General features: G+C 47.1%; 1 protein-coding gene and 1 non-coding gene across 2 annotated transcripts; one reads left to right on the top strand and one right to left on the bottom strand.

Annotated features, from left to right (window-relative positions):
- Positions 1–46,133: 46,133 nt before the first annotated feature.
- ZFHX3 (zinc finger homeobox 3) lies at positions 46,134–229,876 on the bottom strand. Its single transcript, XM_036273950.1, has 10 exons — positions 229,702–229,876; positions 200,563–203,321; positions 195,249–195,745; positions 142,770–143,001; positions 87,765–87,872; positions 70,395–70,528; positions 70,049–70,249; positions 59,803–59,905; positions 53,165–58,615; positions 46,134–47,924 (listed from the first exon to the last, which is right to left on the bottom strand). Exons 2-10 carry the CDS (start codon positions 203,273–203,275, stop codon positions 46,297–46,299), a joined length of 11,067 nt encoding a protein of 3,688 aa, XP_036129843.1. The 5' UTR covers positions 203,276–203,321; positions 229,702–229,876; the 3' UTR covers positions 46,134–46,296.
- On the top strand, positions 81,247–81,352 carry LOC118639654. The gene has a single exon (XR_004961230.1). It is a non-coding gene; the product is annotated as a U6 spliceosomal RNA (small nuclear RNA).
- Positions 229,877–288,358: the final 58,482 nt, after the last annotated feature.

Below are 288,358 nucleotides of genomic sequence, written 5' to 3' on the forward strand. Positions count from 1 at the left end.
AAAGAAGGATTATATCTCAACATAATAAAGGCCATATATGACAAGCCTACAGCCAACATCATACTCAATGGGCAAAAACTAAAAGCATTTCCCTTAGGAACAGGAACAAGACAGGGATATCTGCTTTTGCGACTCTTATTCAACATAGTACTGGAAGTCTTAGCACAGCAATCAGACAAGAAGAAAAAAATAAAAGGCATCCAAATTTGAAAGGAGAAAGTGAAACTGTCATTATTCGCAGATCACATGATATTATACGTGGAAACCCCTAAAGACTCCACCTAAAAACTACTAGATTTAATAAATGAATTTCGCAAAGTAGCAGGATAGAAAATTAACATCCAGAAATCAATGGCATATTTATATGCCAATAATGAGTGCTCAGAAAGAGAAACTAAAAAAATAAAAATAAAAAATAATCACATTTACCACTTCAACAAAAAAATTAGGATACCTTGGAATAAACTTAATCAAGGAGGTAAAAGACCTGTTCTCAGAAGATGAATCATTTTAAAGAACAGAATTATCTCAACTGTTTTTACTATTTCCCTCTAGAGTCCTAAGAAATCTTTACCTTTGAATATTATGTCTCCATTCCTCCTGTTTGACTATTCAGAAACATCCTTTCCAATGATTATTTCCTTTTTTTTATCCTCACCTGAGGACACTTTTCCACTTTTTGTTCAGATAGAGTAGGAGGGACAAAGAGGAAGGGAGAGAGAGAGAGAAACACCGATGTAAAAGGGAAACATCAAGTGGCTGCCACCCACACAACCCAACCAGGGCCAGGGACAAACTGCAACCATGGTACATGCCCTTAGCAGGAACCGAACTCGGGTCTCTCTGGACCACAGGCTGATGCTTTATCTGCTGAGCCAAATCGGCCAGGGCTGATTATTTCCTTTTTGACAAAATTCCAAAGGAAACAGCTTATTTCTTTTATGCTTTTTCATCATAACCTTATCAAAAGAAATGAAAATGAGGAAAATGCTGAAGAAATGTACATTACAGTAATTATGCCTTTTGAAGCAAATTCTGCCTTTGTTATAATAGATTCCAGTTATTGTGTTCCATCAGGTCCATACCACTTACTGTGGCTTTGGGCAAGTTACTTAACCTTTCTTGAACCTCTCAGTTTCCTCATCTGTAATTTGTGGAGGTGACTACTTCACAGGGTTATGAGGATTACATGAGATCATGTACATGAAGTGTTTAACATAGTGCTTGGCACATAGTCAGAATAGATAATATTTAAGGTGTATTTACTGTTATGAAAATCTTTATTCCTTCCAAGCATCTCCCAGTAAACCTTTCCTGCAGACTTTTTTGAGTATCCACAATAACTTTTATGTGGCTTTTCCTTCAGCTTATGCCACTGATCAAATATCTTTTTCTCTAGTGTCCAACTGAAAACAAATCCTGTATATTTAGAGACTATCCTCTGGTAAAAAAAAAAAAAAAAAAAAAAAAAAGCCAAGAATCAGTGGTATATTAAAAACCCAGTATTAATTCAGGCTCCTGTCAAGCTTCTGACAAAGCCTATATGTACTGTGCAGCTATAGTAAGAACTCCAGAGCATAGGTGAAAACCTGTGAGTATAGAGCCCTTGATCTCCTGAGCTGCATTTGGCAAGTCTCCAGTCATTCATTTCTATCTAATTAATGACATTCCTGGCATATGGGGATCATGTAACACAGAACGTGTTCATACTCTGCCTGAAAAAACCCACTTTGTTCTCCACCTGCAAAAAAAAAAAAGGCAACCTCTGTTTCTCATTTCTTTATTGTGTCATTTTGAATGCAATTGTTCTCCCTTCCTCTCTCTTCCTTCCCTCCCAATCTTTCTCTCCCCCTCTCCCTCTTTTTTCTCTCCCTCCTTCATTCTCTCCCCCCCCCCATTTTTTCCCCACTCCCTCTTCCCCTTCCCTTCTCTCTCCCTAACTCCTTCCTTGCTTCTTTTTCCTCCCCTCCCTCCCGTTTATCCTTTTGTTTCTAGTGAAGGGAGGAAGGAAACACCTTGGGAAAGGGGCAGGTATAATAGTAGGAAACTAACATTATCACCTGAACTGATTGATTCTAGAAGTTTTCTTGAAATTCAAGATTGGTTTGCTTCAGTAATGTTAACATAAGCATGGTCTTCTTAGAAGACCATGACCATTCCCATGGCCACATTTTAGCGTCTGCTATTTTTCTCACCCCAAATACTTTTTCTTCTCTTCTATCCTTCAAGACCAATTTTAAATCTCACCTCTTCCAGTAAATCTTACTAACTCTGGACTTAATTTATCTTCCCCTGACACATACTATGCTATTGTATGATTTTTGCTATTTAATTCATATTAGTGAGCCTTGTACATAACGTTTAAAGGTTTGTTTTCCCAACTAGATTTTAAGTTTTTTCAGAGCAGTGATCATGTCATATACATTTTTAGTTGCTCACTGTTTCCATCTCTCCCTACCCCAACCATGATCATGCTTTTAAACACCTGACCATTCCTCCTTCTTTGGGGAAAAAGGAATGTTAGCAAAGTTCTAGAACTTTTGACCTGAGTTAGAGACAACTGTATATTTTATAATATTATGGACACTATACAGGGAAGACTTAACTGTTATTTTAAGAAGCCTATCTACAATTATAGAGCCAAGCCAGTTTGGATGTCTCAGGACATACCTTCATACCGTTTCACTCCAAATTTCCCAGTGAGTTTAGAACATCTGAGTCTGAGCATCTAAGTTAAATCTGGGCTATATCAATCCCAAGTAAGATAAAAATCTTTGAAAAAATTAACTCTTTTTATTATATCCCTTTGATTTATATAGCTTCTCATTTATATCACCACCAGAAGAAAAAGAATGAATGAATGCCAGTCATTCAAGTTTAAAATTTTTGTTGTTGATAGCTTTAGCAATGTGGTTAGAGATGTTAGGGAAAAGTCTAGACTAAGGGAGAATTTAGAAACTATGATTTTCATTTATCCACTCTATTTTGTTAGTTAATGACAACCCATGAAAACTGATTAACGCATAAAGGAAAGTATATCCTCAGAAGAAAATAATACTTGTTGAAGTTAAAAATATATGAGAGATAATAAAGAGGAAGGTAGCTAGTTTATGATATTCTTAAAAAAAAACAACAACAACAAAGAAAATCATAGAAATCCTGAATAAACAGGCCATCTAACAGGAAGATATCTATACTCTGTAACTGCATCCTCCTGTGCAAGTTTAAAAAGGAAAAAGGGAGGACAGTGCTGAGTGAGGAACCATGTATACCTGGATGTGCTCTATTAAAAGAGGCTCTTGCCCTGGCCAGTTTGGCTCAGCGGTTAGAGCGTCGGCCTGCGGTCCGGAGAGACCCGGGTTCAGTTCCCGCTAAGGGCACGTACCTCGGTTGCAGTTTGTCCCCGGCCCTGGTCGGTTGTGTGGGTGGCAGCCACTCGATGTGTCCCTTCACGTCGATGTTTCTCTTTCTCTCTCTGTTTCTCTCTCTCCCTCCCACTCTACCTGAACAAAAAATGGAAAAATGTCCTCGGGTGAGGAAAAAAAAAAAAAAAATAAAAAAATAAAAGAGGCTCTTGATTGCTCAGTAATTGCAGTGCCAGGCTCTTGGGGAGGCCTTTGTCATCCCTTGTTGGCTGACACCAGACGATAGTGTGGCTCTGTGATAAAAAACAGAGGATCAGTGTCTCCATGGTAACTAACTGAGCTCTATATATTACACCTCATTACAAATAAGGATAGATAGTAAAAAATTAATAATGATATATTAACAGTGAGGTATATATATGTGAGTGTATATATGTATCTTGTCTCCTATCTAGAAAGTAAATAAAATGAAATAAAAATGAGATTGCATTGAAAGGACAAGTTTGATAGGCCTTTTTCCCCTATTGGTACAGGTAAATATTTCATTTTTCAGGTCCTCTGATGGTTTTGTTCTGAACCCACCCAGCTGTAGCTTGAAAGATTAATGATGGGCAGCAAAAGAACTTGAGAAGAGGCAGTGAATGAATAGAAACCAGCACCAAAAAAGAAAGAGTACTGCCTGGCCTTTGGGACAAATAAATAAGGATTTACTAAAGTCTGCTAGTTTCATCCCCATTGTGGGAAAACCTGGAATCTATTAGAATGGAAACCTGGAGACTTTTATAATGTAATGATTCCTGGAGTTCCAAACTTACACAGACTAATGACAGGAAAAAAGAAAAGGAAGAGGGAAGGAAAGTCAGCAGTTTCTTTTCTAATTTTCTCTTCTGTAGATATTGATTTTACATTAACACAACTAACTTTACTGTGTCTCTCCTCACATAAGACCACTACACCTATGTATAGATCTTTATAAGGTTAAACATATTTCCTGAAAACTTAGCCTGCCTGTGTCATATAGTTTAAAGAAAAAGACAAAATTTAAGAAGTCATCAGTGAGTAAACCATAAACACTAGAAGTTAAAAGTTTTGATTCAAGACACAGAATTTAAATATTTGGCCACATAATAGAGACCCAGTAGCTTTTTGCAGCTGTTATATTAGCTTTGATGTATTAGTCCATCTGCTTTTAGATGACTAAACTCTTTTTTTTTTTTTTTATCCTCACCCGAGGACATTTTTCCATTTTTTGTACAGATAGAGTGGGAGGGAGAGAGAGGAAGAGACAGAGAGAGAGAAACATTGATGTGAAAGGGACACATCGAGTGGCTGCCACCGCACGACCAACCAGGGCCGGGGACAAACTGCAACTGAAGCACGCGCCCTTAGCGGGAACCGAACCCGGGTCTCTCCGGACCGCAGGCCGATGCTCTAACCGCTGAGCCAAACCGGCCAGGGCTAGATGACTAAATTCTTAAAGAAGGACCCTTGGTAGCCCAGGAGGGATTTTTGCTGACCCTTATGGTTGGTTTCTTCCCTACCTGTATCTCTTTTGCAGCCACTCTAAATTTCGAAGTATTTGGGTCATTGCAAGAAAAGGCATAAATGTATTTTAAAAACAAAATAGCTGTTTCACCTAATCTAAATAACCTAATTTCCTGACTTTAAATTCTTCTCACGCATTTCTTTCCTTCCCACAAAATTTGTGAAAACTCTTTGTTAGAGTCTTCCAAGGTAGGGGTGAAAAAAAGTGGGGTAGCATAGGTATATACCCAAGAGGAATGAAAGCATACGTCCATACAAAAACTTGTACACAGATGTTTATAACAGCATTGTTTATAATAGCTAAAAACAATGGAAACAACCAAATATCCATCAGTTGATGAAAGGATAAATATAATGTGGTATATCCATGCAATGGAATATTATTTGGCAATAAGAAGGAGTGAATTACTGATACATGCAACAACACGGATAAACCTTGAAAACAGTATGCTAAATTAAAGAAGTGAGTCATTAAAGACCACATATTGTATGATATCAGTAGGCATATCTACAGAGACAGTTAATAGATGAGTGGTTGCTTAGGACTTGGGAAGGGGCATGGAGAAATGAAGTGACTGCTAAAGGATACAGGATTTCTTTGGGAGATGATGAAAATGTTCTAAAATTGGTTGTGGTGATGGTGGCAAAACCTTTTGAATATACTAAAAAACTTTGAATTGAACATTTTAAATGTGTAAACTGCATGGTATCTGAATTATATTTCAATAAAACTGTTACAAAAATAAATAATGGACTTAGGTGGAGATGAAGATGATAACATATAACTAGGATGACCATATATCCTGATTTGCCCAGAATTGCCCGTTATTGCTATTTAGGCCAATACATTATTTTTATTTATTTATTTTAGAGAGGAAGAGAGAGATAGAAACATTGATGAATGAGAACATTGATGCAGGCCACCTCCTGCATGCCCCCCACTGGGGATTTGGCCCATAACCTGGGCATATACCCTGACCGGGAATCAAACCAGCAACTTCTTGGTGCATGGGTCAACACTCAACCACTGAGCCATACCAGCCAAGCCCAATGCATTATTAATAGTCCTTTTACTTTCAAAACTGTCGAGAGCAGAAAGACAGCTTGGGGGTGGAGGAATTGAGCAAGAAATAAAAGAGCGAGAACTCATGGACACAGACAACAGTGTGATGATTGTGGGAGTGGAGGGGGATGGGTGGAGGTGGAAGAGGGCATAGAGGGGATAAATGGTGGTAAAAAAAATAATATAATTGTTTTTAAAAAGTGCCCTTTTTGGATTATAAACTATATATAATCAGAAGTACAATGATTTTCTGCAGTGTATCCTAAAGTTACCTAATGAAAATATCACTTGGGGTTCTTATTAAAAGTAAAGATTTCCATGTCCCACCCATGGATTCTAATTCAGTAGGTTAGAGGTGGAAACTGGTATTTTGTACTTTTAATAGTTATCCTAGTGATTCGATTAAATATTTGGCATTCACTATAATACTTGTTTATAAAAAGAGGTGACCAAATTACCTTTTGGGGCATATAGAACTTCAGGAAGGCATGAGAAGGTTTGGCAGGAAATTTGTCAGTCATGGAAGGCTGGAAATGAATTCTGACTCTGATGAGGATCAAGAAAACAATGGAAATAAGATACAGCACAAGTGATGCTTCTAAGATACATCCTTTCCTTTTCCCTTCCCTTTATAGAATAAAATAGACCTAATGTCTATTATTTTGTAAGAATGAGTTAGGACAGAAACCAGCAATGGTCCAGCTGGAAGTTTCTTCTTCAAAGTGGCCAAAGGTAGAGAGGCAGCTGAGTTCTGGAATATCTCTGGCTACCACCATCCTACCTCAGAACCTGATATCTACTGCCCTCACTCAGACCTTTCTGGATGGTCCATCCTACAGTCCCTGATTCAGAATTTTTATATTGTTCAAAATTTTATTGTTGAGAGCCCTTTAACACCAAGGTTTGGAGACAGAAGTAGAACCCTCAGGTGAGACAGAGAAGTCTCAGAAACACAGGAAAATGCAAGAAACTTGAGCCTCAGGACAATTTTTTAAAAAACTGTCATAGACTCAAGATTTCTCCCCTCTCCTCCAAATTCATGTTGAAACCTAACCCCCATTGTGATAGTATCTGGAGGTGGGGCCTTTGGGAGGTGTTTAGGTCATGAGAGATCCCTTGCCACTCCTGCTATGTGAAGACACAGCCAAAAGATGTCCGTCTGTGAGTCAGGAAGCAGGATCTCACTGGACAGAAAACCCATTGGTGCCTTGTTCTTGGACTTGCCAGTCTCGAGAATTGTGAGAAGTAAATATCAGTTGTTTATAGGCCACCCGTGGTATTTTGTTATAGAAGCTTGAACAAACTAAGATAACTACAAAGAGGAACAAGGGAAATTGGGCCTTAGTTTTAAAAAATAAATATGAGCAGTAGGGCAGATAGCACAATATGAACCAAACTTTGATTAAAAGCAGTCTATCAGCACTGGCTAGTTTGCCTCAGTGGTTGAGCATCAACCTGTAGACCAGAAAGTCCTGGGTTCGGTTCCCGCTAGGGGCACATACCACAAAAAAAAAAAAAAGCAGTCTATCATAATATGCATGTGTGTGTGTGTGTGTGTGTGTGTGTGTTTGTGCGTGTGTATATATATATATATATACACACACACACATGCATATTACGAAATATTTAAAATAGTTTGTGACTTATTGAATACAACATTAACATGCATATATGAATATAAGTTCCTTGGTTTATCTCTTTAAAATGCTTAGTCTTCATTGTCTCTTCTTTATATAGAAGAACTCTTCACAGTTTCAAAGTCTGAAATGAAAATTGTGCTAAAGAAGCCTATACGTTCCCACATGTGCAGAATCGTGGTGAAATGTCTTAAGAAGAAAAAGTCATTAGGAACCTCTTCTCTCATTTGGTCAGATTGCTTTAATTCTTAACTTTTTTCTTCTTTAATCAATCAAGGAGAAGCTCTCCTGCAGATTCAGAGCTCAGAAGTACACTCCTCCTTGCTCCTGTCCATGTCCAGGCCTCTTGATCTCTGGGGAAAAGGTGACATCTGGGAGATTTTTTTTTGTTCCAGTGAACTGTTTGAAATCAGGCTTTTTACTGAAATTTGAGAGTCTTCTTTCTGTCTCAAGTACTGTCTAAAAATTTTCAGTGTTTTTAAAAAAGATTCCTAAAATGTTTTTTAAAAAGTTTCCTAATTAGTTGAGGAATCTCCAAGGTGAATATTACTATTATTAAATAACACAAATTACATTTCTATAGTTGTAATCTGCTATATTTCATGCATGCCTTTCAGGCTTCAATACAGTATTAGTTAAGACATGTTATCAGATCAAAGTAGCAATATTAATTATCATGAGAAGATTTAGATGTCCAGGTTTGGTGTTTCTGTATGACTGGATGGACACCCATAGACTGACAGTGAAAGTAGCAGTTTAGCATTGTCCAAAAGACATAGATTTTTAAAAAATTTATCTTTATTGTTGAATGTATTATAGATGTCGCTCTTTTTTTCCCCTACTGATCCCCTCCTCCCCACTTCTGTCCCCCTTCTGCTTCCTCACACTATTGTCTATGTCCATTGGTTATGCATATATGAATATAAGTTCTTTGGTTTATCTCTTCCCGCCCCCAACCCCCCTTTCCTGTGAGGTTCATCAGTCTAACAACCAATTTGTACTTCTCAATCCCTTTTTCACCCATCCACACCACCACCCCCATCTGGCAACCAACAAAAAGTTCTCTGTGTCTATGAGTCTGTTTCTGTTCTGCTTGTGCATTTTGTTTGTAGATTCAATTGTTGATATATATTTATTGCCATTTTAGTGTTCCCATTTTTTTTTTTATCTTCTTCTTCAAGAAGACCCATCAACATTTCATATAATACTGATTTGCTGGTGATGAACTCCTTTAGCCTTTTCTTGTCTAGGAAGATCTTTATATGTCCTTTGATTCTAAATGATAGCTTTGCAGGATAGAGTAATCTTGATTGTGGGTCCTTGCTTTTCATCACTTTGAATATTTCTTGCCACTCCCTTCTGGCCTGCAAAGTTTCTTTTGAGAAATCAGCTGACAATCTTATGGGAACTCCATTGTAGGTAACTAACTGCTTTTCTGGTGCTGCTTTAAAGATTCTTGGTGTGGGCCTCTTTGGGTTCATCTTGTTTGGGACTCTCTGTGCTTCCTGGACGTGTATGTCTGTTTTCTTCACCAAGTTAGGGAAGTTTTCTGTCATTATTTTTTCAAATAGTTTTTCAATTTCTTGCTCTCCTCCTGGCACCCCATCCACACTTGCATGATGTGAATGTTGTTACACCTGAAGTTGTCCCACAGACTCCTTACACTATCTTCATTTTTTTTATTCTTTTTTCTCTTTGCTGTTCTGATTGGGTGTTTTTTGCTTCCTTATATTCCAAATTGATTGTTTGCTTCTTGGCTTCACCTACTCTACCATTGATTCCCTGCAAATTATTCTTTATTTCAGTCCGTGTCCTTCATTTCTGACTGGTCCTTTTTTATGCTTTTAAGGTTCTCAGTAAGTTTTTAGAAGTTCTTACTAAGTTCCTTGAAATTCTACGTTCCTTCAGCATTCTTATACATAATGAGTGTTTTGAACTCTGCATCTATTAGATTGCTTATCTCCATTTTGTTTAGTTCTTTTCCTGAAGTATTGTTCTGTTCTTTCTTTTGGGACATATTTCTTTGTCTCCTCATTTTGGCTGCCTCCCTGTATTTGTTTCTATGTATTAGGTAGAGTTGCTATGTCTCTTAGGCTTCATAGGGTAGCCTATTGTAGTAGGTGTCCTATAGGGTCTAGTGGCACAGCCTCCCTGATCAACCCGGCTGGGCCGTTGAGGTGCACCCCTTGTGTGGACTGTACACCCTTCTGTTGTAACTGAGTGTTTGTTGTTGTTGCCATGTCAATGGGAGGGATTTACTCAGGCTGATCAGAACTGGCTGTGCCCACTGAACACTGGCCTCTGACTCTCTTGGAGGATCAGCTGTGCAGGGGCTCACCACGCAGAGTAAGACTTACTTCAGCAGGGCTCTGGTACTCACTGTGTCCACTCCTTGAGTGTGTTGCTTGTGGAGGTGGTTGGGTATTGGTGCTTTAACATGGTTTGAAGCTGTCCACTGGGTTTGCTGGCTCTGGGGCAAGTTCAGCCACTGCTTGTGTTCTACCTGGGACCACCAGGTATAAGCAACAATGCGATCTGCAGATGGCTGCTTCTTGTGATGGGCTTGGAGGTGCCCAGGCAAAGCCAAGTTGTAAACAAAGGCTGGCTGCTTCTAGTACCAGACCTGGGGCCACTTAATGAGAGGTATGGGGCTCACTGAGGCCAGATGCTGTTTGTTTGAGAGAATTTAAGAAAATGTGAAGCAGGAGCCAAGACAGCCCAATCCTATGGTAAAGCCACTGGAAACAGCTTGGGTGGGCCCAAAAGTTGGGTGGAGCAGGGCCAAAGGGAATCATCAGGGCAGGGTGAACAGTGTGAACCAGGTTGCTGGAGTCCCAGATGTGGTGCCCATCTGCCTGGCCTGTGGGGGAAGGGCTCACCAAAGGAACAATGGCCTCAGCCAGCACGTCTGTCTGGTAGAAAGCAGCCTCTCCAGCTCTCACTCTGATGCCAAACAGCTCAGTTCTTCCCCGTATGTTTCTGGTGCCTTTCAAGCTGCTTCCCCCAGCTTGAGCCTAGAGGGAGTGGGTCTGAGTAAATCTGTGCTCAGCCCTTTAAGAGGAGCTGCCTGGGGCTCCAGTAGCCTCAACCTCCCTCAGCCTCAATCCCCATTGGTTTTTACAGCCAGAAGGTATGGGGACTTTTCATCCTGGCACTGGAAGCATGAGCTGGGGGGCCTGGTGTGGGATGGAGACCCCTCACTCCTCAGGGAGGACCTTCACAGCCAAGGTATCCCTCCTGATTGATATCCGCCACGCATGGGTGTAGGATCAGCCCGTCTACACCTCTACCCCTCCTACCAGTCTTGATGTGACTTCTACATTAATTTCATAGTTGTAGGACTTCTATTAAGCTCTATTTAGGGTGGTTCTGAATGATGGTTGTTCTGAAGTTTAGTTGTAATTCTGATGTGGTTGTGGGAGGAGGCGAGTACCATGTTTACCTACGCTGCCATCTTGACTGGAAGTCCAAAAGACACAGAATAGGAAAAGCTTTCAAAAGTCTTGACTATATAGATTATAAATATTAGTCTGATGCAGGTTTACTCGATTCTGGTAATCAACAGGAACAAAAAGCATTTTCTAAAGGAAAAAGCCTGTGATAAATTTCAGGTAACTGATTTCGGATGAGATCCCTAGGTAATAAAATACCTGCAGGTTTAGTAGACTCATAAGATAACAGATGACATCAGAAATAAAGTAAATACTAGGCAAGACCATGGCCTTGAATTTTAATTATAGGCAAGAAAGTGAGGACTAAAGATTCTGAACACTGAGGATTACAGCCAAGAGAAACAATAGCTAGGTAAAGCAATTTAAAAAATAATTCTGATGTATATTAGGAGGGATTTTCTTAAACTTGAAATCAGAAAAATAATACTTTCTAAATATTTACTTTGTTGCTTCTCCTGATGCTGATTCAGTATTTCAGTTCTATACTTCTATTAATATGCTTAGTAAACCTTGACAATCAACCAAGGGCCAGGCTATGTTAAGGGTTTGCAATTTTTTCTTTTAATCGTCACCTGAGGATATTTTTCTATTTATTTTCAGATAGAGTGGGAGAGAGGGAGAGAGGGAGAAACATCAATGTGAGATAGGCACTTGCCCACCCTGTAGGTATTGCAAGTATCTTCCCCCACTTTGTGATTTGCCATTTCACTCTCTTAATTAGGTCTTTGATGAGCAAGAGTTAATTTTAATGTAGTCAAATATATTAATTTTTTTTCTTTAGCACTTTGTGGGTTCTGTTTAAGAAATCTTTGTCTACTTTAAGGTGTTTTCTAATGACTTAGTGGCTCCATTTTAAGGTTTAGATCTTTAATCCATCAAGAATTTATTTTAGTAAGAGATATGAAGCAGGGATCCAATTTTATTTTTTTCCAAATGCTCTTACAGTTGTCCAAAAAACATTTCTTAAGTAATTCCTATTTTAAATGCCACCTTTATGGGATTTCCAATCATAGCGACTCCATGAGTTTATGATATGAAACTCTCTAATACTTAGCAATGTCCCAAGGTATTAAAGCACAGGTAAACACAGAAAAATATCTCTGTGGCCCAAATATAGAACAGAAAAGCCAAACAATAAGTGGAATTGGTCAGTGGCCTTTTGTGTTGTGCGTTTGTCTTTTAATGGGGTGTGGGGGTCCAATGTTGCCAGGTCCATTGTGAGATAAGTAGTATTTAAAGTGTTCCATATGGCCCTGGCCAGTTTGGCTCAGTGGTTGGAGCATCAGCCCTTAGACCAGAGGGTCTTGGGTTTGATTCCCAGTCAAGGGCACATACCTGGGTTGCAGGTTTGATCCCAGGCCTGGTCAGGGTGCATGTGGAAGACACAACTGATGTGTCTCTCACATTGATGTTTCTCTCTCTCCCTCTCCCTCCGTTCCTCCCTCACTCCCTCCCACTTATCTAAAAAATCAATGGAAAAGTATTCTTGGGTGAGGATTAAATACATATATACATACATACACACACACACATGCACATACATACATACATACATAAAGTGGTTCATATGAGCAAGGTATGTGAATCCTGCTTACCACATGAATCCAGGGGTTGGAAGTAAGGGACCATCTTCTCATGAAAGAAGCTTGGGGTAGGAGAAGGGGGAGTTTTTAGTCACTACATTGGGCTGTGACTGTCAGAAAACTTCAGGATTCATTTGAAGGAAGATACATTCTCATAACCAGAATAGAACCAAACTGCTTGTGAGTTTTGTGACAGGATCAGGTATATCCCCAGTATCAGCTTGGGACAGGAATCCTACTATGCCATAATCAAACCTTATTCTGGATTGGGGGAATCAGGATTTGGCTGGAAGTACACATAAAACTACCTGACTAAGGATTGGGTTGAACACTGGAGGAAGAGGGAGGTGAAAAAAATAAGCCTCAAAATAGGTCAGAATTTCAGAATAGATAAACAAATTTATTCACCTAACAGAAGCCAATCGAATTAACTGTCAGAATATTAGTCCACTCCAGACAGAATTGATATGGAATTTTAAAGCAAATATATTTAGGCTGCTCAAAGAGATAAATAAAAAATAACTTCAATGAAAATACTCCTTTCCCAAAAGATGAAGAACGAATAAATCGCTTCTAGAATGAAGAACACAAGGTTTAAATGGAAGAATGCAGTGAAGTGATGGTGAAACAGCAGCAAGAAATAAAACAATGGCTATAATTATTCTGGGAAGAAAGCAGAAAAAGATAGATGAAGATAACATTGAACACAGAGTTAACATTCTTTTTTTTTCTTTTTTTTTTTTATTGATTAATTTTTGTTACAGATGATTCCCCCCTCCCCCCCTCCCTGCCCCTTCCCCAGATTGTTGTCCATGTCCACTGTTCATGCATACATGCGTATAAGTTCTGTGGTTCATCCCTCCCCCACCTCCCCACTCCTTAGGGGATTGTCAGTCTGTACCCCGCTTCCGCGTCTCTGGGACTACCCCATTCCTCAAACTGTTGTGTTCATTATATTCCACAAATAAGTGAGATCATATGAAATTTGTCTTTCTCTGTTTGGCTTGTTCCACTTAGGATGATACTTCCCAGGTCCCTCCATGTAGTCTCAAAGGATAAGAGATCTTTCTTTCTTACCGCTGCATAGTACTCCATTGTGTATATGTACCACAGCTTTTTGATCCATTCGTCTACTGATGGGCACTTGGGCTGTTTCCAGATCTTAGCGATTGTAAATAGTGCTGCTACAAAGATGGGGGTACATATATTCTTTCTTATTGGTGTTTTATGCTTCTTAGGGTATATTCCTAGAAGTGGGATCACTGGGTCAAATGGAAGATCAATTTTTAATTTTTTGAGGTGACACCATATTGTTTTCCATAGTGGCTGCACCAGTCTGCATTCCCACCAGCAGTGTACTAGAGTCCCCTTTTCTCCACACCCTCGCCAACACTTGTTGTTTGATGATTTGTTGATGGCGGCCATTCTGACAGGTGTGAGGTGATACCTCATTGTTGTTTTGATTCAGAGTTAACATTCTTAAAAGCAAATAGAGGATAAAAATGAGAAAGTTAAACAACATTAAATAGAAATGAAGTATTTAAAAGAGTTTGAAGGAGAAAAAGATTTATAAGACAAAGGAGATCTAACATATGCATAACTGCAGTCTCAGAAGAAGAGAGCAGTAACAACAATATTAAGAGATATAATTCAAGAATCATTCCCAAAATGAAAGTTATGAATCTATTACATATTGAAAGGGCTACACGCTGTGTGTATGTTGAACAAAATTGAGCTAAAATAATCAAAATGAAATTTATACTAGCAAAGTTACTAGATTCCAAAAAAAGAATCAATTCTTCAGGTAGTCAGGCAAAAGAGATGGTCACTAATAAGGAGAAAAAATATCAGGCTTATCTCAGGGTCATGGGTTGGGTTCTCTGGGAAGTAGTTGCTGAGATGGAGTTAGGAGTATGAGTAATACTTTTGAAAGGAAAAGAAAGAAGTCCCATTTGGCAGGGAAAGGGATTAGTCTACAATGCTGACCTTCCCCAATCTCTGTCAGCCCAGTGAGGAGCTCCAGAGCCAAGATTTCCTATTGGAGGAGTCCTGCATTTTTCTGGTATTAGGGGGGCCCTGGTACCATCACCTAGTTCAGTCATTGCTTGGGTCTGCCCTGAGAAGAACATGCCTTTAGCTACCACTGCTTTGTGTAGTCATTGCCCAGGTATTGCCCCCCCCCTCTTTTTTTTGCTGTGCACCATAAATTTAGTATATTTTGTTTGTGTTTACATTTATCTTTAAGTATTTTCTAATTTCCCTTGTAATTTCTTCTTTGGTCCATTGGTTAAGAGTATGTTGTTTAATTTTTACAAATTTGTGCATTTCCCAGTTTTCTTCCTTTAATTGATTTCTAACATCATCTTGTGCTTGGAGAAGATAAGTCTGCATGGTATCCATTTAAAAAAAACCTATTGATACATAATTTGTGGCCTAATATATCCTGAAGAATGTCCCATGTGCAGTTGAGAAGAATGTGTACTCTATTGTTGGGTCAAGTGTTCTGTGTATGTCAATTAGATGTAATTAATTTATTGTGTTATTCAAGTCCTCTATTTTCTTATCTTCTGTCTGGTTGTTTTATCTACTGTTGAGAATGGTGTAATAATTTCAGCTACTGTAGTATTGATTATTGCTCACTTCAGTTTTGCTTTAGGTATTTTGATGGTCTGTTATTTGCTGCATAAATACTTGTTATATTTTCTCACTCTATTGAACCTTTGTTAATATATAATGTCCTTCCTAAACATTTTTTATTTAAAATCTATTATATCTGATATTAGTATTGTTCCCTGATCTCTTTTGATTACTATTTTCATGAAATACATTTTTTCCATCCTTTCACTTTCAACATACTTATGTCTTTGGATCTAAAGTGAGTGTCTTTTAGACAGTATGTACTTGGATCTTTTCTTTTTTTTTACCCACTCTGCCAGTATCTGTACTTTGATTGGAATATTTCATCCTTTTCGGTAAAGTAATTACTGATATGGAGACACTTACTGCTGTCATTTTGTTGTTGTCAATATGTTTTAAAGCTATGTTGTCCCTTGTTTCCTCCATTACTATCTTCTTTTGTATTTGTTTTTGTAGTGAAATGTTTAAATTCACTTCTCATTTCTTTTTGTGTATATTCTGTAGCTGTTTTCTTTGTGGTTACCATGGAAATGACATTTAACTTACTAAAGTTGTAACACTCTAATTTGAATTTATACCAGCTTAACTTTAATGACATAAAAAATGGCTCGTACAGCTTTGTCCCCACCCATTTTTAGTTACTGGTGTGACAATATTATATCTTTATACAATCTGCTGGAAACATAGACTAATAATTGTTCTTTTTATGCATTAATTTATTAAGTCATGTAGTAAGCAAATAGTGGGATTGCAAACCGAAATTACAATGATACTAACTTTTTTTTTATCCTCACCTGAGGACATTTTTCCATTTTTTTTTTGTTCAGATAGAGTGAGAGGGAGAGAGAGGAAGCGAGAGAGAGAGAGAAACATCGATATGAAAGGGACATATCAAGTGGCTGCCACCTGCATGACCCTACCAGGGCCAGGGACCAAGGTACATGCCCTTAGGGGGGAACCGAACCTTGGTCTCTCGGGAACGCAGGCCGATGCTCTAATCGCTGAGCCAAACCAGCCAGGGCACAATGATACTTACTTGTAGATAATAACTCTATTAAAAACATGTTAATATCTTAAATTTAGTAGAAAACAAAAAGTGGAATTTCAAACCAAAGATAAAGTAATACTAGCTTTTATAATTGCCTGTGTATAGTGATCTTTACTTTTTCATACTGCTTGCTTCATATTTCTCACTAATGTCATTTCATTTCAACCTGAAAGACTTTCATTAGCATTTCTTAGAGGGCAGATTTTCTAATAATGATACCCTTTTGTTTATCTGATACTGTCCTAATTTCTCTCTCACTTTTGAAGGACAGTTTTACTGGAAATAGGATTCTTGAATTTACCTTTTTCAATGTTTATATTCATGTAATTCATCAAATTTGGGACATTTTCAACTCTAATTTCTTCAAATAATGTCTCTGTCATTTTCTCTGCCTTTTCTCCTTCTGGAACTTCCATGATGCATATGTTTGTCCTGTCTTCAAGTTTGCTGATTCTCTGTGCTGCCTGTTCAAATTTTTCAAATCTCTCTGCTGGATGTTTTCATTTCAGTTGTACTTTTCAGCCCAGAATTTCTTTTTTCAAAATGTTTTCTATTTATTTATATCCCATTTTGTTCATATATTGTGTTCTTGATGATTTTTCTCAACATCTTCCTGTAGATCTTTGAGCATCTTAAGACAATTGTTTTGAAATCTTTGTCTGGTTAGTATGCCATTTGATCTTTGTCAGAGATAGTTTCTATTGATTTAATGGCTAATTTATTAATTTAATTAAACAGATTTCCCCAGGATTTGAGCTCCCTTCCCCCTAGATATAGGCTGTTTCTGTGCCAGCAATTAGCCTACAGCATACACTTAACAACTTATAAAGTTTTTGCATAGCCTGCATCTTCCCCTGGGTAAGTGCAGTGATTTAATATTTAGCTCACACAAAGGGAAAAAATAAGAACAATAGGAGGAAAATTTACCTCCCCCCTTTAAATCTCCTAGAAGTCAGTTCAGCTAGAGGGGATGGGCTTGCAGCAAAGGCGGTGAGGTTTGCAACAATGGCTGCCCATCTTTGTGTCTATGCTTCTGAAATCAGAAGCAGCAATCAGTGATCTGAGCATAGATACCTGCTATTTGGAGGACAGGGTTCTTATTGCCTACCCTGGCTCTGCAAGCTGCATGCAAGGTGTTCCTGGAATGTACATGGCTTCCTGTCACTGGTCTGTGTGGTGGGCCATAGGTACTAAATTAAGAGCTGAAATTGACCTAAATTAATTTATAATCCATGTCTTCCCTTGAGAAGTTGCAAGCCTTTGAATAGACCACAGAATTCCAAAATAGTTGTATCAAACAGATTCTTTCGGGACAAATGTTGTCTAATTAGGGAGATGAATTCCTGGTGCTTACTACTCTGCCATCTTATCATAATTCTTCAGTTCTGATTCTTTTTTGTTCAACCATTTTCTTTCAGTTTAGTTCATCTCTCTCTCTCTCTCTCTCTCTCTCTCTCTCTCTCTCTCTCTCTCAACAGCAAGAACAAATTAAGCAGCAGCTTTAACAGTTTGGGAATCTTAACTAGGTCATCCATTTCATTTAACACATATCCTGCTTTCCATGTTACTAAAGGCAAGTGTTGCTAAGTTTTCTGCCACTATGTGACAAGAATCCCCCTTCCTGTACTTTTTAATAACATGTTCTTCACTTACTTTTTTAAAAAAAATTTTTATTCCTTACCTGAGAATATTTTTCTACTTATTATCAGATAGAGTGGGAGGGAGGGAAGGAGAGAGAGAGACAGAAACATCGATGTGATAGAGCCACATTGACTGGTTGCCTCCTGCATGACCCCACCAGGGCCAGGGACTAAACTGCAATCAAGGTACGTGCTCTTGACTGGAATTGAACCTGAGACTCATTGGTCTGCGGGCCAATGCTCTAACTGCTGAACCAAACCTCCCAGCACTCCTTTTGTGCTCTTAATGGCAGCATCTTCAAAGTCCATATTTCTACTAAAAGTCTGTTCAAAGCAATTTAAGCTTTTTCTCTACCATGCCACTCTAAATCCTTCCAGGTTCTGCCCACTGCCTGGTTCCAAAGCAGAGCAGCCCCCACCCCATTCCAGGCATCAAAATCTGTATTACTTTATCTATTATTGTGTAACAGATTGTCCCAAAGTTTAGTGGCTTCAAACAACAAACACTTATTATTTCACACTTTTTGTGGATCAGGAATCAGGTGTGGCTGAGATAGGTTTTCAGGCTCAGGGAACTTCATAAAGCTATAATATAATGTTGGCTGGATCTTAAGGCTCAACTGTGGGAGGATCCTGCTCCAAGCTCATTCACTTGCTGTTGGCAGGCCTGAGGTCTTTACTGCCTATTGGCCAGAAATGTCAGCTTCTTGCCACATGGGCCTCTCCAAAGAGCAGCTTGTAATGTGGTAGTTGGTGTCCCTCAGTGTGAGGAAGCTCATGAGAGACAGTGAACAAAATGGAAGCCAGAGCCCTTTTGTAACTCAATCTTGGAAATAATGTCTCATCACTTTTGTCATATTATTTGGTTATAAGAGAGTTACGAGATCTTTTCCACACTCAAGAAGAGAGGATTATACAAGAGCATCAATACCAGGATGTAGGGATTATTGGTAGTTATTTTAGATGATGTTTGTTACAGTGGGGTGTACATTATTGTTATTATTATTATTATTATTGAGTATTCCTTTTACTTTAGACTTATCCTTTCACCCTTAGTACCCTTTCTCACCATATTTCCCACGTAGTGTTTAACAAATTTTGGACATAATATGCCAAATTTTTATTTTAATTTTTGTAAAGAGAGGTTAAGAACATTTTCTATATTTGAAAGTCATTAGTAATTTATTTTTCCTGTGAAGGATCTGTTGTTCATTTCTTTCTTTTGGCTTATATTACTGGTCTTCAGATTTTTAAAAATATTATATGAGGAAATTAGTCCCCTTTCTGTCATATGTGTAGTTAATAGTTAATAATTTTCTGATTTTGTCATTCATGTTTTGATTTAATTCATAAAGTTTGGGCCAAGTAAATTAAAACATTTTATTTCATCTAGTTAAATTGATCAAATATCTTTTATAAAGGAATCACACTTTAAAAAATTATTCATGTTATTTCTTGCTAAATTATCTTTGGTATCTCACTATCATTTTTTTCACAAGATAAACTTAAATCTTCTTATCCTGACATATAAGGTTTTTTATTATCTCAATCCTACTTAGCTGTTTTCCTCTTACCTGCTGAGCAAACTCCTTATGAGAATTCCACTGAAGTCCATGCATATCATCACCATTGCTGTCTGATTCCTTCACATATTTATGGGAAGATGCATAAAGTCAGGACCTATGTTGAAGATGCTTCTGTAGGTCCAAAGCCTTCTATTGTACCTGGAATGCTTACTTTGTTGAATGAATAAAAGAGCAAGGTGATCAAAGAACAGTAGTTCAGAAAGAAACAAAACATGACCATCATGTTACTTGTACTTTTCTTTTAATTCTGTCTTTCCCAAGAAGACAGCATAACTGTGCTAGTTCAGTTTATAACTCACAATTTCACAGTGCCCATAGTTGTCAAAAACTAAATGCTAAGCAGGTTTCTGTGGCAAATAAGATCAGCAGTTAAAGACGTCATGCCCCAGTCTCCCTGGCAGCTCAGAGTGGAGAAGTGATTAGTTTCTGGACAATGGGATATGAAAAGTAATAAGTATAACTTGACACATTTAAAATGGAAGGAGCATGCCCTCCTCTCACTTTTCCTTTTCCTGCTGGCAGGAATGAAAATGTGGGGACAGGAGCTAAAGAAGCAATCCTAAACTATAGATGGAAACTGTGTGTTGAGAATAAGAAAGCAAACAGGATAGGAGGAGTCAGGGTACCTGAAACGATGGAGCCACCTTTTTGGCCCTACATGGCTCATGTTTGTTCTGTTACATGACACAAACATCAACTGCCGTCTTGTTTAAGGCATTATTATTTTGGCCCCTGCTATAGAAGTCAAATTTGTGTCCTAATACAGAGGACTTGGGTATCATATCCCATCCCTGGGATCATCCCTTTGTGACAAATCAGTATCAGGCAGTTAGGGAATTGCAAGGATAGATGGTTTGGATCAAGGAAATGATAATATCATAAAATAGAAGGAGGATGAGGAAGGGGGAGGGACAGAGAATGAATGAGAGATGAATGAATGTCAGCTGAGGCCATTATTCTTGTGATGAGCTAAGCCTGCTCTCTGTGACAATGATGTAGAGTCACTCAGGAACGCTTTCAGGACCAGACAGCGATACATGGCAAATGGACATCCCAGAAGAAAAAATGAAAGAATTGTATGAAATAACACAAGAAAACACACACTAAAAGAGCAGTCGGGGCTCCAGTCTGTGGTAGTAATTTAATGAGGTATAAGGACCATGATTGTTAAAATAAAACAGTCAAAAATACCAATGCAAGGTGGTGGTGGGGGTGGGGAATAGGCAAAAGATACAGTCCTGGCAAAATGGACCCTGGGCTCCTATTTCTGGCACCTGGTTCTGGTTAATCTCTCATCCCTATAGACTCTTACAGAGCCTCCTGCCTCTCCCTAACCTTGTCCTGAGCTGGTATGTAAATTAAACCAGTTTTAATCTTTATAACAGTACAGTAGAAGGAACGAAGATAGTAAAAGTTGAGGAGGGAGCCAGAGTCCATAGGATCCAAATATGTAGTAGCAGAATGTTCCAGATAGGAAATAGGGACAAGAGAAGAACTACCATAAAATCAGATTTTACCCCCTCTTTGAACCCCTATCTTCTCTTTAACCCTTTCCAAAATATGCATGCATAGGTCGCGTTAAGAAAACCCTTTGCAGTTGGCTTTCTTCCAAGACAAGGGTACAGCTGGGCCGAAGGGCCACATGTTGAAGTTATTAATATGCCTATGCCCTTCTCCCCCACTGAGTTCACTGATCAAAGGCCCTGCCAGAGCAGCAATGGATAGCCTCACATAATGGGAACTGAAATTCTACTTAAGAAACCAGCTTTGCCAAAACACACTACCTTTTTAAGTGAAACATTCCATGCACATATTAACCTGATTACAGAAAGGAAGGAGGATCTTTTTTCCTTCTGTACCCTGCTAATAATTTTCTGTCAAGTCTGATTTGGCTTTAGCTGCACTCCAAGTTCTTATGATGTGCCCCGCTCACCAGTAAACTAAAACCAGAAGGTGCTGCACAAACTATGAGATAGGATACTCTGTCCATGGATACAGATGCTGCAGAATTCAGTTCATTGCCAACAAGGAAAGCCAGTGAGTTTTCCAGTCTCGGACAACCAGCAGCCTGCCTCTGATTCACACAGTCAGTGAAGGAAACACATGGAGAAAATGGTAGAAATAATGAAAGGTTCTTAGAGTTAATAGAAGCATCGACTCATTACACAGGGCCCCTGCCTCAAAAGGGAGTAAACCATTGTGCTTATTAGAAAAAAGAACAAATGATAACAAAGCATTTAAAAGTCCCAATAGTTCCAACTTCAGGTTGAAGAACTGGATAGGTAAGAAAAATGGGAAACAAAACCAGATTTAAGGGAAAGAGTATCATTTTGCTCTGCCTAATAAACAGAAATATTTTATGGTTTATTTCACTGTATTCTTGGATAACCTGGTTTCTGCCCAGCTGACATTTTGTGCAGACAGGATATCAAAGATCTAGATATTACGCAGTTGTCTAAATAGAGGGCCAGTCCATGAAAGATTGAATATGATTGTCACCTTACTTTTAAAAAAATTAAATTTAATGAAATAACATTGCTTAACATTATATTAATTTCAGCTATACAACATTATAAATTGATACCTGTTTACTCAGTTGCATGCTCATGTGCTCACCACCCAAAGTCTAATTTCCTTTCATTACCACGTATTCGACCTCCTTTACTCAAATTGCCCTCTTCCCCTCTGGTAACCGCCATTCTGTTGTCTGTGTCTATGAGTTTGTTTTTGTTACTTTGTTAGTTCATTTGTTACTTTTTGTTTTATATTTCACATATGAGTGAAATCATATGGTTTTGTCCTTTGCCATCTGACTTATTTCACTTAGCATGATACTCTCATGATCCATTCATTTTGTCACAAATGGCAATATTTCATCTCTTTATTCCACATCTTTTTATCCAATTATTCACTGATGGACACTTAATTTCAATGTTGTGGCTACTGTAAATAATACTGCAATACATATATCTTTACAAATAAGTGTTCACATATTTTTTGGGTAAATACCCAGAAGAGGAATTGCTAGATCATATGGTAGTTCTGTTCTTTTTAAAAAATCCTCACCCAATGATATGTTTATTGATTTGAGAGAAAGAAAGAGAAGGAAACACTGATGTGAGAAACATCAATTTGTTGCCTCTGTCATACACCGTGACTGGGGATCAAACCTGCAACCTTTTAGTGTATGGGAAGATGCTCCAAGCAACTGAGCCACCTGGCCAGGGCTGGTAGTTCTATTCTTAATTTTTTTCAGGAACCCCATACTGTTTTCCATAGTAGCTGCACCAACAGTGTACAGGGGTTCCCTTTTCTCCGCATCCATTCCAACACTTGTTATTTCTTGTCTTACTGTTAATAGCCATTCTAATAAGTGTGAAGTGATAGCTCATTGTGGTTTTGATTTGCATGTCCCTAATAACTAGTGCTGTTGAACTTCTTTTTATATGTCTGTTAGCCATCTGTATGTCTTTCTTGGAGAAATGTTTATTCAGATCCTCTGCCCACTTTTAAATCTGGTTGTTTGTTGTTGAATCGTATGAGTTATTTATATATTTTGGATATTAACCCTATGTCCAAAGTACCATTTGCAAATATCTTCTTCTATTGGGTTGGTTGCCTTTTTATATTTTTTTCTTTTTTTTTTTAATGGTTTCTTTGCTTGCACAGAAGCTTTTTTTGTTTGATGTAGTCCCATTTGTTTATTTTTGCTTTTGTTTCCCTTTACTATGGAGATAAATTCACAAAAACAGCCCTAAAACCAATTTCCAAAAGCTTAGTGCCTATGTTTTCTTCAAATATTTTATTGTTTTAGGCCTTACATTCAAGTATTTAATGTATTTTGAGTTAATTATTGAGTATGGTATAAGATAATGGTCTAGTTTTATTCTTTTGCATATGGCTGTCCATTTTCCCATCACCAGGTATTGAAGAGGCTTTCCTTTTTCTGTTGTATATTCTTGGCTCCTTTGTCATAAATTAATTGCCCATATATATATGGGTATATTTCTAGGCTCTCAGTTCTGTTCCATTGGTCTGTGTCTTGTGTTTCTGACAATATCATACCATTTTGATTACTATAGCTTTGTAGTATAGTTTTGAAATCGGAGAGTGTGATACCTCTGGCTTAGTTCTTTTTTTTTCAAGATTGCTTTGGCAATTTGGAGTCTTTTGTGGTTCCATGCAACTTTGAGGATTTCCTTTGTTTTATTTTTCTGATAAATGCCATTGAGATTTTGATAGGAATTTATTTACATTGAATCATTTTCTCTTTATTTCTAGTGTGTCTATTATAGGTTGTTTGCTTGTAGCTACTATGAGATTCATATAAAACTATATATATATCGGTCTATTTTAAGTTGATGGTTGCTTAAGTTTAGATGCATTCTATGAACACTACATTTTTTTATTCACCTCTCCATATTTATGTTATTGACATCACATTTTACATCTTTTGTGTATGTGTATACATGTATGTGTGTATCCTTTAATTTACTATTGTAGTTACACACGATCTTGCTTTTGTCTTTTATTTAACCCACCCGAGGATATGTTTTTCATTAATTCTTGAGAAAGAGGAAAGGAGAGGGAGGTTGGGAGGGAGGGAGAGAGAGAGAGAGACAGAGAGAAACATCCTTGTGAGAGAAAAAGAGCAATTGGTTGCCTCACACCTGTATCACAACTAGGGATCAAACTCACAACCTGGGTATGTTTCTGGACCAGGAATTGAACACACAGCCCTTCAGTGCATGGGATGACACTTTAAGCACTGAACCACAGCAGTCAGGGCTACTTTGGTCTTTTAACCATCATATTAGCTTTATAATTGTTTGATCTAACTACTTTTACTACATATTTGTTTTATTAGTGTAATTTTTTCTTTACTATATTTTCTTATTTTTAGATTTTCTTTTCCACTATAGAAGTCTCTTTAACATTTCTTGTAGTGTAGGTTTAGTGGTGATGAGCTCCTTTTGCTTTGGTTTGTTTGGAAAACTTTATCTTTCCTTCAATTGTGAATGATAATCTTGCTGGGTAGAGTGTTCTTGGTTGTAGGTTTTCCTTTGATCACTTCGAATACATTGTGTCATTCCCTTCTGGCCTGCAAAGTTTCTGTAGAAAAATTACCTTATAATCTTATGGGGATTCCCTTTTTATATAACTAACTGCATTTCTCTTGCTGCTCTTAAGATTTTCTATTTGTTTTTAATTATTGGCATTTTAATATGATATGTCTTGGTGTGGGCCTCTTAGGGTTCATCTTGTTTGGTACTTACTGTGCTGCCTAGACTTGGATGTCTGTTTTCTTCACCAGGTTAGGGAAGTTTTCAGCCATTATTTCTTTAAATAAGTTTTCTTTCCCTTTCTCTCCCTCTTCTCCTTTTTGGACCCCTTGATTCTAATGTTGGTATACTTGCTGTTGTCCCTAAGATTCCTTAAATTATCTTTACTTTTCTTTGTTATTATTTTTTCTATTCCCATTGGGTGATTTCCACTACCTTGTCTTCCAGATCACTAATTCATTATTCTGTATCATCTGTTGTTGATACCCTCTTGTGTATTTTTTTTTCCCCATTTCCATTACTGTATTCTTTGGATCTGATTGGTTCTTTTCAATATTTTCTATCCTTTGTTGAAGTTCACACTGAAAATCTATTTTTCTCTTGAGTTTATAAAGACTCTTTATAATCATTGTTTTGAACTCTTTATCTTATAGATTGCTTGTCTCTTTTTCATTTAGTTATTTTTCTGTGATTTTGTTCTGCTTTTTTATTTGGAACATGAAAAACTCTGTCTCCTAATTTGGGGGGACTATCTGTATTTGTTTCTATTTATTAGGTAGATCTAACTTTCCTGGTCTTGAAAGAGTGACCTTATAAAGGTGTTGTGTGGGGCCCACTGCTTAATCCTCCTAGTCAGCAGAGTCAGGTACTCCAGAGATGTCTCCTATGTGGGTTGTGTGTGCCCTTCTGTTGCACTTGGGCTGCAGTTACTGTGGGTATGTTGGTGGGTGGGGTTGGCCCTCAGGATAACTGACTGTGAAAACCAGCCAAGACTGCCGTGGGAAATCTGGTGTGGTGGGCTGGCACCATAGAATGGGAGTTGCTTTGAATATGCTCTGCTGAAGGATCCCTATTGAATGGTCAGTTGTGGAACCAGTTGGGTGGGGCTCTGGTGGGAGCAGAAGCTAGCTAATGGATGTGTCAGATCTAGAGCCTCTTGGAAGGGGCTCTGGTGTGGAACAAGGCTGGCCACTACTTGTTCTGGGCTTGGGACTGCTTGGTAGAATCTATGATGCAAGCTTAGGCTAACTGTTGCATATGCCAGTCTTGGGGCTGTTTGGTAGGAGCTACAGTGTAAGCCAAGGCCAATGGCCATTTGCGTCAGGTTTTGGATCATTTTGTGGGAGCTGTGATGCAAGCTAATGCCAGCTGCTGCTGCTTCTGGACTTGGAGTCTTTTGGCAGTAGCTACATTGTGAGCAGCTGCTGCTTGTGCTGGCTTGAATGTTCTTGGGAAATAATGCGGTGGCAGGTGAGCCAGCTGCTGTATGTGCCAGCTTGAGCACAACAGTGGTGGGAGCCAAGGCTGGCCACTACTTGTGTGAAAAGGCTAGAGTATGATTGGCCAAGATTCTGGCTGGGGCTAGTGGGTTGAGTGGGGCTGGATCTCAGGGAAATGTAGGTGCAGGGTGAATTGTGTTAGGTAATGGACATTGACAGTTTGGTGCCCACCTGTGTCAGGGTAGCTCCATGGATAGAGCTCACAACAAAAGAAACAAAGGACAATGGCACCCACCAGCACTTGCATCCCAAGAGAAAATTCCCACCAATACCTGCTCCTCTGGCCCTTGCCCTAAAGTTAGTCAATTTAATTCTACGCTCTCTTACTCAGGTGCTTCTCAATTTGCTGCCTCTGTGCTGGAGCTTAGAGCTAGTGAGTTTGTGTGTGAGCCCTTTGAGAACAGCATCTTGTTCTCACACAGCCCTTCATCTCTCTTCGATGTGATCTCTGCTGGTTTTCAAAGACAGATATTATGGGGAATCCTCTTCCCAGCACAAGTTCTCCAGGCTGGGAACTTGTGGGGCTTGGACCCCTTGCTTTTCAGGGGCAATCTCTGCAGCTGTGATATTCCTCCCATTTATGAATCACCACATCATGGGTGTGGGACCTACCAATTTCCATCCCTCCTACATACTTTGACATGGCTTCTTTATATTCTTAGTTATAGAATTCTGTTCAGCTTATCTTCAGGTGTTTCTCAGTAGTGGTTGTTCTATTTTGATATGTTCATGGGAGGAGGTGAGTTTAGAATGTACTTTCTCTGCCATCTTGTCCTTGACTCTGTACGACATTGCTATATATATGTGTGTGTGTTTGTGTATTTATATATTTAACTGTTATTAACTGTTGTGAAATAGATGATTTACAAATATTTTCTCCCACTTGTAGGTTACCTTTTCGTTTTGTTGATGGTTTCGGAAGCTTTTTAGTTTGATGTAGTCCCACTTGTTTACTTTTTATTTTGTTGCCTTTGTTTGTAGTGTCAAATCCAAAATATCATTGCTAAGACTGATGTCAAACAGGGCTCTTATTTCTTTCTTTTTTTTTTTTTTTTGGTAGGAGTTTTCTGTGTTCATGTCTTACAGCCAAATATTTAACCCATTTTGATACTCTGGTTTCTCTTCAGATCACATAAATCTTTCTCCTTTTTCAACCCATTTTGAGTTGATTTTTTAGTATACTGTTTGCTAGTGGTCCAGTTTTATCCTTTTGTATGTGGCTGTTTAGTTTTCACAACACATTTTATTGAAGAGACTACCATTTCCCATTGGCTCCTTTGTTATATTAATTGATACACACACACACACACACACACACACACACACACACACACAGGTTTATTTTGGTTCCATTGTTTTGTCTGTTTTTATTCCAATATCATACTGTTTTTATTACTAAATCTTTGTAATATAGTTCAAAATTAGGAAGCATGTTGCCTCTAGCTTTGCTCTTTTTTTCTCAAGATTGCTTTGGCTATTTGTATTATGTGTATGTGTTTGTGTGGTCTTATACAAATTTTTGGATTTATTCTATTTCTGTGAAAAATGTCTTTGGAATTTGTATTGAATTGCATTGAATCTATAGTTTGCTTTGGGTAGTATTGACATTTTAATGGTATTAATTATTCCAAACCATGAGCATGGTATATCCTTCCATTTGTATTTTGTTCAGTTTCTTTCATCAATGTCTCATTGTTTTCAGTGTATAGGTATTTTACCTTTTGGGTTAAACTTTTCTTAGGTATTTTATTCTTTTTCATGTAATTATGAATGAGATTGTTTTCTATTTCTAAAGGTTTGTTATTTTTGAATGGAAACACAGCTGATTTACATATATTGATTTTGTAGCCTGCAACTTTACTGAAATCATTTATTGGTTCTAACAGTTTTTTGGTGGTCAGTATTCATTTAGGTTTATCTACATATAATTCAGTATTTTAAAAATATCCAAAGTTTATTTTTACATCAGATCTTCTCTCTTGAATCATTTTCTTATGACTGAAGTATATCCTTTTGTCAGTCTAAAGATGGCAAACTGTTGGTTTATTTGAAAATTTCTTTGACTTTTTTCTAAAATTACACTTTTCTGAGTATGGGGTTGTACATTAGCTTTTTAAAGTATTTTCCAGTTGACTGGAGATATCCTTCTGGCTTCCATTGCTGCTGCTACATAATCAGTTGCCTATCTAATGGGTATTCCTTTGAAAGTAACAAATCTGCTTTACATATCTACTTTGGCCTCAGTTTTCTGCACAATCACCATAATTGGACTAGGTATAGATTATTTCTTTTTCTTTTATTTTTATTTACTTTTTATTGTATTGAAAACCTCTGGATTAGTGTCTTTCATTATTTCTAGAAAATTCTCAGCCATCTTCAAATATTGCCTCTTCAACATTCTCTTTCCACTCTTCTTCTGGGACACTGACTGAATGTATGTCAGATATTCTTACTATATAATCTCTGATCTTTATTCTGTATTTAAACAATATTTTTGTCTCTCCATTCTGCATTTTTTATAATTCTTATGATTTGTTTCTAATTCATTATTCAACTATGTCCTATTTTTTTAATATTATTATTATTATTTTTTAAATCCTCACCCAAGGATATTTTTCCACTTATCTTCAGATAGAGTGGGACAGAGAAAGAGAGAGTCATCGATGTGAGAGAGACACATCAATTGGGTACCTTCTGCACAACCCTGACCAGGGCAGGGGATTGAACCTCAACTGAGGTATGTGCCCTTGACCAGAATCGAACCCGTGACTCTTTGGTCCTCAGGCCAATGCTCTAACCACTGAGCAAAATCAGCCAGGGCTGTCTTATGTACTTTAAGTTCATCAGTTGAGCCCTTAACTTCATTTATATCATTTTTTATATTACTTTCCTGTACAATAGAGATAACTTTAAGCTTTTGTTTCCAAATATAATCAACATAGTCATTTCATGATCTGCATTTGATAATTTCAATATCTAAGACTTTGAGACTCTATTTCTATTGTCTGCTATGTCTCACTCATGGAGTCTAATTTACTGTATCTTTGTGAGCAGGTTACCATATTTGAGAATTATATGTGTAATGGTGGGTGTAGGGAGGAGTTCTCTGTTGTGTATAGGTCCAGCCTCAGTTTAGTAAAGGGGCTTTCTTAGAATTCTTGCTCTTTGTCCCTTGGCAGCCAAACTCTACTGTATAGTTGGTCTTTTCTGCTTCTCTTTCCAGGGGAGCAGACATCTGCTTGGTATTCGTGTAGGAACTTGGGCCCAAGACCTTTTCCTGACGCTGACCCTGACCCAGGGAATTTTTCCCTTCTAATGCATCCACAAACCACAAAGTGTCTTTTGCCTGTGACCCAGGGCAACATGTTATCTCTCCCTTCCTTTTTTTTTTTTTTGCTTTTGCTTTGGAGGAGAGAAGGGTCTAGGAAGCAGGTTATGTTTATGCCTATTTGTGAGCAGCAGCTGGTTACCTCCCACAGACCTGTACCAGTCTTTTCAGAGCACCTAGTAGAGGCCTGTGGAAGAGTTGCAAGTGAATGCCCTTACTTGGCCATTAACTTTCTGTTGAATTTGTAGTTGATTTCTTTTTACAGTGGTTTTTTTTTTTTCTTTATGGATTTGAGAGAGAGAGAAGGGGAGAGGGAGAGAGAGAAACATTGATGAGAGAGAACATTGATTGGCCGCCTTCTGCATGCCCTCAATTGGGGATGTGACCCATAACCTGGGCATGTTCCCTGACCAAGAATCAAAACGGTGACCTCTTGGCACATGGGTTAATGCTCAACCACTGAGCCACACCAGCTCAGCTCTTTTAACAGGGTTTTAAAGTGGCCACCTCTTTCTCCCATGCTCTTCTAAAAGTGAGACAGTTGACTTCCGGTCAAGATGGAGGCATAGGTAAACGCGGTATCGAGTCCTCCCACAAACACATCAAAGTTACAATTAAACTACAGAACAACCATCATTCAAAACCACCTGAAATCAAGGTGAATGGAAGTCCTACAACTACGAAATTAAAGAAGCAGCCACATCGAAACTGGTAGGAGGGGCGGAGGTGGACAGGTTGGTCCCACACCCACGAGTGGTGGATAAAAATCAGGAGGACACCTCGGCTGGGAAGGTCCTCCCCGAGGACTGAGGGGTCCCCGTCCCACACCAGGTGCTCCACTCAGGGCTCCAGTGCCAGGAAGAGAAGTCCCCATAACTTCTGGCTGGAAAAACCAGCAGGAACTGAGGCTTATGGAAGCTGATGTGGATGGAGCCCCAGGCAGCTCCTTAAAGGGCCCATGCACAGACTTATCGGACTCTCTCCCTCTAAGATTGGAGGGGAGGCAGCTCGAGGGGCACCAGAGACATACAGGGAAGAACTGAGCTGTTTGGCACTGGAGCGAGGGCTGGAGTGGGGGGCTTCCTCTGGAAAAACGTGCTGTCGGAGGCCTTTGTTCTTTTGGTGAGCCCTGCCCTGGGGCGGCAGACAGTCGCCACATCTGGGACTCCAGCAACCTGGCTCACACTGGTAGCCCCACCCTGGTGATTCCCTGAGGCCCCGCCCCACCCAACTTTCATGTCCACCCAAGCTGTTGCCAGTTGCTTAACCATAGGATTGGCCTGTCTTGGATCCTGCTTCAGGTTTTCCTAAATTCTTTCAAACAAGCAGCATCTGGTCTCAGCTAGCCCCATACCTCTCGTTAAGTAATACATAGAAACAAACACAGGGAAGCAGCCAAAATGAGGAGACAAAGAAACAGGTCCCAAATGAAAGAACAGAACAAAACTCCAGGAAAAGAACTAAGCGAAATGGAGATAAACAACCTAACAGATGCTGAGTTCAAAATACTGCTTATAAGGATGCTCAATGAACTTAGTGAGAACCTCAGTGAACTTAGTGAGGGCCTCAAGAGCATAAAAAAGGACCAGTCAGAAATGAAGGAGGCACTAACTGAAATAAAGAATAATTTACACAGATTCAATAGTAGAGTAGGTAAAGCCAAGAAGCAAACTATCAATTTGGAATCTAAGGAAGCAAAAAACACCCAATCAGAACAGCAAAAGGAAAAAAGAATCCAAAAAAATGAGGATAGTGTAAGGAGCCTCTGGGACAACTTCAGGCAAGCCAAGATTCACATCTTGGGGGTGCCAGAAGGAGAGAACAAGAAATTGAAAACCTATTTGAAACAATAATGGCAGAAAACTTTCCTAACTTGGTGAAGGAAAGAGACATACAAGTCCAGGAAGCACAGAGAGTCCCAAACAAGATGAACCCCAAGAGGCCCACACCAAGATACATCATCATCAAAATGCAAAAGGTTCAAGACAAAAAGAGAATCTTAAAAGCAGCAAGAGAAAAGCAGTTAGTTACCTATGAGGGAGTTCCCATAAGGCTGTCAGCTAATTTCTCAAAAGAAACTTTGCAGGCCAGAAGAGAGTGGCAAGAAATATTCAGAGTGATGAAAAGCTAGAATCTACAACCAAGATTACTCTGTCCTACAAAGCTGTCATTTAGAATCGATGGCCATATAAAGAGTTTCCCAGACAAGAAAAAGTTAAAGGAGTTCATCACCACCAAACTGTTATTATATGAAATGATGAAGGGTCTTTTTGAAGAAAAAGATAAAATATATGAAGAAACAGCCCTGGCCGGTTTGGCTCAGCGGTTAGAGCATCGGCCTGCGGTCCTGAGGGACCCGGGTTTGGTTACCGCTAAGGGCGCGTACCTCGGTTGCAGTTTGTCCCCGGCCCTGGTCGGTTGTGCGGGTGGCGGCCACTTGATGTGTTCCTTTCGCATCGATGTTTCTCTCTCTCTCTCTGTTCCTCTCTCTCCCTCCCACTCTACCTGAACAACAACAACAACAACAAAATATATATATATATATATATATATATATATATGAAGAAACAAAATGGCAATGAATACATATCTATTGACAATGGAATCTACAAACAAAATGAACAGGCAGAACACAAACATTCTCATAGATACAGAGAACATTTTGTTGGTTGCCAGATGGGAGGGGGGTTTGGGGAAATGGGTGAAAAAGGTGAAGGGATTAAGAAGTACAAATTCGTTGCTAGACTGACAAACCTCAAAGGGAAAGGGGTTGGGGGTGGGAAGAAATAAACCAAAGAACTTATATGCATAACCAATGGACATAGACAATAGTGTGGGAAAAGGTGGGAGGGGGGCAGGAGTAAGGAGGAGGGGGTCAGTGGGGGGAAAATGAGGAGCATCTGTAATATATTCAACAATAAAGATTAAAAAAATAAATAAATAAAAAATAAAAGTGAGACAGTCATGAGCCTCCTCCCTCCTTGGAGAGGCCAGTTCTTTGGAATTTAGGATACGTTATTGTTATTTAAACTCAGCTTTCTAGTGGATTCAAGAAAAAATTATAATTTCATAGATTATCCATTTTTAAAATTTTTTGGGTGAGTCTTGATAGCTTTCTACATACTAGTTGAAGAAGAGAAACTTTTTTTTTAATCTTAAAATTTCTTCTTTTTCCATTTCCACTTTTCTTAAAGGATGTTTTGTTCTGTTTATTCAGCCTTCTATTCATTTCTAAAACAAGCTTTCATGTCAAATTTTGTTCTATCACCTCAAATTTCATTTTTAATTCTACTGTTGTTATTTTATATCTATCTTTCCAAAACTCTTCTTTTCTTTTGACTAATTTTGAAAAATTAGGCTATATAGTGTTTATCCAGCTTATAGACATGAGTTTTCTTTTGCTGTAGGAATGTTATTCTGCTCCTTATTATTTTTCTTATAACAACTTTCTATGGGATTCAACCAAAATCCTCTTCTGTTGATCATTTTAAGTGAAATTCACTTTTCTGAACTTTGGGAAGAATGGATGAATATCAATTACTTTTTTAGCTTCCTGGCTCTATTGATCCTTCTTATGATATTTTCATGAAGTCTTCAAAAATATGGTCTCATACTCTGAGATTCTTGATCTGTTCCCCTCCCTCACATTTAAATGGTGCCCTGGCTTGCTCTCATGTAGCTCTCTAGCATGTTTTCTCTCCCCATCCCTATTATGCCTATCTTATTCAATTTGAATTTTCTTGATTTCAGTTTCTTCTTCTTGTGTCTTTTGTCCTAAAAGGAAACTTTCATTCCAGCCCTTTCAGGTCTTACCTTGACTTGCTCCCCAGTTCCCTAACCCATAATTAGAGCATGAAAACCCTCTCCAAGTTTCAGCTGTTCTCATGAATACCTGTTGGTTATTTTAGGGTTCCGTTTTCAAGCTCACCTGACACCTCTGTTGATGCCATGCAGGGCATTTAGATTTGATGTTATGTCTCTTTCTGTTCATATTTTGAGATTTATGAAGATATCTATTCACCTAGTTCTTTTAAAATAGATCTTGTTTAGGGATTTTGAATGTGTTATTCTAGTCATTCTGTTTCCATGAGATGATTATGAGAGATTTTTTAAAAAGTGAGCTACTAATACAATTTTCTCAGAATTTCTTGATCTTAACTTTTGAATATAGTTTAGCTAGAGAAACACATATTAGTTTGTTTCTGTCAGTACCCTGTGGCTGTTATTCAATTGTCCCCTGTATCTGTTCTTGCTGATAAAAAAAAAAAAAAAAAAAAAAATCTGTTCAGTCTTAATTATTGTATCAAATATTAAATATAGAGAGAAAAATCCTAAAATCCACTGAGGAGAACAATAGCTTTATAGGTTACCTATAATTAATTTATTTCATTTGTACTTCTTGGCATGTCATGTGTACTTTCAATCTGAAAAGTTATTTTTTCATTCTGGAAAATGGCCATATCATTATCTCTCTGATTCTCACTTATTAATGAATTTAACTCAGTTACTATATTTTTCACATACAGAATTGTAAATGTATTTTCTTCAGTCATACCTGTCTGCTTTTATTTCATAATTAGTAGTTAGTAATGGATCCTAGGGCAATTGATTTTAAGTAAATCCATCTCTTGATCATTAAATTGTTGGTTATCTTGCTAACTTTTTTTCACATGATTTGGAATTTTAATTTGGGTGCTTACCTTAATGGAAAACTTCCCCCGCTCATATTTGTGTTTATATTCACCTGTCTCTGTAGTGCTTTTCAATTGCTTCAATACTGACATTTGGTCACATAAAGATTTGGTAAAAGTTACCCATGAAACATTCTGTCTCCCTACCTTTTTGGTGAAAAGGGGAAATGTTTACTTGCAAAGTTCTGTGATAGCAAAAAAAGTTTTAAAGTTAGAGAGGATGCCCTGTAGGGCAGACCAATTAAATGGAGCTCTAGAAGTTTGTATCTCTTTTTCTCTGTCTCAACTATTTTCTATTGCATTTATACAGGACAAGTGGAAATATTGTTATTGGTATAAGATTTTACAGAAAGAAAATCATAAAAATATTCCATGAATTTTTTTCTCATGAGCCAACTGAAGAAACTAGCTAATAAAAACTGAAGGCATATTTCAGACTTTGTATTTATCTAAATCTCTGTATTAGGATTATATTCTGATATTTTTTCTAGGTTTGGTGCGAGGCCTTACTTTCAGATATTCTATAGACATTTGCATTTTTTTTTTTTATCCTCACCCAAGGACATTTTTTCATTTTTTGTTCAGATAGAGCGGGAGGAAGAGAGGGAGAGAGAGAAACATCGCCGTGAAAGGGACACATCGAGTGGCTGCCACCCGCACAACCCAATCAGGGCCGGGGACAAACTGCAACTGAGGTACATGCCCTTAGCGGGAACCGAACCCAGGTCTCTCTGGACCGCAGGCCAACGCTCTAACTGCTGAGCCAAACCGGCCAGGGCAACATTTGCATTTTTATTAATAAAATATAACCATTTGGTTTCAAATAGTTAATATCCTCCTTCAATTTTGGGGACAGCTAGAAAGGGTTTTAATTGATATTTCCAAATTCCTAAACTGTTTACATTGCAATTATACTCTGTCTTAAAAAAGAAAACGTGTCAAGTATAGTTTTTATCCTTTCCAATTGAATTTTTTCAATGATATCTATTCGTGATTAGTATCTGCTGAAAGTGTTCCTCTCCTTTTACTTTAGAGAAGGTTTGGGGACTGAACTATTTTTAAAGTTTTGACCCTGGTTTTATATAACATTTGTACTCACCCATTTAAGATCTCTCCTCCCATAAAAAGCATAAAGGTGAGGGTGAATACCCTTTCCTAAATGTAAATGTTGTGTAGGAGGCTATCTAAGGGTAAGACACATGTATGGATCACTTCCAAACAAGGCATTCCATGGGCTGGTATAAGGGGTCAGAAATGGGGCTGGGCAGATCTTATATGTCATGGAGTAAATGACATTAGTTAAGCCTCTAAATATAGAAGGAACAGTATAAAATGTGTTTGGAAGGTAGACTAGTTTTAGTGCACCTAGGTTATCTGCAGATAAGTATAGAGGGAAAGTTATCTCAGAACAAATCTTGAGAGTTTGAAAGCAAGTAATGGTTAACACTTTAAGAATTTCACTTATCATAGATAGCATATGCCCAATTAAAGTAGGAAGAAATTTTTTGCCAAAATAACATACAAACTAAAACATGATTTAAGTTTAGCAAGAGTGACTAGTGTCTGTTGGGGACTGATTTTTATTATTTCTCTATTATTCAGTACAATGAATTCATCTCCGAGTAAGAACCACACTTTCAACTTAAAGGATTTCTTAATATTTAAAATATATATATTTTTATTGATTCCTTTTCAGAGAGAAAGGGAGAGACAGAAACATCAATGTGAGAGAGAAACATCAATCGGCTGCCTCCTGCACGCCCCCCACTGGGGATCTAGTGTGCAACCCAGGCATGTGCCCTGACAGAATGGAACTGGGACCTCTCAGTCCATGGGACGGCACTCAATCCTCAATCCACTGAGCCACACTGGCCGGGCTAATGGATTTATTTAAGCCACATTTAGTTAGCTTGAAAAATGATCTGTGTGAAGTGTGCGTGTGTGTTTTATAAAGACTTGAATAACAGGGAGGAGAGCTAAAATCGTGTTTTATTGTTAGTCCTACCACTTCTTCCATGGACTGACTTATAACTTCAAAACCTAAGCAATGGTTTTCCCCCTCTAGGTGGCATTATGGCAAGGCAAAAAGTGGCTAGAAGAATTTATGCATTTACCTCTCTTTTTTCCACCTCTGATCACTGTGATTAAGCAAATGGCTAAATTAGTTGCAACCCTTGATCCTAAGAGTGAATCAGCACCATATCATGTCCAGATAAATTAGTCCTGTGTTAATTCAAACCTTTTGGGAAATTTCATAACTGTAAGTAGAACTTTAGAAAGGTATGCAGGAGTCTTACCTCATACCCTTTCCAGCTGAAAAAATTAAAAATGCAAGACAAAATACATGAAAGAAAGAATGGTTCTCAAGACCCTGGATATCACACAATAAAGGACAGTGATCCCTGAGACATGACAAACAAAGGTAAGCCCTGTGACTATCTCATACTACTGCTGTGAGTTTCCAGGCAACGGCACAGGATGAGGAACCTAGGTGGAGCCCTGCAGACTACTTAAGTTAAGAAGATAAAGTTGAGTCTAGGGAGAGCAAGGCAGCTAGGGTTTGCAGGACAAAGTATCAGAAAAGAGAGGACCTCTGGAGGTCTTCACTGGGTCCTGTACAAGTTTTCAGAAAGGTGCTGACCAGTGCATGCATGTTGGGAAACTGTTTGAGGCTGGGAAAGAACCAGCCCAAAGGATATGTGGGAGCAGCAATTGATGCTCACTAATGGTAGGGAAGTTTGTGGGACATTTGAGTCGAGAGCTCAGATAGATCCTTTTTCAGTTGTGGGGGATAATTAGCCCTCAACTAAACTGTGTTCTGGTCCTGCCCAACAAAAGTTCAAAACAAGACCTGAAGAAATAAAACTGTTTTCAGTAACTTAAGTGCATCCCAGGACAAACTTGAAATTTATAGGAGTACAGAAATATACATCACCCAACAAAGTATAATTCACAATGACTGGTATCCAATAAAAGATTATCAGACATGCAAAGATGCAGGAAAACACAAATAGCAAGGAGAATAATCAATCAACTGAATCTAACTCAGAATTTACGTAGATGTTAACAGATGATGACAATAAAGCAGTCATTATAACTGTATTTTGTATGTTCAAAAGTTAGAGACATGGAAGGTATAAAAGAAAGACCCAAATCAAATTTCTGGAGATGTAAACTATAATGTCTGAGATGAAAAATACAATGGATGGGATTAACGGCAGATTAGAAGAAATGATTAGTGGATTTAAAGACACAGCATTTGAAACAAAACTGTAGTACACACAGAGTAAAATCCTGAGACACACACACACAGCATCAGTAAGATACAGGTTAACTTCAAATGGCCTAATGCGTATATAATTGGGGTCCCTGAGGCAGGAGGTTGGGGGGTTGGAGACAGACAAAATATATTTGAAGAAATAATGGCTGAAGAATTTCCAATTTTGATGGAAAGTAATACCCTATAAATCCCCACAAAAGCAGCTTAACAAACTCTAAGCACAAAAAACAAAACTACTACAAGGCACATCATAATCAAAATACAATGTGGTAAGACTAGTGATAAAACATGATCTCACTTATTTGTGGAATATAATGAATAAAACAAGTTGATGAACAAAATAGACCCAGAGACATAGAAGTATGGTACAGACTGACAAACCTCAGAAGAGAGGGATGGGGGTAGGGAGGGGGTGTGGGGGAGGGAGATAAACCACAGGACTTATATGCATGTATGTATAACCATGGACATAGATAACAATGCTGGGGTGGGGGACGGGATTGGGAGGAGGGTGTCAATGGGGGAAAAGGAGAAACATCTGTAATAAAAACAAAAATACAAAAAACCCCAAAGACAAAAGCAGCTTAAAATGTAAAAACCACAACAAAACAAATTGACAGCCCAGCTGGTGTGGCTCAGTGGCTGAAAACTGATTCGTGCACCAAGAGGACACGGGTTCAGTTCCTGGTCAGGGCACATGCTCAGGTTGTGGGCCAAATCCCCAGTGGGGGGCATGCAGGAGGCGGCCAATTGATGTTTCTCTCTCTCCCTCTCTAAAATCAAGAACAAAAACAAAACCAAAAAAAAAAAAACAACCCCAAACCAAATTGACATCTTTTAAAAAAATTTCTTTATTGTTGAAAGTATTACAGATGTTCCTCCTTTTTTATCCCCCATTCACCCTCCCCTCCACATCCCCCCCTGGAAAAAAAAAGACCAGTGATAAAGATCCTCTTCAGCAATCCTTGGTGTGTCTTTCTCTTCCATTTTTATTTCATGTACAATTCATTTACTCTGCAGTCTCAGTTTAGATGCTACAGCTCTTGACCTGAGTATCTGAACCACCTCAAAACAGGCGGTAGCAGTGGGCAAATTGTCATAACCTGTTCCGTTTGATCTGTCCTGTAACCTCAGACATTTAAGCTTCTCACCCATCAAAGCATGTGAAGCAGGAGTATGTCTAGTCTTGCAAACAAAAGCATACTATATGCCATCCTTTCCTCTGCCCAAATTAATAACTAGAAGTTGGGCAATGTATGACTGAAATGCAGATTCCTGACTGTACAACTCCTGAGCAGAAGCTCCCTGAAGGATCTCTGGGCCCTCTGAGAGATGTACAGACAGGGAAGCATCACGTATAAATGTATGGCAATGGCTTGATGGGACTGACTGACACAAGTGCAGTCCCCAAACCCTCTGTGAAGTAAAGCAAGAGTTAGAAAGCTGCAATGGCAGAGAACCTACAAGGAGAAGTGGAGAGTTAATACAATAATAATAGCAACAGGCATTTAGCACTCAGTAGGTACAATGGAAACATTTTGCATATAACTTATTTAATCTTCACAACAACCCTGTGACGCAGGTACCGATATCCTCATTTTACAGTGAGAAAAAGTTATGCAAAGTCGCAGTGGTGGAGGCCGAATTTGAAGCCCATGAGTCTAACTCCTGAGCCCACACTCTCAACCACTTTTCTTGAGTGTCTCTCAGGAAATAGTGTAGTGGGAAGAAGGAACACTGGACAAAGGTTAAACGCATAGTTAGTGCCTTTTCCCCTCACTCATTACCTCACTATCCTGAACACCTGGGATATATGTCATCCACTTTGCTTCTAGATCATTTTGAAAAAACAAGCAAGAATTTTACAAAATATTTTTCAAGTGTCAGGCAAATATAAGGCATAGAATGGAGTCTAAAAGACAGCAGCAATGAGTAAGGGGGCTTAGTTAGGGAAGATGAGTGTATTGAGAGTAGCAAGGCAAGGAATAATGAGTGTCCAAAAGCAGCTTTCGGTATTACAGAATATCTACTGATGCCTTTCTCTCTTTTGGTCTTAGTTGTTTCTTAGCACTCATTTCTCAAGCCAAGGGATCTTGGCCCAAGAGTGAAATCATCTGAAAAGTTTTCATTCACATATAAATAAGGGACCCATAAATTGGATTAAATAGTATCTTGTCCTGCATAGGATAAGAAATGAAGCAGTCATAAGGGATAAAGAATTTATTTTTGCACCTGTAATAATCAACAACAACAACAACAACAAAAAACTGGAGCCCTGGCTGGTTTGGCTCAGTGGTTAGAGTGTCGGCCTGCAGTCCAGAGACACCCGGGTTCAGTTCCCGCTAAGGGCTCGTACCTCGGTTGCGGTTTATCCCTGGCCCTGGTTGGGTTGTGCAGTAGGCAGCCAGCCACTCGAAGTGTCCCTTTCACGTTGATGTTTCTCTCTCTCTCCCTCTCTCTCTCCCCCTCCCATTCTATTTGAACAAAAAATGTCCTCGGGTGAGGATTAAAAAAAAAAAACCAAAAACCTGGAGAAGATAGAGGAATCACAACTATTTGGCTAAGTTGTTGTAAAAACATATAACTCTGGTTTAAAAAAGACTGAGGGAGAAAGAAAGGGAGGGAGGGAGGAAGGAAAGAAGGCAGAAGGGATGGAAGGGAAATACATACTCTTGCGGTGAAGTAAAAAGTAATGGAAAGCTGACTCTACTTTATGGCTCTGAGAGCACTAGTTTCTTTGCAAATTTTGCCATGGCCTTGGCTGGTCCACCTCCAGCAACAGTGTATAGAAACTGAGCATACACATCTGTCCTACTGTAATTAAGGCTGCAGAGCAGCAGGTGTAAACTTCTCATCCTTCAACTCAACTCTTAAACTTCTTGTGCTCTTGTAACTTAAAGTCTAAACTTGTTAAAAGTGAGATTTGGAAGGTCATTAGTCTATAACAGGAGCTAGGCTCTGCAGACATTTCTTTAAAGCAAAATTAGAAACAGTTACCTAACAACACATCAGCCATTTTAAGATGTTGCCGTTTCACATTTTCCAAGGGGGAAACACTATTAATTCCAGGGAGATTAATATCCACATGAGCATGATATTGAAGCCAGATTGGAAGACTTTTCCCTCAAGAAAAAAAGCTTTGCCAGTAACACAAAGCGTCCCTTACTCAACCTTCTCTCAACGTAATTTAGGTGCTTAGAGATTTTCTGATACAAAGGGTTCAACCACTACTAAGATTTTCTTATTTTCTTTTAAAAATGTATCTTTGGAAGAATATGAATTGTAGTCACCCTTCCTCCAAAGAGCTGAGGCGGCAAAACCTCTCTGCAAAATTAGTTCCGTTTAAAATGTTTCAGTGTGATTCTGCCAGATCCTAAAATAATTATAGCTTAGAAAGGCAGACGTGGCTTTGGGTCTGAACAATTTTTATCATACTGTACCTTTTTGTGGGGTCAGAAGAAAAATCAGTGCTGTAACTGCATGCCAAGAAAACATACTGAGATTGGAGCCATCTGCTTCTGCAGGAACACCCAAAAGAAAGGTGCAGTGCCTGGGGAAAGACCACGGTTTCATTAGGGACAGTGACACTACGTTTTTGGCATAGAAATTCAATCACTGGGCAAGGGAATCAACTATTTTGTTTTCGAGTACTTAGTAATGCTTGTGCCAATTGTAGAATTCTTTGAGGTTTTGAATTAATAGGGTCACTGCTTCTTCCTGAAAGCCTGCTGCAGGAACTAAGAAAAAGGTCTTGGTTGACAGTGGTTGTCTGAGCCAACAGAAGTGTTTCATAGCTCAACTTGGGTAGAGAAGAAGCTTGTTGGCTGAAGGCAGATGCTGCAGACCTTGCAAAGACAGCCTGCAATGCCATCCAAGCCCAGTTGCAAAAGTCTTGTAAATTATTTATCAGCTGTGGCTATAAATTAGAGATGAATGGAAGGCCTTTGGGCCTGATCTTGGATGTACTCCTTATTAATGATTTTCAGGCATAAGAGGACTGAGTATTCTCTTGTATGTAGGAATTACTAATGCTGCCACTATTTTGCAGACTGTTCTTATCTCAAATTCTGCTCTAACAGGGAGTTAGAAAAGTCCTTTGCCAAAAGGTAAATGTAGTCAATAATCCACTTAATTCAACTTACCTTTCATATCCTCCTGTCATAAACACTGGGTCCTATTACCATTTCAGAGAAGTAGAACTTACCTCTTCCCTGGCCATCAACAAAACTTTTGCTCATGGTTGTGTCAAATATCTAACATTCTTACATAAACATTTGAATTAAAATGTAAGTGCTATTAGGGTTCTCTGGGGCCCAATATTATCTAAGCTGTCATGCTTACTCTTCTCAATGAAATAAACTAGTCAGCATCATTGTTCAAACCTCTGGTACTTTAATGCGTGCCAGAGGATGGGAAATACAAGACCCCATTTCCCAAGAGCTCGTATACCTTGGAGTAAGTATCCCTGCACACCCAACTTCAAGCTACTGTTCTAATTTACACTTCATCAGTCATAAACCTTTTTTTTCTCACACATGCGCGCACACACAAAATCTGCTGACAGAGACAAGAACTTTTGCTCATATTTTTTTTAATGTATCACAATGAGCAGGAAACATACTTGATGAAATATTTTCAAAGGAGTATATTCAATTACCATCTACAATCAACTTAACTATGACAACAAAGTTTTTGTGACAAATTTTTTTTTTTTCAGTTTGAAAGTTCCATGTGGTTCTGTTTGTTAGTCTCCATGTATTTTGGTACAGTTCGAGATCAGCATTGTTACAGTAACAAAAAAAGCTAACAAGACTACATTATAGAAAAACACCAAGAACATTTTTGGTTTCACTTGCTCTATTTTTTTTTTTTTGTTTTGTTTTTTGTTTTTTTGTACATTGCAAAGGCTGTTCATATACCTCTTCACCTCAGGGTCACGTTCATTTATGCTTTCTTTCCTACCCAAACTTGCCCCCCTCCCCCCAGAGAAAGTAAACAAACAAACAAAAAACTAGTCAAAGCTTTGTTTCACAGTGGGCAGTATCTCAGCGCCAACAAACAACCAACTCAATTTATGCTTCTATTTAAAATGTTTTAATTTAATTTATTATTTAAAAAAAATATATGTCCATGAACATCAAGTGCACTGGCTTGGGTTACTGCCTCTCTCTCTCCTGCAACTTCCTGCCATGCCTGATAAACTCAGGGTTAAACACATGCCGTCTGTTTTACTTTGTTTTCAATCCTGTAAAACTTTGGCCACATTCATCTCTTTAAATAGCTTTTAATTAAAAAAACACTTTCTAGATTTATTAAACTTTTCATGTGTGTGTGTTTCCTTCTTAAGTTCCTTTTTGGAAGGATGGATGAAATAACTCCCATCCTGTGGGTCAGTGGTGCTATGAGACTTGAGTGATGTCTAGCACCAACCCACACTGTGGAGTATTTGGAAAAAAACAACAACCAACCAACCCAAACATGAAGTGTGAATGGACGTAAAGAATTAATTTAAGAAATGAGTAGAGATATCCTATTCAGCTACCTACTATGCAGCAGACAGGAGTAAATTCTCTGAGGGAGACCAACCTAAACAGTTGAGCATTGTAGTGAATTCGTGCTTTGTAAATGATGCCGGTCACAGCCAGATGTTAGCCCACAAACATCTTAAGTTCATGTTCAACCCCTAATTTTCACCATCATTGACTGCTTTGCTCCTTCTGGGTTAATGTTGAGAATTATTATTTTCTTTTTCGAATGAACGTATACGTGGGCAGTAGAGCTGTAGAGGAAAGCATTAAGTGTGCAACCCATTCCAGGTTGAAACAATCACATCACCCCTCTGAGGAGCACTGGTCAGTGGAAGCATGATTACTTAGGCAATCTACCCAACCAACCATCTTGCTGTTGCCAAATACACCCACAGGTCAAGGCATGGCATAACAAAACACTGAGAGACACTCTGCCTCACAGAGGGAGGATGGCATAGTAGCTGAGAGAGAGAGATGGAGGAAGAAGAGAGGAAAGAAAGAAGAATCATGGGGTGGGGGTGGTAAAATTATAAGGAAATGAACTTAAAGTTGAGAGGGGTGGGAAAGGGATAGAAATTGCACTATTACCAAGCAATATCATTTTTTAAAACAAAGTTTACAGAAAAGACCAAGCAGAATTTGACAGGTAAAGCTAGTGTTAAATTGTTAATTGGTATCACATAAGGAACCAAAAACAAACAATTTTTTTTCTATATGATACAGACACAGAGTAACATACAACAGTTAAATGGCAAAAAATATATATATATTTCATAGAGTTACAAACAAGATAAAAATAATGGAAAACAAAAAACTGTACAACTTTAAAATTTAAAAATGTTCATCTCAAACACAGGGAGAAATACAAGAATTCTTGTTAAAAGAAAATAGCTTGTTAAAACAGCAAATGTTTTGCGTACTTGTTTTTGACACCTTATGCTACAACTGGATACTGGTATGAATAGTTAGATGGTATTCTTTAGTATTTCTACTTAAAAAAATTAAAAAAGGAATTTGCACTGTGCATCAGCCTAGTTAGAAATATGTACAACAGTTCAGGATCTACTCTTTCATTAAACTGAAAACAAATTCATAAAAAATAAAATAGTCCCGGCTAAAAAAGAAGAGAAAAAAAGAAAAAATGAAATCCATTTTCAGATCTTGGAATGCTCCAGTCTTTTGCAAAGTTGATGAGTGGCTTCAGCACTGGGGAAAGAAGCCTGAAAGGTGACCAATGGAACCTGTATTCACAGTCTTCAAAGTTCCCTTTTGAAACATAAGGAAGATAATGAAGGGGAGAAGGATTTCACACTTTCGGGGCAAGGGGAGATTGTTTCTGTCGATGTTTGGCTATGAAAGTTAAACAGCAAAGCATCTATTTTGTCTCCAAAATCTACATTATAGCAGCACAAAGTTTTTCTTTCAAAGTTCAGACCATTTATTTTTTAGATGAGAAATGGTGTATGATGCATTGTGTTGTATGTTACAGGAATATGGATATTAACATAAAAACAAGTGCCTCATTCTTTTTGCTCTCAGTACATTGCTATCTGCTTCTTTGTTGGCTGTGCTCTGGATCACTCGCCGCTCAGACTGCCTAACACAAGGACAAAACTTTGAAGTAAAAAATGTGTCTTTTGGTTTATGGAATTGTCATTAACAGTTGCCTCTCTGCTTGCAGAAGAAGCACATAACAACCTGGGAATCTTTTGTTTTACTCTTTCTTTTATTAAAGTAAGTCTTGTTTGTTTAAATCAGAAACAAATTCTCAAGTAACAAGAACCCTTTCCCTTTTTTCTGCATCAGCAGTGAAAGGGTGTGTCTTTGGATTTTATTTAAAGCATGAAATTTCTTTTTCTGAGAGAGGAAAGAAAACAAAACCAAAACCCTAACCAAAAACTTTTTTAGAAAAGAAAAGCACACAATCCAATTACACAAATTGAAACAAATGCTTTAGCTTAGGAAGAGAATATTTGAAGCATCTACCAAACAAAGGGGAAAAAAATGGGGTGAAAAGAAAACCCAAAGGAAGGATAAATAAAAAAATAAATGCACAAAGCTAACAGACATAGGTAACTAGAATTATATGCCTTTAAAAAGTTTCAACTCCCCAACCAAAAATAATCTGTGAGGATCCTAATGACCCCTAGAACCCTTTGAAATTCTTTCTTTAGTTTTATAAAATAATTCTGCAGCTACCCTCGAAGAAATGAAGGCAGCTACTTTAAGTGGGAGATTATAGGATGGGAGGTAGGAGGAGGAAAGAGAAAGTGGAATTAAGGGACAAAGGGGAGAAAAGCTTAGGCGAATCAACGGATTGCAATCTATCTGCTAGGAATGAACAAGACAACATCAAATGAGGAGCTGTCAGCTGGACCATACAAAAAGCTAAATGTACACAAAAGGTTTTTCTTTTTTTTTTTTTTCCTTTTAAATCTACCATACTGCTTCAGTTCATTTCCAATGCAACAATCTACTCAACACCAAAAATGGTCATATCTATCATAAATACAGAAAGTCAGTTTTTAAAACTTATTATTTTAAGCTACGAGTCCTCAACACTCTTTGTGTGTGGGTTATTTTTTTCTTTTCTGAAAGTGGGAGTGCTTAATTTTTCACCTTGAAATTGGCTTCAGTAGAAAAACTATCCTTAAAATCCCCAGAAAGCTAAAGCAATTCACATTGTTTTTCTCGAATACTTTCTGCCCGTTTTTAAATTAAGAAACAAAGAATTTTTCTGGAACAAAAATGAAAAAAGAAAACCGAAAAAAATATATATATAAAACAATGATTCTGAAAACAGAACAAAGTGTGAGCGATTGACCTGAGAATAAAAAGACATTACATTTCTTTTTTTCTTTTAGCAAGCCATTGGTATCTGAATGCTAAGATAGCAAGAAATTTAAAACTGGAACAAGGTGGACTGCTTTCCCATACAGTGCATGCCGGGTTCCTCTGTGCTATCAACGTGGGGCATTTATTGAAAAGGGGCAAATATACAAGGGGTTTAAGCTCCAAAGACATCAGGGAGGCCCTGTGGACTTCTGTTTCCCAGATCAATAGTACCTTCAAAAGGACACAATGTAACAGGGTTAAGGGGTGTGTTATTTATATATATATATGTATATGAATATATATATATATATAAAGAAAAAAGAAAAGACAAGAATGTAAAATCACCGGCATAGATAGGTATATGGGAAAACAACCCACGCTTTTTCTTTTTTTTCTTTCTTTTTTTTTTTTTTTTTGGTTAGAAGCTTTGGAATTGCAGTTAGTCTATTTTTGAAATTGGTTTGTTATTAATTTTTTTATTTAAATTTATTTGTTTGTATGGTTCATCTTCAAAGCTTACAATCTGAAGGTGTCCGTTCCTACACTGGTCAGACCACTGTCCTTGGGGCAGCTGGGGTCTTTGGGACCCTCCACCGGGCTCGCCGGTCCGTCGGACTTTTGGCTGAGATCCGTGTCAGACTCCTCCGAATAGTCGTCTGTTGGCATCGAGGGCTGAACCCCTGAGGTGCTGCATGAACTTGAGGTAACCGTTGAAGATGAGGAGAGAGGAGGAAAAGAAGGGGGCTTCGGGGCCGAAGCCCGGGAGACCACTTGCGGCCAAGACTTCCTGGAGGCGTGGGGGGAAGCGGAGGACGAGGGGGCGGCCGACGGGGGAGGGGGGCTGTCGTTTGAGTGAGCGGCAGACTGCGAGGTAGATGCGGTGCTAGGATCGGGGAAGCAGGCAGAGTGAGGTAATAAACTAGGGTGCTCTTTGGCGTTTCTTGCTGCTCTCGTGATTGTTCTGTGTTTGTGCAAGGCCGACTCGAGATGTTGACTCAGAGCTTCCTCCCCACAGAGCGCGCTCTCGCACGCCAGGCAGTGGTACGAGCCGCCGCCGCCGCCGCCGCCGCCGCCGCCGCCGCCGCCCGTGGGGACGTGAAGCACCATCTCTTGCAGGTTCACCACAGACTGGCCGAAGAAGCAGAGGGACTTCAGGTGGCTCCTCGCCGCCTCCTCGTCACCGAAGCCCGCCTGGCACTTGCGGCAGACCAACTTGTACTGCACCTTTGGAACAATGAAGGGGTCGTAGAGGGAGTCCGCACTTTTGCTTTCTGCTTCTGGCTCTTCGGGGGGGTTCGGCAGGAGGGGGGACACCTCACGGGGTGCGTTTTTCTGCTCTTCTGGTTTGGGGGATTCTTTGGCAGGGTCTTTGTCTGGGGAAGCAGCCCCAGGGGGGACTGGGGTTTGGCTTGCTTTGGGCTGCTGCTGCACTTTTTGCTGCTGCATTTGCCGCTGCTGCTGCTGCTGAATCGCCTCCTGCAGACTCTGCTGGTATTGCTGGTACTGCTGCAGTAGGGAGCCCGGGGACAGCCCCATCAGGGCCTGAGACAGCGCAGGGCTGTAGGGGAACAGGCCTTCCATGCCATACATAGGCTGCAGGTACCCGCTCTGCAGGGTGCCAGGGATCTGGGGGGCATAATAAGGAGAGAAGCCTGGTACAAAGTAAGGAAGGAACTGGCTCGTGAGCAATGCTGTGGGGTCCGAAGTCAAGGCTGCCTGCAGGGCCTGCAGCTGTGCAGGGTCCACTGCATACTCCATGGTGGGCAGCGGGGCAGAGATTGTGGCTGTGGCTGCCGTGGTGGCTTCTCCTTTCTCCTTTTTGGGGACAGGCAGGGCTTCCCCTTTCCCTTTGTGTGCCTTTTCCTTCTCCTTTACCTTCTCACTGTCTTTGTCCTTGCGTTGCTGTTGCTGTTGCGGGAGCTGTGGCGCAGGTGGCGGTTGGACTGCTGGCGGTGGCTGAACCTGTGGCTGCTGCTGGAGTTGGGGGTGTTGCTGAGGAGCCATCGCCATGGTGGCTTGTGCTGGGGTTGGGGAGCTCAGCGATGCTGAGGATGGTTTATTTGGTAATCCAGATGTGGGGAGGCCAGGGGAAGGAACTGTTGTGCTGGGCAGACCCATCAAATTCGGTTTTGGAGATGTTAAAGCTAAAAAGAATGGAGACAGAGAAATCACATTTCAGCTGAAGCTCAAGATGTTTGACCTGTGTCATGGGCACAAAGTCTCAAGGTTTAAACTTGAAGGATCCTCTCAAAACCAACGTTTTCAACAGAGGTGTTGGCTAGGCTCAGGGTTGGAGAGGCTTTTTTCGAATCAAGACCAAGTCCTGGGTCAGCTCCCCACACAGCCAAACACCTTCCTGCCCAATGTGCCACACCTACCCCACTAGTTCATATTTTCTTTGCCAAGCTCCCACCTACTGTTCATTCCACCCAAGGCAGTTAGTCTGGAGGCCCACAAACTAGTTTCCAACTGGGACCAAAGGCCTTAATCAAAGCTTCACAGAAATACTACAGACAAGAGGTCTCATCACAAGTTGTCTAGAGGAGACAGGCAACAGGAGAAGAGAGCAAAGGAAAGTAAGAAACCTGGCCAAACCCCAAGACCATGTGAACAAACTATAGGCTATACACATGCACTTCTGTGCTGCAGCTGAATGGACATGTTAAGAAGAAGAATGGGAAGAAATAAAAACAATCCAGGGAAAAGTTGAGTCAGCTGATCTGCTTTAACAAATCTGTTGAGAAATGAAACCATCTAGGAATAGGATTCTGTAGTCCTCTAGAGAAATGAACATTTTCTACTCCTTCCCCTGTTTGAATGACATACAGTAGGGCTAGGGCTGTAGATGGTTGAAAAAATAGCCACAGGAAGAGGAAAAAACATGTCAGAAATGGGAACAGCCCAAAGTGCTGCCACCATCAATTCCTAAGAATGCAACCTACATCAGGCACCACTGCTTATGGGTGGCAGAGATCTCTGACCATGTCACTAGACCAACTTGGGGTACAGCCTTACTCAATCACATGAAGGCCTGATCTACTGTTTCCTGTAAAGCTTCCACTCAGCCCAAAGCCTAATAACCTCCCTAACCCATACCTATCTTCTGGTTTGAGTCTTTGTACCAGGGTTATGGAAATGATGCTGCTGGTACGGGTTATCCCCGCTTTTCAATAGTTTACTTTATGCCACTCTGCTTTTAGGAAAGACCTACATTAATATCTGTTTTCGCTAACTGAGAAAAATACAAAAATGACTTTTGCACTTCTACAAAAAAAGGCAAAAAATAAAAACAGTGTTCAGCATTTGCTCTGCAGTGAGTCGCTACAAAGGCAGTGTGCACCCTGAACAGCGAGTGACACTGCCACACTCCTTCCCTAGGAACTACGCTCAGCATCACGTGCCATAGCTTTAAACTGTTTCTATGAGCATCTGTGCTTTACCTTGATTTATTTTGTGCATTCATTAGCAAGATGTGTCCTAAGGTGACTGCTTCTTTGCTTTACACCATTTTGGCTTAAGAAAGGTTTCATAGGAACACTCTCCTTTCAGATAGTGAGGCAAACCTGTGTATCAAACTATAGGTTTGTAAAGACTATCAAGGTGGTGGAGAAGGCGGAGGAGATAGGATGTGCTGGGTGATGACATGCTGAGAAAAGACAAGAATTGAGAAGAGTTCATAGGCAGCAACCTTCAGATCATCTTTATAGTTGTCACACCCATTAAACCATACAGTGTATAGCCCCTTCACTCGAGAGAGCACCAAAATGTAAAATGAAAAAACGCTACGGCCCCTTACCACTTATATAAGGACCACCTTCTGCCAGAAAGCTGTGGTAGGGGGTTCCATAACCTGACACTGTCCTCATGAGGAAAAAAAAACACTCTGAGCCCAGACCTGGGTAAAGACCACGTTGCCTTCCAGCTACAGTGGTACAGTGTTTACTGGGCTATTACACTGCATTTGAAAATACTCAAATTTCAGATGAAGAGAAAGTTGTCTCAAGTTGCCAATCCCAGAAAATCACCTGTTAATGTTTGGGTAGCCAAGGAGGATGCTTCCCTTAGTATCACACAGGATCATTAATGTACTCTTCCAAAACAGCAGAAGGGGACCACTAAGATTAAGACAGCCAATTTCCTCAATGCACATAAGGGGCTGAAACCACAGAAAAGAAGTCTGACTCAGAAAAACTCAGTAAAGGCTCATTAGTTAAACTGGCACAAATGAGGCTGAAACAGAATGGGTTATGAATTCTAAACTTGGGACATGGCTCTTTCCCTCTAGACCAGTGGTTCTCAACCTTCCTGATGCCACGATCCTTTAATACAGTTCCTCATGTTGTGGTGGCCCCCAACCATTAAATTATTTTTGTTGCTACTTCATAACTGTAATTTTGCTACTGTTATGTCTTAGGCGACCCCTGTGAAAGGGTCATTCGACTCTCAAAGGAGTTGCGACCCACAGGTTGAGAACCACTGCTCTAGGCAAAAGGCCTGATCCAAGATTTAGGTCAGAACCAGAGACAAACGGAAGGGTAAGAAAGGAACGCCTAGATCAGAGGTGGGAAACCGTTTTTCTGTCAAAGACCATTTGGATATTTATAACATCATTCACAGGCCATACAAAATTACCAACGTATGCGCTGGCCAAGTTGGCTCAGCAGCTGGAGCGCTGGTCCATGGACCAGAGAGTCCTGGGTTTGGTTCCTGCTAAGGGCACGTACCTCAGTTGCAGTTTGTCCCTGGTTGGGGTTGTGTGGGTGGCAACCACTCAGTGTGTCTCTCTCAAATTGATGTTTCTCTCTTTCTCCCCCTCCCACTCTATCTGAAGATAAATGCAAAAATGTCCTTGGTTGAGGATAAAACAAAATTATCAATGTAAAAATGAGCCTGCTTGCCTTGGCTGGTTTGATTCAGCGGTTGGAGCATCGGCCCATGGTTCCGATGCTGATCAAGGGCATGTACCTGGGTTGCAGGTTTGATCACCAGCCCTGGTTGGGGTTATACAGGAGGCAACCAATCAATGGGTCGTTCTCATGTTGATATTTCTCTTTCTCTCTCCTCCTCACCTTCCCTCTCTTCCATTCTCTAGAAATCAATGAAAAAATATCCTTGCGTGAGGATTAACAACAACAAAAAATTAGCCTGCTATATTTGGTCAGGCTAATTTGGTGAGGTGTATGATGTTAGCTGGTATTGATTTTGCATGGCCCATGGGCCAGATGTTCCCCACCCCTGGTCTAGATACTTCCCCATCTCTATAACATCAGGTTTTCAGAAGAAAGATCCAGGTCAGAAGGCTTTAAACTGACTTTCTGTATCTTGAACTGACAGTCTACATAAGAGATTCAGAATTTTAAGAAATGGTTATTGAACCCATGCTATTTACAATTTATGCACCAGCCACAGTCAATACAGAATATATACTCAGTATATTCTCATAATTCTGTGGCCTTGGTTTTCTCATCTGTAAGATAAGAACCCAACAAGGCACTTCATCCCCTGAGACCTAGGCATGCACCTCTGGAATCAGACTGATACAATACGGGTTATGACTGACACACATCTGCCATGTGATCTTGGGCCCATTTGCTGACTGCTTGGGATGTCAGCTTTCCACAGTAAACAGCTGTAGGAATTTATATGAAAGATCACTTAGAAAGAGCTTACTTTTGGCCCTGACATATTAAACAGAGATTTCTTCCCTCCCATTCCAGATCCAGTGCTCCTCTGAGCTTTGGTACAGTGAGGAGGTGGTTACTGGGGCATACCTGGCTGCCTTGAATAATTACGAGCTTATCTTTTTATCTGGACTCCACTCTAAGTGGTCAGAACCTGAGTAGCACTAAACATATACCTGTTGACTGACTGGCTCATATTGGGTGTTGTGGAAGGAGCACATAGCACTGGGAGCCCGGAGGCCTGGGTGGGAGCTCTGGCTCCTACCCTAGCTTGCTGAATGGTCTTGACCTCTCTGGGCCTCAGTTTTCTCATCTGTAAAACAAGGGGAATAGATCAGACATTCTGATTCTAATTTTTTCACATTATGAATGTTGGGCCTTCCCAAGCCCCTCTGCCAAGGTCCTGGGCTGCAAGGGTAATTCAGTGTCTGGCCACTTTCATAGTTTGTTTCCTGGCTTATGTCTAGCTGGTTGAACATCATTCTGTGACATAAACTTGCCAACACATATAAGCAATGACTTCTATATCTTAATGCTTCTTTTTTATTCTTCTCTTTGGGCAAGAAACTGGGACCAGGAATGAGGTAGTCTCATGTTCTATAAAACACTGCCAAAACTGTAAAACTTGGGTTTAATTTAACCAGGACTGCTCTGTGAAGTAGCAGAACAGCTTCAACCCCTGGTAGCGGACATGTTTTGAAGGCAAGGAGGCACTTGGAGGGTCTACTCTGGTGAGTGTACACTAGTCAATGCAGGCCATGGGGGGACTAGCTGACTTGTACCTAAGTCTCACAGGATCATGAAGGTGAAGGTCCAATTTAGGAAAGACAAGAGAAGATGGGTAAAGGCAGAGAAACAAGAGAGGTACACAGGAAGAACTGTGAGACTCCCCATTAAGTGGAAAAATAAGAGTACCAAGTATATGACTCTGAATAGGGGGGAGGCAAGAAGGGAAAATGGGCAAAAGAAAATGCTGCAGTGATTGAATACCTCCAAAAAAATGACCATTAACAGTTTTTGTCTGTCTGGAGTACTAACACATCAAAATTCAAAAACACACTGCCCAATACAAGATTCCTGGTCAGTGCATTCAAGTACAAAGATAGTCTCATTGGAAACTAATATAGTCACTGTTGTTCTGGCTAGAAGAAGACACCTGATAACAGCTCTGCCAGAGTAGCTCTCTAAAAAGCAGGGCAGGGACCACAGGAAAGAGCAAAGAGTTGGTTTAAATTTTCTTGAACAAGTTTTCACAGGGCATAATCCAGAACCAGCTGGATATTCAAATGTCTTATATTTTCAACAAATATCCAGAAGGGATCAGGATTTCCACAAACACTGAATGGAAGAGTCTACGATAGAAGCTTCTTCCTTAGAAATACCCCAGGATCTAATATGCCAAGACTCCCAAAAGTTCTTCCCTATAGCACACACCCTGGTTATGCTGTTGAACACAGGGTACAAGAATGGTTTCAGAGGAGACCAATCCAACCAGCAGATACCATCCCTGCACTGAGAAGCCAAAGAGAACTATGTACACCACGGGGCCAGCTCTAGGGATACTCAGTGGAAGGCACCTGAAATTTTATTAAAACTTCCTATCTGCCCAATACTCAGAGGATATGGGTGGTAGCCACAGAATAAAGTGCTCAACGGGCAGCTCTCTCTTTAACACGGATAGAATCACCTAGGGCACAACCCACCTGTGTTGGATGGAGTAAAGCCCGGCAAGGAGGGGCTGTTGAGGCCAGGGAGCAACACAGGAGGAATGCCCTGGAGTGCCGGATATGCTGTAGGAAGGTTAAGAGCCTGAAGAGGGGCGCTGTCAAACATCCCCTGCTGCTGAGCTGCCAGTCCAAGGACCTCATTGGCTTTTTTAATCCGGTCCAACTCTTGTTGAGCCATCAACTGACGTACAGTGGCTGGGTCAAAGTATTCTTTCTCTTTGTCCAACTGGCTTCCAATGGTGTCTTTAACTTTGGAGATATGCTGTTGGGAAAATATATGGTCACGTACAGACAGCCGAGCGCTGTACTTGATGCCACACAAAGTGCACTCTGTTTTGGGTCCCTCGTAACTTGTTTGGTTTATACCAAAATGCTTGGCCATGCTTAACTTAGACTTCTTTTCTTTTGCCCGGGCATTCTGGAACCAGACCTGAACAACTCTCTTTGGCAGTCCAATGTCATTGCCTAGGACCTCACACTCTAGCATGGTGGGTGTCCTGTAGTCATTAAAGCATGACTTGAGGACCTTCAGTTGCAGATTGGTCATTTGAGTGCGAAAACGTTTCTGCCCGGGCCGATCCCCACTGTCTCCCGATTTGCCTGCTGACCCACTTGCACCAGGACTTGGGGAGCAGGGGTCTGCAAGGCTTGAGGTTTCACTGTAGTCCACTGTACCTTCATTGTCATATTCCTTGCTGTAAAAGCTTGGGGCTGGGCTGACTAGACCTGATGACAACCGATCTTCATACTCGGACATTGCCATCATGGCTGCTTTGGTCAACCCGTCATTGGGCGCAGAAGAGGATTTGGTTTCAGTTGCTATTCCCGTGGCACTGTCATTATCTGCGTTGCCCTCGTCTCCAGTAGTGGTATCTGTGATTGCCGTGTTGACAGAGGAACAGTCATCGTTGTCCAGCTTGGTCTGGTCAAAGTTTAGATTAACTGCAGACATGGAGGGGCTTTCAAAATCTTCAATTCCTTCCACCTTGATGGAAGAAGGGCTAAGAAGAGTTCTGGGAGACAACTCCATGGTTTTACTCACAGGTGAGAGGGGAACACCTTGGCCATCATTACTGCTTGGGGGTAGGTGGGAAAAGCTAGTTCCATCAAAAATATCTCCTTTCATCTGGAGTCCTCCATCGCAGTCTAAGAGCATTGCAGACAGAGTTAGGTTGTAGCCAGCTCTCTTGGCTTCATGCCAATGACGGGACCGGATATGAGCTTCGAGGGCAGTCTTGGCTTTGAAGAGGGCTCTACAAAAAGGGCACCTCCTATGGGCCTGGGCTGGACCAACAGCCCGGAATTGTCCTTTCCTTTCCCGGGCGCGTGTGTTCTGAAACCAGACTTGTACCACACGTTTCTTCAAGCCTACCTCATGCGCAATGTGATCCAACATCTTTCGAGTTGGATTGGAGTCCAACAGATACTTTTGGTAGAGAATTTCTAGCTGTTCTGGTGTAATAGTTGTCCTCAAGCGCTTGTCCCTCTGAGGTTCTTCTCCTCCTGTCCCGCTGTCGTTTTCGCCAGGGCTTGCACTAGCCTTTTCCTCCAGCTTCCTCTTTAGAGTGTTCATTGTGGAGGTTGGGGTTGAAGGAGAAGTGGCTGAGCTTGCTGGAATCTGAGGTATGGCCCCAGAGAGCAGCTGGCTCGCCAGGAGAGGGTTGCTCGGGTCAAATAGCATGAAAGGCATATCCAGTGACCTGTCTAAAAACTGAGGGTGGATGAACTGGTTCTGTGCACTCAGGAAGTGAAGCTGCTGATGCTCTTGCCAGTGCTCAAACGATGGAAATGCCAACTTACACTGGTCACACTGGTAGGGAATTAGCTGAGGAGGTAGGTTTGCCAACTGTTGAGGAGTTGATGTGTGGAGGGGCTTGAGAGGCAGGTGTGACAGCTGAGAAGGACTGGGGCTCGACTGGGGTAAGGGGCACTGTGGGGGTGGCGCTTGTGGAGGAGGCTGTGGTAATGAAGGGGGAGAACTCAGCTGTGGGAGCTTTTGCTGGGCTGCACTGGTCTTTTGCTCGGGCTGATCTTGCTGCTGTAGTTCTGCCTTTGGTTGTCCTTGCTTTTCTTGGGTTTGGTTTGGCTGTGCACTGGGAGGTTCAGCCTGCTTTGGTTTCTCATCACTCGCCTCTGTTTTTGAACTGAAGGTGGCCAATTCATCAGCCTCTGCTGTAAGTTGCAAGAAAGCGGAGGAAGCTGTATTGGCTGATGGTGCTGGGGTGCTATAAGCCTGTGAGGGCATCGGGGTGCTGCAGGAGGAGCTGGTGGGAGTCAGGATTTCCATGGCATCCATGGAATCCTCATTTTGGCTGTCATCCTGCCCTTCCTCATCCTCATCTTTGTAACACAGCTTCTTCTGGTGCTTGATGAGATCAAAGATACGCTGAAACACCAGGCTACATTTTTTGCACTGGTAGTTCAAGTTGCTTGTTCGAATATACCTATCATTCGTAAGCTCACGCCGCTCTCCATCTTTTCCCTCTCCCTGATTCTCATAATTTTTCCTGGCCTTCTGTCGGGCATTTTGAAACCACACCACTATGACTCTGGTTGGAAGGTTCAGTAAATTAGAGAGTTGTTCAAACTCATCGTCCTTTGGGTAAGCATTGGCATCAAAGAAGTCCTGTAGGACCCTCAGCTGGTAGTCAGTAAACCGTGTTCTTGAAGACCTCTTGCTTCCCCAGTATTCTTGCTTCTGAGGTTCTGGCGAAGGGGGCCGGGAGTCAATCTTGAGCTCCTCCAGGCTGGTGATAGGAGGATTGCTGAAGTTGTAGGGAGAGTCCTTATTACGCTGCCGCTCTTTGAAGAGAGTGTTTCTGAACCAGTGCTTGATCACTTTCTGGGGCAACCCAGACTTGTCAGCCATCTCTTTGATCTGCTCTTCACTGGGGGAATTGTTAATATCAAAATACTGCCTCAGTACTCGGAGCTGGTCATCTGTGATCCGGGTTCGAGGCCTCTTGTTCTGCTGCTGGAGCAGACTTGGATTGAGCTGATGCTGGTACAGCTGGGCCAGGTCCGCAGGCAGAGGCTCCACAGGTCCAAGCTGAGGGGGAAGCTGGGCCGGCAAGGTCTGCAGTGGCATTGTCTGCATCATCAGTGGCGAGAAGATGGGCAGCTCCATGGGCATGGAGAGCTGGGTGAGTGGAACGGATGGCTGGGCCGGTGCAATTGTAGGTGAAGTGATGGGTGGTGCTGACACAGGGATGGCTGGTGTGGAAGCAGGCTGAGGTGGTGCTGCAGGAAGTGGGGGTGGAGGGGGGGGAGGGGGAGGTGGTGGTGGCTCTGGGGTTTGGGGCCTCAAGGGGTATAGTTTATCATAGTGTTCTCTGTACTGTTTGGCAAACCTCTCCAGCTGTTTAAAGGGAAAGTAATTTTGATGAACATGCTCTTGATGACTCTTTAAAATCAGGATGTTGGAAAATAACTTGCCACAGGAGTCACACTCGAGCTTTTCCAGATTCTCCCCCTGCTCAGTCTTCCCATTCTTTTTCTGTACCTTCTGCTTGTTCTCATTGTACTGAATGACCAGCTCAAAGCCAAAGTTCTCCAGCAAGGCCTTGGTGGCGTTCCCTCTGGCATCTGAGGCGATGCGTGGAGGAAGCATGGAAGGCTCAGAACTACTCCCTGGTGCCAGCTCTTTCTTCTCTTTGGCCTTCAAGGCATCTGGCAGAGACTCCTTTGATCCTACATTGCCTTCTCCTTCAGCACCATCCCTCTCTCTCTGGCTTTCTTTTTCCTTTTCTTTAATGACCAGTTTGTTTTTCTTTTCAGGGTGCTGGCTTGGCTGTAGGAGGGCAGAGTGACTCTGGGACAGAGAAAGCTGGCTTTGCTGCTGCTGCTGCTGCTGCTGCAGGATCTGCTGGTGGCTCTGCTGTGGGATCTGAACCTGAGCCTTCAGATCTTCCAGCAGGCCTGGGCCTGTCCCAGTCAGCGTCAGTGCCCCACTGGTCACTGGCAAGCTCACCTCAGGGTTGAGCTGGAACTCAGCACTGGGGATATAGAAGGGGAAGAGGAGATGCTGCTGCTGCTGCAGCTGTAGCAGGGTCTCAGTGGTCATGGGGAAGTGAGGAAGAAGGGTGGGGTTAAACAGCTGAGACTGGATCAGGGCAGCCTGCTGCTGCAGCTCCTGTTGCAAATGAGCTTGCACTTGAGCTTGGGCCTGGGCCAGTGTCTGTGCTTGTTGCTGCTGCTGCTGCTGTTGCTGTTGCTGCTGCTGCTGCTGCCTTGATGCAATCATATCTGCCAGTTTCTTCCGATTGGCCTCCTTGGGCTCTGAAGGGGAAGTGATGTTGGCACTGATGGGATTCCCCAGGGGCGGCATCCCTACACTTTCAGTGGGCACTTGACTCAGTAAGCTGGAGCTCGGAGCAACGCCAGCACTGCTTGGATTGGTGGAGGTAAAGGTATTACTGCCACTGGTGCTCACAGGACTTGGGGTAGAGGAGCTCAGGGAGACACTGCTGCTGTTCCCATTCCCATTGCTGCTGCCACTTGCAGCCTCCAGCTTGGCTGCCCGGGCCTTGGTTTGATGCAACACAGACCTCATGTGGATCTCCAAAGTGGAACTCTGGCTGTAGGCCACGTTACAGGTGTTACACTTAAAAGGTTTGTTGTCTGGGCTGCTGGTGGGTTCTGGTTGACCAGTTGCAGATTCTTGAAGGGCTCGCTTTAACTTATGTAGGTGGGAGACAGAATTATAGTGCACTAGCAGGATGTTCTTTTGAGTGAAAGATTCCTTGCAGACGGTACACTTGTAAGGGCGAGAAGGGTCTAGAAATTTCTCCATGGTGAAGTTGGGGCCTTTTCTGAAAGGCAGAGCTCTCTTTGGTTCTGAGCCTGAGTCTTCTTGTACTGACCCAGAGTCACTGCCTGTTGGGCTCTGTTTCTCTTCCAAGTCACTCTCTTCCTCCTTGTCTTCCTCGACAATTATGGTGTGGTCCTCAGCCAGGGTGGGGTCTCCCATTGCCAGGAGGTCCCCATTGGCCAGGAGGCCACCGTAAAGCTGCTGGATGTCAGCCTCACTCAACTCCAAGTGGCTTGTCTCAAGGTGTTTTTTCAGAGCCTGGAAAGTTCGGAAACTGCGCTGACAAAGACAGCACATGGTGGCGGCTCTGATCACATGGTACTGAGAATGCAGCTGCAGCTTTTCAATGGTCTTGAAAGCCAGGCTGCACTGGTTACAGCGGTACTTATACACATGGCGATCTGACACGGGCAGCTGAGGCCTCTTGGTGTGAACCTCACTGAAGTGAGTCTGAAGAGCCGCAGAAGTTTTGAAAACCTGGTTGCACCCTTTCTTCCAGCACAGGAAGCCCGAGTCTTCTCTCATAGAGCCTGGGTCAGCAGAAGAGGGTTTCAATTCTCCACTGTGCTCTGTGCTCCCGGAGGGCAAGATGTTCTTTCCAGGATCCTCTGAGGTTTCTGTAAAAAAAACATCAAGCCCAATGATAAAGAGGGCTTTGTTTCAAGGATGGCACTGAGAACTGTCTACCTAGTAAGGCTTCACAAGCACAGAATCTGATGATGAGGAAAATACCCAAGCTGAACACAGAAACTCCACACAGCCTCCTGCTTTCTTTCCCTCTCCAATAGAGCACATATTATGAGCAGGTACACATGAACAGAGAGGACTGAAAAGAAATTCAAAAAGTTTTAACTCCTAATAAGCCTGTTTCATATCACAGATCTATCTTTTAAACAATATGTAATTGCTTGACTCAGAATCCTCAACTTCTCAAGAACTGGTTTGAAGGTTATTGATTTTAGAGTGGGTTCACCTCTTACAAGGATCGGTATTGTAGAATATGTGAATTAATGTCCTGAGTTATGGGGAATTACCAAAACTGTCATCCATTATAATTTAAGAAATTTTGGAATATTTTTTAGTCATTTTGACTGTCCTCTATTTAATAAGCAATGAACATTCAAGTAGACAATTATTAAAATATAGTAAATTTTTTCCTACAACGAGATTATCACACCCATTAAATATTATGACCTTTTTTCAGGTCAGCTGTCCACAGTCTAATATGCAGACAGGAGGTGAACAATGTAGGAAATCCTCATAAATGGAGGTCTAATGATCCATGGAGGTAGGAACCACCATGAGGCACCACCACCATCCCTGTCTATGACAATGCTCTTTCCAAATGTACCTCCTATGCTACATCCTGAGGCAATCCCAGAAGACTCAGAGAACTTAGTGTGGAGGCAGCTCCTAGAAAGAGAACTCACCCAGCGCCCTGACATCACCATTGTGCTCTACAAGTCCCTAATAATTAAGTCCTCAGAGATGGAATGTTTAACAGCTTAAGATGGCAAGTTTAGGGTCTATTGATTGAGTCTCTGGTTATTCACTCCCTAAGGAGACATGTGTCCACCCAAATCCCACTGGTTCTCACCTGATTTTCTCTCACTTTAAAGCACATGAATAGTATACAAATACATGCCAAGAACCAGAGTATAAAGTAGTTAACAACAGTGCCCCTCATCTTTTGATCAGTTACAGTCAACTTAGGAGTACTATAAAGCACCCTTGCTCTGTGAAAATTCTGGCCCAACATTTCATTTTGTTCCCATTTGTAGGGGTCAAGAACAATGACACTAACCAGGCTGCTTTCCTGCCTCCTCGACACTGGCATTCCCGTCTCGATCTGGAGCAGCTGCTGGGAGAAACATGCTGCTGGGCATCACCATCTCAGGGGTGGTCACCTGAGGAGCAAGAGTCAGAGAAATGAAGAGAGTTAAATGGAGAGAAAGAGACACAAAATAGGGAAATGTGTAAAAATGATTTAATAAGCAAAATTAGCCTTCACCAGTGTAAAGCTGGAGGTGTCACTTTTCATAGCTCACTGAAGATTCATGTTTATTAGACAAAGCTCACATCAGTCAAAAGTGTTTCTACGGTTACATTCTGGACATAATTAGCAGTGCACACTTGAAGAATAATCTTATTATTAATATTTTTCCTTTATGCAGAATTTTGACTTTGATCACTGACAATGTTTTGTCATGGGCTGTGAAACTTCTTGTGCAACCAATTAGGTAGATAAGTTGAAAGGCCCACCTTAAGCTGCTGAAAACATAATAAGGGCCCTAATTAAATCATACCTAGTAAAGCACACTGTAATCTTGAAGCAGGGAGCATTGTAGTACTGTTTTCAAAATGTATTCAGGCAAGAAGAGGAGGGGAATAAGAGCAAAGGAAAGGCTAAGAAGAAGAGAAGAGAACAAAGGAAGGCTAAGGACACGCAGATACATTGGCAGATTTTCTAGGAAACAACATTTTGTAACCCTTTACAAGCTGAGATCAAGTGCAAATGAGTATTTCCTATGACTCACTTAAGTCAGAATTCCTTCTGGAGTCTTTGCCCAAGGTACACAGCATCAGAGGGAACGTCTGGCCAGTGTCCCAGCTGTAGCTACAGAGGGGGCCCCACACAGCATTCTGTAACAGGGTGGCCCCCACTCTAACCATGGCCATTGCTTCCCACTACAGCAATTCCAGAATTAGCCTGGATCAAACAAGCTATAATTTTAGGTTATATCCTCAGACAGTTCTCCAGGCTACCCTGCCATCTGGTCAGAAGCTTGCCCAAACAATTTATCAATTACCCCATGTTAATGTGATAAGCAGCCTTCAATATCCAATGTAAGGATGAAAGGTTCTTTGTTTAAAAAGAAACACTATCCCTTTGCCTGCTATAGGGTGGGAAGGTAGTTGGTGATGATATTCCTAAATTAATTAGAAATCCTCTCCTGTGTGATGACAGCCTGAGAAATGAACTGACCTCAAGGTTATAGAAACAGAAACTACAGTCACCACTAACCCTTCTACATGGTGCCTAGGCCCACTTGGGGGCATTATTTGCCTACCAACAACACAGATATCATAATATCTTCACTTGCCATGGTTGGGACCACTAGATTACTGTTCAAAATTGAATATTTTAAGTAAATTACTATTTCTAATAGTAGCAAGATCTTGGCCTTGCTCAAAATAGCTACTGGACATGTTAGCAGAATCATCAGTGATGGGCTCAACTGCTATAGGAAATCCAGACAACTGTCCACATTAACACCGAAAAGGTAACACCCCAACACATTTATGGATATTAGAATAATTCCAGCAACCCAGTTGCCAATAGGTGCAAAACTTAAGCAACAAGCACTATGGAGAGGGTTCTGAGAAACCCCGTGTTTACAAAGAGCAGGTGCATGGCAGGTGAGCGCGTGACAGAATCCCTGCTCTCACAGACACCTGCACCTTCACAAAGCTCGTCGGCAGCTGGCTAAGGCTAGCTGTTGATAAATCGTTAAGAATGGAGCGGAGATTGCCAAACTCATTCCATCTATTTTCCTTTTAATAGAAAGCATTTCTGACCAGTGTGGTTGGGGAGTCCAGCGGGAGTCCAAGAAGTGAAAGGTCGCCGATTAATTCATAGTCCTCAGCTGAGGGGGGAAGGGAAAGGAAAAAAGACTCCTCTCCATCTCCTGTCTCGGTGGTAGCTGCAGGATCAGTCCTTTCCTGGGATCTTTCGGAATTATGAAAAATGAATCATGAGAAATTAAAAAAAAAAGGCCCTACAGAGTAAAAAAGAATAAAATTATCTAACACCTCAGCTGCACATCATTATAGAAAACTGGGGTTTTTTATACGCATTACAGTAAGGCAGACATCCCCTCTAACAGACTCAGTACGAAGGATCAGTAATTGTTTTCATACACTTTAATTAGAAAAACTCAGATGGCTATGAATAATAATGGAAAAGAGAGACTTTTGCACTTGAAAGGTTGAAGTCAATCAAGTGTGAATGACGGCAAAAAAGAAAAAAAAAAAAAAGACACCAATTCATCAGCCCTCTGTTGTCTCGCCGCGACTTTAATCATAATTCCTGATTGGGATTCAAGAAGGCAGTAAGCAGCGGTTCTTTGTCTGCCTTCACCTTCCATCAATTAACTCTCCCCGAAATATAATCATCAACCTCACATGCTCCTCTGCATCTTAATCTAGGCCTCCAAACCTGTAAGTCTTGCCCCATATGTGTTTAAGTAATTACTTTTATCTACCTGAATCTTCTCATCTATAGCATATCCAAACTGTCCCTGAGGAGGAAAAAAAGCCTTGGTATATAAAATTTTAACAAGCAAGAAATTCTCAGGAGGCAAAAAGGAATAGCCCTAAAGGGAATCCTAAGGACCTAGAAGTTCTGGTGGGGTCTCTGCACATGTGTCTAAAGAGAGAGGTTGAGAATGGAAGTCTCCTTGCTGCACAGGCTCCCAAAGCTTTCCACCCCGAGTCTGCATGCTTTTCATAAAGCCATTAATTTAGTCCTGCCAACAGCTCACTGAGGAGTTCTGCTCACTGAAGAAAAGGAGAGTTGGCCAAAGGCAGAGTTCCTTCAACACTCTCCCTTGTTTTCCAGTCATATCTGGCTACTCAAACTGTGTGCAAAGTTCAGACTATCCCAGCCACAGTCTCTGATGGAGAGCTGGAAGTCAGCTGGAAAGGCAATCATTTGACAGCTGAGCACAGTCCGGTCAAGACCTTCCCTTTCGCTAGGAGCACTGCAGCATGTAGGTTTCTGAGAGGACAAAGCCTGGCTACAGTATAACCAAAGCCATCCCAGATGTGCCCAGACCTGAGGCCCCCAACTAACTGAACTGCACTACCAGCTCCCCTGCACAGACAACACGTGTGTGCACACATGTACACACTCTGTTCTTCTTTCCTGTCTCTCTCTGCCCACTCTCCTACTCCATCCACAGACTTAAAGCCAAACACAAAGTTTTGGGTTTGGCCAGATAACAGTACACAATAAGTCTAAACACCTACACTTTTTATACTGACTTTACCATCCATGTAGATTGGTTTTTCTAATAAACTGTATACTGATAAATGTATGTTCAATTATGTCCCCATATTCTACTCATTAATGTATAGAGGGGAGTAAGACTATTAAAGCAGACTTTAAACCAAAAGTAAAACATAGTTTTTCTGGTAAGAAAATTCAGTTGATCAGACCCATTACTTTCTCAGAATCTGGGTCACTCAGATTCGTCTTGGCCATACAAAGGGCAGTTCCATGGTGATCTTATTAACCTATTAAGAGAGGTGATCTGAAATTATTCTAATACCCCTAAAGATGCAGGTAGAAAAAGGTAATTACTTAAACACATATGGGGCAAGACTTACAAGTCTGGAGGCCCAGATACCACATGTGTTCCTCCCACCCTTGTGAGCAAAGTCAACTACATTCCTTCCAGAGTATGCAGAGTAGATGAGAACACAGGATAAAAGCATCAACTGAGCTGGGGTGCTGAAAATTTGAAAACAGTGTTAATCTTCCTGACAAGTAAACAGGTCTCATGTGTAATGAGAAATGTGGAGTTCTGCTCTGATGCTGAAATTCTTCCAGTTTAAGCAACTCTCATATATAACAATAAAAATAGAGGAGTTCCGCCCTGGCTGGTTTGGCTCAGTGGTTAGAGTGTTGGCCTGCAGTCCCGAGAGACCCGGGTTCGGTTCCCGCTAAGGGCATGTACCTCAGTTGCAGTTTGTCCCCGGCCCTGGTTGGGTCGTGCAGGTGGCAGCCACTCGATGTGTCCCTTTCACGTCGATGTTTCTCTCTCTCTTCCTCTCTCTCCCTCCCACTCTATCTGAACAAAAAAATGGAAAAATGTCCTCGGGTGAGGATAAAAAAAAAAATAGAGGAGTTCCACATTGACATTAAAAGTCTTCAAGCTTAAGCAATGCCAAAGCAACTGAGTTGTTGAAAAGAAGGTCCTCATGTGACTCTGTCCATCCATCCCTTCATTTGACCATCATTCACTAAACACTGTACAGGGTCCCTGTGCCACCTGCTTGTGATATAGAGCAAGACAAGGTCCCTGTGCCCAAAGCTTACAATGCAGAATAATTAACCTTTTAGAGATCACACACTCCTTAGCAAATTTGATCAAAGTTGTAAACTCCTAGAAAAACACTTTCACACATAAACTATTGCAGATAATTTCAGGAAATCATAGGCTCCTTAGATGGAAATCCACGGACTCAAGTTACTTGCTCTTGAATACTAGCAGAGGTGACATGGGTTCGTAAATACCAAGTTCCTCCTTCCTGTTCAGTTCACCATTATATTTATGATTATGCTTTAATGCCTTTCAAATTTTTATGAGATCAGTGTACCCTAAAGCCCCAAGGACACACCTTATAAAACTCAGAGGCTTAGATATGGGTCTGGTCCCCATTATGACGTTTGGAAGAGGCCACCAGTGTTCCTTCTTTTGTGGTAGAAGAAGCTGGAATTTTAAGGAGCCCTCCACACTCTCCTTGCTTTCTCTGGGTCATGGATGGGAGCAACCAAATATAACACTCTGAGCAGCCATGGGGGGTACCTTGCTAAGTTCTTATGGAACCATTCATGCAACTTCACCTCTCAAAGCCACTGTGTGAGGTTAGATCAGTGCAACCAAGTTCCACATGCTGAAAAGCAAAGATATTTTCTTAGAAAAAGTATTGAACCTGGTTTCTCTGAGACACATTCCTACAGCCTGGCACTGCTCACTGAAGTGGGGCTTCTTTCTGAAAGGCTCATTTTTCTAAGTGAAAGTATAGACTTGCCAAAACCTAGACTCCCGAAGAAGCCTCAAATCCTTCACTTTTCAGTGAAAATCAATAGAACAAAGAACCTCAGACAGAGGAGAAAAAAAGGAAAAGCCTCGGACCCAGGCCTTCCTGACACAGACCTGGCCAGTCTCTGTTGAATAAGGTGCTGGTTCTATTAGAAGAATTTGGGCATGAAGTTAAAACCCACCTGCTTCCAGAGCCGAGCATTCTAGCTAGTGGCGTCTCTGAAGCCTACTGCTCCAGTGACAGGCCAGCTGCTCACTTCCTCTCCTGCACCGAGGTGGCCTCAGGCCTGCGGGCTTGTCTCCGCGCTGATGCAGCCAGCACACCCGGTACCTCTTGCCAGCAGAGCGTCAGAGGCTTTCTCCTTCCTTTACTACCGTCCCAACGTGCCAGGCTGGGCCCTGGACCACGGAGTCTAGAGGGCCTAGTTTCTCTCTGCCTTGTTTCCTTTCTAAAATGTCTTCTATGTGGCTGTCTGTCCCTTCATTTTAAAGCATAAAACCCATAAGGAAAGTGTAGGGCCATGTTAGCTTTCACGTGGGCCAGAATCGAACGTGGCCATGAACCAGATTTTTAAAGCTAAGAATGAGAAAGACTGAAAATGGAGGTGAACAGGGAAACAGGAAACATGTGAACGGCTGGGAGAGGGGTGGGAGAGGAGCTGAGAAGGAGAACGAGCCAGAGAGAAGCGCTCCCCCAGACTCGGAGAGGCGGCAGTGGCCGCGCACCAAGGTCACTTCTCATTTAGACCATCTAATTGGCAAACAGGCTCCAAATGGCTATCATCTCACAGGGCTGGGAATTAATGAAGCCCGATTATTTTCATTACCATCCTCTGAGATGGAGGCAAAGTCAGAGAGCTGGCACCCAGGTGGGAGCGACGGCCCCAGGGCCAGTGGCCACCCAGTATCCCCAGTGGGGTGCTGGGGGCCAGACGGCCGGCCTTCCCCAGAGACTCGTAGAGGCACAGGCACACAACAAGCCCAGAGAAACACAGATCCTGACTGAAAAAAATCAAGGAAAAAACAATTGCTCCCACAAGAGAGAAAGCGAGAACTACAGGCAGTGAAGGACCAGGAGCACAGAAAGGAAATCTATGCATGTACAAAAAATAGAGAATAATTAAAAACTACCAAAGGGAGAGGAGATGAAGGGCTAGAGAAAAAGGTGTCCCTGAGCTGCTCAGGAGCGCCAATCCCCATCTCCACTGTGAGGTCATATTTTGTTAAGTGATCAAGGAACAAAGACAATTTCCTGATATTAATGTTCCAGGATCCCAGGGGTGTGGCCTGTCACTTAGAGCAATAGTGATCAATTAGAATAATTTAAGAGTATTGAAATGCATGGTAGGTGGTCTTTCCCATTCTCATTTAGGGCTAGAAACATGTCTCCCTCGTCCTCAATACTCGTTCCCCGAGTCAGTGGGAAAATGAGAGCCCGGAGCAGCAGCTCCTGCTTCTCCACCGCAGAACAGAAATCTCCAAGTTCTCTGAAAGCTGGTGAGAGTTAGTTCTGTGGAACTGACGCTGGGGCGGGCTGTCAGTCAGGGCTGGAGGGGCACCTGTCTCACTGCCTTTAAGCTTCAGAGATTTCTTTTTTTCATATGACGTGTGTAAAGGCACCCTTTGGGGTTTGGTTTCCAACAGGCCAAGCAGAAAGAAGTGCTGTGGATGCAGCTTCCACAGTGGAGGACCAGAGCTGCAATTGTTCCCACTGGAGAAGATTTTTCAAGCCCCTTCATCAGTAAAAAGAAGGGGACCCCATGGAAGACACAGATATGAGATGCAGAGCATAAGCAAGCAGCTGTTACCATAGCAACAGACATATTAGACACTGCAGGTTCCTGAAAGCTGTCTGATAAGGTATTATTAAATGAAGCCTCCTCAAAACACTCTCCATTTACAACTGAACGGAAAGACATTGTGTAGAAAGTAATCTATTTCCATTTATCAGGGTGGAATTTACTTTTAGAAGGACTGAAACCCAATTCAAACCATATCCTGAGACCTTGGACCCAGACAGCAAAAAATATTTACCAGAATTTATAGCTTAAACACTCTGGACACACCCCACGTCTGCCAGGAACTGTGTATGTAGTGACTTCTGCCAGCCTCTCCTCCGCTGCAGCCAAAGGCAGCTACCTCAGTCAGACCACCTGGCAAAGAGGGTCGACTCCTCTTCCTGACATTCGTCACAGCCACTCAGGGACAAAGCAGACATGACTTTCTCCTCTTGAAGGATGAAAGGCTGTGTGTTGGCCATTCCTGAAGTATATGGTTTAGAAAATGGAGCTCTGATTTGAGGGGCATTTCTTACCATGCTGTTTTCAGAGTTTCCTCCTCCAGTAGGCCAGGAATGTGCACATGTATGGTCAGAAAGCTAACCAATACTTCCCCGTGGTCAATTTTCTAATAAAATTACAGTAAAATACCCTCCAGGGGCAGGATCTTAACCACAAGTTCATTATAATCATTAAGCTGTAACAAATGCAAATTCCATTTTAACACCTAACTTTCTAAAGGAAGGACAGTGGCATCTGTTTTGATTCATCAGGGCAGAGACCAAGATCCAGTCCTCAAGCAGGATTCTGGGTTCACCATGAGGTACAGTCACAAATTCCTCTCCAGCCCGGGGTTGCTCATTTTTCCTACTGAACTAAAGGACCAAGGTGGAAATGCTTCATATAGCTCTATTTAAACCAGCCTCCTAACTTGAAAAACCAGTTCAGTACTGACAGCCATGCAGTAGCTGTCTTCTCATGCAAAGAGAGAGCAAGAACCTGTAAACCATCCTTACAGCTCCAAGCAGAGTAGAACCCTTGTGTGATTACATTCCCACAACTTTCAACTTCATTTCTGAATCCATTCACTTTTTCTTGTTCCCAGCAAATCAACTTCCTATGATCAGCATATTTCCCACAATTTGCACATTTTTCAGAAATGTCTAGAAAATATCTCCATTGTCTGTGTCGGAAGATGAGGTGCACAGGGATTTCTGTACAAGGTGCCAAGTTCAGCCCCTTTAGTGACCATGCTTCTCTTACAAAATTCTGTTATCAGAGATTCTTCTAGAACAGAGTTTATTAACTTGGTTCCATGGATGAGTTTTAGGGTATCTTTATGCTTCCTGGCATTGGACAGACAATTGTGTATATGCCTAATACTTGATGGAGGTCCTAATAGTGGTTGTCAAACTTTAGTATGCACAGAATAACCCAGTAAGGCTACTGAATAGTTTTCATCAGTCTCCAGAAAGGTTGACAATCACTACTTGAGAAGGTGCTAGTTAATGGGTAACGCCCAGAAATATCTTAGGGACTGGCACCCAAGCAAACACAGCAGTAACAGCATGCCCTTAAAGACTGTTGGTAAATTAAGAAGATTCATAACCATCACACTTGCTACCTTCCCATCGCTGTTATAAAAATATGACAATGGAGCCCTGGCCGGTTGGTTTGGCTCAGCGGTTAGAGCGTCCGCCTGCAGTCCAGAGAGACCCGGGTTCGGTTCCCGCTAGAGGCATGTGCCTTGGTTGCAGTTTGTCCCCGGCCCTGGTTGGGTCGTGTGGGTGGCAACCACTCGATGTGTCCCTTTTATGTCAATGTTTCTCTCTCTCTCTCTCCCTCCCTCCCTCCCTCCCTCCCTCCCTCCCTCCCTTCCTCCCACTCTATCTGAACAAAAAATGGAAAAATGTCCTCGGGTGAGGATAAAAAAAATATATATGACAATGGATATTTGAAATACAATTTACATTCTACTCCCTAGAGATATATAAAAGAAACTGTCACAAGATTACTGTAGGCCCACACATCCTAGACCAATTCATTGAAAATGCTTCCCTCCCCACATATCTTTCTGTTCCTTTGGGCGCTCATGGTTCCAGGCCATCAGTGGGAAGTGTAATGAGGCACGAGAAAATCCCCCGTTGAGCTACTCCAAGACTGGTAAGAATACCAAGGAAACTTGTTACATCTACAGAAACCCACCCGTACACAGAGTGAGGTAACCCACCCGTACACAGAGTGAGGTAACCCACCCGTACACAGAGTGAGGTTTCCAGTTACAGAGAAACTTTCAACAGTGTTCATTAGTCTATTTGAAAACACCCTCAGAAAGTGAATTTATACTTGAAAGAACTCTGGAACAAAATGCATGCAAGATCACCTGTGAGTTTCCCACTGGCTGCTACTGTCCTCTTAATAAAATGTTCCATCACTTCCCACACTATCCGTTAATTTTGCATAACCAAATGGAATGGGGAATGCCCACAGGTTACATGTCTGTGACCTGCACGTCACACTGGAATTCTGAACAGACTACCTCTAGGGAGTCTTCACACGAAAAGGCAATCAACCTGACTTATCACTCCACTGTTGAAATAAGTTAGAGGGGAGGTGAGACTAATTCTCTTTGGTGGTTTTCCTCTAGTGATCAGGACAGGGCTTTCATAGCAGTCCCAGCACAGACAGAAAGTAGGACATCCCTGTCACCTGTAGTGCTTTGAAAAGCATTCACATCACAATAGATTTAAATCTTTATGCTGCCCTTCTGGGCCATGTTTATAGAGGCCACTTAGAGCCCTGCTTTCAAAACCTGCAGGCGTAGCCACATCATGTTCACAAGGCAGCGCCCTCATTCACGAATGGACCTGGCTATCCAAATGACCATTTTCCTCCTTGGAGAATAAAAGTGTCCCCCTGAGAAATGTCCATGTTACAGGGGCCATACTCCTGGAGTCAGAAGATGTGAGTTTGACTCTCAACTCCGCCACTCACAAGTGACATGAAGCCAGTTAACTTCTCCGAGCCCCGGTTTCCTCGGCTGTGAATGTTAGTGTCAGATACTTTTGTGAGGATGAAATGAGACACGATAAATGTAAGAGCGACAAAGAACCACCTGCTCAGTAAAGGTTTGGAGAATTTGAATAATAATTTCTTCACATAAATGATTAGCACTCCAGGCCTCTGCATCCCTCAGGGAGAGAGGATGACGATAAGGGAGGTTGAGAGACACATACGTATTCAGCCCTTTGGGCCATGGTCATACCATGATCATGCCAAGTCTAAGGCAGGCACAGTAGCACAAAAGTCACAGAACTAAGGCTGTTTCTGACATTTCCAACTCTACGCTGACTCACATCCAACAGCACAGTATCCTGTGCTTGCTATTGCGTCACCTCTGACCCCAGGGAAAGAGCCAGAGTCCTGCTTCTGGCGGTCTTACCGTCATAATGAGCTTCTCCACGCAGTCAGGTGCCACGCTGTGGAGGTGGGTGAGGTGCAGCTGGAGGTGGATCTTGTTGTTGAGCATGTCCTGGCACAGGGGGCAGCGGAGCATGGGCTGCACTGAGTGCTGCGTCATGGCGTGCACCCGGAGCCGGTTGACGTCCGCGTTGCTGTACTTGCAGTAGGGACACTGGTACATCTGTGGGGAACACGCCCATGCCTCTGGCTGAGTCTTCCGTCCTCACTGGCAACCCTGTCAGCCCCAAGCCCGCCCACCCAAGAGTTCATCCCCCACCGGTGTCTGAAGCACTCCCCGCCACCAGCAGAGCCTCTTCCCACCTCACCTGCTCCGCTTTGGTCTCCTCTGATGTTTTTGGTCGCTTCGAAGAGAGAGGAGACTCCGAGCTACCTGGGAAGGAGATGCGCTTGGAGGTTGCAGGAGAATCTGTCAGCTCCTTTTCTGCTTGGCTGGACGATGCTGGAAGAAAAAGCAGAAGATGCAATATAGCAGCCAGGCCAGGCCAGCTCCCAGAGGCGTTGTGATGGGTGAAAATCAACATTCATGTGTAGCACAGGGTTTTCTTGAAACACCAAATTTCAAGCAAGTTGAGCACTCAGACTGACTGATCAAGCACGTTGGAAAAGAAGTGTTTCTTTTTTCCTCATGAATTTTCTGTCACTACTTTTAACAACTGAACACTAAGAAAAATGGGTAAATAAACTGAGTACAAGGCTGAGTTGGATTAAGCCCAATTCATTCAGTCTATTCTGACTTCCTCCAACCAAGACACGATCTTCTCACTTGTGGGCACAGGGTGAGTGGCAGACTCTCACCACCTGCTTCACCAAAACCACTAGTCAACCTGAGTACCAGGCACAGTTTTCAAGGAGATATCAACTATGTGCTCCCAGCTTCGCTGTCCCAGCTCCCGTGATCAGCACAGAAGACATGAGCAGCACGGCCCGAGGTTCACACAGATGGCTGCGCGCAAGCACAGGGTTACGGCAAAGGTAGGCTTACAGTCGTTCGTATGAAATACAACACATAACTAATGAATACAAATACCAGAATAAACCGTGTTATGCATACTCATGACTGTAAAGCTACTTTTGCCTCATCCCGTATGGGGACGCGGGGGAATCAAGTTTGAGTTCAGCAACTTGCTTTTGGGGAAGACGTAACTGAAGAGAGGAACGAGGCAGGACATGAATCTAACTTATAATCCAGCCAGTGCTCCAGGCACAAAAGTTTATTCCAAGTGAGTGGTGAGGGGCCCGTCTCCTATCTGCTTGCCCAAACCATGTCCTGCACACTCCACCAAAACCGCCAACACTAACTCACGAGGCTTCGGGAGCCAGCAGCGGGCAAGGGGGTGGGGGTGGCAGGAGCTCTCTGAAGCGGGGGCGGGGGGACGGCTGGTGAGAAAGCAGCCAGGCTCAGGGCTGGCCCAGGAGAAAGCAGGGCTCCTCCAGCATCAACTCAGGCTCCAACACGGCGGGACTTGGTCATTCTGAAACCTGGCCTGTGGCTGCGGGTTGGTGCTTTCACTTGTTTTGGGTATGGAACTCCATTTCTTAGAATTCTGATAGAACCGAGAAGAAAAAATACACTCTGAAGATGTTAGTGAGCAAATGTGTACACACTGCCTCGCTGGAAAATAATTCGCCTCAGCACTGAAGTCGCTGGCTTGGATAAGCTCGTTTCTATTGCTTCTGCCTCACCCGGTCTAGCCACCTGGCTCGTGTTTCTACTTTCTGCTCAGCTCTGACATTTTTTCTGACATGGATACCAAGATGCTGTCATTACAGACGTGAGCTTTAATAAACAATTTTAGAAAATCAATTTTATTCATTAAAATCATGAGGCTACAAAATAATTTTGAAAAAAAATTGCTAAATGCAGGAAATATTCCAGGAAGTTGATGCTCTTCCCTGAATGCACATCTTGTGACCTTTAACCCCAGTATCTTGGTAACCTGGTCCACATAAGTTTGTAGGACATCTATTATTTAAAAAGTACAAGGACAAGCATATTACACACAGACCTCTCCTCCTCCCAACACACACATTCATAACAGTACTTTAATCTGTCTCGAATCGACTTCAAACCCATTTTGCTCTTAATGGGAGTTATTCATTTTCACTTGAAAGGTAATACATGACGGCTGGATATTTAATGTGATGGACTGGCTGCCGATTAACTAGGTGCTGTAACATTCTAGACCGGTTCCCCCATGGCCCACTTCCCATTGCCCGGCCCCCCGCAGACCCGATTCTGAGGAGCCTTAAGTCCCAGGGTTCAGGCCTCACAGTGTGTGCTGGGCCCCTGCCTGAACACTCCCACAATACTAATCTTTAATTAATGTTTCAGGGACTTAAGTTCCTCCTGCCCCCAGATGGTTCCTTATTCTCCATCATTTTTCCATTTTTGCTTACTGGTTATCTTCTATATATTAACTCTTCTAAAGCATCCCAGAGATGAGGTGGGTGGAGGCACTCACCGGGTGGGACTTTAGATGCGTATTTGTTACAGTCTGTTCACCTTCCCCATTCCCACCCCTGCCCGGCAGGCACTGGGTTAGGGCCAGGGCGCCGTGAGGGAGGAGTGCTGGCTGCTCCTTTTTCCAACAGAGGCAATCAAGATACAGGTTCTGTTCCCAATACCCACCCCGTCTTTCTGTTAGTCTGCCTGAGGTGAAACAACACTTGCTTTTATAGGACCATGGCACTGCCCTGTAAATGCCCTCCGCCGGCCTGCTACTTCCCCCACCCTCACCTTTAGAGTGGCTGTCAGCTGTGCGGCTGCCCGGCAGTGTGAATGACCCGGCACCCAGGCTGACACCGCCCACTCATCTCAGCCACGCGGAGCTGAAAAGCACACGCAGTGTAACCCAGCTCGGCATTAGCTTCCTCATAAGACCAAAGGGTCCACCCTCTTCCTTCACTGTGAACGCAAGATGAATTGTGACGAGGTGGCAGAGGTGAGAAGTCTGGATTCAAAATTGACTCTTCTTCCCCCGGCATGGAGAGGGGAACTTTATTACCTTTTTTTCAGACTCTCAAACTGCTCTGACTTCTAAAGCTTCCTTTGTGAGCTTGAGCTAAGGAGTCTTTGTAAAGTGTTTTAAAAAATAAAATTGCTCGCTCCTTCCTCTTTCTCCCCAGTAACGCAACAGCCCTGCTATAATATAAAATGCTGCATCTACTGATATAAAAACTTCTGGGGTTCATCTCCCTTCTACCCGAGACAACCTGAACTTGTGTTAGACCCGATCTGTCTAGAAGTGGACATGAGCCACTGCAGCTCACTAGCTCCTTCTCTAAAGACAAAGCCATTCTCACAACAGATTCTATCAACACCCACTTACAACCCCACTGTTTCCCTGGGTGATGTGGGGACTGCTCCTGAGACCCAGCGAGGCTGACAGCCCCCTCCTAGCTTGACCTCAGGTATTAGAATGTCAATCCCCATCAAGACGTGGTCCCTAAGTCTTCATACAATCTCTGGACAGGCAAACAGTTTTGCCAGTTCTCTATCTGCGTGCTGGACGAGTTTACTCCGGGCCACGGGCAGTCTGAGGTTTCCTGAAGCTGCTTCTCTCTGAACAACTCCCAAAGGGCCAGAGTCTTGAAATCAATTCCTGCTTCAGCTCTGTCACCGCACACACTGTAGGCAAAAGTAAATGAGGTGGTGTGGATACCAGGAGAGAAAGCACTATGGTTTTCTGCTTTGAAGACTTTCCTAAACGTTGACTTAAATTCTAGGAGAGATGTCACAGTCTCGAAAACATTATTTTATAAAATCGGTTACTGGTCACTCTAGGCCACTACGACATGGCATTAGTGAAACGGACACACATGCCTGCCAGAGGCCACAGTTTCAACGCCTGGAAACTTGGGTTTCTACTGGCATCAAAAATGCAAATGACCTGAAGGATGAAGACCTTGCTGGTTTTCACAATCATGGCTAAATGAATTAGAAACAATGTAGCTCTCTTACACTGTTAAGTAAATAATGCTACAGCCACTCTATTGGGTAGTAGAAGACAAGAATGATAGCTATGGCCCTGGCTGGTTTGGTTCTGCAGTTAGAGCATCCGCCCATGGGTCATGGGTTGGATTTCAGTCAAGGGCACGTATCTGGGTTGTAGGTTTGATCCCTAGCCCCGGTTGGGGTCGTGTGGTAGGCAGGCAATTGATGTGTCCCTTTCACATCGATGTTTCTGTCTCTCTCTCCCTCCCTTCCTTCCATTTTATTTAAACATTAATGGAAAAATATCCTCAAGTAAAAATTAAAAAAAAAAAAAGATAGCTATAAAGCAATATGGAAAAGTCCCTGAGAATGTTTAAATAAAGAAAAAAAGTAAGATAAAATGTGCATTATACCATGATACAGCTATATAAAAAATAAAACTTGATGAAATGTTATTTGAGTGACTATTTTCTAAGTTTGTCATGTAGTTCCATTACTTTTAATATTATAATTAAATAGTTTAACATTTAAATTCAACTGTCTATGCAAAAGTTGATATTTGGATCCACACTGTGAAAAACACCAGGTGGTATTTTTTACTTTGCTGGTTGCAGCAATTTTTCTCATTTGGCAGCTACGTCATACGAAAGTATGCGTTAAATCCCAATGAATCTTCCACAGACAACATGCTGGGCTCCTGGCACTTCAAAGGGGATAAAAATGAGGCGAGGAATCACGTGAGTGCACGCACTATAGATTACACACTCCACAAAGCTAGGCAAACGGGGTATTTGTGACAACGGAATGCTGGGTCAACCCCTACTGAAACCTGATAGGAAGTGAGCGGGGGACTCCTTGCCATGCGAACTTTACAAGGAGTGAAAAAACACTTGCTCACTTGTCAGGAGTTATGGCTGCCTTACCCAACTTGCTGATGAGGCACCAAAGGGCCTGGCGTGTCCTTGTTATGAAGTACAGAAAATTCCAGGTTGGCTTTCTGGGCCGAGAGCCACCCTTTCCCCTGAAACTGCGATGTATTGGCCACAAACACTCAGAAAGACAAATCCTGCGAGGCAGGCCTGGTGCACGGCTCTCCATTTTACTCCAGGTCGCTCCGCATGCCCGGCAATAGAATTCCATGTCATAGGGAAACACAGAAATCAATGACTGGCTTCCCGGGGGGGGTGGTAATTTATATGCACAGAAACATCAAATTCCAGGTAGCCTTTGTTTTTGACATATTTGTTTGGAAAGTATTTAACCTCTAAAAATATTTACTTAAAAAGTGACCCCTAACATACTAGTTAGAGGGAGTAAGGAAGGGAGGAGCGCCCATCTGAATTCATGCAGGTTTTGTTGGCAGTTTTTAAGATATGGTTTTATTATGTTCTAAGCACACAGAATAAATAAAACAAGCTTGGTAAAGCCTGACTTTAAAGAATAGGTAACAACAGTATAATTTAGGGGGTCTTACAAAGTGGCCAAGTATGGTGGAAACACAGCCCCTGTAACTTCACCTGATAAAACCCCTCTTCCTAGGATGAATTCTCATCCGTTTCAAATCCTCACTAACAAATTAACATCCAAGTCACTGTCTTTTTGGCAACAGAAAACTGCAGAGCTGTACTCGCAACACCACAGACGGCCAGTGGACGTCACGCCAACACGTGCCTCATTTCTCATCGACTGACAGTCTGTGCAACTCGGAAGCCAGGCAGGACAGGAAAAAGAAACGTGAAGAAAAACTAGAAATGGTGTGGAGATGGAACCTTAAGGTACCCCGTTTTTAGCTTTCTCTAATCATCAGCCAAGACAGTGACTTGCCCTCCAAGAAAACCACAAATCCTGGTAGACTTCGTTTCTGTTCCGTGAACACATCCCATTCCGCAGCACGCCAGCGGGCGGGGAGACATCCCCGCAGGCCGGCCTCCCCCTGGCCAGGGGCCTCCTTGGGGAGCTGCGGGCACACGTTGAGCTGTCCACGTTGCTGGGAAATCTCTTCTGCATGTCCTCCCTTCACGGCGGAGGGGTACCTGGAGCTGGTATTCACCAAAGTGCTGACCCTCTTTCTTTTGGGGGCCCTGAGGTGAGCCCACTGAGGGCTCGGGATGCTGCCTGGCATTTAATCCTTGTGGAGAGGCTACGGGCAGCCTCCACCCCCACTTCTCCACCATCAGACTCTTCGCTAAAGTACCACTGACAGCCCCTCCGTCTAAACTTCCATCTCCCAGACCAGCAGCATAATGGAGGAGCCAATTAAATGATTATTAATTCATGCTACTTTCCGTAAGCCAGGGGTTCTCATCGCCTTGTGTTCCGTAAGCCAGCTTGCCACCTGCCCCAGAAATTTACAGCAATCTTTCATCTATCTCCATTGACTAAGGAGAAAAAAATTCATACAGCTCCATGCTCGGGGTCTGAGTTGGGATAACTTCCCCAGCACACTAGGCAGAAGCGTCACTAGATCTGACAACGGTCACTCCGCTCATAACAACAATGGAAGGAAAGGTGCAGAGCGCTCCTTCCGTAGCCCGTCTTCCTCAGCTTTTCGGGGGCCCCAGACTCTTTCTAGGGCAGAAATGCCTTGTTTTCAGAAGGTCACCTGTGCTGCTGGACTTTGTGCCCTTCACCCGGAGGCGGCGGCAGAGCTGCTCTTGGCATTCACTGCCGCCCCTGCCCCAGGAGAGGCCGGCATTCCCTCCCGCCTCGTGGAGCTACTGCCCTGGACAAGTGGCCAGGGCTGGCGAAACTCCCTTCCGCCCCTAGTCAGAGAGCAGCTTTGCTGCCAACTTGGTCTTTAAACATGCAGGGTTTCATGCTGCCTCCGGCCAAGCACCTCCAGGTGTTTCGAAGAGGAATCAGAGAGAGGCCCGGACTACCCGCCCGGCCGCGGTCCTCACGCCCTGGCTAAAATGCGGCTGGGTCCTCCCCTCCCAGCAAGGTGCACGGCCTCTCTCCAAGTCCAGCGCCGCGAGGGTGAGGCCCTCCCCTGCAAAACCCAGCCCAACAGCACCTGAGAGCTACGCTGCGCCTGGGTATCTCTAGAAAGCATTTTCAAGTACAGCCACCTACTCAAAAAGTAGACGATTATGCCTAGATAGGTAGACCAAGACGTACGGGTCTCAGCAACTTTTCAGATATGTCTCTCTGTCTCGAGAAGGGTTTCAAAGAAAGCTGTTGCACCGCAGACGGCTGTGGCTGGCACCCGGGGAAACGGCGCACTGTTTTTCTCCCGAGTCAAATGTGACTAGATAGGCCAGCAGCTGGAAAATTCAGAAGCTCCTGGGTGGTGGTGGTGGTGTTTTTCTGCTTTTTATTTGGAGATAATTATAGATTCACAGGAAGTTATAAAAATGGTACAGACAGGTCCAGCATCCCCTTCACCCAGGTGTTATTTCGTAAGCAGTGTTTAGAGAAAGTCCTAAGTCTACCATCATTTTCCACTATGACTGTCTTTCTCTGACCATCCTGCTGTCCAGGTACATCTGCGAGGACTCAGGACCTGTGCTTCCAGGCACTGTGCTTGTCTTTCGGGAAGGCTCAGTACCTCGCACACTCAGCAGGAGCTCGGGACTGTTATCTAGTTAAAGGAAAAACAGGTCTCCAAACCTCACACATGTCTCCAAGATCACAACCCTGAGGTTCCACACTTAAGTGTGGTCAGGAATCCCCGGGAGGGTTTGTGAAAACATAGATCACGGGCCCTACACTCTCTGGAACAGGTCTGATTAAGAGACCCTGCATTTCTGGTGAGTGCCCAGGTGGTGGTCCATGCTCCAGGGACCACACTTTGAGAATCGCCATCAAAGCCAAAGCTTCTCCGCCCTGGCCGGCTCAGCGGTTAGAGCATCAGCCTGCGGTCCAGAGAGACCCGGGTTCGGTTCCCGCTAAGGGCACATATCTCGGTTGCAGTTTGTCCCCGGCCCTGGTTGGGTTGTGCAGGTGGCAACCACTCAATGTGTCCCTTTCACGTCGATGTCTCTCTCTCTCTCTCCCTCCCACTCTATCTGAACAAAAAATGGAAAAGTGTCCTCGGGTGAGGATTTAAAAAAAAAAAAAAAGCCAAAGCTTCCTGTAACTGGTAGGAACCAGAACACTGTGTGGTCAGACAGAACTCAATAAGGAGGCCCAGCAGGTGTGGGCAGATCTCCCATCCACTTTCAAAGGATTCCTGCCACCATGATACTCTTACCATCTACACTGAGGGCCAAAGGCCGAGCCTGGTCTCAAAGCTAGACGTTGTTCCCTCAGGCCAAAGGTGAGATTAAATATGGCTGTCCCTGAGGGACGCTCACTCTCACACACACACAGACACTGTTCGAAGAAATCCAAAAGAAACCACTGCCAAGTGTTCTGTAAGCAGTGGAATCCAGAACAATGGCAGACAGCCTTGCTCATGGGAGTCTTGGTTTTCCCATGTGTCCAAGAGAATCTCTGAAAACAGGGCAAATGACTACAGGCTCTTCCACTTTGCAGCAGGAGGAAGTACCTTTCCAGTGCTGCCTTCCAGGTCTCGGCAGGCCACACCGGCCCCTGCTTCAGCCTGGGGAGGATGCAGGAACCCAGGCCAGCCCGTGTGCGATGCCAGCAGGCCGTGCTGTGGGCCGGCCTCCCCAGCAGGCAGCGGGTGGAGTGGCGGGCCCATGCCCTGGGGGCCCCAGCTGCCTGCTCTGCATCTTTGGGGAGAAAATGGTGCTAAGCCCTACATCAGAGGCATCAAACTGTTGCACTAATTCCTTATTGAAATATGCATAAGGTTGCTTAACTACACTGATCTGAGCTCCCAAAGGCCATCCACAATTCGATTTCAGGATACCTTGTTCCTTCTGTGTCAGGTTTCTGAATGAACCACCAGTCAAAACAGAGCCACCAGTTACCACCTGATTGAGACCAACATTGGCTGATGGTCTATTTAACAGCTTCTAGACATCGGACTTTCACCATAAGCCCTTGTGCCACGAGCTGAGGACCACAGGGGCCAAGACCCGATTTCTCACTTTGAGGTATCGCCAGCCTGCCTGCCTTTGGCCTCGTCAGCTTCCACAAGCATCCTGTCTCCCCCCGGCAGAGGCTCCTGAGCGGTGCACAGATGCCACCTGTGGCTGTGGCCACAGTCAGGGGACACTCAGGGCCTGCACTGTCACTCTGCCCTCTGGCTGAATTGCAGGACTGTGCCGACCACGGACATGGAGGACCCCGGAACGGGAAGGGCCTTACAGACACTTGAACTGACAGAAAAATGGTCCAGAGGTACAAGATGTAGGTCAAAACAAGAAGCAATGTGGGTCATTCTGGGACGAGGCCAAAGTTAATTAACAGAAGCTCACCCAGTCCCCATGGGATCAAACATTAATTGGGTTCTGCAGGGTCGCTGAGCCCTAACACAGGGCAGATTCTCAGAGACTGGAACAGAACATTACTCTGCCAGGTTTCTCTCCATTCTGAACCTATCCTCCTAAGATACTTACTAAATTTTAACAGTGACACAGAACTTGTGAAAAACACATAAACGTGGGTCCAGCATGGTGATGAGACACAAAGGGCTCTGAACTTAGCTTTTCAGTGTCCTTGAAAAGTCACCCTTCCTCATGATGCGCTGAGGATTTCTTTTCTGCTAGTCCAGGTTCGACAGGAGCGTGAGACCACCTGGGAGAACGGCGTCCCCCGGTCTGTCAGGCTGGAAGATGGGAGCGAGTCTCCTCTCTTCTGTAGGTTTCAAGTCACCAAGAAGACAGGAAACATCTCCTCTAGGAATTTTGCACAGTACTGGGAGAGGGAGACCCCCACGGAGCCACGCTTCCGTCAACACTCCTCAGTCCCCACTGAGTCCCACAGCTGGGGGCACACAGCGCTCCACGGGCCCAGGACAGACTATCTGGGCAGGGGTGGGGACGTGGCCAGTGCACTGTCAGGGACTCCTCGGGACTGATGTGTTCAGGGGTCTTCTCCTGTGGCCACGTTCTCTGTACGCCAAGGCGTCCGGCCCCCTGGCTCAGTCATAGAGCACAGTGGTTGGCAGTGCTGGCCACAACCTGATCGGATCTCGGCTGTGTGACCTTGGGCATGTACTTGACTGTACTGAGTTCTCGCTTTCCTCGTCTGTCAACGAGACAGCAGCATCTGCTCCCCGAGTTTCTGCGAGGCTAGCCAGAGAGCAGGCATGCGAAGCCAGCCAGAGAGTCTGGCACAGGGTGAGAGTTCAAACATTTGTTGCAAGGGTTTCATTTTTAGAATTATCTCTGGGAAATAATAAGGGTCCATGTGTGGCCACCTAACCACTGAGTGAGGGGAGAGGCCTGGTTTGAAAGACAAGCAGACACCCTAGGTTTGCCTTTTCTGTATATCAACATGGAGTAATCCTACTCACCCATGGGTTTGAGGCCCAGAAAGCAAAAAGTAGAATAACCTGAACTTGAAAGTGTTTATGGTTATACTATTTTACAACTGATTATTTATGAAACATTCAAACAGCATGAAGCACTTTCTAGGTGCTGGAGAGGACAAAACCAAATGCTGCAGGGTGGGGGAGGGGTGAATGGGCAGAACACAAAAGACTCTGGGGCACTGAAAGTCCTCTGTGTATTACTATAATGATGGACACATGTCTTCTGTACATGAGTCCAAACCCACAGGATGTACCCCAAGAGTGAGCTCTAATGTAGACTGTGGACTTTGGGTGACCATGATGTGTAGGTTCATCATCGATAAAAAATGTACCATTTGGTGAGTGAAGCTGATAATGGGGGAGGCTAGGCATGTGTGGGGGCAGAGGGTCAGCGGAAATCTTGACTTCCCTCTCAATTTCACTATAAACCTAAAACTGCTCTTAAGAAAATAATAATAAAATTTTATTTTAAAAAGATAATGAATGAATATCACATATCCAGACCATCAAGAGCTAACAATTCTGTCTGACAACTAAAGAAACAGGATTTTCAAGTTTTCTCCTCCACTCTTCCTATACTAAGAGAAAACTACCAGGTTATACGTCCGTTAGTATTACAATCTGGGGACTATATCACTGACCCAGAAGGCAAATTGGGGTTTGATCACAAATCTGACATCTAGGAGATTCCATCTCTGAGTCTTAGTTCTCCAGCCTGCAAATAAAGACAATGCTCGGCCCAGGAAGAACCGACAGCCCAATGAACAGTGATCTGAGATCCCATGAGAAAGGCACACGGTGATTTTAAAAAATCATGACCATGATTCTAATAATAGAGGTGCTTCCCCATCAGCACAAAAGCTAAAACTGAAACAAAGCAAGAAAGATTAACATGGCCCCTTTGCAAGAATAATATGCAAATCTATAAGGTATTTTCTATAGTGATGAAAAATGATTTGCTTCTTAATCTACACTTTCACAGCCTTTTATTTATACCGTGATGATAATTCTCATGACACTATAGCATAGTTATGTAATTACATATGATGCCCCGTCTAGAAAGTACGTTCCTGACTTTTTTGTACATCCTGTATCTGCCTTAGATATCTGCAAAAAAAATATTTGCTCAGTTAATGTGGCCGCTTATCTCTCTCTGATTTACCATATAAATTCTCAAAACCAAGACCTCTGACTTACTGGAATTCAGAGATGTACCACACCCTGTATCTATTTTTGTTTCCTAACATAAAAATAGTTCAAATGGTTTGTTTTCCATTGTGAGACAGAATTCTGCCTGCAGCGACGTTAAGCATCCAAGTTATACTGAAAGTGTCCTGGAAAAAAAAAAAGGGCGGGGACAAGTGGACTCTGGAAAAGCTGACATCGCCGCACAGTTCCCATCTGTGTGCAAAAATGTGAAACCAAAAACAGTTTCCGCTGGCAAGAACGTGAGCTACAGGGGAGCCACGCAAGGCAGGCCCCCGGCACCCTCGTCTGCACCCTCCTGCGGGCAAGTTTACCTTCGGGTGAGGCGGGCGGAGAGATGGAACTGAGTGCCGATGGACGCAGACTTAGGCCAGAATGACTTCTGGGGAGGCGTGGTGGTGGTGGGGAATGGCCTGGTTTCCAGCCACTCAAAGACACCCACATGAGTCTCCAAGGATGTCTCCATCCACACCCTCATCACGCTGAGCTCTGACCACAGTGGGACGGGTCCCAGTAACAGGGCCGGCTAGTGACGGAGGAGGTGCCCTGAGGCCCCACCGGGAGAGCGGGCTGGGTACGTCTGATCTTCATGGGAAGAGCCTCGGGGACCTCTGTGGCCTGTCTACACAGGCCCCTGACCTTGCCACCTCAACAGTCACAGACTAGGAAAGTCCTTCCAAGCGACCAGCACTCCGACTTCACAAATTAATATTCTTCAAGATTCCACACTACTGCACACTGTCTCTTCTCCAATTACAGGTTTAAGGAGTTCCAGAACTGCAAGAAATCATTTCGTGCAACCTGCCATTTTCAGACCTGGAAGCTGAGTCCGGAGACCTAAGGTGCTGCGGCTCATCTGGGTGGCAGCGCCAGGTCCCGAGCCCTGGACTTCTAAATAGCAGCCCCGTGGTTTTCCCCACACACAACACTTCCTCTCAGCACATACCTTCTTTTGTCTTCATGGATTACATTATTTTTTAAGTATTTTTTTAAGTCCCTCTCCATTCTCTGTCACAGATAACCTTTCAGGCACTGAGTTCCCCATGCAATGGCATCCCTGTTTGTACAAAGCTGCAAACAACAGGAGAATAGGGGGAGGGCTGGTAATAGGTTTGCACCAGGATGTACCTGACCTGCTTTTTTTCAACCTCAGTAATTACAAAGGCAGCGGGTCTGTAGGAATTATTCAGATGCAGCGAGAGCCACACACCACACATTCGTGTTAAACATGTCAAATCCGATTGAAATCATGCCTGCCAGCACCCCAGTCCATAGCACACTTGTCCCTAGCAGTGGCCCAGACCTCGCCAGCCCGTTAATACCTCCTTTAATAGCAGTCTTCTGCAGATTCAAATCAGGGACGCTCCACTGCACTAATTGCTCTGTGTTAGGTGAGCATCATGGATTAAAAAAAAATTATTAAAATAAGACCCCTTCAGGCCATTCTCCTAGAACAACAGCACTCAAACTACAATTTTAACTCAAAATTTTACAAAAATAGAAACACGGACATCATTTAGGGTTTTCTGAAGCATTATCATGGTGCTAGTTTAAGTTGGGCTATTCTCCCCCAACACCTTTTTTGGTGTTTGTTTTTAGAACAACAATACTGCTACTCATCTGGTCTCAAATTACTTAACTAGACCCAGCTTGGTGCGCCGTAGCTCGAAACCATGGCGGCTCAGGATTTAAACAACCATCTTGCTGTGTTTCTTTGCCAAGAGTTCAATTTTTCCCCTAATTATTGGTGATAAAGCATCACATTAATTGTATATCACTTAATTTATAGCAATTAACGATTGACTGAACAATCACTGCATTAATTATTGTTCAGTTGCTGACACTGGGGGCTCTTCAATCTGGTATACACACTTTCAAATCCTCACTGCTGAGCGAGAACGAACGAGGGCTCATTTTCACATTTCAGAACAGAAAACCACAAAGTTGGACGGTGGAGATGACTGTGCATTAGGGAAGAGCCTTTGCACACAGGACCTCCCTGCACCCGTTGGCCCTACGCAGGCTTTCCACTGGCCCTAAGGAGATGTGACCCCGAAGTGTTTACCAAGGGCTGGTACATGAGGCCACCACTCGCTGTCATGGAGCCCAGGCTGGACTTGGTGGGTACCTCTTGCCCACACTTTACAGAGGTCATACTCTCCATGATGCCAAATCCAGAGAGTCCTTTGCCCTCAGCAACCTCCTTTGGGAAAGGCACAGTGCTGGCACACACGAGGCAGCCTCCTGACCGTGCAGGGCGGTGCCGCTGCGCACCGAGGATGTGCACCTCCTGCTCAGGGGTGGAAACCAGGCCAAACGCTTCGACTGCAAAGCGCCGTTCTTGAGCGCTGGCTCGGTGCACTGGTGACAGCCTGGCTCTGCCCTCAGAGTAAGTGGCAGAGCCGGTTTCCAAATCTGGACCTGTCCACATGCCTTCTGGCCACTTGCCTGGGCTCCAGAACTCAGTTTACTTATCTGCAAAATGGTGTGTGGGGGGAGGGGGCCAGTTACAATATCTGTTTCATGGAACGAGGGTGAGAATCAAATGAAATAAGGTATGTAATCCATGCAAAGTAATGCTTGCCAGCTCCTGTTCATATGGCACACAAAGAAAATGACAGCGAATGGGTAGAACAGATGAAGGTGCAACTGACCCAGCTTCAGCAGCCCCCAGCCCCACCTGGCCAACCCGAGGGCTATGGGGACAGCACACTTGTGTACCTTGAGTCATTTCGGGCAGGCCTGCTGGGAAGGACAGGTGTGCCACACTCGAACGGTCCCTGGCAGAGTTAGAGCTTAATGTAGCCTTACCCGCCTGCGTCTTTCAGGGTTAGTTCTGACTATGTATAGCTGTACTCTCCAGTGTGGTAACCACCAGCCACATGCAGCTAGTTACATTTAAATTCGTTAAAATTAAGTAAAACTTTTAAATTCAATTCCTCATTGTACTAGCCACATTTCAAGGGCTCAACAGGCGTATGTGGCCGGTGGTTACCGTCCGTGCGGCGTAGACGCAGGCCATGTCTGCCAGCACAGCTCCGTGGCGCGGCCCCGCCTCTAGCAGCAGTGTTCTCGTGGCTGCGTCTCATTCCCGAAGGCAACGCCCGTGACCTCGCGGACTCGGGTCAGAGGGGCTCTCTGCCCAGAGCCCTGCACGTGGGTAGAGACCAGCTGTTGACCGTGGGACTGATGCTGCCGGGATTCAAACCACCCTCTTGCTTGTCCTGTTGCTGCTCAAGGTAAAAGACCTGCCATCGAAATACAAGAGGCCCAAACAGGGTCCCTAGGAGACGCCGCGGAGGAAATGAGGAGCCCCATTCCAACGTGAGAACAGCTAAAAATTTTAGTAAAGATTATCCATTCCTGCACAAACCCCCAAACTACATAATCAATAGCTGAGAAAATGCCAATTATCCAGGCCCATTTGAAATATCATTCATCTGCATCGTGAGTAGCCACTAATCAGCAGTACAAATTGTGGAATCACTATTTATTTATTTGCCAGGAGGAAGCACTCCCCATCACAGTTAATCAGATAGGAACAGCTCAATTTAGGGAGTAAATGGAACAAATGCAGACATTTTTCATAAAACACTGAAGATCCCCAAAAAAGCTCAGAAGAGGTTGCTGGCACCTACATCGATTCCAAGATCAAATCGACCAAGTTCCTTAATAAAGCCTGTCATTATACACTCAGACAATATAGACAAAATTATGCTTCAGGTCAAAAGAGGATCATTTGCGGGAATCGGGAAAGAATTTTCCCTTCTCTCTTTACTGCTGCGCAACTGGCAAGGTGCACCCGAGTTCTTCATTCATTCTCTGCCCGGCTGGCCTCTGGCTTTTGGAGATACAGGTTTAGTGTGGCCTGCTGTCTGAACGTATGAGTGAGAAAATGGAGTCTTATTAAAGATGTTTGTTTTTATGGTGCTCATTCTGCGTCTCGTCTTCTAGGAGGCTCCGGACCCCCAGCATGTCCAAGGCACACGAAGGCACACGCCCACGGACTCACAAACACTCTGAAGGCCATCTGGCTGACCCCCTCAGTAAAGCTTGCCCTGACCTCATGTGAGGACTAGAGAAACGCATGCAAAGTGCCCTAAAGGGTCTGGCACACAGTAGGAGCTTTGGGAATGGCAGTCACTCGTTGTCTAGGTGCCAGGAGCCTGGCCTCACTGAGTCCTCACACTGTTTCCTCTCCGCCTCTCCACAGGCCCAGAAGCCACCTGCTGCCTGGCTCCTTCTACAGTCCTATGGGGACCTAAAGAGAAACTGCTACTTGTTCTCCTAACCTCATTTAACTAAACTATTTTTAAAAACAACAAAAATCCTCCCTAATATAGAGCTTACTATATGCTAGGCACTGTCCTAAGATTCCCATATTCAAACAATCCACACAGCTGTCCTGCGGAAGTAGGTACAAGTTTTAATCCCCATCTCATGTGAGGAAACAGGCCTGGAAAGGGTGAGGTACCTTGAGTCAGGTCACACAGCTAGTAAGTGGCAGAGCCAGGGTCAGAAACCAGGCATCAAAACATGAAAACAAAGGACAGAGAGTCCGAAAGGTCACTCAGTCTTCAAACTGAGTTTGTGAAATCTTCTTCCCTGGATCACCTCCTCCAGGCAGACATGTTGAACTGTTGTCTGTTTGCAAAGTTCGATTAGCTCACACCTTAAGTCGTACCGCAAAACCTGGGGTCTCGGTCCATGCAAACTAACCCAGGATGATCCCTCCCCACATGCAGGGCCTTTGAGCACAGGTGTCCAGGCCCTGCTCTCGAGTTGTTACGAATCTTCCCAGGCGCCGGCGCTGGGCCCTTTCCTTCAGCATTATCCAAGTTCAGGCCCTGGACGCCCACAGCCCAGTTCCAAGGGGACAGGCAGCCTGGGCCGTCCAGCCTGCCCGGTGTGCCGTCCATTCCCTCTCCGCCTCAGGGACGCCCGGCTCCACCCCCGGGGGCGGGCCAGTGGCGTCAGCAACTCTGCGCGTCCCTCCTGATATTTGGAAGCTGTTATCTGCCTCGTGAATTTCTCTTTTCCAGGCTGAACAGCCCCAATTTCTTCAGCCTCTTCTCAGAGGCTGTATTTCTCAGCCTTCAGTCATTTTCATTGCTCTCCTCTGGCCTCTCTCCAAGATTCTGTATCTTGTTTAAATAGTGGAGCCCAACACTGAACATGATTTAAGAATAGTCATGCCTGGAAAAGTAACAAAGGCCCAACCAATACAGACTCCAGAAGGTAAATATTTTCTCAAAAAAAATCAGAGTATTACAATATTAGTAATGGAAGGCAGTACAAACAAGGTTGACCAAACACAATAATTTCTGCTGCTTGTCATATCATTTCCTCTAATTATTGTGGTGGTTTCTGGGAGACTTATCTGTCCCAGTAAGTCTTCTCAGAAATGATTTTGCTCCTCCTCGAAAAATCTAAGCTTTTCTTCTTAGTTTCAGCTCTTCTTTTCCTCAACACAGAAATCCGATCATCACGAGAGATGGCTGGTCCCCTTCTCTCGACGCCAGCTTTTCCAGAAATAGGACTTCCTTTTCTGACTTCAATTTCTTCTGCTCTTGGTAAAACAGCCTCTTGCCTGGCTGCACTGCCTGCCTCCCTTTGGGTGATTTCAGGGTGTGGGTGCTCACCCTGGGAACAAGGCGAGGCTCACAGAATCCGCAGAGCCTGCCCCGGCCCCCAAATGCGAGACACAGCCCACCCTTCACCACAGAATCCTTCAGAGACTCAGGGGGGACCCCGATGCGGTCCCGTATGGACAATCCCTTGGCTGGGCTTGGGAGCCGGTGGGAGAGGGGCCTGGACATTCCACAGAGGAAGACTCACGTCCAGGGCACACAGCAGGGAGGAGCTGGAGACATGTGACCACAAACACACGGACGCCCCTAGCAGAGCCAGACACCTGGATGCTCAGTAAACAAGACAGTTTTGGGACCATTTTAAAAAACAAACAAAACTTTAAAAGTTCCTTAATATAACAGAATAGAGGGAGAACGAAGGTGACTTACTCAAAAGGCAAAAACAAACTTCTCCAACATGCCCAGAGCCAGTAGTTTTCCCGGTGGATGTAGCACGCTCTGCCCCTGGCCCTGAGCCTCACTCCTGCAGGGAAGAACCCCAGGGCCGCGCACCCACTACCTGTCCACTTGCTCGGGTCCTTCTCGCCTCCACTCTCCTGGTCTTTAGCAAGCTCCTCTGGGTCAGCAGCTGCTTCACTGGGCCCTTCAACATCTTCAACGGCTTCTTCTGAAACAGAAGCAAAGCAAAATGTCAACAATTAAAAGTAGACAGAAGATGAAGGACTCTTGGCTCCTACTCCAAAGAATTACCAACCACACAACACAGATATCAGTGACTGCCCCTCCCCTCTCCTCGGGGCCCGAGAGGCTGACTGCACTATGGCAGTCAGAGGTCTGGTAGGCGGTGGGGACTGTCCTTCCCTGTTCGCTGGAACGAGACTGTGCTTGCTCTGGACGTGTGGACATGAGATTTCCAGATGGATTCTGAAGGCCTTGTCTGAGCTTTGCTTATTGAAAAGTAAAATCCATTGAAGAAATAACTCAATCCAAGTTCCTGGAGTTGCTCATAAGTCTCTTACACTTGAACATGCAAAATTTTACAATTGAAAGTACAAAAAAGGAGCTTCTTGCACAGCTCCAACCCTACTGGCCTGGCATCGCACTGACCAGACTGAAGCATTGACCCCCACAGGCCTCAAGGTGCCTGTGCACGGGCCAGGCCGCGGCGGGAGGCTCTGTTCGTCTGTTTACGGTCATTCATACTCTGAAGAGTCACAAGATATCGGCCACATGATTTCATCAATGTGAAGAGTTCTGGAAAATGACATCTGTGGGCACACCAGGCATCAGGGGCAAGAAGGAAAAAAACTTGTAATAGAATCATACACTTTCCTTTGAAAATCACTCCATTCTTTACCCACCACTGGTTTAAAACTAACCAAGGGAATTTCCCAGCTCGACACACAGTGCTTTAGTGAAGGTGCAAGGATGGTCATTCCCAACGGTAAAAGGCCACTTGCCCAAGTGGGGAAGAAGAGGACAAGACACTCCAGGTGTTGGGGGAAAGGAAGTGAGATTTCTCTCTCGCTCTCCTGGACCTTTGGATCATTATCCAACATATTCATTAAGAATGGGTTAATGGCCCTGGCCGGTTTTGCTCAGTGGTTGGTCCATGGACCCGAGAGTCCCGGGTTCAGTTCCCACTAAGGGCACGTACCTTGGTTGTAGTTTGATCCCGACCCCGGTTGGGGTCGTGTGGGTGGCAACCACTCAATGAGTCTCTCTCGTATCGATGTTTCTCTCTCTCTCTCTCTCTCTTCCTCCCTTTCCCTCCTGCTCTATCTTAGGATAAATGCAAAAATGTCGAGTGAGAAAATAAAATGGGCTAATGAATAAAGCCAGCAAACCAAGGTGAGTTAATGATGACATTATTGGGACACTCTGAAGAGTACACCTACCTGGGTATAGACACTTAAACACCTGGCTGCCCATGTCTGTCACTGAGGTAAGCACTAAACCAGACACACGGGGACCAGGTATTAGGGTTCAATCTAGGATTGTAGATTTGGGGCTCTGTCCAATGTCACCTTAGGTCCCTCCAAATGCAACTCTACTTTTTAATATTTCAAGGTGTAATACCCTCCAACCCTCCAGAAAATCGCTTCTAAATTCCATCTCACAATGGAAGTAAAAGGAGCTCAGAGTAAACTGACCTCAGAGAGTTTTTAATACTTGAGGGAAAAGACATCTATTTAGAGTCAGATTTTCCTAATTCTTCCTGAAAAGACAATGGAAGTCCAAGGACTGGAAAACTGAACGAGGGGCCAGGGAACATCCTTTCTTCATTACCACCAACAGGGGATTTATGGGGCTGTCACGGGGAACGCAGATGAAACAAGACGCTGCTTATTTTCATCTCCACATATACTTTCTGTGTCTCGTGTTTGCCTCACCGTGTGGTAAGGTTAACATCGTCTCCCCACACCCACCCTTAGTTCAAACAGAGAAAAATCAAGCGACTATGGTTTGAAGTCAAGATATACAGAGCCACTGTACTTCATTTAATAGAGAAATATACACATATACAAGTGCTAGTAAGCAAAAAGAGGCAAGTTACACAGTGTGACACATTTACCATCTTAATTATCTTCAAGCAGGATGTTCAATGCATATTTTTAGGCATTTGATAAAACTGCTCAACACTATAATTATAAAATCTATCTCTGAATGGTTATACTAGCATTCAGTCAATCAATATTATTAAACTGGGTCTACCCAAAGTAGCTAGGTCTCTTAAAGTATACTCATTGGCCCCTGCATCCTGTGATACAGAATATTTGTAGTACTGATACATTTGATTAATTTGATTGTGCAAAGAGACAGCTCAATGGCCTCTCCTCTCCAGTGCGCGCACACACACACACAATCATCTTAGACAGAGACAGCCTGACACCACCAAGGCAGAGAACACCCTGACGTGGCGTGAACAGTGTCTGAAGGTGCTGCCTTGCAGGAGAGGAAAGGAATTTGCCCACAGGAGGCATGCCCAAGGCCACACCTCTCTCCTGCACAGTATGTGGGCCACAACCATTGAGCAGAGAGTTAGGAACTCATGTTTGGAAAGGCCCAAAGAACTGGGTCAGTGTCGGAGTGACCATGTCTATTCCAAAGATAGAGGCGTTGGAGAATAAGCACATCACTGACGCAATGAGCAAGGAAACCACACAGTGCTTTGTGACTATTCCTGGAGTCCCCATTCTGTGAGTCTACTTGGGTCTTTGTTTTCTTCCTTCCCTGCCCTACTACAGGCAGAAAAGTGAAGGCAGCTGAATTTCAGTGACAACATAAACAATAGAGGTTAATCCAGAAACTTATTTTCTTCTCTTCTTTTTAAGATTTAAAAATCAAGTTGTCTTTTTGAGATCCTAGATTTAATATTATCATTTGTCACTCATTCACTAAAGGCTGTTATATGCTTGGCAGAAGAAGAAATTATGAAGAAACTCCTGGACAAGGCAGCTTCCTTTACAAGGGAACAGTGTCCCCAGGCCCTAGCTAAAAACCAGGTCCCATTCAGCCAAGCAGGAGCTTCCTTGCAGTTCCACCTGTGACCTACAGGTGTCGCCCTCTGCATGGCCAGGCCTAGAAGGGCAGCTAGCAGCAGGAGGCAGACACTGTCTGGGACGCCTAACCTGAGCATGTGGAAGTAATATACAAGTGAACTGTCTGGTCCTGGGGAAATAAAATAGGACATTCATAAGCAGTTACACCATCTGTCTTTATACCATCATCATCAACAGCAAGAGGAAATATAGCTCTTTAAAATGGATGAAAGCCCAGGCTGTCAGTAACCAAAAAACTGTGAGCTCTGAATACCAATAAAGGTAGAGAAATTATTAAAAAACAGAAATGTAAACTATGAATTTGTCTGGACAGCTCGGACCCACAATGCTTGGCAGGTAGGGTATGTTTTATTGGTTCCCAGAGTCTAAAGCAACCCCACTCACTAAGACCCGGGCCTCGGGCACCCATGGGGCAGGGGGGCTGGTCTCCCTGCACTGGGAACATGTGGGAACCAGGAATGCAATGGCATCCAGCTCTAAAACAGAGCTGTGGCCACACTCTGAGCTCCTGGGGCTGGTTATCTGGCCCCTGTCCTGTTAGGAATGTATATCTGATACCCATGTGCTGGCAGAGCAGAGCCGAGGGGAGGGTTTTCCCCACAGATCACAGATTGCATTTTCCCCCCATGAAGTCAGTGGCAACTGGCCAGGGTCATGACAGAAGTCAACTTTTCTCTATAATATCAGCTACTGACAGATGGTGGGAACAAGTAAAGACTTGATGGACCGACAATCTGGTTTTATCTGGAAAATCCTGTTTTTCCCTCAGAAGACAAAGTTGCTTTCCTTCACCAAGACATACAACAGTCACCATGCCATCTTTATGCCGAAACAGACAAGTCAAACCATCTTCTCCCCAGAGTTTAATAATACTTCAGGACGCAAGCAGAACGCAGCAGGAACGCTTTCCCAAGGGCCCAGCCAGGACCTGGCTGAGGTCACCTCTGCTCCCTTTGCCCTGCCTGTTCTTGGCAGGAGGTAGCAGGCCCAGTGCATTCCAGACAGGTCTATTTTTTCTAAGACTCCAGAGGAGGTTCCTTTAAAACTCCCCCAGAAGCCTATTTTGATGGATATACCGAACAGTAGCCCTCAAACTAGGGCACCCCTCCTGTTTGGATGGTATTAGGCTGGGGAAATAGAAACAAATCTTGAATAACTGTGAGGTCTTCCTGGTGTCTCTCCTGCCTTCAACTTACATGCAAAACTGGCTGAAGGCCTTTAAAAAATCTATTTCCATCACCGCCTCCCTTTTACGACTGCTTCTCCCAGGCAGCGCTCAAGCCAAACCCAACCTGCTCACGTCACTCATGTTTCCCAGTAAGGGCAGGGCCCTCAGGTGCAAGCATTTCAACAAATAAATAGATTCTAAAAGGGGAGGGTTGCTAGGGCAGCTAAGGTTTTGGGGAGTGATGATGCCACAGGCCCCGAAAATTCCCTTCACTCAAGGTGGTTTTGCTTACCACAAACGGAGCTGTTCTCTGCCCAACCTCAGCGTGCTGTTGAGGGTGACTCAGGATTTCCTGGTCTACGGTGAATGCTGCTCCCAAAGGAGGTGGGTGTGCCGACTGGCGACCCCATGGAGATTGGCAACAATTTTTTGAACAACCTGGAAATTGGTTTGTGGAAGGAGCACCAGGCAGAAGCAAAAATAGAGGTGGCATCATCAGGAAGTCAGCATTCACCCCACCACGCACGCTCCCTGAATGTGTTACCCAAGAAGACTTGCCAGTTGCTAAAAAATGATACTGTTCATCAAATAACTGGGGCCGAGTGCCATGTCCTTTGGGTGTATTTACAAATCGCTTACAGACTTGAAGGAGGGGGAGTCAATCAATGACTAAGACTAGTCCCTCTGTTCCAAACTCTTAACAGGATAATGTAGATCAATTCAAACCTTCTCCCAAACCTGACAAAGCCCCCTTAATGCCTCAATGTGAAAGAAATTTGAAAATTCTTCTACCAGGGTGTCTGTACCCAAAGCTCTCAGGCGATCGCGTTACTTAAATAATACACCAATCTGGATCCCTGAAGAATGAAATTGTTCTTTCTTTTTTCTTTGGGGGGGAGCCATGTGTGAGGGTGGGGTTGAAATAAAGTGCGTTTGCCTGTCGGCAGGCTCAAGAGCTGAGAAACATTAGCTGTCATGAACCACAATCAAATCAGGTTTGAAATATTTAGCAGTGGCTTGGAAAATGCGGTGGTGCAGCTCTGACAGGCGAGATGTGCACAGACACCCACTTTCCATTATAATGGAAATATCAGGCCTGTTCTGAATATGTATAACCCAGAAAAATGTATTGATTTTTCATTCGGCATTAAAAAAAATGAAATAGCCTGCAGCTGTCAAAAGCCTTTTGTTAAAAGCTCATCTTTCCTGGAATGAGGTTTACCAGAAACAAGTTTTAATTGTATATAGGACCTCTTCTTTGAAAAACAAAATAACCAATCTGCTTACTTTGAAGATGGGGTTAAAGCTTTTCCCTTCTCCATTTCCAGCCTAATTAACCAAGGACAACCACCGAAGCAGGCGGGAAAGGCCGGCACGCTGTGACCAGCAGGAGCGACACAAAGGCTGGCGGCCACTCTGCCTGGGGTCTCTGTAGAGGACAGCAGGACGGACCCCGCGGCTGTGTCTCCCCTTGTTCCTGCCACCCCCGTCAGGTGCGGGCCCTGTGGCTGCAGACTCATGGAAGGACCGCGGCCACCGGGCGGTCCTGAAGCTCTGGCGGGCACACCAGCAAACGGGGCCAAAAGCTCCCGCAGGCCCGGCCCTCAGGGACTCCTTGCTGTTGTCTTAGGAAACCTCTCATGGCTGTACATATTCTACAGAATATACATGCTTTATTTTGTAAATACAGGTAAAATCAAATCCACAATGTAAAAGACGACTGCTAAGGTGTACACCACCTATTCTGGGTAAGATCCAGTGCATTAAAATTCTGCTACAACAGAAATGTGTAACAGGATGTGATCAGCAGTGCTGGGGGGCACACAGCGCTGCTCCCGGTTCCCACCCCTAGTCTCGTCTTCGCTCTCCAGGCCTGGGAGGAAGAGGCGGGTGGTGCAGTGCTTGTGGCTGTACCCACAGGGGTGGGCCACTAACCATGCCCTTCGCCCTCCTGTGCCCTAGGCTATATCCCAACTGCCCCCGGATCCAGGCTGCAGGAATCTACTCTGCACACTGTGTCGAATGTTTACTCCATGGTTTATTCCACCCCTGACAATGTGGCTAGAAAGTGAGTGCCTGAGAGGTAGCTTGAAGCAATTCAATTTCTGGTTGACAACACCCAGCCCCAGAAATTCTCTCTTAAAAATCGAGGCAGCTTTGCTTACCGCAAATGTAAATTGCTCTCTTAACACACCTTACGCTTAGCATGTTGGCAAAGGTGTCTGCATGTTCTCACACATGCGTGTGGTATCAGGAACTTACAAATCTACCTGGAACTCCTCAGTGGTTAATCATCAGAATATTATTTTTAATTGCTGGCAAACTTTGTCCATTCTGTTTTCTACATCTTAATAAGGTATAGATTAATTGAGGGTAATGACAGGTCACAAGACAAACAGCCGGGACCCAAATCCACGCTGCTAAGTGGATGTTTTGAGATACAACATCATAGTCTAGGCAGGAAACCTTAAAGGGGTGAAGGATGAAGGGAGGGGGTGAGGGCTGGGGGTGAGCAGGCCGGGCTCCCAGCCCGGTGCTCATTCGTCCATCAGCAGTGCAGTATTTTCCCATCGTCTCCAGCAGGGGCAGGAGAGTCCAGGGCACCGGCAGAGCCTAGGCATTCAGGGAGCAGCCCGCTCCCGCGGATGACAGGCACACTGGCCTCCTGCGCTCCCGCTCGCCCAGGCCTCTCCAGCCCCTCTGTCCAGTGGGACCCCTCACACCAGGTCTAACGAACAGAGTACTGGAAAGGCAGAGGTAGGTCTCCCCAGCAGGTCACTCTCATCTTTGGCACTTCCCATGTTCTCAGCCATCAAAGTGCTCTGCTAGGCTGGCCGTCCTGCAGGGGACCCTTCTCTACCAGCCAGCGTGAACGGTCAGGGCTCTGCTGGGTACTCTGCAGGGAGTTTTACCATCCCAGTACCTTTTAGTAAAAGAAAAAAGAAAAAAAGGAGCCAAACTGCTTACCAGTTGTTTTAATAAAACCGCCTTCTTTTCAAAGCTGACAGCTATGAAAATGCATGTCCGTGAGCAGGACAGGAAGAGGAGGGCCACGAGCGATCAGATGCACTCCCTTCCTCCAGTGACGAGTTCTTTTCACATGGATCCTTTAAGTGATCATTTTACCACAAGAATTCCTTTTACCACTAGGTGTTCATTTACCAAATACACCTGGGGCAGCGGCGCCCGGAGTTTCTGGACAGGGCCTGAGAGGCGGTGGAGGCCTGCCAGCTTCCCACGGGGCTGCCGGGCAAGGCTTCGCAGGAAAACCGACACTGAAGGAATTCGGCCTCCTCGCCGCCCCACCCCCACCTCCTTTCCCGTCCCCCACCCCACAAACCCGGGCTTTGGCACCAGGCTAAAAGAATCAACACTCTGAAGGCAACTTGGGGTATTATTAAAATGACTAATTGGAGAATAGAGACCATTTATGCTTTTGTATATTTGAAGATCTTGCCACTGTTTATAGAAACAAGAAAAATGGGGATTGTGCAGCAAGACGGAGCCTGGGAAGGCCGGGAAGGCTGCAGCCCGAGTGCTCAGCCCCTGTGGACAAAGCTGGGTCTGCTGGACAAGGACGTGCTCCTAGGGGAGCTTCCCCATTTGCTTTTAGAGTAACTTCACCTCTAGCTCGAGCATTGACAGCAAAGAGCATTTCGGGGTCCAAAGTGGCCACGCGGCCCACACGGGCCTCCAGGAGAGAGGTCCCCTCTGAGCTGTGCTCCTGTGCGAACAGCACAGAACGCCAGAGCACGATGTGAAAAATGCTGCCGTTGTGTGGCGAGGGACGAGTCCTGCCACTTTTCCTCTCCCCGGCAAGGCCACTTGGTCATTTGAACAGTTTGTCAAAACGGAGCTAGAATTAAGGGGGTGGGTGGGGGGTCAAGAGAGGAGAAGAAGGAGGAAACGCCTCGAGCCAGTATTGCCACAAGTTCCATTTATCTGTGTTCTTGCAAAAGCACAGGGCTGCCCCCTGCAGAAACGCAGAAAGGATGAAAGCACACGTGAGGTGACAGAGCACAAGGGAACGAAACATGTCGCTGACTCGCCTGGTGGCTATTCACAGGAAGATTTTTTTTTCAGTAACTGAAAGATGTGAGTTCCAGTTTGTAAGATACAAACCCGACCCTGAAACAGTTCCGGAATCTGTGCCGAACAAGAAACGCAGCTCCGTCCCAGAACTGAAGTCCGCTGCCTGCAGCAGGGACGAGGCCCCGCGGGCCGGGCCATGATGGTGGCTGCTGCTTTCACACAGGAGACGTGAACAAGGCAAACTCCCTACATGTTTGTAGCGGAGCGTGATGTGATTGTGTTGTCATTTATGGGAAATAATCGCAGGCCCATCTCTCCCCTTCCCCCCATTTTCCAGTCCAAATAACCATGAAAAATTACACTTCAATGTCAGGACGGCGACAAAGGAGACGCGCTCTTGGGGAGCTCAGCGGATTTGCAGGGGTTTTTCCTTTCTTTGGACAAAAACTACCTTCAATTGTACTTCATCTAAAACGTGATCTAACAAATGCATTTTGACAAGTCCTTTTCTCTTTTTCTCCTTTCTTTCAAACAGTATTTTGCACAGTTTAACCTCACACCAGACTGGAATGTTCTGGAAAGAAGAGGCATGCAAAACAGAAGGTCCTTGAAACCAAGAAGGGTGGTCCCACCCAACTCCTGTTAGAAACAAAGTAGTGGAGGAAAATAATGATTGTAACGCAGTTTGCCACTGAGGAGGCGGGGAGGAGGGGCAGCGGAAATGGCAGTGTCTGGACCACAGAATACTTGAGAGGCACCGGTGAGAAGAGCCAGGCTCAGGGGCAGAAGGAGGGTCCCCATGGAGGGCCTCCTATGCTTGCTCATCCGAACAGAAGATTCTGTGGAGCTGGGAGCATCCTCTAGGGAGCCAGAGGTACAGTCAGAATTGCGGGTTCGTGACCAGGTGGGCGGTGGACGGGAAGGCTCTCCACTTCCCTGCTAGCCCCCCTCCTCTAGAGAGGGACATTTTTCAACCGAACAGATATGCCTGAAAGCTTTTTAACATTCCAGGTGTGAGGCCTGAGCAGTCCCTACAAACATCTGTCTTTCAGTAACACCCTGCTTGAAATAAACACTGTCAGTCTCCACGGTCGGGGGGAGAAGACAAGACAGATGAACACCCGTGAGTGACAGAGAGACTGTAAGGAAAAAAATGAAGTTTCCACTAAAGAAGACTGGTATCACCTTCTGAGTCAAAACTGACTTGGTATGTCAGAGAGAAATCGTATGCTTAATGAGAAAACAAAACAGAAACAGAAAACTCCCACTATCGTGTGTTTCGTAATTTATTTATTTTTAATTGGAAAGCATTGGAAACACATGGATGAAAACCAATCAAGGCAGGCCTGTAAGTGTACTTAAGCATCTATACACAGATGAAGGTGTATGGGAAATGGACAGGATGTATCAGAAATGATATTAGATTGTGGTGATTAGAACCTAATGGGTATAAGTGAAACCTTGTGGGATGGTTCTCGTAACGGGAACGTCAAGGTTGATGGATGCGATCTATACGGGAACAATAGCAAGGGAAGGGAAGGTTGAGGACGGCCGAGCCGACCCAATGTGACAATGTCAAAGGCAATGATGGAATATTTGGGGCAAAGATATGCCAAAAAGCAAATTGAGAGAGAAAAAGGTGAACATTTTGCTTCTAGCCATCAAAATGAACAGCACGCAACAGAGAAAAATAAACCTTGACTCCAGGGGTCTGAGTCACATGGCCACACAGACAAGGGACTCGAATTTCCAGCCTGTTTGTTGCCTCAGTCTTGTGCCCGCAGTGTCTGGACGGCCTTCGGCCTGATGAGAAAGCAGCTTGGCCCCGTGAAGCACAGAACGCATGCAGCAACGGGAGTCTGCTCCCGCCAGTGGACGGCAGAGAGGGGCTGACTGCCAATGAGCTGCACTTTGCATGATCATAAGCTACTTATAGGCACAGCTGGCAAAACAAGCTGATTCATAAAAACAAAGCACAAACAAAGGCTCACACTTTCCGATCCAAATCGGGGAAACAGACATCAGGCCAACTTCAGGCAGCCCTGCGCCCAGGAAAGCACCAGCTAAACTGGCTCCATCAGCCAGACTGAGGCGCACACGGTCACCACACACGTGGCGGCGGTGCCCACTCCAGAATGCAAGGCTAGAAGCGCACTCTGCTCTGAGGGTGACCCTGAACACAGTCCTACATCCCCAAGCGGGGGAGCCTCCAGGTGCGCCCCATCCACTCACTGCCTGGGGAAGAGCTGCTTCGCCAGGACCACTGATGGTCAGTCACACCCGAGGCATTGAAGGGTGTGTTCAAATGCGGAAAGTAAAAAAACGGGGCCATTCTCCAAAACTGTCAAGTCCCCAAATGCACTTCAATCTGAAACAACCAGGCAGCAGAAGCAATATGTTTTAGTTGACATTTCCCAGGAAAATGCAAAGAAAGTGAAGCAGGAAGCTGAGGTACAGAGAGAATCCAAAGGCTCACGTTCGAGAGCTTTCCTGCATGAACGGGAGACAAAGCAGATGGAATTGCTAACTGCTGTCATTTTCAGCATGTACCCTGAACAGCTGTTCTGTGCCCACAGGGAGAAAGAAAATTCTTGGATCTTCTGCCTCCTTTTTAGAAACTTCCCGATTGTGCCAGGGGTTGAAGACAAAGTGTCTGTATTTTTAAGAGTTGGAGGTTGCACAATGAAATGTTGTTTTCCTAGGGTTTAACAAAATGCCACCACTACCACCACCTCCACCACCTCACCTGCTCCTTCACAGTGATTGTAGCAACAGCAGCCCCCCTCAAGCCCCCCAGAACTGCTATTTCAGGCCTCTGGGTATATCTATTCAGCTCTTCCTCCTGTTCCTTAGATCTAAAAACAGGCTGGCATCCCTTGAAAATACCATGTCCCATTGCACAGCCCCAAACTGACACGACCATACATCTCAAGGTACAAAAACACAGTCATGATCAAGGCGAACGACTCAGTAAAGAACTTACGTTCTAGATTCATACTCATAGTCTTTTTTCTTTTTTATCCTCACCCAAGGATATTTTTCCATTTTTTGTACAGATAGAGTGGGAGGGAGGGAGGGTGGGAGGGAGGGAGAGAAACATCGACGTGAAAGGGACACATGGAGTGGCTGCCACCCGCACGACCCAACCAGGGCCAGGGACAAACTGCAAGTACGTGCCCTTAGCGGGAACCGAACCCGGGTCTCTCCGGACCGCAGGCCGACGCTCTAACCGCTGAGCCAAACCGGCCAGGGCCCCATAGTCTTTAATGGTGGGAACATTTAAATGGTGAGAACCAAGACATGAAAACAAGGAGAAAGAAAATGTTGTCACAAGATGAGAAAGTCATCGAGGATCTGTCTGGACAGAAAGTGCAATCCAGTGACGAAGAACTGGCACTTAGGACAGTGGGAATAGGGATCCACAGACATTTGTAGCATACATTAAAAGCAATTTAAAAACCATTTCTGGATGTTTAAATTCTTTTGTGTGCATATTGCAACTGAAGACAGGGTTAGAAACCCCCGACAGGGAAATCCTTAAATCAGAATCCTCCCCAGACTTCCAAAGTGTTCAGTCCTTCCTCAGTGAATACGGACCCCAGGCAGAGAGAGGGTGAGGAAAGGCACCTACGACAAGGAAGCCTTTGCTTCCCTTTGAAAGGCCAGGATTTACCGTGAGGAAGCGAGTGAAACAAGCCAAAGGTGTGAATGAGAAAGGGCCAAAAAGCAACGCAGCCGGAAAAATGAGCTCCCCCAATGATGACGAAGAAAAAAATAAATGGTTCCTCACTTACCAAGCAACATCTTTACCTATGAAGAGGAGGAGAGGATTTAGACAGTAACCAATGAGAAACGTTAAAACAAAAAACATCTAGGTAAAAGAGTACCTTAAAATTAAATATATATTATGGCAGGAAAAAAACAACAACAGATCAATGTCTGTCTGAAAGAGACTTTGAACTGACTCAACTCCTAAAAACTTGGGTGACAGGTTGGAAAGAACAGGAAATGTTCCAAGAGAATGGAAGTAACAGAAAACTGAGCCTTAAAGAGAAAACATTTGAGAACAGACATAAGGAAGAAAAGATGAATGGGTCAAGGTAATGAAAATCTAGCTGCGTCCAGTTTAGCTAGATACAATTAAGGTGGCAAAGTCAGACATTTCTGTATTTAAAAAAAAATAAAAAGGATATAAATATTTTTTCTTTATTGATTCTAGAGAGAGAGGAAGGGAGAGGGGAAAGAGAGATGGAAACATCGATGAGAGGGAACACTGACTGGCAGCGTCCTGCATGCCCCCCACTGGGGATCAGGCCCACAACCTGGGCATGTGTCCTGACCGGGAATCGAACTAGCAACCTCTTGGTGCCTGGGTCGATGCTCAACCACTGAGCCACACTGGCCGGGCATAAAAAGGATATAAATACAAATATATAAAATAAGAAATGGGCAGGGTAGTCCCAACAAGAATACAGCATAAAAGCATACACATGAGTCAAACAGATTCAGGAAGAGGCCATGGCTGCAGAAACCTGGTCACCAGGGTTATCTTTGTTTTGAGGGACTGGGGGGTGGGGAGGGAGAGCTGACACTAGCACCTCAATTTTACAGATTAGGAGACTGGGGCCTGGGGAAGGGTAGGGCTCTCAGACCACAGTGAGGTGACCCAAAGGGGGTGCCCAAAGGGAGTGAGCGACACTGGCGACGGAGGGAACGTGTGGTTGTGGTGACGCTTAAACTGTCAGACAAGCAAAGAAAGAAGCAGTGGGCAGTCTGCAGGGTGAAGCCTGGCACCCTGCTCCCCAGACTTCTAGAATCTTCCTCAATCAGAGCTGTGATATTGAAGCAAATGGAGTCTTATAGTAGCAACATGGTTGCTTAAGGCAATTATCTACTTTTCCTTTACATTTTGAGATAAAAGGCATAGCAGGGTTGAAAGGTGCTCACTAAAACCGGAACCAAACCAACACCAGCCGCTAAGAACCCAGATATCCACGCTCCCGGGCAAAGAGTATTCTGTTAACTCCCTGCCCAGTGCCGACACAATGTCCCCAAAACACTATCACGTTTAAAGACAAGGACAAGCCAGAAAGCCATAGCTTGCTCGCTCCTACCCTCTTCTCTCTCTCTCTCCCCCAATCTCTCTCCTCTCATGCCTTTTCTGGAAGGGGAAATCCCAGAAGTACTGCTCCCCAATGGCTCAGGGCAGTGCCTGTCACAGACATTCTGGATCCAGGGTGAGGTCCAAGGGGCTGTGGCAGCCCCGAATCTGCCACAGAGAACTAGCAAAAGCAAGTAATTGCTTTTTCCCCTTCCACTAATAAGCTTTTCAGCAGAGGAAGAATTCAGCTTCCTGTAGTCAACAGACCCTTTTTCCCTGCCTCTCTTCGCTCCAAATAATCTGAAGTGACTGCAATTTCAGCCCCGGCTCTCCAGCATTCAGCTCCGCTGGCCGGGTCAGAGGGTGTCAAGTGAGGGCTCTCCGTTTCTTTCTACTCTGCCTTCAGCCACCCGCGTTTCTTTGTAACTGAGGCGGCCTGCCCCCCAGCCCGGCCGGCCCACGGCGCACACTCACTCCAGTCGGGATTCCAGGAAATGTTTGTTTAAGGCCCAGAAAACACTGGGGGAGAAAAAAAATATCTCTTCGCTATAAACAACTGATTAGTAATGACCAGCTTCAGAGGCTCTGCTGACCTGAGCCACTCATTTCCTTGTTTTGAGAAAATGCAATGCAGTAGAACATTTTTTTTGGTATGGTGGTTAAACCATGTGGCTGGTTTTGTGGTTTTCAGTTTAGTTTTATGCAAACGACTTTGGGTCCTAAATTCTCTCCTTGAGATCTTACTCTGCATTCCTGGCGTTGGATCTTCCAGCCGCTTGGTGTGCAGGCGGCGGCAGCGGACTGCTCGGAAAACTCCGCCCCGCCCTCCCCGCCTCATTTCCCAGATGAATGAAATGCAATTTCAATTAAGAAGGGCAGCACCAGTGCTTGCCCTGCTGGGTCCTCGGGAGATCTCGGCGGGGAGCGCAGACAGCAGTGAAGGTGGACAAACAAACGGAATGAGGGAGATGGACCGGATGAGAGGAAGGACAGGTGTGTGAAGGGAATGAGGGGAGACCCCGGCAGGTCCCCAGCTCTGAGTGGAGAAAAGAGGGCGACCTGCTAATGCAAGAGGCTGCTTCTGGACAAGCAGTTCCAAGCAAGGGAAACAGAGGCAGGTCTGGGGAGATGCTGCTCCCTGGCCTGCAGTCAGGGCCTGTGAGGTTCTGGAAGGGAAGGAGACAAGGGGAGATGCACCAGACACAAAAAAGAGGACTACAAACAGCCCTACCCATCGCGCATGTGGGGAGGAGGTGGGCGCTCACTCACGGCTGCAGCCAGGCCTGTGATGGGAATTTATTTCCCTCAATTATGTGCTCTTGTCCCCAGTCTCAGTTCATCAGTACAGTGCAGCCAAGTCAATGAAAGGCTCCGTAATGAAGTAATCCCATGCACGGGGACGGACGCCCACGCACGGGGACGGACGCCCTCCCGGCACCTGCCTGCTGGGCGGCCAGGGCTGCAGCCACACCCGGCCCCCATCAAGCTGACAAGGGCTTTCCAATCTCCCCCACCTTCCACCCCACCCACGCTCCAGGTCAGGCCACCCAGGCTGCCCCAGGAGCCTGCGGATCTGGGCGTCATTTTCTTGGACTCCATCACGAACGCCGATGGCAAAGAGGAGGAGGAAAGCGCCAGCAAAGTGGGACTGACCACCACAAACGCGGCCCTTCCCTTCTCCTGCCAGGGAACCCTTCACGCAAGGACCCTGACCTTGAAAACCAGCACCGTGCACAGGAAAGCCTCCGTTTGCTTGAAACATGAGTATCTAAGTATAACAAATAATAATAGTGGTGGTATACTATTGTTACTCAACTGAAGTAAATACTATTACTACTCCCACTTCACAGGTGAGGACACTGAGCCTCGGAGAGGTTCAGTGACTGGCAAAGGTCACGCAGCTCTCAAGCTACGGAACTGACATCAGGCCCATACCCTCACTGGCGCCCTCATCCATCCGCCCACCGCCCGCCCACCCGTCCTGTGTTCGCGCAGCTCTTCCAGGTACTGACGAAGCAGCTGTGAACAAGAACAGTCCCTGCTTTCAAGGGACAGGGGCAGGAAGGAGGGTGGGAGTGTGAGGCAGACAAAAAGCAGCTAAACAAAGGAGCGTGCTGTAAGCCAGATGCTGCCGAGGGAGAACAGAAAGCAGGGACAGTGGACAGAAAGGAACCCCGGGAGTTGCTTCACGCGGGGAGCCCGGAGCGTGGCACTTGGTCAGAGCTGAAAGAGTGAGGGTGGGAGCCACTGGGGCTTTCGGGCAGAGGGACAGCAAGTGCCAGGCCAGGGTGGGAGGAGGGGCAGCCGGAGGGGCAGCGGTGGCGAGAAGGAAGGGCTCGGAGACGAGCTGAGATAGGTCTTGGGGAGCAAGTTCCCAAAGGCCTTAGGGGCCACTGTCAACTTGTAAGGGACTGAGTGAGAGCAAACGAGGTGCTCCTCTTCGGCACCCCTTCCTCCAGGCAGGCAGGCCTGGCCTTCCCACCTTACTCGGTCATGTAATCTGGGCTGGACTGTGGTCCTTCCTCGTCCCTGGCAGAGAGGGGTGTGAGGAGCCACCCCACGGCTTCCACGGCTGCCCTGCTAGGACCTCCCAGGAGGCGGCTACAGTGTTCCTCTGGATTCGTGCCCGTCTCCAGTGGGGTGCGGGGCTGACGCTGAGGTGAAGGGAAACACTGACCAGCCTTCGCCACAGGTCACGTGGCCGCATGAGGACCCTTCTGACAGCCATAAACCAGAAGTGCCCATCGGACCATCATGGTCCAAAGCACCCTCCTGAGAAGCTGAAGACACAGTACCAGCACCGAGCAGAGGACTCAGGGCTCGGAAGGGCTGTAGCTCAACTTGGAAATTTGTGACTGACCACTGCTGGTCCCTTCTCCGAAACTGTACTGCCCTTCCCCATAAATGAATTTCATCCCACTTTGCTAATTTAATAAGCACTTAAAGCTATATGACCTCAGGAGGGCTGCTATTTTAATGCTCTTCCTGCTGCGAGATGCATTTGGAGGTGGGGGTTTTATTTTTCTTAAATGGGTTGTTGTGGAAAGTCTACTCTGCTTGCCACTTCATAAGAGGTGTCTCCCCCTAGTGACAGACACACCTCCCTGCTGCAGCACCACCAGCCTCATCTTGGGGCTGGAGCCAGGGACCTGGGTGCAGGCACACAGGCAGCACGGGTCTCTTCATGCTGCAGGCCCCGGGTCTCTTCATGCTGCAGGCCCCGGGTCTCTTCATGCTGCAGGCCCCGGGTCTCTTCATGCTGCAGGCCCCGGGTCTCTCCATGCTGCAGGCCCCGGGTCTCTCCATGCTGCAGGCCCCGGGTCTCTCCATGCTGCAGGCCCCGGGTCTCTCCATGCTGCAGGCCCCGGGACTCTCCATGCTGCAGGCCCCGGGACTCTCCATGCTGCAGGCCCCGGGTCTCTCCATGCTGCAGGCCCCGGGTCTCTCCATGCTGCAGGCCCCGGGTCTCTTCATGCTGCAGGCCCCGGGACTCTTCATGCTGCAGGCCCCGGGGTCTCTCCATGCTGCAGGCCCGGGTTCTTCCATGCTGCAGGCCCGGGTCTCTCCATGCTGCAGGCCCCGGGTCTCTTCATGCTGCAGGCCCCGGGTCTCTCCATGCTGCAGGCCCCGGCCTCTTCTGCTGCAGGCCCCGGGTCTCTCATGCTGCAGGCCCCGGGTCTCTTCATGCTGCAGCCCCCGGGATCTCTTCATGCTGCAGGACCCGGGATCTCTTTTCATTGCTGCAGGCCCCGGGTCTCTTCATGTGCAGGCCCCGGGCCTCTTCATGCTGCAGGCCCCGGGTCTCTCATGCTGCAGGCCCCGGGTCTCTTCATGCTGCAGGCCCCGGGACTCTTCATGCTGCAGGCCCCGGGTCTCTCCATGCTGCAGGCCCCGGGTCTCTCCATGCTGCAGGCCCCGGGTCTCTTCATGCTGCAGGCCCCGGGACTCTTCATGCTGCAGGCCCCGGGTCTCTTCATGCTGCAGGCCCCGGGTCTCTTCATGCTGCAGGCCCCGGGACTCTTCATGCTGCAGGCCCCGGGACTCTTCATGCTGCAGGCCCCGGGACTCTTCATGCTGCAGGCCCCGGGTCTCTTCATGCTGCAGGCCCCGGGACTCTTCATGCTGCAGGCCCCGGGTCTCTTCATGCTGCAGGCCCCGGGTCTCTTCATGCTGCAGGCCCCGGGTCTCTTCATGCTGCAGGCCCCGGGTCTCTTCATGCTGCAGGCCCCGGGTCTCTTCATGCTGCAGGCCCCGGTCCTCAGACCAGCTACCCCAGAGTACCCTGGGAGCTCCAAGACAGCCCTCAAGTGTTCAGGGTTTTGTTAAAACCTGGAGCATCTGTAGGGCAGCTGGTCCATACACTGTATCTATGGCCTGGGGACAAGATCTGGATCCTCGCCCTGGCTGGTTTGGCTCAGCAGCTGGAGTGTCGGCCTGCGGACCAGGCTAGGGGCATGTACCAAAAAAAAAAAAAAAAAAATAGAGAGAGAGAGATCTGGGTCCAAGGAAGAAGAAGCCCAGAAGAAAAGGGAAGAAGTGAAGAGAGGCAGGTAAGAGGCACATGGAAGAACCCCTCCCAGGCTTGCTGGGGATCCGAGGGGGCACCCAGGAGTAGCCCAGAAAGGCAAAGCCTAAAGCCAGGAACTGGGAGCTGAACAGAATAGGATGCAGAACAGGCCAAACCCATCACTGCTTCGAGAGAGCGCCACTGCGGGGCCCACAGCGATGGGGGCCTGAGGAGGCAGCGGGTAGGGGTCTGCGTCCATCCTTCTCCACTTCCTTCCCTCCATTCATCAGAACTATGTTTGGAGGAAGGGTCAGAACTTGGCGGCTGCCTTTTACAGTACACTTCCCAGAATAAAGTGCCCCAAGATTTCATCCCTCACCAAAAAAGGGAACTGTAAAAACACGCAAAGCAGCCCCTTCCCTCACACCAGCACAGCCGCCCTCCCAGCACGGTGGGTGTGGAGGCCGCTCAGACCCCGCGATTCTCCTGCGGAGGCTGTGCGCTGTGGGCCGGGCCCTGCACTGAGCAGTTAGGAACTTCCCAAATCATTAACCTTTCTCCCAGCTCACAGCGCTGGGAGCTGCTCCCTCTGCTGCCCATTCAGGAGCCCTATTGATCTGCCGCACACTCGGTGCCTCCAAAGTTGTTTATGATCAATATGCAAATTGCCCATGGCATTGATCTAGTATTAATTTTCAATTAGGGAATCCACAAGGGGTCTCTGAGGGTCAATACCTAACAATGCAAAGGAAACTCAGCGGAGGAGTGTGGGCTGGTGCTGATAAAGCCTCCTTCTCCACAGTTCCAGGCCCTCGGGGCTGTCACCTTCACTTTGGCTCATTTGGTTCCCTCACATCAGACCCCAGCGGCCACCTCCCAGGCTGGATCTGTGGCTGTTGCCTGGAACTGCCCCTCCACCCACCCCACATCCAGTGCCACAGGGACACTCCTGGCCTGCCTGCTAGTGCATCCCCCTAACACCCACCCTCTTGACCCATGCCCTGGGACATGCCCCCATGTCTCCCCATGACACACCCAGACCCGGGACCACTCTCTCCCCCAGTTCCCCAACCACACATACCTTTCTCCTCCCTCTCTCTCTCTCCCTCGGTTCTGCTTAGTCACAGAACGTCACCCTGGCACGCTGCCACGGCTGGAGCTGGAGAGCTGCACGGTCCCCAGAAATCTCAGGCAGCCAGGCAGAGCCGCCGGGCTGCCAGGTTATGCTTGGCAAACAACCCGCTGATGTCATTTCAAAAAACCAGGGGGAAAGGAAAAAGGCAGAGAGAGCTTCAAATCATGTTTCTCCTTCTTTCTTTTAGCAAAATTTTTCTTCCTAATGAAATACAAGGGTGGGGAGCTGGGGGGATGTTAATTACTTTACCACTCGCTCATGGTTCCCAGAAGAGGCTGCGGCCCGCCCGCCAGGAGCCCAGGGCCGTGCATGGGAGCCACTGCTGGGGCGGTCCCTGGGGAGAGCATGCCAGCTGGGACCGAGGACCGGGAACTCAGGCATTCCATCACAGCCCCACGCCCGAGCGCTGCGTGGGAAAGCTGTGCCGGCAAAGGGCGGGAGGAGAGAAGTGTCCCTCGTTCCTCCCAGCAGGTAGGGGACAAGCAGGGGGGGCTGCACCCCAGCTTGGGGCCCAGCAAGGGCCACGCTTGCCTCTCTGCCAGGGCCTGGAAGGCCTCACGTTTTCTGTCCTTTCTCCATTTGGAATAAGCCCCGCAGAGTCTCAGGCTCTGTCCCATCCCGTGACATTTCCTGAAGACCCAACTCCACACCACCGGGTGGGTTGCCTGCCCACTTCCGGCACTGCAAACGGGCGCATGAGCCAACCAGGCTAATGGGTTTATGGACAACATTAATTACCATGCTGCTCATTAATGGATGGGATCTTTATTGGTGCCATTGATCAGCGAACTTGTTAGCTGGCCTCCTAACCAATGGCGGATATAACAAGTTCTCTTATTGGCATATCAATTAATGCAATCAATTCCTGGCCAGCGGCTGCCATTTGCCTCCCTGGTTGTTCAGGAGACAGAGCCATGTCAAGCATGCCTGTTCTTAGTTCCTGGTTCTCAACAGGCTGCCAGGTGGTCTCTCTGCCACTTGGGGCTCATCTATCAAAAAAGCAAATATCACACCTACCCTTCCATCTGAAAATCACCTTTCCCTGTTCTGGTGGACACAAAAGTGCTACACTACCAGGTTACATCCCAGAAGGAAGTGTGCGGAGTCTGGGGGCTGTTACAGCAAACGGGGATGGGAGGAATTAGGAGGTGTTCCTAGAATGGGGACTGGTAGAAATTATATGGTCTCCAGCTCCAGAAAACAGACCACTGTCCTCAGCCTTCCCAGAACCCCTGGCCTCCCGCCCCAGTCACCTGCTGGCCACACCGGATGGCACCCGCCTCGCTCTGCCTCCAGCAGACAGGCCCGTGTGGAACTTCTGCTCCGCCTGAGTGTCCCGCTCCAGTGTGGAAATGAACCATCACCCCACTGTCACCGCTGGCAAATGGATACACCCAAGTGGCATTCGGATGTTTGTTGAAATGCCCACAACAAATAGTTTCAGCAACGCTCACATCATTGTCACGTCAGAGCTGGGGAATTTTGCTCTGGGCAGAGATGTGTCCTGAAGTAGGTTTTTTGGAAAAGGCTCAGACACTGGGCTGTGGGACGGATCCACGCAACCACGAATTCAGAGCGAGACCCTGCTGATGCCTAGTGAGCACCAGGGCACTGATGGCACCAAAGAGGAGATGACCGGATGTGCCTGTGGCGCTGGGAGGGTATGTGGGGAACGCCTGACCCCCAAAATATGCTTTCAAAGCACTAACTGGAGTTTGCCCCAAAAGGAAGCAGCTTGAAATATTATTCCAGATTTGTTTCTAAAAGCCAAAAATAAATTAAATTTAAAGGGGGAAGAAAAGCACTACTCCACTCAGCGGTGCTGGTGCTATTAATAAAGTTTGCAAGCACGAACATCTAACTGAAGGAGAGAGGGCACAGGCGAGAAGAGCTGGCGGAGAGCAGGTGGGGGGGGGGGGCGAAAGCAGCTTTGGGGAGCGGGGTGCGAGCCCCGAGGCTGGTGAGGCCGTGGCTCAGGGACAGAATTCTCACTGTTTAAAAGCACCACTTGGGGCTTCTAGGATAAACAGTAAAAATATTCCCTCTCATTTATAAATAGAAAGTGATATTTTTCTACGTGGACCTTTGGTATTCCACATTCACAGGACAGACGAGTCCCGGACAGACCCAGGCAGGGGCCAGCGAGAAACCCCAGCCAGGAGATAGACGTCAGGGCGGAGAACCGACGGGCAGAGGGAGAAGGGCAAGAGGTCTCCGCGGGGAGGCCACGCCCTCCGCAACCGACAAAGTCACTCTCCACACGGGACACAAAGGTGGCGCATTCTATGCAGTGGTCACTCAGTGTGGGTGACAAGGACATACCCAGACAAGGGGCCCTTCCTCAGCCACTCCACGCCATGGTGATTTTTCCCACAAGAGCAGCCCGTGGCCAGAGTCCCAGGCCGTGAGGGCAGAGTCCCTGGAGAACCACGGAGTCTGAGCTGTCTCGGGGGAGCCCTGCAGTGCTGCAGGGGCCACAAACTTTGATTCCAATTTCATTTCAAATTGGTTATTAAATGACTGGTTAATTTAAATGCTATAATAATAAAGCATACTCAAATGTGATAGATGCCAATATCGAACACCCCGGGGGCCATGGCATTAACGTGAACGGCCAAGTTCACTAGCTTTTGTGTAGACGTCAGAGTAAAATAACCTCTGTCCCTTCCGCTTCACTGAAGACTCTGAGTTCAAGACACCCTGCCGAAAACCTTGCCATGCAGCTGCTTCCGCACGAGCGGGGCTCTAGGAAGTGACCACCCAACCAACACGGACATGGAGAGGACGCTTATTCCATGCCACGCGACTACCTTCCACAACCCTGAATTTTGATCAAAATATGGATCAACTTTGCCATATTCTCATTTTTAAAATAACTAGTTATAAAGCTTTAAAAATTTACTTATATATTGGGTTACAGTTTTATTTCAATTTTCAGAAAAGAGGGCTCTGCCAATAAACGTTAACAAGCCACTGCTCCATCCGATGTATCGTTCAGATTCAAGCGGCACACGCTCTGCGAAGAACAGCCTGGGCAGCTCGGCAGGACGGAGAGTGTTGTGCCGCAGTGTGAGACCAGGCGGACTTGAAAGTGCTGTTGTATGTTGTGTGTTTTCTTTGCAATGAAAAATGAAGAAGGGTCCCTTGATGACTTCCTATGGCAGCAAAATCCCAGTCCCCTTGAGACGGGCTCCAGGCTGTGCCTGCAATGGGAAATACTTAGAGTGGCAGCTGCCGTTGCTCGGATACTCTAACCAGACAGAAAGCTTCCAGGGCGGACTTCTTCCCAAAGACAGGGGCTTAGACCTCTCACTCTAAGACAGAAGAGAGGAGTTGTCTATGTGTTCATTTATTCATTGGTCAAGTCATGAAACTGAAATCTATGAATTCGCCAGGTTCCAGGCACTGTGACTCTAACTGGACAAGAAGGACACATTCCTGCCCTCATAGAATCTACCCTTGGCAGACCCACCTTGGATAGTGACATAAGATGACTGTGTTACATCCAACCCAGTCATGGAACCATCATCGACAGCAACATGCACTTGGACAAGAAAACCACCTCTCTACTCTAGGTGTAGGCTTGCTCGCTCTAGGGATGACAAGGCTGGCCCTGGTGGTCTAACAGGGCTGCCACGCTGGGGCTCTGAGTTGGCCCATTCAATACTATCACCAAACATCAGGAATCATTGAAGAATCAAGCCCCGCCCACTCGAAAAAGGCTCTTCGTTCCCAAGACTCTGATCCATGCTTCCCTGACTCTTCACCTGGGTGATTATGTATCAAGGTTCTTCCACACCAAACACAACAATAAATCAAATCTTATCAGAATTGAGCTATAAATCTGTGAAGACTCCAATAATTTCTAGCTAAGGGAATAACACCACAAAAGTACTTTTTAAACTAATTACTCAGATTCCGAAGTGCTGCCCTAATGAGCCTTCTTTCTGCCCAGAACTTACTAAGAGGAAAAACTACCTTCTGGTGCAGTAATTACTGCTTTCCCCTTCAAACTTCTAACTGGAGATCGATGCTGCATTTTAAGACCCATTGATTTACAATTAGCCTGGCTTTCCTGCTAAAGTGTTTTTTAAGCAGAGTTTACTTTTATTTTATTTTGAAATCTCTGAGATCTGGTTCTTGGATTTTACATCCTCATGAGGGGGGACTGGAAATCTCAGAGGAAGATACACATCAGAAGAGAGGGGACTAGAGGGGTGCAAATCAGACCCGGCAGAGTGGGAAAGGGGGAAGGGAAGTTGGTTTGTTCACAGAATAAACTCAGAGGCAAAAGTAAAACAAAACACAAACAAATGAAACTTTTAAGCCAAAACTCATGGGGAAGGGGAGGAATGAAGAAACCCAAAGAGCAGAAGCAGAGGTAGGGTGGAGGGCGGCTGGGGAGAGAGCCAGGCGCACAGCCTAGCCAAGTGCAGCAGCTGTCAAGGTGTAGAGCAGCTCCTCATTGCCTCTCTGTTTACTAGCATCCTTGGGAAGGTAAAAAAAAAAAAAAGGAAGAAAAGAAAGAAAAAGCTTTGTGCATCTTTGCAAAACAAAGCACTAGTTAAAAATAGTGTGTGCAGCAGGGACAGTGTGCTAACATGAGGGTCCTGGCAGCTCCAGCATTTGCACAATCTGTCCCATGAGGAGAGCAGAAGTAAGCGAAGCAATTAAGAATTTCATGCTGATTGCTTCAAGCATGTTTTTCTACGCCATAAAGATAATAGCATAAAGGAGATGGCCTTGCTTCCTCCCCACCTCTGCCTGGCAACTTCTGCCTTCAGTCGTCTGAACTCTTTCTTTTCTTCACCTCCCATGGCTGAGGACTCAAGATGCTGGGTAGCTGGCCTGGCACCACTTGATGGAGTCAGTCCCGTCCACGCCTCAAGAAACACGGCCGTGCATGAGAGCCTCTTCTTGTCCCTTGCCAACAAGCTGAGCTGCACTACTGAAGCCCCAGAGATGGAAGGCTACGACACGGGAACTGCCTGTGGGCTGGAGTCGGGCTCCCCACAGTCCCTCCCGTCGCCTCCATTCTGGACCTCACGAGCGCTAGCTCCCCGGAGTGACTGGCAGAAGATGGCTCTGGAGAGATGAAAGTGAGAAATAAAATTCCCAAACAATAAGGGGGGAAGGGGGCAAAAACTACTAACTTTTTGCTGTTTTTTTTTTTTTTTTTTAAACATTATTTTCCAGCAGGATTGTATAGGCCAATTTCAAAGCCTAATACAAAAAAAGTGCAATTAAATCCTTGAAAAACTGACAGATCAGCAAAACAAAACCACCCGGAGGAGAGCCCGATTGAGCCTCATTAAGAAAGAGTTCAGCCTGTTTTTAAAACCCTTCTTAACACTTAGCTGGGTACCTCCCAGCAGTGAGGGCTCCCAATGCGACTGGCATAATTAGTGTCAGAATAGAAAGGGAAAAAAAAAATCAACCTAGGAAATAGAAATTAAAACACAAATTTAAGGGGGGCAGGGCTCAAATGGAAAAACCATTCCAAATTCAAACAAGCTCCCATCAGTCCATCTGGGTGCGATGCAGAGAGAGCGACGGGGAGATGGCGGACTCCACCATACCCGGAGATGAGTATGTTCCAATTAAACAGAGAAAGAGCTGGGCACAGTGAGAAGATTCATGCTGTAATTCCCTATCTTCAACCTCTCCCCTTCCCCCCAAAAATATATTCAACATTGTGGTCACATCAACTCCAGGAGGCTGGGTTAATGGCAGACGGCCGGCAAATTGCACCGACCTCTACATTAATTATAACCATCACGCCTGACAATGGGGAAAATGAGATCTGGTGACAAATTTCCGCACCTTCAGCCATCAGGATCCTCCAAAGCTGGTGTGTATGCACATGTGTGAAACAGCGTGTGCGTGAGAGCGTGAGTGAACACGTTACATGTGAAACCACTGGCCTGTAATGAGGAGATACGGCGCTGAGATCCATTATAGGAGAGCAGGCCACTGCGGAAGGAATACTCCGGAGATGGGGAAGATGGCAGGGAGATGAAGCCATTTTATTAAATCAGGCAAATTCTAATTTATTCTGCAGAGAGAGAGGGAAGAAAATGGATTTATTCTCAGTGTATCCTCTGAGCCAGCGCCTATCAACTCGGCAGAGGGAGGAAGGGAAAAGGTGCCAAGAATTATCTGGAAATCAAGGGAAGGTCTTGCCTTTAAAAAGCAAACGTTAAAATGTATCTGTTTCAACTCCTTCTCCAGGCATACGGAAAACAATGCTTACACCAGAGAAACGTGGGTTTTTCCCTGGCCTTCTGATTGCTCCTGTATGTGAAGGGGCTTATCAATGTGACTCGCTGCAACATGAAGTCAGAAAGGCGCTGCAGCCACCGTACGATGCTGACAAGGCCTGACAAAAGGAACTGTGGAACATCTCCCCCAGTGGCAAGAAACACCACCTGCCACCTTCCCCATGGTGGGAACTTAAATGTCGATTTTCAAGTTGGAAAAAATAGAACAGAAATGCTGTGCACAGGAACACAAGCACAGAGGTTGCCTTTCATTAACAAAAGGCGCTTGTGTTTAGATTGCAATTAGAAAACCAAGGTTTTAATTACACAATTACATGAAGTTCGTTTGGCTTCCCATATGGGCCAACACTTCACCAGCATCTTGGGGTTAGCTTGGCCTTGAGCGTTCCGAGCTCCGCCTGTTACGAGGGGAAAGAAATTGATGACACAGCGTCCATGTAACTGGAAAGCCAGACACTGTACCTGTCTGTGGCTCTCCTGCCTTGTGCCAAAATGAAGGAGAAGCCAGGGAGATTGACGTGTGTACCTGCACTGTGGTCAGATCATAAGGCATCGGTAACACTGTGCTACTCATGGCTGAACAGAGATTATTCCAGGTGTCATGTAAAACCTGGCGGGGGTGGGGGATGACAGTGGGGGCACTTCCAATGCCCCCGGGTGAAGAACTGCTTCTCTATCAAAGCACAGGACAGGTGCAGCTAGCTCACTGAGAGGCCCCTTTTATTTATTTATTTTTATTATTATTTTTTTATCCTCACCTGAGGACATTTTTCCATTTTTTGTTCAGATAGAGTGGGAGGGAGAGAGAGGAAGAGAAAGAGAGAGAGAGAAACATCAACGTGAAAGGGACACATCGAGTGGTTGCCATCCACACAACCCAACCAGGGCTGGGGACAAACTACAACCGAGGTACATGCCCTTAGCGGGAACCGAACCCGGGTCTCTTCAAACCGCAGGCCGACTCTCCAACTGCTGAGCCAAACTGGCCAGGGCCTGAGAGGCCCCTTTTAAATAGGAGTGTTGCACAGAAGCTTAGAATACCTTCTAACTCCCAAACCACCTCTGGGAGGGGGGGAAGAAGCCATCTACTTTTTCATCTGCTGCATATATATATATCTCACCACCAGGGTGGTGGCTGCTCAGGGCAGATGGAAGGTACACATGGGTCCAAGGGCCCAGATTCCCAGGAAGACTTGGGTGTTGATGATTCCTAAGCACACAGAAAATATCTCCGTGGCTCTCAGCTATCAGCACTCACCACGTCCAAAAGCTGTGAACTGATGTGAAACTGGTTCTTCCAGCATCTGCATGAGCCCTGAGAAAAAGAAGGCGGCCACCTTCTGCTGGACCCTGCTGAACGAGCAGCCTGGTCTGGTAAGTAGATTTCACCAAGCGAATGGGGCCTTTCTTATAAGAATAGCCAGACTGATCAGTTTGCAAGGCTTCCAGGTCCATTCCACCCGGGGCAGCAGTTCTGGAGAACTCCATACTGACACCTGCAGGCAATGCTTCAGACTGCATCTCCCCAGGAGCTACATGCAGCCTTCTGTTCCATTAATTCCACATTCCCCTGGCTTCTCAGCCTGCTTGAAACCCTGTTTTGAAATGGTTCCAACTCTAGAAATCGCCAAGTCCAAGGCTGAAGAACCCAAGATGGCCAGTCAGGTAATAGTGACTGACAACTCAGACCTGCCTGCCACTGGGCTATCTTCCTAGGCGTTTCTAATCAGGATGCCGAAAGAAAGCTTATGACAAAGCTCATTAGTTGGCAAAAAGCTCTATCCCATATACTACCCAAGGCTCACCAAATTACGGGGAAATCAATACACTTTAGACTTATGGATCACCAACACCATTTTGGTTTTTCAAGATCAGGAAATTCCTTGGACTACCTGGATCATGGAAAAATTAAAACAAGAACTAAACAAAGTGAATGTAAGGTTAATAAAAAAGCAGGAGAGTTCTTTTCTCCCCAGCTTCATGCTACTGCCCTGCTAGTCTGTAAGGAACAGGGGAATCTGAGGGTGGCTCTGAGGACTGAGTGACTAATTCATCCCCTCAGAGCTGAAAAGCCAAGGTGCCTTCCCCACCAGGATTCTTCATCGTCCAGACCAAGGAAGGTTTTTCTTCTCGCTGTTTCCACACCTGACTGTGTGAACTGCCTACAAGAGCAAGGAAAGGGGACCAGAGCGCCTCCGCCTGCATGCGAGGCAGCCAATCAGAACTAATCTCTGCCCTGGAAGTGAATTCAGTGCTGTTGCATGATCTGGTACCCAGGAGGCTCTGGTGGCAGGGGGTACGCTCGCTCCCCTAGATGCCCCCACCCAGTACCCCCCAAACCGATGAAGGACTTTCTGCATAACACCTTCACCACCATCAGCCACGGAACAAATTATTTTAGATCAGGTCCAAAACGAAATGCAAAGCAACGCATCTGACTTTATGACTTATTTATTTATTTTTTCCTTCGCGAACAGAAGGTTAATGTAAGAGCAACTCCTTGGCAAACCTTTAAGGGTAATTCAAGCGACACTGATGTGAATCAATGTTCCCTTTGTGAAAACATTACTTGGCAGAAACTGGCTTTTTGTAACCCCCTTAAACCTAGCCGGCAAAACAAAAAGAAGGGGAAAAAATGTCCTTCAAACAAAAGAATGAGGTGAAAATAAAGAGAGAGTCGACTGCACTTTATTCTCTTTCACAGAAGCAAATGGATCTGGTGCTTTTATACATTAATCAATCAATATCACTGACTGCGCATCAGCAGGGTAGCCAAGTTATGAATGACCTTTCTGGCAAAGAGGACACTTTTAATGCTCATAAGACTGCTCATAGCTTAGCAACTTTCCGAATTTATGCCTGCGTGATTACCCCTTAGAGGCGAGTGGCCGTCAGCGCCGCACTAAATATGGCAAGGTTAGTCGTTTCCAATTTGTGCAGAGGGAAGGGGAGCTGTGGACACGCTGCCCCACTGGTGCATGAGCTGCTGCAACCCGGGCGAGGGAGAGGGCAGAGCAGCTGGCAGCAGGGTTCCTGCCCCAGCACCAGGGTTGGCTTCCCCTTCTGGAAAGCTAGCCGGGCCTGTTCTGCTTCAGGCTAATCCAAACAGGGCAGATTCAGGAAACCAGTCCAGAAAGCAAGGCCGAGATGACCTTCAGCCTCCACCTGCTTCTCTCACTCAGCACCTGTGCCCACCGAGCTGGCACACAGGCCAGACTGGGCACTGCCGGACGATCCCAGGCTACCCCCATAGCCTCTCCCTGCTGGCTCCTCCCTGTGCCTTGGGGACCGCCCCCCTTGATGGACCCTCTAACTAGGCAACGTGACCTCACGTTTCCAAAGTGAGAACCGAACTTTCATCTCTCGCTTGACTTTCTTTTGTTAAGCACTCCACAGAAGGGCAGTCTACCAAAAGGGGACGCTGACTTACTCAGATGACAACCTTTATTTTTCCTGCTCGCCATTAGCCATTCCCTCCAATGCAGAAGGCAGGCGAGTTCTCCGGGTTCCCTTCTTTGAGGGTGCAAGTGGAGCAGAGGGCCATCCATGGAGGTGGATTTCTATGACAACCATTACCACCTCAGTGAGACCACATGGGGGCAAAAGAGGGACTCCCACCCTCCATCGCCACCTCAGCTTTCTCTCCCTGACTTCCCTTTTACAGGTGTGGTTAAAAAAAAAAACAAAAAAAAAACCAACTCTGGAAAGCTGTTGTTCTACCTACAAGACCCCACTTTTTTCTGCCTCCAGTAGACGGAAATAAAGACACAGAGGCAATTTAAAATATGGCCTTAACTTCCCATGAATCACAAGAGGAGAAACCAGTGGCTCAAGCTCCACCTTCACCAGAAACACAGCGAGTCAGGCCGGGAGCGAGTTTCCCTGACACCACCGTTCGGCCCACGGAGAGCTTCGGCTGCGAGAACGCGGCAGAGCAGCGTGCGGGGCCGCGCTGGCCCGGGACACAGCGCACATCTGCTCGCCTGCTCCCGGTTCATATTCCTGAAGGCAGCAGAGGTGACTTAGGGAGGAGCCCCTGCAACGGTGTTACTGCCGGAAGCTGGGCCCTCAGAGGCTGGTGGACAGAAACAGGTGATCACTGACAAAAATCAAGAGGAAGAGAAGCTTATTTTAAAGGCGGGGACCAGGGCATCGCTGATGGGTGGGGCAGTCTCATCTGCGCCGCTCCGAGCAGACGGCGCTGCACGCCCCGCGTGGCAGGAAGGACAACAGGACAACGTTCTCGGCAGCTGAAGCATCTCAGTCCCCAATCCCCCCCAGCCCTCCCTCTCGGCGCTCCACACTTAAACAAATAAGTCTCATCGCTGATGATTTTGAATAGATTGAGACTTTCTGTGCAGAGAGGGAGGGGAGCAGGGAGCCCGCCCGGCGGCTGTCAGGAGAGGGTGCACGAACCTCCCTTTCCTCTTTCATCAGGTATCGGATCTTGAAGGCCCTCGTTTTCCCACGGCAGGTTGCAAAGCCACATATTTCAACAACTATAAAAAACGTCCCAAGTTCACTTTTCCCTCTTCTTGTCATCGTTTAACAAACAACCTGCCCCTCTCCGTGTCCTTCGTAGCGGACACGCTTTCAGTCGCCTTGGAGCAGCAGCCTGTGGCTGTGCCTCCCGAGCGGGCAGGATGCGGCACCCTCAACACCCTTCCTCTCCAGATGCTCGCCCAAGCGTGGCTGTTCTCTGACGTCTCTCAGAAATTCACCCCTAGTCCAACAACGCAAAGTTTGTATATGTTTTTGCCTTAACCAGTTTGACTTAGCAGTTAGAGCGTCGGTCCGAGGACCAAAGGGTTGTGGGTTTGATTTCAATGAAAGGCACGTATCTGGGTTGCAGGTTTGCCCCAGTCAGGGTCATGCAGGAGGCAACCAATCGCTGTGTCTCTCTCACATCAATGTTTTTCTCTCTCTCCCTCCCAACTTCCCACTCTATCTAAAAGTCAATGGAAAAATATCCATGGGTAAAGATTAATAAAAAATAAAAAGTGAAAAATAAAACTGAATATATGTGTGTGAGAGAGTGTGTATGCGCGCGTGCGTGTGTGTGTGTGAGCACAAAGTTGACTTTACAGCCTCTCGGGGTTTTCCCAAGTCACAAAAACACTACTTTGACCCCCTTTTTCATCTTCTTCTCTTACCTGGTCAATAACAACATGCTGGTTTATGCTTTTCTCTTGCATTCTCCTGTTCCTATTCAAGAGCATCTGAGCGGTCGCCCAGCTGGCAGACACGTTGTGTCCTCTGTGTGTGTCGACACCTCTCTTCTGGAAGTACCCTGGTACCCGACATTCCCCACAACCACAGGGCTGTGCCGTTGCAGATGGGTTGTCACACATGTCCCCCTCCTGCATATTCAAATCTCCACGTGAAGAATGTCAACCAAGGTAAAAAGGGGTTAGATCTTTCTTCTAACCATTTGGTGGAAACCCTCACCATCAGTAGCAGTGCAAAGTGAACCTAACCCCCAGGACGAGAACAGACAGCAAATCAGACGCAGACACCCTCAAAGGAAGCTCCAAATGCTTACCTGCAAACCAAGTCCAAGACGAGAAGACATCACAGAAAAACTCTATCTGGAAAAGGAAAACCTCTAAGATGCAAGAACGTGAAAGTCCGTTTGGTTTTAAAATTTCACATAAGAAACAGATGTGACTATGTTCTGTGTCTTCTACTTCCTAAGATGGTAAGCATTATGAGGACAGGAATGTGTGACCAATTGTCCACTATGCAACCTACAGGCAAGTCTGAACATATCAGGCCACTTTGACCTCCTCCTCCCAAAACATTCAAACCCCAAACTCAGGACTCTGCTTATGGGGGTAAGTCTAGTGATCTAAGACACACCAGCTGCACAGGTCTTCTTTCTGCCCCAGGGCCTTTGCACCAGCTGGGCCCTCAGCTTGCCACTCGTGTTTACCACCATATCCCTAGGGCTTTCCAGATACCTGGCACAGACAGAGCTTCATTAAATACACAGTAGAAAACACGAAGGCACATGTACAAACATGGCCGCATCAACCGTTCTGCAGCTGAAAGTACTGGGCTCCCATGCACTTGTTTGCAGTTGTGAGGGGTATTCGCCCATGTCTCGAGAAGATGAAAAAATACCCCTGTGCCACTCTAACACTTTAAGCATTATATCTTGGCAACAGATTGTCACACATCAAAACACATACATATACATAAAGCTTCGAAACCTTTCTATAAACTCATGAATGAAGCACCACATCTCGCTGGCAGACAGGCAGCTGACCTCTCAAATGGCCCATGTTCCCCTGGGCTCCCTGCGCAGCCACCACTGTTCCCGAGTCAGGTGGGTGGTCACATTAGGACTCCCAATTCCAGTCCCAACAACTGTGGCACAGTCAGAGTCCAAACCGAGAATGAAAGCCATCCATCACCCACAGGGCAAGCTATTTGGAAGCATCCAGATGTTCCAGTTTTGGAGATGGAGCCTCAGGCAATCTGATGGAAGCAGTGTTCAATTTGTAAGTTGCGATGACGCTGGCTGAAAAGTGGCAGACTCCCCAGAACCCTGAGGATGCGAGCGAGGACGAGGGTCAGTGCGTTCCCAGCTGGGGCAGCCTGAGCAGGCGCTGGGTGAGGCCAACGTCCGTCTACCCACTGGGATATTTTAAAGAGTGGGGTCTACATGCCTTCCTACCCTCAGGCTAGGAACAGCCAGCTGAACAACCTTAATGAACTATTTTAAATAGAAGCTGGAACATTAGCATAAGAACCTAAGAGAGTTTTTACATTCTTGAAATGAACGCGAGGCTTAAAGGAGTCCCACCACTAAGTATTCACGGTGACAGCCACTTACGAAGGCCGACCCAGAGTCAAACAAGACCGAGGATCAGGCAGGCTGGCAGGGGAAGAGGCCAATGGGAGAAGGCATTTGTGGTTCGAGGCCCATCCCATAATCCAGGTGAGTTCTCACTTTACAACAAACCCCACTGGGTCCTGAGTGAGGCCGTGAGAACTTCGGACAGGCCTTCCCTCTTGAAGGTGGCTCTGTGCTGGGCCACAGCAGACACCTGAGCTATGACGGCCTGTTGGTAGCACTAGTGCTCGACTTGCTCTCCCGTGAATGCCAGGTATGAACTTGGACGTGTCTCCACCCAATGTGCCAATGCAAGGGCTGGAGTCAAGATGCAGTCAATGGGGCAGGGTACAGGAAACAGCAAGAGAGGCAGGTTGGTGCGATGGAGATGAAGGGGACCTCCTGCGACCCATCACTGGCCAAGGAGGTAGGCCACTGTGACCAGGGTCACTTCAACCCATAACCAATGAGTGTCTCCACCATCAGAACTGGCTCGTCCCAAGTCCACCACTGACCAAGGCCCCAGTATCTGCCCGGTGGAGCCATGTGTCCCATGTGCCAAAGGCCTGGTTCTGCCACTGGTGCTTGTTAGGAGCAGGGACTCTGGAGCAGGGCAGAGGACATGCCACTTTGAGAAGATTTCTGCGTAACTCCAGACGGCCACAAGTGGAAGAGACAGACTCAGGGATTTTCTGGGCTCGACCAACACGAGCCCCCTCCCACGGAAAGGAAATGGGCGGACCGAAACTGCAGTCCAAAAAGATAACGCGATGCTTCCGGCCATGAGATGCCCAAGTGGAGGGAGAAGGACAGGAACAAAGAGATCATTGTGGACAGAGAAAATGAAAATCTGGCTGGGCTCTAGCCTAACAAATGAGCCACAACTGAAATGAGACTATTCTCTCCCTTGGCAAACATGCTGAAGGCCAGGCACAGGTGTGTGGAAGAGAGAGGGGAGGCTGAGAAGGAGGATGAGGGTCAGAAAGAACCTGCACCAGCTCTGTGCCAGACTTCAGGGAAGGATGACACTTTACGTACCTTCTCTCACTTCAGTGTCATGAGAATCAATGAGACAGGCCTCAAAATGTGCACAAGCACCCCGTTTTACAAATGAAAGAACTGATACTTTAGAGGTGTACAGTTGGGGACCCCTAAATTAAACATGCAACCTTTTTTTAATCCATGCATTTTTCTGGGGTAAGGGATCATTTCATTCATCAAATTACCTGAAAAGGTTAAAAAAAATCCCCAGATTATGTGACATGACTGAAGTCAGCTCAGAACATCTGGGCTCTCAACGCCCATGTGACTTTCAAAAGCTCCTGCAACCAGGTCTGACCCAGAAGCCCCAACACCTGCTGCGTGGGAAAGGCGGGGGCCTCGGGAGGTTTCCTCAGGAGGAAATGACTCGGGCATCGGGTCACAGCAGAATGTCCGAGGACACTCACGGGGCCTTCCCACTCTATCCCAGGGGTTCTGCAGAGCAACGCCACCTCTTTGAACTCATTCAATGTAGAACAGTGACAACCCCCCTCCATTCCTGACCTGGGCAGACCCACGGACCTGCAGTCTCACTTGGCGTGGCGCCAGATAATGACCTAGGGATGACAGGACAGCAGTCAACGTCCAGATTCCCCCAATTCCAGTCTTTCTGGAAGAAAGTTCTGCACAGTATGAACAGTCGCTCTCTGTGGGGGAGGGAAGGCCTCTCCTTATGCCCTTGGAGCTTTCTGACCCCTACACACACTGCGACTGGAGAGACGGTGCGGACGGCTTCTCTTCCTGTGGAAGGGGAGCTGCTCGGGCACTGGGGGCACCTCCTGACAGGACTGTGTCCCAGCGACAGGCTGAGCAGAAATGGCCTGGCAGGCCCAGGGCCAGTCTCACTAACAGCCTGAGACGTCCAGTTGGCACTGGCAGGCCCAGCCCGAAGTGCACCAGGAACTGTCACCTGTGATGGCTGACAGAAGCACACGCTTCACTGCACCCCCCGAGTGAAGGCTTGCCCGGCAGCACATTACGTGAGAGCTCTGAGCAGCTGCACTAAATTCAGAAACACGCACCCCTTGAGCAGGGTCGGGGAGAGCCCAGAATGGCATCTCCCAGACCAGAACCCTGGCAGCGTGCACCTGGTCACGTGGAGAGGGGCGCTCCGTTGTCACCCTGAGCAGGAAGACAGGTACTATTTCTTAAGTGTGCCCCCTTTCCACCTGACGGACGGAAAGACACACAACACAGAACACCTTTCGAAGACAAGACATGCCCACTCCTGAAGCCACAAGAAGCAACACCGCAATCCTATGACCCAGTGCCCTCTGCAGCCAGCGCGAACTCAACTCCTCTTCCACTGACCGATGCCACCAGGTCACACCTGCAATCCTCATTTACTTCAGGTGGATCATCTGTTTTTGCTAATGTAGTCAATTTCTGTCAAATTCCTGGCCACAGTGAAAAGCAGCAGCCTAGGGAGAGGGGATCTTCTGCAGAAACAAGAGAAGTGACACTGTATGACCAGGCGCTTTTCTCTCAAGGTGCCTGTTTCCTTCTCATGACAGCAGGTCCACAAAAATCACAGTTTCGTTACAATGTTGTAGGAACTCAACTCTCGTGTGTATCAATTCACTTACGGTACAACTGGTTTCATTATCCGTCATTTTGCTTACAGTCCCAGAACCTATCGATGAGGTTAAGTGAGGACTTACACTACTCCTGGTCAATACACAGTCCTGTTCAGGTGGCTCTTCGGGCCAGTTCTTGTTAATCCTTGGAAAGCGGGGTGAATGTTTACAGGGACAGGAAAAAGACAACAGCAGCGATGGGGACACACAAGAATACGTGTGGGGCAGGGCCTGCTCAGAGCCCACCAGGGACCCGCAGGATGCAGCAGGGTGGCCCGAGGAAGCATGGTGTTGTCCGGGCTGCTTATCAGTGGAGCAGATCTGGGACCAGGGCTACAAAGTAGCAGAAGACACGGTCCCTGCTCCACAGAGGTTACGATTTTAGGAACAAACAGTAATCAGATATTCAATAATCAGCCACACAAGGCTGCCAAATCTTTTTGGAACAATATGAGATACACCAACAGTCCATAATCATGTGTAAGACTCTGGTACACATTCAGCCTTACATTCATTTGGAAAATAGGGAGATTAGAGGGGAATGTGTGGTTTCAACCATAACACCGTCTTCATACTCCTTCCTTACCCATACTGCTCCTTGACTTGTTCGCTCCCACTCAGAGCATCAGCACCCACCTAGGGACCCCAGGAAGACACTTCACAATCACCCTTAGCTGCCTTCTCCCCACTGCCCCCCAAGGGACCACCTGGGCAGCACCGTGTGTCCCTCTGACACCACTCTCATGCCCCTCGCCCAGAGCCTCCCTCACCCTGCACGTCACAGGCGCTTCACCTTCAAATCCTCCACCAGGGAGCCCGTACTGCGTGCCCGCACAGTGTGGGGTCACGTCATCTGCTAAGTGCGAGCACCTCATGGTTCCGTTCCCAAGGGGAAAGTGCATGCTCCCCTTCTCATGGAGTGTGTGCTCCCTCCTCCTCTCGCTCGAACCTGCTCCGTCCTCCCCACCTGCTCACTCTCTACATTGGCCAGAGGAGACCCTGCACCCGCCCGGCACACAACAGCAATCGGCCGTCTCCCGAGTGGTCTTCCTCGGAATCCTCTCCTGTTAGGCCGTGAGCCTGCTGGGGCACAGAGCCTGTCCCGCCTTCGGGGCACAGAGCCCTCTTCACCTAAGGGGGCAGGAGGCAGGGCCTACTGTACGCGCAGCCTTGAAGATGAAAGGAGGAATAATTACTTCCAGAAAGGAAGAAAGGCAAGAATGGGCTGGGCAGAAATTCTAAGGATGGACAGGAGAAAAAGCTGACAACGATTTGATGCAAGGAGAAGAAAAATCAGAAGACTGCGATTTCACCAAAGCAAGGGAGAGAAAAGAGAGGGAGATGAAGACGAGGCTGTGCCTTCTGAGCCATCCCAGGACAAAGATCAGCTGTCTAATCCGTGCCCTTTGGAGAAAGGGGAGCAGATGGAAAGCAAGGGAACAAGGGCCTCGACTTTTTATCAGATTTAGCGGAGAACAATGAAAAGCTAATCAAATGCTCTTACATTAAAACATACTGCGAGTCTGAAGGGAACAAAAACACCAACCGCAAGCAACACTCCAAAGCCCGGCTTCTCCTCATGCTGGGCGCAGACCCCATGCCCACCCAGGCCAGGGCCAGCCGGCCAGAGGCCCGTGCAACACAGAACACACCGAGGACAACAAAAGTGCTCGCTTTCCTTCCATGAGGGAATTAGAAATACATTTATAAATAGACTTATCATAGTACCAACCTGCACATTCCTAAGGCCCTCCCACTTAGGCTCTGGCCAAGCTAATGCTTTATCTTCCTTCTTATTCTATGATCATTCCTTTGGCTATTTTCTTTTCTTTTTTTTATCCTCACCCGAGGACATTTTTGCACTTATCTTCAGATAGAGCAGGAGGGTGAGGGGGGCAAGAGAGAGAAACATCGATGTGAGAGAGACACACATCAACTGGTTGCCACCCACACAACCCCAACCTGGGCCAGGGACAAACTGCAACCAAGGTACATGCCCCTAGTAGGAACCGAACCCAGGACTCTCTGGTCTGTGGGCCAACACTCTAACCACTGAGCAAAACCGGCCAGGGATGGCTATTTTCAAAGCTCACCGTTCCTCACTCATTTCCACTATCAGTGACCAGGGCACTTTGAAAAATTCTCTCCACTCTTTTAATGCTCTGGTCTGCTGGATTATCTCATCACCTAGAAACTGGTGAATAATATATAAGCTTGAAAAATCAGCTTTAGTGACCATACTACCCTCTTTTTGCCAAATAGGTCTAACCTATTGATTTTATTAGCATATATTTTTCTAAATAATCCCATTTAAAAATCAATTTCTTATTAAACAGACACAGTGTATATTTCTCCACTAGATACTCATTAATTACAAAGGGGAAAATAGTAACTTTACAATGGATAACTCACTAATCGCCATGATTACTAACTAACTCATCACGAACAAGTAATCACTATTACCACAACCAAGTGATCAAAGTTGACATCATCAATAAACAAATTAATATCATGCCCCTCCTGATACTATGCATGAGAAGAACAACATCACTTGTTTAAATTTCTATCAAAATACATTTCCTGGTTATATTTATAAGGATACATCAGACTAACCCAAATTGAGGACACAAAATAACTAACTTATACTACTCATCAAATATGTTGATAGTGTAAAAGACAAAGGAAAGACTAGGGAACTGTTGTAGATTAAAAGACTTTAAAAAGATGGAGATCTGAATAGTATAACTTGAGACATGGAGATTTCTTTTTATATAAATGGTATTACTGGGAAAATTTAAATAAGATCTGTAAATTACCTAGAAGTTGTTTCAATGTTAATTTTCTGGTTTTGATGATTTTTCTGTGGTAATGTAAGATAATGCCCTTGTTCTTAGGAAAGACCCACTAACCTATTTAAAGTCAAATGGCAGCATGTCTGAAATTTACTAGGAAATGATTCAGGAAAAAACAACAACAATGTAAATGTATGTATGTATGTGTGTGTGTGTTTTCTACATATGCATGTAGAAAGAGTGAAAGTGTATGTGTGAGAGAGCTGATAAAACACATGTAATAAAAGGTTAACATCTGGGGAGTCTGGCTAAAGAATTCTTTTTACTCTACTTTTCTGTATCTGATATTATATCAAAATTTAAAAATTTTCAAAGAAGTGCACATAAAATACAGTAAGATTCCTAACATCTATAGTCCAATTATGTAATTTTTCTGTTCTTAAGTATTTATAATTATACATACTACTGCATAAATATTTTAGATTGTATTCAACTTTCATTTGCTATTTATTGTTTTCAAGTTACTAATGAAAATGTTAAAATAGAAACAGAACTCTCACAGTTCCCCTCAACACAAATAGCCCAGAAATCACTATTTGTTTCTATTTATTGGTCTTTCTTTTAGTCAGGGTTCAACACACAAAAATTTCTCTTTAGGCTCTGAATTTGATTAGGAGATTATGGGAAAGCCAGGAGTTTTAATGTATGTATTTGTTTTAAATATATCTGGGATTTTACACTTGCAATCCTATTTGTCTTTCCAAAGATGTGGTGGAGAGGGAAAGGGGGAACAAGGATACAAATGATGGAAGAAAATAGGATTACAATGTTGGTCCTGGCCCAAGATTCCTTCTCTAGCTAGAATGGCTGCTCACTGGTCCCTTACCAAACTCTGAACTCTCAACACCCCCAGCATCTGACTCTATCTGCTCCACCCATCCATCCTTCTGGGAGCAGGTTAGCCCACCTCTTGGAGCTTTCCCAGTCATTCAACCCGAGGATTCCTCACACCTCAGACCTCTGTCTGTTAATAACTATCAATCATCTTGAATCCTGTTAATCGTGTGTGCGAGAGAGAGAGACAGAGAGAGACAAGAGACATCCCCCCAAAAGATGACAGGCAGGGTCATTTCTTCTCCTCTTTTCTGTACTCTCACAGAAACTAGTATTTACAACCAACAGGTGAACACACAGCTGCAAAGCTCAACATGCCCCCGTTTCCAATGCAAAAGTGGGGGAAAGGATTGCCACTGAGTGACCTCGAAAAGATGAGAAAATGGTGAATATACATTTGCATTTGTACAACACAACGTCCCTCCTCAATGAGAATTCACATACGTTATTTCATTTTATCTTATTAGTACAACGGGATTTGTTCTCGATGAATCCATGGCACTCCAGTTACTCCATCATCCCATTATCACCAGGTGCTACAGATTTCCCCTTTATTACTCATTCTGTTTTTTCCATCAAGCATATTTCATGGACGAGGTAGTAATTACCAAGTTCTCTACTCCTTACACTTAAAGTTGGCCCTTTTTCCCTGATCATAAAAGCAGTAAGTGCCTGTTCTTGAAAATATTAAAAAAGTATGAATGAAATAAAAATCGCCCATAATCAGTGATGACATCTCAGTATATTTACATATATTTAAAAGAAACTAGGACAATTACATTTGATTTTGTGTCTTGCTTCCCTGTCTATTGAACTTTCTTCCATATCCTTAAATATCAATCAAGAACATTATTCCAAATGGCTACCCAGATTTCCATCGCATGATCATAACAGTTTACTTAATCCCCTCCTTATCTTTTAAAAGATGTGTGCCAGAGATTCCTAATGGCCCTCCTAATAACCCTTCTTCTTGGTGAACAGAACACTCATTTTCTTCAGGGCAGCAATACCCCCCATTAAAAACTGCATCTCCCATCTCTGCTGTGTCCAGGGACAGTCATGTGACTGAGCTCCAGCCAATAAGATACAAGCGGCAGTAACTGGGTGAGGCTTTGGGGAAAGCACTTTAAAGAGGTATTCCTCGTAGTGTTGCCTTCCCACTTCCTGCCTGGGGCGCAGATGGAGTGGAGGGCTGGAGCCCACGGGCCAGCTGTATGGAGAGAGGAAGGAGGCTGGGTCCCTGCTGACCCCGTGGGGCCTTCACTCCTGCACTTGACGGCCTTCCTTTCAAGTCTGCTTATGAAAGGAAAAATGAAACCCTAATCCATTTGTCCACTTTTGGGACATTTGTCCATTTGTCCTCCATAACTCACAGAGGGATGCTATGTGATAAAATAATGTCTTTGTTGTTCCCCCCTCTTCTACTATCTTCATGGTCTCTACAGCTTTGAAAATATGGGACCAAGACCTCACACACAAACCAGACTGTCTGTGGTCATCCCGTCCAACCTGAGACAGACAGACTGCACAGGGGAGTCGCAGGGTCTCTCTTCCTCTCGTTGAGGGTTGCCTAACCTGTGGATAACAGCCTGTAGGGAATGACACAGGCCTGTGTTTGCTCATTTCCACTGTTCGTACAGCTCCAGCTAAGAGTGACCAGGAAAGCTGCCCCTCACTGGTGCGAGTAACTCCTATAACAGGATCACAAAAGTACAGGCTGTAGGCTGACCGGCACACTCTTCCACCTGGAACACAGCTAGCAGGGGACGGACGCCTAAAAACTTGGGGTAGCTAGCCTCTGGGGTCTTACTTGGAAGAAAGGCCTAGTTTGGTTGGAACCCAGCCCTTCAGGGAAGCCCCCAGCACTGCCAGGCACAGCCCAGAAGCTCAGGGAGGTCCCCAGACCTCAAGAGCACCTTGAGGGTGCACATGCCGGCCACACAGGAGCCAGGTCGCTGGCTCGCAAGCAGCTGGTCGAAGCCTCCGCAGTGCAGTGCCTACTGGTTCGAGGAACTGGAGCTGCCACTGGAAAAGCTGCTTCTGCATCGAGCACACGCCAATCCCCCATAAAAACCGTGGACAGAGCCCTATAAAGTCCTACTGCGGCCCAACACTTCCAGGCTGGTGTACGTCAGGGTTAAGTGAACTACCTGCTGAAGTCAGCTTTAACAAGCTGACAATGCTTTAATCCCACTGCTTGAAAAAATGGCTAAAGGGCGCAAGTCACATTCCCAGCCTTCGAGAGAACAGAAGAGTGAACACCGGTCCATCGTCCTCAGGTGAGGCAACATCCCGCCTGGTCTTGGAGCTGGGACTCGGAACGGTGGCGCCTTTGCGGAGTTTCACAGCCGCAAGGACAGGGAAGGGGCGCTGGGCCTGGGGGCAGGGGCTCCGTCCACACCCAGGTGACATGGGACACCTGAACTAACAGTGAGATACATTTATTTTACTGCCCTAAAAGGAAAATGAGCCAAAAACCTGATAATCTAGGATCCTACCTACTGTTTCACCATAATTTACTAGCTTTTCTATCCAAAACCTAAAGACTATTTTGATCCCAACTTGGCTGTTTCATAAAACACACACTTACAGCCTCAGAGGGTTTAGTCTAAGGCAAATCTTCAGACTATCTAGGCTCAAATAGCTCATTGTTAGGATACAGGGTAAAAGACTCTAACAGAAGTAAACTCTATTATTCTCCGTCAACTTAGGCTTCTTCAGCTGGAATGGCTGGGGTGCAGTCCCCTCGAGAACCGCCACAGACAAGTCAGCAGTTGGAGCTTCCTTGCCTTCAGTTTGACGACAGCCAGGGGCTCCCCGTGACCAGTGTCTGCTGGAGGTGGACAGGAAGCTTACGAGGTGTTGGCCACGTTTCGGTGTTGCCCTGGTCAGCTCTGTCCCCAGCCGTCCGACCACTTCCTCCCCATGCGGCGCCGCCCATTAGGGAGTTTTATTAGCCAAATGCTTGGGGGTTTGTGTATTTATATTACCTCCCCTTCTCTCCCTTCTGTTCTACAGGGCACAATGGAAAAAAAAAAAAGTTATGATAAACTTTAATAAAAACAAAATTAAAATGATTAAACCTTTCATATCCTTCAGAGATAATCTCTCTTCTGCTGGCTGGTCTATCTGGAAGAAAACAAATGCAAACCACAGCTCTCTGCTGCGCTTCAGTGTTTTCTCCCCTAAGGAAACCAACAGAAAAGACTGCCTGTGGCCAGATTTTTAAAATAAATTAAATCTGTCCTCACACACGGCAGCCAGGTGTGGCTGAAACATTCTTTCCAAATACCCAAGATATATGCCAACATCTTTCCCTCCAGGGGTCTTTTAACATAAGCGTGACAATCCTGAGGGGACAGGGACCCCGAAGGGGGAGAGAGTGGTGTCAAATAGTTCTTGGGGGGAAAATCACTATTTCCCAGTTAGCTCTGTAATACTGCTTGACAGAAGGGACCAAAAGCCCTGCGCCTACATACGATCTACTAAGACCCCCCCCAATCTACATTCCCACTACAGGAAAGCCCAGAGAAAACAGTGCAGTTCGCACAAATCTCCCTAGTCTTAAGTGTTCTGAGGAAGTCTTCAGATCCGCCCGGGGTCTGGGCACATGTCTACGGAGAATAAAATGGCTACAGAACTAGGTCAGACTTGTCTGTCAGAGGCTGGCTAGACAAGCAAGTCAGAGCTGGGTCATCAGGCTTTCCAGAGTGGGAGATGACCTCTGGACACGCAGCACCAGGGACACAAGGGAACAAGGGTGTTAGGGCACTGAGCGCTTTTGGGGTTACAATAGCAAGTAGTGAAGTGTGATTCTTGCCCTGGAACTACACATCATCATCTCAGAGACCAGAATGCTCCAGGGAATGTGGGTGCCCATCCCAAGGTACAGGGAAGGAAGATATGAAGGGGTCTATCTTTGCTTTCATCATCCTAACACACACCCCGACCAGAGCCAGCTCCTCATTTTTTTTTTCTTTATTGATTTTAGAGAGGGAGAGATAGAAACATCAATGAGAGAGAACATCCACTGGCCGCCTCCTGCATGCCCCCCACTGGGGATTTGGCCCACAACCTGGGCATGTGCCCTGACCGGGAATCGAACCAGCGACCTCTTGGTGTATGGGTTGACGCTCAACCACTGAGCCACACCAGCCAGGCCCAGCTCCTCATTCTTGAGTTGGGGTTTATGTTGTAGTACATACAACTCATTCTCAAGTCAAAAGGACAAAAGTCTCTCCTTTGCTTCACACTTAGGCGATGGGTCACAAGAAAAGGATTTTGTTTTTTGGGGAAAAAAAAAAGCTGCTGACCTCTGGGCTGAAGCAGAGGCTCCAGAGCACGCGGATCCCAGGGAGCAGCTTCTGGCTGTTCAGGGTCAGCCAGGCCCTTCTACTTGCAGTTGTTGCTGCTCCCAAGGCTCCTAGGGAGACTGCCCCCTGCAGACCCCCTCTCCTCCCTGCCTGGTGGGGGGTCCTTTACTCAGGGGTGATGGGGCGAGGGGGAGGGAGATAACTCTCATCTGAACCAAGGTGGATGTGAAAGTCACGTTTCCACAGTAACCTGAAGAGTGGAAGTCACACTGCCACCTCCCCTGCTCAGACCTTTTCCTTCCAAATGCCCCACACCCTGCTCAGACCGCATCTCCCAGCACCTGCTTCCTCTCCAGGCCTCTGCCCACCTTCCTGCCTCCAACCAGACAAGGGGGATGCACTTGCTGGACCCTCCGTCCGGATGCTCTCGCTGACCATCCTCCCTCTCAGCTGCAATGTCACCTCCCAGAGAGACTTTCTCAGAGCACCTCATATAAAGCAGCTCCCCCTTCTCTCCCTGCCCCACCTGGTTCTCTTTTTATAGCATCTTGCACACCTCACATTCTGTACTTGTTTATTTGGTATCCATCTCCCACTATGAGAGGGAAAAGTCCAGACTGTGTTTTCTCCCTGCTGGCAGATTCCCAGAGCCCAGAGTGGTGCCCGGCCACACCAGGACACATCCACGTTTGCAGGATCCAAGACGTCATCCCGGGCTCAGCTCAGCCACACCTCCCCAGCCACTGTGCTTCTCTCTGGGAAGTAGGAACGACAAATGCCGTCTTTTCCCTGCTCAGACCTTACCTCTTCCTCTTCATGTGCCAACAGCACTCGCCCATCCTCCTTGTAACTTCTCTCTCCTGCTTTTTCAAAGACCTGAATCCCAATGTTGATGTTGTTCTCATTTTTCACTGCCTACAGAGCCTCAGCTGTTTTGTTAATAATTCAAGACCCTCCCACCAGCTAACCCTATTGCAAATTCCCAGTTGTTACCATAAAAGTGCCTGGGTGGACACAAGTTTGTACGGTTGGTGGCCAGGCCACGTCCTCGTCACAAGTGCCTCACTGCATTCCAGGGCTGTGACAGGCCAGGGGAGACCCCTGCTCAAGCTGACCAGGTCAGGCCTGTCCTCTGCACTCTGCGCTTCTCAACGCTGCTGGAACTGAGTCACACACGGAAGCCACAGAAGGGCTCTGGATGGCCGGGAAAGCAGGCCAACAGTCCGTGCCCCCACCCCCGCCGAGACAGAGGCGCGCACTCCGATGCCTGCGCCGCAAATCACCGCCAACCTCTTCTCACCTCTCAGCCCTGCGGAGACCACTGCTCCGAGAACCCAGCAATGAGTCACCCCCTTTCGGGATAGGAAGCACCCTGCCCCAGGGCCAAACACTGCTTGTCCCCGGATGAGCTCATCAGCCCCAGCAAGGAGGCGAGAACAGTGGGGAGCACTGCCCTGCAGCCTGGGGCTCTGCACTGAGTCCCAGCTCTGCACAGCCTAGAGCAGCATGGCCTCGCGAACTTTCTGCAGGGACGGAGTGTCCTCCATCATCCTGGCCACAAACAGTCCGGAAGTGGGACCCCAGGAATCTGAGACCTCTCCGGCTGGCTGCAAGGGGTAGACACACGCTCACTTTCTGCTCTTGTGGAGCAGGAAGGCCCTTTGGAGGTCGGCCGTGCAGTCTGTGTCCCAGGCTCGCGTCTGGGAAAGATCAAGGCTTGGCGTGAGGGTGCACCTGCCCTGTGAGCATGCGTGAAGGACGGGTCCAAACGGAAAGTTATTAAAGGGGAAAACTTACGCACTAGGACCTTTAAAGGAAGGCATGCCTGGAGTATTCGACACAGTAAGGTAAACCAAGATATCCTTCAAGTACTTCCAAAATCCTTTGGAAGGAAGCCCAACCCATTTACGCCATATAGAGTTCTATACCATAGCGGGTCACCGACTGGGTCAAGGCCCTGGGGAGCATTTACCCCAAACAGAGATGAAAACAAACAAACAAACAAAACCAAGGCTGCCAAATACCGCCACAAAGCCAGCGAGTTCTGCTTGTCTCTGAAAGCACCAGTGGGCAGCAGAGAGGAGTCACTGTTTCTCTGAACCCCTCGCACATGAGCCGCACGCCGGACAGCCTCTGGGAGCGCCCTCGAGGGCGAGTGGTACTGCTGCTGCTAAGACTGCCGTGCCCGCCGGCGTGGCTCAGTGGTTGAGCATCGACCCATGCACCAAAAGGTCACCGGTTCGATTCCCAGTCAGGGCACATGCCTGCGGGCCTGATCCCCAGCGGGGGGCATGCAGGAAGCTATCAATCAATGTTCTCGCTCATCGATGTTTTTATCTCTCTCTCCTCCTCCCTTCTACTCTCTCTCTAAAATCAATAAAGAAAAAAATTAAAAGAAACTTAAAAAAAAAAAAAAAAAAAAAAGACTGTCAAGTTTCACATGCAAAAGAACACCCCTGTGTGGGCGGGCGGGCTGTTCCCTTGGGGTTGACCAGGAGGAGGTCTGAGGAGAGGCTGTGTCCGGAGAGGTGAGAGAAGACGGCACAACAGGCTCAGTGGGCACAGTGCTCTGACCCCTTCCCTGTCCGAACAGGTTTCCTGGAGCGCTTCTGGCTCCCAGGAGGGAGGAGGGCACTGACAATGCTGCCAGGGGACTGGGGGCGGGGCTTCACCCAGGGTCTCCCCCTTCACCTGTATCCAGCAGCACCTCCTAACATCCTTCCCAACCAAAGATCCACAGAAGAAACAAGAAATTGGCCTCAGGTGTCAGAAAGTCCATGTGATGGATTGCTGCGTATTCCCCAAATTCTTACACTGAAGTTCTAACCCCTAATACCTCAGACATGACCGTATTTGGAGACAGAGCCTTCGAAGCCTTGGCGAAGGGCAACGGAGGCCCTTGGGGCGGGCCCTAATCCGACCTGACTGGCGCCCTCACGAGAGGAGACTGCGCGCAGAGACGCCAGGGATGCGCACGCAGGGGCTGCCCGAGAACAGGCGAAGGCCGCCGTCTGCCAGGCAAGCGGAGTGTGTCTGGAGAAACCGAACCTGCCCACACTGGGATCTGAGCCTCCAGCCCCCAGACAGTGACAAGATAACCCTTTCTGTGTAAGCTGCCCGCCCGGTCTCCGGTGTTCTGTTAGGGCAGCCCTAGAAAATCAAGACAGTGCCGAAGGAAACAAATCTGTCCTAAGCACAAAATTTAAACCCATGAAAATGGTGAGAAAAAAGCACATGGATTCCCGCGCTGGCCAGTGTCGCCCAGTGGGTGGAGCGTCAGCCTGTGCCCCAAAGGGGCCAGTCAGGGGCACGTATCTCGGTTGCAGGTTCGTTCCCCAGCCCTGGTTGGGGCCCGTGCAGGAGGCAACCAATCGACCTCTCTCTCTCACATCGATGTTTTTTCCCCTCTCTCTCCCTCCCACTCTCTAAAAAAAAAAAAATCAATGGAAAAATATTCTTAGGTGAGGATTAACAAAGAAAGAGAGAGAGGGAGGGAGGGAGGGAGGGAGGCATACGGATTCTTTTATGACTTCAGAAGAAAATGACAATTTTGGGAAACATTTAGAGTTAAAAATGACAGGCTTATTCCCAGACAAATCATATACCATCCATTTTTTAATATCCTAATTAGAGCAGAGGTCAGGATCTTTTAAAAGCAATAAAGAGCTCCTTTTATTAACATATACACAAAAGGTTTCAAGATGGTCTTGAGATATAAAACTGTAACAAGCCCTTTAACATCGACTGGGTAAGAAACATCTTCACCAAGTCCTTTCGAACTCCCTCACAACCCTTAATGGGACAGGCTTAGGTAGCAAAACTGAAGTATCGGAAAACACTTGTTTCATCCTGAGAAAAGGAAGCAGAGAGAGAGATGGAGAGACAGCAGAGGGTACACCTTGTCTGGGCTGGCAGAGAGTGGGCTGTGGGTGGGCACCGTAGTCTTTAGAACGGAAGCCAGAGAACCTATGGACAACGAAGCCCAAACCCAGCCTGGCCGGCCAGAAATCTGAGGGCCGCCAGTGAGGAAGCCAGCCCTGTCCAGTAGAACTTCCTGAACTACTCTGTTAATCTGTACAGTCCACTGAGGCAACATGAGCCACGTCACTGTTAAGCACTTGAAATTTGGCTTGTATTACAGAGAAACTGGATTTTATATTTTTATTTGACTTTAATTACACTTAAATAGGCACATGTGGCTTGTGGCTATCAGTTGGGACCAGCAGGCAGGGACCCTGGAGAAGCTTCCTTGCTGCTCTCCCCAAGAACCAGGGGACCGTGGACCATGCTCACATCAACTTGCAAGGCCACAGATACCCACCGCTAGTCAGTGCTTGAAAAAAATCATGTGGGACTATAATTGTCATAATTGGGTCACAGTCGGAAGGGGGTTCCTTCACATCTGTGAGGCTGAGAAGAAGCCTTTGAGCTATTTCTGTAAGCAAAGAGATGCATGTCCTATTCTCCTCCCTGGCCCCCCACCAAGGTCAGAAACAAGTTCAATATAGGATGCAAGTACCTGAGAAATGGATTCTTTGCACATTCTTCAAGTCATTATTTCTCTTGAAAGGTACATTTGGGCAACAAAGGTAGTGTTAAGCGCAGAGGTGGGGAGGAGGGGTCTGCAGGATAGAGGCCAGGAGGTGATAGGCACTGCAACCCACTAATGTCGTCACCACCAGGCCCCTTCCCTCGGATGAAATCCAGCAAAACCCCCACTCACTGGCTAGTGAGCCATGTTCACTTGAGGGTCAAGCCTTTAATGTTCCAGTTCCCTGAAGACCCCTTTCAAAGGTGACTTGGCATAAAGTGTTCACTAAAACAACATTTGGGCCTGGCCGGTGTGGCTCAGTGGATTGCGCGTCGTCCCATGGACTGAGAGGTCCCGGTTCAATTCTGGGTCAGGGCACATGCCTGGGTTGCAGGCTCGATCCCCTGCGGAGGGCGTGCAGGAGGTAACCAATCAATATTTCTCTCTCATCGAGGTTTCTATCTCTCTCCCCCTCTCCCTTCCTCTCTATCTAAAAAAATCAATACAAACATATTTAAAATAACACTTGGTGTGACTTGACAGGCTATGTCTCTCTTGGGGATCCTTGTGTTTCTGGGCTCTCTGGCATGCTCACAGCCTTAAACAGGGGGCCCCCAACACTCACCCTCAAAACATACACACACACAATCTAATTCCAGTAACCACCAGCAAGTGCCTCTTCTGTTCTCTTATCTTTTCTTGCTGTGCCACTTGCTACCACCCTCCCTGGGAGGGAGTGGCCAGCACTGGGTGGCCGTGAGGGCACACCGCACTAGCTCCCAGGGGGACGGCACCGGAGACAACCTAAAGCTTCCACCAAGAAGAGGCTAACTGGCCTGGCAATACATCTATGTGGCCCACACAAAGAGCAATGTGTGCTCCAGTTTCATATACTGAAATAAAACAGAAAAACCCTGGTAGCTTTGGTCATCCCATTAAAATAAAGCAACTAGTGAATGGCAGAGCTAGAACAGGAAAGGTGGGTAAGTAAGAACCATTGCAACTCAGGCTACTGCAGCAGGTCTCGGGTAATTTCTAAAAGGTGCAATGCCTTGGTGCCGATGCTCATCTCTCCTCGAGAAGACAGAGGGGAAGTAGATTAGTTGTGGACTCAAGTGCCTTTGCCAAACGACCACCCTGGTGATGTCACTTCCTCTCTGGAGGGACCCCTCCAGCCCAGGAGCATGGGACACCAGGGGACGGGCACCCGGCACATGTCCACCTTCCAACAGACCAGTCATTAGCATATTCTGCAGAGAGCCGGCAGTCAAGTTTAATTGCCCTTAATTACCCAGTTCAAGAAGACTCCTCAATAATGGCTCTCAGATTTCTTGCCTGGTATCGGCGTCATTTCCCTGACTCTGACTTCATTATGTCCCTAACTTAGAAGCAATAGCCTCTCCAAGATGTCTTTCCATAACAGATGCTGAAGTTCCGGGGAAGGCTGGGCCCTCGCTACAAAGGTCTCTTGTATGAAGAGTCGGATGGATCCCTGGCTCCCACACAGGGCTGGTGCACGGGTGTGTGTGGGAGGGTGGCGGGTGGGAGGCGGGGGAGGGGGGGGGGTGGGTAGGACACACCAGTATATACTTAGAGGAAGGACTAAGACAAGGAATATGTAATCAGAAGCCATCGCAATTACAAATGCAAATGAACAGGCAATTGGCACTGACCTTTGTAGATTGTTAGAGGACTAATTAAGGCAAATCAGGAACTCTATTCCAACAGAAAAACAAGACAGTGTACACCCCAAGAACCACTCCTGTCCTCTCATGTAGATGCAAAATGCAAGAGAATCAGACAGTAATCAAACCATGTCTGCCCTGCACTGAGGAACAGAAAACCAGCTCCATGAACAAAAGACAGCCAAGGTCTACTCCTTGGTATGTCGTTGGCGATTCTGTTGACATCTCGATCTATAAGGTTTGCCAATATCGGAGCTCTTGCCGTGTGCCTGACAGCCTATTAGATTCCATAGACATAAATAGATCCCATCCATGAAACAGCCAGCTATGCCAATTATAGACTTTGCTTAGAATGGTTATTTTAAAAGCTTAAAGAATACTTTAAAAAAGTAGAAACAAACTCTGTGTTATTCTGTAAACTCCGTTTTCATTTAACAATATATTCTCTTTCATTCGCTATATAACGTCTCTTTTTAGTCTCGCATCGTAAAGCATCTTTCTAAAATGCACACTGGTGTTTACAATCCCTGTCCAAACAGCCCTTCATTGCGGAATGTATTTGTAATAGATAAAGTCGTATTTTCTTCATTCCTCCCTAAGTGCTTAAAATTTCAGTCACCCCAATTCGTTCTGGTGCGCTTTTCCATTTAACTTCTCCAGTTAGAAATACATTATCCCCATGCCTTCCCCAAGCCCGCCAACAAGATGAACAGTAAAAAGAAAAACAAAAACAAAAACAAAGGGAACATAGCTGTTTGGTTTTATAAAAACAATGCTTCAAAATTACAGAACCGGCCATAACATATTTTAATGCTATGAGAAAAATTACACTGAAATTGCTTATAATTTAGCTATTTACCAAAAGAGAGAGAGTGAGATGTAAATCCATATTTAGAGGGCAGCCTTAAGCCAATTTGGAAAAATAAAAACAAAATCAAATGAGAAAGTTAAAAAGGTACATTTTCTTATACTCTGAAGTCATATGAGTTATCAGAACTCCCTGAAACTTGGTTCAAAAAAGTGGTCCATGGAAGCAGAGCCAGTGAGCATTCAGCACAGGTTGGCACCGAAACCACAGCATCACCTGGAGAGCTGCCTCTGCCTCTCTGACCCTAGGAATTCACTGCCTGGAGCGCCAGAGACGTGTCAGAGGGAGGTCGTCTTCGGCTGCACGCAAAACCGTCTCCTGAACGCTGAAGGAGCGTGCCTCTGGCCACGGCGCCATCCCCCAAGGCCTCGAAGGCTGGAGCTGGGGTGTCACCAGTGTCTACACCAAGAGCTGAGAGGCGACATCAGCTCTGTCTCTCAACTTGAAACGTCTTATACACAGTCAGCGCACAATAAAGAATTGTTAAATTACATCTGTACGAAGTTTTGAAATCAATGTCTACATGCAAGAAAAAGTAGTTAAGGCCAGGGTGAGAGAGAAAACAGGAGGAGGAACGGGGAGACAGGCCAAGGACAAACACACAAAGGCCTCTTGTCTTCTCCAGGCCCGGGGCCCTGATAGAATGAAATTAACTCCAGCTTCACCCTGGAGCCAGAAATGCCTTTTTAATAAGCACACAGGGAAGCTAATCCTACACATGACCCACCTATGAGAACGTTCCATCTTTCAAGAGCGTCTGGTCAACTAAGGGGAAGTAAACAGCAGATGCCAGTCACTGAGAGACCAGCCAGGGTTGGCCCACAACAGGCTTTCCCTAGCTCTCACTGGGGTACGGACGAAGTGAAAAGACCAACTCCCAACACAATCAGGAGACCACATGTAGAAAATACATGCAAAATAATAGTCAAACGTCAGGATACAAAAAACAACAGCACTGGAGGGGGGAACTTCATCTGGTTAGGTTACTTTCTGTTCTCTGAGACATGTATGTCCAAGTTATTTGTAAAATGGGATGGCCCACCGCGTGTGTGTGTGTGTGTGTGTGTGTGTGTAGCATAACACAAATCCATCACTCGAGGTAAAGACAATACCATCCGGGGCTCGGCCTGCCCAGTAATGCGAGGGTGAAGCTTGCCCACAAGCAGGACCACGTAGGGGCGGGTGGTCTAATTATCAGCACATCACCAGCTTAGCCCTCTGGTGCAGGGCAGGACCGAGCTGTGGTATGTCTGGCTATGAGGCCTCTCAAGGGGCTACGTGGCCTGTGGCAGGTATAAATCTGGCCACGACCACTTCTGCAGGGTGGAGGAGACTGCTACAGTTTCTCCTCCAAGTTCACATGTTATGCCGATGGACAGGCTAGACGGTGAACCTGCCTGGCGGGAAAACATGTTGGCTTATGTTAACAAGTAAAAGGTGAAGAGATGACATTTTTGTCATCACAGGAAGAACCTTCCTAAAGTTCACTCAAGGAAGTTGTACAGAAGGTGACAGAAGACCGGGGTACAAGGTCCTGAGCTCAGAGAAGGAAAGAACGTTCTTCCCAATGGCTTCTGTGTAGAACTTTCTGGTATGTGAACAACAGGAAATAAAGAAGAAAGAACACTATCATTTAATTACATGGCATCAGAACACCAGGATCGAAAACTGTAGACAGCACAAGCTTTAATGCACACGCAGCTTGGAGGCAGAGCAGGCAGGCTCCCAAGGTGCTCACTCCCCTCGACGTCCTCACGCTGCGGGAGTACTGTTCTAACTGAAGACTGAGGTTCTGATCCTTACGAGCGAGAGGAGAAAACTGGGGATATTTTATCAAGTCTGTGTTGACAACATTTGAAGTTGACGACCTTCGTGTCTTAATTCCACCATGTCCACAACAGCCTTTTTCTTGAAGGCTTCCCCCCCCCCAAAATTTTTTTTTAAATTGAATTGTAGGGAGAGGAAGAGAGAGAGAGAGAGAGAGAGAGAGAGAGAGAGAGAGAGAGAGAAAGAAATACCGACATGGATCGGCTGCCTCCCACATGGCCCTCTACTGGGAACAGGCTGGGCCCAACTGGGAATGGAACCGGCAGCCTCAGGAGCCTGGACGACGCCCAACCCACTGAGCCACAGGGACACTGGCTAGGGCGCTACACACATTCTCTCAAGAAGTTTTTAAGAGCTCAGTGCTCAGGGTGGTGGTGGAGGAGAGGATCTGTTTTAAGGTGGGTTCTCTGAAAGGGGTTCTCGAACAGCACCAAGTTACCGTTAATGTCGACATGAATGTAACTAATAACGTGCCCCCTTTGTCGTTAGTCAAGAAGATACATTGAGCCTGAGTGTACTGGGAGGGAGGGGGTGCAGGGTGGGGAGGAGGCGGGGAGCGAGTGAAAACATGACTTCAGGCCAAAGACAATGCAAAAGGATTTTGCAATACAGAGGAAGTCTATCATCTAGACCGAAGTTGCTCATACACTTCAGGGGGGAAACAACCCTAATCCGATTACAGGAGAGAAACCCAGAAGGCACCGGTGCAGGGACGCAGCCCTAGCGCGGACCGCACGGAGTGTTACGTTATAAGACCGGGGACTGCTTGTTCCAGCCCACAGACCCGGGTGAAATGGCAGCCGCACACTATTTAGTCTGGGGCACCTCATTAATAAAAAGGGAATTCTGAGCAGTGAAAGAAAGAACTGGGGCGGGGGGGGGATCGGCTTTTAACAGAAGATTAAAACAATGACGTAGGCAGAGCTGGCAAACACACACACACAACACACAAAACATTAAGGAAACCACCCCAACCCTGAAATAAACAGGCCTGCGTGTACGGTGGAGGAAGGAGGGTCCTATCAACTCACTGGACAGTGGAACAGTGGGGAGGGGCAGGAATGCATAGAGGCCAAAGGCACCTGTGGGGAGCGGGGACCCCACAGCCAGATGGCACAATGGTCTCCATCTCCACCGTCCCCAGCTCCTGGGAGCACCCACGCACAGAGGGGTGGGGTCAGACACGAAGCAGACCCCACAGGTTAAGACATCTGGACTTTAACCAGAAGAGGCATTTCACAAACATGGGAGGGGGCAGTCTTGCAGTGACCTGGAGACAACAAGTGTCCTGGTGCCCAAGAGCACTTTCCTGAAAAGCTGTTCCCACTGACTCAGGTGACGGGTCCTTCCACTGTGATGTGAGGCCGGAGCCACTCCAGCAGGAGCAGGGGAACACGGCGCAGGTGCAGCCTGTCACACTGGAAACCCAGCTTCCCTGTGTGGCGAGGGAGCGCGGGGCGCGGGGTGCGGGGTGCCGGGAGCAGCAGTGGGAGGGGTCTCAGGCTCGGGGTGCCTCCAGGAAAGGAGGCTCACGGCCCAGCTGATACAGCAGAGCTTTCAGAGACCAGGCAGTGTCTCCTCTGGAGGAGGTGAGCCATGAATTAATCATAGGTACCTGGGAAACCAGGGAAAACAAAAAGTTGTACAAGAAGGTAAATGAAATTATAAAACTCTACACGGCTCAGCTGTGATTAATATTTATAGAGTTAGAATAATGAAAACACTGAATATTAATAAAACCCCAAATTATTATTTAATCATACTGGAAGATGGAGGGAGGAGAGGAGGGAGCGTGCGGGGGCTGGGGAGCGTCGGGGAGTGTGCGTGAGTGTGCATGGAGCCTGGGTGTCTGTGTGTGGTGTCTGAGGCGTCTGCGGATGGGGAGTGTGAGTGGGTACAAGTGTGTGGCTTCACAGAATGGCATGCTAGTGAAATCACTCTCTTCCAAAGTAGAAAGGCAAGAGACGTCTTAAACCTAAAAAAAAAAAAAATCAAAAGTAGTACCAGAAGCATGTTAATAAATATGGAAGTAAGTAACAAAAGAAACAACTAACACTTGAATGTCGCTGCTTTGGGGAATGAGCCAAGGGAGTCTCATGCCATTTTTTTAATAAAGTTTACATAATTTTTGCCTGGAAAAGCTGTAAACATGAAACCTGACAAGATCAGGGTCAGAGACCCCAGGCGGCCGCGATGGCTCAGCGGCAGGGAGGGAGCTGCGGGCGGTGGAGGAGGAGGACCCCCGGTCGCCAGGCCCTGAGCAGTGAGCCACCAGGGCAAGGAGCCTGGAGCAGGCAGCGGTGAGCTCTGTCTACGAGGGGACCGGGGAGAACTCCGGGACACGCTGAGGGGCCAGGTGGCAATGCCAGGAGATCAAGGCGCCAAGAGGCGGCGCCGAGGCCAGGGCTGGATGCTCAGCGACGCCGGCACGTGGGCAGCCGAAGGACGGCCAAGGGGAACGGAAGGATGAGGAAGAAACACCCAGTGCCCAGGGAAGGGAGGGAGCTGGGAGAAGGCTGAGCGACCACCGAAAGAAAAGCATAAGGCCCAGCAGGCAGCCACTGGGCTGGGTGGACCCCAGGTCGGAGGGGACCTCTGAAGGGTGCTGTGGTCACAGAGGAAGAGGCTAAGGCAGCACGAGGCACAGCTGGAGATGACCAATGCAGACTGTCCTCTGAGGACTCCACTGAAGACAGAGAGCAGGACGCAGGACCAAGGAAGGGCTTCTGTTTTACTGTTTTCCAAGAGGCAAGCGACTGTCCTGTGCTTCCAAATGAAGAGAAAGGGGCCAGAAGGCTGAAAAATGGGAGAGGAGGGATGCTGCGGAGTGAGGTCGCTGCGGAAACGAGTCACACAGAGGAGGACAGGAGGCACGGGAAGGGGACTGCGGACCAGGCGACAGGACCGGAGGCGGAAGCGGGCCAGTCCCCCTGGAAGGTCTTGACTCTGTGAAGCCACAGGCAGCAGAGTCACAGAACTGGGGTCGCGTTCAAACACAATGGCAGCGTTTGTAACAAGTGCTTGTTTTGATCCTGTCTGAAGTTATTTCTTACAGACCAGACTTGAGGCCAAAACTGCCCATTCTTAATACCAAACAAGACATAACGTAGTGCTTTCTTCCAGTCAATCTGAAGCAATACAGGAGTCTACCGCATGCACCAGAGGAGTCTGGGACGGGAGCAGAACATCCGTGGGCCGGCTCACCGGGCAGCAGCTTGTGACACCCTAAGAAAAGTGGTGCCATGTTCCTTTTTAAAAAGCGACAGTCGACGCATGTTCCCTCCAGAACACAGGGCCACCTGGGAGGTCAGCCGTGGACTCTGGCCAGCTGCACCGACCGAAGCCCTCAGGAGGCCTCACACAGGTCAGTTTCCAGGCCCACCGGCCTCCCAGGCCCATGGGAGCACTCACCTGGGTCAGTGGAGGGGCACCTGCGGATGGTGAAGATCTGCCCCAGGTCCTCGTCCTCCTCCGGAAGGCCCTTCTGCAGCCGCTGCAGCTTGCGCAGGCTCTCGCTGCGCTGGTGCTTCATGGAGCGCACGTGCTGGATGAGGTTGAGCTTGGCCTTGGTAGAGTAGTTGCACAGGACGCAGTGGTAGTAGCAGCTCTCGCCCTCCACACCGCTCTCGTGCTGCTGCAGGTGCTGTGAGGGCAAAGAAGAGGGTCACACCCTGGGTAAGCCACTCAAAGCCCAGAGCCACCAGAGCCGCCGCCGTCCTGGCTGCAGCCCGATAAGAATCCCTAGAGGGTTTGTTTTGTGCCCCCCCCATGTCCCCTCCAGCAGCTCTCTGAGGACAAGCAGCAAGCTAATTCTCACTCCAGTGTCCCTCAAGCGGCCCCTCCCTGATGGCTTTTTTTTTTTTTTTTTTTTAATTTTTTTCCTTTATTGACTTTAGAGAGAGAAGAAGTGAGAGGGAGAGAAAGACAGAAACATCAATGAGCGAGAACATCGATTGGCCGCCTCCTACATGCCCCCCACTGGGGGTCGGGCTCACAACCTGGGCATGTGTCCTGACTGGGAATCAAACCAGTGACCTCTTGGTGCCTGGGTCAATGCTCAACCACTGAGCCACACCGCCTGGACCCTGATGGTTGTACACAGGGCAGAAAACGCGGATGGACTGGGCCTTTCCCACAGTACTGGTTTTCCTGGCACAGTCATGAGAGGTTCCCCTTCCACCCCCAAAGCTCAGGGGTCAGCGAGCCACAGCCTTCAGGCCAAATCCAACCTGCTGGCTATTTTTATAAACAAAGTTTTAACAGAACACAGCCACGTACATGACACGAACTGTCTATAGCTGCTTTCAAAACACCACAGTTGAATATTTGCAACAAAGAACGTATGTCCTGCAAAGCCTAAAATATAACTACCTCGCTCTTTACGGAAACAGTTAACCAAACCTTGCTTTAGTGATACTCTATATGGTCACCCAGCCTGTACAGAATCCCACCACATTCAGTAACACAGAGCCAAGGAAGATGGCTCCGCCTGGAACTACAGTCTACTAGGAGAACCCCAAATTAAGTTTGCCCCTGGATTAAAAAAGAAATGACAGAAAAATAAATGTCTCCCAACTAGTTCCCTGTCAACACCTGAAGGTCATCTGGCTTAGTGCACAGATGGTCAAAATTACACTGTGCGGTGTCTGCGCAGAGAGCACTCGGATTCCGGAGCACGACGCCCACGCGCTGGCAGGAAGCAGACACACACGGGACGAAGTCACGGGAGCACGCGCCGCAGAGGCCATGGAAACGGGCAGCAGACCCCAGCCTTCTGTGCCTCAGAGAAACAGAGAGGTTCCAAGGACAAAATTCACAACCCATTCACGCCACTGCGAGAATATGAACAAAACTGTGAACCCCTCTGCCAACAGCTGGAATGGACGTGCTCGCTCCTAGCGTGCAGAATGACCCACGGTAGGGGAGGGGTCTTTCTGTTGGGTGCACCTGGAGTAGGGGAAACAATTCCAAAAAGCATAAGTGACTGACCCAAGGCAACCCAGCCGGTTCGTGGAAAAGAGAGAACTAGAGCCTGGTTCTCAGTGTCCTTTCGCAGGAGGAAATTCAGACAGTGTTAGTGTTTATGTTCATGTTGTCACCTGTCCTTCCCTCTCTCCGGGCCCACAGCCCTGCCCTCGGTGCCGGAGCCAGGTCCAAGCCGCCACACCGGAGCGCACGGCAGGTGCCTCGGCCGTGCTGAGCTCGGCCCCCTGTTCTGGCCGCGCCCTCCCGTTCGCTGCCCGCGCCCGGACCACTGCTCCTGGCGCAGACTGTGATGAAGACCCCGGGAAAGCAGGGCACTCAGAACGCCCTGCGCTGGGCCCAGCACTGACCTGCCCCAGTGGCCCTCCCGGCACTTCCTATCAAATGACAGGGCTCTGCGGCTCATCGCACAGGTGCACGGCCAACCTCCACGGAAACGTGTGGAAATTCCAGAAGCAGGTTTGCACCTTAGTGAAGAGGAAACATCAATGCACCAAGTATGTGTTGTAGAAAAGTCAAGTGGGGAGGGGAGGGAGGCCGAGGCCCTCAATCATGTAAACTGGCTGACCTAGTCCACAGGTAGGAATAGGACGGGCTCTGTAGGTACCAACAGAGGAAATCCCCTTCCCCACAAAATGGTGATTTAGCAGGTTGGGTGCAGAGCCTCAGACTTTCTAGCATCTCCACCAGTGATGGCTGATCTAGGGTCATTTCACAACCAGAAGGAGTTGAAAGAACTAGTGAGCTCAATGTCCACTGTTAAATTACAACAACTTAAAATAAAAAGCTACTTTTCTTGAAATAAATTTAAATTGCTTTATCTTTCTATGGTTCATCTTCCATTTGCCTCCTCGGAGACAGGACTCCTCGAAGAGGATTTCAGGAGGAGGCTCCACACCGATGTGTCTGGAGGCTACAACCCTTCTCCCAGGAGGAGGGCCTGGCGGACTGGATGTGAAGACACAGAGGAGCGTGGGACTGAGGGGCAGGACACTTGTACGGGAGCCAGGACTGCCGTCCCAGGTCACTAAGAATTACATTTATTAAAGCTTCAACAAAAACGGACTGAATGAAAGATAACTGGGGAATCTGCCATGGACGCCAAAGCAGCACGCTCTCCCGAGGGGCTGTGGTGGCATCACACTATGCAACTAGAGCAGCGTCACTCGCGCCTGACCCCCAGTTCCCACCACCTTCCCATGCAAGGAGTTCCTCGCAACGAGGCATGAATCGTGAACATAAAACTTTAAGATGAGTGTGAGGATTCTTTTCCAAATGGGTGGGGTCTCCAACCTCAAGAGCCAGAAGAGGATGCCATGGCCAAAAAGAACTGGATGGAAATTGAGAGGTCAAATGCCTTTTGTTCTGAAATTCATGGCCCCCTGGGTGACAGCGCTCTATAATCCTAGTTGAAATAAGTGTCATACTGGGGACTCTGCTTTAAACATGACTGATAGGAAGATGTTCCTAAACCACTCCACGCTCCAGCTCGTGGTGGTGAGCGGCACGCTCTCGTGCCATCAGGGATTCTTTGTTCCGCCACTTGAGAGCCACTGGGAAGGGAAATGGGCACACACCACAAATGGTGGAGAAAACAAGGAAGAAGGTAGGTGGCCGTGACCTCTCGCACTGACCCCAGCCTGGGACACATGAAGGGTCCTCTCTTAGAGACCTATACAAAAGCTTCGTTCAAAATCCCAAGCTTGTGTTTGCACGGCAAGGTCATTCTCCAAGACACACACCTGCGCACAGACGAACGCAGAAAAGACTTCCTCAGTTGCTCCGAAACGCCTGCTAATGAAGGTGACATCCCGACCCAAACGTCCACTCACAACCTGACTCTCCTGATGTCTACTTGCATGCGACAGTGCCAGTCCTCACCAAATCTTGTCAGTTCTCACTTGGTATTTCTCAGCCCGTCCAACCTGCCGAACATGGACCCAAAGCTGCCAGCAGGGTCCTGACCTCTGTGACCTTCTCCACACCATCTGGTCATTCCCCAGGCCATGAAGGGGGTCAACGCCCTGGTGCTGTTGGCCCGATGCCCTCTCCCCCAGCCAGCACTGGCCCCGACCCCTGGAATTCCGCCTTTGGAACCGGCCTACAAGCAGGAGGAGGGTGGGAATGGGACTGGAGAGGCCGCGAGGACCCTACCAGGGCAGGCCAGTCAGCCAAGGGCACACGCTCCCTGCAGAAGAGAGTAGATGTTTTCACTTGGAGAAGGAGGGAGAATAATTTGTTCCTGACCCAACTAATTAGAATACCCTCAATTGGGATCACAATGAATTTAATTAAATTCACTGTAATATATGAAGAATCCACCAAGGCCCCGATCCCAGCGGAGCATCAATAACGGGACTGCCTGCTTCCAGGGCTCCGTTCTCCTGGCCAGGCGGGAAGTGCCCCTCCCACGCAACCCTCAACTCCCCAGTCCTCGTGCCCGCGACCACAGAGCCCTCCCGTCCTCGGGGGGGGGCCTGGATTTTGTTTAGCTTTTTCCATTTTTCTTTACCCTGTGTTCAGGATCCTATCTGCTCACCTCTATCGGGTTGGGTGTATAATTTGAAAAGAAAACAAATGACAACTCAGCTGCGGTGAGTGTGCTGTAAGGTGCGTGTGGTACTTTGGACCCAAAGAAAGTGGATGCTGAACCCACTGGGCAGGATTCTAAGTGTCCACAACACATTGAACACTATGCGCGCACGCACACACACACACACGATATGCCCCACACTAGGGGTTTAACACCTGCAGATGATTAAAGCAGTGGCAGGGGTGACTTGGAGGACATGTCAGGGATATGGGGGGAGGCATCCCTCTGGCTGGATTACCAGTGTGAGAATCTGCCAGCTGGACCAGTGAAAATCACTGACTCACTCAAGAAAAGCTGGCATCAAATTAAAAATGGAACTGCCTATGACTCAGTGATTCCACATCTGGGAATATATCCTAAGAAACCCGAAACACTAATTCAAAAGAGTATATGCGCCCCTCTGTTCACTATAGCATTATTTACAGCAGCCACGACTTGGAAGCAGCCCACGTGCCCATCAGTAGATAAGTGGATAAAAAAGCTGTGGTACATTTACACAATGAAATACTACTTGGCCATGAAAAAGAAGGAAATCTTACCCTTTTCAACAACAGGGATGAACCTGGAAAGCATGATGCTAAGTGAAATGAGCCAGTCAGAGAAAGACATGTACTATATGATTTTACTCATCTATGGAATTTAATGAACAAACTGAACTACCAAGCAAAATAGGAACAGACTCATAGAGAAGAGACTGGCAGTTGTCAGAGGGGAAGAGAAGAGGGACTAGGTGGAAAATGTGAAGGGATTAAGCAAAGAAAAAAAAAACTGACCAACACAGACAACAGCAGGGTGATTACCAGAGGGAAGGAGGTAGAAGAGGGTGAAGGGGGGATACGTGGTGATGGAAGGAGACTTGACTTGGGGTGGTGAATATACAACACAACATACAGATGCTGTGTTATAGAACTGTATGCCTGAAACCTGTACAATTCTGTTAACTAATGCTACCTCAGTAAATTCAATAAAAATAAAAGTTGGCATCCACCCATAAACTAGTATGAGGAAGCCCGGCCAACTAGTAAATCTAGAAAGGTCGATCAACCTGGCCAAAGGAAAGTGGGAGCTGAGGTCCACCCAAACTCATGCAGTCCCACCAGCCCCTCCCCACAACCTTCAATCAGCCACAGGGTTCCCCTGACTTCCCTGTCTCACTGGCTGGTTTAAAAAGTGCCTGCCAAACGCTGGGTGACGTGTACAGTCCTTTCCTCTGGAAGAAGCGTCTACACTTGGCAGTAGGATTTACTTTCTCAAAGCTCAAAGCTCAATGACCAATAAAAATAGGAAGGAAATAAGTATCCAGTCTGACTCATAAATGGAAGCAGGAAAAGAGCCCAATAATCTCCACCTTCTCCAAGTTACCACCAGGCAGCAGAGCAGACTGTCCTCATCACCAGCCTCGGAGTGTGACTTACAGTCGGTGGTCAGCACCTTGCACTGGAAATGACCAGAGGCCTTTTCCTGCACCTCTGATCTTGCTGGAGCTACTTATTTTTGAAAATGCTGGGGCCATCTTGGTTTAGCTGGATGGGGACACTCCTGTGCCCGACATGGAAACATCTGACGTCTCACATCTTCCCTTCTGGGTCTGCTTCAGGAGCAGAGCTCAGAAAAGAAGCACACTCTCTGCAATAATAGGCGCCTCTGATAACGAGCCTGGCACGTAAAGCCGAGAACAAAAAGCAAATTAATAATTAAAAAAGAAAGGGGAGAAAAAATAGCCGGCCACGTTACTTTGTGGGACTCCACACCCCATTAATATGTTATCCGCATTCACCCTGGCCAATGCCTGAAAGTCAGAGACGAAAAGAGGGCTCTTGTTAGAAAATAATTCATCGTGAAAATCAAAAAAACGTGTTCCTGTTACTTGTTTCCCAGGAAAACTAACCAACTTCTGTCAGAGAACATTGATTTCTATAAATCTGGAGGGGCCCCAGCTCCCTCCTCCTCCCCAACAATAGGAAACTTCTAACATCTGGTTCTTCATGCATGGAATGTAAAATATTGATCAGGGTTTGTCAAAGCCTCCTCTTTAAAGCAGAAATAGACAAAGTACATTTTCACACACACACACACACACACACACACACACACACACACACACACAGGATTCACAAAGGAAACTTCTTGGGGAATAACACCTGTTTATGGAAACACACGGACACCCACGCCTCACCACCTTCTCTGTGCACACCACGTGACTCGATTCCCAGAACAAATGGAATGGTGAAGCTCTCTGATGCGGTGAAGCTGCTCCCAGGCATCTCTCCGAGCAGATGGGCTACCCCTGGGACGCCAGACATCTCTTTCAGAGCAGAGAGGACCCCACCCCACCCCCACCCAGGGGCGTCCGGATCGGTTCCCTGGAGACACCTGCCAGGGCTCTGCCTCCCACCTCAGCCGTGGCAGGTGGAGGGCCTCTCAGCCATACACAGAAGGCCCTGGAGAGGCCACTGTTGTCTGGTGCCTCTGGAGGGAAAACCCCAACCCACAGCATGCCAAGGACTCCAGCTTCCCCCTTCAGGGTGAGGAATACAAAAATCTCACTGACACTTTTAGAGAGAAGGAATGGGAAGATGAGGGTCCAGAGCAAGCTGGCTGAGCCCCCACATCAAAGATGAAATAAGGAAGAAGTGGTGAGTGTTGACCATCGTTCCCACGTACAGCATTTATGGCCAAGGAAGCACCTTCTCCCACTTAATCTTCCCATCACAACCCCACAAGGCAAGCAGCTGTCCTTGGAGGAACCCCAAGCTCAGAGAGGCTGTGTGACTCCCTGAAGGTCTCACGGAGCATGGAAGAGACAGGACTGGAACCTGGGGCTTGGTACCAAGTCCACAGTTCAGGCTATGCTGTACTGACCACAGCTGTACTGGGCCCTCCCTAGGTCCAGCTGTTCACCTTGAATGGCTAAAAAAAGGAATTGTTTCAGGTGTAACCCAACCAAGCAAGGGGGTGGTGAATTTTTTAATCAGCGGTTGCATTACAGACTTTTTAATCAGAGGTAGTGTTACAGTTCCAAAGTTAATGTCATGGTTCTTAGGAAGGCTTCCGGAAGGTCATCCTAAATATATATGTATTTTCTGTTTAATGCTGGCTTTTCACCCACTCATGCCCTCATCCTCTGCACATGCTAATTTAGTCCTACTTCCCTGTGGGAGCCCTGCAGATGCCAAGAGAGAAGCCCCGACCACGATTTACAAGAGAAAGTGGAAGGAAATAAAAGTGCTCCCTGAGATCAGTCCATTTGCGTTGCTCTGACCTATTTTCTGGTTTCTAGGCCAGGCTGCTGACGCCCGGATCAGGCCTGATTGCTCGCTCCCGGTATCGAAGCTTCGAGACTGCCCAGCCCTGCATCTCCTCCCTCCTACGAATGACACGTCCTGGTTCCAGGTCTCGATGTGAGTGTTCCCTTGAGAGAAGAGTGAGTTCTAGAAGAAACAGTAACAGTATACACCTGTAACTATCTACAGGTTGTGTCTGCCTTGGCTTCGAATCTTTTCCGGAAAACTCCAAATATGGACTCTTGTGGGATGTGGATGCCTTCACATAATGGGTTTCAGTCCCCTCTGCTGGGTACACTCCAGAAGGGAGCGGAAGTCCATAGGTAGGTAGGGGTCCTCCCTAGCGTGAGGTCACGAGCAAAACGACGGTTCGTTCCCATGATGGTAAAACAAGCATCTACACGTGGGGCTCAGAAGCTGAGGGAAGTCTGTGGGTGCAGAAAACAACAAAGTGGTCCCACAATGCTAGCATCAACCTGACTGCCCTCCAGAAAGGACCTGAGCTCCTGGACCTGAGAGCCCCCCTTCGCCGCACAGCGCCCTGACACGCCCTCCTCATTCACTAAGACGCACGTCTCCCCTGGCACTGCTTCAGCCCCCGGATGGAAGCCCCGTACGAAATAAAGGCCGAGTGAGTGTGCGACTCCAGCTTGTCCTCATTTGGCTCCATGTCAAACTGCTGCCGACAAGGGTGGTTTAGGTGCGCTCTGGATTCAGACAGCTGGTGGAAATCCTTCCCTCTGGCTCTCACTCACTGGGCCACCAGGGCACGTTATGCAGCCTGCTGGGCCTCAGTTTCCTCATCTGCAATACTGGACAATAACAGGACCTTCTTACAGCACCACTGGGAAGATTCAATGAGATCGTTCTTATAAAGCGCTCATTACGGTGCCAGATGCCTTTATAATAAACACGCCGATTAGTACTATCACTACTTTTCAAATTAGTTAAGCTCCAGGATTAGAGAGAGAAAGGAACATCTACTAAACGTAACCACTTCCTTCCTTATAACCATTGTCCACCCCACCCCACAGCCCCAAAGAGGAATTCCTGGTTGACAGTAAAGAAACTGATCTATAGAAATGACGACACGGGAAGGATACCAGGCACGCACTGGGCTGACTTCCTCCATGTAAGGGCGATTAGATTTTATTTTAACTCCCTTGCCTAAGGCCACACCAAGGTGCAGGCAGAGTCTGGATCCACACCACAAGCCCATGTCCCTCCCCCAAAACCATATCTGTTCACTCTTTGCCCATCAGGGCACCAATATAATGAAAATCTCGGCCCGCGTTCTTTATCCTGTCTGCCAACATCCTGGGTGAGGACCAGAAAAGGAAGGACAACTCAGCTGAAATGGGGGGCAGACACCACCCTACTCCCCAAATCCATACTGAAGGACATGCTTTTTTGTCTCTCTAATCCCGACAGTCAGCGCAGCAGAAAAACACTGCCTGCTGGTCAAACAGGTGCGTGATTTCACCTGAAGGTGGAGATGTTTATACTTGCCTGGTTTCCTCGGAGGCAATTTTTAAAACCACATGAGAAAACATATGTGAAAATCCTTCGGAAGATGTGAAGGATTGCCCAAATACTTGGCACAGTCATCGTCTTCTCTACCTTGCGCCCAGATTTTGCCTCCTCACTTCTGACTAGCAGGTGCAACGCCACGGGCTTGCTGAAGGGGGCAGACGGCGTCCCAGCTCGGTGGTTCCCTAACTTGGGCACGCACCAGAAGCACGTGGGGGTTCGTTATGCCACAGATGTCGGGCCCACCCCAAGGGTTTCTGATCCACCTGGGCTGGCGGTGGGGCCTGACGATGTGCATTTCTAACAATCTCCCAGGTGCCACGAATGCTGCTGGTCTGGGGCCACACCCTGAGAACTCCTGCTCTGGTTTGGACAGTGACTCCAGGGAACAGAGATCCAACCCAGAACACATGGAGATACTCCCCAATAAGAAGGAATACTTCCAGAGCCTAAAATCTGGGCACCCACGTTTTCACAGAAAGTATTTCAGATTCAATAATAAACTGCACTAGATCAACCATGTGATGCCTGCATACAAGAATTCACCTGTTAATGGGAGTCGCATGGAAGCAGCTGCCTGCTACTGGTGTGCACCGGCTACTTCATAAAGTCAGCGCTGGCTCCATGCACCTTCCTCTCCCCTCTCACACCGAGTCTAACACTTCCTAGGGCTGTCACCGAACGCGGGACTCTCGATGCGGGGCAGGAGGCAGCCTGCTGAGCGCACCTGTTCAGACGTCTTGCTGGACCGGGGCCCGTGGAAGAATGTAAATCAAGTATGAGAAAAATAAAATGGTCTTTAAAATTCCTCCCACGCTCTTAACTTTCTGGTGGCTGCTGCTGAGAGCACGAATTTGGTGCTCGAACCCAGAGGCTCTTCTCGAGCTCCCATGATCTGCTGACAAATACCCTCATCACCTTCATTCTGAGGGAGACACAGGCAGCCGGTGCGAGACGCACAGGAGCGGTGAGCACACAGGGCTGACTCCTTCCTGAGAAGAGGTGCTTAACTCTGATTTCATGTTCCCTTAAAAAGGAAAGGCAAAAGTGACAAGGCAAGAGAGGAAAATTCCCTCTAAACAAATGCCTTGGACAGCGCTCATTCCGGCTGCTGAGACACTTTACCGTTTCTCCTTAAACTCCATGGATTTTGTTGAAGGTTGAAGGAGATAGTTATACCTGTGGGAGTGGGACAAGGGACCAAGACCGTGAACAGATAGAAATGCCTCTTCGAGGACGTGAAGCTGAGTCTGAGCCGGGCCAGGAGACGGCTGGCTGGCTGTGGAGTGGGCCACGTGGCCACCGGGGGTGCAGTTTTGCGAACGATGACATGGCTAGTTTCTGCCCTGCTTTTGGGCTCCCCCGTAAATAACCTAGACAAACACCCTGTGTGGTGCGTTTTGCTCTCCTTCCCCCCCTTTTTAAGTCTCATTAAAAGCCGATATTGTTCAGCCTCAAGATGGAGAGCTCAGCATGGATTTTACTGAACGTTAAATCAACCAGCAAGCGTAGCCAGCAAACTCTGTGGCACTTTAACTTTAAATAATGCAATAATTATTGAATTTCCTTTTTATAACTGAAGTGCTGGAATGTAAACAATGGGGCTGTAATTGCAGGAAGGGGGGATCAATAGAGGCAATCGTTTTCAGCCATGTTAATTGTAAATACAATTGCTCCAAGATGTCAGCCTTGTTCTTCTTGCTCCCAGAATCATCCTAACGGATGACAGAGTCCAACTTTCCCATTACAGCTGTTCGTTCCTTTAAGAGGTTCTCAATCAGATCTGATCAATCTGTCAAGGTAATGCATGGAGTAAGTAAGACTCTTCCAAACACAGGCTCCCAATCAATAGCCCGGACCAGCTTAATGAGGTGGGGCTAAGGCCCAAAGGGAGGGAACAGCCCCCAGCTTGCGCCTCGGTCTGGCAGGCTGGCTTCCTCGAATGGCCCTGATAAACAGATCAGCCCTTAATGAGGACATTAGTTATGCATGCTTCAGCAAGCAGCAAGGCACCCATCCCTTGGGACAGATGGACAGAAAACAAAATAGATTAACAGAAAACAATATGGTGCCAAATTAGGTCTAACTGAAGACTTTTCCCTCCTTCTCCTGCTTTCCTTAATTGTCCAGCGGAGTGCAGGACATCAATTAATCATTCCAATGGACAGGAGCTCAAAGACCAGAGGGAGCATTGTTGGGCTGGAGGGCCTCTGGGTGTCTGCGGGCCTCCCTAGGGCTATCACTCAATATGACCGTCCTCACCTCCTCAACGCCATCTCCAGAGCACAAGGGGGGTGGTCTCACAGAAGGGTCCCAGTACCAACCAGCAGGAAACAATGAATCCTGATGCCCGACCACCATGCTGAGGGGACAGGGGACCAAAGACGAACGGCTACAAAACACCCACTCCTCGGGGCTGACGTCTGTTTCTGAGATAAGCCTTGGTCTTGAGCGTGATGGCTTCCTCACAGACAAGGAGGTGAAGAGTCAGGAGTCCAGAATCCCATTTCACATGGCCCCCACCTTTGTGAGTCGCACAGGCATTTCAGGAGTGTGAATTCTCACAGGGAAACCTGGAGGGCTCCACGGGGCTGCTAGAGAGCCTGCCCCTCCCTGGGAGGCCACCGGGCACCTTCCCTCCGAAAGGCTGCGCAGAGCCCCACTGCGGAAGTCCTTGAGAAAGGGCTACACCAAAGGAAGCCCCACAGAACAGAAGCTCCTTCGCCCAGGGGATGCACGGCTTAGAGCAAGGGTTCTCAAAGTGTGGCCCTGGACCAACAGCATCAACGCTCCCTAGGAACCCCTTCAGATCCTAGCCAGACCTCCAGGAAACCTCGGCCAGACACCAGCAGCCTGGGTGTTCACAAGCTCTCCAAGCAATTCTGGTGCAAGCTCATCTGATGACCAGTCTTAGAAGACAAGCTGGCAAGCTGGTCCTTTCTGGATCAGAAATAACGAGAAACCTCTATTTCACTGAGGTTCAGGTCGAAGCCTACCACCCACCCGCTCCAGAATGCAAGGCCTCTGGGAGCAAGGAAACCACAGGAATGAGGCCTGTGCGGAAACTCCATTTCACGAGCTGGGAAAGCGCAGGGAGGGGGTCACTACCAGATCTTACATGAGCAGTCTCCACTGCGAGTGAAGTGAATGAGAGTAGCCGGGTGTTTTCAGAGGTACGGGGATGAGCAGAGTGAAAGGAAGTAAGTATGCAGCTGAGAGACCAGGTTCCCCTTGTGCAAAGGCCCAGCCCTCGGGCCCCTCCTCCACAACTGCCAGGCTCCACCTGTCCCTGCTCTGGGCCCAGCAGTGCCTTACTGTGTGTTCTCACTGGTCAGAGGCCCCCCTGCCTTGTCTGCCAACCATGGACAGCATCTCGCAGGCTGGGAGACCAAGCTGCCTCTTTCTACCCAGTGCTCAAGTTCAACTCCTAACCCACAAGAGGTACTTAAAAACTGTTGGCCGAAAGTCTGATAAACAATTAAAACCCTGTGATGCTCCCTTGTTACTCCTGGTCTTTAACTTGCTGTTCAAAACCTAACCAATGTCATCTAAACTCCCTTCCTACAGCTTAACTCCCAACCCTCCACTCCATTGCACTCTCCACATAAAATCAGACCCCTGGCCGTCCCCGCCTTATCCACCAACCTTAATCTTCACGGTCGTGATGTCCTTCCTGCTTGGAAACCCTCCGGAACACCATCCTCACCTGCTGAAACACTTGCTGCACAACTCTCAGGGCAGATCAATGGCGCCTCTACCTGGACGTCTTTCCCTGTCACACCTGATTCAGAACTGTCTCCTTGCTGCTGGGGCCCCACAGCACCAGGTGACCCCCACCTGTGCCACCACAAATCATTCTTTGGAGTATGTGCTTCATGTGACTTCCACAGGGGGCTTTGCATTCCTTGGTGACTGACAGGAATTTGGGACTGAGAGAACAAATATGTTTGCTCACAGTTATTTCTTATTTAAATAAAATTTATGGCAGGATATAATTACTAAAAATGGCTGTACTTAGTGACTCAATTTTTTTAGTATATGGATCCCCAAAGTGCTTCTCCTTCCCCCTCTGAATCGGCCAAAATATCCCTCTAGCCAGCAGAACATAGCCGGTCACTGTCCTTCCGTCCTGTCTGGACCCTAGATGTACTTACATGGGTTTAATATCGCCACGCCTTCATGGGAGCACTTTCCCTACTAAACCAACAAACTCAGACTGCAAGGCGTGGGTATGCTGGGAACACCCGGAACAAGAAAGATCACAAGAGACAGGGCAGAAACCCAAGGCCGCAGCTGCCTCTGGGGGAAGCAGCTGGAGCTGTGGGGTCCCCAGGGTGAGCTCGCAGCGTCCACCACACCTTGCAGATAAAATCCTCTTGTACACATATGAATTCCATGTGTACAACCTCTCGAGAGTCAGTGGGGTGGCGTGACAGTGCTCAGAGTGTGGGCCGTGGTGGCCGAACCAGCCGACTCTCTGCAGGTGTGAACAGTCGGGACGAGGACTCTTTACACACCCACAGCCCTGTTTTCTTCCCGAACTTCCCGTGCTCCTCTAGGACATGCTGCTGAGCGCCGCTGCTGTCGAGACCCCAAGGAACTGGTCACATCTCTCACGTCCATCCCTGCTCAGATGCTGGGATCCGTGAGGAAGGGACCATCCCCACACGGGCTCAGAAGGTGAACGCTTAGCTGTGTCTCGTTCCCTTTCCGTTTATGCCCAAGCTCCTGGCGGGCCAGCCCCTCCCCAGGATGTCCAAGCGGCCTGGCCATCCAAGTTGCCACCTCCGTTCTGCTCTCAAGCTCCCAGTGGAATATGGCTGGAAGGCCAGTCTGGGAGACATTTTTTAAAACCTATTTTTAAATGGTAAAAAATACAGGGAGGTTTTTCATCCGCCAGCCCACACTGACCAGGACATCCTCTCCTTACATCCAACACGTTCTCAGTGTTGCAGCAGGCACAAGGCCCAGCGGAGGGATGGGAAGCGCCCACAAAACCTGACAGTGAACCACGAGGCATTTTCTCCAGGGAAATCCAAGTTCCAGAAAACTGCATCTAAAATACTGGCAACTAGGAACATTTCTCTGAACAAAAGGGTGGGGTTAGCGGCGTCTGGGGAAAGACAGCTGTCCACTAGAGAGAGGATGACTGAGACCCTGCCAGCTCAAGGGCACCAGGATGCTAACAACAGGCATCACGCGTTAGTGGTCAAAATGCCACTGGGACGTGGAGACGTTGGGACACAAACCGGCCTGGGGCTGCAGCAGATGCAGCCAATCGCTCACCACATTGGCTGGTGGGTGATGTCTTTTTGAAATTGTTTTTAGACTCTCAAGCCCAGGAGCCTGCTCTGTATTTAATATACACTCCAGATACGGTTCTAAAATAATTTTTAAAATAATTTTTTTTCTTTATGGATTTTAGAGAGAGAGAAAGGGCGAGAGAAACATCGATGAGAGAACATCAATTGGCTGCCTCCTGCATGCCCCCCACTGGGGATCTGGCCCACAACCTGGGCATGTGTCCTGCCCGGGAATCGAACCAGCGACCTCTTGGTGCAGGGGTTGATGCTCAACCACTGAGCCACACCGGCCGGGCTCCAGATACATTTTTAACAGGTATTTTAAAGGCTTTATGTCCTAAAATATAAGATTTTCTATGACCTTTCCAGATTATTCTCTAATAACATAGGGCCAAAAGGACCAACAGCCAGTCCCCTCTTGAGGTAGCACTTGTGTTTTATAGCGTTCTTCCTTCCAGATTTGGACTCATTTATTCCCTCCTGTCTGTCCACATTCCTGTGTCTTGCTTTCTCACACGACAAACAAAGAGACAAATAATCTTCTAACTAAACATGATTTTCGTCACTCTCTGTACGAGAGAAAGGGAGTTCACCGTAGCTCTTATCACCCAGTACCCCCTGCACCAGCCTTGTCTCCAGCCAGCTCTACTGACTCTGGGTAGCTGAGTGGCTGTGTGTGTGGTGCTGGCTTGTGCCATGTCCTCCCATGTGTATTTCCAACCCAGGTCAGCCACATTCGATTCCCCTTCTGAGTGTCCCATCCCCGACTCCAGTTCTGTCTGCATTGATTCTTTCTCCTTTGCACTCAGAGTCTCAGTTTCTCAGAACATCTTTTCCCAACTGACACCTTGAGCACTGGTTACCAGCTCTGTGGATGTGGACTATTCCCCAAGGAGGCTGGAAGGTTCCTGAAGGCAGGACCCGGCTCTCCTACTGAACCACAGTAGTCAGGTCAGGCCACAGCGAGAAAGAACACGGGGATGGGAGCTGGCAGCCACGCAGAGAGGGGTTCTGGCTAAGCTCCTCCTCAACTGTAAAATGGAATAACACCAGCACACCATGAGGGGCCATGGGGCTCCGGCTGGTCAGTCAGTGTGGACATAATGCATGAATGGGCAGGCAAAATTTACCAAGTAAAACATTGTCAGGTGATCAGAATCGGTTGGAAGGGGCACTTGGAGACCGAGAAAGTCTTCTCCACCATCTGATTTCATTGGGGTCTTTGGTCTACACAAACACGAATTGATAACTTGATCGCCGGTTCACTTGCCTCACTAATGAAATAATTGTTTTTGCAGGGGAAAACCTGTTAGGAGGACTGGCTTGCCTCTGGGTGTGAGTCCCTCTGGCATCCCAGTGCCAGCAGGACTCATGAGAAGAAACCAGCTGCCAGTGGGCTTCATTATGGGACCTTCAATGAGTCACCCTTCTTTCCTGCTTCAGTGGTAAAACCTGCATGGCAACGCTGAGAACCACCTCGTGGCATCAGTGTGAGGAACGACCATGGCGCACAGCTAATAATGACTGGGAAGCGCTTCGTCTTTGTAGAGGGCTGTATCACTTAACATTTACAATAATACCCACTGTTTCAGGTTGAGAAAGCATTCAGATTTTAGCTAAACTGAAGGCTGAACATATCCACTAATGAGCAGTGTCCTTCCCACAGAAACACTGAAGCTACTCAGTCTCCTGAGTCAAAAGACCAGCACACATTTGCAAGAGGCTGATGCAGGTTTCGTTATCATGAGACCAGGGTCATTGCATTCGATGTCTAATAAGCAAATTCTTAAGATTGCAGAAATAAACCTGAGCCAACAGAGCTGACAACAACTGTAGTTTGAAGGACAATTTGGCTAAAATAATTTCTCACTCCATGGTCTCCCCAGAATTCATAAAAAGACAGCTTCTTAGAAAACATGTTTCTATCTTCAAGACCAACGGTCGGCCAAGTCTTTCTGTAAATGTTCTACAGTAAATATTTTAGGTTTAGAGGGTCAGAGGGACTCTGCTGCAACTGCTCAATTCTGCCATCATAGCCAAAAAGCAGTGATGGACACTATGAAAAAAAAAAAACAGGCATGGCTCTGTTCTAATAAAACTTTATTTATAAAAACAATGGACTGGACGGATTCTCCCCTTTGGCAGTGATGTGCTAACCTCTGTTTCAAAAAACAAAACCATATGAAAAATAATTTATCCAGTCATTCAGAATATGAATGAAGAGGGGAGAGAACACACACACACACACACACACACAGGTGTACAAACACTTTGTTAAGCACATTAAGTTTCTTCCAACTTGTCAAAACTAAGTAAGAACCAGGCTTGCAAATCTGATATAAAAATAACTTGTTTCAAACCAAAGGTCAACAGTAATTCAAGTACCGTTTACCTTTGAATGATGAAATGACCCTAAAACAAGTAGGCTTCATCCCTTGTTTTCACGCTTCTGAACACAGGAACTTGTGTTTTGTGTTCTCCAGTCCACAGTGAATGATGCCACATGAGTAACAGTTGAGGTTAGACATTGATTAAGAAGTAAACCATACCTGTAATTGATTCAACTTTTACCTAAGGTAATGATGGAATTACCAACAAAAACATAGGCTTCTTCTATTCCCTCTAGTAGCAGAAAATAACCAGGTTTAAATAGCAAGGGAGTAAAACTAAAAGGTGGGAAGGTAGGTCACTGTCACCCTGTGCATCTTCACACACACCACGCTCTCACTTCCTAAGCATCTCTGGAGAGTGCTAGCAATGATCTTGACATCCAACAATGAATGGCCAGGATGTCTGGATCTAGGAAAATAAACCACTCAAACATTCTCTCCATAACACCATCGGCGTGGATCTAGCCCTGCAGACACTCGTGGACAGAGTGAACAGATTCCAGTGGGCTCCTCTTGTGGACAGAGGCGAGAATTAAGCCAGAGATCAAAAACTGGCAGTAACTGGGCAGCCTGCAGGTATAAGCTGTATAACCCTCGGAGCTTTAAAAAATTCGTAATCAATCACTGACACTAAAATCTGCAAATTTCTCATGCAATTGAGATTATTTTCTACTATTGTTTTAAAAAGGGGGCCACCTGGCTGTCCTGGCTCCACATTCCCTCCTGTCAACATGTAGTAGGTAAGACGGGGCAGATGCCCTCCAGCCCAGGATCAGTTTGTCGTCGCTGGGTTGTGCCATGCGGGTGGGGGCCCTCCAAATGGACCCCAGGTTTTGTTCTGGTCCAGGGTTCGTTATGCCATGCTGTGCTCCCCTATGAATAGCGCAGTACGAAGCGCCCCCCAACACAGCACCTTCGTGGAGCGGCACGCCATGAAACGGGAGCCAAGAGCTGGGCTCCGCCAGGCTCGGGAGATAAAGGAGGGTTCTGGGCGGATGTGATTCCACCAGGGAAGCCAACTCAATTCTGCCACAGGAGTTAATATTTGTTAATTGGTAGAAAAAGGTAAAATTAATGAGCACATTAACATAGCTATTTAAAAACAGCTTCATGTTTCTCCCATTGTAACACATGGAACTATCAGGAAGTAATTGGGGGAAAAGGACACTGTCAATTCTCAATTATCTGCATGAATGAAGCGCTCAGTGACACGGATAATCCAAGTCATTTACATCTGGATTTAGAAAGTAACATCTTTTTCCTCCGGAAAACTTACCTTCCTAATTACAGCCTGGAGAACATGACGGGACAATCGGTGCACCTCCTGGCCGGGGAAGCCGGCTGTGGGGGCGCGGGGTGCTGGGGGTCTCGGACCTGCCCACAGCAGGCAGAAGATGATTAACAGTGGCTGTCAGCATGATGCCCACGTGCCCCATGTGACTACATTTAAATTCATTTAAATAAAATCAAAAGTTCAGTTTCTCTGTCACATCAGCCACATCTCAAGTGGTAGCTACCGTGCTGGACAGCGCAGATACAGAACTCTTCCATCATCACAGAAAGTTCTGGCAGACGGCACTGAACTCCAGCTCAGTGATAACCTCTGGCTCCCTGGATCTGGTGGGAAGCTGGGCCGGGGACGTGTGTGTGAAAATGCAGGAGATGCTACGCGGCCACTTGTACAGAAACAAAGGGAACTGTAACACCTGATTCTCTCAGCTCATTTAATTTCTGGCCCGGTAATGGAGACACTGTCTAGGGAATAATGCAGAAAACAAGCATTCCATTCTAAGTAAAATGAGGCTTTTTAATTAACAAAGCAGAAAATGAGTGGATAAAAGGTGAGCAGGAGAGCCTGACTTTAAGCAAACATGTGCCAGGGTCCCTGCGCTTAGTGTGGCCACGCAGCCTGGGCGGCGGCAGGGGAGGCAGGGAGCCGCAGGGCCGGTGGGCCGGGGCCTGCTCAGGTGCCGCTGGGAGCAGTGTCAGGCCCGTGTCACTTCACATCCTCATTAATTATCTTGAAAGGAGAGGCTTGGTAAACAGCAAGTTAATTAAATTCTCAGATGATGCTAATTTGGGAGGCTTTAGAAAGGCTGGCAAGGGCAGAGGCAATATAAACGGGACCTGGATGGGTTAGAAGTATGAGTGGAAAATAAAATTAAGCACTGGCTAAACAAACACCACTTTAAATAAGTCTCACGGAAGAACCAGAATATGACCGAAAAGGAATTTATTTGGAAAATAGTTGTGTTAAAGTGAAAAGGTTTGCAATGTCTAAGGCACATAATCAGAATGGGGGTAAAAACAAGCCTTTTAAAGGTTGTTAATAAAAATGTTTACACGCTCTTAGAAAAAGGGCTGGAAGGAACACGGAACAGTGCGTCGCTGCCCTTAGGAGTAATCACAGAAACCAGGACTGGGCGGAGCTTCACTTGTTATTTCAGATTCTTCTGCGAAACTTTTTTTTGAACAAACACATATTGTGGGGTTTCTGTTTGGTTTGAAATAGTTGCGTGTGTGCAGAAGAGCAGCAAAGGCAGCACAAAGTCTCCGTATGCCCTTCACTCCGCTTCCCCTAATGTTAACATCCCGTGTCTCAACGCGGGGGACACGTGTCAAACCCAAGGATGTGCCGCCGGCACAACGTTATTGCGAATGAACAGACTATATTTCAATTCCATCCATGTTTCCACTCACACCCTCCTTTTGTCCAAAGAACCAAGCCAGATCCCATGCTGCGCTGAGCTGTTACGTCTCCTAACCCGTGACCGTTCCCCTGAATTTTCTCATCTTGCGTGACCTGGACACTTCGGAAGACTGCTTGGTCAGGTGTTTGTAAAGCATCCCTCAATCTGAGGGTATCTGATGTTTTCTCACAACTAGACTGCGGTTATGGATCTTTCCAAGTACTCCTCCCATCGCATTGTATCAGGGGGAGGTGACACGAACGTGGCTTTTCAGTGGTTACGTTACTTGTGATCAGTTTGGGAAGGTAGTGCCTGCCCGGCTCCATCCTGGGGAGTGTACTGTGTCCCTTTCCACACTTGATTCATTAGGAATGAGTCACTAAGTTCAGCCCACAGCCGGGAGCGGGGGGGGGGGGGGGGGGGTGGGGGGGGGAGGCTCCACCCTCTGGTTATTACGTTGTTAAATATAATACCTTGCAAAAGAGTTAGAAGTATCTGATGGAAATGTCTGCGTGGAAAGTCAGAAAGGCATTGTCTGTTTCGAATACTTGGGCTCGCAACAACTAGAGGAACACATGCTCACAGCTGCAGAGCCCTCGCTATACGCCAGGCAGGGTCCTGCAAGCTGGCATATAGTAACTCATTCAGTCCTCACAGCAGCCTGCTGTAATGTCACAACATTACAACAATCCACTCACAGTTACAGACGGGGAAAGGTGGCCCAAAGAGGGTTAGTCACTTGCTCAAGGCAACAGAGTTAATAAGGGGCAGGGGCAGGATTTGAACTCAGGCCACCTGGCTCGGGGGAGATCACACTGCCTGGAGAGCTTTCTGTTATACTGAGTCTTAATATACAGCTCCAAAACTTCAAGTCAAGTGGAGCAGCAAAATATAATTCAGAAAGAAGAGTGACTTGGGGCAGGATGTCAAGAGGTGCATGGGGTGGAGGCTTCTCTGGAGAGAAGCATGCCCACTGTAGCATTTGTTTGTGGTCAATGCTGCAGGTCTAAGGACTCCCAACCCAACCAAAGACAGGCCTTGTTTATCTTACAGTGTGGCAAGAAATACAGAACACCTGAGCTGGTCAAAGAACTCTCATTCGACAGGTATGGAAGATGTTCAAATCCATGGGACATGGTGATGCTCACTGATATCCCAGCCCCTGATGTCACGGAGACCAGCCTGGAACTGTTTCCCCCAATAACATTTACTTTTCCTACTATTCTGAGAGTTCCCAGTGGCAGACACAGCAACAAAGCACGGAGGTCAAGATTGGAGCAAGTCTGTAGCTGTGGGGCGAGCATGCCAAGTCAGAAAGGGACCAACAGCCCAGAGAAAACAGGGAACATTGGCCCATGACTCCCAGACCTACCACCTGCAAATATCTAAATGTGTGCCTGTTTAATCATCCTAATCGTCATTACATATTTGATATTTTGATGTCAAAAAGAAACTAAGAAATGAGCTGCTTAGAAAAACAAGAAAGGAACCAGGAAAGTGTGAAGAAGAACTACCCCCAAGTAACCCACATTATTTAATCCCCACCCTGATCTTTTACCACTCATTATCCTTTGCCATAGAAAAAAACGATAAAGTGAGCAGAAAGCAACGAATGCCCCCTTCCTGGATGCCCACACCACACTGTCTTCTTCAACTATTTGGCATTCATTCTACTCCATTTGACCCTGGCTTGCATTGTTCACTAATTGTTTCAATTTCAAAAATGTGCCTTTAAAATGGCACTAATAAAGAACCACAGCACACAACTTCTAACACCACTCTGATCCCACCTCCTGAGTGGGCACAGGGCAGATGTTCCGTAAACGCCTAGAATCACAGGATGTAAGAGCAGAAGGGATGGCCCTTGGTGCTCGGCTCAATGCGAAGAGATTCCTGGATCAGCACAGTTGGCCTCTGTTTAGACATGTCCATCGAGTTAGATCTTAAGAAGAAAACAGAAATGCCTCCTCTTAAGACAGAGTGTCTCAGTGTGAATTTAACAACATATACAGTACACACTGTTAGTTAAGTGCTAAGTGCCAGGCATGGTTCTTTTAAGGGTTGTTTCTAAAACAAAAGAGATACAGCACCGAAAATCAGCTTAACATTTCAATGTGTTCTTTATTTTTTATCCTCACCCGAGGACATTTTTCCATTTTTTGTTCAGATAGAGTGGGAGGGAAAGAGGGAGAGAGAGAGAGAGAGAAACATTGACGTGAAAGGGACACATCAAGTGGCTGCCTACCACACGACCCAAACAGGGCCGGGGATAAACTACAACCAAGGTATGTGCCCTTAGCAGGAACCGAATCGGGTCTCTCTGGAACGCAGGCCGACGCTCTAACCGCTGAGCCAAAACGGCCAGGGCTCAGTGTGTTTTTTCCCATGCGTTTCAATGTTTCGCCTCAGCCAGAAATGTTTCCCAATTTTTTAATGGCTCCAGAACCTGAAAGTTATGGACTGAAGCATTATATGTGGCAAAAATCTAAAATCCTTTCAGCAGATGTTTGTAAGAACTTAGAAAAGCAATGAATCACTAGAAGTAAACATAAATTAACCAAGTACAGAACAGGAGACTAACTTCTTTCTTTCCTTAACTCTTTCGTTATCCCCCAACCCCAAATAACGTCACTACAGCTGTTATTACTAATACTACAGCACTAGCAGATCGGGGACTCTTAGAGGGGACTCAGTGACTTTGATTGTGTCTTTCAGGACACCCTTGAGAACAGTCCACAGAGAGGAGGTCTGAGTCTAGAACAGTAAAGTGTCTTCATACTTGAGAATTTGGGCCCAAGGAACACTGACCACAAATCCATCAACGAGGACGAAAGTGTCTACAGTAGATCATGATTATCTAATTGCACCTCGTTCATCCAACATTTCTAATAAGATTTGAATAGAAACAGGCGTCATCCACAGAAATGCCATTTAAAAAAAAAGAGTCTAAAACTCACAGAGAGAAATAAACAGGTAAAATCTAAATTATTTTAAAAAGGTAACTGTTAAGAAGTATTATACTTAAAACCAGGCAGTGCAAATCTAAACTAATTTAAAGAGTTCTATATGGAACCAAGTCAAGGGAAATTAAACCAGAGAGAGTCTAGGACAAGGTCTGAGTGCGAGTTCAGCGCGTGGTGCGGTGGGTCTGCCCAGTGCTACAGAAGGATGCGTGCACTGCCCAGTGAATGGGGCTGGGGCAGACAACTAATTGAGGGAGAAATAATAAATATAGGAAAATCCTTGCCTCACGACTTATACCAAAATAAACTCTAGAAGGGTAACGAAGTTTAGTGTCAAAACGTGAAGTCATAAAAGAACTAAGAGGGGATATAAATGAACATGATGTTGGCAGAGGGAAGGGACTTTTAAGCTTAATCAAGGGGAAGAAAGCAAAAACCAAAAGAGCTCACTTTATAGCCCTGGCTGGTTTTGCTCAGTGGTTAGAGCGCCGGCCCGTGGACCAGAGAGTCCTGGGTTCGGTTCCCGCTAAGGGCATGTACCTCGGTTGCAGTTTGTCCCCACCAGGTTGGGGTCATGTGGGTGGCAACCACTTGATGTGTCTCTCTCACATCGATGTTTCTCTCTCTCTCTTCCTCCCGCTCTCCCTCCTGCTCTATCTGAAGATAAATGCAAAAATGTCCTCGGATGAGGATAAAAAAAAAAAAGATCTCACTATATAAAAATTTTGGAATCTCAAAACATCTTAAACAGTAAAAGTTGATGAATCGGGGAGGGAATGGAACTTGAACAGCAAGCAAATCCAGGTTTGACATCTTTGATATTGAAAGAGCTCTTCAATGTAACTATATTATATATTTTTTAAAATGTTGCTTATAATAGTGAAAAACTGGAATCATTGTGGATGTTCAATGGAACGGTGACACCTTCGGACATGGTGCACTGTGCAGCTATTACAAGCTGAGTGGTAGGAAAATATTCAGTGATATCAAAAAAAAAGAAACATTGTGAAGTTTAAAAAAACCAGTTATAAAATACACCCAGTATCATTTAAATTCCACAGAATACGAGTTCCTTTTTCTCCACAACCTCTCTAACACTTGTTATTACCTGACCAAATGACACCCCAATAAATTTAATTTAAAAATAAAATAAAATATACAGAATACTACTATCCCATTCTTTATAGAAAAGGCTCAAGTCATATATATGCCAAAATGGTTAAAATTCAAACCATCTCTGGGTGATATTAGAAATTATTTTCTTTTCCATGGTTCTCTGCACTTCCAAAGTTTTGTTTCTTTTACAATAGACAAGAAATACTTTTGAATTCAAAAATAAAAATAAATAAGTAAATAGAAAGATGACAATTTTACTGTTATTTTTCCAGATATTATACATTTGAGGGTAGCCAGCTCACGCACGGAAACAATGGAATAAATAGGATGATGGAAAATTCTGTTCTCGGGGACAGGGGACAGGGAGCTACCTGGTTGAATTGTGTGTTCCATGAAAACAAAGGTAACAACAAAACCCTGATCATTTCAGGGGGCCCCAAGTCTCATGGGAGCCAAGGGTTTGATTTGGCTGCTTGATAAAAGAATAGAAAGGTACATCAAGGAAGGAGAAAGACCGCCTGTAACCAACCAGTGAGGTCTCACCAAGAACACCACATCCTATAAGGAGCATCATCACCCAGGAGAAGCAGCAGCAGGCACACATCAGAGGCTGGCAACGGAGATCGGAAGGAGCCTAGAAACCACTACATATGAAGAATGAGTTCAAAGCACTCAAGGTATGTGTTCAGCTAAATGCAGAAAGTGCACACACAGGACGAAATGACAAAGAGGAAGGGCCAGTTAGCTCAATAAGCTAAGACACCTTCCTTCCAGGGTGTACTGTGCAGCTGCTAAAAGACATGCTGTGGAGAAACATTTAGTGATATTAAAAAGAAGTATGCATGGCGAAAGCTCTAAAAAGCCAGTTAGAAAACAGGCACAGCATCATTGAAATTCTACAAAATAGCATCACAAGGGAGATGTGTTATGGGAGAGGAAAGAAGAGAGCTGCTCTCTGCCCTCATGTCCACCCTTTGGGGTAACAATGTGTACAGTGAGTCAGCAGAAAGCACTATAACCAACAGGAGTGCCCTAGACTCATGTACTTGGGGGAAACAGTCAGAGAACCTCGAGGACACTGTTTCGAGATGCTGCATCCATAGGAAATTTTTTCATTGGGTCAGTATTTCCTCAATGCCTCTCAAGGACCAGGTGCAACAGGAACTTACTGAAACACAGATCCCTTATGTTTCCCCGGGCCTGATTCACAGAATCAAAGTCAAGGGCGGGACCCTGAGTCTGTCCTTCCAAGGGCTCACCAGATGCTTCTGGTGTACAGTCAGATTTGGGAACCCTCGAAAAGGTGACGCCTTTAATAAAATTTAACAAATGGTGTCTGGTTCTTTTTTTTAGGGCAACACAGAAAGGAACAAAAAGAGAACACATTGCTGCCAAGATGAACATTTCTGGCCAGTATTCATCGTAACATCTCTAATCGGCACATACGATTTTAAATAAATAAAAGAGTCTATGTAACATTTTTATTTATTTATATTTTATTTATTTATGCTTTTATCCTCACCCGAGGACATTTTCCCATATTTTGTTCAGATAGAGTGGGAGGGAGGGAGGGAGGGAGGAAGGGAGGGAGGGAGGGAGGGAAACATTGACGTGAAAGGGACACATCGAGTGGCTGCCACCCGCACGACCCAACCAGGGCCAGGGACAAACTGCAACCGAGGTACACACCCCTAGCGGGAACTGAACCCAGGTCTCTCTGGACCATAGGCCGACGCTCCAACCACTGAGCCAAACCGGCCAGGGCTGTATGTAACATTTTTATACAACGTTGGGGCCACCTTCCCAACTAAAAAATACAGATGCACTGTCATTTTTTAAAAAATATTTTTTCTTCATTTTTAGAGAGAGAGGAATGGAGAGGGAGAGAGAAAGAGAGAAACATTGATGAGAGAGGATATCAACTGGCTGCCTTCTGCATAACCCCCACTGGGAATTGGCCCCACAACCTAGTCATGTGCCCTGACCAGGAATCAAACTGGCGACTTCTTGGTGCAGGGGTCAACGCTCAACCACTGAGCCACACTGGCCAGGCTGCACTGTTATTTTTAACAACTGCATAATAATTCACAGCAAAGATATGATATAACAATTTTAAGTCCAAGTGATCGGTTTATCAACTAAAAAAGAACTGAAATAAAAAACACTGTGGGGAGGAACTTCTCAGACATAACAGAGTCAGGGCGCCTCATAGAGGAATACATTTGGATAAACATTGGTAGAAAATTACATGGATCCACATGCTCACCAACAGGACACAGCCCCAGGATACCCTTGTCATTAGGAATATAATCAACTTAAAATGAGCATTTGGGGGGAAATGCCAGAGTCTGTGTAAGCCCTGCAGAGCGGTTTCCCCAAGTGAAAGAAGACAACTTTCTTAGTCTTGAAAGCAAACCCAACAAAAATCAGAAGGAACATCCTCGCAGATGAGCATGCATGCTTCGCTATGGAAAACAGCGTGGAGGGTACTCAAGAAATTAAAAATGGAACTACCTTATGACCCAGAGATTTTACTTCTAGGAATATATCTAAAGAAACCCAAAACACTAATTCGAAAGAATATACACCCCCTATGTCCACTGCAGTGCTATTTACAAGAGCCAAGCTATGGACCAACTTTTTTATCTACTTATCAATAGACAAGTGGATAAAAAACTTGTAGTACATATATAGAATGGAATATTACTCAGCCATAAAAAAAGAATGAAACCTTACCATCTGCGACAACACAGATGGACCTAGATGGTATTGGCTAGGTGAAATAAGTCAGTCACAGAAACATAAATACCATATGATTTCACTTATCTGTGGGATCTAAAGAACAAAACAAATGAACAAACAAAAAACAGACTGATAGACACAGAGAACAGACTGATAGTTGCCGGAAGGGAGATGTTACAGAATAGTCACAGGGATATAAAGTACAGCACAGGTAATACAGTCAATAATATTGTAATAATTATGTAGGGTGCCGGGTGAGTACTGGAATCAGGCTGGGGAACACTTTGTAAAGGACATGCAGCTTCTAGGAACTTGTACATTTCTTCATAAAAATGACGCCGTGGTTACTTCCTTCCATGGGTCTGCGGCCAAAATGCATCCTGCTTTCCTCTTCTTTGAAAGGCATGAGGCACTGCTGGGAAGCAGGAGATTCGCAGGCTGAGCCAGGACACCATGCGGGCAGCAGACGGGGACAGGAACTGTGAGGGCATCTGGCCTGCTCAGGTATGATGACCTGAGAAAGGCCCTAGAAAAACTAATTAGAGAGAAGCTCACTGTCATTTGGGTTTTGGGATACCCTCGTTCTCTGATAAACCAACATGACAGCTGACAGTCATGGTCCCCAGAATGCTTCTATGTGGCAAATGGCCTCCGAATACGCAGAAAGAAGTCCAGGCGTCTCGAGGGAAAGGGTCAGGGCAGAGAGCAAAGGTGAGAAGTGTGTTTGGCTCAGCTCCTGGGTTCCTTTGATGCTTGCTGGTTCCAGGCCCCAGGAAACTGGCTGGGGCCTTGTCCTGAGTGAGAAGAAGACAGGCCTTTGCCGGTTTCCTAGCAACCCTCACAGGCAGCAGGAAGAACCTGAGGCAAGACCATCCAGGGAAAAATAAAAACAGCCACAGGCACAGATGCAAAACTAGAGCAGGTCCAGCTCCCAGCTGGGCATGCAGGTACGTGGGGGCCTCGCCACCCAGCTCCGGAAGCAAGCTCCCCTGCTAAGCATTTAAGGGTGCGACAGGCAGAGGTGGCCTCCCTTCCCCTCAGCCCCGCAGCACTTGCAGGATACAATCACATCTGTGAACTTACACCAAACAACTGAAATGGCAGACTCACTTCCACATTCCAGGGGTGCACACCTGATTGTCTTTGAGAACCCGAATCTCAGGCAATGACACCCAAGGCACTACATCTTGACCATTCTCTTTCCACCCAAATTCTTCCTTCTGCAGTGACCTCAACAAGCCCACTTCAGCTTGGTATCACCCTCTACTGAACAGGCTTTAGTTCCCCATCATCTCCCAACCACTCTAGTAGGACTATGAGGCCCAGACCGTGTCACCTGTTCAGGCCCACCTGTTCCAGACAAATGACCTTCGCTTTAGCCAATGTCACCCGTTCCTTCTCCAGCAGCCTAAGTTCATCTCAATCTATCCGACCCACTATGCCAGCGAAGGCCAAAAGGGAGGCAGGACCTTGGAGAGGAAGACCTCTGGGTACCCTGCAGCACCTCTAGGAAAGGGCCAGCATCCAGGCCAGCCTGAGTCACAGCAAGAAGACCCATCTGGCGGCCACCTTCAACACAGGCACTGAGTACAGTGAGTGCGGGAAGCATGGGCATGGCCAAGCAGAGGGCACTCCCATTCCCTGGTTTTTGTCTCTGAAACTGTCTTGTGTGATCAGATGTTCGTCATCTTTTCTTCAGCTTTTAGAATTCCTTCACATCTATCAGGATATCCAACCCTGGTAACTCTGGAAGCAAATGGCTCCACTTCACAGATGACATGAAGGGCTCGCACGTGTCAGAGCAAGCAGAGAACACAGTCCCAGCCCCCAGTCCAGCTTTCTGCTCCGTCCACACAGGTCCCTCAGACACAGCATAAAGTCCATATGTGGTAAAGTTACTGTACAGATTGATGAAATTAGTATCTAAGACACTATACCACAGACAAAAATTACAGCAAATGTACACATGCACACACGTTACATACATATACATAAGCATCATATATTCCACCACCCATCCATCCAGATACCAAGGATAGAAGATATACATACACACACATACACACATAACTAGTACCCATGATACATTCAAACTCACTTCACTGATAAAACCAAAGTGTACGTGAATGATTTTCCAGGGTCCCCATTTCCATGGCCCCCCTTCGTCCAGGCAGTCAGTCCTCAGTGCTGTTTCAGACACGCAGTGAAAAGAAGCACCAGAATTAAGACTAGTCCACAGCCAGCACTGTTGCTTCCCACATCTCTGTCCTGACCTCATCAATCTCAAGTCTCTTCTCCTTGGTAGTAGATGAAGTGGGAGCTGATGAAAAAGCGAAGGACATCAGCACCACGAAGAAAACGCCAATACTCATTTGAAATCAACATAAACAGTTGACCGTGTTTCATCCCACTCTGAATGGCTTCGTCCTCCCTGAAGTGTCTCCCGTACCGCTCTGTGTAACGCCTGCTTCACAACACCATTACTCATTAAGTGTCAAAATAGTAATTATCCCAGATGGCGAATTCACAAGTGGGTTAGTCATGGGCTGTATCCGGACTAGCGCACGCCTGCCCCAGGCACTAAGTTCAGCCTTGAGAATGTTCTAAAACAGACTGTTCTTTCTTTTGGTTATTTATTTTTCAACATCAAGGAGAGGCTCACATATTCTTTTTTGGGGCTGGTTTCAATAGGTTAAACCTCCTGGAAGCCACATAAAACAATTTTCACTTTGTAGTTCATAATGAAAACTAGAATGGCTTTAGATTTGACTGGGTTATAAACAGGGGTCCCCCCTTGTCTGCAGGGGCTGCATGCCAAGACCCCAGTGGATGCCTGAAGCCACAGACAGTACACTTGACTCTTACTTTTTCTTTATTAATTTTTAGAGAGAGAGGAAGGGAGAGGGAGAGAGAGATAGAAACATCAGTGAGAGAGAACATCACCTGGCCGCCTCCTGCATGCCCCCACTGAGGATCGGGCTCACAACCTGGGCATGTGCCCTGACCAGCAATTGAACTGGTGACCTCTTGGTGCGTGGGTCGATGCTCAAGGATTCTGAGCATCACTCATGGGTTTTGACATGCACTGTTTCAAGCCGGCCAAAGGGATGTCACTCTACTTCCAAAGTTGCGCTGCTTCTCGGGCAGAACACGGGTGAACCGCGGAAGCCGATGGGCTGGGGCTGGGGCTGGGGCTGGGGCTTAACTACAGTGCCAGCCTGAAAACGCCAACAGGCTGTTGAATGCCAAGCCTGCACTATTAATTTGCATATGACATTAATTTTGCTGTCAGTGTGTTAATGTGTGATTAATTCTGTCAGGGGTTAGAGCAAGGAGAATTAGTTAATTGTCAGAAACCCTTCTCATTCCCTCTCTCATCCCCCCCATCCTGCCTCTTTCTAACTTCCCCCTTTTTTTTTCTCTTCTCATTAAACTAACCTCCTGGGTTTTCTTCCTCTCTGCACTTCTTTCCTGTGGGTTTTGAATCCTATCTCTTACCACCCTTTAGACAAATGCATTTTCAGACCCTGGAGGTGAGAATGCAGATGGGTCAGGCACCCCCCGCCCCCACCGACAAGTCTGCACTCTGTCCAGGCAGAAGCGGGGCTGGTTTGGGAAGGTCTTACAACAAGGACACACAGGTCCCATTCATATCCATGGACCATTGCCAATGCTGGTGATACCTGCATGCATTGTACAATCCACTGTTTGTGTGCTATGCAAATAACCCGTGGGGCTGGAGCAAGCTGGAATGCAGTTAACACAAAGCCATTGCTGTGTTGTAGGAACGGGTCAGCCAGCTGCCCATCTGCCCTCCTGCCCAGAGGCTGGCTGGCCTCTTCCTTCTGAACAAGCCTCGCCGCCATCAACGCAGCTCCAGGTTCGGCTTGGTCACCATGAGTCCTGTGCATGTTCACTCTGGAGGTCATTCCATCGACTTGTTATATATATGTAAAAAATGAAATGCAATAAAAAGAAACTCGACCTGTATAGAAGACAAGGGAACGTTAGAGGTCCCTGAGTGGGAGGAAAGATCAGGGGTCTACGCATGTTGCAGCAGGTCAGGTCAAACTGCTCCCGGCCACAGCAGCAATGTGGCGTTCACACACCACTGGTCAAGAACGAGGGATTCTGAGGTTGACATGCCCAGCTGAGCTACAATGCAGCTCACACCTGGATCCTCTTGCCACATTCCTGTGTCTTTCCACTACCTTCCCTTACACCCTAAATTGCCCCCTTTCTTTGCAGAAATAAGATGAAGAAAAAGGAAGAAAGGAGTGAAGGCAAATTCATTGAATCCCCTCACCTCTGACTCCACAACCATCCAAATCCTTCTCATTGCATAGGACTGAGAACCAAGTGCCAGTGTGTGCTTCCTCCTTCACTGACCATTGTCCAGGGGCTGCAGTGGGCACCAGCCAAGGGTGGTCAGTGAACACGTCTTACATCTTCTGCGAGACGTGACTGAAATGAAAACAGGCACAGACTGCTATGCCCTTCTCCTCAGCAAGTTACAAAAACATACCAATTTATTGAAAAGGCCCTAAGTTTGTCTCTGAAAGCAGGTTTCCAATAGTTAACTTACATTCACCACAATAAAGAAGTAGGTAACAGAGAGACCAAGGTACATGTTGCAAGCAACACTTTATGATCTTTTCACAAAGCACAGGGCTCGTTTTTATACCCTGGATGTCACTGTCTGTTTTAATTTGGAAAAACATCAACTGGAATTTGTTTTAATTAGCAAAGACTAATATTCTTGTGCGCCATGATCATTACAATATCCTGCCACTGTATTTCACGTATACTCTTACAGCTAAACTTTAACTATAGATGCTGGAGAGGGACGAAATATAATTTCTCATGGTAACCAACTAAACAGTGCTCCTGAGGAATGTATTTCTTTCTCCTCTCTTCCTAGCTACTTAACTATCCATCTGTGTTTTTCTTATAACTTTTAAAAAATAAATTAAGATTGAGAATCCTTCAGAGAACTTTTTTGAGAGCTCGTGGAAGTTACCAGAGAGCTGGAAGTATCTCTGATCGACAGAAATTTGGGTCCCTTCTTCCTTTTCAGATTAAGTGTAGTTCTAATTGTTTTAATATGGGCATTATTCACACATGAAACTGGAATTACTCAGCACGTGGGAAATCGGTCCCGACCACCCAGGGCCATTAAAGATTCCATGACATTTTTGTAAGTCAGCCAAGTTCCAACCCAGACAGCAGGCCCAGCCGTTGCTGTATTTGAAGGGAAGACTGCATGCCTTCAGTGCAAAGCAGAAACCCCTTTCCTACTCCTGGTCCACTCTTAGGGTCCACTGGTGATGTCATCCTGGCCAACCTCCTCTGGAACAACACATCAAATCTCAACATGGCTAATTCTAACTTGGTTGAGCACTGACATTCTACACATAAAGGGTCACCAAGAAGCCAACTCTGCCAGGGTTCTTCATTTTTTATTTCTTTATTGATTTTTACAGAGAGAGGAAGGCAGAGGGAGAGAGACAGAAACATCGATGAGAGAGAACAATGACTGGCCGCCTCCTGCATGCCCCCCACTGGGAATTGGGCCCACAACCTGGACATGTGCCCTGACCGGGAATCACACCAGTGACCCCTTGGTGCGTGGGCCGATGCTCAACCTCTAAGCCACACCGGCCAGGCATAGGGTTCTTCATTTTAATGCAAAGTCTCAAATAAGGGGACCCAAAGCCAGAAAATAGGGTACTAAGGACAGTAAGTGTGGAGCCGAGTCTGAGCACACAGGTTTCTCAACTGTTGTCACTGAAAATTGTCTCTTCAAATATATTTCAGAATTTCCTCCCTTGAATTCTAGAATCTGAACATTTAGAATCTTCAAGGTTCCATTCTTTGTTAGTCTCCCACGCAAATAACAAATCTTCCTTTTTCCTGCATCCATCTAACAATCGACTTTTTACCTTTCTTCTTTCTTTCTCAACTTCTCAATCTCTATCCATCCTTTCCTTCCAAGTCCTTCCCGAAACATCATCCTGCTGGAGCTTGGCTGAGCCCTTCGGCGTGAAGCACCTGCTCCGGGTCAGGCTCCCTGGGCGACGAGTTTGCTGTGTGTCTAGAGTGAGTCAGTTCTTCCCAGTGCCGGTGGTGGGGAGGTGACAGACACCGTGCTTGACAAAGGAGCAACAGAGTTGCACCGGGGCTGGGAGAATGCTGGGCCGTCGGTGCACCCATCAGAAATACCCTGGGACTTGGTCCCACGGGCTGGCCCTCCGGGCCCTGGGAGGGGCTGGGCTGGCAGCAGGCCCCTGGGAGCCGCCCTGGGGAGCTGTGAAAGGCCTGCCGCGCCAGGCACACTCCCAGCATTGTGTGCTCTCCAGCGCTCCCCCCACCAAAAACCCCGAGGCCTCCGGAGTGTACACTAACCACAAGCCTTTGAGTGGCTCATGTATTTACAAACTGAGGCATGTCGAAATCAAAGGGGATACCACATGACATAATTCGCATTAAAATGTCAACAAGCTGACAATTTATAGAGTCAATCCACGGAAGGTGGGGAGGACTAAGACTTAGTAATTGTTTAATTCCTGCTGAAACCCACGGCCGCTGTGCCTTCGGGAAGCTGGAGGAGCTGGGGGCCTCCAGCCTGCGCAGAGCCCCCTGGGGCTGGCACGGCGCCAAGGCCAGGCAACAGGTTTAACCATTTAGGGTGCTCCATGTTGACAGAGAGGAGAAAAAAGGAGAGGGCTCATGTGGAAAACGGAATGAGAGGCAGATGAAGCAGTATGTCCTTCCACAAGTGTGTGGTTGACAAAACGTTTCAGGTTGGTCCCAAAGAGGGACAAGTCTCCTCTGCTGTACCCCTGCCACACCCTTTGTTTTCCATGCAGCCAAAGCTGGAAATTTAAATACATGCAAAAGGCCTACCCTGCCTTGGTCTCCTGGCTGCCCTGAGGCAGCAGCCTGCTCCCCAAGGAGCTCAAAGAAGGGGGCAGCTGTATCTACACCTCAATGGCAACGGCCTCCTGCCTGAGGGCCCCACCTCTCCAGAGAAGCAAAAGCAAAGTCGTGACCCAAACCAGACGCCCGTTCACATAAAAGGGCCGTGGACGTTACTTCTACCTCTTCTGCCGACCCCGGGCCGCAAACTCACTCCTAGTGCCTGCTTGGGACTCACAGCATCCCCACGCGGAGGTGTGGGTCCTCCAGGGCTTCTGGAACCGGTCTCACTGTGTCACTTCCAATGAACTGACCCTTATTTGGGGAGGGGACCCTCCAGGGGACAGGGCTGGTGAATGGCAGACAGGGTTTGAGAAAGCTTTGCGGGGAAGGTTCACCAAGGCCCTCAGCGGGTGTGCACCCCAAGCTCTGAGGGAAGTTGTAATCTTTTCATCATGATACAGAAAAGATACATCGCAAAAAGAGAAATGGTACGTATGAAACTATTTGGTAAAGCTCATGGTTAATAATCATTATCTGTCATGAAAAGCCATGTTCCGAAAAGGTGGCTTCGCTCTGTGGGATGTGTCCCCCGAGGACACCCGAGGCCACGTGGGCTGTAGCAGGGCTCGCTGCACAAGCTCACTGTCTGTGTATAAACAGTAACACCTCGTTCTCTCTTCTACCTCATTAACTGAAACACATTAAAACAAGTGTGCACTGGGAGCAGAAAATGAGACTGTTAAACCAAGCTGATATAATCCTCATCAGCTGTGGGAAATGAGACCGCATCAATTATGCTGAACCGACTGCAGTCATGGGGACCTGCTGGGCTCCCAGGCCCCCGACACGAGAAGGGAGAAAAGAGGAAAAGGAACCTTTCCTTTAGAAACACACACATATAACACACTTCACGCATACTCGCCTTACACACAGGCTTCCTGCACATTTCCTATAACGCTCCAAGGACAGGAGTGGCATCTGGTGAAAAATGCTCTTTGAAGATGCTTCTGCACATAAAAATCTTTGCCAAACTATTTGGAATTGGAGGATAAAGAAAGTTGAAAGTAAACTTATTTTTAAAATGGTGTGTGTGTGTGTTTGGGGGAGGGGTATTAAGTTTGTGTGATCTCTACTTTTGCAGACAGTTTTCCAAGCTCACAGTATCTTGAGGCCAACAAAAGTCCCAAATCCTGATATCCAAAATGCCTAGGACACAAGCCGCATGTGGTATAACCAGAACGTTTCAAAAATTAAATTATCGAAGAAGACAATAGTAATTCAAGCTATGCAGTAACAAAACAAAACTAGCATTTGAGTTCACCTGCTGTTGCCAAACATGAATAACACTTCAGAATCAATACATTTAGAAATTCCCATAAAACCTACGGGGAAGAAAACAAAGATAATGTCTGTACATCTCTAAAATAAGGAAGATTATGATTACACTGACAATAAATGACAGAATCATTACCTACATCTAAGCAGGTAAGAAATGCAAAAGACTCACATACAATAGTTATAAAATGCAAAACTTCGCCCAAGGAGTAATAATCGAGGGGCATAATAATGTCCCACATCCTGGTCATTAGAACATATCATATTTGATAGTAATAATTACCACATGTGAAAATGGGTGTTACTATGCAAAACTTCCTTTTGCATTTCCTCATTTGCGTTCAAATTTGCGACCTCAACATGTTATTACCGCCGAAAATTTGCATTCCATTTCATGGGTGTTTCCAAACAGAAGTGTGGACATGTTCCTTGTACAGCTCTTGACACCAGCATGAAGCCTATGTTGCCAAAACTCTGTCCCCACTGAATACACCGCTCACATGACTAGGACCTGCTCTGCTGCTCAGGCCCACTTTCCAGATCTGCTCACGGGGAAGGCAATGACCTTGGTGAGATTTTTTTCTGTTGCATGTACTTTGCACATCGTTTCCAATGTCCAAGGTTATTTAGCACTGTTCTTTCAAATCAGGGAGAGAGGCATCTCCACCCACTTACTGGCTTAGAGCTATAATCAGAAATGCCTGGTTTAGCCTTAATTTCATTCAACAACAACAAAAATGATCTTTCAAAAGAGGTGGGATAGGGAGAAAATATTCATAACTTGCGTAGCCAGGGAGATTAACTTCCCATGTACAAATAAGGGAAGAGAATGCCACATCTTTTAAGTTTCTTTTAAAGTTTCAGCTGAAGAAAAATTTTGAGATATTTTAAATTAATGGGTAACAGAGAGTTGCTGTGGAAATGATTTTACATACTGGACCCCAGGTGTTCCCTCCAGTGAATGGACACTAGGATGAGACAGCAACTAAAAGGGACAGAGATGCCAAGACTTAGGAAGACTCCTACAGCAAGGCGAGGCCACGCAGGCCACCAACACTGCGGTTTCCAGTATAAGTGAACTCGCGCAGGCAAGGTGGCCTGGCAGCTCTGCAGCGCCAGCTAACACTTCATCTGTGTTCAGAGGCTGCGCCCGCTTCGAGACCTTCTGCGGTATCGCCAAGGTTACAAAACTTAAACAGATACACATATGAAATATAAAGAGACACCAAAGCAAAGGCATTCTAGTGTAACTGGAGTGTAACTTCCACTTTTCAATCTCTGCCCTCCACGCTGTACATGTCCGGATTATAAATTTGTTTTTTAGAGTAAATATGCGTTAGTTTTAATCAGAAAAAAAATACACATATGGGAATGTAAACAAAAAGAACGAGTATATAGTTCTGAGCGTGCTGTGTACTCTGCATCAGTTTCCAAGGCTAAATTCTTTCTTACACCAATTTTTGGACACAGAAGGGAAATATGAGTGTGGGGAGTCCTGTGTTTTGTTTGGTTTTCCTTAAAAAAAAAAAAAAAAAAATCAAATACTGAAATCCCGCAGGTTATGCAGAACAAGATTATAAAATGATGTTAATAAAAGTAACTTCACTGCTCATTCCTCTCACAACTGAAAGCCTCTTAGGCGGTTCTCAGAGAAAGGGTCAAACAAGCAGGAGGGAAAACAAGCTGGACGCGAAGTCCCTTTTTAATTTCCCTAAGTACCTCACTCGATCACTTTTGGTCCATTGCTTAGAAGGAGAGACAGGCATACGCCTTTAAAGAATAGTCCTGTGAACTCACTGCTTGGGGGGAATTCAGGGATCTCTCAAAGCCCCTCATTTTTCAGACAGGACCATGATTGGCTGACCGACGTTACATTATTTGCCCAAAGTCATTTCACTACAGACTAGTCACATTTCTCTTAAGGAACATTCTTTCTTCCTCCTTCAAAACAAACAAACAAAAGAACCCACCATCCTTTCTGTCCTCCAAACCAAAAGTGTGACAAGTTCAAAGCTAATGAAAACCAAATTACAAAATAACTTCAATTATGTGGTCTTCAGAAGACAATGGAAAATCGGATGCAAAAATGTGGTATTCTTAAAGAGTAACACATGTTCTGTGCTTTATGCTGACTGCATTGTGGGCACATCCCATGTATTATCTGACAGAACTTACTCAACAGTCCTATTAGGCCGGTCACTTCTGCAGCCCATTTTACAGCTGACGAACAGAGAGGGATTAGTAACGTGCCCAAAGCCACGCAGCCGTGAAGGGCAGGAGCTGGGTTCACACCCAGGCAGCCTGACATCAGAGAGCGCGCCTTCTTTAAAACCGTAACAGCGACCTCTCCCTAAGACACTGGGGCATCCTATCTTGAAGTTTTCTAGTGCCTGGCATCTAGTAGGCATCCAAAACTTCTGGAATGAGGCCCTGGCAGGGTAGGTCAGTTGGTTAGAGTGTCATCCTGATACACCAAGGTTTCGGGTTTGATCCCCAGTCAGGGCGCATACAAGAATCAGCCAATGAATGCATAAGTGGAACAAAACTCCTGGAGTAGTCAAGAGCCTGTTGGACAGCCCTGGTCTCTCTTATAGTTTTCGCGAGCTCTCCTTTGGGCAGTGTTTCTGCTGCTAGTGAAATGTACGTCCTTGTCTGTGAAAAACAGAAAGAACTCATCTGAGCCCTGTCTTCACAGACACAGCAGACCATCAATCTCCTCCTTTCCCCGGCATGGGAGGGCAGGGTCGGGAAGAGCCCTCACAGCAAGCACACAGCTTCTGTGTGGGGGAGGGCAGAGTGGGAAGAATACCTAACCACTGGGTTTTAGTATTTCACCCCCACATAGTATTATAGAAGTTCTCAATCACAGGGGAGAGTTGGGGGAACATCATTTAGTAGACTCCTGTATACCTACCGCCCAGCTGCTGAAACGAACACTTAGCTGTATGCCTATCCATCTATCAATGCAGCTTATATGGCTGATGCATTTCAGACATCAGTACACTGTACCCCCCAAGTATTTCAGCATGTATAGTATTAACTATATGTTTATAGGGGCTTTAGTATTTTTATTATAACAGCTCATTTGAGCAGACCTCCTTACTAGCAAAAGACTAAAAAGGCCCCAGCTCCAGTGTGTTGTTAGTATGAAATATTTAGTTCAGAACTGATTTTCTTTGAAAAGTTACAGTAACCCACCAGTGCATGAAAGGAAGTTCTAATTACTAAAATCCATTTAGAATTATGGTCTCAGGTTCGGTAACCAGAATAAACGAATCTGCCTTTGTCCAGCATGCTCGTCTATGTGACCACTGTCCACAAAGCCTGCCCAAACGTCAGCTTCCTTCTCTTCCAGGTGGTCTTTTCTGATCTGACCACCTGGATACGACTTCTCCCTCCCTCCAGACTTGGATAACTCTCGGGTACTGATCTGACAGCTCTTCCTGAACGACCACCTCCTCTCTGAATCCTGCACGGCAATGTTTTTCCATCTGCAGGTTGAGATCCATTAAGGCCGTGGTTCTCAACCTGGAGCCTCACATTGGAATCCCACAGCAAACGAGAGCAGAGCTGAGGGCTGGGCGGGGCATGCACATTTGTTTAAAGCTCCCTGGGTTGAGAGTCATTGCATTAGTGGAATATGAAATCAATGCCTTGAGTACAACCTCAGCACTTGTGTAAAACAACAGAAAGGAGAGAATAGAAAGCATCAGAATGTAGCCATGTAGTGAGGATACAATTGCTTAATAAAACTTTTGTTTCTATTCTATATACAAAATATCTATTTATATATGTTGAGTCACCAATGTAAAATGTATCTCTTTAGGAACACAGCCCCAAAGTTACTACAGTATTCCCAGCATAGAAGGTGCTCAAAGACGTGGGGCTTGAACATGGGACAGGAGGAGAGCAGGACACTGGAGTTCCTCTCTTATGGAGACTATGTTTTGCCATCAGGAACATGGCTCTCCTGGGGACAACCAGGTCTAGGACTAATCAGCATCATTTACACATGGACAGGGAGTTGGAAAGTGAACACAGCAGATTCTAAGGAAACAGAGGTATAGGCTTTTCAGGGCTGAACCCAGTATTTACATTTCTATGTTTAAGATTCCATGTTCGAATATCAAATCCTACTGGCACTTGACCTATTATCTGCAAGGCACTGGGAAGGACACACAGTTAGATGAGAAGAAACAGATCTGCTGTCAAGGGTCCTACAATCCTAGTAGAGAAGAAAGGCCTATAAAATGGACTATATTACTAAGTAAAAAGGGGGAAAGTGCCATTAAATTTTCCACAACAACATCAATCTCTATGACTATTGCATATAAAGTGTTGTGATTTGGGTCGGCAGAATTTTGGGGTACAGAGCCAAGGCCAGCTGCATGTGGGAATTTTCAAAATACTTGGACACGAGCTGCACACATGCACCAGGACTAGTTCTCAGTGGGCAATGCAAGAAGAAGCCCTGCAGAACGGCCAGCGGCTGACATGGTGATGAACAGCTCTGGGATGCCTGGCCCATGCAGGACAGCCACCTCACTCGAACACGAATTTGGACTCTAAATTATGAAAAGCCAGTGTTCACACAGAGCTGCTACACCAGATTCTACAGCAGGGGAAAGTTCATGGGCACGTTCTGCCAGTACTTTGCCTCTCGATAAGTATTTATTGGGCTGGTGGCAGACACTGTTCTAAACACCAGGGATACAGCCATCAAGAAGAAACCAAGGCTCCTGATCTTTTGTGAGACGAGTAACTAAATGAACAAACAAGAAAAATAGATAACTGTCAACACAGAGAAGAAAACTTGGGGGAATTGATGGTGTCACTACTTGAGAGTGGGTGGTCAGGGAAAGTCTCTCTGAAGATTAGATATTTAAAGAGAGATGACTGTCAAGGTCAGGGGAGGGCATTCTAGGCAGGAGGACAGCAAGTGCAAAAGCCCTGAGGCAGGTACGTACTTGCCGTGTTGAAGAAACAGGAAGAAAGGCCGTGGGGTAAAGTGTAGAGGGCAAAGGGGAGGGTGTTACAAGATGAGGTTGGCAGGTTGGTGGAGTCCCGATTACAAAGAGGTTTGTAAGCCACAGGACAAAGTTTGGCTTTTCTTTTTCATGGGATGGAAAGTCAGTGTTGGGTCTTTGCAGAGAATGAATGATATGACCTGATTTTCCTTTTCACAGAATCACCATAAGAAAAGTGGATTATCAGGGACCTGAATAGAAGCATGGAGAGAGTTCACACAGTAAAGAGACAATGGGGAGGATGGTGGAAACATATTCTGAAGGTGGAGCCAACAGGACTTGTTGATCGTTTGGCTATTGGTGAGTGAAAGAAAGAGTGGCCCACAAACAACTCCCTGCTTTTTGGGAGAGAGAGCACATGGCAGACTAGCGGCGGCCCTGACCAAGATGTAGGAGCCCAGAGAAGAAGGGGCTTGGGGGTGACAGTCACCAAGACTTCTCCCTAGACCACGCTAAGTCTGAGGAACCACACACTCGGATGGAAATGGCCAGTAAGGAGACGGATGAAGGGAGAGCTCAGGGCTGGAGATACAGATTTGAGTGTCAGCAGAAGACAGATGTTTCAAACCACTGGATTGAATTAGGCACTTAGGGAAAGTTATAAACAGAAAGAAGGGGCCTGGGCCAAGCCCTGGGGACTCCCATATTTACTGTTAAGTAACAGAAGAGAAGCCAACAAGGAGACCAAGAAGGAGACCCAGTCAGAGGGCCTAGAGGAGCCAGAAGGGGGAGGAGGAGGAGGAGAACAGTGGCAAAGGCTGCTCACAGATCCCGTGAGGTTAGAACATGGCGACTGATTTGGTGACAAGGAGGCCACTGGGGACCCGTCACATCAGTGGTGAAATGTGTTGTTTCTGGATCCAGTGATTAACTAGGAGGGGACATCCCGAGTTCACTCACATGATTGGCATGATGGAGGGAAGTAGTGTTAGCAAAGAGGACTCAGTCAAGGTGGCCTCGGGCAGGTGCCACCCCCACTAGGAGCCAGTCCGCTCCCGTGAGCACAGGCTGGCCACCTGCAGGAGGCAGTGCTGTTCATCCTGCCCGTCCCATTCCCTGCACTGCTTCCGCCCCTCCTGCTTCCTCACACCCTCCCGCCAAGGACCTGCTGTCCGGCACAGGAGCTGTTTCATTTCACTAACCCAGTCACACACGCTCTACACTTTCAACCATCTCCTATCAAAATGGCACCTTTCAAACACTCCTCAGCTTCTTTCATGACAAACTTGCTTCGGAAAAGACCACGACGTGCAGAGGGAAGTGTGACGGTGCTGCTGCCTGCTTGCCCTGGGCCCAGGGCCTCCGCCGTCCCTCCGCTGCAGGGCAGCCGGGTCCTGAAGGGGTGCGCGCCCCAGCGGAGAAACGCTAACGCGCGACACAGGCCAGCTCGGTGCCAACCGGCGAGACGTGGCTACAGTGGTGGGGGAGAACTTCTGGAACACCAGAAATGCCTCCCTACAGCATAAAAAGGCTGAACAGGAAACATGCTAGTCCTCACAGTCTGATAAAAGACACTTTGCATCGGGCCCAAAGCCGATCCCAGCAATGGGGGACGTGCATCCAAATTACGAAGAAATGAGCACTTACAATGACATCTGCTGGATTAATTAGCTGTGTAACGAGTCTCCCCCCGTGGAGCTGGGCTTTGTCACTGCTGTCTGAGACTTCCCCAGGTGAGATTTTATTCTAAATGCCACGCTCCAAGAGGAATAAAGAACAAGCTAGGCAAAGAAGACACGCGTGTGACGGAGCTTGTGGGAGGCGGTGCCTGCAGGAGCCTCCAGGGGACTCCTGGGGCCCTCTGAGACCTAGAGCGTTAGAGGGGAACAGCCACCCCCAGAAGAATGACTCAAGAACTCGCCACCTCAACAAACCCGCAGGTGCCTGAGTCTGAACCTTCGATGAACTCAAAGCCCCAAAGGCTGAGACAGGAGTGGTCGCAGCAGGAGAACGGGTACGGATTCGATGCTGGACACAAAAGGACTGGACGGAGCACAGAGCTCTTGTCCCTGGAGAAACTGTTTGGTTGTCCTACACTGGCAGCTGTGGCCATCACTGATGAAAACCCACTCGGAGCAAAAAAATAAAAATAAAAACGGTCAGATCCTAATCTGAGAACCAGAAAGCGAACAAACACACACAAGCAGACGCCTCCAGCCAGATCGCTCCCTGCGGTGCTTCCTACGCCACAGCTGGCTGGGGAGTCACACTCGCTGACTAATGTCTAGGACGCGGAGGAAACCGCAGTCCCGGGACCCACGCCTCTTGGCCTGGCTGACTGGAAGAGCCCAGGAATGCTCCCCAAGCTCCCTTATCTTTAATGATTTTCGAAAAAGAGAGAGGAGGCGGCAGGAGGGAAAACGGAGACATGAAGCACAGCAGAAATGGGGAGATTAGGCTGGACCACCTCGGCTCGGGGACCCCTTCACTGGAGGCAAGCCAAAGGCTCACCAAGAGCTCCCTACACAAAACAGCTTTTTAAATAACATGTTACGAACTCATTAGCCCAAGTGTACATAAAATCAGCACTCGATAAATGGCGCTGGCCCAGTGGGAGAAGTGTCTTTCTTTCCAGTAACGTGTGTCCCGGAGACCACACCAGGGAACGGTCTCTGAGTGCTGGGTCCACGTCAGCTGAAGGAGAGCAAGCCAAGGGGACAGGTGCAGGGATGCCTCCCATCATGGAACTGCCGGTCCCCAGGGCCAGTCTGCTGCCTCGTTCTGCGAGACAGGAGAACAAGGGCTACCTAGTGTACAGGCCACCCAGGAAGTCCAGACGTCAGCTCAAACGTGGTTACAAAGGCCCAACAATCCTTAAGAACCAGCCTGTTAGCAGAAAGAGCGGAGAGGGACAGCAAGTGGACGGGAAATTCCTTCTGCGAATCCAATACCAGGCCCGCCGGCAGACGAAGCCGTGGTCACAACTGTTGACCTAAGAGAGCAGATATGCTTTGGAGGCCTCGCCCTGGGCCTGGGAACCTGCCCCACTAATTAGCAGGTTACAAATCAAACACTATCCGTAGATAAACATTTCTGACCTTCTCATTAGTTTGCCATTTACAGGGTGAGGACGCAGGCCCTAGAGAAATTTCCCCGATCTTCTTGATTAGTCCTAGTTCAAATCTTCTTTCCGCATTCCTGTTAGCATCCTCTATAGGGTGGACACTTGGGGATCTTCCATGTACAACAGCCAATACTCGAGTGCTGTGAATTTCTATCACCTACATAACACAGCAACTTCAGAAGGAGCCCAAGGAGCGGAGTGTGAGCAGGCACACCTGGCGAAGTGGCAACAGACGGAGGGGCCATCCTGACCTGCATGGCACTGTGTGATGCAAAAGCACTTCAATTAAAGGAAATAATTTTTTTTAAAAAAATTACTGAAAGGCAAATTTTAACAAGTAACTCTGGAGAAAATTTCAGATTTCATTACAGGAAAAGCACTTTATTTAGTGTAGAAAATGTGAAAATCTGATGATAGTTTTCTATAAATAACAAAAATTGAAAATCATCATTTGAGGCGTTTGTAATTTTCCTTTTGTTGGGAACCACCGAAAGAAAAAGGGGTTTGAACCAACAACGAAGCCACTTATCTCGAGGCTGCTGGCAAGACACCAAGAAAGACTTTCTTCCGCATCCAGAAGTAAAATACAGACTGTCTGGTTAAATATGAACTTCAGGTAAGGAGATACAGTACTTATATCTTATGGTATACCTTATTTGCTTATCTGAAATTTACATTTAGCTGGGTAGTCCATATTTTATTTGCTAACTCGAGGCCCCGCTGGGTGTTTCCCTCCAGATCACCTTCCTGAGGTTGCTGGCCCTACTTCCCACATTTCTGTGAGGAACAGATTTGTGTCATTAGACATTTTTAACTTCTGTCCTACATCCTGGCTGTTTAAAAAGTGCTGGAGCCGTCACATTACTAACTGTCAAAGTATGAAACAATCAGTTCGTACTACCAAAATGGTTTCATAGTAACAGACTTTCCCACCCTACACCTCAGCAGTATTTATACTTTCAAGTTGCTGAAAACAGGGTAAAGAACATGGCTCAGGTGTATTGTGTAATTATTTAAAAACGCCTGCCTTTTCCTGACAATATTTCTGACAGTGGTTAATTATTCCCTCACAATTTCCCTTTCAAAACAGAAAACCAGAAACACCTGTTGGGACTCCGGCTCTTCAAACGTGCCCTTTTCCATCAAGTCCTTTCAGCCCAATACCTCAGCGAGTTGGAAGGACCGGAAACGGGGTTCCCGCCTTTGCCCCACTATACGGCACCGTTTTCCTGCTGGCCTGGGTTGGCCTAGAACAACCGTGACACACAGAGTTCTCCAGGAATGCGAAGGCAGAGGGACGACGACAGGGAGATGCTGCTAAGAACTCCAGACCACCCCTAAGACGGCAGATGGCATCCGTGCAAGGAATTCCACAAGTGTGACTGATCCTCTGTGTGGGTGTGGGCTGCAGGCAACTGACAGTTTGAGATTTCTGTCACCAGAAGATCTAGGGCTTTTAGCTTGAGGATTTGGGGTTGGGGAGGCTTTCAAGTACTTTGACAAAGCGGCAGTTCTTAGATTTTCTGAAATTAGACCTCCTTGCTCCTCGGCCTGAGTCAGGGGCCATGAAACAGCTTCTTTGGAATCCAAACGGACACCGACCTCTCACCAGTAGCTGCACCGTTTCTACTGAAAATACTCAGGCACGGTACTGTTATCTCCACGCTATCTGAACATGGACGTCAGAAAAGGGAACATTCAGGACTTTCAGTATTTGTTCCCTACCCTTTAACAAAAAAGAGAGATAAATAGTGAGACCCACAGTCTCCACTGAGGAACAATAAGAAACTTGGTCCCTTTCCCAAGCCCCCATCTCTCCTGGAGACTCCTTCATCCCAGTGAATTTGATGAAGGTAATTAATCCGAGAAATTCCACCCTGGGGAACATGCTGGAGAGAAACAGGGAAAGGTGAGGAAGGGATTTCATCCAGAGACCTGACATGCTTGAAGGAAGACCCGCGTCTGTTCCCTCCTCTTGTCCTTGGCGTTTCCGGCAAACACCACTGTGTGTCTGGGCTGATCTAAGCCCGTGCAGCATTCAAGAGATGCTCTGCTCGATTTAGAGAACCAGGGACAGTAGACATGGCTTTTCACATCAGCGAGAAAGGATGGTTACTGAAGAAACTGTTGGACAGTCAGCCATCCAATTTGAAAGAGAACACAGTTCTAAATCACACAATATTGAGAAAATGAGTCCTGCAATGACCCATCCACAAGGTACATTTTCATAGACTGAAGAAATGAATGGGGCTGGGGAAGGAGGATACTGAAGAAGATACTGGTCAAGTAATGCCAATCAGCCTGGGTCTGAGCACTGACTCACTAGCTTATGACTTGTAACTGCTCTCACGGTACCTCGGTTTTTCCCTTTGAATACAGGCAAATTAACAGAAGACTGAATCAATTAATATATGTGAAGCCAGGATAACAGTACCTGGCTCATAATAAATCCTGTCTAGGTGTTAGCTGCAATTTTTATTATTTTACAATGTTAGCAAAAAGAAAGCTTCCCTGGGAAAAGAGAAAAGTTAGAAGCATAACCAAAATAGGTACAGACTGGATGTCATCCAAATGAAAAGTTTCTATATGTTAAAATGTACCATAAGCTGAGGTACAGACGCACAAAAGAGAAACCACTGGGAGAAACCACTAGAACAGCCACAGCAAGGTGGGGATTTTGGCCCTGATGAACCAAGAGCTCTTGTAAATCAACCAGATACAGGAACAAACCAAGACAAACAAACGACAAAGGCTATGAACAGGAAAGCTGCTACAGAAGCACAAGCGGCCAATAAATACATGAAAAAATGTTCACCCTGACTAATAACTACAGAGACCCACATAAAACAGTGTTTCCAATCTGAACAAAAGAGGAAAATAACATTGCACTGGTCACTGTGCGGGCATTTGAGCATCACCTAATGGGGGGTTTATATTCACCTAGCGGTGTGAGGGGGGTGGTCACTTTCTTTCTGAAGAGCCAGTGAAAAGCACAGTACCTATTGGCATTACACCTGGGAACCAGCGAGCCCACTTCTTGGGACAGCACTAGTGTAGGGAGATGTATGAGCACATTTGTTCCCTACAGCAAAACACCACAAATAACCTAAACGCACATCGACGTGAGACTGCTTTGTCTCTTATTGTTTGTCTCTTCTTATATTTTTAATGAGATCAACTGACTATTTTTTCCTAAAACACTACACATTTAAAGAAACTTCTTGCCCGGCCCGTGTGTTTCAGTGGATTAAGCGTCATCCCATAGACTGAGAGGTCCTGGTTCAATTTCCCGTCAGGGTACAAACTCGGGTTGCGGGCTTAATCCCCGGTATGGGGCGTGCAGGAGGCAGCCAGTCGATGTTTCTCTCTCACATAGATGTTGCTACCTCGTTCTCCCTTACTTAATAAAAAAAAAAAAAAAAAAAAAATTCAATAAAATCTTTTTTTTTTTTAAAAGAAACTTCTAACCTGAAGACTTGAGAATATTTAGCAAATCTGTAGCAAAGGAATGAAGATTTCTACTAAGTTTTCCGACAGTTAGTAAATGGAATGCTATGTAGCCACAAAAAGAATGAACTAGATCTATCTGTCCTGACCTGAAGTGATTTTCATGATAAAAAGTTACAGGAAAAAAGCAAACCTTAAGTATATGTCTATAAAGATTATTTAAATGAACAGTATGTATATGCAAATACATTTCTATTAGTATAAACACAGAAAAAAATGCCAAAAGATACAATTTAAATATAACAATGATTTGCTTCTGGAGAAGAGAGTAGAAGAATAGAAGAAATTCCATTTAAAAAAATTACTGAAAAATACTTTTAGAGACATGAGAAAGGGCTCAGGTCCAATTTTGTAAAATGCCTGTGCTATATGCAAAAGGAGGAAACAAAAATATGTGTATAATAGGATTTGGCTAATATTTATTTTCTTTTATACTTCCCAGGATTTTTCAAATTTTCTACAATGAACATATATTACTCATAAGAATTATTTTTTACCATAAAAATAAGAAATCCACATTTTATTATTAGCTTGTATTTGAGGTAAAATAATGATATGAGATAGTCTCATGAGAAATAATTAATACCATATTTTCACAGGACCTCATCAGTTCTTTACCATCCATGAAAAATGATTCATAAAAAAAAAAAGAATAAAAAAAAATACTAAAAGCTTTTGGAAAAAAGAGTGTTATAGTTAATGGTTGTAAAACTGGTTTTTCAACAGGTGACATATTTAGTACTGGACGTTTAAAAGGCACATCTAGTAAGATTTCAGTTCCATTATGTGGTGTCTAAAGCGTAGAGCCAAAGATAACACTAACCCTAGCTTCTTGACATGAAGGGTGTGTACAATAGTGTAACCAGAGGCATCAGGGCAAAGCTTGTGCTTAAAGCCAATAAGCTGAATGAATGCGTTGAAAAAAATACTACCCATTGGGGGGATTCAGGTGAAGGTGAGTGGGATGGTTCTGGATGGAGGTGAGAGCAAGAAGCCTCTGCAGCGTGGGGCCAGCCTTCCACACGGCACACACTTCCCTCTTCCCAGAGTCCCCCTGGAGTTAACTTTGGCCAGAAATACTGCCTTAGCTCACCCCAGCTCTCTGACCATGACCAAGGACCCTGTGCAGTCTCCCAGCCCAGCTGCGGGAGCCCCACATCCCATAAGACCAGCCATTAAGTGGGGGAAATGAACTTCAGACCCCCAGCTGCTCTGGGAGACAGAGGGCATGCAGGCTAAATGTGCTAAAATTTACCAAAACATCTGGCCTTTCACACCTTTTAAATCAACCACACGAAAACATTCCCTCTTTTCATTTTTGGTTGAAGGCACCAAGGTATGGGGAGAAGAAGGCAGAAGTATGCCTGTTAAAAAAAATAGTCATCCTAATGAGAAAACAAGGTTTGGGGAAACTGGCTCCAGAATGACGATGTAAACCAGATGACACTGCACCAGTGCTTCAGACACGTGGCCACACCAGGGCGGAGGGAACCGGGGGGGGGGGGGGGGGGGGGGGGGGCACACCAGAGGATTTATGCTTCTTGCTTTCCAAACCAAACAAAGCCTGCCAGTTCCCACCGATGGGCACAAAACGTGCAGCTGGTTTCCTAAGTCGCCCAACCCTGCCCCGGTGCACCCATTAAGGAGCACGCAGAATGCAGATTACAAACCAAATATTTGACTTCCATGTCTTCCAATGTGTCCATGCACCCTACAGTGAATTTATGGCCCTGCCTGGCATGAGCGGCAAGTTCCTTATCCATCGGGGAAAGAGCTGAGGAGGGTTCTAAAGTAAGGCAGAGTCTGGCGCAGGGTCCTCACCCTTCCTTCGCCCTGCACAAGCCTAGCAGAATGGCAAAAGTGAAAGTCCAGGCTGCGGAGGATTTGGTGTTTCCAGTCAACCAGTGCGGACTCCTACTTCCAGCCAAGTAGAGTTGGCATCTCACCGCCTTGTTTGCCTGGCTGGCCCAGGGCAGCTCACATGGGGCCCAGACCCAACTCTGTGGTAGACAACCTTCTTTGTGTCTAATTTAAGATTAATATGAGACCTTCGGGCTTGGCTCAATCAAAGGAACTTCAGCTGGGAACTGTTTGAGTAATAGATTCTGGTGGGGTCTTAATCTATCTGCCCAAGTTGATGGATTTCCATTCCAATGACTCTCAGGTGAAGAAAAACATCAAAGTGAAAACCAGATTCTAATAGTTGGCAGGTGTGCACTGATCACCAACTGCCCTTTCTGCACCCTCCTCCCCAAGCAGAAAACAGGACACATTTCAGAGAGCTCTCCAGCAACGCCACGCCACGCCATGCAGCAGCAAAGTCCAGACACGCAGGACAGCTTGCACTAGCTCCGAAGCCACACACTGTGGACTCGGGTGCGCCAGCGGGGAGGAGAGCAGAGGGCGGGTGTCTGTCAGTACAGTCGCCCACTCCGTCCTTGGCTTTGCTTTCCGTAGGTTCAATTTCCTACAGTCACCACAGTCCAAAAATATTACATGAAAAATTCCAGAAATAATTCATGTTTTAAACTGCACGCCATTCTGAGTGGCATGATGAAATCTCACATCATCCTGCTCCTTCCTGTCTGGGGTGTGAATCATCCCTTTGCCCAGCAGATCCACACTGTAAATGCTCCCCACCCCTTAGTCACCTCGTCTTGGTTATCAGATCGACTGTTCTAGTATCATAATGCTTGTATTCAAGTAACCCTTATTTTACCTAATGCCATATCCATAACTTTTATTACAGTATATTATTATAATTGTTCTATTTTGTTGTTAGTTGTTGTTAATCTCTTACTATGCCTAATTAATAAATTAAACTTCATCCTAGGCATGTAAGCATAGGAAAAAACTTAGTATATTCAGGCAGCCACTGGGGGCCTTGGAATGTATCCCCAGTGAATGGGGGGGCGGGGCTGCTGTATCTGCCACTCCCCTATTTCAGACAGGCAAGAACACCCACTCTCTGTGGCTGGGAGGGTAGGGAGGATGGGGCCACGGTGCAGGTCCCACACTCACATGGAAAAGCAGCAGAAAGGTGCAGAGCCCGTGCTCTGGAACTCATGTCCTAAGAGAGACAAGTAGCTTTTCCACAACATGCTTCCAATGTGGCTCAAATGAATCCCTGTGGAGAGAAATCAAGAGCCCAGCCACTAAGCTGGACAGGGGCTGCTGGCATTCCTGCTATTTTGATCAATCACCACGTCCCATGATGGCAGGTATGAGGACCCGGGCATGGGCAAGAGACCACTAGGGGCTGGACCAGAGTCATACAAAAACCATGCAAGGCATTCAACTGTGAGCTCATCACAAAAGTAACCTTGCAGTGCAGAGAAAAGAAAGCCTCTTCCATCCGCTCTCTAGGGCCCTCCTGCGCTCCTACCCCAGCCCCATTCCCTGACACTCCCAGGAGGCAGAGAGGGAGAATTCACTGAACACTCATCTCAATTTAAAAACTGCTCTCACACAATAATCAAAAATGGACAATTCCAGGCAACAGAAAGAGTATCACCAGTCTTTGGGTTTTTGTTTGCTTGCAGATTAGTCCAATTCTCTCTCGTGTCTCATGTTTTCGGGCAGCTCGGTCCTAGTACAGCGACTTACGTGCCAGCATTTAGACACCAGAAGAAGTGATTCTGGGCCGCTGTGAGGTCAATGACAACCAAAAGTGATGCCTCTACTTGCATCTCCCGAGCCTGTGGCTCTCTCCTCGGACATGAAAAAGGAACAGGAAGGGATAAAAGCCTCAGTTGAAAGAGAGGGTGGGAGGCCCATCAGGAAGTCAAATACACCATGGCCACGTGAGCAGGTGCAGCAGAAAGTAAGTGAGGGAGTCTCCCTGACCGATGATGAATAATTTGCCAGGGCAGTGGGCGGGGTGGGGTTGGGACTGGGGAGGGGTGAGTCAGGGCTGTGAGAGAAGCCTGTGCCCCCCCACCCCCACCCCCGGGTCAGCAGCATCTGGAGCTGTTTCTCTAGCAGACAGTCAAGAACTCGATTACATCCAGTTAACTGTGCACTAAACTGATTATGCATGTGCTGGGCTAATGGATTACATTAGCAAGAGGAAAAATAACATGCAATCAATCTCCATTTACTGCAGGCCACACCAGGGCCGGGAGAAAAACTCGCTCTCAAACCACCTCCAGTCCCACCCCAAATTCGTGGAGTCACAAAACCCGGGGAGAGGGAGCCCCCTTGGTGGCAGGAGAAGTCTGTCTGAGTCACAGTGCGGGATAAGGAGGCTGGGTGAGGGCACCGGAATGACAAGCCTGTCTGTGTCCCCCGGAAGGGGAGGGAAAGTTCCCCAGCCCCTCTGCAGAGCCACAGCAAGCCAAGGGACACTCATTACCCATGCACTAATGAGACCAGACTGATGACACAGGGAATTCTGTCCTGAATGTGGGGGTCGGTCACGCCCAGGATGTGCCAGCCAAACGCACGGTTTGGGGCCCTCTCCTTCAGGTGCTGGTTCCCATGTCCTCCTGCATCCCAACACCTATCTCTGGTCCTTCTATCTGCATTGCCCTTTCTGAGCAGGAGTTTCCTCCATCCATATTGTAAAAAAAAGAGAGAATGATGGAAACATGCACACTCCTTTCCTCGCATCTATCCTGCAAACCACCTCAAACTGACTCCAGGTATGACCCGTGGGTATGGTTCGGGTACCAAAAATGGATATTCTCAGCAAATCCTCCTGGTTCCAGGCCCTTTGAAAGCAAAGCCAAGGGCCTGGTATACTCTTATTGGAGAATGTACCGTGGAGTTAATCACCACTGTGCACATTTTATAATTTGAAGGGCAATTTTTTCCTTGGATGGAAGAGGCTGGCATCACGCCACCTCTAAACGACCTTCATCAAAGTTCCATACAACCGTCCACGGCCACACCGAGGCCTTTGTACTAATTTTGCTCAGTCGGGTCCTTTGGAAACTTTTTTCCACTGGTTTTTCCGTCAGGTTTTCTTGACCACGTCGCACCACCCTGTGGCCAGTTAAGACCTCCAATTTAAACTGACCGCAAAGAGCCTTTTATTTCAAAGGCAGCACACAACAAAGCCACCCAGTGAGGTTCTTGATCACTCAGGACAGGGGGCTGGCTACGTGGTGTCCAGACCTTCCCCATGCACCAGTTGAGCCCATCCATGTTGGGAGTCAGCTGTCACTTCCAGAACATTCTAGTCCCACTGCCTCGTTCCCGCTTTCTCCTCCTCTCCCTAAAAGGTTCTCATCCAATGTTACACAGGCCTCTCGCAGCCTGAGGCCAGGGGCAGGGGTGGGCGTCTTCCTCATCTGGGTCTCTGCTGAGAATCACCCAGAGCAGCGAGGGCAGGAGGCATCAGGGCAGCAGCACCTCCGTGCCCCTCGGCCCAGAGACGCGGGAACCGGCGTGAAAGGAGAGGAGAGACGGACAATGCAGGAGGAAAGGGAAAGAGGCAGGAGGGCGTGGAAGGCACGCGGAAGGAGGCCGGGCAGATTTATGGCGATTTGTACCTGACTGTTCATACTAAAGCCATTATGGGATGATTAGAGAAAAAGGTGAGGCTTTAAGTCCAGTGAAAATCAATAGAAACGTCTGGAGCGATTCTGCCGTGCGAGTGAACGGGCTACAGAGTGTCTGAGCCCCAACCCCCTGTCCCGTGGACAGACACAGAGACACCCAGAGGGGGCTGCAGGGGCTAAAAGGTGTAGAAAGGAGGAATGCAGGAAGGAGGGGAGAGAGGACAGAACGGGGGGGGGGGGGGGGGGCGGATGCGAGAAGCCTGGAAAAGGGAACAGAATACAAGGAAGAGAAAGGAGACACAGGACACAGGAAGATGAGGGGAGCCCCCTTACCTGATCCTCGTTTTCCCCCCAGCACTGACCACCTTCTAGCCTAGTGTCTAACTTACTCATTGTGTTTATCACCCACTCCCTGGAAGCTCTGTGAGGGCAGGGATTTTTGTCTGTTCAGTGCATGGATGCAGGTATGTGCCCAGAACAGGGCCTGGTATACAGTGGGTGCTCACTGTGTGTCTGTTGAATGAACAAATGCACAAATCACCCAAAGAATATCCAGGAGAGAGAAAAAAAAAATTTAAGGGAAAAATGAGATGAGAGGGACACGGAGGCGGAAAGCGTGCAGGGGAGCAGAAAAAACAGGCACAAAGGTGCAGAAAGCCAGGACTAGGGAACAGCAACTGTGAGTACGGAAAGACAGTCAGCTGTACAGACAGTCAAAGGGCAGGGGGAACAGCGTGATGACAGTATTGGGCTTCTGTAAACAAAACCTGCCCCTCCAAAATGGGGCCCCCACAAAGAGAACCTCCAGGTACCTATGGAAGCCTGCATGAGGCAGCAGGTGCCAACTCCCCTCCCAACACCAGGTCACCATCCAGCCACGCTGCACCGTTGTCCCCCAGGGAGCCCATCTCCTGCTCCCGGAGACAGCCTGGCCTTACCTTATACAGCTTCAGGCTGGCCTCGTGCCTGGAGTTGGCCGTGTGCAGCCGCAGCTTCTCCAAGCTGTTGGTGTAGTAGTCGCAGGCATTGCACTTGAGGTGGACGGGGTTGCCGATGGCCACGCACTTGAGCCGCCACTCGTTGGCTTTGCCGCCCTCCTTGATGTGGGCCACCAGCTGGTACTTCTGCACGTGCTTGTCGGTCTTGCAGTGCAGCTGGAAGTTGGCCTTGAGCTGGGTGTTGTAGCGGCAGAGCTTGCACTGGTACGAGTCCCCCATCACGGCCTTCCACTCGTCCTCCGGGAGGCTGCGCTCCACGTTCATGTGCAGCCCCAGCAGGTCCAGGTTGTCCGTGGTGAACTTGTTGCAGACGGCGCACTGGAAGAGCTTCAGCGACGGGTCGTTGGTCTGGATGAAGCTCTCGCCCAGGTTCATCAGCTCCTCCGACACCAGCTGCCCGCCCCCGAGCCGCATGTCTAGGGGGATCTCACCGCCCACTATGGGGAAGGAAAGGGAAGGAGAATCAGAGGCCGGACTCGCAGCTGCAGCCATACTGAGGCACCTCCCCGCCCTCCGCTCCCCTCCACCTGGGTTCGTGGGGAAACAAAGATCACATTTCAAGTGTTGCAAGATGCTATACTAACTGGAAAAACCACCAAAAATAATAATAACAACAACAACTTCGGGCATTCAGATCTTTCTAAAACTTGTGGAATGCTTTATGTTTTTTGTTTTTGTTTTTCCTTTCGGAGAAGAACACCTAGAAAAAGGCAGGAACCATAATCTTTTGACTATTTCAATTTAGCCCCTCACTTCGATCCAAGAAAAGATAGAAATAGGCATCCTTCACTGGACATACAGAATCTGAAACTCCAGGTCCTGAGAAGCTGGGGATGAGCCACAGCTGCGATCTGATACCAAGCCTGCATGCGAACCAGAATTCATCTGAAGCAGCGCTGCCCCAGAGAACTCTGTGAGGATGGAGACACTGTGTCTGAGCCATACGACGCAGCCGTCACTAGCCACATGTAGCTATGGAACACTTGAAATGTGGCTACGGTACAATGAGAAACTGAATTTCTAATTTTATTTACTTTTAATTCATGTACATTTATTGGCTACTGTACTGGACAGTGCAAGTCTATATCTGAGATTTCAGGAATGATCTCCTCGTTACATCCCACCAATCAATATCCTACCTGCCCATCAATGGTGCCAGCTCCTCCCACATCTCCCCACAAGCACGATCTTTTCCCTTTCCTGAGCCCCTACACCAGCTGACACTAAGTCTATTGTGGCACATGTCACATTCTCCTTTGTCGTAAGTCAGCCACCTACAAAAACACGTGCTGACCAGTGTCCCCATCTGGGTGCTTCCTCTCTAGGACAGGAGCCAGTCTCCTCGCTGAACCTCCAGAAAGTCCCTGCACAGATGCGCACGTGTCCGCAGGGCCAGACAAGGGTAAAAAGGTCTGGGAAGTGAACTGGAAAGTAGATATGAGATTGGCAGTGAAATGCAAAGGTCAGCTCATGGTCTCCACCCTCCCAAAAAAGGGTCTGAGAAAGCTCTGCTCTTCCCTCTCCACCCCTGTTCTTTTTTGGTCCATCACTGCCCTGTATAATCCAGGGCCAGGCTCTCCCTTACCAGCAGTAAATTAATACTGCGAGCTCTTATTTATATCACAAGAAAGGCCGGGAAAGAGCAGCCTTCCTGCATTACCTGGAAGTGGACGGCCGCGCACAGCGCTGAGCACCAGCTTCTATTTTCTGCCTCTCCCCTGAACACACGCACACTCGAGCTCTGTCTGCCCCTGCCTCTCCCCAACTGGTATTTAAACTTGACCTTTTACATGTGGTTAGGCTGAAGTTATTTTTCTTTTAATGACTGATTAGAATCCAAGTTAGTGGTTAATCAAAGAAAAGACGTTACATGTTTTTTTAATGTTTTTTTTTTTAGGCTACACGGGGCACCCCAGTGAGATCTGTACACGCTGTGTGTGAAGCCCACGGACAGTCTAGAACGCCACGGAACCCTTTTACATGTGCATTCCAGAAGGGTCGGGGAGCTTCCTGCATGTCTTCTCTCTTGTGATCTCCCCTGGTGAGAGGAGCCATAACGAAGACGTTGTTTTTAGGACGAGAGAAAAAAGGAGAAACAAAGCCTAAAAGCACTATCCTTTCCTTGGGACCAAGACCAGGCAGCATCCATGAAACGTACACAGAGTTCAGCAAAAGAGGAAGCTGCCCGGAGGGTGAGGCGAGGGGCAAACACATATTTGTTTCCGATGCCAATCACCTGAAGTATCAGATCTTCTCCGCTTCTTAAATCTAACCTCAGCATATCAATATCACTCTGAAGAGAAATTAAACTGTCACTTGTTGATGCTTGCATGAAAAGGAGAAGTCCTCGAACATGCAGAGGAGTAAGTGCCTGTTCCCTTTACGAGCTCTTGCAGTGAAATGCAAATCAAAGACAGAGGCAGAGAAGGGGTGAAATGAGGGTGGCAGGTCGGCCAGCACTTCCTCCGAGAACCACACCTTGGAGAAACAAAGTCAGTGCTTAGAATCCTACAGAGCCATAGAGCTGGAACAAATTCAGGCCACAAAAAGTAGACCCCCCCCCCCCAATTCACAGGGACCAGGAGGAGGGCCCCAGCAAGTGAGAACTCAGACCTTACTCCTGAGCCACACTGGACAGAAGGTCCCACACGCACCTGACTTTAACCCTGGAACTGTACACTCGGGCACGGGAGCCTGCCCATTAGCACATCGTCAGAGAGGCACATGGATGAAATAACACCTTCTAAACTCAAAGGCAGCAGCAGAGGACCCATTAAACCCCACGCAGGTGTCCTGTGGCCAGCTGGCTACTTAGGAAACACGAGGGGCCCCTGCAAGCTACCAGTTTCCCAGAGCTGTGCTAAACTTCGGAGTGGAAAAGGATGTTTGGAAGGACAGTGAGATGGTCTCAAGTCTGCATCTGGTCTACCAATGGTGGCAAATCCAACCAGCCTGGACCAACGGTGCTGATCCTTTCCTTAAAGGCCTCTCGAAAGCAAGGGTCCAGAATCAGCATGTTTCATATCACAAAAGACAAGGTTCTGTCCAAGGGGCATGAGAATAACTCTGTAAGCAGGAGTGTATTTCACCAAAGAAAAAAATTCCCCCCTGCAGAGCCCAGTAATATCTAATAACCTACAGCCATCCCTCAAATGGCCTAAAGAGACACCGGGAGAGCTGCAGAGAGAACCGAAAGGCATGGCTCTTCTCATCTGTGTTATGTTGGCTTCTACTGAGGTCACACGACTGAAATTGTAAGTCCTTTGGACACGTCCTGGGGTACCCACACCCAGCCAGCCATCAGCACAAAGCATGTGTGGCTCTTGTTCCATCCTGACAGCCCCTGTAGCCCGAGGCACACACAGGAGGTTTGCAGAGATGCACCTTGGCTGGTGAGCAGACCACTGGAAATTCAAGGACCCCCTTGGCTGACCTGGATCAGCGCCTTAGAAGGGAGAGCTCTCATCTCTTTAAGAAATCAAGTGCAGATCTTCTATGCAGGTCCGAAGCTCAGAGATTCGTTCTTTTATTCCATTAGCATCTGTCACATGCCCATAATGCATGGATGCCCCCAGAGACTTGGACACTTGGTGTAAAAGCAAAATATTTCTCTACCTCTCCATTCAAGCCTAAGTCAGAATTACTGGTTTTCAAGGTAATTAAAAAGATCTCACTTTGGGCTAGTACAAACCCATCCATTTTCTGTGTCTTCATTTCACCTACATTATGTTTGATTTACTCCAAGATCTGCCTTCTCAAGATTTTAAATCTCCAGACTAGAAAACCCCAATTCCCACAGGCTTTAAAATAAAATCTTAGAACACCGATGCCACCCCCTGATGTGCGTCCCTGTGGTTTACTCTGGGGACAAATAAGACAACATATCCCTCTGCATCCGTGATTAACCAGCCAGCGAGACTTCTTCAAATCACTAGGTAATAAAGGATCAACAGGTCAATGTTCCAAAACAGAAAATGAGATTAAAGTAGCAAAGATTCAAACTTAAATGCATAGCAGGAAAAACAAATTAAGTTTTATGAAATGTAACTCATCAGCAACAATTAGCACCAAAACACCATGCACATAAAGATGTTCCAACTGATGAGGCTGGGCCCGCTGGCTCTGCCCTAAACCGTGCCAGAATAAAGGTACCTCTTACACTTTGTTACCGAGGTCAGCTTATCCCCATGCCAGTAAGGGGATGCTGCTGAATGCAGCACATCACCGCTGGTCCCGAGGGGTCAGCAGGGTCAGGGAACGGAGACCAGGCCATGTCTGTCTGAGGCACTTGTGGGGATGGGAGTGGCCCAACCATCACATCGGTCCTCATGAAACTGATTTGTACATTTTTTTGGTGTAAGAAGCTCTCCCCACAAAGTGGTTATGAGTCTTTGTACATAAATCGCGGTCTACAGCACCCAATTAGTATCCTCGGGTCCCATGCTAAATCAGTGAAGCCAACTGGTAAGACTAGGTGCCTGGACATAGCCGATTCCCCTTAATGGGTCGCTTTTCATGGCAACAAAGGCTCCTTTAATCAGGATCTTACTGATATTAACACTTAGCTTTCTTTGATGTACAATTTTAGAATGTATTCATTTTCATCTATCACACCGGTCCTTATGGTGCCCCAGGGCAATTTAATTCCCAACTATACTAATTACCACCAAGCCATGCAGAAGAAGAAAGGAAAAGAACACACATCCTTCGCTGAGACCCCTGTGAACACACGGGAGAACTTGCAGAAACCTCTCTGGGTGGATCCCCGTCCGGCACAGAACCAGCCCTTGGTTATCTGAATAAAGTATGCCCCAGTTCCAAGTTCCTCTTCTGGAGATGATTGTTCCTATTTAAAACTCCAGCTACAGTTTCCTGTAAGTTTCAATAAATATTTAATGGAATCCAAAAGTTTTGGATAATTGTGGTGATTTTTCAAATTGAGAAAGAGACAGAGAAAGAGAATGGGAACAGAAAGGAAGGTTGACCAGAAGCCAAAAATCAGAGGAAACACTTAAAGTTTAATCCTGGCCTGCGGAACTGGAGTGGACTCATGTCTCTGTCGAACGCATGATCTTCCATGTGCACACAGAGTCCAAAGGATTCTTGAGAAAAATTAATGACTGTCAGATACTCCAGCTTATACAAAACAAAAGGGGGGAAAAAATCAACCGAATCCACACGGTCTGGGCTTATTTTCCATTTTCCCCCAGGTGCTGTCACATCACAGAACAGACAAACACGGAGTCAGCCTCACCTAGAGCAGGTGTCACGGCGGCCATGGGCCCAGAGGGGTCCAGCTGGAATCCACTCATCATGAACGGGGCGTCCGAGGCAGCGCTGTCCACCTTCAGGCTGGGCAGGTTCATGTTCTGGGCCAGGTAGTACTGGTAGAGTTCGGCCTCGGCAGGCGCGGGCAGGCCGCCGAGGCCCAGGTGGCGGCCATGCTGGAGCTGCGACACGTTCTGCTGCAGCAGCATCATGTTGTGCATGTGCTTCTCGCTGGTCATGTGGATGCGCAGGTTCCGGGCCACGTTGGTCTCGTAGTCACACACCTCGCACCGCCAAGTGGGTTTGGTTTTTGGTTTTGTGGGAGAGGGGGCCCCGCAGGAGCTGCTGATATTGGCGGCCGCGGCCGCTGCCGCTGCCGCAGCCGCTGCCGCCCCAGCCGTGTGGCTGAAGACCTGCTCGCCCCCTCCGTTCTGCAGGTTCTGCATGTTGTTGAGATGCTTGTCGGACTGCATATGGATACTGAGGTTGCCTTTGGTAGTCGTGGAGTAGTTACACACCTCGCAGCGGAAAGGCTTGTAACCACATGTGTAGCTCTCACCTCGTGCCAACCGGGGGTGGGGCTGCCCGCTTTTGCAATAGACACAGGAGCCCCCCGGCTCCGGGTGCTTCTCCTTCATGTGTGCCTCCAGCGTCTGCTGGTACTTGTAGTGCCAGTTGCACTTGGGGCACTTGAGTGTCTTACACGAGTTCCGAGAATGCATCATGGTCATGTGGCCGCCCAGCGAGCGGGAGGAGCCCAAGACCGTGTCACATTTGGGGCACTCCACGCCACTCCCCGAGGGGCACTCCCCAACCCCCAGTTCGCAGAGGGAGCCAGCGTGCTGGTGATGGGCAACAAAGCCCCCATCGTCACCCTCTGTGCTTTCATTTGGTTCTGGTGCTGTGGCATTGTCTTTATTGGCACTTTCGTCAGCAAAGTCCAGCCTCCTGCCGCCCTCTGCCACATTGGCCCTGACGCCCTCACTGTTAAAGCTTAAACGATTCCTCCTGTTCGCACCATCAAAGACAACAAAGGAAGAAGCGGAATTAGAACTAGTAGAAGCTGCGCCCCTCGACAGAGTCTGGAGCACATTAGGCATTAAGGGGGAGTTAGAAATGCTTTGGTTTGAGAGAGCAAGGTCCTTTTTGCTGCTACCACCTGCCGCAGCCCCAGACTCCTCGTGGGGCCTGTCCTCCAGTTCCTCGTCCAACTCGCTGGGAAAGAGTCCTTTGCAACCCTCGTCTTCCTCCTCCTCTTCCTCCTCCTCTTCCTCTTCCTCCTCTTCCTCCGCCTCTTCCTCCTCCTCTTCCTCCTCCACCTCCTCCTCGGCTGGCTCTGCTTTCTCAGAGAAGCAATCCGGATCGCCCACTTCCTGCTTCTCTCCTTCTGCTGCCCCAGAGTCCTTGCCCCCTGAGGATTTGGTAGGACTGGAGGCCAGAGGCCCCAGGGGGACTGAGGTAATGGGGGTCTTCAGGACCGAGCTGGTGAGCCCGCCAAGGTTCAAGAGGGTGCTGGGGGTCAAGATACCAGCCTGGGGCTGCTCAGGGCCGGCGGCAGAGCCGGCTGGGAGCGCCTCCTCCCCTTCCATTCGAATGCCACTAAATTTACCATAGAAACTGTGTCCGGGACCTATGAGGTTAGCTGTGGAAACTAAAGGATGCTGGAAGTTTTTGTTTTTTGGTTCCAGGAAACTTACAAGGGGTTCCTTGTCTTTGCCAATCCCTTGGATGATAGCGGAGATGTTCTTATTGCTAAGAATTTTCCGCTCGTCTTCACTCAGGGTCATTCGATGGTCGTGCACCGCGTGGGTCACGAAGGAACGGACGTACCCGAAGGAGAGTTTGCACAAGAAACACATCAGGATGGGCTTCCTCTTGCCGTACAGCACAAAGCCATCGAATTTGGACAGGTCCACATTATTGGGAACATCTTTGGACACGCAGGAGCTCCTGGCAGAGCCGTCGCTGTTCAGGTAATCCTTGTCGCTTTTGTGCCGCACATCGAAAACGCGGAAGCTGTGCAGGACGGGGCTGAGCCCCGGCAGGGCTGAGGTATTCGGGAAAGCCTGGTCTGGGCCCTCAAACCACTTCCCGAAGGATGAGGCTATGTGGAAAGTGTTGATGATCTGTGGGTAGACTGGTGCAGCACAAGAAGGGTCCCCTTGTTTGCCCCCCGCACCGGGGAGGGAGTTCAGAAAGAGCGAGGGGAGAGGCCCGCTGCCGCTGCCGCAGGCGCCCCCGCTTTGGGTCAGCTGGCTCAGGCTCTCGACAATGTAGGCCGAGCCGTCCGGCTGGTAGACTATCTCCCCAGCCAGGTTCTCCACGTCGCTCTCCTCGTCCCCCTCCTCACTGGTGTCGCTCCCGCTCTCCTCCCTCAGGGGCCGCGGGGGGCGCGCGCTGGGGCAGTGGTGCTCCATGTAGGTCTGCAGGCTGGCGAAGGGGGCCGAGCACTCGTTGCAGCTGACCTCCTGGCCAGCGGGCGCGGCGGCGGGGCCGGCCGAGGCGGTGCTCTCCGCAAGGCGCTCATTGAAGGGGGCCCTCAGGCTGTCCAGGGGCCCGTGGTTCTCGCTTGTGGACTGCTCCATGCTACTGGGGTTGTCGGGGAGGTGGGTGCTGTTGAGTTCAGTCCACTGCTGGTGCTGAGGGATACCGCACCCATTGTCCTTCCCCGAGACGACAGGCGAATCACAGCCTTCCATGGTAAGGCCTGCGTGGAGCTTTCATTGCACCCAGTACGGATCGGACCTGAAGAGCGGAGCGAGGGGGAGAGGAGGGAGAGAGGGGGAAGAGAGAGAGAAAGGAAAGAGGTTAGGAGGGCCGAGGCTCAGGTCCCGCACAGAGCACTCTAACAGGCTTCCGTCCACACCCACAACAGAGACCGCAGGGGCAGCAGGGACCCAGCAATCGCCCCACGCCATCCAACACGCAGAGGGCAGGCAGCACCCTGGGCGTGGCAGCCGGGGTCCGTGGCAGGAGCAGGGAGCACGGGGCCGAAGCATCAGGAGAATCCCTGTTTGTCTTCAGATTGTTAGCTGCTCTACCCTGGAGACCAGTCCGAACTTCCTTGCTTTACAGTCACTGGGTGACAGCCACGGTGGAGGAGGAGGACCACACACATCACCTCGCCAGGCCCAACAAGGACACGGAAGGGAGGCCCTACCACATACACCCTCGTCTGTCCCAGCTGTCTGTGGGCCCAGGGAGCACTGGGGAGGGGCAGGCGAGAGGAGGAAGATTCTGCACCCCCAGAACAGTAATGGTTAACCTGTGCAAGGATAAGCTTATTGATTTGGAGGTGAAGTTGCTGCTGTTGCTTTTACTACGTTTCTAGTTTGAGAAGTTCAAAGAAAAGCATTTGAAGGCTACATGGCTCAGAGGGTAAGTGTGCAGCCTGGACACGCTCTGCAAAGCCCCTTGAGGGCATCCATCCTCCCAGGGTCTGGGAAGCACTGTCCCATTTTACAAGCAGGAAATCTGAGGGGCAAAACCTTACAATGGGCCCCCTGCACCTTGACACTGAAACAGAGAAGACAGATCTCCGAATTCCCACCTCCTCCTCCCAACCGTAGAACACCCTTGCTTGTGACTCAGCTGGCTTCAGACTAAAACTGTGTAGGTGCAAAACATGAGCTGGATGTTTCTAGGAAGAACCTCCCAGACTCAGTGGGCTGGATCCCCCTCCTGTCAGGTCGATGTGGCCCTGTCTGGATGGAGCCTCGTCACCATTGGCTGGGTGCTGTTTGCTGTCAAGGATCTCAGCAGCACACGGAGCCGGCAGCTGGGCTCAGCCAGCCCCTGTTCCACACCTGCCTCTCAGTTATTAGCTGCTACCCAAGCAGCTGTCCTTCAGCCCTGGGGCTTTTCCGTTTCCGACTCCAAAGTGCCACTGAGCTGAATTTGCCCTCTGAGACCCTATGCCCCTAGAGAGGGAGGCATCAGATCACCCGCCGCTGCTCTGCTCCTGTGGCAACAGCATCACAGGGGTATTTCTTCCATCCCAGCGCTGCTCCTACAGGCAACTCAGAGCCTCACACACTTCACAGGGCCCTGATCCCAGGCAAACCTCCCCCAGTGCCTCCTTCCTGGGGAACACAGGGCTGCTCCTCCACCCACCATCTCATTCATACACAGGGATGAAGGTTTTGGCTGGGTTTGGTCCCCCCACCCCCATCCCCATCTTCCCATTCTCTTTTCATTTCTTGATTCTTGACTGCACAGTGAGCCAACAGCTCCCCCTCGGGAAAAGACAGGGAAGGCAGGTTTACCAGAAGTCTTAGGAGAAATAACTTTTTGGAAGAACGTGTCATGTTTTGTTTAAAATACACACACACACATACTCCATTACGACGCAGTTCCGTGTGCCTGAGAAAAGACACACTGATTTTAAACAAAGATAACTACACCAAACCAAACCAAACAGCAAGTGCGGTGGGACCGCCTCGCGAGGCTCAGCTGGCACACAGGTGCGAGCCCAGGGTGCACGTTCTTGAGGATGCGCCTGATTGACGGCTCAAGCCAGAAAGGTTGGCAGGCCTGAAGGGGCGGGAGGGTTAACAGCCCGATTGTAAAATCAATGTCATAAATGCTTGGTAAGTTACAGGAACACGCGGGAAGGGGAGGCCACGATTGATAAAGGAGAACAGCTTTGATGCTTCACCGGGGACTTGTGTATCGACAGCAGAGCTGATCTCTCTCCGGCCAGGGCTGGGCCAGAGGACCCGGCAAGCGTTTACCAATTAATTGGTGGGCTTTTCTTGCTGTTCTCTTCCTCCTCCTCCTCCACAAATCACCACTTAAGGGGCTGGGACTTTTGAAAACTCATCTAACTTTGTTTTCTATTTCCAAGCAAAAGGAGGCAAGAAAGAGTGACTCTGTGGTCACCCCTGAAAGATGGATGACCCAAGGTGGTGACATTAGCGGCATGAGAGGGACGGGGGAGACTACTTATTCACAGGGACGCACAGCCAGCAAGGCATCGGTGGGAAGGAGGAGCCCACTGCAGGATCCAGGCTGCCTGCTCTGGACTTCCTTTCCGGGCGTGCTGGTCAACCCTCTCCACTCGCAGCCCCGCCAAGCACAGTGCACACCAGGGAGCCTGTGAGAAAGGCGGGCTCTCAGCCCTCCTCAGGTCCGAAGCTGCCCTCCCACCTGATCCTAGGAGGTTGCACAATGAAAGCCTGGGGCGCTCTCTGCTACACACCTTCACCAGGCGGCCAACTCGCCCACACGAGGACGTGTGCTAGTGACCCGGCAGGGTCGGTCTTGGGTGACCCCACCGGTCCCTGGGAAGTGCAGGAATGGGGTGGACCAGAGGGACCAGAATGCAAAGATGAAGAAATCTCTGACACAGCCCAGTCCTTCGGCGCAAGGGCCTCAGGCTGCCCACCACTCTCCCACCTGGCTGGCCATCTCGCTCTGCTTATCAGCCAGTCAATAAGAAAAAGGTAGCTCTTACTTAAGGAGGCAGAAGTCAACTCGGCAGGTCGATCAGCACTCTGTCTGTAAACACGGTTTCCCGTAAAATCAATGATCTTCAGTTACAGAGGGCAGCCTGGGAACCCAGCAGCAGCCTCTGTTCAGACACCCCCACCCCCGGCTCTGCACCCCCTTCCTCACCTTTCACTGGACAGGGCTAGCTTACATCTCACACCCTCACCCCTTCCTGCAGCCTGCTTCCCTTCAGCCACTTACACCCCAAAATTCCCTTCAAATACAGATGGGTTCTACTCATGACCACCAACAGTGTCCTGAACATGGGTTTTTGTGTGCATGGCTTTAGGAATTTAGTTAACTTCTCAGTACAGCACATCTCCCCAATAAGAGTTCAAGGAAAAATGTAGGCATGATCGAGGGGGCTGTACTCTCTCTATCTGGTACAGAAAAGTTTCAGCGTCTGCATCAAGAACCCCCAACCCTTGCACCTCTTACAAATAGCTTCATTGGAACCTACCTATAAAGTTCCCCATATCTTCGCAAATATCACTATTTTTCAGACACTGTTGAAAATGATACCTCTCCACCATGTTGCCCAGGGGGCCCCCATTAACAAAGTCCTCCACCCCCTTTCCACGGAGAAGATGTGATGTGACGGTTGTGTCACATTCCTTCAAGGAGCCGGGACCGAGCCCCGCGCCGCCGTGGAGGGAAGCAGGGTGTGCGCAGTTATTAGGAAGGGGAGGGGCTCCCGCTGTTGCTCTGGCTCCCGGAGAATTAAACATGAACAGTCGCACTGTGCAATTTTAAATTGTTAATTAGCACAGGGTTAATTAGGCGGTCCTTTCACAAGAGGTTGTTTGGCAGAAAACCAAGAAAGGAAACAAAGGGGACGAAAAGAAAAACAAAGAGAGGACCGAGACAGCGAGAAACTGTTGCCTCCGTGAGTAGCCCACGCGGCACTGCCAGAGAGGAGGACACCAGCGGGCCAGCGATGCCGGTTCCCCGCGCCCCCACTCTGCGGGGGGGGTCAGCTGGCACCATCCTCCTGGAGGCAACTTGGCAGTAGGTACCACACGCACATGCCCTTTGACTTGGCAATTCCCCCAATCGAGCAAACAACCCAAGATATCCATAGAGATGTAAGATTATTCGTCACAACATTTATAACATAAAAATTTTAAAAAAGGAAATAATCCAGAGAAACAAGGGACTCTCTAAGTGAATTACAGTGCACAGAGTTCCATAGGATGTTATGAAATATCATTTTTTAAAGGAACGATTTAGGGGTGTGGGAAAGGGATCACCCAGGATGCTAAGTGAGCAAAGCATATTTAGGTCTGCACAGCGAAACACATGAGATTTACATTAAAACTTTGACAATGGCAATTGCTAGGGGATGAGGTTATAGGTGACTTCATTTCCTCCTTGGTGCCTTTATATTTCCCAAAGCTTTTTGAAACTAAACGCATCGTAAGAGAAGCCATCCCTTCTTGAGGTAGGCATTATGCTAAGGCCTGTGGGTCCAGCACCACCTTGATGCTCATAACCACCTGGTGAGATAGATGCTGTTTTATCCCCATTTTAAAGATGGGAAAACTGAGGCTGCCCAAGTCATGCAGCTCGAATAACAAAACCATACACAGTCTGGCTGCGTGGAGTCTGTGTTCTCAGCCGCTCTACCATGTTTTTCTTTAATGCCTATTTGTCAAAGAGAACTCCAGAATGTCCTTACAGCTGCACTCTGTACGGACCCAGGGACTGCTCTAAGATCACGGGACACCAGAATCGCTACAGGAAAGAACACTGCAATCCATGCAACACCCTTCTTTTGCTTGGCAGTGGTGAGGGGAGGAGAGTTCAAAATGGACTTCTTTACGTGGACATCTCCACCCAGGAGAGAGAGGGCCAAAGCAGCGGGAGAAACTATTGCAACAAACTGAATGGTAGGCCCATTAGCCTCCCTTTTTTTAAGGAAAAAATAAAAAACTGGATTCATTCATTCACACACTCATTCAATATTTACTAGGCACCGACAACGTGTCAGATGCCAGGGAATCAACACTACACAGGTTACAACCTGCCTTCTTCTGGGGAGAGGCCACCACCAAACAAATATAACATTAAGTGGTGAAAAGCACTCAGAAACAATATCAAGCAAGAGAAGGGGAGAGAGAGATGTGTGTACATCATTTTGGATAAAGTAGGGATATTAGATTTAAAGGGATATGTTGCAGATTATATATATTGTCAGCTCCTCACAGTTTGAGAACAGATTGAAGAGTAGCTGAATAGACCCTAGAGGAGGGGGAAAAGGTAGTCCTGAGGAATTAGCAATTAGCTGTAGGTTCAGTAAGAAAATTCACATAAACTAAACTATAGCTTCACTCAGATTCAGTGATTTGAGAAGGGCAGTGGAGAGTAGTTTGATTTTAATAAGGTATCTCAAAGTTTATCATTTCTTTGTATCCAGGATAGCAAAATGTCTTTCAGATGAAAAAAAGCCTGGTTGATTATAGCTGGTAGATGCCGTTACCCGAAATATACACTCCAAGGTCAGCGTGCCAGTGACATGTCTCAAAGTCTTGTCTCACCCCTGGTTCCCTAAATGTAAATCAACAAATCGAGGGACAAGACCGAGCACACACACCAATTTGCAAAGCTAAGAGGACTAATACGCAAAATGGTAGAATTAAGACCCAAAGAAAAGATCTCGACAAGTTGGAACAACAGGCTGAAATTAACAAGATGACATTCTGCAAGGGTAAATAGGAAGTCCTGTATTTACATCCAGGCAATCAGGAAAACCAACAGAGTATGGAAGAGACTTGGATTAACATGAATTCATGCAAAGAATACCTGGGGCGTCACTTCACTACAAATTCAGTGGCAGCCCAAAGCTGCAAATGCGACCTCTGGCTAAAAAGAACACTGTTCCTGTCAAAACTCAACAAGTCCGCAGCCTCATCATTTTCTCTGTCTCTGCGAAGAACATTATGATCCACCGGGGGAATCTTGTCTTAAAGGAATGGACAAACAAATCTGAGCACGGTCAGAATAGCCGACCATGAACAGCTCAGGAGTGCGGAAAAGAGAGGTTCCATTGTCCCATAAGACAACCATCCTCAACCACATGAAAGCCTGCGGAACACCTAACAAAGAGGATCCGCTACAGATCATCTACCTGGCTTCAGGGTTTCGCTAGGAGTAATGAGGAAAATGTATTAGGAATCAGAGTTCAGTTCATTGTAGGTGGAAGTCAAAGACTATCACAAAGTTACCAAATGGCATGCTGACTCTGCTAGAATACAGCAATCCCTGGTTTCGCAAATGAAAAAGGAATTTTGCTGTGGCCAGGAAGTGCCATCAGGCAGCCTCTCAGGTCCTTTAAAGGTGAAAATGCTTTTCATTCCAGGGTTATCAGTCCAGTGACTCAATCAGCTTTAACCTCCTCCTCTGTGATCCCATAGCCATTTGGCACATGACGACACACTGCAATTCTGGGGTCATCACACTGCTGTAACCACCTGCTGATTGGCCCATCTCTGCCGCTAGGCTGGGAGCATCTTGAGAGCAGGACTGATGTCTCATTCATCTCTGTATCCTCCACAGCCAAGATGTAACAGGTGCTTAGCAAAACGATGAAGGAAATTAAGGTATTGGGAGAAATGATAACACTTGGAGAAGAAAAAGGATGATCCCTGAACACGCTCTGTTTCTTTTTTTCTTACTTGAAGAAATGCCTGGTGACCCTCAGGAACTAAATGGAACCAGGGCCCCTTGGAGAAAGGGACAATTCTTGGGCTGGGGCGGGCAGAGTGCAGAGGAGCCTGGAGCGTCCTCCTGAGACGGAATACAAGGAAGTGCTCTGAGAACGATGGGAACATGTCAAAGGAACTCAGGAACAGGTGGGATGAGGCTCCCGCTGCCTAAACCTGGGACAATCTGAGCAAGAAAATAAAATGAGAGTAAAGGATTGCAACCCGCCCGGCCGGTGTGGCTCAATGGTTGAGGTCGCCGGTTCGATTCCTGGTCAGAGCACATGCCCAGGTTGTGAGGCTGATCCCCAGCTGGGGGGCATGTAGGAAGCGGCCAATCAATGTTCTCTCATCAATGTTTCTATCTCTCTCTCTCTTTCTCTCCCTTCCTTTCTCTCTAAAATCAATAAAGAAAAAAGAAGGAAAAAAAAAAAGGATTACAACCCAATGCATAAAATAAAATTCCGTAATTTCATACTCTTTGTACGTTCTTTCTAGGGTGGAAATCCAAATAATAAAGGTGAAGGGAATTATAGAATGACTAAATCACCCTTTGGTACCCACCATAATAATAACCCATTCAAGGAAAAATAACCTATAGATACCAAAACTGATGGATACAAGTTTGAGTAGTAACAGGATATTTACAAAGTTTCAAAGTATCTCCCCACAAAATACTAATTACAGAAGGGAAAATGTTAACTTTACAGGAGAGAAACCTGGAACCTTAACCACGGAATCCAAGTCAACATCACCAGGGATGAGACAGACAGACATCATGTGCCTCCTGAGAGGATACTGGGAAGAATACAGCATCTCTTCCCTGATTATTCCTGCCAGAAACACAAACCCTGAATCTCATCATGAGGGAACATCACGTAAATCCAGAGGACAGCCCACGAAGTGCCCTGCGCTGCTCAGAAATGTGAGTGTTGGGAACCAGAAACACGGACTGGAGAACCGTTTGAGTACAGGAGGCTGGAGAGGGGCGACAAAGGGACATGACGCAGTCCAAGATTCTTTTCCTGTACCAGGCATAACTGGGACAACTGGCAAAATCTGAATAAGGTCTGTAGATCCGATTATCATAGTAAGTGAATGTTATAATTTCCTAATTTTGATAACTTTAGTGTGGTTATATAAAAGAATGTTATATGTTTTGTTTTGTTTTTAAATCCTCACCTGAGGATATTTTTCTATTTATCACCAGATAGAGTGGGAGGGAGGGAAGGAGAGGGAGAGGGAGAAAGAGACACATCGACTGGTTGCCTCCCACATACCCAACCAGGGCCGGGACAAACTACAGCCAAGCCACGTGCCCTTGACTAGAATCGAACCCAAGACTCATTGGTCCGCGGACCAATGCTCTATCCGCTGAGCCAAACCGGCCAGGGCAGAATGTCTTTGTTTTTAAGAAATCCATACTGATACATTTAGAGGTAAAGAGGTATGATGTCTCAATTTTCAAATGGTCTAGGAAAAAACTGTGTGAGAGAGAGAGAATACATACATAGAGACAGACAGCTAGAAATATGAAAAAAAAATGTTAATGTGTGGGAGGCGTCTGGACAAAGGGTATCTGAGAATTCTTTGTTCTCTTATTATAACTTTCCTGTATATCTGAAATTATGTCAAAAGAAAAAGAAAAAAGGAAGTGTCCAGTGTAAGAATGCTACATATCGGGCCTCCAAAGACATGAAGAGCCAGCCGACCTCGGTTCCCAAGTCCTGTCTTCACGTGAACTTCGCTGCCGGCACAGCTTCAGGAAAGGAGGGAGGCTGGACAGGGAGGTGCAGATAGACACGAGCAGAAAACTGCTCTTCCTTTGCCAGCCAAGGGGTTCTAGACAGAGCTCTCCAGCTGGAGAAGACAAATGGCAATTCTGACTTCAGCAGAATGTCAAGCAACACGATGCTGACAGACATTTACCCAAGGCACCCATATCCTGAGTCATCTGACTAAAACACATTAGAGCAAAAAATCCACAACAATGAATAAACCATCCCTACCTCCTAAAAAAAAAGAAAAGGAAAAAAAAAAGGCAACCCAGATTCTCAGATAAGTAGAAACCTCATTCAAGGGGCAGAGAAATAATGCCCTCATCTGTTTAGCTTGGAATCCACTGAAGAACCATATCCAATTCCATTCTGTGCTTTGTACAATAGCTGAATGTGTGTATTGCTACTGCATACAAGTCAATAAATGTTAAACCATAAATAGGTGAGATTCCATCCGCTTGGTAGTGATTTCCCAGTATCCTTAAGAATTATTCTGTAACTGTGGCAAGGTCAGAGAACACACACGTGCTTGAACAGGTCCCTCGTGTTGCAGGAGGTCCACTGCCTGCAGGCCCAGAGAATCGTCAGGCCCTGGGCTTCGTGTCTGCTAATAAGTGCATCTGTGCTCTTTCCAGCATGAACATAAATCAGCCTGGAAGTGGAAAGTGCTGGCTCAGTCCATTCTGCAGGGAATCCACACCAGCGCAGTCTTCTGGTCACAGTGGAGTCGTGAAGGGGAGAGGAGGGAGTGTGAGATCACAAGGAGAGTCAGGTCCAGGAACCTCGTCTGAGGGTGGTGGAGGAGAAGAGCTGATATTTAGGGGAATCAAATTTTTTACTATCTATGCAGATATACCCACAGTTCAACAACAACCAAAGCCATGGATACAATAATAAAAAGCAAAACTACCCAGCTATTACTTATACTCTGCCTTGTTCTAAAAAAGGATCTGGGACAATGGAACCAGCTATTGGAGTATTTGTATCCCGACACTTAGGTACTTATGTAAGCATCCACTCCGAGGCTCTTATGCTGAATACAGACCACTGCTGGCCTGAATGGTTCTCTCCCGACTAGAATTTAATCACCATAAAGCACTGATCCCCCTCCCAGATCTGAAGTGGCACCTCCCTTCACCCAACATAGTAACTTGAACGTCCTTACTGCACCAACCGCCCCTCCTGGCTGGCAGGTGCGTAGCTCACCCACCCCATCTGTCTTCATCTCTTGGTGCGTTCACGGCTAAACTGGATTCCTTCCCACATTAACTGTAACCGACTACTTCAATGCTTTCTTTGCCAGCACCCGAAACTTTTCGTGTGCTCCAATTTCCCCAACAACCCTCACTTCTGATCCCTCCATTCATGCTATTGGGCGGCAGAGCAGAAGCTAGAGGATGTGAAAATGTGCCATCTGGCCCGTTACAGTTTCAATCTGGCATCTCATGATGTTAAATTTATTTTAAACAATTTTTTCTAATTAAAGTAGTATGGGCTCATTATTTTTTAAAAATTGGATAAGGGGCCCTGGCTGGTTTGGTTCAGCGGTTAGAGTGTTGGCCTGTGCACTGAAGGTCAAGGGTTTGATTCCCGACCCCAGTCAGGGTCATGCGGGAGGCAACCAACTGATGTGTCTCTCTCACATGGATGTTTCTCCCCCTCACCTCCTACCACTCTCTCTAAAAAAAATAATAATAATAATGGAAAAATATCTTCAGGTGAGGATTAACAACAACAACAAAAAATGGATTATGTGCAGAAAAACTCAACAGCTAAAATAAAAATCACCTATAATTCCACCAGCCAGGAAGCCACTAGTAGGTAGATGGCTTTAGGTTTTTACACTCTGCATGTCTATAGTTACAGGTCTTTACCAACCTCAGACCGCACAGCCCTTTTAATGTAACTTAACACAGAAGTTTTCCCATGACATTAAATATTCTTCATAAGTTAGAATTAATGGCTGCATAGATGCTGCATCCTATGAACACAGCACAATTTCACTACATTCTATTAGTGGATTTAGGCAATTCCTAACATTTTGCTGTGAAAGTGGCAATAAACTCTCATAAATCTTTGTAAGTGTATAATTAACAAAATCACTAATAAAAAATAAGCAGTAGCCCTGGCCAGTTTGGCTCAGCAGTTAGAGCGTCAGCCTGCGGTTCGGAGAGGCCTGGGTTCGGTTCCCACTAAGGGCACGTACCTCGGTTGCAGTTTGTCCCCGGCTTTGGTCAGGTTGTGCGGGTGGCAGCCACTCGATGTGTCCCTTTCACATCGATGTTTCTCTCTCTCTCTCTCCCTCCCACTCTGTCTGAACAAAAAATGGAAAAAAGTCCTCAGGTGAGAATAGAAAAATAATAATAAGCAGCAGTTCCACTACTGCTCACTTGTTTCTAAGTACTTTTAAATATACGTTATTGCATTTGATCCTGAAAACGGCCCATTTTGCAGATGAGGAAATTGAGGCTTAAAGGGTTACGTATCTCATACAAGTCACATGCTAGCTAAGTCAGCTTTCAACCAGGTAAGCCTTCCTTGCTCCTCTGAAACCGAGGCTCTTTTCCGTGACATTCCTAAGCTTCAGAGCCAGTCAACTTGCTGGCCCAAAGCTGGGGCCACTGAGGCTCTCTGCTGCCAAACTGCCCTCTGGGGAAGTCCTTCCCCTCACGCTCACATTGGCACATGAGCACCACTTTTCCTGCATCTTCATCAATAATGGGTATTATTTTTATTTTTTTATTTTTTTATTTTTTCGATGCCAATTTGGCAGGCAAGAAATCACATCTCGTTTTAACTCATATTTTGCTCATAAGACAGAACCCATCTGCAGATCCTTACTGGCAATTTATATTTCCTTTGTGAAATATTTCTACAGTGGGGTTATGCTGTCCTTTCCGTGAAGATTAATAAGGGGGCTTTGTAGGATTTTGCTGATCCGTCTCACTCAACTCTCCACCCTGTTCCACAAACCCACTAGCTCCAGGATGAAAGTCGGACCCACTGACATTGCTGGTTCAGACCATGTTCTCTGTCCTTCCCTTGGACCTCAGCTCCTGTAAACAAGGGGACTCTGTCCACTACTTCCCTTCCTCAACACCCATCTCCTAAAGCCAGGTGAGTTCCTCCCCCTCCCCCACTGCGCTTCTAGAGAGCTGTCCTGCATCAACAGTTCCCAAGAAACAACTGTGGGGCTGGTGAAGACACACCATTGCCAGGCTCCACCCCAGAACCCAGGATGGGGCTCCCTGGAGGAAAGGGTTGGGCATCGCTGCAGGGGAGTCAGAACGCCCTCCATCTCCGAGGTCAGTGTCCCCACGGCGCCCATGGCTCTCCCTCCTCTCCTCTCTGCTATCACCCCCACATTCAGAACTGCTGACCCGAACACCTCGGAATCTTCTCCCCCTTTCGCTGCTCTGGCAGTTTCCTGGCTCTCTTCCGATCTGACTTGACGTCGGCCCTCTTCCCGACCCTACAGGTCGACGGAGGCTTTCCCACCTATCTCATAGCCCCCCTATCTCTTTAACCCCAGAAACCCCTCCTCTGTTCTCCTGCCATCATATGTGTCCCCTTGGCTCTCTGCTCTTATCTCTGCACATCGACTACCTTAACTACTTCTGTGGTTTCAATTACTGAAATTATGAGTTGACTCCCAAAACAAAATTTTCCATTCCTGACTTATCGCTTGAATATGTGTCTCATACTTTCCATAGACCACAAGGTATCTGTAAGTGGCCAGCCTTCCATCTCTGAACTCAGCATGGCTCCACATGTCCAAAGGGAACTGCCCCTCGCTGACCGCCCTGGTCTCTCCAGATCGAACTCTTAGTACCACCTTTGACGCCAGAACACAGAAAGGGAAGGTCAGTCTAGGCTTCCCAACGTCCCAGTCCTTGGCTGCCTTCCCATGCTAGAACCAACTGCCAAAATGTCCAGACTTACACTCTTCAGACTGGTTTGAAACTCTCTAAAATCAACCCCAACGCTACTCCTCAATCACTTCCCTCCCCTCCCTGACAGGAGGACCCCTCCCTGGCACTTCCACATTCTTAAGCACTTGTGTCTTGGTTTCTACAGCCCCAAGCCGCCTGCTGTCCCTTCTCTTCCTCGACATTTACCCGAGCCTTGGACACCCTTTAAGAAGCGCTCGCTCCGGTCCCACGCAGGGGACGCGGCCCAGCTAGCACTCAGGCCCACGGAACACCCCCCCCCCCCCCGTCTGCACTCCTCCAGGGACCATCACCACAGTGTCACAAGACATTCCCTCCTTGGCTCACTTCCTTTGCTTTTATCTCTATGACTTATTGACTATAAGCTACTTGAGGGCAAAAATCAGCTTTTATGTCTGTTCATCTCCTAGCACAGTGCGGAGCAGGCAGAATGGAGAGAAAGCTTGATGAACGGCACACGTCTCTGCCTGGAGACGCCGTCACCAACGGAAGTGTGCTAATCTCAGCGTTACATGTAAATTAATCACCAAAGACCCAAACATCCCAATTCGGAGGCTCGGGTATGATTCCTGAGTAGTTCAGTACTTCGTGGTTCAAGCATCCGTGTAGACTTCCTAGTCTAGCCAACTTAAATAGCTGGTCTATGACACTGAAACCCAGGAAGCCACACAAGCCCCTAAATACCATTTGTTCTGTTGAGGGGGTGCGGGGGAATCAGATTCAGACTATATATGAGTGAGCTTCTGGGGTTTCCTCCTCATGGAAAGGATTATAAAGCCAGGCTCACTGATTTAACAGGACACCGAGTCTGCTAGGCTTCCCAAATTCTTATATAGGTAGTTCCTAGCAGAACTTTTAATTTGAATAACAAGAAACTGTTGCAGCTCGAGACTGCACATGTCCAGGAGAAACAGCCCCCTGAGCCGGGCTCTGCTTCTGCACTTGCTTCAGGAATGCAGGTGGAGGCAGCCACAGGCCTTAAGCTTTCTTTCAAACAGATCTCAGCTATGTGAGAACAAATGAAGAACCTGTTACAGTTGCATTCTTTCTGGTCCTGGGGCAGCAGCTGGGAAACCCCATCCAACTTTTCTGGGTAGAGGAAAATCCGTGTTCCGCAATGACTCGCTCCGCCACCTGTGTTCACAGGACTACAGAGGAGCCCAGCGAGGGCCACGTGAGAGGTGGCCTTGGGGAAGCAAACCTCCTTCGACAGGCACCTCCAAAATGACTCTTTGAAAAAGGAGTGTCTTTTCCTCCCAGCAGGAAGAAAGCCGCACAGTGGGCGCACGGTGGGCAGCGCACTCTGGCACAAGGCTCCGGATTTGGCACCATGACAAAACAAACAAGGGTCGCCCTTGGAAGGCTCATAAATGGGGCAACACACACACACACAGGGCCTCTCACCAGCGCAAGCACAGCAAGTTCTTCAGATCTTCCCTGGCTCGTTAGCATAAACAGCTTTTCCAGCAGCAGGGAGCAACAGGCACCACTAAGCAAAGCAGGACCGGAGCTGGAAGGCCAGCCACTGGCAAGGGCCTGGAGAGCGAATCACCACGCAGAGGCCAGACCAACCCCACAGGGCCTCCCAGGCCACAGGAGGGGCGTGCCCTGGCTGGGGGCCCCAGGCACCCCTCCAGGGTGTTTACCAAGGGTCTCCCCAACTTCCTATTTGGAGGACACACTAGACGGTGGTTCCATCACCGAATCTCCGCAGCAGCTTCACTGTACGAAACTGAGGATCTGAGGACATATTTCATATGGGGTAATCCTCAAATCTTAGTGGCCTAAGGAGTTGCTACACATTTCACTTCCATCAGGGCAAAACGGAGCGAGACAGCCGTCAGGACCTTGGAGGGCTTCGTGGACCGACTGGAGGGAGTGCAGGTTCCGTTCCTCAGAGTGTAAAGGGTTTCACGTCCCAAAGCTAACACCCAGTTGGGTGGTGGGTGGGTTGTGGGCGGAGTAAAACTTAATTGTGTGTCCTATTCTTCACAGCCCCTGCTCCATCCCACATGGTAATTAGGAAGCCCATTATTTGCACTGTTACTTTTAATCAAGAAAAACAGATTGAGACATATTTACCACTGGCCACTTCAAAGAGTGGCCCCAGGAATTAGGCAAAACAACAAAGGAAATCTTCTTCTTCCAGTATAAGGATCCAAGACTTTGCACTCCTTTAACCTTCCGGAAGCCGCCCAAAGGACCAAGTGGCTGTGGGTAATAATTACACCCTCACACACTCAGCAAAAATGGCTCAAATGGTCTTTCTCTTCTTGCTGCTTTGGGGTCAGTAGCTACTGTGAAGAATCACCATGGCCACGTTAAATAGTACTTGGATTAATTACGCTGAAAGTCTCCTATCCAAGCACTGCTAAGACTGAACAATTGAGTTTGGGAACGAGTGTGGTTACATATTTTTCCTTAATGGCTTCCTGAACACCCTGGTTAGGGCTGATCCCTGGGGGGGAATTGCCAGTTCAAGTCATAAAATGGGATCAATGTAGATCAAGAGCCAGTGCTAAGTGTCTGAGATGAAGGAGGAGAGACATATTTGTGCAAACACACAAACATATGAAAAATGCATGTTCACCTAAAGAACTTCAGCTTCCCTCCCCAAGTGGCCAGCATCCTCTCCCCTTCTGCCCGAGCTCTGCTCACCCACTAATCTTTCAGCCAGCAGTCCTAATCCTGGCAGCACCTGGACAAGAAAAAGTGCTGGGAGCTGTTCTCGAGACTGCGAGGGGGGACTCCGACCTGGCCAGTTCATGGGGCCAATTCCTTAGGCCACATGATAAAGAGGTTGCTGGGGTTCTGGCCCCACTGGTCTTAGTTTTGTTTTTTTATCCTCTCCCGAGGACATTTTCTCATTTTTTTGTTCAGACAGAGTGGGGGAGTGGGGGAGTAAGAGAGATAGAGAAACATCGATGTGAAAGGGACACATCGAGTGCCTGCCACCCACACGACCAACCAGGGTCAGGGACAAACCGCAACGGAGGTATGCGCCCTTAGCGGGAACCGAACCCGGGTCTCTCTGGACCGCAGGCCGACGCTCTAACCGCTGAGCCTAACTGGTCTTAGTTTTAAGCTCCTGTGCATAATGCTGAGCCCCAAACTCACTGGTTGCCCTAATGATTTTTATTCACTCACACAAGTATTTGTTGAACGCCTACATCATGCACAGTACCCCCTCCCAGGAATACAGATTCCTACCAGCTCGCTCTCATTACAGCCCAGACATGCATAAGAGCCTGGACAGCAATGACCAGGGAGCTGGTAGCGCCGACCAGCACCTCACACGGCCGCTGGGCTCACTGCATCCACACGGCTACCCGGTTATGGCTCCCCTTGTTCCCCTACCAAAATCTGTCCTATTAACCAGATGTGGTCAGGGGTGACCTCTGACGCCCACTGCATTTCGAAACACAGTTCAGCTATTGTGATACGTGGTTGGCAGACTGAGCAGTTGCCCTGAAACCCTATAGCACCGAGGACGTGGTGGCCCCCCGCATGGGATCATCCATCATACCCTCTAGCCGTGCTAATCCCGCTCAGAGTCTCGGCCTCAATCCACATAGGAGTCGCCAATAACAGGGACACCAGGGGTGTCTGAGACGGACCATTTCCCGACAGCCCAGGATTTTCACCCCTGGGATAAAGGGCACGCTGTCCCTCCAATAACCTATGGAGACTGCCGGAACCCCTGAAGTGCTGGCCTACACACCGGGTTTCTGCTCGTGTGATGCTGCCAAGCTGACAAGAGACGAGAGGATTTGCTTTCCACTGGCTCCTCTCAGGTGCTCCAACAGGCTCCCCACATCCTCGGCTGCCCTCCATATCCCCGTCCTGGTTTCTTTGGCCTCAGTTCCTCTTTGGGCTGGAACCCAGTGGCTTTATAGGCTCACACACAGCGGCAGAATGTTCTGGAAGCAGTGTTCAACCTCCCCAGGTCTTCTCCAGGAGGCACTGGGGTTGGCGTGCCGCCACAGAGCCCACGTTCACGGCATGGCACTGGGAGTTACGGGGAACGATGCAGGGGGACTGGTTCTTAATAGACTGATAATTGAAGCATAACGTGTAGGAATTAAAATGAACCAGCTCTGTGAAGTCTATTCACCAAACTTAACTTGGCTTCCAGTGGTCTCCCCAACCATCTGGCTCTTTGTCACAGGTCAGTGGAAGAAGCTAGAGTTTCTACATCCATTTGGTGTCTACCTTCGGGGTACTCGGAAGGAAGAAGAATGAATGCCACCCCAGCTTGTGCCTATCACACAGAAATCCTACTCACCCCAAACGTGGGGCAGGAAGAACCTGGGCACAGTTTTAAACCATCCACAGAAGGGGCGGCGGGAGTTCGGGGAAGTGAGGGAGAAGAAGGGAGAAGAGAAGGCCTGGGGGTTTTCTTGCCCTTTTTGGGGGTAAGGGAATCTTTCCTAAGCACTCACTCCCCAGCCCTTTCTGTCTCCGGGCTGGAAAGTGTTACTCAGCTGCAAGGCCTCTTGCTAATTGTGGGTTTTTATTTTTATTTCCTATTACCCTCTCGCACGCCTGATGAGATTATTTTACCGGAACTGACACAGCTGGAAGCAGCAGGCATACATGGAGCCTCTGAGGAGGTGATGCAATTTCATTTTCATTGATCAGAAATCAGCAGGGCAGTAAGTGATGGGAAATTCCATTAGAAGAAAACTTGCCAGCCATGAGCCTCAACTTCCTTGCCACACCCAGGGCCCCCCGGGGTCCTGCCTTCCTCTGGACCGAGCCCCACAGAGCAAGCAGGGGGCCAGAGGTGCTGTCCTCCTGGTGGCAGCGAGGAACATACCAGGGGCTGGCTTGGAGAGCCTCAGACAAGGAGAGGGACGTCAATGGGCCCCATCACCACCGAGGCCACCTCAGCTCTTCTCGGGCGACACACAGAAGTCTGCCAGGGACCCAGAACAGGGTGCCTAAAAACCAAACCCCTCAAAACCAACGCTTAACAGACCCCTTTCCAAGTGTCAACAGACAAGAAAAGAGGAAGCCGCTAAGCCGGAGACCCTCAACACTCTTACAGAGGTCCTGAAGGTGCCTACCATTTACTGAGCGCCACTGTGGGCCAGGCAACTGTGCTGATGCTCACCACACAGGAACTCGCATCCCCCTAAGGCTCTGGGGTGACCATCGCTCTCTCCGGGACAGTGGGGGAGGCAGGGGGTCTGGGCGCTGGGGAGAGAGCCAGCCGACAGATGCCTTCCTGAGGATTAGCAAAGCTCTCCCGAACAGCCAGGGAAGCCTGGGTGGAAGTCAAGGAGGGCACCCGACGGTCTACCTTTCTCCAGAGAGAGCAAATGACAGACTCTGGTTCATCCACCTCCATCATCCCAAACATCCCAACACAAGCGCCCCTTGTGTCCGCGCCTGCAGTCGGAGGTGAACCCTTCGAAATGCGGAGAATGGCTACTGTCTAAGCAGTTAAAACCCCCATCCTTTCACCACTGATAGTCCAGCAAATACTGCTTCACTCACCAAAGGCCTATGGGGAAAAAAAAGGCGAGGAGCTACTCAAAAAGGCAAATTCTACAAAGAAAAAAAAAAAAAATCAGCAGGCAGGTAGCTCACCAGACTTCCTCTGGCTGTTTTGCCACATAAAACGTGAATCAAAGAGCCAGGCCTCAGGCACAAAATTAATTGTGCCCCCCACACAACTCTTCACCCTAGAATGGAAAATGTTAAATGCTCAAGTGATGACACCACGTAAAACCAAACCTGTCGCTCGGCTTTTATTGAGCACCTAATCTGTAGCTCAAACAAAGCTGAGAATACCTAAGAGTACCTGGTCTCCATGAGCTTACAGACTGGGTCACATAACAATACCCAGGACACGGTCACAGTCATTTATTTATATTCCTTACAACAATAAAATACAACATCATAGCAAAAGAAGAAAGAAAAAAAACAAAAGTTTTTTTGGAGGAACATTTGAGCCAAAAATGCTTACAATAATAACCTATGCATAGATCCATAAATTAGACTCTAAGCTTCAAGTTCAGAAGAAAAACATAATAACTTCGTTTTAGGTACATTATTCACAGTGTCCAAGAGAAAAAGGAGAATCCAATTGCTCAGGATTATTTAGTACCAGTAAATTCTCAATCGCAAAAACTGGGATAAAGACCAAAAGCAAGCAGCGCCTGCAGCCCTGGGCCCCTGGGCTCTTTGGGGAGGTCATAAAGAGAATGCTTGGCTCGGAAGCCACTCAGTCTCACCGCCTCTTTGGATGGACAAGGAGAATGACCCCAGAGGGTGTGGGTGGTCTGCCCAAGGTCAGACAGCAAGGACCTGGGTATCTTCACACCACACTTCTGGCGTGTTCCCCGCAGCTATCCCCCATTAGCCTGCACAGTCCACAGGCTGGTTGGGGGAGGGCAGACATGGCAGCTGAAACTGGGGTACGGGCTGTGCTAGACGAAGAGGCTAAGCACCAGACAACGAAATGCACTACAGAGACCTCATCTGGATGCCAACCCTAACAAAGCCACCCTGGGGACAATCAGATAAGTCTGAACTGCGAGTTGAGATTTGATGATGTTAAGAACTTGTTAACTTTATTATATAAAGATAATACTATTATCACCTAAGAAAATGATGAAGCATCATGATATCCTTGATTGGCTTTAAATCAAAGCCAATGAACAGAAAGATTAAACAAATCTGACAAAAAGTGTGTTGTTACATCTAGGTGATAGGGTCTCTAACATTATCCTATTTGTACCTAATAAACTTGTTTCTTAAAAAAAAAAAAAAAAAAAAAAAAAGAGGGAGAGAGAGAAGCCCTGTCTTTACCCAGTTCAGAGGCATTTTCTGAAAAGAGCATTGGCCAGAGCCAACTTCTCAGACTTGAGTTGACATATTCATGGCACACTAAGCCTTTTTATTTTCCCCAAAGAAATACGCATTCTCCTTTTTTTAGAAGAGCTGAAAGACTTCCTAAGAGTCCCTTAAAGTCCCAGCTATCTCTTTAAAACTCACCATCTGCTGACCCCATTCCTGCTCCTACCCTTAGAAGGTGCCAAGCACTAACACACTGCTAACATCAAGAAGAACACCAGACGAGACCATACACATCATACTCTGGGCATAGCGCTTGACACATTTATGCGTGGTAACTATTGCTATCATTACTGTGCAAAAACGAGCCCAATGTAACAGCCTAAGATTACATAAGAGCTTGATTTAGAGCTTGGAGCCAAACTCTGGTTTAGAAAAACACATCCATTGATAAAAGCCTCTACTTGTTGATTTAATGGGTTAAAAAATAATTTAAAACACTTTCAGTGGTTTTACAAAATCAGGCGATGTTTACCAACCATTGTTTTTGAGCTGATTGTCTTTCAGCTCAGTATGAATGTTTTATAAGTCACCATAATTGCTTTGTAAAGTCTGAACTGTGCTGGTTCCCACTGGGCTGGTTCTCTCGTACTCATCTGCAAGTGGGCGACCCAATCATCAGTGGGCTGCTTGCCACGTGTGGGCCCACTCACACCCATCACCGTGCTATTGGCTCATGGGAAATTCTCTTTGCAATAAACTTTTTCAGAGTAACCTTAGTATTTGACCCAAGGAAACAGTCAAACCCAACCTCCCCAGGAACAAATAACAACGCTCCTTCGACTTATACAATGGTGTATACATTTCAAGCACTTACATTCAGTTCTCATTTGACCTCCAACAAGCTTATCTTATTACGTTTACAGAATAGGAATCACAATTCAGATTTTAAAGGTTTAAAAAGATTCATCAACCATGAGAGTGTGACTACTATGAAGCATTCTTTTCCAAGGTCGCCAACTGGTTAGTAGCAAATCAAGGACCAGGAACGGGTCTCTGGGTTTCTACTCCAGAGTTCTGTTCTCTATGAAGGCATCTTTCCTAAAGAGAATCACCTTCACAAGCCCTTCAAAATCACACTTCATCTTCTAAACACATGTGAAAAAAAATGTGACTATACCAAAGACCCAAAAAATATATTTCACTGCTCACACTTAAAAAGCAGAGTTATAAATAACATCAAATACTCGGGTGCTCCACACAGCCAAGAACTTTAATGGAAGACAGTTAAGTCTTAACATTTTACAGATATCAGAGTATTGTAGGAAAAGCACCTAGCAGAGCACCAAAGGCTGAAGCAAAACCTCTGGCCATGACACAAGGTGAGACATGAGCAGGCAGAGCGCAGCTCCCTCTAAATGGCCTCAACTGTGTCAACGATACCACCGCCTGCATCAGGCTGAACACTCAGCTCAAACACTGTTTGTGGAAAGAAGAAAGTAAAATGTTGTCAAGGTCTAGGAGCTCCTCACGAAGGAGGTCTTACGCTGAAGAGCTAATATCAAGGCAAAGTTCAAGTCAGATCAGTGGGGTAAAGTGAAGGGTGACTGTGGCCACAGTATTACCTTACCATGACCCTCAATGCACAAATCTACATAAAACCAAAAATCGGGGAACTGGCTTCATTCCTAGCATGAGTGTTACTTATTCTATGGAGTTGAGCAGTCTGTCTACCCTCTGCCATCATGGTGGAACCCTGTGAGCTACAGTCCCCATCACGATGGAAAACTATGGAACTTAGGTCAACTTAATAACTGCTGCCCACACTCTGAGTCTAATTAACTGATCTAAGTGACATTTTTTGGAAGAGCATTCTGTTTACAATAAAACTTTCCAATCTGTGGAGCCAAGGTCGTCTAGGCAGAGGGAGAATGAGGACAGAGGTGGGTCTAGAATATAAGACAGTAACGGGGATCCCAGTCAGAGGGAGGGTGACCTGGCAGGACGCGCGGTCAGGAGGGAAGGCTTGCCTAAGCCATGGCCCTGTGTTCAGGACACTCCCACGGGCTTTTCCTCCAGAAGAAAGAGCCTCAGCATTCTCCCCTCCCCTGCACAGGTCTGCTGCCCACTGACAGAGGCAGGCCCAGCCCCGCCCACCGAGCCTGTCCTCTCCTCTCCTCCCCCGTGACGCCAGGACATGCACCAACGTTAACGCTGGCCCTGGCTCTGGCAGCTGTCTTCTCATCAGCGGCCAGTGCCCCTCAGTGGAACAATGCCCGTGCTGCTGGGTCCTCGATGTGGAAGACCTGTGACAGTCCTCACTGAAACAGAGCCAAAGGCGTTAAGCCACTGGACATGTATGTGACCTCACCCCCAGCCTCACGTCCATTCACGTGCATCCACACCTACTGTTTCTCATTTAAAACCAAACAAAATAGGACAGTTGAAAGAGGAGGGAAAAAACACAGAAAGTACACGTACACACACACACACACACACACACACACACACACACTACCCCTACAGCTGGCAAGATCTCATCCTGCAAGTTTCTGAATGATTACCACTTACTGTTACCTAATTCCTAACTACTGGCTGGCCTAGGGCCTCCATCCGTTGCTCCCCAGAGCAGTGTCCTTGTTGCCTGTTTCATCAGGAGAAGCGGGGAATGGCCACCGTAACCAGCCCAGAGACAGGACTGCCAGTGACAGCGATAGAATCTACGGCGGCACCAACATCTGTCTCCAGCACTGTCATCTGGTGATCGACCACTGCACTTCAGGCACTCACTGGGCCAGAAGAACCTGAATCCTAGAACTAGATGTCCCCGAACAAGTGGTTTCTCTCTAAAAGTAAAATGTGGCTCGTAAAACACAGGCTCGAGGAGTCCCAGGAATGCCTGTTGCATAAGGGCGCAGCACAGCAGTTCACAATTCAATCCCACATGTGGCTTCCCCCAGGGAGGTCAGAGGTGGAGGAGAGAGGAACACGGGCAGAGGGAGAATCAGAATGTTCGCTCTTAACATTCACATCCCTGAGTCACAGCTGAAGCCCCACTGCTGCAATTGTTTTACACACTGTTTCCACAAGGGAAAAAGCCTTTAAAAAGTTGCTTTAGCTTCCAGATTCCCTGTTTAAAACCCTTCCTTCTATTGGGCGCCTTGAGATAAAAGCTGGGTTTGACTCTCTGGCCAGCTGTCAAATTCCAGCGCTTGCCTGGGCTGGGACCAGACAGTCTTCCATCCAACCATGGAGGGCAGGAGACTGCCGGCAGAGAGGGGGTTAATGGGAGCTGACCGCAGCACGGTTGTTAAGGTAATCAATACCACTGAGATACTGAAGCAGCATAAGCCGCAATATTGATTGCCAAGCAGATGATAAAACTGTTTATTATGATAATTGCAGGGTCCCTGTAAGATGCTCCCAGCGCTTCCTAAAGCTGTTTACAAAACTAATAAAGATTTGCCATTTCAAGGTCTTCCATTTTAACCATGCTCCCTCCCCCAAATTCCCACCCCTGGCCCACCACCAAAAAGCAGACCTCACCCCCTGGGCCACTGACATGTTCCTCCCTGGGATAGCATCGGGGCCTGTCCTGGGTGCATCATCTCTCAGGGCCTCTGAGGGAAGGGCTGCCCTTCAACACCCTCACCCTGCCTCCAACTTCAGGAGCAGGAGGCCGGAAGCACAGCCGACTAGACACTCAGGGCGTAGAGACTTCCTCCTTGGAGCCCACCATGTGATAATTATGGGGTTTTATTGATGGAGGGGGCTGCTCAGGGCTACTTGGGCTAACATCCATTTGTTATGACACATTTAAGAAACCACATCACCTTGGTTTGTAATTAAAACTTCTCTGGAGAACTTGGTGGCCATGGACTAAACACCACGGTCAAGCACCACTTCTAGAATGCATTTCCACCAACACAACTCAATAGTGACTTTGGCTGCTACACTGGGCTCATGTCTTGAATTCTATCATGCCCAATGCACCAGTTTAGTTTTGTTAAACAGAGAAAAATAACTCCTTCCTGGTCAGAAACACAGCCACCAACTGTCTTGAGATCAAGTCTTTGAATTAACAAGCACTGCTCAGGATGACTGTGATTGTTCAGGATGAGCTGGATGATGCAGAGATTTTCTCAGTAAAAGTAGGCATCTCATAGGTACCATTATACTCTTCAAACCGCTCAAGGGAAATCCATTGGGTCCTAAGAATCAGTATAGTAGCTTCAGGACTGCCAAGCACGCAAATATACTGAAAATGTGTTTTCAGAGTATACAAGAAGGAAAAAAGGAACCCAAGTTTTGAGAACCAAGCAGCCACTCCATTAGCAATCAGAAGGCAAAGCCCTCGTCCTGACTCAACCCTCCATAGCTCTGCTCAACCCACAGCCAACCAGCAGGATTTTACCCGTAATAGCATTCGACTGGACTTGGCCTTCAAAACCACATATGCAACTTAGGGGCACTACTCTGAGAACTGATGGGCCAAAGAAAGATGCTTTGGAGACCGCTCCCAGCACCCCCCCACCCCCATCAGAGCATGGAGAAACTGTTAACCAAAGCCCCTGTCTTTACCTTTCACGACCACCTCAGTTTAGGGAGCAAAGTCCCTGCCCTCCCGACGCTCTCCCCGTTCAGCTGCAGCCAGCAGCCCCGGAGGTCACTGCCCGCAGAGCCCGCCTGTGCGTACACCATGTAGTTTCATTCTGTGGACCAGTAGAGACATGCAGCTCCTCTGCAGACACCTGTCTGCTCTGCCTACTCCCAATCACACAGAAATCAGGAGACTGGAGCCAGCTTTTTGTAGAGTATAATCCCCTTGCCAAAGACCTTGCCATGAACTCGCAGATACCGCAGCATGGCTGGAAGGCATGCGCTGAGAGCGGTTTCACCTGGTTACCTGCTCTGAGAGGGCCCACCTGCAACCAGGAGCCGCCAGAGGAAACCTGAGGCTTCCCCGCCACTGTTTCATGAACAGCACACTCCTAGGCAAAGTGGCAAAGGACAATCACCAACTACAAAACTCCCAGCTAAACACCCTGCTCACTCTCCACTTGCCCACAGGGCCCAAGTTAACAAACACATCCGTGGATCTGGCATCAGGAGAGTGTGGCTAGTCCTACTGCTACCTTTTAACCTACCTTACACATATAAGTTGTACTCGCAGAGATAACTTCAACAAAAAATATATCCTAAGAATGATATGGTCCACACTTGGAAACCCGCCCACAATGGCCAGCCAAGCCTGCCTAAGTGCTAAGAACCATTTAGGAGCACTGTAAACCATTAGGGCCATTAGCTCTAATTTGACCTCAACAAAATAAATCAACCCACTAGGAACAGATTTAGAAGCTTTCCAAAGTCAAGTTCTCAAGCCCTGAAAGCACAAGCAATGGCAGGGAACACATGTCCAGCCTCCAGGCCACTGTCCCCTCTCCTACCTTCCCTGCGGCCAATGGATGACAGCATGCTCAGCTGGACCCGGGCTGTGGGTCCTTCCCCGTCCACTGGGTCAGGAAGCTGTGACCACGGAGAGTCAGTATGCAGGTCAGAACCCATTTGCCATCACTGCTTAAGGGATTCACTCTTTTCCTTCCTCTGAGTTCACATCACATACAATTTTCCATCTGAACTGCTCTTAATGTCCTCTTTCAAAACATGTGGACATTCCAATTTACTTTCAAGATATCCTGATTGGCTTTCAACTCTGCTGAGTCTCAGCTATGGGTCAGAGTTCACCCAGCCTTTGTATGTTTAAATGAGCAGGTATCACATATGATAGGAACTGTGGTCCCCCCCACATGAATACATGTGTCAACACAACCGATAATTTCCTTAACAAAACGTATAACCATCAGCATACACTCCAAATTTAAATTGTCTTAATTTTTTATTTTTATTCTTCCCTGATAGTTACTTACTGCATTTTTAAAAAATACTAATGGCACTGCCTTGAGGAAGCAGCAGGAAGTGAAATAAACTAGACACCATCAAATTCCACCAGCTGACAGGAGGAGAAAGCTAAGAACGCAGGTACTAGAGAAGCAGGCAGTCCACATGCAAAAGTCAACAACCCTTCAGCTGTTTAAATGATAAAAGCATCCTGTATCATCATTTCACTCATCTTCACGGGACAGAAGAAAGAAGTAAGCGGCGAGGGTATCGGCAAACTAAGTTAGCAGTAACTGGAGAGCAAGGGCGCAGCACATCGAGTTCTACAACCCAAGAGTCTGAATTGCTAAGAGCTGAGTAATTCTTTCCAGCTCCACCCAGCATGAATTTCCAGGTATCAGATTATATGTTAATTACAAGAACGTGAAGTTATATGAGGGGAAGTGGTGTTAGTCAGCACCCAGGGGGTGGAAATGCAGTAAAAGGGTTTTGGAAAGCATGTTCCACGCACCGGCCTCTCCGGCTCAGGGAGAAGGAGAAGCATCAAGAGTCTATCTCCAAACCTTGCCCCTTCCATTCACTGGACAGCTCAGCTGAACGTTCCTAACTTACAAAATAGCGTAGGCATTGTTTTCCTTTCTGTACATTTGTTCTACAAAAGTGGGAGGTCTGGGCCCAGGTCAGACTCGGCAGTCAGAGGATCGGCACTCGTCCGATAGTGTGGGGAACAGCAGTTCCACCTCTGGTGATGGAGGGGCAAGCACTCAACCTCCAATGCTGCCCCTCGGCCGTCGGGGAGGCTCAGGATGGCACGGTGTCCTCCTGCGCGGTGTATCTGCCAGGAGATCGAACAGAGAGTTCTGAAACTGCTCCGAAGCTCTGGCTGCAAGAACTTTATCAACGTTACACATCGTGCCCCTGCCTTCCAGGCCCCCACCAACTGCATACTGATCTCACCCTGATTGGAAGGGGAGGGGGAGAGCTATGGGAAGTCCAGGCCTGTCCCGACCAGTGAAGGCTGAATGGACGACCAGAACTGGGCCTGCAGGACCATGCTCCAGCTGCTGAGGGAATTCGGAGATCCCTGAGGACCTGAACACTCTTCGCTCCAGTCCTTCCCACTTCAAACGCTTTTTCCTAACACTGCACCCAAGGAGCAGAGAGCAGCAGAGAGGCACTAAACTGACACCTTGAGGTGAGTCAATAACAAAAAACTACAAGCATTTGCCCTGGGCTAGCATCCCAGCACGGAGGGCACTTCAAAGCTGCGAGCTGTTAACCTAGTCTGGGTTCACTATACATATAATGGGTGGAGATAGAGATTATTTGCCCCATATGGTTGCAAGGATTAATAAAACAGTGAAGTATTTAGCACAGTCGATGCTCAGTAAGTGTTCGTAGTAAGCATTTATACAGAGGGAGAAACATTCTCACTTCATTTGCATAAAACCTGAGGAAGACTGCACCCTCATGATGTAAGGCTCCGAGAAGCAGGGAGACTCACCCAGTCACACCCGGCATGAGAAGGCCAGGCTGCTTGAAGACAAGGACTCTCGCACACTTCCAGGGCAGTGTCTTAGCCACCAGCATTTCCCAGCATGTCCTACAAGCACTACTGGCCACAGGCTAGGTGACTGTAGGTGATAGGTGAACATTTTAAATTCAAATCTTTATCTATTTAATGATTATTTGAGCCAATACAACCAGCCCAAACCTGAGATTCCTCAGATATCACTGCTTGGGATGATGCTGGAGCAGGTATTTATGGTTTTAGCAGGGAAGCCAGTGAAAAGAAAAAGAAAATTAAGCAAATACAGTACAGGTGGCATAAAAGAGACAACGAAAGGACAACCCACGTCTGAGGGGCTCTCTCCTAGGTGCTGCTTCCCTCTCAGGCCGTGGCCGGACTGGTCTTTCTCACAGGGTCAACCACTAAAAAGCACCAAGGCACAGGCCTGGCTTCCTCTGTGCCTCTCTCACCCTCTCTGCTAAGCCTCCCAAGGACAGGGCAGCGCCTTCCTCCAGGCTTCTGAGAAAGGCTGTGAGAAGGGTTATCAGCTTCCAGGACCCCTTTAGTCATCAAGAGCACTTCTCTGTCTCCCATCCCCCAGCAAGGACCCTGCAGCCTGGAGCTGGCTCCCCAGCACCCCCCACCCCCCGTTAATGCCTTTTCCCTTGTGCAGCTATCACAAGAGGGCTGTTTAGTGAGAGGACCTCAGGCTGACCTTTGCTGACAGGCTCCAAGCTCCCTCTGTAAACTGATCTAATGTTAGGCCTGGTAATTAGCGACTGAGTAGTAATTGCAGCTTCTAACTATGCTGGGCCAAGATTGCAAAAATTCCCCCCAGGGCAAGGGGGGTGGCGCTGGGGACCCCAACCCACACAGAGGCATCTGCTCACAGCCTAAAGGAGGGACTCAGCAACATTTCTGAGGGAGGCCAGCACTTTTCCAGGTCTTAATTAAAGTGGGACCCGGTAAGGAGACAGACAGCTACCAAAGGAAATGAGTAAATAAAGGCGAGGGACTAAGAGAAAGCCAGGGCTAGCCTGGAAGAGCCCATTCAGGACGCTGCAAACTCCAAAGGCAGAAGGCCATGCGCAAGGACTCACGTCAGCCACAGAGGGAGCAGGACAAGTCGCCTCACAGAGACAGCGGAAAGAAATGCAGAAAGGGAGCCGAGCGCAGGCGGCTCCGCTGCCTGAACCCGCCCCAAACCACCACCACCGTCTGCTCACCTCAAAATCACTCCCCTCCCCAAACAGCTTAGACACCCCACCTTGAACTTAGAAAATTCAAGATGCTGTGTGGTCTCCCCTAGGGGATTGTTATCATCTGCTATGATTTGATCATACAAACAATCTGTCCAACAGACCACCTTTACTAGCTGCCTACACATGTACGTAGCATGTCTCAGAATAACATGCCAAGTCCCCGGAGTGAAATAAAGAGGTGAGTGTTTCCTTGTACAGTAGCCTGCCTGCATCCTCTCAAAGTAAATACAACAGAAGGGAACATGGTCAGAAAGACTAAGGACTGTCCCTCCTCGCTGTACAGGACAGGAAGACATCCCAGAGCACACCAGCACAATTCCTCCTTCCTAAAGAAGCCCTTCACCCGGGCCAGTTTAGCTCAGTGGTTAGAGCATTGGCCCGCGGACCAATGAGTTGCAGGTTCGATTCTGGTCAAGGGCATGTACCTTGGTTGCCATTCGTCCCCGGTCCCTGGCCCTGGTCGGGGTCATGCGGGAGGCAGCCACTCGATGTGTCCCTCTCGCATCGATATTTTTCTCTCTCTCTCTCTCCCTCCCACACTATCTGAACAAAAGTGGAAGAATATCCTCGGGTAAGGATTAAGAAAAAAAAGAAAAGAAAAGAAAGAAGCCCTTCATTTTCCAACACCACCCCATCCCTACTTCCTCTGTCTGCTGTGTCCTAAGAAAGAGAGGCCACCTCAATGAACTGCTGTCGCCCATGGTGACTCTGTCTCTTTCCTCAACAGAGGCAGCAGGTTCGGGGCCACTGTACCCCTCCTGCGTGGAGCAGACTTTCTGCCGATCTGAACTACACTACAGGCTTCCTCCAAGTTCACTTCCTCCAACGCACTGGCGGTGCATTCAAGGCTGCAGAGACTCGCCGGGTGGAATCCAGTGACAAAAACGAGGGCAACAGCGGCCAACTGCACTCATTCACTCTCCACTTCCTTCTCCAAACAATTAATACACTTAATAACTCCGGCCCCGACGACAGACTCCTCAGACACCCCTTTCTATTAACCTCTCCCCACTACAAGCAGGGGGTCTCCACCAGAACTCTTCTGTTCCCTATCACTTAATCACTTTTTAATCCACAACAAAGACTTTACGCCACACTGTGGTTTTGTTCTCTCAATCTTTTATGAGGGACCTTATCAAAAGCTTTTATAAAACACAAGTGAATTTTGCCTACCAGGTCATCTTTATTATTTTGGAATTCTTTATGAAGAAATTACAGACCTGAGCACTAGAAGTGAATATTAAGGCCCCGCATGCACGGAGACACGCAAGTCGGGCGCAGGTTCCATGCGACGTGCTGTATTAGCTCCATCTCTAGAAAGATTCCCACCTGCCTATTAGTGAGAACTGATGCCCCTCCCAACTCCCAGGTGTGGGACTCCCCCAAGACGTTCCTGACCAGCTGAAACTGAGTACGTACTGAGTACCAAAGGAAACCGAGTGTGCACCAGAACTTCAAGGCAAGGAATAAAATTCACCAAGTCGAGGAAGGCCTGGACACGGCAGGCAACCTGTCCAATTTCTACTGTCGGCCTTTCGCCTGGTGGGCGGCAAACAGCTGCACGCTCCCCACGCCCCAGGGAGCCAGGGCAGCTCCTTGGTGTTGACACCATGTATGTGCCCTCCTCACACTGTCTGCCGTTGCTGTTATTACCGATTAGCACACTGCCACCACCTCAGCCCTGACTCCACGGCCAGGTTCCCCATGATGGAGTCAGAGGTGCACAACAGTTGGGGTGTTTCCTGGTCACCTAAAATTATTTTCTTGGCAAGTTTAAACGTAAACCATGTAGTCAAATACACATCTCTTCAACAGCTGCCTTTGGGCAGGATTCAAAGCCCTAGCACGATTCTGGAATCCTTGTCTGAAAACCTTGCCACCAAGTAAGAGAGAGGGCTGAGGTCATCCGCACTTACACCGACACATGTCCTACGCACTGGGGAGAGCCTCAGCCTTCAGTGCACACCCACAGCTTCTAATGCTACATCCTGTCCACGGCAGGCAGGTTTCCCGGTCCCAGGGCCAGGTGGGATGTACCTGCCTCTTCCCCAGCACGTAACGGTGAAACTAATGAGTCCCGAAAAGTCCAGAGTCTACACAATCCAGAGTACTGGGTAGTTTCTATCCTTGAGGAAGACCATGAATGTCAAGTCATAACTAGATGTCTATTAAAAGGGTCACCAGAAACACGCACCCCAAACTCTCCTCCACTCAGCAGGTACCTCTCCAAGCTGGTGCCCTAGAGGATGGAATGGGAACTGCGGGTGCAGGCGCTCCATTATGGCAATGCTGCTATTCAGCCTGGACTTAATGAGCTCTTGCAAGGAAACAGGAAGTCTATAAAGTAATTTAAATAACTTCCAGTCCTGACATAAAGGAAATTAAACCGCTGGCACAAACCTCTCTGATGGACACCTTTTTTGTCCCTCCAATCACATGCACAACTCCAGCTGTCATAGTCTCCTCCCAAAGGCCAGTCCCCAAATTCCTTGGGTATGAACATAGTATGTCTGTCAGTCAGTCGTCAGGGCTCTCCAAGATTCTGCAGAAATGTGTGGCGTGGCGTGCAGCAGCCCCCAAACCCAACACTGAGTCTTGTGTCCCCCCTCCCCGCCCCGCTGCATGACCTGGGGTGAATCACATAACTTCACAGGGCCTTGACAGCTCACCATCAACACCGGGGAAGGCTTGATCTGACCAAGCATCCCCTGAGACTGTGAAGAGGATCCAATGAGCACACATGAGAACAGGGCAAACTGAAAACGCAAATAAACGTTGGGATTATTCCAGCAGCCGAAGCCCTTAGGCTCTGAAATTTCTTAATTTTCTGCACAAGAGGCATTGTGCTGGCTCCTTGCCTTCCCGTAACTGTGAATGCTTATTTGTAGGTTCTTCTGCTTCTCCTAAGCCCCTAAATGTAGGTAACTATTCGTGTGGACAATTATTAGTCCAACTAGATATGGCTTCCTTATGGGCAAGGGCTGTGGCTTTTTATCCCCTGTAAACCAGTGTGCACAGATCACCCACCAGCACCAAGGAGATTCTCGATAAAAGGTTGGAACCGACAAGCCAGTTACCCATTCACACTCAAGGACCCACAGGCTAACAGCAATCCGTCAGCACTCTATACAAACAGACTAACCTTGGGACAAGACTCATAACTGGCTGTGAGTCCTCAAGGTGGGTGGGGGCTTGGGGCCCGCTCTGTACAGAAAGGCCCCGACTTCTCACATTTAGAGGGGCTGCCCCCTGTGAAATGCAAACCACAGTCACCAGGGCAGTTTTACCTGGTGAACCTAAGTTGCCAGATGTTGGAGACTGTTTCTGGCTACAGAGTTAAGTTTATTTTATTGATAAGAATCAGCCAGGCCCTGGCCAGTTTGGCTCAGCGGTTAGAGCGTCGGCCTGCGGTCCCGAGAGACCCGGGTTCGGTTCCCGCTAAGGGCATGTACCTCGGTTGCAGTTTGTCCCCGGCTCTGGTCAGTCGTGCGGGTGGCAGCCACTCGATGTGTCCCTTCACGTCGATGTTTCTCTCTCTCTCTGTTCCTCTCTCCCCCTCCTACTCTACCTGAACAAAAAATGGAAAAATGTCCTCGGGTGAGGATAAAAAAAAAAAAAAAAAAAAAGAATCAGCCAGATACAGACTGGTTTGACCAGTCCTCTGAATGCAGAATCACAAGAAAAGACAAACTTAAAAGCAGCTTAAGATCAATCGTGTCTTGCTAGCCCTCTAGATATTACTACTGACAATTGGGATGGTGAACCTTTGACCCCTAAGCTAGAACAAGCCAACAGTGAGGCTGGACCGTGTAGGTAGCCTCCCTGTCTCTCTCAGGCAGGAAGGTAAGACCTGGTGCTCTTGCAAGAGAACCACTGGGCCCTACTCAAAAAGAGACCCTCCCAAACCATCCTGCGGAAGGAACGCAGAGTCAGAACCCTAACTCTGCTTTACCCAGAGACACACCTTCACAGGCAGGGTCTGTGTGGAACTGCTCGGTCACTCCCCTCGATGACTGTGGGGTTAGATCTTAACACCACCGAAGAATTCAACAGTGCTGTCTTGTCCGTGGGCCTGTGTAACTGGAATGATTGGATTCAGAGGGTCCAGGGGTCCATTTGAACAGTGTGTGTCTTCCCTTAAAGGTCTGGCCATTTAGCAAGAGGCTTCACCCAGGGGGGCTGCTCCAGCTCTTGAGAAACCGTCCTTCCCCCCAGGCCTCCCAGGCATGTGTGGCGATTCCTTCTCCTGGCCACAGCATCTGCTCCTCACTTTAGAGTCCTATCCCAGCCAGAGGGACACCATCTGATGAATTTCTCTCTATAGCGGGTTAATCCAAAAAGCAAACACAAACGGTCTCCCAACTGGAGCCAAGTTTGACTTTCCACGAAGTTCACTGACCAAGAACCATAACCAGCACATCTCTGGGTCTCCCTTGTTTAGCCATCCTTGACCTAAATCCTTCCTCTAAAAAGGGAGCCCATGTATGTAATTTCAGATTTCCTAGTAGTCACTCTTATTTTATTTTATTTTTATCCTTACCTGACGACATTTTTACATTTATCTTCAAATATAGTGGGAGGGAGAGAGGGGGGAAGAGAGGGAGAGAGGGGGGAAGAGAGAGAGAGAGAGAGAAACATCAATGTGAGAGAGACACATCGATGTGAGAGAGACACATCGATGTGAGAGAGACACAACCCCAACCAGGGCCGGAGACAAACTGCAACTGAGGTACGTGCCCTTAGCGGGAACTGAACCCAGGCCTCTCTGGTCCGCAGGCTGACACTTTAACCGCTGAGCCAAACCAGCCAGGGCCCTAGTAGCCACTTTTAAAAAGGGAGGGAAGTAGGAACAGGTGAAATTAAATTGTACTATCTCTTATTTAACCCAATATGTCTAAAATATTATTTCAAATGTAATCCATCCAAATTCTATGTGGGTGTCTCCCTCCTGTTTTCATGCTCAGCCCTGGAAAGCTGGGGGTGTCCACGTACAGCACAGCTCGGTGCAGACCAGCCCCTCTCAAGTGTCCGGGAGCCACATGTGGCTGGTGGCGACTCAACTCCAGCTTCCTCTGCTGACGAGAACGTGAACCAGCTCTGCTTCGGCCTCGCTGGAGTAATTCATGCTTGTTTTTCCCACTCACACACTTCACAGAACTCACCCCTACTCAAGATTCTTTCCCACGACTCTTGCAATTTATATTTGGGTGACATGTCAAGAAGTTAAGCTGGCTGGGCCTGGAATGAACAGACATTCAAGGAATTGTGGACAATTTATCTGGTCAATCAGTTAGTCTTTCCAGGGCTTGCCCACCATTCAACTAGACTGCCAGGGTTTCTTCACTGAAAACCCTCACAACCCCGTGACCTGAAATTCATCATACTCACAAGGACATGTAGTTAACTCTGTGGTGGCCACATCCACATCTCTGGGTTGGTGTGTTCTAGGACAGACTCCGTTGCAAACTTGAAAATCACCCTGAATTATTTCTGCCCTGGTCTCACAAGATGTCCATATATTCTATACACAAAATTACATAGAACAATCGACTGCCTGTGAGATCCTAAGACACAAACACAAGCAGGACAAATCCATAGATTTGGGAGTTGCTGAAAACAGAAAAAAAAAAAAATGTTCACGGAAGATAAAACGTTGAGACCGTGTTCTCAGCAACTGTTAACCAGAAAACTGTAGGCTCAGCCGAGATTGTGCAGGAGTTGGGACAAAGTGACTTTAAGTACCCTATGTCAGCGCTGAGGCCTCTGTCCCGAGCACTGAACCCCCACGGCACCCCATTCTGCAAGGACAGTGGGCACAGTGCAAATCGGGTCTGGAACAGGATGCCCGCCAGTGCCAGGGCAGGCCAGCACGGGGTCCTGCTGAGCCCTCCACACACGCCTCCACACAGCACCTCCTACATCAGCCCCTTTCCCTGCGTTTACGTGGGCCCTATTCTGAAGAGTATAGGACTGGATCTGGAACGTGACACTGGAAAGTTACCAAATTCCTCGGCTCATCAAACCGGACTCAGCCCTAAGAGCAGTACAACCTGGGGAATCTGAAACACGGAGAAAACAGTTCATTTCTGGCTGGTTGTCCTGGCTTCAGGCAAGAGAAGGTGTGCACAGAGCTTGGGAGAAAGGACTGGAGCGGCTGAGGCTGGGATCTGTTCCAGGAGCCCCCAGGGGACAGGCCTGGCTCCTGAACCTGGAAATGCAGAGGGCTGCTCTCCAGCAGGTGGAGGCTCCCCACCAAGCATGCCAGGCAGGAGACAGGAGGAGGAGCCACTCTCCGCAGACACTGTTCTCAGCACCCTCCTCTGGAGGGTCCCTCGACCTGTCCCCAAGGCTGGGGAGAGGAGCGGCTGGAGCGCATGGGGGCGAGGAAGGAAGGAGGCGGCTCTTCTTGGCGAGCTGATGGGTGTGAGTGGTGAGCACTAATTAAAAAGCCATCGGGGAACAATGGTCTTTTCATATTTGGAGCCCGTTCTGCACAAAGCTCAGCTTGTTCTAGGGGGAGGTCTCTGCTTTAAATTTCTTTCTTACTCATTTCCGAGGGCTGTGGCAATGTCTGGCACCCAGCTCAACCCACTGGAGTGTCCCCAACCAGAGGCTGTGCCAGGAGGCCTCTTGGACTTCCAGGTGGTGGCTTCAGATACAAAAAGGGGCAGCGTCGGGGCTGTTCTGTCAGGCCGCAGGCTCCCAGGGAGCTCCCGGGCGGTTCCCTGAATAGCTGCCGAACCCATGGAAATACTCACTGGACGTTTTCTTCAGCCAAAAACCCATTTCCCGCTCAAATTACGCTAGACGTGCCACACCCAGCAGACGCAGGGGGAGGAGTCGTGGGTCTAACAGACTGGCCAACAGACACTTCAAGGCTTAAGTGCACGGAAACAGTGGATAGACATTAGATCGTGCAAGGAGACCCCCCAGCCCCCACATTCTAACCGGCTCCTGGAGTCTCCGCTCAATCCCACAGGCTATCCTTAAGAAAAGGGCTTTTTAAACCAGGAGCAGGGAAGGGCGTAGCTGCGAACACTGAGCATCTAAGACATTCCTCAACTTAAACTACCGCCTCTCAGTCCTTACAACCCCGGTGGGCAATGCCCTCTCACCCCACCTCCTGGCATTTACGTCCCTGTGCGGTCCCCTCCCCTTCAGTGTGGGTTGTGCACAGTGACTCACTTCTAATCAACAGTCCGCAAATAGAACAGGCCACTGGTTACGAGAGACTGTAGTTTCAGTCTTCTGCACAATCCCCACTCTCCCCAGTGGAAGCCAAGTGCCGGCTGTGCGCTGCTCTAAGGAAAGGCCCCTGTGGCAAAAAAAAAAAAACAAAAAACTGATGACAGCCTCCAGCCAACAGGAACAGAGGCCCTCGGTCCAACAACCCTCGAGGAACTGAACCCTGCCAGCAGCCCTGCAAATGAGCTCAGGCGCACGCCCTTGCCCAGTGGAGCCTCCAGACAGCAGGGCCAGTCCGGTAGGTCTGTGCAGCCTCAGGGGAGATCTTGAGGTAGGGACCCAGCTAAGCCACACCCAGGTGCCCGATCCACAGACTGTGAGATAATAAAGGTTTGCTGTTTTAAGCCACTAAGTTTAGGGGTAATTTGTTATGCAGCAATTCGTAACTAATACATCCTTCTATCTCACAAATGAAAAGGGGAGGGTATGGGCCTTTGAGTGGCAGAGCTGGGGTTCTCAGGTCAGGCTGGTCCTTTACAGCTCCCTCTGCCTTGCGACTTCAGCCAACACACCCGCAGCTCACATTTTGGTTCATGGAGCTATGAAGTCATAATACACCCCAGGCCTCTGCATCACCACTGAAAGAAGGGTAGAGAGATGATGATGTTCTAGTTTAACCTTCTCAATCTACAGGAAAAGAAACTGAGACCTACAGTCAAAAGAGCACAGAGGGAGCGCAAGGCTAACTAACCAAGATCACACACAACTTAAGGGATCCCAGAAATCTCAGCCCAAACATGATTGAACTTACTTCTGATTTGCTGGCCAGGAACATTCCATCAGTGACTCTGACCTGCTCCCCTGGCACATGGCTGTGAATGTTCTGTGGTGGCCGGTTCCCCTCCCCCCTTGACATTTCCTCTCTAAGTTGGCAGCTTCTCCTACACCTGTCTCCTGAAGTCCTGCACAGCAATGGGTCACCACAGGTAGCTTGCCCCTTGGTTATCGTGCGAGTTGAACATCCTCATTCTCGGCTTCCGCCGACGTGCAATCTAGGTTTCCTCTGACATTCCAGGAGGCATCAGGAAGACGACGCAACATTTCCATCGAGAAAGCTCAGCTGAGCAGAGGGCTCCTGCATCTCCGGGACGGTTCCACGCTTGCACATCACTGACTAAGACTTCCATTATTTTTACAAACACACACTCTAGACACTTACAGTAAAGATCATAAATAATTAAGACTAAGTAGCCTGAGGACATTTTGTGAAGCGTTTCTTGCTGATTTTTGTTTTTAAATTAGGCTCTCGCTAATTCACAAGACTGAATAATCTCCAAAGGTTTCGAGACGCAGCCACAGCCAAGTGCCAGTCAAGTGACTGTACGTCTCACCGTTACACACGTGTGCTTTACGTTATGAAAGGAACAGCTATTTGCTACTCAGAGTTCAGGAAACAAAGTATTAAAAGTAGCCGGTACTTCTACCACCCGGAAATGACCACTCCATTCATATTCTGTTCTAGAATCCTTTACCCTCTCACTTTATGCATGCTTTTAAAAATAAACTAAAGTCCTATGGTACACACAACCTCCTTTCATTCAACACCACTGTTTTCCCACATCCATAACCACGAGACGGGAGTTTTGAAAAGCCACACAAGAATTTGCCACGTGGATGTGCCACAGTTTAAATCAATCCCCTGTGAGATAGATTGTTGCTGTTTTTCACTATTACAAATGTCTATAATGAAACTCTTTATTTACAAATGTCTTAGGTACAACTAAGAGTGTCTTTATTATAAATGAAGGTGCTGGGTGCCAGTCCTGTTGTAGGCATTAGGGATAAATTAGTGAAAAAACACACAAGGGTCCCTGCCCTTGCAAACCTTATATTCCAGCAGCTGAGACACAGAAGGATAATTATAAAATTACATGGGGTTTTACTAGGCGATATAGGCTATGGCAAAAAAGAAAAGGCAGAGCAGAGTAAGGACCATCAGAAATTCATGGTGGGACATGCTACAAATTTAAATAAACCTTATTTTGAAGCTTCTTGACATACACTGACAAACTACTTTCCAGAAAGGTGCACCAATATTTCTACTCCCCCACCACAGCAGGGTGCTTACCTCATTAAAAAATATATATTGGCTGAAAACAAAAAAGGCTCAACCTCATTAGTCATCAAATAAGTTATAACAGAGAGCTATCACTTGGCTCTTCAAATGGGCAGTCTGAATTTATTCTTCATCTGAGTTGCTCATTTGTATTCCTCGCTCATTTTTCTATGTTTATCATTGATTTTAAGAGCTCTTTATATATTCAGGGTATTTAGGACAATCTCTGTCCATTACATGTGTTGTCAACATCTTTTTCCAGTTTGTCATATGCCTTTAAAGTATGCTATTCGTGCCCAGCATACTTTTTTTAAAATGTAGTATCAGTCTTTTCTGTAATGATTTCTTCACTAGAATTAGGTCCCCCTTTCTGCCCCATACTGACATTAATATTAACCTATACCACCTTCTAGCTCCTTTGTGATTTCGATTTTACTTTCACCTCGCTAATTCATCTGTAATTTATGGTAATATATACTATGAGGAATGGCTCTAACTTAATGTTTCCCCTACTTGGTTATCTAATTATCCTACAACCAGTTACTACACAATTGTGTAACATACAATGCTGTATAATACTACAGGCAGGAAAGCACAGTGACAGAGACCATTGGTTTTGCTGTCAAATTGGATCAGTGTTCAAGTCTGGGCAATTCTGAGCAGGTTAAACTCTCTGAATATCATCAGTAAATGGAACTATTCATACTGTGCACCTCATATAGTTCTTGTGTGGATTCAATAAGTTCATATGTAAGTGTTTAACATAATGCCTGGCACTTAGAAGGACTGACAAATGTGAGCTCTTATTATTTTAATTCCTCTCACTTATTTGAAACGCTACCTTCCCCAGACACTTCTATTAGTTCCATTCCATTGAGTGGTCTCTATATTTTCTAACCAAGTTTTCCTGGTATATGAGAAAGCCAATGATTTTTGAAATTTTACTTTGTAACTGAACTGTGTACTTAATTCAATTTAAATGTGTCTTGGGTATTCTAGGAAGACAATAACATCTGCAAATAATTATCGTTGTTTCTTTTAAACCATTATTTAACTTTGGTTTATACATTCTGGACAATTCAATAAGACAGGAAAAAGAAATGGGTACACTAGCAATCTTTGTTTCATTCCCAATTTTATTATGTTGCCTCTCATGGTTCACCATTAAGTCTCCAGCTGTTGAGGCTGCTGGTTTCTTCATCGAGTTAATGCAATCACTTTGTAGCTTGGTTTTTGAAACTTCTAAGCAAACTAGAAATAAGAGTAGAAAATTACCAAATGCCTTTGTTTGATATATATGTTTTGCTTCTTTGTTCTACTTATATGACTTATTTGAAGAACAGACATTCTAATGTTAAGCCCTTCTTAACATTTCTGAGATAAACCCTATGTGGTCATGATTATTTTAAAATACTGCTGAGGTTCTGGCAGGGTAGCCCAGTTGATTAGAGCATCATCCCAATACTCCAAGGTTGAGGGTTTGATTCCTGGTCAGGGCACATACAAGAATCAACCAATGAATGCATGAATAAGTGGGAAAACAATCAATGTCTCTATCTTTAAAAAAAAAAAAAAAAAGTACTGCTGAATTCAATCTGCATTTTTTCATCTGTACTCAGTCCTAAGCTGAGTCTTCAGCCTTCTTTTTGTGTAATCTTTGTAATGATGTTGGTTCCCAGAGCTGTACTAGCTTTGAAAAATCAACTGAGCTGCTTTATGTCTTTTTCAATGCTCTGAAATAGTTTATTTAGCAGGCAATTATTTTATCCCTCAAAGTTTAAAAAAACTCACCCATTAAACTGTTTGCATCCAGATCCCTTTTTTGAAGTATTACTATTTTCTTAAAGTTCAGTTTCTTCTCTAGTTCCTGATTTAAAGTTTCAGACTTCTGAGTCATTTTCCCAGGACAACTTTGTCCACTGAGAATTTAAAAGATTGTTATTTTAAGTTACTGTATTTTATTTTTATATTATAAAATAGTTATTTCTAATATAATTTAAAATGTGCTACTCTTTTTTCATCATATGAACTCATTTTTCATTTTATGCATTTGGATTTTCTCTTTTCCATGATAGTGGTCTGGTCCACTTCCATGATTCCCCGCCCCCCACCCCTAAAAAAATAGCTCTTAGACTTACCAGTTCAATATTTTTTGTCTGTTTTCTAATTCATTAATACCGCTTATATCTTATTAGGCTTGTTTCATTCTTTCCAACTTTGAATTGAATACTTAATTCATTTATTTTCCTTTTTTTCTTGTTTAATAATAAGAGTAAGATTTAAAAGCTATGAATGTGCCCCTGAATATAACTTTGGCAATAACCCATATATTTAGATATACAAGGTCTTCAACATTTCCTAATGATTCTATAACAGTAATTTCATGTCCTCTTTGACCCAAGTGATTCAGGAGGATATTTTTAAATTTTCAAGTAACTGGGTTTCATTAATATTTTTAATATTAAGTTTCCTATAGAAGATAAAAACATCTCAGAAAGAAGATAAAGAAACTCTGGGGGAAGGGGAAAGATTAAGCAGAAAACACTACACTTAACGGTTAAGTAGTAAAAAAAAAAATTAAAAAGCTGCTTATACAGTGCTGTGAGTGCAATCCAAGCAGATGCCCTCCAGAAGCACTCGGGCGGCAGGTGACTCCGGGGATCTGAGACTGCGGGGCAGGCAGCAGGAAGAGGGGGGAAAGGAAGTCTCTACTGTGCCTTCTGAAAATTTTATTATGCGCATGTATTGACTCTTTAAAAATTAATTTAAGAAGCAAAGCCATCTCTCAATAAATGGAATAAAACCATCCCAGATAAGCTAAGTATATAACTAAGTAAATTTCCATACTTTCTTTGAGATTGGTTTCATTAAGCAAGACTTGGCTCAAAGTTGATAAACATCTGTGGCTGGAGAAGGGCACAGAAAAAAACAAACAAAAAAACCCTCTAATTCTGTAACCTCCAAGTTCTGAAGAATTAAAAACTTCAAGGAAAAGGAAGTATCCCCAAGGGAAAAAACAATGAGGTTTAGTGCAGTCTCAACCAGGCTACCATTCTGAAACTTGAAATGTGGGCATGTGCATGTCCCGCCTCGCCTAGCCCTTCCCCTCTAGGGATGCTCCAGAATGCGCACCTTGGTTGTTGCAGACGTCCTTGTTATTCCTTAAAATGAATTTCTGCAAAATTAATTAACGTGATTTTTTAAGTGTCAGGCCACTGTCAACTCCCATCTTTCCCACAAACTTTGCAATATCAAGTAAAAAAAAGTAAAAACACCAACTCCATAAATCACTTTTCCAGTTTACACGGGGTGAGGAGGGCTTGCAGTTTGTATGGAAAATAATACAATGATCAATAAATAATAATATAAGAATAAACTCTGTTTCTCATACAATTGCAAACCTACTTTTGCCCCACCCTGTGTACTGAAGAAATCTGTTTCCCACTTTCTGATTTCCACAACTGGGAAGGTCTATATGTTACTGTACAATGAAGGATGCCAGGAAACAGAAAGCTGCACACACAACAGATTACACTGAATGTCCTTGCAAACTCTACCATGTTATGTACTCCTGGGAGTATCAGTAAGATGTTATTCATGCCTCATCTATTTTTTTTCAAAATTCATTCCAAATGGATGAAGGATGAATATACTAGCCTGAATATGGGGAAAATATAAAATGTAATCATTCATTGCTTAAAATCTATACCATTTTATGCAAGGATAAGGTGGTAGCACCAAAGCTCAGAGGTTCAGAATGCCTCAAATGAGAAGGTATCAGCTCACTACTGGCTACTAAACCCTGGGGCCAGCAGTAGAAATCAGAGCCATCCACTTAGGAAACTCATAAAGGGACACAGCACCTTGGGACATCCACTGACAGCACCCACAGAAGTGTAACTCATGGAAAGGCCCCTCAATAGCCAAGAGGCTACAGCGCGACTCTGCCTGCTGGGGAGGAGCCATCCAGACAGACACCCTCAGAGCCTGGTGACGAATGCTCAACTTTGGGGAAGGAAACAGCCCCACCTCCATCCAACACCCATGTGCCAAACAGAGTTCAAGACTGCACCCGGCCCCATTCACTCCCCATCTTGATGAGCACAGGAGGTTTAGCAGTCACTGCTGCTAAAACAAAAGACAGATGACAGGAAAACCTACTGCCCTTTGGCCATTGCCTAGCAAAGGGGAAGTGTAAAAGTGCAGAAGGGAAAGCAGGCCAGCTGCACTAATCCCTTTTTGTCCAGCAGTAATTAATAGTATAATCCACATTTAAGATGCATTAAAGCAAAAACGCTGCATTATCAGAGTGCTGGGCACATGGCCCCAAGGCACAACCTCCCCTGCTGACCTGCAGAACCGGGTTACCTCATCTCAGCCTCCTCCTCTCAGGGGAGCTGACTCTGGACACCTCATAAAAGGACTGAGCTGGCAGCCAGCAGTCTCCACGTGGCTGATACGCTCCATGTCCATCGTCAGAAACCACGCTGTGCACGGCCAGGCCATCGGGTACAGGGGCTCTACTCAAAATGAGGAGGCATTCAAATCAAGTCCTACCCTCTGGCTAACACAAAACATTTTCATGTCACAAGTCCCCTAGTGCATTTTTAACTTTCAAGCTAATCCCTCTCAAAAGACTGCTGGGCCTGGCCAGTGTGGCTCAGTGGTTGAGCGTCGACCCACGCACCAAGAGGTCGCCAGTTTGATTCCTGGTCAGGACACATGCCCAGATTGTGGCCCGATCCCCAGTGGGGGTGTGCAGGAGGCAGCCAATCAATGTTCTCTCTCATCGATGTTTTTCTCTCTCTTTCTCCCTAAAATCAATAATGAAAAAAAATTTTTTTTAAAGATGCTACGATAGCACAAAAAAAACTAAGATACCCTTCAATTCCATTTAGTGTTACCAGGCATTTCACACAAATTCTGGGGCACCAGGAAAGTTTCTATCAAGGACCAGAAGCTAATGGCTGCCACCTAGGCCTGGGGAGGACGCCTCTCCGCCGCCATGGCATGCATCTTAGAGGGAGGCATGCTATTAGCTCATCAAGCACAAAGCACATCCAAGCTGAGTATCACACTCATGTGTCAGAGCCACTTATAACCACAGGCACCTGAGGAGGCAGCCTTTTCAACTACACTTCGAAGCCACTGCTGACCAAGAACTCAATCACACTATTTTGGAAGGAGAGAAGCTACCACATCTCACCTCGCAGCCTTCCCCATTCCCAAGGAAACCCCCTCTGCCAGACCAGCTAAGCGGCCTCGGCTTTCTATTCGGTTTAGCTTCACCCTCCCCTGCCACTTCATTCCACGTCCACGAGGGGCTCTTCCTTGCCGATTGCACAGGACCCTAGGGGTGGGCTGCACAACAGCCCCCCAACAGGTCTACATCCTAGTATCTAGAACCTATAAATATGTTGACTTATATGGCACATGATACTTAGCAGATGGGACATGAAGGATTTTGAGACAAGATTTTCCAGGTGGGCCTGGTGTAATTACAGGGATCCCTCTAAAAAAGGAAAAGTTAAGAGTCAAAATAGATGTGACATGGAAGAAAGAGGTGTTCTGATGTAAGAAAAGGGTCATGAGCCCACAAACATGGGCTGGATTCTGGACTCCAGAACCCAGAGAATGCCAGGAAAGCTGATTCTCCCCTCAGAACCCCCAGGTGCCACCCTGCCAACACCTGGACTCTAGCCTATAGCAACTGGTTTTGGACTTCTGGGCTCCAGAACTGTAAGACAATCAATTTATGTTTTTAAGCCATCAAATTTGTAGTAAATTTGCTGAAACAAATTACGTTACAGCATCAATAGGAGACCAAAACGACCCTTCTGGACAAAGAGGAACTGCAGCAATGAACACCGGGAAGCAGGAATGTCCCTAAACTTCAGGATGAGTCGTCCTCACGGGGCTCATAGAACCTTCTCCTCACTAGACTCTAAGCGCCAGCTGAATCCTCTCTCTCCACCACCAAAAATTGGAACCAAAGGCCCTTGATGCTACAAGCAAGTGTTACTTCTTAACAGGTAGCACTCAGTGGAGCATGTTAGCATAAGACAGAAAACACCTCCCATACTAGCCTACTACATTGAGATTCATAAATATCCCAAATAAACCACAAAACAATAGAAAAAGAGTAGTTAAACAAAGAACCTATGTGTATAACATTTTGATTTTATCTACTAGGAGATACTGGGCTAAAAAAAAATCTACAGGGCAGAATCCCAGCTCCACAGTTCCTTTTAAAAAGGAAGCCACGCCAAGCCAACCTCACCCAATGGCTCCCACAGGTGGAAAGCCTACCACGATGCCAACAGCCAGCCTGAAGAACTGGAAATCCAGGGCCTATGCCCACTGGGCTCCTGAAGACAAAAGGAGGAAGGCTCTGGAAGGTGGTGGCATCTTGCCCACCTCAGTGGTAGCCTGAGGCCAACAGATCTCACCATCTTGCCAGCACCTGAGAGGTGCAAGCCAGGCAGCCAACCACATCAGAAGCTGGCTGCCAGCTGGCCCCAATTGCCCAACACCTCCGCAGGAGCCAGCTTTCCAGGACTGGGTTTTGCACACCACACAGGTACAGGTCACTGTTGACCAGATCAAGGCAGGGAGCCTTAAAGACCGTCCCACACAAACACGGGCCAGCTGGCTCGAGGAGGATGTCCTGACACGGAGCAGTAAGGTGCATGTGTGCTTCCTATCTCCCTTCATGCAAAGAATGTTCTTCTCACCAGGAGGCCGGGTTCTCCTCCTGCTCCAGCCTACCCCAGCCTTCTTCCCATCACCAATCAGACCATCCTCCCCTGGATTCTCCCATTTCCACCAACCCTGCAAGTTTGTTTACATTCTCCCAGTCTAGCCCATTTTCTTTATGTTAACAACTAGCATGCATGTTACATGTTTAGCGTCTGGGTAACTCGGATTGCTCTGCAGGGTTTAAACATGCGATTTCAGCGCACACATACAGGTGCTACCTCAAACAGGCTGAAGTCGTTAAAAAAATTAAGCACCTCCACGAAGCATTCTCATTCAGACTCCAGCTTAACAAAGATATAATTCGGAATAATCAAAGTCCAAGAGAAGGTGAATTCTGGCAAAATCGGCATCTAGTTTGCCCGAGATCCAAAATCTTCATGGTACTTGACCTGTTTCTTCTCTTTACTCTTGCTTCTTCCGATGCCCCCTCAAAATAAACCAGCCCTAGAAATAGAATCCCATCTTCCTTAGCTCATGACTAATTTATGGCCTTCTTCTAAAGGCCCAGCACCAGAGCTCTGACTCTAGTCATTTCCTCTCCTTCTATATGAATGTCCATTTACGGCCACTCTGTAACCTCTGTGTGAACCGAGAATGTTCTCCGTGCCTCCCACGGATGTGGGATCACGCCCTGGTGAGAGCAGGCGGCTCTCCAGCAGAATCGCTCCACCACAGTGTAAGTTCACTTGGAACCCTACCCAAGTTTGGCTGTGTATCCCTAGAGAGTTGAGTACTCTTTATAATTTAGTGTCTTGAAAAAAAGACAAAGGAATACCAATGGCTGGCTCAGCAATTAGCACATGATCTCAAGACACCATTTGGGATTTCTCATACACCTGGATTAAGAGGAATGGGGGGGGGAGGGTTCTTGTTTTTGTTTTGTTTTTTAATCCTCACCCGAGGATATTTTTCTATTTAGCATCAGATAGAGTGGGAGGGAGAGCGAGAGAAACATTGACATGAGAGGAACACATTGACTAGTTGCCTCCCGCACAACCCCAACCAGGGCCAAGGACGAACCGCAATCGAGGTACATGCCCTTGGCGGAATCAAACCTGCGACTGATTGGTCCGTGGGGGGAAGCTCTACTGCTGAGCCAAACTGGCCAGGGCTGGTTTTTGTTTTTATTCAGGGAGGTGGGTATGGAAAGATGTCCCAGAAAATAAACTCAAACAGTCATAAGAGGAAGAATACTTAAAAGGTATATCTGAAAGTGCTCCAAGTTTTTCCGGCCCCCATCCCGATGGTTCCCTTTGCCAAGCATCCAAGTCCTGCCAACACGGTTCTCCACGGCACTTCTGGGCACTCTCCCTCTACGTCTTGGCTGCCTTCACGTCGAAATGCTGCCTTCCCTTCTCCACAGCTGACCTGCCTCGTTCTGATCTCTAGCATAACCTCTCAGCTGACTTCTCCAACTCCGGGATGCTAGAAGACGGGGGCCCCCACAAAGCATTTCCAGCGTACAGAGAACTGCCCGGCCATGCTTCCACTGCGTGAGTGGCTAGGGTACGCCTAGGGGCCAGGGACAGGAGTGAGCCATGAGCCAAACAGATTGGGACACCTCTGCTCCTGCTGCCCGCACAGAGCTCACGCCCTGCAGGTTCGCACACCACAGGGTCTGCCCTGTTGCCAGTACTTCGGATCCTCCTCTTGTCCCTTCTTTTTGGAGAAAGATTTCCTTATTTTTGCTGAAAAATTCTGGGGTGTTTAGGGGAATGGGGGAAGAGAAGACTTATGTTTTCATGGGTTTTGATCTTAGAAAAAAAATTAACTTTAGGCAGCAAATGGCTAGAATATTTTTTTTAATGTTATCATTGATTTTTTAGAGAGAGAGGAAGTTGGGGGGTGGGGATAGAAACAGCGATGTGAGAAACATTGACTGGCTCCCTCCTGCACATCTGACTGCGGATCGAGCCCACAACCCAGGCATGTGCCCTGACCAGGAATGGAACTGGGACCTCTCAGTCCATGGGACAACACTCAAGCCACTGAGCCATGTCAGCTGGGTTAGAATTTTCTTAACTGACATTTTGCGGGGACCCTCTAATGAACTGCCCCGTGCTCTGTGTGCACTGCCATATTCTCTTCATCTTGGGGGCTAGAAGTGTCTCTTTCCCTTGAAGACGGAAGCCAGGCTCTGTGCATTTTAAACCATGAACGCAGTGGTCTAGCCATCTCCCCAGTGCCCTTCCACCACGACTTCACCCCCAAAGCTGCAGGTCAGCCTCCTCAAGCCAACCCAAAAAGAACTCACCAGCCAGCTTTGCTCGTGCCCTTGTGCTGGTGCCAAAGTTCCAGTACAGCAAAGACTTTGTCCTGGCTTTCTAAGAACACGGGCCTCGGAGTCCAGGCCCGCCATGCTCTCTCGTTCCATGTCCTGAGATGCGTCAGGCAAGCATCCTGAACGCTGTCGCTGGATGTGAAAGTACAGCAGCGGCACACTTGCTACCTTCTCGTCCTGCCTCTAAAGTGTCTGGATTGAATTCACTTGTCATTTTACAAAGGCATTCCTAGGAGGCAAGGGCCCTGTGGTCATTTCATGTCAGGAAGTGGCCCAAGGCTGCTGAAGCTGCCAACAGCCAGGGGATGTCTGCCTCACTCAGCTTTACCTTTATGTGCCCCGGACAACGCACTTGGGCACAACACTGAGCCCCAGAGGGGCCTGGAAATCGTCCATCATCCCCAGCGTGTGCATGTGTGTGTGCAATGATGTTTGTGGTTTATAGGCCACTGCCACTCTCCCTCTGTATCTGAACACAACCCGCCCCTTCCTCAGCTCGGTACCTGCTGGACGCCCTGCCCCAGCCCCTCCCAGCCTCCACACATCAAGGGAACAGGACTTTCCTGTCCAAACCTGAGCTGACCTGGGCCACTGCTCCACATGCCTGCATCTGCGCCCTCAGATTAGCATTTTTCCTTGTGCAGATCTTCCTGTTCTAAAGGGCATGAACCTGGAGACGTGACTCACCGTTCCTTACAGGAAGTAACGTCTCCATCCAAAACGTGAGCCAGTTCCTAGAGAGATTTCCCTGGTCTCTCTTCCCTTGTCTCTAAGGCTTACCCAAACTTGGCCCCTTTCTCTACAGTCTTTTCAACATCTCTGTTTCCATCTACCCACAGCTGGGACTGTGTATTTGTTTATCCCACTGGTAACAAAAATGAGAGAGCCGTCTGCCATTCCTGGCTGGGCATTAACACTTTTTAAAGAATTGCATGTTCCAACTATGCTTGAGTCCTATTCTGAGCCCTTTAACCTGTCGAAAGAGCTGCGGGCATTCCATGGGAATGGACTATCACTATTCCTTATCGTTGCTGAAAGACAAACTCCACTTTACCCTGCAACATCTCACATGGATCCTTCACATTCTTGGTCTGAGGGCTGAGCATGCAAGAGACAGCGAGGACGCAGCGGGAACGTGGGAAAGGCCAGTCACCAGCACAAGAGGCATCAACAAGAAAGTATTTCTAAATTTTAAAAATAAATTTAATGAACCACATACAAAACTTTACATTTGAGGAACACTTCCTTAGTAATCAAGACTACATCTCAGATCAGATTAAAGGGAGATTGCCCAGGGAAACCTTAAAGAGGTAGCATTCCATCAAAAAATAAAAATAGTCTGGTTTCTTAGAAGGAGTATCAAAATAAAAGCCCTCCATCTTAAATTCTGAAAGGAAAACATCCCCCACGCAGCCTGTGAGGGCCACGCATGGGACAGCCTCTGAAATACACAGAAAATGGGGAATGCAGGGCACGAGACAAACCAGTGGAACCAGCCAGACCCTCTCATCGACCATGACTCCTAAGTGCAGTCATAGAAACTGGAATCCAATGAAACTGATCGGTTTAGATGCCAGTGCTGAGTTTCACTCCATGATTCATCAATGCCCCACGTGTTCCTGATGTTCTCCATTCACACATTTACTAGTTTAAGGGTAAGGCCAGAAAATTAGAGGCATGGTCATTGCTCCTTTTCTGTCTTATGCTATTCAAATCTAGCTAAAGTGAAGAAAACATTACAAATCATTAAGTGTAACTGTTCAATCAACAACTGTTCCATTATGTGCCAGGAACTCTGATAAACATTCTACCTGTACTGTTCTAGCCTCCTGGACAACCTATGAGGTGGGTACTAGCATCGATTCCATTTTGCCCACAAGGAAACTGAAGCCCAGAAAGCCCAAGTAACTTCCCCAAGGTCGCACAGCTCAGAAGCATCAGAGCAAGAATCCAGTCCCTGGTTTTCTAACGCCAGAGCCTTTGGGAGCACAAGCACCTAGATATTCTTCCAGGTAGGCAGTCTGTATACCAGCCCACAAACCAATCACCAGCATCACTGCAGAATCTCTGCTTCATATGTGAAACAGCTCCCACCAAGGAGCTCATCCCGGCTTGTCCTTCTCTGCACACTCTTAAGCTATTATGGAAAAGCCTGCTCATTTCAGGAGGCGGCGTACGGCCCACTCACTCCTCTGGACAGGTCCTCAAAAGCGGAGTCCCCAACATGCACGCCGTGGTCCTGAGGCCTCCCTCTGTCTGGATCCTGAGCAACGCTGGGGTGGTGAGTCAGTAGGGGTGGTGACTAGAGAATGTCTCCCTACAACCCACCCCCTTCCACCCCCCGAACAGTCGTTAATATCAGTGCCCTCCCTGCCCATTGGGCTCAAATGCAGATGTGAACCAAATGCTAGGTGATCTGCCTATGACACTTCTTTGTTGTTTAATCCTCACCCAAGGACACTTTTGTGTTTATCTTCAGATAGAGCAGGAAGGACAGAGAGAGAAACATAGATATGAGAGAGACACATCAAGTGGCTGCCACTCACACGACCCCAACCAGGGCTGGGGACGAACTGGAACCGAGGTACATGCCCTTGGCGGGAACCGAACCCAGGATTCTCTGGTCCACGGGCTGACACTCTAACTGCTGAGCCAAACCGACCAGGGTCCCTATGACACCTCTAAACCACCTCTGAGGTTTTCTCATCTGAAACAAGCACGAGCCCCCACCCCGCATACCTTCCGGGACAACTGTGCGGATTAGGTGAAGGGCACAGGCTCCGGGCTCTGACAAATGAAGCCTCTTTGATTCCTTTCCAGTTTTCCTCAGACAGATGTGGCACCTCTCCCTGCTATTTAGAGGTACACAGCTGAACATCTGGCCGCAAACTCAGAGGCCTGAACAGTGACACGGAGTAGACACGCAGTGGCCCAATGAAAGGAAAGATGGACGGGGATTGGGCAGGGAGGAGACAACAGAAAGGTGGGCTTGCCGCTCTGCGAAGAAGGGACCCCGTCCTTCCAATAGCTCAAGGCACCCTAAACTCTTCTTTCCCTCCCACCCCATTCCTCACCTTCAAAATATATCCAGAGGGTGACTACTTGGTGCAGAGTGTCCCCCCAAATTTCATGTCCTCCCAGAAGCTAAGAATGTGACCTTATTTGAAAATTGGGTCTTTGCGAGTATAGTTAATTTAGGGTGAGGTCATACTGGGTTGGGGGGCCCTCGACTCAGTGACTGGTGGCCGCAGAAGAGAAGAGGAAACACACCCACCACGTGAAGATGCAGACAGAGATGGGAGGGACTCGCTACGAGCCAGGAGGTGCCAAGGACTGCCGGCAGCGCGGGGAGGGTCCTCCCAGAGAGCCTCCAGAGGCAGCACGGTCCTGCCAACACCTTGATCTCAGACTTTTCGCCTCCAGAACAGTGCGAGATCTGATTTCTGTTTTTTTAAGCCACTCAGTTATGTAATACTTTGTCACAGCAGCCCGAGGAAACATCGCTTCTGGCCCTTGCTCTTCGAGGGCCCTGGCTGGAGCCGCCTTGGGCTGGTTGGCTGCAATCACCCCCTAGTCTCCTTGCTGCCCTCCTGCCAGAGGGCCTCTGTCCACCCCGAGTCAGATCAGTCACTCCTGGGGATGAGCCCCCCACCTCATCCCCCACTCAAAGGGGAAATCCTCAGAGTGGCCCTTGGGGCCCTGCAGATCTACCCCCTTCCCTTCACACACCCACTCGAGCCTCGGGGGCCTCTGGCTGCTCCTCAGACATGCCAGACGCTCACCTCAGAATTCCTGAAGTAGTCTTCCCTCATCCAGAACTCCCTATATCACTTCCCCCAGTTTTTGCTCAAATGCTGCCATCTCCTGAGGTCCTCTTCACCCCCTACTTAGCCTGCAAACAACGGCCTTCCATGGCACTCCCTGACCCTTGACTTGCCTTCTCTCCATAGCATTTAACATCTTTTAAAATACTGCTTCTTACAGACGGACTAATTATGTATATTGAGGGTGAGACAGAGGATTAGATCTGTGAAGACAAGGATGTGTCCTTCCCCCCACTGCTGTATCACCAGCCCCTAGAACAGTGCCTGGCACACGAGAACTTCCTACATCTCTAATATGTGAGGAAGGAGTGGACAAAGGTCAAGGACTGAAAGGAGCCCAAGGCCCAGAGGAAGCGGCAGCAGGGGACGCAGCCTGCAGGAGAGCACAGATCCTGGGAGCCAGAGTGGGAAGGGGTGACCAGGAGGAGCCCGCGTGGAAGACGGACGTCAAGTCCTTACTGGCAGGTGGAACATGCGAGGCCTGAAGGAGCCACTGCAAGCCCCTGGTCAGGAGAATGAGAGGAAGAAAACACAGCAGGGCCTCTCAACCCTGGCTCTAAAAATCTGGACAGTTCGGGGGTGGGGGGTTGTCCTGTGCACTACAGGAGGTTCAGCAGCATCCTTGGCCTCCACCCACCAGATGTCAGTAGCATGCCCCCAACCCCCAGTGCCAAACACCCACTGGTATGCAGGGAAGACAAAATCATTCCCCACTGAGAAGCACTGGAACAGAGTTTCAATCCAGCGACGGTACACCCAGCGAAGCCAAAGAAAGCATGTGCCTAGAGGGGCCAGGCAGGGAATAGATGGAGCAAGCTGACCAGGTCGCAGGGAGTGGCAAGCACCCCTCCCCCCATGACCTAAAAAGTGCATGCCCCTTCTGAGAGGGGCAGCGACTGTCCTGTTCTAGCTGGTTGCAGCCCTCGAGGCCCACAGGTGCCAAATCCCTCCTTTTTTCCTAGAGAGGAGTCCAGTACAGATTTTTACATTGAAATATGCCAATGTTAAAAACATAGTAGATACTGAACAAAACGTGTGCAGGCCAGATTTTGCCTACAGGCCACAACTTGGTAACCTTTGGCACAGAGGCTACCTGGAGGTGGAAAGAGACAGGCAGACAGAGATCCATTAGGAACTTATAATTCAGCCACAAGGGGACAGGGGCTGGACTAGGCCTGCGAGAGGCTGAGCATAAAAATGGGCTGCACCTCCGAATCTGAGGGTGAACTAAGATAAGCACTCCAGGAAAGGCCCCCGAAGATTACTAAAATACATGCCTGCAGGCCACAAGTGTCCAAATAACAGCCACAGGCTTTGGAGAGTCTCTTGAAGATCAAAATAAATGCAACAAATCCCAGCCTTAATTCTAGAAGGCGTAGGAGCCTGTGCCTACGTGACCTAAGCCTGGAACTCATCCTGGCCAAAGCCAAAGCCTCCACATCCTTACACTGCCCAGGAGCCAGCCTGCCCCCCATCCCCCCGCCCAAGGACCTTCCCCTGCCATTTAAGCCACCCAAACCACCAGCCTAGGTACAGCCAGACGAGACTGGCCTCCCTGAGGAATCAGGGCGATGTCGCCAGGCTGAAGGAGAGCACTTCCTACTTTCCCAATCAGGTCCAGCTGCCTCCTAGACTCACTCCCACGATGCTCTGGACCATGGCGCTGAGCTTGCACAGAATCCCAGGCCCCTAAGGCATCCTTCAAGGCAGCCCCTTTGTGTTCAAGAAAACCAGGACTTGGGAAAGGGATAAAGTGAGCACTGTGCAGCCTGCTGGAACCAGAGCTCAGGTCCTCAACCTCAAATCCACCAGGCACACTTCGTGTCATCTGCCCGCCACCCACACCCATCAATCCCAGAGCCTGGAGGACCAGGGGAAGGACGCTCCGACCACACACCACAGGTCTGGCCAAGGCCATGTGGCCATCTCCACTGGACCATAATAGAAGCAATGATGCTCAAAGTGACACCTCCACTCCTGGCAGACTTGCTGGGGGACACCAGCTTCTGCTGCCCATCTGTAAAGTGGTGGGATGCCTTCCTTCAAGTGCTGCCATCTTCCTGGACAAAGCGGTCCTACAAACAAAGCAGGTGCATTGCCATCACTGAATGACGTCCCTGCGTGGTGCTCCATCGACAGCAGAGGTCCCAGCTGCTGTCCTCACTTTGACATCCTATTCTGGATCCAATCAAGGTCATTGGAAAAGAGGCAAAACCGTCAGAGGCCCCTAATCACTTCCAAGCAGCTCTGCTTTGCTTGCTGTGAACGATAACTAAGTCCGTGGAAGAGGAAGGAGGAAGCCGGGTGAATGGCGGGAGAACAAGGGAGGAGCGAGGCAGGACACTCTCCCCATTAGGGAGAACCTCTGGACTGGAGGCAGCAGACTCCACAGAACTGATGGCTCGTCTCCGCCGAGCCTCATGCTATCCCACAGGCAAAGCTTCCTCCCGCCCGCCCCGCCCCCAACTACAGGCAATAAGCACCATCTACGGTGACTGAGTTTGAGACCATCCAACCTTCACAGCACAAGCCTGATTCGCCTCTCACCAACCTCCAAGTAGAGGTTGCAAAGAAACCCACGTAAGACACGCTAACAGAATGTTTGGACTCGGTCCCAAGGCGTGGGAACGCGGAGACAAAACTCACATCCACTGGCACTCGGCGAGGCCAGAGGAGCTAGCAGGAGCCGTGGGCTGGTCACCCCCAAATCACCAAGTGTTAGGTTCCGCCTCTCAGAGTGAGTTTCTCTGATTTGCGAGCTGATTATTTGGAGAAGAATCTGGGATCTGAAGGCATCTAAATGACTTGGCCATGTGAAAACACTGTAAATCAAGCCGCTAGACACTCTGCAGACAGACTCCCCATGAGCGGTGACAGAAGGAACAGAGTGTTCGACTGAGCCCATCCCAGCAGCTCTGGAGTCACATGTCCCCTCCCCCAGAGTGTGGGCATGGGGTGGCCCTGCTCCCCTACCCTGGCTCCCATGGGGGCGGGGGCTCTCGGCTCCCCCACGCAGCATATGTAGACACCGCCCATCTCAGCTCTCTCCCACATATGATTTCCTCATGTATCCATTTTAAGGAAGGAACTTTTTACAGAAAGGAGGAGAAAGTTCCCACATGCAGAAAACCCACACCCCAGGGAGGAACGGAGAGGGTCACTGAGCACTTGTTGAAAGAAGACGAGTGAGTACAAGAGCGATTAGGAAGAGAAGAAAACATCTTGTGAGCTCTGAAGTTAAACAGGAACATCTCCCACATCCCTACCCCACCCTGCTTCCTCCCTCAACCAGGAGGCAGCCACCCAAGGTAGGACAGGGCCCTGAGAAGGGGAGGGAGGGCCATGGCAGCCTGGAGGAGCTCCACCTCTGGGAATGGATTTGATGTCAAGTGTCAGCAAGTAAATTGCTATTGGCTTCTCAATAAGCAGCAGTAGTGAGCTAAGTGTTTCCCCGTATTGTGTGGGCTCTCGCGGACTCAATACGGCAGTATTGACAGCACAATCACACAGTAATCCAGGCTCCACTAATACCTACACTTCCTCAATGAAAACACACTTTCCACTTGGACATCAGCCCATTAGCTTTGGGCTGGAATCTCCGCCTCCCTCCTCCCCCAGCGCCCCTGGGCCCCGGGAACCGGCATCTCGCCCACAAACGCCCAGTGTGAACATCTTAGCCAGCCTGTTGTCAGGGCGCAACCAAAAAGATAAACAGTCAGAGACCTGCAGGAAAAGGCCTGCTCTCTCCACCTATAAATCACCGGTGGGAAGGAAAGAAAAGTGATCCAACTCTCTAAGGATAAAAATCTCAGCAGTCGCTGAGGAAAATTGATGTTCCCTTGCAGAGCAGAAGATGTTTGCTCTGGGAGGATACATACCTTCAGGTTCCCAGAGAGGCAAAGAAACTCCAACTTCACCCAACACGACGGAGGAATAAGACAAGGCACATGATCTCTGCCAAACCCCAACTACATTTCCATAAAAAAAAAATGCTCATGGCCTCGCAGTCTAAATGGGTTTACCTACTAGAGGGTCGGCTAATTTACTAATAAATGCTGTGCAAATAACAAGCTATTTTTCAAACCCATTTCTGATCCATTTTCATCTGACTTTCAAAACACCCTGGAGTAGGCAAGGACAACATCTTATTACAGAAACCAATAAAACAGAAGTGAAGTGACTTGGCCAAGGTCACACAGCTCCTTAGCAATAGATTTGGGATCAGAAGCTACACTCGGGGTTGGAAAGCTTTTCCCGTGAACAGCCAGGTAAGTACGTTGGGCTCTGCGGGCCACGCCCGTACTGCTGCAGCTGCTCAACTCTGCCACAGACCAATGTAAACGAACAAGCCTGGCTGTTTCCCAGTAAAACTTTATCTATGGACACAAATACGAATTCCACCTAGTTTCATGAGTCACAAAATATCATTCTTTGTTTGATTTCCCCCCACCATTTAAAAAATGTAAAAACTGGCCCTGGCTGGGGAGCTCAGGTGGTTGGAACATCATCCCAGATGCCAAGGTTGTGGGTTCCATCTTCGCTCAGGGCACATACAAGAATAAACCGATGATAGCATCAATAAGTAGAACAATAAATTGATATCTCTCTCTCTCTCTCTCTCTCTCTCTCTCTCTCAATAAAAAATAAAAATGTAACAACCATTCTTAGGCCTCAGATCACACAGAAAGCAAGCACTAGGCTATCTGGCCCATGCTGCCCACCCAGACCATGGGGACTAGCAGATGTCCATGAACACTGCAGTGCCCCCCCCCCCCCAAAAAAAGGCCAAATCCTTCTCAGGTGTATTCATTTTAATCATCTTGTTCAGTCAAACTGCTTGACCCTCAAACACCAAACCTAAAGCCCAGCCCCTAGGTGTGCAATCACAATAAGGCCACAGCCTGTCACACGCTGGCAGAGTTAAGACTTCAGTAGAAACACTGACTGCCTTTTTATGGGAGCTTCTGCACACATTTCAAAGTTAAGAAACTTCCCATAAACTCACGATGCATACCCAAGTCATCACTGGCTTGAAATACTAACAGCAGAAGTCATTTCCAAACCCGGCACATTCGAGAGTCCTGAAATACAGTATTGGGGGAGCAACTCTCCCCCGACCACTGTCCCCCCAAGCAAGGAGGAGTTTTGGTCTGTGTGCAGTAAAAAGAAATGTGGCCAGAAAGAGGTGAATGCCCTTCCAGGGCTGTGATCTGATAAACGGCTGTGCAGAAGGCAGGTTCCTCACTCTGAGATATGATGTCACTAACCTTTATCGATCCGCTATCAGAGAACTCTGCTTATCTCTGCCCTGTGATATACTGCCCCTCCTGTGCTCAACTAGTGTTTAATGCACTGCCGGGTGCCCGCACTCCTCCGCACTCAGCACTGCGAGGCGGGGCTGCCACGGGCCGATGTTTTATAGCCAGGCCTTGCCAGCCCAGAAGACTCCCTGAGACAGTGGGGAGAAGACACCCGCCTCCCGCCTCCTGCCATGCTGCCAGCTTCCAGACACACCTTGACAGTGGGCCAGGGAGGACAGGATGGGGCACGGCCCCTCTGAGTTTCTCCTTTCTTTTCCTACCATGAAAAGACAACTATCAGCCGACCATGTTCATAGGGCAGAATGTAAGCACCTCCACGTCAGACCTCCTGCTGGAGAAATGAGTTTCCCCTTTTCCCCTCTCCACAGCCTCAAGACCTGTCCACCGGGAGGGGAAACACTGCCCATCGAGGGATCTAACAGTCCCTCCAGAAGAACCAGGCCAGGGAAAAGCCAGAGAACACCCATGCGCCCAGTCAGACTCAGGTGCCGGACAGCAGGGTTCCAGGGCCTGGGGCGGCATGGTGCCGAAGCTGCCACACACGGACTTGGTGTCTGTCCTCGCTCCCTCCTCCCAACCCACAGACAAACTGTGCAGGGTACACAGCCTGCGCCACACCCAATGGTGGGGGAGCCAGCCACCAGTGCCAACTCACAGGGGAGACTGTTACAACAGAAGGCACAGAGCTGGCACCAGACCTGCTCCCATCACCCTCGCCAACCTCGAATGCCCAGGAGCAACTCTCCAGCCCAGCCCAGCAGGGCCCCAGCTGTCGCCCCCTGGAGGAGCCGTGGGCTCGGCTCTGCTTCTCCAGCCTGTCCCTGCACACAACGGGCCTGGAGAGCCAGGGAAAGCAGTACACCCTCCCACTGCCCCAGGGCCCCCAGATTTTGCCTAATTGAACATTAACAAGTTGCTACAATCAAGTTCCTCTGTTGTGAGCTAGAAACCTTTTCGGCAACAACAACAGAAGTCTTGTTACAAACTGCTCTCCAAGCCAGGCCTCAGCCCGACAGGTGTGAACAAGACTGAAACACCTCCTACAATACAATGCCCTCCAAACAAAGGGAAAGTCAATCCCAACCTCCTGGGGTTCCTCCTTGTCTAACATCTTCTTCCCTCACTCAGCCCAAGGGAGCCAAGTGATGTGAAGCCGCCTCCAGGCCTGGCTGCGGGCGAGGGGACCTGACCAAGCCTGAAGCGGCTCCCTTCACCGCCTCAGGCGAGTGATTCTGCAAAGCCTTGGCCAACAAGGGGAGACCATCCAACACCTCACACCTGGTCCGGGCCCTGTGCACCTCCCATGTCCTGCTTCACTCGGCCAGCCAATGAGACTCCCCGGCCAGCTTCCCACACGCATGACCACCCCAGCTCACCACCAACCTCTCCGACTTGAAAGGCGAGGAGACGGAGGGGGGATATTCACAGGTCCCAGGGTCCAAGCTTCCTGAAGGGGACGCAGGCACCTCCCAACTCTTCCTCAGAATGCTGGAGAAGAGATTCCGGGACTGGACTTTTCATTAAAAAAATTTTGAGTGCCACTCAAGGCAGAAACACATGAGAGGTGTGTGTTGGACAAGGAAGGAATTATCCCTCTCATTGATTTTTCGGTCTGGAGTATTAGAGAGAACACAGCATTTATCTGGAGATTTCTGCCCAAAGCCGACCACATAAACGGGACTTGAAAGGAGCTTATCAGACGACCGGTCTGCTCCGACAGCCATTGTGGAGCGTGGGCATCCCAGCAGGGCCCCCGCCAGCCCCACGTTCCTGCGTGGCCGTCTACAAGCAGTTGTTCCTGCTACTCAACATCAAACAAGCGAGCGAGGGCAGAGAGGGGAATGAAGAGAGGATCCCGTGGGCAAAAGTTATACCGGACAAAGAAAGTCATTCCCTCCCCCTCATTCCGCTCTCCAGTGGGACCTCAAAACGACGACAAACCCAAATGCAGACGAGCGGCTAGACAGCTGCAGTCCCCTTCTGGGCACCCTCCTCTGCTTCCTCTTCTAGACTCGCGGGCATTTTTTAAAAAGCGATAAGCTCTCATAGCCCAGCTTTTAATCCAAGCTTCCAGTCTCTGCAAGTGCAGGGGAAAGGCTGTCAACAGTCTGTAAAGGTGAGACACAGACATGGCACGAGCCAGGGGGACCTCCAACAGCAGCTGCTCTAGACTTCCTCTACCTGCACCCGGGGCGAGCCCGTGGGTCAGTGGCCTGCGCCTGGCCTGAGGACCTGCTCTAAAATGTACGTGACCACAGTGATGGAGTCTCTCTCCCGGAAATCCTTACTCACGAGCGCGACAGCATGAAAACAGCTCGTACGCAAGGAGCAAAGCCGCCTCCTTCTCCTCTGAGCTCCACCTTTCCCTTACTGAGAAGCAAGGCCTTGCCCCCAGCCCTGCAGAAGGACAGCAGCCGCTCACAACAACAGGTCTGAAGGCTCCAGTCCCCTTTCCAGGTAGCTGGGAGGATGTAATTGGTGAGGCAGGAGATTAGAAATATCAGCAGGCTCTAAGTAAGACTTTAATTTACTGGCGGATCAATAGAGCCGGGGTTATATTGGCAAAGTGTCTACAGCTCTACTGACTCACGCAATGCCTCTTATCAATTTATCAGAAATCTGGAAGTCAGAAGATATTGTTTGAAGGGAAAAAGAAGAAGAAGAAGAAAAAAAAACAAGACCAGGAGTGTGAGACAAGGCCCGAGCAGTTAGAAATGGGGGTCCCCAATGACGAAGGCAGTGCAGGGTTTTACAGTGTTTCCTGGAAAGGAGGCCGGTAGGATATACTTCAGAGTTAATCTGCCCTGCTTACAAGGCCCCCCCGCTTCCTGTGTGATTCCACGTTCCATAACCCTTAGGTTCTGGGGAGGGGGTCCCACCAAGGCAGAAGCCGTTTGTTTGTTGTTTGTTTGTTTGTTTGTTTCACAGGGAGCGGCTCCTTCCTGTGGACTCAGTTTCTGGCTGGTGAGGCTGCAGGAAGTGCGCGGGCGCCACCCCCTTTTCTGCTCTGCATTCTGGTGCCTCTTCGGCTCCACCTCTGCCCAAGTTCTTAGCCTTGGCTTCTTCTCCACCGACCCATGAGAAGACTTAAGTAAAAGGGGAATCTGTCCCAGTATCAAAACACTCCCAAGAGGGCACAGTGGCACCTGGTCTCAAGAAGCATAAAGAAAACACACTTGAGTTCTATCAATTATCAACACGAGGACATGTCAGAGTTTTCACAAAGAAGTGATCCTCCTTTGGAAAACTTTTTGAAATATCCCAGGTAAGGCACCAAAATAGCCGGGGGAGCAGGGGGGCAAACATAAACACTTCCTCAAACCTAACAATGAGGAGGACTCTGGGGGCAGGTCAGAAGAAACAGAGGGTTTGGAGCACTCCCGTTATGGGGGGCTGAAGGCAGGAGCAGTTGGACTTGGTTTGGAGGAACAGAGACCTATTTTGACAATCCATTTTGGTTCCTGCCTCAAACAACAAATTTCTGCTTAATTGCTGTTTTGTATTTTGTTGAGACATCAAGTAAACAGTACTTAAGTGTTTCCAGACAAAAACAATAACTCACTAATGACTAAGGCCCTGCTAATTAAAATGTCCCTGTGATGGCGTGACTGGACCAGGAGCCACCACAGGGAACAGGGCTGCCTGGGCTTTGAATGCATGAACCAGAACACAAACGTGGGGGTGACGTTCTGCTCCTTCCTTCTGCGGGTCACAACGGCCCTCTGGCTGCAGAGGAGGGATCCCCTCACTGGGAATTCGGGGAGGGGAGAGAGGAGTTGGGAGTGGGGGGGTGACAGTACTGGGACTTCAGAGGAAATGTCAGGTCCCTGAACAGAATGTACATTCTAGAACCTGTGGGTAATGACCTGGCGTGGCCCTCAACACGGTGAGTTCCCATGTTCCCCTGAAGGAAAAAAAAAGTATGTGTATTAAACTGACCAAGTATATCCTTGCCTAGAGACCACACTTCTTACAGGGATGGGGTCCAAAAATGTAAGCACAAGATTCAGAAAGAGGCACCAGAGACCTGCTATGCCACCTGGTCGGTGTTCAAGTATTAGTCTGACCAAGGCGTCAAGATTCACAAGTGCATCTGACAAAGGAGCAGGAACACAGGAAGCTTCTCTTCCTCCCTCAACAAGAGGTCAAAATAACTAGACTTCTCGTAACAGAAGCTTTGCTCTCTGCTCTATTAAACTGTTGGTCCTATAGATGGGGGCCTCCCAAAATCACTCGGTAAATCTCAGCACTCGAAACCAGAGGAAAGAAAGGGAGGCGGCCTGGTCCCGGAGCTGCAGAGGGCGCCGGCTTCCCCGGGCAGGTTAGAGACCTGCTCATTAGCAAAGGGAGGGGTGGCGAGAGTCACTGAAACCGCAGGGGCCTAATACCCATTTGTATTCACACTCAGACCCTTTAGGGATATAAAATCGGAGAGGTTGAACTGTTTACTTTCACCTAATGCTCAAGTAAACAAATCAGACGCCGAGTGGAGGGGCCCGGGCAGCAGTGGCCAGAACCCCCTGAGGGGAGGTTTAAATGGGGGATGAGGGAGAAGACTGGGGCTCCCAGTCCCGCCCACCCCTGCTTCTCTCCAAGCCTAGTCCTTCAGGACCTCACACGGCCCATTTTGATTGGGCCTCGGAGGCCACTGAAGCTTCCAGAGGAAGACGGAGGAGCTGACGAGGAAGAAACTTCTCTCTCCTTCCAGGTGGGTGGGAGGGGAGATTGTCACTGGAAAACTGAATATTACAAGAGCACCCCCCACCCCGGAATCCAGAAAGCCCCCCAGCATCAGGGCAGAAGTGAACCAGGAGCTGCCTGGTGTCCAGCACAAGGCCTGACCGTATCCGCTAAACTGTGAACGGCTTCAACTGGACTGGGAAGGGGGTGGTTCCTGGCACTCCTTTTAAATGCAGATTTGAACTTTTCACCCAGGGTCAGACAGCTGCACTACTCTGTCCCCAGCAGAGGCCGGCGCCGGGCCACTCCAGCTCACACTTTCACAGTTTTTTTCCTGCCTGCACAGGAGGTCGCCTGCTGAAGGAATTAGATACCTCCCTCCCTAAACCCACACCAGCCTCTCAGCTTACCAGGGGCACAAGTCCCACCTCCTCCCTGAGGAGGCCCTGGAATGGGCAGAGGTGGGGCACTCTGGGCCCGGCCACGGGGAAGGAAAACCGTTCTTATCACGCACCGACTAAGGAACGCTGAGATCAATAGTGAGAAAGCCTGGGGGTTGGTACTTAGCCAGGGTGCATCCAAAAGGCGCGTGCCCTGTGGGCCAGGGCTTTCTGCAGCAGCCCGTGGCCAGCCTCCCTTGCCATGTTCTCATAAAAGCTGTCCTGGTAGCAGGCCTCAATCATGAGCTCTGAAAAGTAACTTCAGGAGTGAACAACAGAAAAATAGGAATAGCGTTTTAAAAAAAAAAAAAGTCTAGGTTCGAATGTCGTCTCTATCATACCCCGTATCCTCACGGCAAGGCGGTTTCCGATTTTTCCTTATCGCACTTTGTCTCCTCCTTCAACCAAAGACGCCATGGCCCTAGATTGAGGAAAGAGGATTCCACTGTGTGCCACTAAGATAACGTGGGAAGTCAGAAATCCTAATAAACATGAAGGGAAGAGGAGAAGTGGTTTCTTGTGCCTGGTGATCTGGTCAACAGGTCCTGTGCTTCACATCTGGGCAGGACGGGCGCCTCGAAAAGAAAGGCCCCTTCCAGCAACACCCACATGGGCCAGGACAACCAACCAGGAAGCTAAGCTTGTGTGACATCTGAGAGGACATGTATCCAAGGTCCTACATTCAGGATAGCCCCATCCCACCGCAAACTAGTAAAGGACCACAGGGTAAAAGAAGTGTTTCTAGAAGCCCCCACAGCCCTACCAGCCTGTGATTTCATGAATGAAGAGGAAGTGACATGGAAAGCCATAAAACTGGTGTATCACACACACCAGAACTCATACAGAAGACAGCTGTCCTTCCCCCTCTGCCCAGGTCTGGCCCACATTGCTGGCACTGCTGGTATTCTTCTCTGGGAAAGGCAGCCAGCTCGGCACCTCCACCCTCACCTACGTGCCACGAGGAAGTTTACGAAACGTGTGCACAGCATCACCTTTGCCTCCGAACAATCCCATGAGGGTGTCAGAGGGGTTGTGCAGTTTTTACAGAAGAAGCTGTGCAGACACAGCCAGTACCCCGAACCCCAGTATATGGAAGTAAGTGGTCACAAGGGACAAGGGTGACTCAAATCCACCTACCACCACATGTCTCAGAGGAGCCCAGGGCAGCCCTGCCCTGTCCAGTAGGTAGCTCTCAGCCCCTAGTGGCTACTGAGCCTATGAAATGTGGCTAGTCCAGACTGAGAGGTGCTATAAGTATAAAATACACACAGCATGCATTTTTGAAGGATGTAAAATATCTCATTAATAGTTTTCTTTATATTGATTACATGTGAAAATAACATTTTGGGTATACTGAGCTAAATATCTTCTTAAAAGTAATTTCACCAGTTTCTTGTTAATTTTTCAACGTAGCTGTTACAGCATCAGACATTACGCTCGTGGCTCACACTGTATTTCTAGCAGACGGTGCTGTTCCGGTGCCTGGGTCTGTCTTTCAACTCCAGACTCAGCCAGGAATTAAGTGTTCTTGAATATGACAGACAGAATTTTCTTGTTTGTTTTGAACATCCCCAGTGTACTGACTCCCAAGGTATACTTTTAATTATGCTGAAAAATGTTAGTATCCAACTCACCTATTGCTAAATTGCAAGAAAGAAAGGAAAAGGTGGAAGGTCAGACAAGTGTCAGAATTAGACAAGGTTGGTAAAGTGGCACACCTCTTCCGATACGGTATCAATTACTTCTGAGACCAACAGTTTGCTTTAAATAATAATAGCAGTAATAAGTTGTTTATTATAGTTTAATGTAAGGATTACCTATTACAAGACTTGTCCAATAGTCCAGCTTGATTTCTTACTATGGAGAGCAGAGTTCTCTCTCTTTTAACTGCCCTGTCCATAAAATATACCCAGCAGGAGCCTGGGACCCGATCCCCACATGCCCACACTGTAGAGTGGGTGGGAAGGCAAGAGACAGAAAGGAGCAGAGATCACAGAAATGGTCCCTTTCCTATTAGAGAGTGGCCTGTCCTACCCTCGGGATCACAGCCAGTCTCATTTCTCCATGCAAATGAACTTTTTCGCTACCTCCTGGAAGAAGAAAAGCTGCACAGATGCGGAAGGCCCATCCTGGGGCACACAATTACAGCCATTTGCATTCCTCCCGCAGCCGGATTAGCACAGGAATGTGCTTTGCAGCCTTGTGGGGGGAAAGGGAGTTTAGGAAGAAAGGAATGGGGGGGATTTCTCCCTGGTCTGTCCATCTAGCTCTATGATACACTTCCACTTCTCTGAGAGTCAGAAAGTGGAAATAACTCCTGCTCCGGCTTTCTAAAGAGGGGGAGGTTGAAAAGGCCCGGGAGGGGGAGGGGAGCAAGGAAGGCAGTGGGGGAGGGGAGGGGAGGGGAGCTGCGTGAATTAGGGGAACTGCCCCTCCTGGTGCTTTGATCCCCTCGGTCGCTAGGAGAAACCAACTTTTCTCCTTGGGTTAATCAAAACCAAATTACTCAGGAATGTGGCAGGACAGGTCTGAGCTTCCAGGCCCCTTTGTCTTTGAGGATTTAAAATGAAATAATTTTTTTAAAGCAGATGGCAGGAGCTTACGGGATAGGTACAGTGAAAAGTCTGAAGGAACCTTAGACCACATCCTCGACCCTCAAAAAAAAAAAAAAAAAAAGTACACAAATCTACTATAATCTATCAATAAGGAAGTTATTTTGTAGATTAAGGCCCCAAATCAAAAGAATATCCTATTTTATCTTATTGCCCACCCCTGTAAAGAGTCCCCAAAACTATACCTTGTCAAAGGACAAACAGTGCAATACCCAGATTATAAAATGCATCATGAAAAGTGAAGCGTATCCCCACTCCCCAGCTCAAGAACATACTTTTTCCAAACACAAAGCTTGGAAGTATTTTTGGGTGCAAGGTTCTTCCTTAGCAACCCTGAGGTAGGAAGGGGGAGCATCTAGTCACTATTAAAACGCATCAATCAAGTGCCTGGTGACTTTGTAAACTTTGGGATGTCTTTAAGCGGTAAGAGGAGTGGCGTTCAGGGAACAACTGGATGTAGGGATGAAAGGACCCCACTGAGTGACAGAAGATACCACTGCTCATCTGCTATCCAGAGAAAGCCAGGACCTCGCCACCCAAAACTGCCCTGTTTACTAGGAACGTGTGCTGGGTGTGCTGAGCACAGTTTCAATAACTCAAGAGGCAACAGGAAAAGGCTGACCTCAGAGATGAAAGAAACCCAGGGCTCGGAGCTATATTAAGGCCTCCACACCTCCTCGGGCCTCACATCTCTGGCAGGCTTGCGGCACTGTAGGAGGTGTGGGCCTGCACTCCAGGCTACTGGAAACTCAACAATGCAACACCCACTGCATACTGCGATTAGGGACAGCCAGGAATGACATGTCCCAGGGCACGCAGGAGCAGTACTATGAACAGCTCTCTGCGCATTATGAAATGCCACGATGCCTCAGTGCAAAACCTGATCAGCCCTCACTGCCCCCCTCCAAAAAGTGATAAAATAAACAGAGCACGACCAGTTAAGCTATGGAGCCTGGACTCAAAAGATAAAATGAGACCAACGCCCAGGCCTGACGACCAGCTTGCCATACATTGTAACTGGCCCCAGGCCTATGGTTATCTTGGGGGGGGGGGGCACTAAAGTAACCTTTAAAATACTCTTCACCTTATCTTTAGGCCCAAATACACACATACATCGCAGGTCTTCGATCTCTGCCATCAGTGGTCCATTTAGATTTTCCAAAACAAGGTCATCCCACTAGGCCCTTCCCGTGTCCAGTCACAGCTGCGGACTTTCACCCCCTTCTCCAACAAAAGGGACCTTGTACACAAAATTAACCCGAACCATTAGTTTTGCGGTGTGAGAGAGTACACTGAGCCCTCAGAATATTTACCCTCCTGCCAGGCCAGGCCCAGGGTGCTGCCCAGAGGGCCTCCCCCTCACAAGCTGGGGGAGCTTCCCCAGAGATTAGAGGCCCAGCTCCCTCAGCCTCCACTCCGCACTGCAGCTGTGTGGGCCAAGGCCCTACTTTTCAGAAAGTAAACACAAAGCTTTTTAATTTTTTTTTAAAAGAAAAGGAAAAAACTTTATCCCAGCCTCAGTAACTGTACAAGACAGTTCGAAAGGGCCAGAAGCATCCCAGGCACCGCTGAGCGGTCCAATATGGGAGCCACCGGCCACACATGGTTCCCAAGCACTGGAAACGTAGCTGGTCTCAACTGTTGAAACAAGTTGAAACAAGAATGTCATGGCGACATTTTAAACTTATTCCACCTGTTCCTTTCCTGCAACAGAAAAAATACAATTACATATGGGGCCTGAGTTCTATTTCTATGGGCCGGCACTCTAGAGGATGAAAATGTTACAGCCTTGCCCTGACGGCTGTGGCTCAGCGGTTAAAGCGCTGGCCTGAGGACCACGGGGTCTCAGGTTTGATTCCGGTCAAGGGCACGCACCTGAGTTGCAGGTTTGATCCCTGACCCCGATCAGGGTGAGATGGGGAGGTAACCAATCGATGTGACACTCTCACACTGATGTTTCTCTCTCTCTCTCTTTCTCCCCCTCCCATTCACTCTTTCTAAAAATTAATGGAAAAATATCCTCAGGTGAGGATTAACAACAACAACAACAAAGATATAGCTTCAAACACATGCCCATGCCCATGCCCTAAAAGGAAATGCCTAATTTTTAAATGCTAACAAGACCCTAAAGTTAAGCAAATGGCAATATCTGATATCAGCTAGATCAAATCACAAACTCTGAGGATGCTCACCAATTATGTCCAGCTTGAAAGAGGAGATAGGAATCTCATGTCTTTGTAGCCAAGAGAAACAAATACAACCTCTACCCTAGTGATTCTCAGCTGGGGGCAATTCTGCCTACCCAGCAGAAAGTGGGCAATTCCTGAATACTTTTTTTATTGTCACAATGGGGGAAGTGCTAGTAGTAGCCAATGTAGATGATCTAGTGGACATGATGCCAATAAACGTCCTCTGGTGCACAAGAGGGCCACCTCCCCTAATAAAGAATTACCAGGCCCCATGCGTCAACAGTGCCCAGACATAACCAGGAAAGGACTACATGTGAGGCCAAGCGGAGACAGTTTTAATACTCAGATTTCACCCTGGCCTGTTTGGCTCAGCGGTTAGAGCATCAGCCCGTGGACCAAAGAGTTGGGGGCTCGACTCCGGTCAAGGGCCCGTACCTCAGCTGCTTCAGTTGCCGTTCGGTCCCCAGATCTGGGGGGATCCTGTGGGAAGCAACCAGTCGATGTGTCTCTCTCACATCCATGTCTCTCACTCCCTCCCTTCCACTCTATCTGAAGATAAATAAAAAAAATCCTTGGATAAGGATTTAAAAAAATAATAATAATACTCGGATTTCTAGGGGCACAGGGCTGGAAAGGGTATCACTTTGCAAAATGGCTTCTCTGCAGGTTTCAGCATTGGTAACAAGTTTTTGTGGGATAAACAATGCGGGTAAATAAAAATAACAAAAATGTTAAAACTGCATTCAGTGTCTCACCAGACAGGACTGATTGTCAAGGGTGAGAGGTCTGGACAGGTCTGTTTTTCAACCTAGTAGGGGGAAAAATAGGATGTAAAGCTCAGAGTAAGGTGAGCCAGAAGCCCTACACACAAAGTGACACCTCTTGTGGAGGATTCTAATTGGGCAGCCACTGGCCGGCCCAGTTCCCCACCCCTGACCACACAGGTTCCTGTGATGGGTGACAGAGCAGCAGCCGAGGAACTGTGATTGGGCCTGCAGGAGCAGGAAGGGGACAGGCCCACAGCCGGAGGAGGCAAAGACAGGAAGAGCACAGAGATGAATGGGAACAGCCCCTCTCTAGGAGCCAGGCTGGGAGGCATTGTAGGAAGGGGGGGGCGGGGAGGGTACACGATAATTAACTCAGCAAGTTGATAGTATTTGCATATAAATGCCTCCACAAATCACTACAAACAAGCCAGGACAAGTCAGGCCTATTAGCATATACAAGCCAGCCTGGAAGGCCTCTCTAGGTGGGTCATTGAGGGGGCTGCTCTCTTAGAAAGCAGCCTGCCAGCTGGGGGGGAGCTGGGGGGCAAGTGATGGGAGGGCTGGGGAGGACAGTGACACTGTCCATTTCAGACCCTTTCACTCCTGAACTCCGTTGCAGGATGTCAAAAAGAATTGGCTTTCCTCCCAGCCTGTAAGGGAAGAGCAGAAGAAATGTTGGACCTTTTTGTTTCTTTCTTCCAGGGTGTTGGGAAACAAAAGGTAGCAGAGGCATCAGCAGCAAGGAAAGAAATACAAAGAAAAGGATATGGGGATGGAACCAACCTTTGTGGAAAGGCTACTCAACATACTAGAAGCACTTTTATGAAGCCTTGTTTTCTATTTCATGTAATCCCCACTATAAATGCAAGGTGTCCAGTAGGCCCACTTTACAGATGATGGAAGTAAGGCTCAGAGAGGTTCAATGACTGGCCCTCAAGCCTATGACCCAGCACATGGCTTCAGGCTCAAGCACAGTGAAGAGCAGAAGCTGGCTTCCCAGAGAGCAGCTCACTTCATTCATCTCTGCTTCTGCCAGGAAACCGAGTGTGGGCTCCAGGGTTCCAGGGCTGATTCCTCAGTGGCACTGATCCTGACTGGACCCTACCCCGTTTTACTTTGTAATGATCGCACTCCTTCGACCAATGAAGAGGACTGTACCTCCCTCCAATGAGACACCTGGGAATGTGCACCAGGACTTCCTCTACCAGTCGGGTTCTCCACTGTCTGGGCGATTGTTACGGCAAGGGCAGAATAAATGAACGGTCCTTCCCCAAAAGATGTAAAAGTTCTCTGCTTTCCCCCAAAGAGACCTGTCTGGGTTTTACACCTACTGAAAGAAAAACCTGCTTCGACCCTCCTCTTTAAAAAAGTGGGGGGACGACCTCTATTCTTTTCACTTCTGCCATGCTTTACCTGAATTACATTTTTAAAGTAAGCTAGGTAGCACGTGTTCAAATGGTCAGGCACACAGGGTGGCAGTCTTCCATGCCCGGACACAAATGCGATAGCATCCTGGAGCCTGATAGAACAGAGGTCGCATTCATAAGCAGTTGCTTTAACTGTGGCATCAACCTCCTAACACACACTGAATCCACCGGCCGCTTCCTCAAGTGTCCAGAAGTTGACTTGACACTTCAGCAAGGACACAGAGGATCCACCAAGAAATGTGGAGGGAGCTGTTGTAAGAAAGTGAACTCCCCCCCACACACACACTAGCCAAATGGACATTAAGAACCAAGGAAGGCCCTGAGCCAAAGAGCATTTTAAAAAGTCGGGCCTGAAATGGTGGAAGAGGCTTGCATTGTTTCTTGAGCAGTTAAGAAAAATTGTTTAAAAAAAAAAACCAAAGGGAAAAGTTGCTGAGAAGGGGAAAAAAGACACACACACACACACACACACACACACACACACACGTTCTTCAGCATTTTTTCACTGGACAAAGATGTCAGGAAAAGTAAAGTTGTCCAAAATAGGCCACTCAGAGACCAGAAGTATGAGAATCAAATAAGTTCATGTCTACACATACGTACTTTTTATAGACTTACAGGAGTTTAAATGCTTTTGAAAAGAGTTTTTTTATACACAGAAGGGAGACTTCCATATTTGAACAGGCACTTATAGGACTGGGGGGGGGGCCTGCAGGACTGAAATCAAATATCAAATTAAACCCCTTGGTCTTTTCACTCAGCTAATCTGACTCCAGCCTCTCCACTAAGGAGAATCAAATGAGAAGACAGACAGCTGCCTGTACACTGGAATTTTAATACTGAAACGCAGAAACTGCGACAGAGATGTACATAGGCAGCCCTCATTCAAAACCTAACTCCACCAACACACTGAAAAATCCTTCTCCAGTTGCATTCCTGGATAAAACTGGGCACCAAGAAACACACAAAACTGCTGTTCAGCCCACCCCCAAAGACCCCCCCAAGTAATTGAGCCCTTCTTACCCATTAAGAAGTCTATACACTGCCCCTGCCCAGTCTCCAAGCCCCCATCATGCTTAACCACCCAAGTCCTCAGTCTCAGTCCTTCTCTCTAGCTAACACTGCCCCCCAACACCACCACCACCCCCACACACACAGGGTGGGGGTGGGGGCAGCAGTCACCAACTCCTGTCTCCAGAAGCAAAGGAGTAGGGGGAAGTCTCACTCCCAGATCAAAGGTCTGTGTGGCTGAAATCACTTTCAGGACAGTGCGTGAAATCAGCAGCAGATGAAAATTCCACCGTCTTTTCGCAGAGTCCCACAGAGCCAGTTTTCCCAGTTCAGAGGCTTCCTACAGATGACTAAAAATATTCCATAAACTCCCAACTGTTGCTCCAAAAGACCCACTTAAAATTAAAGACGAGATAATCATTTAAAAAAGCCTTTAAGGCCATTATGTGATTAGCAGAATGGAAGGGGAGAAGGATCAGGCACTTCCCCAGCCACAAGGAGCTGGCTGCCAGGGGGTTCGATGGTCAGTCCCAAACCTGCAGCAGCAGCCAGAAGGGTCAAGGAGGGAAGGGGAGCACCGGTTCTGCCCACCCCATTCCTTCCAGGGAAGCCTTAGGCCACCTGCAGGGAGGGAAGAGGAGGGAAAGATCTTGGGAGGGGGCACAAAATTCAAAGAGAGCAAGCAGCTGAACCATCTGAGACCCTCCCTCCCCCCACTCCCTCAGGAAAGACAGGTCTGGAGGGGTGCACATCAAAACCCCCATGCATTAATCCTCCTGCTGACAGGACTGCATGGGGACCCTCCCATGAGATGGGAGAGGAGCTCACCCAAATGGCAGATTAAGCCCAGGCATTTTGCTAAGAGGCCCTGTCTGGGGTTAAAACCAACAAAACAGAAGTCTTGCTCTGAAATGGGGCCAAGTTTGCCACCCAGCAAACTTCCTATGTCTCTTACCCCATTTTTATTCACACCCTTATCCCTGCAAAAACAAGAAGCTCCAGAAATTAAGGGTGAAAGAAGGGGAGAAACATCTAAGGGGGGGCGGGGGTATCACATTTAAAAGTAATAAGAAGCCAAGACAACTTCCTTGGGCAAAGAAGTCTGCAGGAATGCGCCCGTCAAGGCTGGACCACTCAAAGTCTTCCTCACCATCTTGTCCCCTGCCCCAAGAATGAAAACCAGAAGAAAACATTCAAGTTGTCTCTGTGCTTCTGAAACTTTGGCACAATGCTGCTGTCAAGCTCACAGTTTCTATCCATATAGAAGTCATTTACCACATTGGGGGGGGGGGCTCTAACATCTGACTGTCACTTCGCACATGTTCAAAGAGAACAATCTGGCAGCCAACTTTAAATCATATAGAAAAGAAATCTGACAGTTGTTGATTTTGTAGTTTTCCCCTCGGTCTGGATTTTGAGAGTGGCTTGCCAATGAGCCAAGACTGTTGCTCGGGTCTCTCCCTTGGGGCAGTTTGACTTCGTCTTAGCTTCTGTGTGTCTATTTTTCAATCTCAGCAGCCTAAGGACTTAGGACACTGTGCTTTGGACAGAACAGGCACCTTTTAATATTGGACTGAGATCAGCTCCTGCAAAGGAATTCTCTCAACTGGGTTCCAATAAAACTGGGTCCCCTTTTTTCCTGACCATAGCTTCTAACTCAAGTAAAGGCTGGTGATTCTGAGCTGTGATTTCTAACAATCACCATTACAATCAAATTCTCATACCAGAGCATGCAGAGACCCTATGAAGTTGACAGTAATGGAATCTGCCTTCCTGTTGTGTTTTTACGGTACCCCCCCCCCCAATCCTGGCTAATTACACCAGCCTTGGGAGCCAGAGTAGGCCAATAGGCCCAAGCACTACAGAAATAGGCCAAGCTAAGAGCAAGCAACCATTTTAATAACAAGTGAAAGTATAAACCACAGCACATACTGTACTGCTTGAGGTTACTGATGTTGGACGTCAGGTGCATTATCCCTGTAATACTGGAAAGCGTGAGATGGAGCTTGCAAGTTTCTTCAGGCAGAATCACGGTTGCCTCCCTTGTAAGATGAGGCCAAGCCCTTCAAGTAAAGAAGCAAGCTGGCTACTTTCAAAGGTGGGTGCAAAGACAACTTACTTTCTTCCTCTTCAAGTAATTCCCACCAATTTCTTACATTTTTATAAAATGCTGGTCACTTAAATATTTACTTTTTAACATAAAACTGCTGCAACTCTGCAAAAAATAATTTCTTAGGTGAAGATTTGCTTTGAGTCCTCGAGTATTTCTCACACTAACACTTCAGAAGCAAAAAAATAAAAATTGAAAAAAAAAATTCCCACTAGCAAACAGTGACAATAAGGACATGCTCTCTGGATATCGCTTGTGACCAGAACTAAAGGAACCAAGCTAAATCACCACCAGCCCCAGATAATATTTTGCTAGTATATATTCTAATGAACTAGCAACCTCTGGGTCACCCAAGGTGAGACAGGACTGTCCTAGAAGTGTCTAGTAATCATCATTTAAAATAATAATGAAAACTGAAATTTCGCTTATTTTAGCTTCTTGTCACTGGGCAGTCCCACTGGCATGAAGTTTGCAGGGCAGTTAAACCCGGTCTGAAAGCATCAAGAAGGCAAGCACTTCACTGTCCTGCTGGGAGGAGCCAAACTGAGGCCTGCTGAGAACACTGTTTTATCTGGGTCCTTTCCACCCAGCCTGAGTATTCATTTGTGCAAATAAAAGACGGAAGGGAAGAAACCAAAATTAAAGTTTCAGGTGGTTGGGGAAGCAGCTCCGATTTTTTTATTTTGGAAGCGTGAGCAAGGGTTTCTCAATAGTTCCCTGTCAATCAAAACTGTTTTCAGGACTGGAAACAGCAGCTCTATGAAAGTGCAGCCATTTCAAAAGAGAATTGGGAAAGGGAGGTGACCCATGTCATAAAGACAGTAGGTCTTCAAGCCACTCAACTCCTTGTGATTCCAAAAGGACTGTTTTCAAAGTGTAAAAGTGCTTGCTTCTGCATCTGCCCCATGTTGTTAAATAACACTTGTATAATTAAATAAAAGAGCAAAGTGTGACCCTAGCCCATTCTGAGAGGCACTTACACGCTCCCTGAAAACACGCTGGAAATGAAATGCAGACAATCTCCTTAGTCCTGTAATTTAAGGAAGGGAGGGAAGAAAAGTTTCTCTTGGCCTTCATAGCCACACACCCTCTGAAAGGGGGGGGGGGGGCCCTTTGGGATCTCTGCAAAGTACAGTGAACACAAATACAGGTGTGCAAACATCCAGGTATGTACCTCTCTCCAATGACCCCATTCTTGAAACCCTTAAATTATTTGGAATTGCGGTCTCCTGACTTCCCTCACACCCCACCTCTGTTCTCTAATTGCTTTTCGTGTTTGGGTTGGGTAACGAAAAGGATTTCAGAATCCCAGGCTGCCAGTGGCAGTTCTGATAACAAGGAACAGGCCCCACGCTCCTGGCCTCGGCCTTTCTCGATCGGGTTACCTTGGAAGGTGTATGTTTTCCTCTCAAATGCAATCTCAGCCCCAGCGCGCAGGCTTCCCTCTCCAGCCCAGCCTACTGGAACTCGTGATTTTTAGGGTTTCCCCTTGAAAACTGTCCAGAAACCACAGCCATTAAAAGAACATGAAGGTTTGACACCTCCTGAATTTAGGAATGAGGGGGACTCCAGGGGCCAACTCTACAAACTCGCACCTGCTGCTTGATGGCAAAGAAACGAAGTTCCCAGGCTTGCATGAGCCTTAAATTATACTCTATTTATTTAGTGACTTGTCTCCAAAGATCCCAAAGCATGGATGAAGTAAGATGATGTGTAACTTTCTATCTACCTTCAAGGTTTAAGTTTGTTTTCCTTGATACATTCCACCCAGCAGGCCCAGTGTGCGGGAGAGGCCTCCCAGTGCCCAAGTATGTCCTTTCTGAGGTTATCTGTCAGTGGCTTTTAAAGTCTTCAAGGCCAGTTAAATGACACAAATAGAGGGTGGGAGAAGGATGAGCCTTCTGCATTCACCTGCTCCTGGGTTTCATTTAAGCAAGTTTACAGACAGTGCACCATGTGTCAGGCAATGCACTCAGACTACCCCAGGCATGAGCTGTGGTCTTTGCCCTGCAGGTCCTTTCCCATCGTTACAGCTCAGGTATGTCTGAAGCAGACAGGACCATTTTCCAGAAAGTTCTTTTCCCTCTAAGTGTACAATGATTACTTTTTTTGTCTGCTACTGACCTAAGTTGGGCATTCCTTCTGCTCCTTTAAGAAGACAAACATCTCAGCTTTCTCCCTCGACCCCAACCACCCCCATTCCTGCAGAAATGAGTGCTGCTCTGGTTTTGCCAGAGTGCGAACAAACTAAAATTAGAGGGTGGTCAGGTGGATCTAGAAAGGTGCCTTCCAGCTCCCAAACTCTGATTGTCCCTTTAATTGCTCCACAAAAACCACATTTTGCACATTGTTTTGAATTGACCAATGACTTCTCTTGAGCTGAAAGGGGTGCATTTTTAGGCAGAGGAACCCAAACTTCGAAATGACACCAGCGCGGCAAGTATTCAGGAGGCAGGAACTAATCCAAAAGCAAAATAAGTAAGGAGGGAGGGGAGAAAAGATGGAAGGGAGGGAAGGAGGAAGGGCTTTATTCCGTGCCCAGCAGAAATTAAAGGCTCTCACCCCAGGTAGGTTCCAATTGGATCTAGTAGTTCAAGTGCATCCAGCCTGCCCTTCCCCCACATGCCCCAAGAGAATGGGAAGTTCAGCCAAGACTCACAGCACCTGCCTGCAGCTCCAGGCCGGCTGCGCGAAGCGGCGGGCGGGCCGGCCCGCGGGGGAGGAGGCTCCACTCACCTGGCACACAAAGGCTCCGCACACCTCCGGAGGGAGGAGGCACTTGCAGGTCCGGGGACCGGGGCATGCGCGACAATGGGAAATTCCAGCGGCACCAGAGCCCCAAACTTACCCACCCCAGGCGGCATTCTCCCTACCTCCCGCAGTCCCCGGGGCGCGGAGGTGGCTCGGCCTAGGTGCAGGGGGGCCGCAGGCAGGGGAGGGGGGCTCATGGTGGCGGCTGGGATGGCAGTCGCCCCTCCCCAGGAGGGAGGGTCCCCGGGCGCTCAGCGGGGATTCACCCAAGGGGCACGTCGCTCGAGTCCCTGTCCCTGGCCTGCCCACTGCCGGCTAGGCTGCCCTCCTGGAATCGCTTTATGTAAATGAAGCTCCACTCGCAGTTTGCAGCCCTCACCGCCCTGGGAAGGGGGGCGGGCGGGGCGGGGGGGGGGGGGGGCCTTCAGGGATCCACATTACACAGCAACAAAGCGGAAGGTTAATTTGAAACTCACAGCCCCGCCGCCGCTCTGCTCCCCGGGCAAAGCCTGACATCTACAGTCGTGCTGGGCGCAGGCCGGGTGTTCCGCCGCGGCAGCGGCCGCGCCCGAGGGGACACGGGGACACACGCCGGCGCACGAGGCCCGAGCACTGGGCCGCGCTCCGGGCACAGGCCTCCGGGCTGGCCGGGCCGCGCGCCTGGGGACGGGAGCCCTGTGCGGCTCGGCCAGCGCCTCCCCCGGAACTCGCCCTGTGGGAACAAAGCCTGGTCCTCCCCAGGCGCTGACCCCTCACTCATCAAAAGTCTGGAGAGGGTCTAGAAGCGGGCCAGACGATAGGGACGCGCCCTCTGCCACAAAAAGGAGCCTGGGGTCTTCGGCCGGAGCCATGGGTCTCTGGTCCCCATCCACGACATGGCCAGGCCACTCTAGCATGGGGACATTAGCCAATGTGGACAGGAATTTATTTGAAACACACACCCATCCTATTAACTGCTTTACAGAGCACTTCTGTTTTTCAGCTGCAGAAACTTACAAAAACATCCCCTGCTCCCCAATGAGAGTTTAAGGATAGTTTTTAATGAGAAGAAAGAAAAGAAAAGAAGTGAAAAGGAGTCTCGGTTTGCAATTAAGTCTTTTTAACAAGACTCCCCTTATAAAGCCACAGAGGTTCAGATAGGGCATAGACCATGCCCTTCATAGAGAGATTCGACCCCTGGGGGGGTCAAATTTCATTCGGCCACCCCAGTTGGTCAAAGCAATTGCTGGACACTTTTATATCTCCCCAGGTTCACCCTTTCCATTCTGATATACAAAGGGAGCACCACAGAAATCTCACCGGAAGTCCCTTGTCCTCCCTGCCAAAATCCCAAGCTCAGTCTGAATTTACTCCGGATTCTCTCTGAACAGAAAGGCACCTGCTTTTACCCTTTCTGAAAGCCACCCACCCTGGCTGGCCCCACAGCCTTGAGCGTCCTTTCCGACTGCACAATAATGAACCATGCAAGTGTTAGAAATATAATAAGCTCAGGAGGCAACGAGCTGTATGTATGGAATCGTATTAGCATTAAGCACACATGGATGCAGGAGGAAAAGGGACGCCTGGCTGATGAAAACTATCATGTCACCATGTAGAAGGCATTTTACACAATATGATTTGGGTTCAAATTAATGTAAACATCTAACTTGTTCGAGACAGACAACCCCTCTTTCCGTTTTAGTCCAGAAGAGAGACTCCAAAAAAAAATTTTTTTTCCAGCTGGGGCCCTGGGAGAAAAGACTGCCTCTAGGGAATCATGTCCGATTAGGGACAAAGGAGAGCACAAGCCAAATTCTGTCACACATGAGAGAGTAAAAGGGGAAAGAGGGGAAGGGGGAAGGGGGGCAAGGGGTGAGTGAAGAGTGAAAAAGGAAAGTAGAGGATGATTTCATAAACCAGAGTATGATCACTGAGGAGCTGTTTCCAGACCGCCTGACTTCAGGCCCAAGAACAGGTGGTGTTTTCCAAACACACTATTATTTATATTAGCCACGTGAGTTGAGAACACCTTAAAGAAAATCAATTAATAATTTAATTGAAAAAGTGATTATGAATAATACATGAAGATGATGATGCTAGCAAGCAACATGATGTACACCACACGGAGGTGTCCCTGAAAATCTCCTCAGGAAAAGGAAGGCTCCAGGCCCCATTCCTTACCTAGAAGCAGCAGCCCATGGCCCCTCAGATAAATTCAAGACAGTAAGGAAATGTTTGTATTCCCAGAAAATCTAATTTTGCTTCTTTGTTTTAACTTTTATTAACAGGGGCAACCATGTACTCTGGTGACATCATCAACCTGTGGGCCTACAGATAAATAAATATCTTGAATAAAATAAAAGCTAGAAAGCCCAAAGAACCACCTATAAAATACTCTGGAAGGATGAGGAAGTGCTGGGAACAAGGCCCTGAGGGGTCTGTCCTGATAATGCCAGTGTCCCAAGAAGCAGACTGCAAGCCACCTCCTGCGTCTCAGAGGCCTGACAAATAGAACGAAGAGTGTCCCAAGTTCCCTTTATCTTAATCTGGCACCAGCTACATACATGGAGAGGCCTGGTCAAGCTTGCCTTTGTTACACTCAAAAATTTAACAGGTAATCCACAGCACTCTCGCTGCCCTGTCCCGAACACTGCTGACAAATAAACCCACTCCCTTCCAGTTCTCCATAACTAGTTTCATCTCATCTGGAAAGCATAATTGGCAACAGCCGAAAGGATAAATATTTAAAACTAAATCAGGGAATGCAAACCCCTTCCCTACTCCTCCCCTTACTCTCCAAGCCAGAGGGCAGCCCCCCTAACACTTAGCTGGCTGGTAAATTACAATGATCCCGGCCAAGCCAACTGGCTTGTCTCTCTCTCCACATACACACTCACTCTCCAATGCTGTATCTTTTCACTTCAGCGAAGGTAAATATGATCTCTGAGCTAAGGTACAGTGAATGTCAGCATTCTGACTTCTCCCTAAATCTGAGCTCTATTTTCACAGTACAACTGGGTTTAGGCGGATTTGTGTATTCTTCCAGATCCTTCTATTTTTATTAAATTATATATACACATTGATTTTAAAACTAGTGCTTAAATAATGTTGAGGCTTTAACAAAGAAAAAAGGCAGGGAGGGCAAAAATAGATAAATAAATAAAAAGTCCCTGAAATAAACATGGAAACATTTGGAGCTGAATGCCCCACCATTTCTAGGTAGTTATATTTAGGGACCTGGTACCGGCTGGGTGGCCAGGCCCTCCTGGGTACAGGACAGAACGCAGGCTCTCCTTAGAACAACCCACACTAACCTTCATAACCATTGCAGGCTGCTGTGCCAAGGCCTACACACAGATGTTTTGATTCACATTTCTCTGATACAAACCTCAAAGCCTCCATCTATCGCTACAATGCTAATTCCACAGATTAATTTTTCTACCCCCAAATCGTAGGGGGAACATTATCTAGCTTATTTACCCACCCTCCCCAGCTCAGACCATAAATCTATCAATGACACACATAAGAAAGACACATATGAGTGACCATTTTGAAAAAACTGTCATTGGGAATAGCTTTTCCCAATTAATTTTAAGTTACAAAGCCCAAGTTTTAAGAAGGCAAAAATAAAGAACTTGCCTTAAACTAGCTTAAAAACATTAGGTGAAGAGCTTGCTCTCTTTCCTTTTTTTTTTTTGTTGTTTGTTTGTTTGTTTTTTTTAAACAAAAATATTATTTCTGAAAGGGCAAAGAGAATTTGCCATGCAAGACTTTTATACCCAGGGGGATTCTTACATTTGTGTTTCTAAACCTTGAAATTGAGAATTTTAATGAAAAGGCAGGCAGATGCTTAAGGACAGCATCACAATCAGGGTCCATACATTACAGAAGAGGGATGCTTTGTTTGGGGCCAGGAAAAAGAGGTGGATTCCATCCCCACTGTCTGACACATCCCTGTGCACTCGGCCTGACACCACTGAATTCTTAGAGGGGAAGCATATTGGAGGCAGAAGAAAGGAAAAAGGAAACAGGAGAGGAAAGAAAAGGGGAGGGGATATGGCCTCTTTACATAAATCTTATGGCTTTTTAAAAAAAATCTCAACACAACATCAATTCCACAGTATGTGCCAACAATTCCCCTACACGTGCATTAACACAATCAATTAAACGATCTACCAGGAGCACAATAACCAGGATCAGATTTTTTTTTTTTAATGAAGAATTTCATTTGGGTTTGCAATATTTCTCATCAAGCAACCACTTCTTGGGGCAGGATTCTAAGAGATAAACAAAAGATGACCCTTTTCACACTTCCTCCAAATGATTCTGGAATCCTGTTTTCTTATCTTTTTATTTTAGTTGCATTTTTGCTCGAAATCTGTGCTAATCTTACTTAAGAGCTCCGAGCTGAAATTTCACATATCCTCCAAGTCAGCCAGTGTTTTAGAATTTGGATTTCTATTGAGGCTGTTCCAATCGCCAGTGAGGCCTACGGTAAAATGTGCTTCATGCTGTTCCGTTTGTCTCTCTGCAGACAAATAGAAACTGTGAAATTTAAAGAATGGATGAAAAAAAATCTAAAACAAAGAGGTTAAAAAAATAGGACAAATGTTTTTGCTTTTGTGTCTCCCTGGAGCAATTGTTTGGGGGAGTCTGCATTGACAATAACCATGAGAAGGCCATCTAAAGGCGATGCGCACACAAGGGGACTCCTTGCCTGCTGCCTTTGGTCTGGGAGAAAAAGCACCTTAGCTCCATTCTCCAGGAACAAAAGGCCAGGGCCACGGAAGGGGGAGAGGTTACTGGGGCTTTCACATGGAGCCAAGTGTCAATGCAGGCTCATTTTTCACCCGTCTTAGTTGGAAAGCAGCTCAGTGAACTTCCTAATGACTGCTTTTCCTTCTCTCCCTATTATTTCTAAACCTGAAAGAACAAAACAATAATATTTTTTTTAACCTAAAACCCCTCATCCTTATTATAGGAAAGCCTTGAAGGCCTACGGTCAGTTTTTCCTCCTTCCTTTCCCCACCTTACTTTTTATTTTTGGAGGAGGGGGATTCCCACTGTAGATCACATGGAAATAAGAAACACTGGACATTAAGGTCATTTTTAGTAACACCAGAACGGCCTTTATGTCTATGAAAAGGCAGAGAACAGGAAAAAAAAAAAAAAAACCTGAACAGGAATAGAAGGTGATGGTGGGGAGACTGAGGGCAACGCCTGGAAACATTTTCTTTTTTTCACAGCATGAAGTTGCTAACGCCAGCTTCAGATATGCAACTGAATCAAAGTCAGCATTACAAGGTTGTTGTTTTTTCTTTTGGGGGGGGGGGGGAGAAGTGGACAGCAAGGCTATATTAAAGGCATAGAAAAGGTGTGTGTGTTTGGGGGTGTGCTTCAGAAAAAGGAAGCTCAGATGAATCACTGCATGCCATGAAAATACCAGGGCAAGTGGATGTCAGAGTGTTTAACCAGATTGGAAGCTAGAAACATCTTCCCCAGCGGGCAAACCCTAAGATGAGGCAGTGACACGAAACTCTCAGCCTTTGAACCCAGACCTGGCAGCTTAGGAGTGTGTCCCCCTTCCCCAGGCAGCCACTGGCTCTGGCTGAAAAGCGGGGTGGGGGTAGGGATGCGAGGGCCCTGCGAAGAAGCACAATAAACAACTCAAATATGAACGGAAATGACATCAGCAAAGTGAAGGACCTGTTTATTGCAGATCAAAACAAAACAAACTTCCAAACCTTTTGTGTACACACGATAACTCTATAAAAAGCCCTCCTAAAATGTCACCAGGGTCAACACATGAGCATCCCAAGAAAACAGATAACAGTTACCATGGTGGGAAGGGGGGAGCATGGGGGGGTGAAGGGAAGAAGATGGGAGGGGATATAAAACCAGAAGGGGCCAAAAACCCAGCTGACTATCCCCCCCTCTGCTGATCCTTAATATTTATTGGTGTTTATAATCTAAAACCCATGCTCTGTGTTTCACTTAATACAAGGCCAGACAGTGCTGTCTAATGAGGCAGCATTACAATCAGCTTGTAATACTGAATTTTTAATGCTGCCAAGGATTCTGTTACATAATAATATGAAAAACAGAAGCTGAAAGTGGGCTCGCGGTGACAGGACATTGGAGGTTCCAGGCAGGCGAGCCCACAAGCCTGCCTTCCCTTCCTCCTGCCTCCCCTCCTCCTGATTTGCCTTCAACCCTCCATCCCTGCACAGGAGGTCAGTATGGAAACCAGGAAAATGTCTTAGGAAATCCACTTTCTTATTACACTCTCTGATCCAAAGTTATATTTCCAGAGTCTGAATTCTAGCTTATCTGGGGTTAGAGGTCTGAAATGAACATTTTCTTTCGTGAGGGGGCTGAAGAGACAAGGAATACGGGAGAGGGGGAATAGCTTATTTTAAGCAAACCAAAAAATTTTAAAAAACAATCACAGAGGGAAAAAGAACTAAGATGCTGGGGGTGGGAGGGATTGAAGTCTGCCGACCATACTCACAGCTGCTGCACTCAGTTTACATTGGTGTAATTTAAAAGCATATATATAGCCGCCGTTGCTCCTCTCTGTAATACCCCAAGACTGTAAATCTATAACCACTGCAATGATTTAGTGATTAAAAACATGATAACATATTGTGTAACTGCAAACCACAGAACCCCTGCCAACTCTCCTCTAAGATAAAGGGGGAAAAGTACAGAAAATGTGTTGCTCTCAGCGATCTTCCTAAAACCAAAATATTTTAATAAAAGAACCTATATAGTCGACGAATCAGAAAAGGGTGAGTGAATCGTATGTGAAGCCAGCAAAAGGAGGGAAAAAAAGAGGCAGCTTTATGTGGGATTCTTTTCCTTGTACTAACAAATTACGACCTAAACATGCCTTTTCTTTTCTCTCTCTCTCTTTTTTAATAGTTTGTTGTAACTGGACTAACTGGTCTTGTGTGCTGTCTTGCATATTCAAAGCTGCTTTGTAATCGGATCTGGAGACCCAACCTTATTTGCCTGAACTCAATAGGGTTTTTTTCCTCCCTCTCCTCCCTTGTTTTGTTTTGGATTTGGTATTGTAGGGTTTCTGTTCTTGCTGGGAGCAGACATCTACCCAGGAAGAGGCTCTGGTGCCTTTAAACTACAGAGCAAACACCTGAGAGGGGGAGGCACAATTTGTAATATGGCAGGAGGAGCCTAAAATATACACAAAAAATGAAATCAAAGCAGCTGTAGGGGTTTTGGCCTCTGAACAGCTGACCTGACCCCAATTCTGTATATTCTTTTATTTCCCCATCACAGGATTCCTGCACCTTGGGTCAGCTTCGAACTCAATGTGACCCTGAGGAGAAGGCAGTCACCAAGCCCTGGAAAACTCCATATTTAATGGGAGGGGGGTGCGTGTAAGTGCATATGCATCAGACTCCCCCAGTGTAGACACCCACACAGTGCAAGCCCGCGTGCACACGCACGCACACACACACTTGTCAGGACTGCCAGGCCATGGGGCCAACTCCAGCCTAGATTTCTCAGCCGTACTACCCTGAGTCTGAACTCTCATTACAGAAGCCCCCCAAAATCTTCATGTCTACAACTCTACCCATAAACATATACATGCACAGGCAAACACTCCTCCAGAGACTTTATATGTTTAAAAAGTCCATGGGTCTATGTTGCCTCCTCTCTGGACCTGAGCAGGGCAGTTTATTCAGAGAAATCAATAGGAAAGAGCATTTGCAAATATTTATATAAGCCCTGTGCGTTTCAGCATTAAGTAATTAAAAACTAAAACTCAGAGAGGGGGAAGGGAGGAGACACACAGAGGAAGGCTGCTGGCCTAAGAGTAGGTTTTCCTGCCCACACCTCATCTCCCCAAACCACAATCCTTTCAAAACTGACTTCGTGTACACTTTTTACGAAATCCTGTTCATGCACCATTTGCTAGACTATTTCAAAATCATCTCCAAATATGGATTCACCTACCACCAAGCACCAAGCTTTCAAGTCTGACTCTAAGTGTCTGTATTCTCTCATTCTCTCTCTCACAGCAATTCTTACTTTTGACATTGCTTCAATCTGGTGTATTCCTCTCTTGTATTCATATCTCTAAATTACTTGCACCAGTTAAAGATATCAAACATCAGAAGAGAGCCCCGGAAGTGGTAATTCAATAAGTGAATTCCCATCCCTAAACCCCCCCAATACTTTCCACTTCTTTCTACCTATAGGATAGGTACACTTTGTGGTTCAATACTGGAAACCCTACATGTAAACAGATTTGCCCCCCCCCCAAAAAAATGTACAGTAAAACGTAGTTTTTAAACGGGCCAGTTTCAGAGCGGACTTCTATATTGTTCTGGAAGAGTGGGCGGTAATATCTGCTTGTACTGCCTCTAGGTCTGCTCTAAGAAGCTGAGCAAGGCACTGGAGCACCCACGCTGCAGATATTGTAGAAATTTACAGTAAATGTAGGTACACGATTGCAGCATGCTGCCCTATCGATTATGCAGATTGTGATCAATCTTCTCCCCTCTCCCAGTTTTCATGCCTCTCTCCAAAGATCTCCAAATAAGTTGGTCTGTAACTGGCCATTCTCCCAAAGTAGGGAGAAAAAAAAGTAATTTTTTAAAAAACATAATAAATCCTCAAGTGTCCCCACTGAAAGGACTTGAGCCTTTTTTTTTTTTATTCCAAAGTGAATTTATGTTCTGTAATTTGCATTACAGCCAAGCGATCACCGTATGTCATATTCCTTAAAGGTACTTAACAAACCCCCTTTTAAAAATCAGAACTGGGGGCCAGAAAAAGGCAGTCAGCCTCCTTCTTCCATATAGTCCTTAGATCAAGTTTCAATAATTGAGACCAATAAAAATGGTCATATTTACCCTACTTCAAAGCAACCAGGGGTAAAAGAGTGGGTGATTTTTGAAAGCACTTGTAATCAAAGAATTTGCCAGTCAAAGGAACTGTACAACATTTTCAAAAGTCAGATTCTCAGCAACAATTTGCAAAGTAAAATGTATTTTTTAAAAATTTAATAGCTCCACAAAATGCCTCCAAGTATTGAATCCATACACAATTTATATACATTGCATAAAATACATTTAAATCTATTCCCCAGAAGATATGCAAAAAGATGTACAGAAATGTACATGAAAATTAAGAATGTAAAATTCAGGAACATGATTTTTGCATCTGAGAGAAAAAAATACACGGAAAAGAAGAGTGAAGCAGGACGAGGAGTGACAGTGGGGAACAGAACGTAAACAATCCCAGATTCTCGTGAGCAAAAGAAAAGGAAGAAAGAAAGAAAAGGAATCCTCCTACGTCTCTCAACTCAGCTGGCCAGAGGCCGGCCCGGCTAGGTCTAGTCCTGGCCGGCGGCGCAGCCCGGAGCCCCCGGGAGCCCCTAGTGTCCAGGGCAGAGCCCCTCTAAGCGCTCGCGGCGCTGCCAGTGAGGCAAGGCGGACAGCGCACAGGTAGAGGGTCGGGCGGCCGCCGCGCCCCCTCGCCCCCTCTCGGACCCCGGGGCTCCGGCCCGGCGCCCACATCCCCGGCAACTCGAGCCCTGGCGTGGAAGGCGCCCGGCCGGCCAGCGGTGGCGGCGGCGGCGGCCGCGGCGGCGGCCGCGGCGACTGCTCCCGGCCGGGTGCGCGCCCCACGCGGCGGCTCAGCCCGGGGCCCCAGAGCCTCTCGGGGTGGGGCAAAGTTGGGGGCCGGGGCGGCGGGGGCGGCGGGGGCGGGGGCGCTCGGCAGCGCGGGCCCCCCGCCGGCCACCGCCTTTGTCTCGGCGCCCGGACCCCGGCCGCCCTCCCGCCCTCGGCCCGCGCCCTGGCCGACCCTGCCCGGCGGCGCCTCCAAACTCGCGGCGCGGGCCTCGCCCCGGGCGCCTCCACCCTCCCGGGGGTCGCTGGCGGCCGGCGGCGGCGGCGGCGGCGCGGGGGCCGGGGAGGAGGGGGCGGCCCGGGCTCGGCGGCGGCGGCGGCGGCGGCGGCGGGAGGAGGAGGAAGAAGAAGAGAAAGAGAAAGTTTGGCGCAGGGGGAAGGAGAACGGGACGCAGCGAGCGAGCAGGGCGCGGGCGCGGGGAGTGCGGGCGGCGGCGGCCGGGCGCGGGAGCCGGGAGGGGGCAGGACGAGCCCCATGCAAAGCAGCCCGGGCGCCCCGAGGAGCCCCGCGTCCGGGCGGTGGCGGCGGGAGGAGGAGGAGGAGCAGGCGGCGGCGGCGGCGGCGGCGGGAAAAAAAAAAAAAAAAGAGGGAAAAGTTGCCACTTACGCGGTTGCTTCTCCGGCGGCGGCGGCTGCAGCGGCGCTGCTGGCGGCGGCGGCGGCGGCGGGAGCTGGCAGCGCTTTTAATCCCGAAAAGAGGCGCTCGGGCCGCGGAGCCCATCAAGGCAGCAGCGGCGGCTGGCGGGGGTCGGCGGCGGCGGAGGACGCGCTGCTGGCGGCGGCGGCGGCGGCGGCGGCGGAGCTGGAGCGCGCTCGGCGGAGCCCGGGGCGGGAGGCGGCCGCAGCCGGGGAGCCGGAGCCGCCGCCGCCGCTGCCGCCGAGCAGCATGGTTGGCGGGGAGTTTACAGCCCCCGGAGCGGGCAGGGGCCACGGAGGAGAAGCGGCGGCGGCGGCGGCAGCGGCTCTAGGCTGTAATTGGGATGCAAAGCAGGCGGTGGCGGCGGCGGCTGCGGCCGGGAGGAGGAGGAGGAGGAGGCGGCGGCGGCGGCGGCTGCAGCGGTCGGAGGGGACGCGCTGGAAGTGGGAGCTGATGAGTGAAAAGAAAAAAAAGTCTTTGGATCTTTATTCTGCTAATTAGTTTCCTGCAAAAAATGGCTGTGATTAATTCAGTGCGCATGTGCTTCATTACCCAGGCACGACGGGAAGGGCTAATTAGCCACCTTCTGGATCAATAAGATTCAGCAAAAAAGAAAAGGGGGAGGTGGAGGGAGGCAGAGGGGAGGAAGGGAGGAAAAAAAAAAAAAAAAACAGGGGAAAGTGATGAGCAGGGCGAGGAGAGCAGGAAGAGAGGATGGGAGAAGAGCCCAGGAAGAGGGAGAGAGGCACCAAAAGTTTATGCATGTATTAAAAACACATACACACGCACACACACACACACACACACACACGGGACACACACACGCGCGCGCGCACACACACACGAGAAGTGAAATGCAGAGAAGCAACAATAGGGACCTGGCTAAGATTTTTTTTTTTTAAGATTTTTTTTTTCTTTCTCTTTTCTTTGTTTTTCTTTTCCCCTTTCTTTTTCTTCTCTCTCTCTCTCTCTCTCTCTCTCTCTCTCTCTCTCTCTCTCGTAAATGCAGCAATGTTTAAATTAGTAGGAAGAGAGCATCTTCAAAAAAGAGGAGTAAGGGGGGCAATAATGGAGTGGGACAGCTTAAAGCAAAGATTTAAGTGAAAGAGCAGAGAAGCAGCAGAGACTTAGAATAGAAGCCACTTTAAATTGCAAGTCTGAGATTTTTTGAAAAGAAGGAAAATTACCTCCCCTCAAATCAGAGAACAAATAAAATATGGAGAAAACTTTAACACGTACCATAGACTAGACAAAAAATATATATATTAATTTTGTTTTCTGAAATAAGACGAAATCAATCTTCTCTGGTTCTTTAGAAGGAGAGGGTAAGAGGGGAGTGATGATTAGAAGAAATAAAAGGGGGAAAGTGAATCCGAACTGAAAGGGGGGTGACTTAAGGAAAGACAAGAAAAGGAAAAGTTGCACTTGGAAACAAGTCCAACTTTCTACCTTTCTGGACTTAAGAGAAAAGTAAAATCAATTTTCTCATGTAAAACCTGGAAAGCAGATGTTTTCAAAACACAGGAAGCTATTTTGCCATCAAAAGCAGGGATGTAATAAAGGCAGTGAAAAATAATTTCAGACTAAATTCATAAGAAAGAAAGCCAATATATTTAAATAGCGAGGAAAGGTCTAGAG

The sequence above is a fragment of the Molossus molossus genome, unplaced genomic scaffold (genome assembly GCF_014108415.1).
Source record: "Molossus molossus isolate mMolMol1 unplaced genomic scaffold, mMolMol1.p scaffold_m16_p_21, whole genome shotgun sequence".
NCBI classification, from domain to species: domain Eukaryota; kingdom Metazoa; phylum Chordata; class Mammalia; order Chiroptera; family Molossidae; genus Molossus; species Molossus molossus.

Coding starts and splice junctions, on each gene's coding strand:
- ZFHX3 (XM_036273950.1), bottom strand. CDS start 203,275: ATGGAAGGCTGTGATTCGCCTGTCGTCTCGGGGAAGGACAATGGGTGC. Junction 195,746..200,562: donor CGCCGTGACACCTGCTCTAG/GTGAGGCTGACT, acceptor CCTTCCCCATAG/TGGGCGGTGAGATCCCCCTA. Junction 47,925..53,164: donor CTTTACTCCATCCAACACAG/GTGGGTTGTGCC, acceptor CATTCTTTTTAG/CTTTAACATCTCCAAAACCG.